Source organism: Pristiophorus japonicus, chromosome 12 (assembly GCF_044704955.1).
Source record: "Pristiophorus japonicus isolate sPriJap1 chromosome 12, sPriJap1.hap1, whole genome shotgun sequence".
Taxonomy (NCBI): Eukaryota; Metazoa; Chordata; class Chondrichthyes; family Pristiophoridae; genus Pristiophorus; species Pristiophorus japonicus.
In genome coordinates, this window is record NC_091988.1 from 82,315,931 (window position 1) to 82,604,288 (window position 288,358).

Below are 288,358 nucleotides of genomic sequence, written 5' to 3' on the forward strand. Positions count from 1 at the left end.
ATTCCACTCCGTGCAGACGGATTTCCTATATTTCTTGCTGTTGCGCACTCCAATTCCCCACCGTTGTCTTCTCTCAGGAGTGCTCCTGGCAGAACATTTTGACATTGGTGCAGACAAACGAGCCCAGTGAAAGGTTCTGCACCACTGGGGATCTGGGGTAACAAATGCGACATCGAACACCCGTCTGAGTCCGTTTACATCCTGGCTGCCTATCCATTCCTTGCCAGGATAAAACCATATTCCGCATCGATCTACAGTGCCAGAGGATGTAGGTCGTTTCATTGTTTAAAAGGACTTCTAAACATTTGGTTGCATTTCACTCAAACCATTGCTTATCTTGGTCATTCGATGTGCAGGGAAAGCAGGTCAGACAAACTCCGAGCAAAAGCTGTAAAGCACAAGTTCAGGATGCTAGGGAGGGTCTCTGCTACATGCTTCCCATGTTTTGACTTCTGGTACTTATCTGGGATGGCCACAGAATACAACCACACTGTGCTCACTAGAAGCCTTCCATTAGCGTACGGAAAACTGAAGAGAAAAACCTTGCAAGTCAGGCTGCACCATCACCAAGCTAAATTAACATTAAAACAACACAAACCACAATAAGTTTAACTTTTTATTCTGCAGTACTGAAATCTGTTATAGTGGTGAATTACATTTGCTTCACCAGAGGTTTAAATGTAAAAGACCATCTGCAACCACTAGTGATTTTTAAAAATTAACTTTTTAGATTTAAATATTCTTCTGCCAGTCTCAGCTGCAGTAATTCTTACCGACTTCCAATCACATCAGCACAATAAAACCAGGCTTTAAGTGCTGTAATCCTTGTTCTCGCATTCTGTTATCAAAGGAGTTGAGATAGGAAGCCCCCTCTCCACCCCCACTGTTAATTGCTGTGTTTTGTTTCACATGTGTTCTAAGATCTCCGCAGACATTTATTGGTAAGACTTTGGGATGTGTGAATTTTCTTCACTTCAGTTGTACAGGCTAATTCCAATGGTGTATTAGAATAATTATTTCATCATAGCTACTGGTGTACTTAGTGACAGCCAGAGGAATGAACAGTCAGTAGTGTACAGTGTGTAAAAACGTCCAGATTTATTGACAGCATTTACAAGGAGATCTATATAATCCTGATTTTAACAGTCATAGAGTCGTAGGAGTCACCAAGGCACACTTTTGCACCAAGGGAAGAGATTTTTCACCTGAATAGTTTTGTGTGGAGGGGGGGGGGGACTTGCAAAAAACCTTCATGAGTTATAAAGGGGTTATGTATCTGTCCCAGAAAGGCATTATCAATCCAGTAATACTTCACTTGACAAGAGTTAATTCTCAGATCAGTGGCTAGTCACATAATTCACATTCACAGAACTGCTCTAGAATAATGGATTGCTGGGAGGAATTACGTGGCTGTATTCCAATTCAGAGGTTTGAGTGACCTTATAAAAGCCAAGAGCAGAACTTGTGGTTTATGAGTGTCATCAGTATCCTGAGATTAAATTGTAAAAATGAAGTCCATCATTTACAATAATATGGAAACTTTTACATCATTAAGTAGATTGTTGTCTTACAACGCAAGTCAAGAATCTTTCATGCAGCAGTCAATGTATAAAGTGTAAGGTGGATCAAAATCTTTCTCCTACTCAGTACCAGTGACAAAAAAATAAGGCATTTTATTTCTGAGGTGCTGCGTTGGAACAGCAATGTATTAATGGAATTTGTGATGTCACCGTGAAGACTTACTGGACAGTAACATGCAGTCGATTTCAGAAGTCTGACAGAGAGAAAGAGGACAATGGGCGACTGTCAATGTGTGTACAAGATCTCAAGCTCTAAAGTCAAAGTGTAAGAGCACAGCATGAGCATATATTAGAGTATCAGAATCTCAAGATTGAATTGTCAGCTATCTTTATTATATATAGTTTATAGATTTTTTTTTTAAAAGAAGAATCTGGATCTTTCTTTTTACTATGTTACAGCAAGGAAATTGAAGTTCTTGCAGGAGGTGGTAGACTGCCACTAAATGATGCATTGAATAGTTACCCAAAACTACATGTCATAATGGAAATTGCAATGTGGCATCACAAATTCATTCTGGAAAATGACCAGGAAATAAATTATTCATTATATGAGGGTTATGTTATATAATAAAGCATATTGCAGAATGCTATTACTATCCGAAAAATGACTAGCCACATCTGAAATAACCATTTGCTGCCTACAGCAGAACTGACTGATGTACCAGCAAATCCTCTCTCTAAACAAAGGTGATGATTAATCAAATGACTTTTCATTGCTGAAACCCTGGTTGGTCTGAGCTGATTCAGTGTGAAACACATCTGCATACTGTGGCTGCATAGTGCTGCGGTAGAACGTACAAAACACGTCTCTGTGCTGCTTGAGGTAACCATCTGGGTTTTGGATCTTGATGACTGTTGATTTCTGCCATGCATCACATCATTGATGGCAATGGTAATTCATCTTGTACCATGTCACAATGACTGCCTCCTTGACAAAGAATCGGGATTAGAGGTATTTAACAAACCAGAGCGCGATATTCATGAATGCGTCGGCCTCTGCATCTACTTTGGACAGTGAGTGGTTGTTGTCGGGGTACCATAATAACCTGGAAAAATAAAATAGTTCTTTATTTCTTTCAATCTAAAAATATACAGTTGAGCATTTTTACCGACGCATTCACGATATAAACAGATAGTTAAAATGAAATCTAGTAACAGTAAATTAAGGACAAAATAATTACATATGGAGATAGAATGTATAGAAACAATATTCTTCTGTATCAGCCAGTAAAATAAATCCCAATATCACAGCTTGTCAAATCAAAGGACTGAAGTGAAACGAAGAAGCCAGCAGTAAAAGGAACTGAATACAACTTTTATTTATTTGAATAGTTACAAAAGCTTGGTTTCCTATGTTATACAAAACAACACAGCATCTGCACCATAGTACAAGCTAATAGCATATCTGACCATCAAGGTTTACAACATATCAACTCTTTGAAGAGTTACTGCCTTATAATAAACTACATCCCTCTCTCCAACTTCTGTCTGAGGCTGAACCAGACTGTTCGCAACCATGGTGTCATATTTGACTCTGAAATGAGCTTTCGACCACATATCCACAGCATAACTAAGACCGCCTATTTCCACCTCCGTAACATCGCCCGTCTCCACCTTTGCCTCAGCTCATCGGCTGCTGAAGCCCTCATCCATGCCTTTGTTACCTCTAGACTTGACTATTCCAACACACTCCTGGCTGGCCTCACACATTCTACCCTCCATAAACTAAGATGATCCAAAACTCTGCTGCCCGTGTCCTAACTCGTACCAAGTCTCGCTCACCCATCACCCCTGTGCTCGCTGCCCTACATTGGCTTCTGGTTAAGCAATGACGATTTCAACATTTTCATCCTTATTTTCAAATCCTTCCATGGCCTCGCCCCTCCCTATCTCTAGATGTCTGTGCTCCTCGAAGTCTGGCCTCTTGAGCATCCCTGATTAGAATTGCTCAACCATTGGTGGTCATGCCTTCTGTTGCCGAGGCCCCAAGCTCTGGAACTCTCTGCCTAAATCTCTCTGCCTCTTTACTTCTCTTTCCTCCTTCAAAACACTCCTTAAAACATATCTCTTTGACCCCGTGATAATTTCTACTTACGCGGCTCGGTGTCAAGTTTTATCTCATAATACTCCTGTGAAGCGCCTTGGGACGTTTCACTACGTTAAAGGTGCTATACAACTATAAGTAGTTGTTGTTGTTGTACAGACTGATCATTATCTCCATTATGGTAATTTAAATTTTTTTTTTTTTAAGGACTATAGGTGCAACGTCCCGAATCCGGAACTCCAAAAACTGGACGTTTTGCGCATGGCTGATGGAGTCGTCCGGAATTATCGTCCATAAACCGGACATTTTTGAAGCAAAACCCAAAAGCCAGCACAGATTCGGCCAAGGATTCTGGATTTCAGACAAGAAAATCAAGTCTGAAATCCGGAATCCTCGACCAAGTCCGTGCCAGATTTCGGATTTTGCCGGATTTCAGACCTCGCCGCTCAAAACCAGGCGCGGATTTGTTCGAAGATTCTGGATTTCAGACTATTTATTTTCTTGTCTGGAATCCGGAAAAACCCCAAAACTGGAACGGAGTCAATCCCGAGGATTCCGGAATTTGGACAATGTACCTATTCTACATTGTACATTCTACAAATTATTACAGGGTAAAATACCGTTACGCATAGATTTGAATAACTAAAAATGAAAGCTGAGCTGTGATAGATGAGGGATTCTTGATTGGTTTGGGGGCTTGGGTATGTGTGCTGCATATTATGTCTACATGAATGGACAATTGTGCAGTTACTGGCTCAGCGCGAATCCAGAACATACACTATTGTGTAGACTATACTATTCAACAATATACTGAAAAAAGTCCATTACTCTATGCCGAATCACAGAAAGTTGCTCTCTCACTACATTTATTACCAATTCACTCATGTCATGCTGGTATCCTCTGCTAAATGTTAAAAATCACAAAATATATGGAGATATCTGTTTGATAGAGAATCTGGGCCTAGCTAATCTCCCTGTTCCGTTGACATCCTTAAAGCATTCAATATTTGCTCTACCATCAGAATGATTCACTTGAATCAATATCAACAGCTTAAAATTGTATATCTAAAGTACACTGAGGTTCCTATTTATATGTATTTTCTGATTTATATGTATTTATATGTTCAGTCTAATCTGCACTTGTGTAAATCTCCCAATAAACAACCATTGTATGCTACAATTTTCAAACTATTTTCTTTTACTATATAGGCCCAACATAACCTCCCCATCACATAAAATTCTTCTTTTCACCCATATATTACAGAAACTGTATCCAAAACAAGTTTACTATACGTTAAAGGTATTGCTCTCCTCCTCCCTCAAAAAAAGTGGTGCTCCACCTTAGTTGCAATAAAATAAGGGCAATTTTCATTCAGATTAAATATTCTCCCCAAGAAAGACAGCAATAAAAAGACAATTCAAATTCTTTCCTCCCTGACAGGACCTACACGCACTTCTACTGGTTCAATAGTTGGCTTGCGGAGTCTTGCCAAGTTGGCCTGCGGAGTCTTGCCAAGTTGGCCACCTGGCCAGGTGTCTCACTCAAAAGGCATATGCGTCAAGCCCCTATTCCAACATGCTACAACTGAGAACATCATGATAAGTGTTCTTCCCTCTTCTGATGTTGATTTTGCCACGAGAACACAATTCATTACTGCTCGGGGCTCAAAGGAATGGGGCCTCAATTATCAGGGAATTTTCTCAGATGAGCTGGGATGGGGGTGTCATCAGTGCTAGAAAACTCTTGCTATCATGCCATCCTTTTTATCTGCCACTCTTCCACCTCTAACTAGGTTCAGTGAATAAAAATAAATTCATTTTCCTTTTCTTTTTAACTCGAAACATACCGTACAGGAACATCTCTGGCTTTCAGTGCTCGATAGAACTCGAGCCCTTGAGTGGGATGAACCCGTTTGTCTTTCTCGCCCAGCATGATCAACACTGGAGACTTTACCTGCAGGAAGCGAGGGAAACAGAGTTTAGAGCTTACCTCAACTGTTAATAATCGCTGGACCACCCAAGCCATCAACAGAAGACAATCACATCTCTTGAGAGTCTGTTGTGATACGCCTTGTTTAATATATACAGCGTCCTGGACCTTGGTGACGTCCAATCCAGTCGCCCTCTTCACAGCTGTCGCTCTCCAGCACGCATTGTACCTTAAAGTGGTATGCTCCTTTGAAGGTTCCGACCTGCTGATGGTCTTTGCAGGTTGGAACCGCCACACTGAATGTGCGGATTTCAAGGAGCGGCGAGGTTGGGGCGCAGAAGCGGCAAATGATCATGGTGCGACGTGATCGGGTCTCAGGAGAGGTATGAGTTCGGGGCCCAGGAGAGGCGAGGGCCCAGGGGCAGCACGGGCCAGCTCACACTGCGAAGTGTGCGCGCACTAGGTCCGTGCAGCAGAGCTGGTCTCCAGTCGTCTTGGTTAATCCTTGCCACTGGACCAAGACCTAGCTCTGTCAAGCCCATATGGTGGCTAGTGTGCAACGGCCATCACATATTAAAAAATCCACACACAGGCATCTTCCACCCTTCAAAATGTAGTTTGGGACCTGGAATATTAGGTTCTTCATTGAAACACCTTTGAACTCATCCCTTTTTGGCGTGGAAGCAAATCATCCTTGATACAAGGGACTGCCTATGAAGATGATAATATATACCCGCCACTTGTGATTTTGGAAAAATAACGGTTTAATCTTTTGTATCCAATTGGCAATCTGTGTATGCACGAGGTACAAAGATTATGATTCACTCTGTGCACAGAAACAGGCCTTCTATTCAGAGTTACTTCTTTCAGAAGGATAGGCACCAATGTTCACCTTAATGAGGTGAATAAACATCATGCATCGTTATGGAGTGCAAACAAGTAATAAATAAGTACTATTATTACTGCAACACATCTATGGGCACAAGTACTTTCGAGGGATTAGGAAATGTTATTAAGGTGGCCTTTAAAAAAAAACAAAACAAGAATTCGTTCGAAGAGCAGCAAATAAAGACTAAGTGGCTGAAATTTGTTCATGCCCCGTTTGGGGGCGGTAACCGAGGCTAGACGAGGCGGGACTTCCTGCGCCCGACGAAATTGGGGTTATTGCCCCAGAGAGGAAGTGGAGCGCAATGTCGGGGGCGGACTGGGATGGAAAGCACGCGAATTTAAAGGGGAGGGCACTCTGCGAGCTCTGCAGTGGGGTGAGAGACCACTACTATGCCACTGGAGAGCAGGGTGCTGTGGCCATAGGCCAGCACAGAGACGGAGTGCCGGGCTGCACCAGCGCGGCAGACTCCGCAAAATCGTCAGCAAAAGGCCCGACCGGTAATTCGGCAATTTCAAAAAATGGCGGCACACATCTCTCCTTTACTTTCTGCCTCATGAACGGAGTGCAGCCCGGTTCACGATCCGCCAGTCTGGTGCAAATATCGTCTTCGGCGGCCTCATGGGGCAATACCAAATTTCTGCTCCTTTGCAAAAATGGGTCGTTGCGCATACCGATGACGTCATCATCGCTGTTGCAGCGGCCCGGGGTGCTGTCGATTTGCGCCTCTGCTACTCTGCAATTTTGCAGGAGACGGTAGCAACCCCCGCCCCCGGTGAGAAATCATTTATGCCCCATTAACGTCCTGTGGGGGTGCTTACGGGAGGCGAAAACGGTCCGAATTTCTACCCCTAAATGTTACATTAAGAATTTCTAATTTAGGGGCTATTTGTCAAAAATGTAATGCAAAGGAGGGCAGAAGAGGAGAAGATGGGGACCTGGGTTTGTACCCAGCCCAGACTGATGGGATCAAAGCCTCCCCTCTGCAGGGTGCAATGATCAGTGTAATGATCCTCAGTGGTACAAGTTTAACCCATGTCTCCTAGCAACTAATGGACACAGGCCCACAACACAAAACTGCCCACGATTTATAAATCTCATTCAGCAGCTACAGGAGTTTCCAAAAAAGAAAAAAAAGAGCCACACTAGTGCATTGAAGGCACTATTCCAAATTGGTACATTTAACAGGTAGAAGCAGCTATACTCTCAACCTAGCCTATGGTGTCCTGACCTGAGAGTGCTTGAATACTGGTCATTCCCCAACACCAACACTGATATGCCACAAAAAATGTCAATGATTTTATCGGCTTCAATTTATAAATGTGTGGATATGTAATTTACAACTACGATCCAGTACATCAAACACATATGCTACAGAAAGAACAATTACAAACTGCTTACTTGAGAGGCATATGCAATTGGTGATTTGTTCAACATTGCTTCCAACAAAGGAGGAGTTGGAATCTGATCAGCTGTGTATTCAAAACCAGCCTCCACTGTACACCTAAAAAATATAAGATAGCTCCTGAGGTTTTGTACTGGGTCGACACATCTACATTTGAGTATAGTTTACTCATAATGCAAAGTTGCTGAATTTAAATAATCTGATCATTCAAATTTTGTTGCACTACATTTCCACAGTGCTGTATTATTTATGTCGTTTAATCCAACCAATTGAATAATTCCAATTTTTTTTTTTTTTTAAGCACAAAGTTGCCTTCAAATGATCAGCAGTAGAATAGTGTTGTCATGCACTCTAAAATGGAACCAGTGTATTTGAAGTCCACAGTGGACAACACATATTATCTCATGTACTATTCCATTATCTTTATTACTTAGGTATGTTACAGACAACAGAGAGGGTAGTTAACGCTCTCTGTTGCTTAGTTTTGTATGCTCTAACCAATTCTACTTCCTTAACAATAAATCATTAAATAAATTAAAGTACAAGATGAAAGAATAGATGACTTTAAAATGGGGTCTCTGCAGCCGGATCCAATTAACCCCCATCCCTTAACCTCGCATCAACTGAAGACTACATTTGGCCTCAAGTCCCCATGTGCAACACTTGTATATATTGCAAATGATATGTAAGCAAATCACATAGCAACTGCAGCAACATGTGTTAACCCAACGTAAAGTGCGGTGGAAATAAAAGCAATCAAACTTTAGTTTATAGGATCTTGTTATTAGCTCTGTGATTCTGTTTTAAATAATTAAAAATTCCTCCTTCAAAACGTTTTTAAAAAAACAAAATATATTAAGCTTTAGTTAAAGTTAACATGAAAAAGACATTCTCCTTCCCCCCTCAAAGTTAGTACTCACCAGTCTGGGATATCCGTTGTTCCGAGCATGGAAGCAATGTTAATGACAGGGTTTCTGGTCACACAGGCCTTGTAAAATTCAGGGTACTGTCCAACCAGGTGACCAGCAAGAAAACCTCCATGTGAGCCACCAATTATGAAGACCTTCGAAGTATCAGCAAGCCTTACCTTCAGCACATGTTCTACTGAAAACTGAAAGGAAAGTGAATGTTTAACTTTTGATTACACTAAATAACAGAAAACAATGCTCATGAACTATTCATTCGATTTTAATTTACTTTTTGTTATAACAGTAGGAAGGCTACATATTAAGGATATCAAACAAGAGGAGTCTTGCACAGAAATAGAATTATATCCATGACCACCTTCCCCAGACAGCTGAGGAAAAACAGATCAATTGCAGGACAAGGCCCAATTAATCCTGTGAGAATGCACACGACTGCTTTGGTTTACACATCCTTTCAGTCACCTTGACTCTGGGTTAAACAAAAACTGCTTTGCTTCTGGATGAAATTCCCCTGTTGTGCACCTCCTGTTAGAACCTCTAAGGGGTGCAAAACTGTTTTTACCCCGGGGGGGTGGGGGGCGCATTACTGGCTCCCGCTAAATTCCGCAGGAGTTAGCGGAGGCGCAAATGTGTATCACAACATGTACACTCCGCCCCACCCGAAACCATGTGATCTCCTGGGAGAGGCCAAGTTGGGAAAGAAAATCTGGGAAATTCCTCTCCGACTCTGGCCATGAATTCCCTGCAGTACCTCCCTTCTGAAAGAGTTGACCTCCGCCCCAGCCAGAAACAAATCCAGCTTTCGCTTAAAGGAATTCAGCAAGTCCGCGCCCACCACATGAGATGGCTGCCTGTTCCAGATGTCTACTATTATCTGGGAAAAAAGCCACCTCCTGACATCTAACCTAGATCTAGCCTTATACAACTTAAATTTGTGACCCCTGGTCCTGCCTAAGTTATCAGAGAAATATCAGAACATATTCCTATGGTATTCCACTGGCTACAGTTCCCGCCGCCACCCGTGCACCCCCCCTCCCCGCCATAGCAGTTTCCCCATATCATATTCCACAAGGCTGAATTTTCTCTATTGTTCTCCTGTGAGGATTTTGGTTGACCACCTTTTAAAATCAAAGTAAACATCATCTACTTAATTACCTTAATCAACCAATTTAGTTACTTGCTCAAAACATTCCAGTACATTTGTAAGGAATGATGTCATTTGAAAATCATGCTCACTATGATACTTGTTCTCGATCGATGTGCATTTGCAGCATCCCATAGAATGCCCCCAAACATTTTATCCCACTATGGGTGTTAGGCTAAACTGGTCTATAATTACCAGCTTTGTGCCTTATCCTTTTTTTGAATATTCTGTTCACATTTATTATTCTCTGGTCCTAATTATAGAGGTCTGAAAAATATTAACTAAAGCATCACTAGTTTCCTCCTTGAATTCCTTGCGAATTCTAGGATACATCCCATCTGATCCTCTTCTATTATGGATAAATCAACTCCATTTACTACAACTGCAATTTTTCTAGTCCTTCATTCTGAAGACTGACAAAAGAATTATTACAGATCAGGAAGGTCATTTGGTCCATCTTTGCTCATCCATCCAAAAAGAGTGGACAATCCCACCATAGGAATATCCAATTGGTTCGTAAATGATTTTGGGTTCCTCAACTCCACTATTCTATCGAGGAGTCCATTATAAGTACTGCTCATTCTGTGTGAAGAACAACTTTAGGATATTAGTCCTAAACTTGTCTTTTACTAATTTCCACTTGCGTCTCCTTGACATACTCTTGCAATTTAGTGTGAAGTCATTTTCCAGATTTATTTTTTCTATACTGTTTACTATCTTATATTCTTCAAAAGGTTCACCTCTCAGATGCATATTTTCAAGGCAAAAAAAACAGTTTTTCCCACTTTCTTCACAAATTAGACTTCTAACAATAGAAATCAGGTTTGTGATTTTCCTCTGCACTGCCTTCAGTTTCTCTGTTGAGTCTCAAGTGATCAGAACTGGACACAATGCTCTAGGTGCTATCTGACCTCAGCACTATATGGTTTGAGCATGATTTCCTTTGATTTGCACCTAACTTTGGCTATAAAGTTGAACATTCTATGAGCTTTGTTGATTGCTGCTCTGCAGTGATTGGACATATTGCTCTGAATGTCTAATAGTGGCAATTCTTCATCCATGAACCTAGACAGAGAGCATTAACGGCTATTCGACTGCGGTCTATAACAGCTAAGCCTGTCCTTGTTCTCATCTGATGCCAACACACATATTCCAGCAGTAGTCGCTGGATAGTAATCAGAAGTGAGAACTATCGCTGATTCGTACTTCTTTAACCAAGGGGCGGTGAGATAAATTATAATGCCCCATCTCTGCCCTAGCTAAGATAAACTGAATTAGATTAGACCAGGAATCAAACTCGGGACGTTCTGGTCTCTGCAATACAGACACATTATAACTTTTGTTTGCTTTTCTGAAGCCGAAGTATGGGTGTAATTCAGCATTGCAATGTTTGCCAAGTTCACACATTATGAATGCATCAAACACAGTACGAAGACATTAACAAAATTTGATAAGATTTGATTCTTGATTAGATAGAAAAATGTTATTCACTAGAACATTTTAAATTATACATGCTCAAGCGTTGTTCTTACTGATCAAGAAATAGACTTTAAAGAAAAGATAAATTTGTATGTTTATACTTTTGAAAAATTAATTACAAGAATTGCTTTGCTGATGAATTATATTATGCAATTTCTTGCTGAGAATGATTGAATATTTTCGTGATTTCAAATACAATTTATGGCTCATTTAACCTTGTGGGAAGCTCATTTCATTTTTACTTTATCCATATAATTAAAAAGTTCCATTTCAAAAATTGAAAGCAATATTTAAAAATCACACACGTTATGAGTATGCAATGTCTGAATTATTGTAGTGCAGCAAATAAGGAATGGACAACCCATTAAGAGTTTTCTTAGGCAATGAAAATTGTACACGGTACAACTTTCTACCTCCTGAACACATGAGGACTTTCTAGTGAAAGCATTCCTACGTGGAGCTTTTAAAGAACAGAACTGTGTTGTCTTGTTTTTATTACCAGTACCAACATTAGAGCAGCTGATAAGGAGTGCGAGAGTAGGAGACGGAGGCCCAGAGACCAGCCCAACCAGTTGCAGACAAAGATAGAGGGGTGCGAAATCGAGAGGTGACGTCACAGCCAAGCTGGTAAGTGGTTGGCTGTTCGACTGGTAAGTATAACTCTCTTTTAGACTGACTTTTAGATTGGTTTAATTGGCAGCGAACTACTAAGTAGCTGTTTGGTGTTCAAGTAAATTTTAGTAAGTAAATTAATTTAAGGGTTAAGTCATGGCAGGAGAGCTTGGACCCGTGTCATGCTCCTCCTGTGCTATGTGGGAAGTCAGGGACGCTTCCAGTGTCCCTGACTACTATGTGTGCGGGAAGTGTGTCCAGCTGCAGCTCCTGACAGACCACATGACGGCACTGGAGCTGCGGATGGACTCACTCTGGAGCATGCGCGATGCTGAGAATGTTGTGGATAGCACATTTAGTGAGTTGGTCACACCGCAGGTAAGGGTTAGGACAGATAGTGAATGGGTGACCAAGAGACAAGGCAAGGGCAGGAAGGTAGTGCAGGAGTCCCCTGTAGTCTTCTCCCTCCAAAACAGATATTCTGTTTTGGATACTGTTGGGGGAGATGACTTACCAGGTTCATGGCACCGTGGGTGGCTCTGCTGCACAGAAGGGCGGGAAAAAGAGTGGGAGAGCTATAGTGATATAGAGCTATTGTAAGAGGAATAGCTAGGAGTTTCTGCGGCCGCAACCGAGACTCCAGGATGGTATGTTGCCTCCCTGGTGCAAGGGTCAAGGATGTCTCGGAGCGGCTGCAGAGCATTCTGGAAAGGAGGGTGAACAGCCAGTTGTCGTGGTACATGTAGGTACCAACGATATAGGTAAGAAGCGGGAAGAGGTCCTACAAGCTGAATTTAGGGAGCTAGGAGTTAAATTGGATTGCTACCAGTGCCACGTGCTAATCAGAGTAGTGGAAGCAGGATAGTTAGAATAAATACGTGGCTTGAGCAGTGGTGCAAGAGGGAGGGATTCAAATTCCTGGGACATTGGAACCAGTTCTGGGGGAAGTGGGACCTGTACAAAAGGGATGGTCTGCACTTGGGCAGGACTGGAACTGATGTCCTAGGGGTAACATTTGCGAATGCAGTTCGGGAGTGTTTAAACTAATATGGCACGGGGATGGGAATCTATGCAACGAGATAGGGCGAAGTAACATGGAGTCAGAAACAGATGGTAGAAAGGTAAAAAACAATAGTGGAAGGCCGAGTAAACAAAGGCAAGAAACAAAAAGGGCCACACTACATCTTCATTCTAAAAGGACAAAGGGTGTTAAAAAAACAAGCCTGAAGGCTTTTTGTCTTAATGCAAGGAGTATCCGTAAAAAGGTGGATGAATTGACTGTGCAAATAGATGTCAACAGATATGATGTGATTGGGATTACAGAGACGTGGCTCCAGATGATCAGGGCTGGGAACTCAACATCCAAGGGTATTCAACATTCAGGAAGGATAGAATAAAAGGAAAAGGAGGTGGGGTAGCATTGCTGGTTAAAGAGGAGATTAATGCAATAGTTAGGAAGGACATTAGCTTGGATGATGTGGAATCTGAATGGGTAGAGCTGCAGAACACCAAAGGGCAAAAAACGTTAGTGGGAGTTGTGTACAGACCTCCAAACAGTAGTAGTGATGTTGAGGAGGGCATCAAACAGGAAATTAGGGGTGCATGCAATAAAGGTGCAGCAGTTATAATGGGTGACTTTAATATGCATATAGATTGGGCTAACTAAACTGGAAGCAATACGGTGGAGGAGGATTTCCTGGAGTGCATAAGGGATGGTTTTCTAGACCAATATGTCGAGGAACCAACTAGGGGGGAGGCCATCTTAGACTGGGTGTTGTGTAATGAGAGAGGATTAATTAGCAATCTCGTTGTGCGAGGCCCCTTGGGGAAGAGTGACCATAATATGGTGGAATTCTACATTGGGATGGAGAATGAAACAGTTAATTCAGAGACCATGGTCCAGAACTTAAAGAAGGGTAACTTTGAAGGTATGAGGCATGAATTGGCTAGGATAGATGGGTGAATGATACTTAAGGGGTTGACTGTGGATGGGCAATGGCAGACATTTAGAGACCGCATGGATGAACAATAACAATTGTACATCCCTGTCTGGCATAAAAATAAAAAAGAGAAGGTGGCTCAACCGTGGCTATCAAGGGAAATCAGGGATAGTATTAAAGCCAAGGAAGTGGCATACAAATTGGCCAGAAATAGCAGTGAGCCCAGGTACTGGGAGAAATTTAGAACTCAGCAGAGGAGGACAAAGAGTTTGATTAGGGCAGGGAAAATAGAGTACGAGAGGAAGCTGCAGGGAACATTAAGACGGACTGCAAAAGTTTCGATACATATGTAAAGAGAAAAAGATTAGTAAAGACAAACGTCGGTCCTCTGCAGACAGAATCAGGAGAAGTCATAACGGGGAACAAAGAAATGGCAGACCAAATGAACAAGTACTTTGGTTCGGTATTCACTAAGGAGGACACAAACAACCTTCCGGATATAAAAGGGGTCAGAGGGTCTAGTAAGAAGGAGGAACTGAGGGAAATCCTTATTAATCGGGAAATTGTGTTGGGGAAATTGATGGGATTGAACGCCGATAAATCCCCAGGGCCTGATGGACTGCATCCCAGAGTACTTAAGGAGGTGGCCTTGGAAATAGCGGATGCATTGACAGTCATTTTCCAACATTCCATAGACTCTGGATCAGTTCCTATGGAATGGAGGGTAGCCAATGTAACCCCACTTTTTAAAAAAGGAGAGAGAAAACAGGGAATTATAGACCGGTCAGCCTGACCTCAGTAGTGGGTAAAATGATGGAATCAATTATTAAGGATGTCATAAAAGCGCATTTGAAAAGAGGTGACATGATAGGTCCAAGTCAGCATGGATTTGTGAAAGGGAAATTATGCTTGACAAATCTTCTGGAATTTTTTGAGGATGTTTCCAGTAGAGTGGACAAGGGAGAACCAGTTGATGTGATGTATTTGGACTTTCAAAAGACTTTCGACAAGGTCCCACACAAGAGATTAATGTGCAAAGTTAAAGCACATGGGATTGGGGGTAGTGTGCTGACGTGGATTGAGAACTGGTTGGCAGACAGGAAGCAAAGAGTAGGAGTAAATGGGTACTTTTCAGAATGGCAGGCAGTGACTAGTGGGGTACCGCAAGGTTCTGTGCTGGGGCCCCAGCTGTTTACATTGTACATTAATGATTTAGGGATTAAATGTCGTATCTCCAAATTTGCGGATGACACTAAGTTGGGTGGCAGTGTGAGATGCGAGGAGGATGCTATGAGGCTGCAGAGTGACTTGGATAGGTTAGGTGAGTGGGCAAATGCATGGCAGATGAAGTATAATGTGGATAAATGTGAGGTTATCCACTTTGGTGGTAAAAACAGAGAGACAGACTATTATCTGAATGGTGACAGATTAGGAAACGGGGAGGTGCAAGGAGACCTGGGTGTCATGGTACATCAGTCATTGAAAGTTGGCATGCAGGTACAGCAGGCAGTTAAGAAAGCAAATGGCATGCGCGCCTTCAAAGCGAGGGGATTTGAGTACAGGGGCAGGGAGGTATTGCTACAGTTGTACAGGGCCTTGGTGAGGCCACACCTGGAGTATTGTGTACAGTTTTGGTCTCCTAACTTGAGGAAGGACATTCTTGCTATTGAGGGAGTGCAGCGAAGGTTCACCAGACTGATTCCCGGGATGGCGGGACTGACATATCAAGAAAGACTGGATCAACTGGGCTTGTATTCACTAGAGTTCAGAAGAATGAGAGGGGATCTCATAGAAACGTTTAAAATTCTGACGGGTTTAGACAGGTTAGATGCAGGAAGAATGTTCCCAATGTTGGGGAAGTCCAGAACCAGGGGTCACAGTCTAAGGATAAGGGGTAAGCCATTTAGGACTGAGATGAGGAGAAACTTCTTCACCCAGAGAGTGGTGAACCTGTGGAATTCACTACCACAGAAAGTTGTTGAGGCAAATTCACTAAATATATTCAAAAAGGAGTTAGATGTAGCCCTTACTACTAGGGGGATCAAGGGGTATGGCGAGAAAGCAGGAATGGGGTACTGAAGTTGCATGTTCAGCCATGAACTCATTGAATGGCAGTGCAGGCTCGAAGGGCCGAATGGCCTACTCCTGCACCTATTTTCTAAATTTCTATTAGTCATTAATTGTACAATGAGCTAGCTGGACTAAAATCTGTCTCAGCAATAGAACGCAAATGATAAATTAATGGAGCAACTATTTGTACTAAGTCTCCCTTTTGCGCATGTGGAAACAAGACAGGACAAATATCACCGACTCTGCCTCCCAATAACCCTATTTGTGCATGCATCCTCCTCTCCCCCCCCCACCCTCCCCCCACCATCCAAAACCGGCTCCACACATTGCCTCCGATCCATCAGCAGCCCATAGCCTACGATCAGGCAGTGGGCGGCCAGGACCAGTTCGAGTGGCAGTTTGAGAGAAGAGTGCAGGCGGCGGGGAGAGCGAGGAGCGGGTCAGCCAGGAGCAGTTCGTTTCTCATTCAGTGCCAGAAGAATCAAGCAGCACCGCAAAGCGCTTTGTGAGGAGAGAGACACGGGGGGGTGGGGTGGGGGGGGGATGGAGAGGTGAGAGAGAGGGGGCCTGGGGGTGGGGGGGAGAAAGAGAGAGACACAGGTGGGGGGTGGGGATCTGAGCAGAGAGTGGGAACTCAGAAGATGGATCATGTTCTTCCAACCCCCTGGTTTGTGCAAGCTCAATGCGTATGTTACAAGGGACATCATTGGAGTGGATAAAATCCAGAAGACACGATTCACTTCATATGCCATAACATGTTAACAATCCGCACACAATGCCCCATCTATTGGGGGGGGGGGGGGGTAAGGTCTTGTGTTTGGGTAAGGGGCTTCGGCCGGGGGAGGGATGCACTTGTGCTGGGGTAAGGGACTTCGGCTGGAACTTGGCAGGGGGAGGCAGCACTTGTGTTGGGGTAAGAGTCTTCAGCTGGCGGAGGCAGCACTTGCGCTGGTGTAAGGGACTTCAGCTGGGGGAGGGATGTACTTGCGCTGGGGTAAGGGACTTCGGCCGGAACTTGGTGGCTTCTGGGGAGATCTGTGGCTTCTGAAGTCAAAATGGATTAAATTACAAATTGGAAAATCAGTCAGAACTTGGGCTGGGCAGTTCCCATTACATATTCCAAAGGAACTTCAGGGTGTGGCTTATCCTCCAAGGTGACCAATCAGCACTAGGTCATGTGAAAATGGAGAGCCAATCAGAGAAACGACTGCATTTCAGTTAGTACAAATAGACGCAGCCATAAATTAACACATCTGGGACAAGTGACCAGTAGAATATGGCAGGGATCAGCTCTGGGTCTGTGTTGGGAACTCTCATATGTGTACATGATCTGGTCATTGGAATAGGGGAAGTATTACCAAAATTTGCTGATGATACCAAATTACGGTGCATAGAAAAACAGAAAAATAATGCAGGAGAACACTGACAGGACAGGAGAATGGGCAGATGTGGCAAACACAATTCAATGTATATAAATGTAAAGATTTACATGTTAGAAAGACATTAGAAAATGTAAAGATACGTTAAACAGCAAAGTTCTCAGTGAGTAGCCTAATGGAGTGCTAGGAATAAAAATATTCAGACACGGACTGCAAACAAAAGCTATAAAAAGGACAAATTGGATTCTTTAATAATAAAAACAGAAAATGCTGGAAACCTCAATGGGTCTGGCAGCATTTGTGGAAAGAAAAACAGAGTTAACGTTTCAGGTCGATGACCCTTTGTCAGAACTGGCGAATGTTCGAAAAGAACAGATCTTAAGGAGCACTGAAAGGGGGAGGAAAAGAACAAAAGGGAAGGTCTGTGATAGGGTGGAAGGCAGGAGAGATTAGAGAGACAAAAGGGATGATGGGCTGAATTGAAATGGTAATGGGAGAAGTTCTTTGTTTTATAGATGCATTAAACAGAAAAGAAAGGAAGCAATGATAAATCAGTACAAACAAAACATAGAAACATAGAAAATAGGGGCAGGAGTAGGCCATTCAGCCCTTCGAGCCTGCACCGCCATTTAATGAGTTCATGGCTGAACATGCAACCACAGTACCCCATTCGTGCTTTCCCGCCACAGCCCTTGATCCCCCTAGTAGTAAGGACTACATCTAACAAGATATTGTTCCGACTGTAGTTGGAATACTATGTACAGTTTTAGTCACTGGGGTTGTGAAAAAGTGCAATATAGTTTCAGAGGATCAGAGGATATATTTATGATGAGGACCTTAAACTGGGGCTATATTTACTGGATCAGATAAGGTTGAGGGATTGAAGGATTATATTGGATGTGTTCGGGAGGGAGTTGGATGTGGTCCTTGCAGCTGGGGGGGGTCGGGGGGGGAGGTGCTGGGGTGGGCGATCAGCCATGATCTTGTTGAATGGTGGTGCAGGCTCGAAGGGCTGAATGGCCTACTCCTGCACCTATTTTCTATGTTTCTATATGCTGACAGACCTGCTGCATCTTTCCAACACTTTCATATTTATATAGTTCCTCATCATATTTTCAGGATGTTCATTGCTACTTTGTTTATATACAGCAGGCACCTCAAGCCACTAGAGAAGTACCACCAGCGCTGCCTTCGCAAGATCCTGCAAATCCACTGGGAGGATAGACGCACCAACGTCAGTGTTCTCACTCACGCCAACATCGGAGCACTGACCACACTCGACCAGCTCTGTTGGGCGGGCCGCATCGTCTGTATACCCGACACGAGACTCCCTGAGTAAGTGCTCTACTTGGAACTCTCACACGGCAAGCAATCCCCATGTGGACAGAGGAAACGCTTCATGTACACCCTCAAAGCCTCCTTGATAAAGTGTAACATCCCCACCAGCACCTAGGAATCCCTGGCCCAAGACCACCCAAAGTGGAGGAAGAGCATCCGGGATGGCACTGAGCACCTCGAGTCTTGTCGCCGAGAGCATGCAGAAATCAAGCGCAGACAGCGGAAGGAGCGTGCGGCAAACCAGGCTCCCCACCCACCCTTTCCTTCAACCACTGTCTGCCCCACCGGTTACAGAGACTGTAAATTCTGCATTGGACTCTACAACCACCTGAGAACTCATTTTTAGAGTCTTCCTCGATTTTGAGTGACTGCCTATGATGATGATGATACAATTAATTATTTTAAAAATGTGATGCAGGGTACTGTTGTGATGGGGGCAAGTTTGGCAGTAAAGTCCCACAAACAGCAAATTAAATAAATAATCAGTTAAAAAGTTTTCAGTTTTGTATTGATTGAGGGATAATTGTTGAGTAGGACACCGGGAGCACTCCCTGCTCTTCTCTGCATAATGAATAGGATCTTTCAAACCACAAGAATAGGCTTGGTTTAACATCACACCTGAAAGACAGAACCTCAACAATGCAGCACTCCCACACTACAGCCCTGCATTACTCATCTGTAAAGCTAGATTTTGAATTCTGGGCATCCTAGTGCAATGAGAAAAGTCAAAGAGGCGACTTTGGGACTTGGAAATTATGCAAAATCTCCACCATTTCTGCTCACAAAAATGAGTTTCTTCTTGCAAGTGTACTTATCTTCATACCTTCTTCCCACAGCCAGGATATAGTGCTACTGTTGAACAGATAGATGGATGAAACTCAACAAGTGAGTCTGAGTAACAGATCCTGAGACTCAAACCAGTAAATAACTTTCAGCTCGAGAGTCACCTGCTCAAACATTTTTATTTGCTCGGCCACTCCATTATAAGAACATAAGAAATAGGAGCAGGAGTAGGCCATTCAAGTCTACTCCACCATTCAATAAGACCTTCAATCTCAACTCCACCGACCCGCAATATCCCATATTCCTTGGTTCTCTTTGTATCCAAAAATGTATCAATCTCTGTCTTGAATATACTCAACAGCTGAGCGTCCATAGCCCTGAGGTAGAGAATTCCAAAGATCCAAACCCTTTGAGTGAAGAAACTCCTCCTCATCTCATTCCTAAATGGCCACCCCTTATTCTGAGGCTCTGACCCCTAGTTTTGGACTCCCCAGTCAGGGGAAACATCCTCCCAGCATCTACACTGTCAAGCCCTTTAGGGATTTTATACGTTTCAATGAGATCACCTCTCATTCTTCTAAACTCAAGGGAATATAGGCCCTGTCTACTTGAGCACTACTTATAGGACATAGGACTATGCAAAGATTCTGACACCAGCATGTTTGCTTGACTGGGACATAAGCAACAAAGAACTCTGATGGTAAATAAACTTTCAATTTATTCCCAATAGCCAGACCAAAAGCTGTCCTTTGTGAGTTGCAGTATGGTTCAGAATTTTCCAAGAATCAGCATCTATTTATGCATAAATTATCTGAATTGAACAGCTCATTACCTGCACATCTTTCACATCTTGGCTTCCTACATTTCCAGGCAGAGAGCAGATACTGTCCTGTCCAAAGCCAGTGGAGCCTCTGTAGTTTACTGTAAAATAGTGTCAATCAGTGAGAACTGCATCTGCAAATTCTGGAAATCAAATGTAAAGAGAAAGTGCTGGAAACGTACACTACCCGCCTTAGCACCAGTTAAGAGTAAAGAGCTATATTTCGGGTGGATATGCTTCATTAGTGCGCCTAAAAAAACCCTCCATATTCTCCACCTCCCTGCAGGTCCTCTGGCCCTCGGCGCAGCGCAGCTAGGACCCTGCGCCGAAAACAGTGCCGGGAGCTCTGCACATGCGCGCTACAGTGGGCACGCAAGTGCAGTAGCTCCAGGCGCCCGAAACTGTGTGGGAGGGGCCTGAAGCACGCAGCCCCTAGCCCTGGCCGTATGGCCTCACTGGGGCTGCGTGAATAAGGCTCCTCCCACGGCCAGCTCCTGCTTCCTGCTGACTCCCGCTCCTGCTCCCCCACCCCCGACCGGACCCGCCTGTCGCTGCCGCTCCTGCTTCCCCGCCGCTCCTGCTTCCGCCGCTCCCCCCCCCACCGGACCGGACTCGACCCGGCTCGACCCGCCTGTCGCTGCCGCTCCTGCTTCCGACGCCCCCCCCCCCCCCGCGCCAAGCGGACCGGACCTGACTCGACCCGTCTGCCGCTGCCGCTGCCACCCGACTCTACTCTCGCCCCCGGACTGGATCCGACCTGACCTCCCCCTCCCCGACCTGACCTCCCCCTCCCCGACCTGACCTCCCCCTCCCCGACCTCCCCCTCCCTGACCTGACCTCCCTTCTCCCCGACCCGACCTCCCTCTCCCCGACCCGACCTCCCTCCATCCCTCTCCCTCCCTCCCTCTCTCCCCCTCCCGAACCGAACCTCTCTCCCCGACCCGACCTATCTCTGGTGCTGGGGACGGGCCCTGCCCGAAATCTCGGGCCCGGCTCGTTCAGCCTTCGGTCCCGACGGCAAACCGATCCTAAAGGCCTGCCTGAAGAACTTTCACACAGGTAGGAACATGGTTTATTTAATTTTTTCTTTGCTTATAAATGTTTATTCAGGTTGGATTTATTTGTATAATATTTGTATAAGTATAACTAAGGATTTATTGTAGAATTTAATGACTTCCCTTCCCCCTTCCCCCCCCCCCTCCCTCCCTCGTTCCCTACGCCTGATTTTTTAATGTGTAGAACAGGTTTTTTCAGTTCTACAAAAATCTTCACTTGCTCCATTCTAAGTTAGTTTGGAGTACGTTTTCACTGTGGAAACTTTGAAATCAGGCGTCAGTGGCCGGACACGCCCCCTTTTGAAGAAAAAATTCTGTTCCAAAGTAGAACTGTTCTACCTGACTAGAACTGCAGAAAAAAAAATGTGGAGAATTGCGATTTCTAAGATAGTCCGTTCTCCACCAGTTGCTCCTAAAAATCAGGTGCAAATCATGTGGAAACTTGGGCCCAATGAGGGGGTCACCAGCTAAAATGAAAAGCTATCTCTTCAGATTCTGACAGATCTAGTGTGTATTTTCATCATTTTTAGTTTTTACTCTGAACAGTACATGATTCAGGGCCCCTCTACAAGCCCAGTAAAGCAATTCATTCTACAAAGAAAATACATTACTCTGACACAATGGGACACAAGGGAAATTTTTCTATATTAACTGATTCAGTTTACAGTCACTGAAATCCACTCAGCACAGATGCAGTAAACATGGTTATGCCCTTCTTCACTGCATCATCTGACACTTACCATCAATCCCACTCCAGTTCTTAACTCTGAAGTAGTGCACTTTTAACCTAAAAGGACTCGAGCTTCTATTCGTGTTGAACTTTTTCAGTACCGTGGTTACTAGTCAATGCAATGCGAGTGAGCTGAAGACAGACCTCCAGATGAATCCCAAAATAGGTATTTTCCATTTCAAGAACCGGGGATGGGCTACTTTACATTAATAGCACTCCCTCCTGCCCCAACAGAAAAGTGCACTCCTTCAAAGAAACATGGGAATACTGATGAAGACTGTATATAATCTAGCAAAATGCTTCACACTTGATTAAACAACTCACTTATGCATTATCTGCACCAGTGCAGTATCCCTTTTTAAACCCATTATTTTAGGGATGTGTCTATTTGTACTAACTGAATTGTAGCCATTTCTTTGATTGGCTCTCCATTATCACGTGACCTACTGCTGACTGGTTCCCTTGGAGGATAAGCCACATGCTGAAGTTTCTCTGGAATGTGTGAATGGAACCTCCCAGCCCAACTTTGCACATTGTAACATGATCCATTTTGATTTCAGAAGTCAGAAAGGACACATCCCTTCCCCAGCCAAAGTGCCTTACCCAAGCGCAAGTGCATCCCTCCCCCAGCCAAAGTGCTTTAACCCAATGCAAGTGCATCCCTCCCCCAGCCAAAGTGCCTTACCCCAGCGCAAGTTCATCCCTCCCCCAGCCAAAGTGCCTTACCCCAGCGCAAATGCATCCCTCCCCAAGCCAAAGTGCCTTACCCTAGCACAAGTGTATGACCTTATCCCGCCTCCCACCATAGATGGGGCATTGGGTACGGATTGTTAACAGGTTTATTGGGTATGAAGTGAATAGCGACAGTGTCATGACTTCTGGATTTCATCCTCTCCAACTATATCCCTTGTAGGGGGTTGTAAGCACGTGATCAGTCTTTCCTGAGTTTCCTCTCTCCCCTCCGATCCCCCCCACCCGTGTCTCTCTCCACACCCCATGGCTCGCTCTCTCTCTCTCTCCCTTTGTCTCTCTCCCTCCCCACCCACCAACCCCCCCCGCCCCCATCTCTCTTTCCCTCCCCAGTCTCTCTCTCTCAACCCCCCAGTCTCCCTCTCTCAATCCCCACCCCAGTTTCTCTCTCTCTCTCTCTCCCCCCCAGTCTCACTCTCTCACCCCCCATCTCTCTCTCTCCCTCCCTCTCCTCCACCGCCAACCCCCCACCCCCCCCAACCCAGTCTCTCTCTCTTCCACTCCCCTCTTGGCCGCCTGTCACTTCTCCAGCTCTGTTCTCGGCCGCCCGCCACTTCTCTCCCCACCGGCCCTCTTGGGGCCTGACAAATTGGAGGCTCAGCGCTGCCCAGGCCTCGGAGCTGCAGTAGAGGCAATGTGGTTGACGGATCGGCGCTACGGATGAGCGCATGCGCAGAAAAAGATTAGTATAAATTGCACTGGGGGGGGAGGGGGGTGGCGGAGTCAGAGACTATTTGTCCTAACTCTCGCTTCTGTGCATGTGTCGGGAGACGCACGCATAGATGGGAGACTTAGTACAAATAGATACTTTGTTATCTTGGGAGTATCTCCACCACAGGACACTCCAATCCCAGAAGACCAGTCAAGTGCTCTCATTCCAGCTGCTCTTCAGTGGTCACTAGGTGAACATGAGTAATTTGGTTAACTTGTCTATTCAATTCTTCCCACCTTACAAGTGAGAAAATGCTTCCTCTCGACTCAGCACCACCCCAGCTAAGATTGGACAGATATCTTACAATTTACCACTGGAATATGACCTTGGCCTTTGTAAGTAATTTGGTTCTGTTCATTACTTACTGAGTAGTACAGCGAATCCCAGCCTGCAGAGAGTGACAGGGTACAACATCCATTCTGCCGTGAAAACCGAATGCGGTCCACCTATATGACAAAATACCAAGTGTCAGACAGCACCAATAGCTCTGCATGCATTGCTCTGATTAATAGTCCTCTATTTTTGGATGGGGGGGGTGGAGCGGTATAAAGGAGAGAAGAGAGGGGGTTGGAAAAGTCCAACACGGCTACAGACCAGTGCCAGAATATAGAGGTCTGACTTGGCTGCCTTTACTTAGTACAGCTCAATACTGGCACTCTCAAAAGGTCAGCAGTAAAATAGTTAAACCTCTGATGTCAAGTACAAAGAAATAGCATTTGACAGTTCATTAACATCCAATGGAACCTTACAAAGAAATGACTTGGCACAGACTGACTGTACTTGCAACAAGCTACACCTTACAATTTCAAGCAAATCTTCCTTTGAGTAAATGGCTTCATTTATTCTCTGTGATATTTTACTCAGTTTTCATTTCCTTTGCACCAGATTAAACTTACTAACCACTTCAAACTAGTCAGTCATCCTATTTTAAACCGAGTCAGGGGGCTGGATTTTCGGTCCATTTCCTCCGAGGAGTGGCAGTGGCGGTGGAAAGCATTTCCGGGCGGCCGGCAAGCTTCCAGCGCTTCACCGGGACATTCGGTGGCGGGTTTGCGTGAGGCGCGGAGCAGGAGCGCCCGGGAGAGTCGAGCCGGTGTGCAATGCCCCTGGTTTTGACACTGGCTCGATAGTTAGTTCGCGCCCGATCCATAGCATTCTGAAGAGCGCTCTAGTGGGGCCGCCTGTGAAAGCTGGCGGTTCGAGCTGTACCGGTCGCAGTGAGTGAGCAATGTCGACCTGAAGTAAGTGGGATTGTTTTTTATTTTTGCGATTAATGTGGATGTGGCGTCAGTAATGTATTGGGAATGTTTTGGGGTTTTTTTCAATTTTTGTTTCTCGGGATTTTCAGTTGCTCAGCTTGCCTAGCACCCCAAAAGAGATGTGGAACCGTTCCGCTCCGCTCCACACCTAGGGCCCAGCTGGTGAATTTTGCAGCTGAAAACGCAAACCATTTCCTGGCGCAAAAGTTACCGCTCCGCCCGGGTTAAAACGGCGCAACAGAGATGCGACTGAATTTCCACCCCAGGGTATATAAAACTGGAAATTGCTAGCGAGTAAGGCTACAACACAACAGACATAAACCGAATAGTCTCCTTAAAATTATTTTTAAACAAACAAAATACTCAACGTATTGGGAATGAACCTCGAAAGGAATGCAAGAGAAATCACAAATATTGCAAATATGACAACGCAAATCAGAGAGAGAAAGATTGATTCTTTTCAGAGGAACCCTTGGTTAGGTTCCAACCTGTGAGTGTTAGCTTTTCCTCCTCTTTCGGATACTGACTGACTTGCTGTCTATTTCCAGCATTTTTCATTTGTGCGCTGATGGTGGAGAAAAATAATCAGTTCTTTTGAGGCTTGTTAAACACAAAATAATCTTTGTCAGTGTAGTGGTTTGTGTGGCATAACGGATAAAATGTCAGACTTTGAATAGTACATGAGCAGATATCAGAAGAATGCAAATTTGAACCCTAGCATGGTTGTGTCACTAGCGCAGACTCAAAAGGCCAAATAGCAACTGTTTCTGCTGTTACAATCTATAATTCACAAGCTTGAATGTAACCAACCTTTCCTAGATCTTTCTCTCCATGGGAGCAATGTCTAGATTCTTGAACTGTGAAAAATGGGACATTATAAACAGAAGCGAAAGTTTGCAGTGGCTGCTCATTACAGGTCTGCATTGAGAGGCAGATCCGATTCTTGTTTAAAAGCAATTCAGTTACACAATAAAAATTAAAAGTCAGCCATTACTGCACAGTGGTAAGATATTGGTTCAGAAGATCAAGATGTAGAATTAGTCTGGGTGGAGATAAGAAAAAATAAGGGGAAGAAGTCACTGGTGGGCGTAGTCTATAGGCCCGCAAACAGTAGCTACACTGTTGCACGCTTGTATAAATCAAGAAATAATGGAGGCTTGTAAAAAAAAAAGGAATGGCAATAATCATGGGCGATTTTAATCTTCATATTGATTGGACAAATCAAATTGGCCAGGGTAGCCTTGAGGAAGAGTTCATAGAGTTTATCCAGGATGGTTTCCTTGAACAGTACATTGCGGAACCAACCAGGGAGCAGGGTATCTTAGATCTGGTACTGTGCAATGAGACATGATTAATAAATGATCTCCAGGTAAAGGATCCTCTAGGAAAGAGTGATCATAGCATGGATGAATTTCAAATTCAGTTGGAAGGTGAGAAAGTTGGATTGCAAACCAATATCCTAAGCTTAAATAAAGGAGACTACAAACGGTATGAAGGCAGAGTTGGCTAAAGTGGATTGGGAAAATAGATTAAAGTGTAAGATGGTTGATGAGCAGTGGCGGAAATTTAAGGAGACATTTCATAATTCTCAACAAAAATATATTCCAGTGAGAAGGAAAGATTTTAAGAGAAAGGATAACCATCCGTGGCTAACTAAGGAAATAAAGGATGGTATCAAATTGAAAATAATGGCATACAAAGTGGCCAAGATTAGTGGGAGGCCAGAGGATTGGGAAACGTTTAAAAAACACCAAAGGATGATTAAAAAAAATAGAGAGGGGGAAGCGAGGGAAGAATAATAAAGAGAGGGTATAAAATATAAAAACAGATAGTAAGTGTTTCTATAGGTATATAAAAAGGAAGAGAGTGGCTAAAATGTTGGTCCCTTAGAGGATGAGAATGGGGAACAGGAAAATGGCAGAGATTTTGAACAAATATTTTGTATCGGTCTTCACAGTAGAAGAAACTAAAAACATCCCAATAATGGATAATCAAGGGGCTATGGGGACGGAGGAACTTAAAACAATCACTATCACTAAAGAAGAACTCGGTAAAATAATGGGACGAAAGGTGGACAAGTTCCCTGGACCTGATGGCTGCATCCTAGGGTCTTAAAAGAAGTGGCTGCAGAGATAGCAGATACATTGGTTGGAATCTACCAAAATTCCCTGGATTCTGGGGGGGGGGGGGGGTTCCAGCTGATTGGAAAACTGCAAATGTAACACCCCTATTTAAAAAAGGAGGCAGACAGAAAGCAAGAAACTATAGACCAGTTAGCCCAACATCTGTCGTTGGGAAAATGCTGGAGTCCATTATTAAGGAAGTAGTAGCAAGACATTTGGAAAAGCATAACACAGTCAAGCAGAGTCAACATCGTTTTATGAAAGGGAAATCAGATTTGACAAATTTGCTGGAGTTCTTTCAGGATGTAACGAGCAGGGTGGATAAAGGGGAACCAGTGGATGTGGTGTATTTGGATTTCCAGAAGGCATGCGATAAGGTGCCACATAAAAGGTTACTGCACAAGATAAAAGCTCACGAAGTTGAGGGTAATATAGTAGCCTGGATAGCGGATTGGCTAACTAACAGAAAACAGAGAGTCGGGATAAATGGGTCATTTTCCGGTTGGCAAACGGTAACTAGTGGTGTGCCATAGGGATTGGTGCTGGGGCCTCAGCTATTTATAATCGACATTAATGACTTGGATGAAGGGACTGAGTGTAATGTAGCTAAGTTTTCTGATGAAACAAAGATGGGTGGAAAAAATCTTCAAAGGGCGAAGTGAGTGGGAAAACATTTGGCAGATGGAGTATAGTGTGGGAAAGTGTGAGGTTATCCTCTTTGGCAGGAAAAATAACAAAGCAAATTATTATTTAAATAGAGATAGATTACAAAAGGTTTCAGTACAGAGGGACCTGGGGGTCGTTGTGCATGAAACACAAAAAGTTAGCATGCAGGTACAGCAGGTAATCAGGAAGGCAAATGGAATGTTGACCTTTATTGCAAACGGGATGGAATATAAAAGTAGAGAAGTCCCCTGTTTCAACTGTACAGGGTATTGGTGAGGCCACAGCTAGAGTACTGCGTAAGTTTTGGTCTCCTTCTTTAAGGATGAATATATTTGCATTGGAGGCAGTTCAGAGAAGGTTCACTATGTTAATTCTGGAGATGAGGGGGTTGACTTATGAGGAAAGGTTGAGTAGGTTCGACCTATATACATTGGAGTTCAAAAGAATGAGAGGTGATCTTATTGAAACATACAAGATACTGAAGGGGCTCAACAAGGTAGATGCAGAGAGGATGTTTCCCTTGTGGGGAATCTAGAAGTGGGGGGCATAGTTTTAGAATAAGGGGTCGCCCATTTAAAACGGAGAGGAGGAGGAATTTCTTCTCTCAGAGGGTTGTAAATCTGTGGATTCTCTGCCATTGAATATATTTGTGGAGAGAAACAGAATTTTGAACAATAAGGGAGTGAAGGGAAATGAGGAGCAGGTAGGGAAGTGGAGCTGAGCCCAAGACCAGATCAGCCATGATCTTACTGAATGGCGGAGCAGGCTCGCGGGGTCAAATGGCCTACTCGTGCTCCTATTTCTTAAGTTCTTCTCCTGCTAGTATAAGAACATATCAGGAATGAATTAATAACGTCAGTTTCAGTGGTTCTTCAATATCATATTTGTGACTCACACTATCCAGTCCCATTTCAGATAACTCTTTTTTCTTAGCAGTAAGAAACCTTGTCATTGTTGCCAAATTAAGTAATTTAAGGGTTAAGTCATGGCAGGAGAGCCCGGCCCATGTCATGCTCCTCCTGTGCTATGTGGAAAGTCAGGGACGCTTCCGGTGTCCGTGACTACTGTGTGTGCGGGAAATGTATCCAGCTACAGCTTCTGACAGACCGCGTTGCAGCACTGGAGCTGCGCATGGATTCACTCTGGAACATCCACGATGCTGAGGATTTCGTCACACCGCAGGCAAAGGTTATACAGGCAGATAGGGAATGGGTGAGCACCAGGAAGGGCAGTGGAAGGAAGGTAGTGCAGGGGTCCCCTGTGGTCATCTCCCTCCAAAACAGATATACCACCTTGGGGAGATGGCTCAGCAGGGAAAGGCAGCAGCAGCCAAGTTCATGGCACCATGGGTGGCTCTGCTGCGCAGGAGGGCAGGAAAAAGAATGGGAGCTATAGTGGTAGGGGATTCTATTGTAAGGGGAACAGATAGGCATTTCTGCGGCCGCAAACGAGACTCCAGGATGGTATGTTGCCTCCTTGGTGCAAGAGTCAAGGATCTCTCGGAGTGGCTGCAGGGCATTCTGGAGGAGGAGGGTGAACAGCCAGTTGTCGTGGCGCACATAGGTACCAACGATATAGGTAAAAAGCGGGATGAGGTCCTACAAGCTGAATTTAGGGAGCTAGGAGTTAAATTAAAAAGTAGGACCTCAAAGAAAGTAATCTCAGGATTGCTACCAGTGCCACGTGCTAGTCAGAGTAGAAATAGCAGAATAGTTAAGATGAATACGTGGCTTGAGGAATGGTGCAAGGGGGAGGGATTCAAATTCCTGGAACATTGGAACCAGTTCTGAGGGAGGTAGTACAAGTACAAACCAGATGGTCTGCACTTGGGCAGGACCGGAACCGATGTCTTAGGGTGGGGGGGAGTGTTTGCTGGTGCTGTTGGGGAGGATTTAAACTAATAGGGCAGGGGGATGGGAACCTATGCAGGGAGACAGAGGGAAGTAAAATGGGGTCAGAAGCAAAAGGTATAAAGGAGAAAAGTAGAAGTGGAGGGCAGAAAAATCAAACACAAAAATCAAAAAGGGCCACGTTACAACATAATTCTAAAAGGACAAAGAGTGTTAGAAAAACAAGCCTGAAGGCTCTGTGTCTCAATGCGAGGAGCATTCGCAATAAGGTGGATGAATTAACTGCGCAGATAGCTGTTAACGGATATGATGTAATTGGGATTACGGAGATATGGCTCCAGAGTGACCAAGGCTGGGAACGCAACATCCAAGTGTATTCAATATTCAGGATAGACTGAAAGGAAAAGGAGGCGGGGCAGCGTTGCTGGTTAAAGAGGAGATTAACGCAATAGTATGGAAGGACATTAGCCTGGATGAGGTGGAATCTGTATGGGTAGAGCTGTGGAAAACGCTAGTGGGAGTTGTGTACAGACCACCAGTCATATTGAGGTTGGGGATGGCATCAAACAGGAAATTAGGGATGCGTGCAATAAAGGAACATCAGTTATCATGGGTGACTTTAATCTACATATAGATTGGACTAAACAAACTGGTAGCAATACGGTGGAGGAGGATTTCCTGGAGTGTATAAGGGATGGTTTTCTAGACCAATATGTCGAGGAACCAACTAGAGAGCTGGCCATTCTGGACTGGGTTTGTGTAATGAGAGAGGATTAATTAGCAATCTTGTTGTGCGAGGCCCCTTGGGGAAGAGTGACCATAATATGGTAGAATTCTTCATTAAGATACAGAGTGACACAGTTAATTCAGAGACTAGAGTCCTGAACTTAAAGAAAGGTAACTTCGACGGTACGAGACGTGAATTGGCTAGGATAGACTGGCGAATGATACTTAAAGGGTTAATGGTGGATAGACAATGGCAGACATTTAAAGATCACATGGATGAACTTCAACAATTGTACATCCTTGTCTGGCGTAAAAAAAAAATGGGGAAGGTGGCTCAACCGTGGCTTACAAGGGAAATTAGGGATGGTGTTAAATCCAAGGAAGAGGCATATAAATTGGCCAAAAAAAGCAGCAAACCTGAAGACTGGGAGAAATGTAGAATTCTGCAGAGGAAGACAAAAGGATTAATTAGGAGGGGGAAAATAGAATATGAGAGTAAGCTTGCAGGGAACATAAAAACTGACTGCAAAAGCTTTTACAGATACGTGAATAGAAAAAGATTAGTGAAGACAAATGTAGGTTGCTTACAGTCAGAATCAAGTGAATTTATAATGGGGAACAAAAAAATGACAGACCAATTGAACAAGTACTTTGGTTCTGTCTTCATGAAGGAAGACACAAATAACCTTCCGGAAATACGAGGGGACCGAGGGTCTAGCGAGAAGGAGGAACTGAAGGAAATCCTTATTAGTCAGCAAATTGTGTTAGGAAAATTGATGGGATTGAAAGCTGATAAATCCCCAGGGCCTGATAGTCTGCATCCCAGAGTACTTATGGAAGTGGCCCTAGAAATAATGGATGCATTGGTGGTCATTTTCCAACATTCTATAGACTCTGGATCAGTTCCTATGGACTGGAAGGTAGCTAGTGTAACCCGACTTTTTAAAAAAGGAGGGAGGGAGAAAACAGGGAATTATAGACCGGTCAGCCTGACATCGGTGGTGGGGAAAAGGTTGGAATCAATTATTAAAGATGTACTAGCAGCTCATTTGGAAAGTATTGACAGGACCGGTCCAAGTCAGCATGGATTTATGAAAGGGAAATCATGCTTGACAAATCTTCTGGAATTTTTTTGAGGATGTAACTAGTAGAGCAGACAAGGGGGAGCCAGTGGATGTGGTGTATTTAGACTTTCAAAAGGCTTTCAACAAGGTCCCACACAAGAGATTAGTGTGCAAAATTAAAGCACATGGTATTGGGGTTAATGTACTGATGTGGATAGAGAACTGGTTGGCAGACAGGAAGCAAAGAGTAGGAATAAACTATTCAGAATGGCAGGCAGTGACTAGTGGGATATCGCAAGGTTCAGTGCTGGGACCCCAGCTATTTCGAACATACATTAATTATTTAGATGAAGAAATTGAATGTAATATCTCCAAGTTTGCAGATGACACTAAGCTGGGTGGCAGTGTGAGCTGTGAGGAGGATGCTAAGAGGCTGCAGAGTGACTTGGACAGGTTAGGTGAGCGAGCAAATACATGGCAGATGCGGTCTAATGTAGATAAATGTGAGGTTATCCACTTTGGTGGTAAAAACAGGAAGGCAAATTATCTGAATGGTGTCAGATTAGTAAAAGGGGAGGTGCAACGAGACTTGGGTGTCATGGTATATCAGTCATTGAAAGTTGGCATACAGGTACAGCAGGCGGTGAAGGCGGCAAATGGCATGTTGGCCTTCATAGCGAGAGGATTTGAGTATAGGAGCAGGGAGGTCTTACTACAGTTGTACAGGGCCTTGGTGAGGCCACACCTTGAATATTGTGTACAGGTTTAGTCTCCTAATCTGAGGAAGGACAGTCTTGCTATTGAGGGAATGCAGTGAAGGTTGACTGACATATGAAGAAAGACTGGATCGACTAGGTTTATATTCAATGGAATTTAGAAGAATGAGAGGGGATCTCATAGAAACATATAAAATTCTGACGGGATTGGACATGTTAGATGTAGGAAGAATGTTCCCGATGTTGGGGAAGTCCAGAACCAGGGGTCAATCTAAGGATAAGGGGTAAGCCATATAGGACCGAGTTGAGGAAAAATTTCTTCACTCAGAGTTGTGAACCTGTGGAATTTTCTACCACAGAAAGTTGTTGAGGCCAGTTCATTAGATATATTCAAAAGGGAGTTAGATGTGGCCCTTACGGCTAAAGCGATCAAGGGGTATGGAAAGAAAGCAGGAATGAGGTACTGAAGTGCATGATCAGCCATGATCATATTGAATGGTGGTGCAGGCTCGAAGGGCCGATGGCCTACTCCTGCACCTATATTCTATGTTTCTATGTTTCGAACTCACTACAGTGCGTTCCAGTCATTCTAACTCACCATGCGGCCATACAACAAGTGGAGATGGGGCACATTCCTTCCTTTCTCCCGGCATTAACAGGATTCCTTCAAAATCCATCGCAGCTGAATGAAAAAGAAGGAAATAACTGAAAAGGAAGGTGCAACAGCACATAATCAGCAGTACCAGAAATCATTCCAGCAGATTTAGCTGCCCCTCCCGCACTCACAATAGGTTAGCCCGACAGGATATAGACCAAAACACAGCTGCTCTGAATACTTCAAATTCCAAGAAGGTCAATCACATAGTTGAAATTGGGATTCTTCTGCAGTTGTCAGGTCAACATAGAACAATGTCGAGTTTCTGAAAGGAAACTGAATTTGCACAACAAATTTGGAGCAAATACTTGGGGTAGGAAAAAAACCAAAATGCCAGCAATTGAAACACAATTTCTACCAAGTGAAAGCACCCCAAACCCAATACTACACCTATGCAGTGTTTAACAAAACAAAAACTTTCATAAGAGTTCGACCACTTGCAAGGTTGAAGTTTGAGAGAATAAAGAACTTGTAAAGCAGTTCTCTGATATCCCCAGTTCTTAACGAGCTAATGTCAGAGAGGTTGCACTAAGACTAAATTTGACTGAATCCCAACTCATCTACATTCTTATATATGCTGTGTACAGCTCAGGAGGCCATTTGGTCTATCGTGCCTGTGCTGGGATGTCTCCTATACCAGTGTAGAGAGCAACAAAATGAAGGACACCTCTCCCAAAAGCGGCCTCCTCCTGTCTGTGAAGGAACAACAACAAAGTACCAGAACTTCCATCCTGGCCAGTTTTCTCCCACTTCCTCTGAAGGTGTGGACTCCCTGCTGAGGTACCATTTGACTCTGGAATCCTGCCAAAGTGGCTATTATCCATGTGTTAGCCTTGACAGAGTATCGGCAGGGTTTTCAACTAAAGAAAGTATCAAAGACAAAGCCAACATCAGAGATCCATGACAGCGCAGGCGTGACGAACTTTCCTTTCCTTAACCCAGGGACAACCCAACTGGGATGAGCTAACACAGCACAGAACCCGAGATCTTCATTGTCTGAATGGCTCTGCTACTCACTGGATAACTTAACGCATGTCTTAATCAGGACAGTCACTGACCAATGCAGCTATGATAACCCAAAATTACTGGGAGAAAAACAAGTAGTTAACAAAAAGAGGAGACATGAATGGAGAACAAAGAGAAACCTAAAGCTAGATAAACTATGTTCAATAATGAAATGGAAAACTAGTGTTGAAAAACAAAGCTCTGTGCTGTAGCTTCGTTTCTTCCTACTTACGGAATTTAGGATTCTCCTGTTCAAGTGGAGGTGTAAAAGTCAGGATTTTCCACTCTATGCCTGGTAATTGTTCAGCTTCATCTAGTGCCACCCAAGTGATATCTTGCTCTTTGCCATCAGCAGGCAAAAAGCCCACTTTCTAGAGGAAGAAAACACCACATTTTAAATCTCATAGCTCTACATTACTTTACTATTTTCTTAAATACACACATTAAAAGTGGCCCAATGAATAATAAAGAAATTATTTCCTATAAAGTTCCAAAGTGATTAGTGCAACTCCCCCATCCATGGGAGGGAGAGGAAGAGATGGAATTCCATTAATTTTGCAGCAATTTCTAAAGGAAAAAAAATTACAATCCTACAACTAATTATCACCATACCAACTTGTAAGAGTGTTATACAATAAATCATGACTACATTTCCTGGTAATCTGCCTCACTTTATTTTTGAATAAACTTGCAGTCATCGTCACAATCATCCCTCTCAATGTGAACCTATGAATCAGTAACAGAACATACTGGCAGTCAGAGACCACGTTATCAGTAATGTCAACACTGAATGCAATGTACAATGTGGACCATTAAAGCTATCCTATAGTGACTCGAAGGCAGAATTGTTGCATAAACTGGTCAAACTTTATGCCTAAGACTTATGATGTTCAATCCCAAGGTTAGATTATTGCACTTAATTATGCCCAAATATCCATACATTAGTATTCATTACATTTTCCATTGATTATCAGAATATGAAGGGAGAATCTAAGCATCAAAATCAGTAACTGCTTAAATATTATTGAAGTGGGGCTATCAAGCTCTGTTATAATTAAATGATTAAGAATGGATCTCGGAATTAAAACAAGCTGACATCGGCTTTTGTAGTGGTCAACTTTATAAGGATGTTTAAAGGGAAATAACATATCAGAATGATTAATTGTTACAAGCTGTGTAACCTGAGGACAATTACAGGAGGCCCAATTACAGGAGGCCCAACTGTTGAACCACAGGAAACCCAGAGGGGCCATTAAACAGGGCAAAGGGTCAAAAGTTACACAATGGAAAAACACCATCTGGTCAAGGCAAGAGAGATAAGATAACATTCCAATGTACTAATGAACTTTTGGGACACAGTGAGGTTTATGGAAAAGTACTGGAGATAGGCATGGTCAGGATTGTACCTTTACTTTGAGTGACAAGGGTTTTGACCATTCAAATCAATGTATGTCTCATGTATTGAATGTCTGGCCATTATAGGCCGAGGAACTGTATAGAAACCTTGTGTTTTCTTTGTTCAGAGAGAGCAAGTGGGGACAGCTCAGAAACAGGTTGACTGCAGGCTTGACTCTCCCTTGCAAGAAATGAAAGACTACTTGAATCTTCGAATCCAGACCTGTTGTTTAGTGTTAATTTTAAATACTCCACTACAATTATTATACACTTTCTTGAGCTCTTCAGAAATTCAGAACAGGTAGTCTGCTTTTCTAGAACTCAGAATTGTGGCCACTGCATAAGATTCACAACCCACAACCTGACATGAATATATGAACAAGTTGCCACCCTATTGCATGTATAGAGGCTTCTGAAGATTCAGTGCAAGCTCTGCAGTCTACGCCTTCTTACCAGACTGGGTGGACAATTAGGGGATGAGCATGTGACCACCATCAGATCCTGGTGAATAGCCAGCAGCGTCCAGCTCCCAGCATCTGAACCTGTAACACAAATAATTGAAGATGTCACAGGACTTTCCAGGTCATGAGGGGACCAATGGAGAGAAGATTACCAAATGGACTGAAGCCAAAGTGTAAATAACATTTCAGGAGTAAAAAACTAAATGTAGTCGATGCAAAACAGTAAACACAGAAACCTACCACTGGTAAGCGATGTTACACATCCTGTTGTAATATTTATTATCAGGAGATCCTGAGGAGAGAGCAGAGGCAAAGATTAGGACTTGTAGCTGGATTGCAAAAGGTGGCTTAGATCATTCTTCTGCTCATAGTTTAGATCTGTTCATTATGACAAAAGGCTCAAACACTAATGGTGATAATTTTTTAAAATATCAACAAGTTAGAAATAAGAACGTTAAGTGGATTTATTTTTTAAATCAATGGCAATAGAGGCATGGAATAAGTTATTGTAAAAGGCAATGGAGGTGGAACAGCATATATAGATTCAAGAGACAATTAGTTATATTTCTGGAGCGAAAAAGGATTGAGGGAGATGATGGGAAAGTGGGTAATGTAGAACGGACTCTGGAAAAGGATAGGCTTGCTTGATCTAGACCTTTTTCTGTAAATTTTTAGGAGCTCATTCCACTAAGTAGAATACAACATTCCAAGATAAGATTCCATAGTGATCTACTCTCAATAATTTAAATACAGGCCCTTCAGTAAAACATTTTTTTTTAAACTAATTTGAGTTGGTCAACCTCCCCATCAAGGTCACCACCTTTAACAAATTTCCATGGGTACGTACAGAAACATTACTTATCTGTACCCAGTGTTAATCCTGTCACACTATCCCCACCAGAAGATTTTCATAGAACAGCCAGCACGGATCTGTTAAAAGGCAAATTGTGTATAACTAACTTGATTGAGTTTTGTGATGTGGTAACAGAGGGCTGATGAGAGCAATGCGGTTGATGAGGTGTACATGGACTTCCAAAAGACATTTGATAAAGTGCCACATAATAGGCTTGCCAGCAAAGTTGAAGCCCATGGAATAAAGGGACAGTGGCAGCATGGATATGAAATTGGCTAAGTGACAGGAAACAGTGAGTAGTGGTGAACGGTTATTTTTCAGACTGGAGGAAAGTGCACAGCGGTGTTCCCCAGGGGTCAGTACTAGGACCACTGCTTTTCTTGATATATATTAATGACTTAGACTTGGGCATTAATGGCACAATTGCAAAATTTGAAGATGAAACAAAACTTGGAAGTATAATGAACACTGAGGAAGATAGTGATGGACTTCAAGAGGACATAGACAGGCTGGTGGAATGGGCGGACATGTGGCAGATGAAATTTAACGCAGAAAAGTGTGAAGTGATACATTTTGGTAGGCAGAACGAGGAGAGGCAATATAAACTAAAGGGTACAATCCAAAAAAGGGTGCATGAACAGAGAAACCTGTGGGTATATGTGCATAAATCGTTGAAGGTGGAAGGGCAGGTTGAGAAAGGTTAAAAAAGCATACAGATCCTGGGCTTCATAAATAGAGGCATAGAGTACAAAAGCAAGGAAGTTATGATGAGCCTTTGTAACACACTAGTCTGACCTCCAATTCTGGGCTCCGCGCTTTAGGAAGGACGTAATGGCCTTAGAAAGTGTGCAGAAAAGATTTACAAGAATGGTTCCAGGGATGAGCCTCGAGAAGCTGGGGTTGTTCTCCTTGGAGAAGAAAAATTTGAGAGGAGATTTGATAGAGGTGTTCAAAATCATGAGGGGTCTAGACAGAGTAGAGTGAGAGAAACTGGTCCCATTGATGGAAGGGTCGAGAACCAAAGGACACAGAGTTAAAGTTATTGGGAGAAGAACCAAAGGCAATACGAGGAAAAACTTTTTAATGCAGCGAGTGGCTAGGATCTGGAGGGTGATGGAGGCAGATTCAATCGTGGCTTTCAAAAGGGAATTAGATAAGTACCTGAAGGAAAAAAATTGCATGGCTACGGGGGAAGGTCGGGGGAGTGGGACTTGCTGGAGTGCACTTACAGAGAGCCAGCATGGGATTGACGAGAAAATGGCCTTTTTCTTTGCTTCAATGATAACACTTCTCATTTTTCTATAAATCTTATCTCTGGACTGCCAGTTGACAAAAGTCTGACAGGATTACGGCAATAAGGATTTTTATAGGTGCATGAACCTTGAGGACCATCTTTTACCCAGTCCAAAACCAAACAGCACAGGGCAATTTTAAAAAGGCTGTGCACATAAGAACTGGTTCAAATCATACATGAACAGAATAAGGCTAATTACATGCACAGAAGGTTGTTTTGAGCACATATGATTGACTACAGTTTTATTTATTCATGAATCTTAAAAAATTTAGAATTTGAAAATCAGACTTTTAAAAAAAATTAGCAAAGGACACACCAAAACTGGATGGTCCAGTTCAAAACTGGGTCAGCATGGGCCATTAATATAAAAACTGCATTATAGTGCCCTATGTCATTGAAGACCATCAGATTAAATACTGAAGTTGTGATCCTTTAGTCATGCAGCTTGATGCTGAAAATAGTAGAGTGTAGAACTAAAGGTGATCAGATAGATCCTTACCTGGTTGTGAATTTAATCTGACACTTAACCATAATAGAAAGAAGCCTAGACAACCACAAACAACAGAGGAGGAATGCCTCACAGTTGTCAACAAGCACTACCTGAGAAGAACTTTAGATATGCACAAGACATAACATGAGAATGGTCACTCCATCAGTTAACCGACTAGGTCGCCAAAGATTACTGATACCATCTAATGGTGATGGGCCTGATTCATTTGACCATTCCTAAAGAATATGACAGGATGGATGGATAGCAGTATCTCCAAAAGCAATGCACCGATTCCCACAACAAACCACTTAACACAAAGAAATTTAAACAAATAAATGTCAAGCCCAGAGTTCCAGCCAATTTGTAACCTGTGCAGCTCCTGACTGCTTCCAATTTAAGATTCATAATTGTGTCAGTAAATCCAGAAATCGCGGAACTACTGCGAGTGATGGGCAAAATAGTGTGTTAGTATTCCTCATACTAGGGGGAAAATTCAGGTAATGGAAAATCAGAGGACAGTCACCTGGCCTGTTCTTGGCTGCCTCCTAGTTATTTATTTGAAGTAAGATTCTTGTTTGCTGTACTAACTAATGAATGTTGCACAGCACATTGGAGGGACAGAAGGAAATATATATACACTGGGAAAGGGAATTCGGAAACCAACCAGCCAGTGGGCTGGATTTTCGGGTCATTTGCGACCCAGTTTTCATTGGGTTTTGACCCTCTATGGCGAAAAATGGGGCGGTCAGCTGTTTTGTGTCCGGGCGCTTTTTGCGGCAGGGATTAGAAGCACCGCCGGGGGAGCTGCGCCGGGTGTGCAACGCCTTGCATTGCGACACCGGCAGAAGTTTTGAGTCTCACCTGACCCGTACGTCCCGAAAAGCGCCCCGTGATGACCGCCATGGAAAACACAGCAGTGCAGCCCTGCCGGCGGCGGTGAGTTGGATAAACTACAAAAAAGGTAAGTTAAAGTTTTAATTTGTTTATATTTTTTCAGCGATTTGTATGGTAAGGATGTTGGCAATGTTTCTTAAAAGCTTTTGAGAGTTTTTTTCCCTTCCCGAGGCCTCTTTCGAAGTGCTCCTGGCCCCGCACTAAAGTTGGCGAGGTTCCTGTTTTGGCGCCACGAATGTAGTACAACGCCTCCCTTTGTGCTGTGTCCCTGGTGCAAGGCCCAAATGACAAAAGTTGCTCCACAAAGCGCAAACGTTAATCAGATGGTAAATTTCCCACCCCGCCTCAGTTTTCGCCCCAAAACGGCAAAGCTGAAAATCAAGCTCAATAACTGCTCATTCGATTTTGGGTCAGATTTACTTATCTGATGTCCAGAAGAGAACCATGCAATATCTCTAGAAGTAATTAACTGTTTCTCGTATTTTACTTCGACCCAAATAACAAAGGTTTTCAGGTATTACCACCTGGTACTATGCACCGTTAGACTGGTTACCTTTCTGCTTCTCTGAGACGTATCAACGAGGACCCGCTGGCTGTCCATAGCCCAGCAGTTCTGTGTCAGCAACGAAGAGTAAATGCCAGTAAATCCATCTGAAATATATTATACACCAGAAAAATCACTGCAACAACAACTTGTATTTATATAGTGTCATTAACGCAGTAAAACGTCCCAAGGTGCTCCACGGGAGTATTAAGGGACAAACAAATTTTATACTGAGCCACATAAGGAGAAATTAGGGCAAGTGACCAAAAGCTTCATCAAAGAGGTAGGTTTTAAGGAGCATCTTCAAGGAGGAAAGAGAGATAGTGAGGTTTAGGAAGGGAATTTCAGAGCATAGAGTCTATGCAACAGAATGGTTGAGCGATTTTAATCAGGGATGCTAAAGAGGGTAAATTTAGAGGAGCCTAAATATCTCAGGGGGGTTGTGGGGCTGAAGGAGATTACAAAGATAAGGAAGGGTAAGGCCATAGAGGGAGTTGTAAACAAGGATGAGAATTTTGAAATCGAGGCGTTGCTTAATCGGGAGCCAATGTAGCTCAGCGAGCACAGGGGTGATGAGTGAGTGGGACTTGGGGCGAGTTAGGACACGGGCAGCCGAATTTTGGATCTGAAGTTTATGTAGGGTAGAATGTGGGAGACCAGCCAGGAGTGCGTTGGAATAGTCAAGTCTAGAGGTAAGAAAGGCATGGATGAGGGCTTCAACAGCGGATGAGCTGAGGGCAAGGGCGGAGACGGGCGATGTTACAGAGGTGGAAATAGGCGTTTAGTTATGCTGCGGATATGTGGTCGGAAGCTCATTTCAGGGTCAAATATAACACCAAGGTTGCGAACAGTGTGGTTCAGCCTCAGACAGAAGTTGGAAAGAGGAAGAGAGTCAGAGGCTAGGGAACGGAGTTTGTGGTGGGAACTGAAGACAGTGGCTTCGGTCTTCCCAATTTAATTGGAGAAAATTTCTACTCATCCAGAACTGGATGTTGGTCAAGCAGTCTGACAATTTCGAGACCGTGGAGGGGTTGAGAGAAGTGGTAGTGAGGTAAGGCTGGGTGTCATCAGCGTACATGTGGAAACTGACGCCGTGTTTTCGGATTTTGTCACCAAGGGCAGATGAAAAAGGCAAGAATAGATCCTTGGGGGACACCAGAGGTAACAATGCGGAAGCGGGAAGAGAAGCCGTTCCAGGTGATTCTCTGGCTACAATTAGATAGATAAGAATGGAACCAGGCAAGTGCAGTCCCACCCAGCTGGACGACGGTGAAGAGGCATTGGAGAAGGATAGAATTTTCAACCATGTCAAGGGCTGAAGACAAGTCAAGAAGGACGAGAAGGAATAGTTTGCCTTTGTCACAGTCACAAAGGATGTCATTTGTGACTTTGATGAGAGCCGTTTTGGTACTGTGGCAAGCGCTGAAACCGGATTGGAGAGATCGGCACATAATCCAATTACAAATTTGCATATGTTATTCTCTTAGATACAATCTTGCATAGTCTTGTCATTGTCAAAAGTGAATCCTATCTAACCATTATCAATATTATAAATTCAATTTTAAGCAGTCATTGCTGTATAAAATGCCCATTTTTAAAAATTGAAGACAAAAAAATTTAATGTTTTCTTTCCATTTGGCATTTCCCACATCTGCTCTCTTTAGGAGTTGGGAGGATAGAGTTATATCGATATCGGCCATCTCCAATGAATTCTGCAATGCCACATCTGCTCTCTTTAGGAGTTGGGAGGATAGAGTTATATCGATATCGGCCATCTCCAATGAATTCTGCAGTCAGCTGAGAGGAGGAAGGTTTAGACAGTGGAACGGTTTTTGTTCTACCAACTTTCCTTCTCACCATTCCAGAAGTGATGCTGTGATTGACACGAGGAGGCATAACACTAGGGACAGCCCAATCGTCAACCAGCAGACCTCTTCCACTGGGGATAACAGAGTTTGACTCGAAGCCCAGGATACGCTTCAAGCAATGACCCCCGTCAGGAAATAGAAGACTCCAACGTTCTAGCTTATTGGAGCAATGGTACAATGACCTTTCAGGAACTCAACCTTGTATTTAAAAATTATTTTTTGGAACAAATACTAACAAATCATCCAAACAGATTTCTTTGTAGACTATTTATACACAGAAGGAGGTTAAACTATTTTATAAGACAGCGCGCCAAGTAATGTAATCAGGAAATGTTATAAAATGACTAATTTTTTGCTATGTACTGAACTAACAAGAAAGCTCAACATTAAAACAAATAACTGAGACGTGTTTTAATGAAAGCAAGTGTAAAGTTATTGGCTAGGTAAGTACAAAAGGAATTGCAGAGATTCCTCTGTTCTATTAGTGGAACATTGAGTGCAGTGCAAATAACAGACTTCCTCTTCTGAAATCAAAACTGATAATTGATATCCGTATCCAACAGGACTTAACAGGACTGTAGCGCTTTCCTGAGGGGGATATTTGTAGTTTTACGGCCAACATCTCAGGTAGCAGAGCCAGCATTTAACAGGCATAAAGACCAGGAGGTCCCAAGTTTGATTCTCAGTCTGCACTGAGCTTGCTTTTGTCAGCTGGAATGATGGAAAGGGAACTGTAACTGGCCTCACTGTTCTTAGGGGAGGGAAAATGTGCACTATCTAGTGATCCACACCAGAAAATACATGTGATGTTGATGGGTAAATGGCCTAAGGGCACCACCCATTATAGAGACCGCATGGATGAACGACAACAATTGTACATTCCTGTCTGGCGTAAAAATAAAAAAGGGAAGGTGGCTCAACCGTGGCTATCAAGGGAAATCAGGGATAGTATTAAAGCCAAGGAAGTGGCATACAAATTGGCCAGAAATAGCAGCGAACCTGGGGACCGGGAGAAATTTAGAACTCAGCAGAGGACGACAAAGGGTTTGATTAGGGCAGGGAAAATGGAGTACGAGAAGAAGCTTGCAGGGAACATTAAGACGGATTGCAAAAGTTTCAATAGATATGTAAAGAGAAAAAGGTTAGTAAAGACAAACATAGGTCCCCTGCAGTCAGAATCAGGGGAAGTCATAATGGGGAACAAAGAAATGGCGGACCAATTGAACAAGTACTTTGGTTCGGTATTCACTAAGGAGGACACAAACAACCTTCCGGATATAAAAGGGGTCGGAGGGTCTAGTAAGGAGGAGGAACTGAGGGAAATCCTTATTAATCGGGAAATTGTGTTGGGGAAATTTATGGGATTGAAGGCCGATAAATCCCCAGGGCCTGATGGACTGCATCCCAGAGTACTTAAGGAGGTGGCCTTGGAAATAGTGGATGCATTGACAGTCATTTTCGAACATTCCATTGACTCTGGATCAGTTCCTATGGAGTGGAGGGTAGCCAATGTAACCCCACTTTTTAAAAAAGGAGGGAGAGAGAGAACAGGGAATTATAGACCGGTCAGCCTGACATCGGTAGTGGGTAAAATGATGGAATCAATTATTAAGGATGTCATAGCAGTGCATTTGGAAAGAGGTGACATGATAGGTCCAAGTCAGCATGGATTTGTGAAAGGGAAATCATGCTTGACAAATCTTCTGGAATTTTTTGAGGATGTTTCCAGTAGAGTGGACAAGGGAGAACCAGTTGATGTGGTATTTTTGGACTTTCAGAAGGCTTTCGACAAGGTCCCACACACGAGATTAATGTGCAAAGTTAAAGCACATGGGATTGGGGGTAGTGTGCTGACATGGATTGAGAACTGGTTGTCAGACAGGAAGCAAAGAGTAGGAGTAAATGGGGACTTTTCAGAATGGCAGGCAGTGACTAGTGGGGTACCGCAAGGTTCTGTGCTGGGGCCCCAGCTGTTTACATTGTACATTAATGATTTAGACGAGGGGATTAAATGAAGTATCTCCAAATTTGCGGATAACACTAAGTTGGGTGGCAGTGTGAGCTGCGAGGAGGATGCTATGAGGCTGCAGAGCGACTTGGATAGGTTAGGTGAGTGGGCAAATGTATGGCAGATGAAGTATAATGTGGATAAATGTGAGGTTATCCACTTTGGTGGTAAAAACAGAGAGACAGACTATTATCTGAATGATGACAGATTAGGAAAAGGGGAGGTGCAAAGAGACCTGGGTGTCATGGTACATCAGTCATTGAAGGTTGGCATGCAGGTACAGCAGGCGGTTAAGAAAGCAAATGGCATGTTGGCCTTCATAGTGAGGGGATTTGAGTACAGGGGCAGGGAGGTGTTGTACAGGGCCTTGGTGAGGCCACACCTGGAGTATTATGTACAGTTTTGGTCTCCTAACCTGAGAAAGGACATTCTTGCTATTGAGGGAGTGCAGCGAAGGTTCACCAGACTGATTCCCGGGATGGCGGGACTGACCTATCAAGAAAGACTGGATCAACTGGGCTTGTATTCACTGGAGTTCAGAAGAATGAGAGGGTACCTCATAGAAACGTTTAAAATTCTGACGGGGTTAGACAGGTTAGATGCAGGAAGAATGTTCCCAATGTTGGGGAAGTCCAGAACCAGGGGACACAGTCTAAGGATAAGGGGGAAGCCATTTAGGACCGAGATGAGGAGAAACTTCTTCACCCAGAGAGTGGTGAACCTGTGGAATTCTCTACCACAGAAAGTTGTTGAGGCCAATTCACTAAATATATTCAAAAAGGAGTTAGATGAAGTCCTTACTACTCGGGGGATCAAGGGGTATGGCGAGAAAGCAGGAATGGGGTACTGAAGTTGCATGTTCAGCCATGAACTCATTGAATGGCAGTGCAGGCTAGAAGGGCTGAATGGCCTACTCCTGCACCTATTTTCTATGTTTCTATAACAGCAAAGCATTCAGACCAGAAGGTGCCGTGTCTGATTCATAGTCTAAGCTGAGTCAGTTGATCTTAGCAAGGGCAGCAGCTGGGGGCTACAATTGGCTTCAGTGCTCCCAGGCTAGGGAGGGAAACAATATGGTCAGTATTCCCACTTTAACTGCTGTCCACAGACCTGTGCCCGAAAGCCCACTGTTCAACAACCTACTGATTCTCATTGTTTGGGATTACACAAGGAACTGCATCCCAACAAGAGTCAGCCTCTACTGAGGAGAGAGAGGAAATGGTGAGAAAACTGAACTAAATGCAAACGTGAGGTGCTCTAAAAAAAATTCTATCTACAATAGAGATTTGAAACCTCAAACAGTTTTACAAAATCTATGCACTAAAGTCACACCAACCTTCATCTGGTCGATTCACAATATCCACCACAGTGGAGGTCACCTTCGTGTACCAGTCAAACTGAAAAAGAGTAACAGGTCTGTTACAATTGTTGGCTTTTCTTGTTTGGTATAAATAAAATAAGACAAAATCCCTTTTTCCCTCCATTAGATGTCTACTGTTACCACTATCCTTCAGTTGGGCTAACCACGGCCCAGTCGAAAACTAGGGCTGGGAGCTGGACAAGAACAATGCTTTGGCATAAAGTTGACTGCACTTTAAAAAAAAAAAACAGGCCACACACACAAAACTCTTAAATACAGGGAATGGAGACTGAAAATTTCATCTCCAGTTTTCAAAACTACCAGAAAGTCCACCTTGAAACTGGACTGTCCGGTTCAAAAGTAGACAGGTGGCAACTTACCTTCAGTAGTGACTCCATGACAAATCTCTCACAGGCAACAGGAGTGCTTTATTCCACACAGTGGAACTGGTCCTTCATGCTTTTATTTTAACCATGAGATGGAGGCTTATGTCACTGTAACGCAAGTGCACTTAGTAGCCAACTGAAAAAGCCAGCAATTCTAATAATGGCCTTGATAGTTAGTGGGGTGGCATTTCCAAGCAGAGTTCTGCCGAACATTGTGGAGTTTTAAACTGCCAGGAGGGAAACGTTGCAGAACAGGCCCCAGCCCAGGAGCAGGTAGGTTTCCTGCTCCTCGGGATAGAAATCATGAGGGGTGTGGGTATAGCATCGTTTGGTAGATCGGGACAGAGTTGGGTGGGGGGTGGGGTTGGGGCAGTGGTGGGGTCCCATTGCTGATGTTACGGGCCCAATTGCGGATGTGGGGGGGGCAATTCCGGATGCAAGATCAATCGTGCAGGGAGGGGGTGTGTCCAATCGCGAGGGGGTTTGGGGGTGGGGGGGTTCCAAGTGCAGTTTAGCTTAGGAGGTGCTTAGGAGCACACCTGCTCCTCCTGACCGACAAGTAGAGCTGGAAAAGTATTTATATCTTCTATGCAGCAGTCCTCGCTTCCCTTTAGCTGCCGGGTTTCCCGAGGCCTGGGAAGGCCACCCGACCAGCCTTATTTAAATATTTAAATGAGCGATCCACCTCATAGCTGCGGGTTGGCTGCCCGTCGCTGTTAAAATCTGAAGTGGATGGGTTTGAGGCGGGTTGAGTTCAGGATTGGGATTTTTTTTAAATTTTAGCATCTCACTCGACCCAAACCCACCTGTTTTTTGGGGTTAAAATGACCCCCAATGACTCAGCAAGTATCTGTGCCCTACAGATCAGGTCTCAGTCTGTGGTGGGTTAACGTCTTGCTATTCAGTGACCACTGCTGGAACTACTTGTGTGTGGATATCAGGTGAAGACAGAATTGGCTATGCTCAAATAGCTTTTCAGCGCTTGCTGTCTAGGTTGAGAGAGGAATAATTTCCATTTAGACAGTGGTATTGGAAATCGACTGGTCCCCGTAGAAAACTACCTCAGCAAGAGTCAGTGCCTTCAGCAAATGCGGGAGAAAAAAACATGCATAGTGCGCTTTATAGCCAGAGATATCTCTACAATCTTATGTTAAAAAAAACAATTTTCTAAAAATAAGCTAAAATCTAAAAAGGAAAAATCAATTTTGCCGTTCAAGTTTGTAACTGTATCACGATGGAAGAATTAAACCAAATCTTGGGATTGTACTGCTGCTATGTGCCATCTCTACATTCTGCTAGTGCGACATATAGTTATGGAGCTAAAAACTGCAACAATATAATACAACACAATAGTTACACTGATTTTATGTGTACTGCTGTTAATAACTTACCGCCAAAATAGAAAATATATGCACAGAGATGTATTTAGTCTACTTTGTATTTAATCACTAACCATGCAAAGTCGGCTGCACTGGTGGTGGGGTCCACCTGCACCACCTTCAAAGTAGACAATGCGACATTTGTCAGGACTGAGCCGAGGAGACCAAACAGCATTTGTTTGAGATGAGAGTTGCACTGAGAGAGAAAAGCCAGAAACTCAACTTTAGCATGGACAACACACATGTATTTCAAAAGGACACCAGGATTCATTTTCTGAGACTCTGCTCGCAGTGTGAAGTCTCACCTGACAACAGCACGGATCAAAGGATCGGGTACCCTGCGAATCAGTCCCACCTGTGTCTAATTCTCTGATCTACGCTCCCATTGAACAAGACTACACTGGGACAGCGTCTCTGAAGATTTGCCCCAAAGTCTTCCCGAAAATAGCCTTGTAAAAAAATGAAAGGGGTTCTGCCACATATAGGATATTACTTGTAGCAAAGTGTATTTGAATATAGTTTACTGATAAAGTAATTGGGGTGAAAATGATGCATGACCTTTGAGGTGTACTTCCTTTCCAAGCAAAAGGTTTGTCAAATACCTATTTTCATGAAGACGGTACACCTTTAAGGATGTCATAACTGAATCATCATCATTATATGGCAATAACCTTGTTTTGAGCAGTTCAGACTATAATATTTCCCTTATTGCTGAAATATATTCCATTTACAAATTAATTAAGGTTGTTGCTCTTTTCTCCAATGTCCGTTGGCTATCAATGCCTCCTTATGAGAGGGAGGGAGGGATGGTTCATGGCCTGTGGGTGATCTAGATAGCATCGGAGACTACAGATTTTGAATCTGCGCAAAATGTTTTTGCCCAACTTTAATATCTGTAAGGCAAAATGGCATTACTCTGAAAAAGACAAACACACTGGGCTAGAAATTCCGTAGTGCTTCGGTTGCGCTAACTTTTGAAAAGTATGAAAAGTAGCACCAGGTGCTAAGAAGAACATATGAACATAAGAAATAGGAACAGGAGTAGGCCATACTGCCCCTCGAGCCTGCTCCCCTATTCAATAAGATCATGGACTCAGCTCCACTTCCCCGCCCGCTTCCCATAACCCCTTATTCGTTTAAGAAACTGTCTATTTCTGTCTTAAATTTATTCAATGTCCCAGCTTCCACAGCTCTCCGAGGCAGCGAATTCCACAGATTTACAACCCTGAGAAGAAATTTCTCCTCATCTCTGTTTTAAATGGGCGGCCCCTTATTCAAAGATCACGTTCTAGTCTCCCCCATCAGTGGAAACATCCTCTCTGCATCCACCTTGTCAAGCCGCCTCATAATCTTATACGTTCCGATAAGATCACCTCTCATTCTTCTGAATTCCAATGAGTAGACAAGGTTTTTCTGAGCTTACAAAAATCTACACTTACTCCATTCTAAGTTAGTTTGGAGTAAGTTTTCACTGCCTAAATTTTCAAAACGGGTGTAAGTGGCCGGACACGCCCCCTTTTTAAAAAAATCTGTCTAAACTGAAGCTTTTCTAACTGACTAGAACTGGAGCAAACTAAATGCTGAGAATTGCAATTTCTAAGATACTCCATTCTAAATCAGTTGCTCCAAAAAAACAGGAGCAACTCAGGCCGAAACTTGGCCCCGAAGATACTCCATTCTAAACTAATTGCTCCAAAAAATAGGAGCAACTTGAGCCGAAACTTGTGCCACTAAGTCTACATTGCTAAACAGCAGATTCACATTATAGGTGCTGCACAGCAAAAGCCAGCTGGCATCACCGCTGCCAATTTTCATCCCATAATACACTGTACCTCATACATGACTTGCGCTCCACAATCTTACATGTAGAGCAAACTTCATCCGCCAAGTACAGTGCAAGTGAAAATGCCACGTGTTCTGCTCGCAATGCTGTTAAAATACAATCAACAATATGAAAACAGTTCACCCAACAGGAGTCACTTACCACAGTTACCACCCGTCAGATCCACATAGTACAGTCCAGACCTAGAAGAAAGAATACAAGATCAACATATTGATAATATAATTCATTTAAAACAAACATGCATTAGACAGGAACACAAGGATGTACAGGACTGGAAAACACGTTTTGGCACAACTAGCCAGCTTCAGGCGATTCCTATAAATATTTGGGAAATGCACAAGTGTTATTACAAAAGGCACATTACAGAGAACATTTTGTATGCATTTGCTATTGTGACAAGAATCTTAAGAAAATTAAGCTATTATATATTAAATTTGAGATGTGTTGTGCATGTTTCACTGAAAACTGAGTCCAGTCTAAGTGGTGCTATGACAGGTATTTTCAATGTTAAAGCTGTCATACTGTATGACGAACAATAATTGCTATTCTATAGTTAGAGAATATTACCCCAAAATAGCCACTGGGTTCCCATAAATTACTCAAAATATATATATTTTTAATAAAAGCTGCCCCTCAGGAACTTGCTTTTACGAACTGTGAGCAAGACAACAGGAAATCACTCATGGATTATATAATTATGGTCAGGATGAGTTAAAACATGGGAACATAGAAAATAGGTGCAGGAGTAGGCCATTCGGCCCTTTGAGCCTGCACCACTATTCAATAAGGTCATGGCTGATCACCTCAGTACCCCTTTCCTGCTTTCTTTCCATACCCCTTGATACCTTTAGCCGTCAGGGCCATATCTAACTCCCTCTTGAATATATCCAATGAACTGGCATCAACAACTCTCTGTGGTAGAGAATTCTAGAGGTTAACATCTCTCTGAGTGAAGAAGTTTCTCCTCATCTCGGTCCTAAATGGCTTACCCCTTATCCTTAGACTGTGAGCCCTGGTTCTGGAATTCCCCAACATCAGGAACATTCTTCCTGCATCTAACCTGTCCAGTCCCATCAGAATTTTACATGTTTCTATGAGATCCCCTCTCATTCTTCTAAACTCCAGTGAATAGAGGCCCAGTCGATCCAGTCTCTCCATCCCGGGAATCAATCTGGCGAACCTTCGCTGCACTCCCTCAATAGCAAGAACGTCCTTCCTCAGATTAGAAGACCAAAACTGAACACAATATTCCAGGTGAGGCCTCACCAAGGCCAAGTACAACTGCAGTAAGACCTCCCTGCTCCTATACTCAAATCCTCTAGCTATGAAGGCCAACATGCCATTTGCCTTCTTCACCGCCTGCTGTACCTGCATGCGAACTTTCAATGACTGATGTATCATGACACCCAGGTCTCGTTGCACCTCCCCTTTTCCTAATCTGCCGCCATTCAGATAATAGTCTGCCTTCACGTTTTTGCCACCAAAGTGGATAACCTCATATTTATCCACATTATACTGCATCTGCCATGCACTTGCCCATTCACCTAACCTGTCCAAGTCACCTTGCAGCCTCTTAGCGTCCTCCTCACAGCTCACACCCAGTTTAGTGTCATCTGCAAACTTGGAGATATTACACTCAATTCCTTAATTTAAATCATTGATGCATATTGTAAATAGCTGGGGTCCCAGCACTGAGCCCTGCGGCACCCCACTGGTCACTGGCTGCCATTCTAAGGACCCATTTATCCCTACTCTCCGCTTCCTATCTGCCAACCAGTTCTCTATCCACATCAATACATTACCCCTAATACCATGTGCTTTAATTTTGCACACTAATCTCTTGTCAAAAGCCTTTTGAAAGTCCAAATACACCACTTCTACTGGTTCTCCCTTGTCCACTCTACTAGTTACATCCTCAAAAAATTCTAGAAGATTTGTCAAGCATGATTTCCCTTTCATAAATGCATGCTGACTTGGACCGGTCACTGCTTTCCAAATGCGCTGCTATTTCATCTTTAATAATTGATTCTAACATTTTTCCTATTACTGATGTCAGGCTAACTGGTCTATAACTCCCCGTTTTCTTTCTCTCTCACTCCTTTTTTAAAAAGTGGTGTTACATTAGCTACCCTCCAGTCCATAGGAACTGATCCAGAGTCGATAGACTGTTGGAAAATGGTCACCAATGCATCCATTATTTCTAGGGCCACTTCCTTCAGTATTCTGGGATGCAGCCTATCAGGCCCTGGGGATTTATCGGCCTTCAATTTCCCCAACACAATTTCCTGACTACTAAGGATTTCCTTAAGTTCCTCCTTCTCACGAGACCCTCGATCCCCTAGTATTTTCGGAAGGTTATATGTGTCTTCCTTCGTGAAGACAAGGACCAAAGTATTTGTTCAATTGGTCTGCCATTTCTTTGTTCCCCATTATAAATTCACCTGAATCTGACTGCAAGGTACCTACATTTGTCTTCACTAATCTTTTTCTCTTCACATATCTATAGAAGCTTTTGCAGTCAGTTTTTATGTTCCCAGCAAGCTTCCGCTCATACTCTATTTTCCCCCTCCGAATTAAACCCTTTGTCCTCCTCTGCTGAATTCTAAATTTCTCCCAGTCCTCAGGTTTGCTGCTTTTTCTGGCCAATTTATATGCCTCTTCCTTGGCATCCCTATCCCTAATTTCCCTTGTTAGCCATGGTTGAGCCACCTCCCCTGTTTTCTTTTTACTCCAGACAGGGATGTACAATTGTTGAAGTTCATCCATGTGATCTTTAAATGTTTGCCATTGCCTATCCACCGTCAACCCTATAAGTATCATTGCCACAGCAACTTTAAGGTGTAATCTGAAAATTTACAGGGCACTGTTCTATTCTCCTCCACCATATAAAGATATATAACCAGTGGTATGCAATGTAACATTTTCAGTGGTGCACACATGATTGTGGGAGGCAACAAGAATGGAGCAATTCGGTGACAGGTGCAGCTTTAGTTGGTTGATTAATTTCCTTTCTCCAGATATTAGTCTTTTCACTTTTACTCCTGCCCGAGACAACACTGATTTTCTTTTAAATGTACTTTTTATACCAGAATCAAACAGAATTTGAAGCCCAGATTTTAACCTGAGGGGAAGTGTGGGATGTATGGGCTGGGGTAATGATGGTGCTGGAGTGGTCCATATTAACTCCAATTTTAATTTCTGACATCAGACTCCCGCCCAAAGCTAGTGGGAATAACGTAATGGTTGGCAGGCGGAGGCTGGAAATTGCTTAGTTGCAGACTGCCACCAGGAGCCTGAGAAAACGGGCCCGAGTGACGTTTTTGGACCCTAACCTTTCAATATTAATGAAGGCCCGCCTGTCCATGGCAGCAGCCTCAAGGGGCACCGGGGGTTGTTGTGACTCAGCATGGGCAATACCCAGTTTCCATTTTAATCCCTCCACCCCCGCCGGGTGGGTGGGAACAACTCACGAGGTCAGGAAAAGCTAAAAATCACAAGGTTATATGATACTCAGTCCTCAGTGTGGTAGAGAGCTAAGCAGTGAGAAATGGCTAAAAATGAATGCAATTGCTGAGGTTGTTTTATAGAAATTAGTTATGGCCTAGGCTTTCGCTTCCTCCCTGCTGGGTCAAAGTCAGTTCCACAGTGCAATGATGAGTGCAAAGCCGAGACCTATGTTTCTAGATAGTCATTAAGATTAAAACATTGGGATTCCACCACTATAAAATGATAGATTTTGTACAATGCAGGTGCAGCCATTGTAGAATCTACTTGTTATTGCTGGTATTTTCATGTTGTAAATGAACAAAAACATACCTCATCATTTATGTCTTTCAAGTTGTTTCAGAACTATAACAGTTTTAAGTTGGGTAATTTAAAATACTGTATTGCTTTCACACATTGATTATGAATCTTTGGAACAATTTTCTGCACATAGCCATTAAAATAGCCAATTCCTTTATCAAGGTGCAGTCCAATTGAACTTTAGCAATGACGATTTCAAGTGCCGAAACCATTTAGATAATATTCTTACAAAAATACTGCCATATTTTTCACAATTTTCTTTGCTACTCCACCCCTTATTGAAGGCACTCATCTTTGCTGAGGTACCTCGAACAAAAATCAGCAAAAATGTTCCTTTTAGCAGTGCTCTTTAAATATCAAATATCGTGGGTGCTGCCAGTCCTCCAAATTCTTGGCCAAGTGGCTGCTATTCACGTGAAAACCTGGGCAGAGAGTCTTTGACTGGAGGGCACGATGCTCAGGATCCATGCACTTTCCCACAGGAGCCTCTAGACAGCAACCCTGGAACCCTGGCTGATTCTCACTCTCAAATCTGAAAGCACTGAGCCCAATTCTCGCATCCCAATTACTGTCCCATCCAAGATTAGCAAACTCAACAAAGACCAGGAAAATGACCAGAGGCAATCTAGTCTGTGCAGCTTACTGGTACACCAGGCAATTCCTTTACTTCTAGGCAACTGAATATCTTACATAATTTACAGTTGGAGGTTTTCTCTTACTTTCTGTTGGTACAGTACACAAGACCTAACCGTTGAGGCTCATGATCCCATCCAACAAATATGATGCCAGTGTCATTGGGAGCCCAAAATGCCTGAAATACAAACACAAGGCAGGGGAGCAAAGATAGAAGCAGCATGTTACAAAGGAGATCCCTTCCATTTCTGTGAGCAGTCTGAAGAGTATTCTGATCGGTTAAAAATTCGGTTAAAAAGCATGAGCAAGGAACCGTGCTTTTATTGAGCCCTAAGTTCCAAGACAATAATACAGCCAATAGCACGGAATTTATTTTAAAACATAGATAATCAGAGCTACTGCAGAATTGCTGACACACCCAGCACCTGAAAGCACCAATACTTTTGGCAGGCTCACCATCTTGCAATGCCATTTACCGAGTGCACTGGAAGTTGCGTAGTTCCACCTGCAGGCTGACCTTGGGATGCAGACTTTTCTGGTGCCAATATTGTTTCAACTTAGTTGTCAAATATAATCTTTATAATCACAGACTAAAACTAAACTTAAAAAAGTGAAAATATAACAGGTAAAAGCAATATAATTAGCTGGATCTCAACTTTCATTGCCTTTCTAACTCAATTGCTCTCATTGTGCAAGCTCCAGTCATTGGCCCCAAGTTTCCACATGATTTGCTCCTGATTTTTAGGAGCAACTGGTGTAGAACGGAGTATCTTAGAAATCGGAATTCTCGTCATGTAGTTTGCTCCAGTTCTAGTCAGTTAGAACAGTTTCACTTTGGAACAGATTTTTTTTTTCAAAAGGGGGCGTGTCCGGCCACTTACGCCTGATTTCAAAGTTTCGTGAGTGAAAACTTACTCCAAACTAACTTAGAATGGAGTAAGTGAAGAGAAGATTTTTGTACGCTCGAAAAAATCTTGTCTACACTTTAGAAAATCAGGCGTAGGTTACAAATCAGGCGTAGGGAATGGTGGGGGAGGGGGGGGTTTAAAGGGAAGTTTACAAACATTAAACACTTCAGTTTTACAAATAAAGAGCCATCATCAATAATAAATGATAAATACATCAATAAATCAACCAATAAATCAATCAAAAAAAATTAATAAGAAATAATTTTTTTTTTAAATCAATAAATAAAACATTTTCTACTTACTGACTGCAGCACCGGGAGCCCTCAAACAGCGTGCTGGGATGCCCCCCCCCCGCCAGTGTGTCTCTGTCAGTGTCTCTATCTCTCTGTCTGTCTGTGTGTGTCTCTCATTCTCTGTCTGTCAGTGTCTGTGTTTCTGACAGCGAGGGGAGGGGGAGGAGGGGGGGAGGGGGAGGAGGGGGGGAGAAGGGGGAGGGAGGCTGAACGGGCCGGCCTGAGACTTCGGGCAGGGCCCGTCCCCAGCACCAGATTTACAGGTAGGTGGCGTTGGGTCGGGTCGGGGGGAGCGCGGGTTGGGGGGGTGGTGTGAGGGAGGTCGGTTCGGTTCGGGTCGGGGGGAGGGAGGTCAGGTCGGATTCAGTCCGGGGGCGGGGGTGGGAAAGAGAGCGGGAGTCGGGTCCGGAGGCGGTGGGGAAGCGGGAGTCGGGTCGGTGTCGGTGTCGGGTCCGGTCCGAAGCGGGAGAGCGGGAGTCAGGTCAGGTCCGGGGGCGGGGGTGAAGCGGGAGTCAGGTCGGTGTCCGGTCCGGTCCGGAGGCGGGAAGCGGGAGTCGAGTCGGGTCGGGAGGAAGCAGGAGCTGGCCGTGGGAGGAGCCTTATGCACGCAGCCCCAGTGAGGCCATTCGGCCAGGGCTAGGGGCTGCGTGCTTCGGCCCCTCCCACACAGATTCGGGCGCCTGGAGCTACTGAACATGCGCGCCCACTGTAGCGCACATGTGCAGAGGTCCCTGCACTGTTTTCAGCGCAGGGACCTGGCTCCGCCTCCTACAGCTCCTGCTGCGCTGCGCCGAGGGCCAGAGGACCTGCAGGGAGGTGGAGAATCTGGAGGGTTTTTTTAGGCGCACTTTGTGGCGCGAAAAACGGGCGTCCAGGTCAGGACTGCGCCGTTCTAGGCGTGGCTCGAAACTTGGGCCCGTTCTGTTAGCTTCTCAAGCACAGCCTTCTGCTACAGGTGGGAGTTACAAAGTGGAATTGGGTAGAAAAATCAGATGGACAGAATCTATAGTGCAGAAGCAAAAAATAGAACAATACTGGCACCAGAAAAGTCTGCATCCCAAAGTCAGCCTGCAGGTGGAACTACGCGACTTCCAGTGCACTCGGTAAATGGCATTGCAAGATGGTGAGCCTGCCAAAAATATTGGTGCTTTCAGGTGCTGGGTGTGTCAGCAATTCTGCAGCAGCTCTGATTATGTATGTTTTAAAATAAATTCCGTGCTATTGGCTGTATTATTGTCTTGGAACTTAAGGCTCAATAAAAGCACGATTCCTTGCTCATGACTCCCTTATGAGTACAAACAGAAGATAAGTTACTGTGCTTAGATAATGTTTCAATCAGTAGAAGAGTACAGTAGATAGTTTTGCATTGTGTTTATGCAATTAAGTCGTTCCCTATGACTCCGAGAATCTGATGCAATCAGTCCGCATTCCATTGCATATCTGCTCCACAAGCAAAATAAGTGGCCAAGCTCTCTTTCTTGAACCTCTTCACAGGACTGAATACAGATTAACGACTGTAGGATTAAAAGCTCAAAAATATTCCCGCTCATCAAAAAAGCTGGAAAGAAATACTAAAACTCGAGTGAATTAATCTACCCATGAAAAGTCGAAGATTGAACCTGCAAGGCTACCTACAGCAATTGCGGAGCAACACGAGTGCAGAGTTGTAGCTACAGTGTCGATTTGCACTGCTGTCGAGTTTGTGCTCGGATGCTTAAACTTATTTATGGACTGCTATTTGCTGGTCTGTTTACTGGTGAGATATTTACTTAAAAATAGCAGAGGCCATCAAATCTTTATTGTTAACATTTGAAGCAAGTTAAAGGCAGGCATTTATACTGATGCCGTTGTAAAACTTAAAACAATGCAAGATTACCTCAAAGGTAGTTTTGCTTTCACTGTATCAGCAACTTCAAAATGTACTGGTAATGCAGCTTAAATCTTGACATTGCAAGGCACCAAAGTTATAGTACAGGTTGAACCTCCCTTATCCGGCACCCTCGGGACCTGGTCTGTGCCGAATGAGGGATTTTGCCGGATGAGAGGAGGTCATCAGCCCGAGGGGAGGGGGGGGGGGGGGGGGGGGAGGGGCGAGGAGATCGTCCGAGGTCGTGGGGGAGGTCGGTGGCCTGACTGGGCCCAGCGGGCCGCGAGAAGTGTTGGTGGAATCAGTTAACTGTGCACAGAAAAGGGACTGAACCTAGAACTTCCCTGGTCTACTATTTACTCCATGTTGTGCACTTACCAACCGATGCAGTGAGGAAAACCACATTAGTTTTTTTTTTAAATTGCATTTGTGTTGGTGTTTGAAGCAATTAATTTATGTTAGCTTGGCCTAGAGGTAACACTCTTATCTCGGAGAAAGGATTTTGACCGGCCGCGTTCTGCGCATGCGCCACCCGGTGGCCGGGAATGGTGCCGGACGAGGGGTGGTGCCGGAAAAGGGAGTCCCGGATAAGAGAGGGTTTCATCCTGTATAACGAAGCAGCAATGGCCCCAAGTTTCCATATGATTTGCTCCTGATTTTTAGGAGCAACTGGTGTAGAACGGAGTATCTTAGAAATCGGAATTCTCGTCATTTAGTTTGCTCCAGTTCTAGTCAGTTAGAACAGTTTCACTTTGGAACAGAATTTTGTTTTCAAAAGGGGGCGTGTCCGGCCACTTACGCCTGATTTCAAAGTTTCGTGAGTGAAAACTTACTCCAAACTAACTTAGAATGGAGTAAGTGAAGATTTTTGTATGCTCGAAAAAGCCTTGTCTACACTTTAGAAAATCAGGCTTAGGTTACAAATTAGGCGTAGGGAATGGTGGGGGGAGGGTTTAAAGGGAATTTTACAAACATTAAACACTTCAGTTTTACAAATAAAGAGCCATCATCAATAATAAATGATAAATACATCAATAAATCAACCAATAAATCAATCAAAAAAAATTAATAAGAAATAATTTTTTTTTTAAATCAAGAAATAAAACATTTTCTACTTACCGACTGCAGCACCGGGAGCCCTCCAACAGTGTGCTGGGATGCCCCCCCCCCGCCCCCGCCAGTGTGTCTCTATCTCTCTGTCTGTCTGTGTGTGTCTCTCATTCTCTGTCTGTCAGTGTCTGTGTTTCTGACAGCGAGGGGAGGGGGAGGAGGGGGGTAGAGGGAGAGAGGGGGGGGAGCAGAGGGAGGGAAGGGGGAGGGATGGGGTAGAAGGGGGAGGGGGGAGGGTGGTGGGGATAATGGGGGGGCGGGAAGGGAGGCTGGGGTAGGGGTAGGGGAAGGAGGCTGGGGTAGGGGTAGGGGAAGGAGGCTGGGGTAGGGGTAGGGGAAGGAGGCTGGGGTAGGGGTAGGGGAAGGAGGCTGGGGTAGGGGTAGGGGAAGGAGGCTGGGGTAGGGGTAGGGGAAGGAGACCGGGGTAGGGGTAGGGGAAGGAGACCGGGGTAGGGGAAGGAGACTGGGGTAGGGGAAGGAGATTGGGGTAGGGGAAGGAGGGGGGGGAAGGAGAAGGGGGAGGGAGGCTGAATGGGCTGGGCCCGAGACTCCCGTCCCCAGCACCAGATTTACAGGTAGGTGGCGTTGGGTCGGGTCGGGGGGAGCGCGGGTCGGGGGGGCGGTGGGAGGGAGGTCGGTTCGGGTCGGGGGGAGGGAGGGAGAGGGAGGTCAGGTCGGGGGGAGGGAGGTCAGGTCGGATCCAGTCCGGGGGCTGGGGGGGGGGGGGGGGGGGAGCGGGAGTCAGGTCGGGGTCGGGTCCGGAGGCGGGGGGGGGGGGGGAGAGCGGGAGTCGGGTCGGTGTCGGTGTCGGGGAGCGGGAGTCGGGTCGGGGGGGAAGCGGGAGTCGGGTCGGTGTCGGGTCGGGTCCGGAGGCAGGAGTCGAGTCAGGTCGGGAGGAAGCAGGAACTGGCCATGGGAGGAGCCTTATGCACTCAGACCCAGTGAGGTCATTCGGCCAGGGCTAGGGGCTGCGTGCTTTGGCCCCTCCCACAGAGTTTTGGGCGCCTGGAGCTACTGAACATGCGTGCCCACTGTAGCGCGCATGTGCAGAGGTCCCGCCACTGTTTTCAGCGCAGGGACCTGGCTCCGCCCCCTACAGCTTCTGCTGCGCTGCGCCGAGGGCCAGAGGACCTGCAGGGAGGTGGAGAATCTGGAGGGTTTTTTTAGGCGCACTTTGTGGCGCGAAAAACGGGCGTCCAGGTCGGGACTGCGCCATTCTAGGCGCGGCTCGAAACTTGGGCCCAATGATACTGGAGTTATTCACAAATTTTATATTGAAATGAGTTTCTAAAATCTATCAATGCAAATTTTTTTTAAATGTGAAATGTTGACAATGCAAAAAATGAACAGGAACTGATGAGATTCATTTTCTACTGAACCTCGTGTTTTCTCCAGGTACGAGGACACAAAAAGTAACATGGTAGATCTTGGATCACTAGAATTTTCACTTTGACTTAGCCTGGGCTAAGAACAGATTCATTGTTAAGATTTGCATTTTGAGGCAATTTTGGTTCGGTTCTGAAATTGACTCACAATTAGAAAAATAGTTGGAGGTAAACTCAGGAGGAAAATGATTCAATGCACTTACTAAATATAGAAGTGTATACAATAGTTGCAATATGAAGCAAAACACAAACCTGTCCAGGAGAAATGTGTTCAGGAATCCCCTCCAGCACAGAGATGTTGTTACTCTCAATATCCAGTACGCACAGCACAGGAGTGGTCTTCTTCACCAGGGTTTCTCCCCAGTCCTCCCAATACACAAACTCATCACCCTGCAGGATAAAAAACAATTAATATAAACACTACCTAGAGCTTTGCACAGCCACAAGTGGGACACCGGTTTACAATATTTGCAACATTTGTGTTTCCATTAGGTAGCTTAAACCTAATAGCAGGTTAAAAGAAACAATCCTTTTAGATCCACATCAGGATTGAAAAATAAACCAAGTAACCTAATGCCAAATAGCACAGAATTTACTAACCCTGTCCCTTCCAATTTATATTCTATCTCCTGACTCTTTTCAATGTCATATCTATTTACGGTCACAAGTATCACAGCACAAATAGGAGCTTACATATTCTTTATTTCTGGTGTAATTTTAAACTGGTTTGAGTAAATAATAATGAAATCAAATGTTAAAATGCATTAAACAAAATCCTCACTTATGGTTTTTAATGCACTGCACCACAGCTCTGTCCTACATCACTCATGAAGTTCCAGGGATTCCAAAGTCATTTGGCACAACCTTACTTGGTGGTTTATTTTAAGCAAATTAGTGAATCCTGATGCATATGCAAATAAGAATGCCGTGGATGATCTTCTCAGTGAAATCTTGCTGATAATCAGCAAAAACCAAGAGGTAGAATTCTGGGATTTGTCAAAATCTTGTCATGTGTAAACTTGTCCCTAGAGAGTGATACATTGTTTGAAGTGCCATCCTTTACAATTAAACAATCATGTTATTAATATCCTTCCTCATCATGGGGTTAATGGCCCTGAAATTCTGTTTGACCTCTTCCCACGGGCAAACGACCTAAAAACAGAAAAAAGATACGCACTTACCTGCTGTTGCTGCACCCCCTGTTGGGACATCCGTGCCGGAGGCCTGCCCTGACTGCCAGTCACAGCGCGTGCACGTTGACGCGTGTGCAGGCCTACAGCTGGAGTCACATGGCCCTGGACAGCCAATCAGGTAAAGTATCATGGTAATAGGGGTTTCACAGGGTCCTAAACTCCTATTACTAAGATTGTGATAGAGCCCGAAACACCCAAAACACAGCCCCAAACACCCAAAACACTGCCCCAAACACCCAAAACACTAACAAAAAATAGAAAATTACATTACATTCATTTAAATTAAAGTTATTAATGTCTTAAAAAAAATAATTTCCCGATTTAAAAATGTTTTTAAAAAATAAACTTACCATTGTGGGTAGGGTTTTTAATGATAAAATATGCGCTCCGGAAACCGGCATTTCCAATGCATTCACGGGTCCGTAGGAACTCCGTACGGACCCGGGGAGGCTGGAATTGTTGGCCCATTAATTCTCATCATCTATTTAATATAACTTTATTTTTATATGTTTTTTTTAAAGACACTTGCGTCTGTAAAAGTAGGCTATGCGCCTGCTTTTCCAGACGAAAGATTTTTGAGGACATTTGTAAGTGTAAATATCAGAAATTTCCACTTACAAATGTCCCCGCTCCCAAGATGCGGCCATCTGTCAAGCTAGAAATTTGACAGATCGGAAATGCTGGTTTCCAATGCATGCGCATTACGCGCTGGAAACCGACATTTCCAGTGCCTTCCCGGGTCCGTAGGAACTGGGTACGGACCCGGGGAGGCCGAAATTGTTGGCCCATTAATTCTCATCGTCTATCTAATTCTTATGTATTTGTCACAAAGTCTACGAAACCATTGTTTTTCACACTGGTCCTCATACGAGTTCCTCTCCTCTCCTGATGACACATCACCCACCCATTCAAATGCAGGATTTGATTTTGATTATTAATCATTTGCCAGTCAATGTGTACACAATGAAGCAGGTGAATGCATCTTGATAGCAAATCTAAATAAGTTGCTTTACCTCACGCAATTAATGAGGCAACAATTTGAAGTCTGCATTATTGGCCAGTTTACCTTCAAAAAAATGGCCAGCTCACAGAACTGAACTAATTTCCATTGGAGAAATGATTGGGAAAAGACACAATCCAGATTTTAAGTGTTGAAATAGTGATATTCATAGGTTAATTACCTTAAATTAATATCACAGTACCAGAGGATACTGATGAAGGTTGGCATTTCAAGTAGAGATTAGAATTCCTGCTCACGTAGTAGTAGACAAGGAGAATGGACTCCCATTAAAAGCAATTAATGCTGCACTGATTAACTTTCAGAAAGTGATGAAAGACTAACTGGCTTAGACTGGGACTGTTTCCCCCAGTGACTGAAGCTGCCTGACAACAGTGAGTAGCTGAGCCAGACACACTAAGGTCCTAGTTTCAATTACAGTCTGTGCTGAGTTAGCTCCTCTCAGCTGAAGTGGCTGTACCAGTGCTACTATAGGGCTCAGCGCCTGGGTCAGGAAGGTTAAAATCTGCCTGTATTCCCATTCCCGATTGTCATCCTGTGATCACTGCTACAAGTCCAGAGTCTGGACGTTGGGTGAGAAGAAGATTGGGCATCCACTGCATTTGAATAGCCTGCAAGGCTCACACATGAAGAATGGCCACTTGGAAAAGATAGCAGAGGACAACAGGCAAGAGAGTCACGACTTTCAGAAGCTGGAGAGGGGAGGTGAGAAAGGAAAAAGGAGGAAGGGGAACAATTGAAAGTTAGAATGATAAGTACAAAGAAGATCCATGTTAGGACCATAGGCTCATCACTTATGGAATACAACCATTTGGGTTATATATAATCAAGTGAAAGAAGTGCTGTTTCTTTTTAAAAGAAAATCCTTCAGAAATCATTCAGTTATCTATCTTAAATTGAAACTATACCTTCATCATATCAGGCTGTAATAACAGCAGTTCTATTTTGCCACATCTCGTCCTGTCCGTCTGCCGCTCCTCCACCCCCTTTGGCCACTATCCTCTCCAAGGACACTGTTCCTTCCCTTTCTGACACCACTGCTTTCATTATTCGATGTTAAAAATCACCAACAATATCAGTTTGACTCGCTTTGTTAAAAGACATCTTCATGCCTACCAGCTACGATACATGACATGTTCATAGCAAAACATTACTTTAAAACCTGAAACCTTTCACTGAAAACACACTCCCCTGTCTAAACGCTAATCTTCTTGGATTGTGCACGTGACAGTGGGTGTTGCACGAGGTGCCTGGAGAGAAGAATGGTACTGTACTTTCACAGGCTTCTCCTGTTTTTCTGGTTTGATGCTGTCTTCATCCTCCTCACCGATTTCAGGCTTAGTTTGGAAGAAGGATTCTGCTTTGGGTCTTTTCTTTTCAGCGATGTACAGGATGTGAGTCTCGGAGTGAGACCACACAAGGCAGCCAAACTGATCTGGGGGAGACGGGAAAGAACGAGAACACAAGAATAATACTTATATTAAAGGATATAACAGTACAGAACTAAGCCTTTAAATATATCCAGGCACCACAGAAAGGATCCAAAGTTTCCAAAATTACTCATCTGCTGTCAATATAGTAAAACAGAAAGTTGGTGCAGCATTAATGTTCTGCTAGATGATGTCACTACTATTTGATAAAGGATGCCACAGATTCTCTTCTGGCAGATCATTACATGCAGGCCTTGTTCTCAAATCCAAACCTAGTATCCTGAAAACTGGAAAACTGTCAATTTCAGGAGTGCTCATCCAACAGCGTCAGCAGCAGACAATTTGAGAATTCGAGCAATTATTGATCAAAGTGTTTCAGAAAAGTATCAACATAATTGCTAGTGCTGTTGGGGAGGAGTTAAACTAATATGGCAGGGGGATGGGAACCAATGCAGGGAGACAGAGGGAAACAAAAAGGAGACAAAAGCAAAAGACAGAAAGGAGATGAGTAAAAGTGGAGGGCAGAGAAACCCAAGGCAAAAAACAAAAAGGGTCACTGAATATAAAGGGGCTGCAGGAGGAGTCAAAACTAAAAATCATGGTTTAAAAACTAGTATTAAAACACTCTACCTAAACGCACGCAACATTCGAAATAAAGTAAATGAGTTGACGGCACAAATCATTACAAATGGGTATGATTTGGTGGCCATTACAGAAACGTGGTTGCAGGGTGGCCAAGACTGGGAATTAAACATACAGGGGTATCTGACGATTCGGAAAGATAGACAAGAAGGGAAAGGAGGTGGGGTAGCTCTGTTAATAAAGGATGATATCAGGACAGTTGTGAGAGACGATATTGGTTCTCATGAACAAAATGTTGAATCATTGTGGGTAGAGATTAGAGATAGTAAGGGGAAAAAGTCACTGGTGGGCGTAGTTTATAGGCCCCCAAATAATAACTTCTCGGTGGGGCGGACAATAATCAAGGGAATAATGGAGGCATGTGAAAAAGGAACGGCAGTAATCATGGGGGATTTTAACCTACATATCGATTGGTCAAATCAAATCGCATGGGTGAGCCTGGAGGAGGAATTCATAGAATGCATACGGGATTGTTTCTTAGAACAGTATGTTACAGAACCTACAAGGGAGCAAGCTATCTTAGATCTGGTCCTGTGTAATGAGACAGGAATAATAAACGATCTCCTCGTAAAAGTTCCTCTCAGAATGAGTGATCACAATATGGTTGAATTTGTAATACAGATTGAGGATGAGGAAGTAGTGTCTCAAACGAGCGTACTATGCTTAAACAAAGAGAACTACAGTGGGATGAGGGCAGAGTTGGCTAAAGTAGACTGGAAACACACGCACAATTGAGAAACAATGGAGGACTTTTAAGGAGCTCTTTCATAGTGCTCAACAAAAATATATTCCAGTGAAGAAGAAGGGCGGTAAGAGAAGGAATAACCAGCCGTGGATAACCAAGGAAATAAAGGAGAGTATCAAATTAAAAACCAATGCGCATAAGGTTAGTGGGAAAGTAGAAGATTGGGAAAATTTTAAACAACAGCAAAGAATGACTAAGAAAGCAATAAAGAAAGGAAAGATAGATTACGAAGGTAAACTTGCGCAAAACATAAAAACGGATAGTAAAAGTTTTTACAGATATATAAAATGGAAAAGAGTGACTAAAGTAAATGTTGGTCCCTTAGAAGATGAGAAGGGGGATTTAATAATGGGAAATGTGGAAATGGCTGAGACCTTAAACAATTATTTTGCTTCGGTCTTCACAGTGGAAGACACAAAAACCATGCCAAAAATTGCTGATCACAGGAATGTGGGAAGGGAGGACCTTGAGACAATCACTATCACTCGGGGGGTAGTGCTGGACAGGCTAATGGGACTCAAGGTAGACAAGTCCCCTGGTCCTGATGAAATGCATCCCAGGGTATTAAAAGAGATGGTGGAAGTTATAGCAGATGCAATCGTTATAATCTACCAAAATTCTCTGGACTCTGGGGAGGTACCAGCGGATTGGAAAACAGCTAATGTAACGCCTCTGTTTAAAAATGGGGGCAGACAAAAGGCAGGTAACTATAGGCCAGTTCGTTTAACATCTGTAGTGGGGAAAATGCTTGAAACTATCATTCAGGAAGAAATAGCGGGACATCTAGATAGGAATAGTGCAATCAAGCAGACGCAGCATGGATTCATGAAGGGGAAATCATGTTTAACTAATTTACTGGAATTCTTTGAGGATATAACGAGCATGGTGGATAGAGATGTACCGATGGATGTGGTGTATTTAGATTTTCAAAAGGCATTCGATAAGGTGCCACACAAAAGGTTACTGCAGAAGATAAGGGTACGCGGAGTCAGAGGAAATGTATAAGCATGGATAGAGAATTGGCTGGCGAACAGAAAGCAGAGAGTCGGGATAAATGGGTCCTTTTCGGGTTGAAAATCGGTGGTTAGTGGTGTGCCACAGGGATCGGTGCTGGGACCACAATTGTTTACAATATACAGAGATGACCTGGAAGAGGGGACAGAGTGTAGCGTAACAAAATTTGCAGATGACACAAAGATTAGTGGGAAAGCGGGTTGTGTAGAGGACACAGAGAGGCTGCAAAGAGATTTAGATAGGTTAAGCGAATGGGCTAAGGTTTGGCAGATGGAATACAATGTCGGAAAGTGTGAGGTCATCCACCTTGGGGAAAAAAACCAGTAAAAGGGAATATTATTTGAATGGGGAGAAATTACAACATGCTGCAGTGCAGAGGGACCTGGGGGTCCTTGTGCATGAATCCCAAAAGGTTAGTTTGCAGGTAATCAGGAAGGCGAATGGAACGTTGGCTTTCATTGCGAGAGGGATGGAGTACAATAGCAGGGAGGTCCTTTTGCAACTGTATAGGGTACTGGTGAGGCCGCACCTGGAGTACTGCGTGCAGTTTTGGTCACCTTACTTAAGGAAGGATATACTAGCTTTGGAGGGGGTACAGAGACGATTCACGAGGCTGATTCCGGAGATGAGGGGTTTACCTTATGATGATAGATTGAGTAGACTGGGTCTTTACTCGTTGGAAATCAGAAGGATGAGGGGGGATCTTATAGAAACATTTAAAATAATGAAAGGGATGGACAAGATAGAGGCAGAGATGTTGTTTCTACTGGTCGGGGAGACTAGAAGTAGGGGGCACAACCTCAAAATACGGGGGAGCCAATTTAAAACCAAGTTGAGAAGGAATTTCTTCTCCCAGAGGGTTGTGAATCTGTGGAATTCTCTGCCCAAGGAAGCAGTTGAGGCTAGCTCATTGAATGTATTCAAGTCACAGATCGATAGATTTTTAACCAATAAGGGAATTAAGGGTTACGGGGAGCGGGTGGGTAAGTGGAGCTGAGTCCACGGCCAGATCAGCCATGATCTTGTTGAATGGCGCAGCAGGCTCGAGGGGCTAGATGGCCTACTCCTGTTCCTAATTCTTATGTTCTTATGTTCTAATTGGGACAGGCAACAAAGAGAAATCTTTCAGAAAAGAATTTGCTACTAAATGGCAATCTCACTCAAGACCGGTCGGTCATAGGATGGTTGCAGCAGGCGGGAGTTTCCAGAGATTCTGTACTCAGGTGTGTATTATAGAGTCTGGGGGCCGCATATGACATTTACATCCATGTTTCCATTAATTTTTATCAAGGTGCTGATACTAAAAGATCCAATGAAGTAACAGTGATAATAAGCATAATTTCAAACCGTCCAGGCCACAAAACTCAAACACAGTAAACCAGCAAATAAGAAATGTATAAATAGGGCCTAGCAGCTTGGCTTCGAGGGCCAGATTGCCACGGTTCAGGGGGTCACGTGTGATTCTGTAGGCGATGGGAAAGTGCTCACATGAAGTTAAAACTTAGAATCATTATTCTCACATTTAGAAAATAGAGAGCTTTATTCGACATCTAATTATACTACACCTGACCTGGGAACATTTGATGCGCATACCTGATGCCTGAAATGGAAAGTGTTCCATTCCACAGCACTAACATCCCTCACCTTGAGCAAAACATTCACAACAAAAGTGTCATCAAAAATGAATGAATTTAAATATTGATGTCAGCTACCAAAATATTGATAAGATTCTGCATTAAACATATATCACATCACCTCATGGCCAGTTAAGTATGAACCAGAATTCAAATAGGCCTGGAAATAAAAACATAATTTAGCATTGCGATGAGGACTAATGCATCTTAAATATTTTATGCATAGCATGAGTCCCCTTACCTGGACTGGTTTATGCTAAACTCTACATTTTATTTGGGGGGGGGGGGGGGGGGAATTTTGTGCAGCATACTATTTGCCTGCTTGGGCCATCAGGTGTAAGAGAATGCCTATCTGGACGTCCATTGAAAAAAAAAGTCAATTTTCTCTTGCTTCTTCTCTCCATTTCCTCAAAGCTATACTCTACAGTTTTTAATAGCCATGGCTAAACCGCTATCTGTTGTTGTCTGCTTTTGCTGAATACAACGGGAAAAACAAATTCCATTTCCCAACTCTTCCCTCTTCCACACCACAGATTGTTCACATAAAACAACAGTATATACTGCTGGTCTTAACAAAATAAATAGAGCTAAACATTGATTTTCAGAATAAAAACGGTTTGCTTCCCAGCTAAATTCATACCGTCTTCATACACCTTGCCATGCTTTTCGAGTGCAGTCAGGTTTATGCTCTTCTCCTTGGAGTTTCTGTTCCAGACCTGTGGGTGGGATCAGAGTAAGTGTACAGAGAACAAAGCATAATATTTCATACTCACAGAAGCTCGATAACTGAGGTAAATTTAATATAAAATCCAAAATCTATACATTACAGGTGAGGACAACAACTTCTATATTTAAACACTGGTTTATAAAACCTTCCAAAATAATAGAGCAAAAGCTACCCAGGAATGGTCATGAGATAATAATTTCACTGAAAGTTTCAGAGAACATTATAGGGTAAATTTTGTGGAGTTCCACATCATTGATAAATCAATACCAAAAATGATTTTGTGTCCACTGATTTCAATGGATAGAAAATGGCAGAAAGCACACCCAACATTTTCCAGCATGCACTGGCTCCATACTGAGCCTTATCAACAGCATGAGGCCACGCAACAGAATTTCAGCAGCGAAATGTTTGAAGGATATGTAATATCAATGGTAGTTCGAAGAACATTTTTACGACAGTAACAGACACACGTGAAAAAGTTTTCACTCTTGGTTCCTTTGTCAAAAAGCAGCAATGGCCTATGTTCAGATTTAGAGTTGGTAGAAAAGTAAATGTTGCAGCTCAATCAGCTTTATATCAAGCAAACATTTGCTCTACCAACTTACCTCCAGAAATTGCTTTTCCTCGCCCTTTTTGTTGGTGTAGTCCCGGAGAACAACTTTTAAAAATCCAGAGGGAGACTCTCTGCTCAACAGCCTGCAGGAGAAAGAACTTGTAATTATGCAGCATGTTTCACAACCTCAGTGTGTCCCAAAACACTTTACAGCCCGTAAATTACTTTTGGACTGTAGTCACTGCTTGTTACGCACACAAACAATGCAAGACACCACAGATACCAATGAGATCAGTCTAGTTTGGTGGTATTGGTTGAGGGATAAACATTAGCCAGGCATACGAACATAGGAACAGGAGCAGGCCATTCAGCCCCTCGAGCCTGTTCCACCAATCAACAAGATCATGGCTGATCGATATCCTAACTCCATCCACCCACCTTGGCTCCATATCTCTTTATACCCTTTTATCTATCGATCTCAGATTTAAAATTATTAATTGAGCGAGCATCTACTGCTTTTGTGGGAGAGAGTTCCACATTTCTACCACCCTTTGTGTGAAGAGGTGTTTCCTAACTTCTCTTCTGAATGGCCTGGTTCTGATTTTATGGTTATGTTCCCTTTGTCCTAGACTCCCCCACCAATGGAGAATATTTCTCTCTATCTACCCTATAAATTCCTTTCAAAATCCTAAAACCATCAATCAAATCACCACTTAGCCATCTGTATTCCAGGGAATACAAGCTTATTTATGTAATCTTTCATAATTTAATCCTTGGAGCCTTGATAACATTCTGGTGAATCTGCACTATACACCTTCCAAGGTAAACATATAGTTTAAGGTTCCGTGCCCAGAACTGTACACAGTACTCTAGATGTGGTCAAACCAGAGCTTTGTATAGCTGCAGCAAAACTTCCTCCCTTTTATATTCTAGCTCTCTAGATATAAAGATGAGCATTCCATTAGTCTTTTTGATTATTTTTGACCACTATAGTTTAGTGATCTGTATATATGGACCCCATAATCTCTTTGGACCTCTACTGTTCCTAGCTTTCCACCATTTAAAAAATACTTGGATCTATCCTTTTCTGGCCCAAAATGGATGACCTCACACATTCCTGAATTGGAATCCATCTGCTACAGTTTTGTCCACTCACTTAATCATTCAATGTCTCTTTGTAATTTTATGCTCCCGTCTACACTACTTATCATCAACGGTCCTGCTAAGCTGCACAGCGGTCTGAAGATCCTGCGCAGACAGTTCACCGGCTTTTACATGGAAGAAACTGTGCATGCGTGAAAATTTGAATGGGCTGTGCAGCAGTTAAAGAGACCGGCATGGATAAAAAAATTAGAAGGAACATTGCTTACCACAGCAAATATTGTAACCAGGAGATGTCTCCTGCACTTCTTTGAATAGTGCCATGGGATCTTTATGCCTGGGCTGACAGATAGGGCTGCCATTTAAGGTCTCATCTGCAAACCAGTAGCTCTGGCAATGCAGCATTCCCTCAGTACTGCATTGATGTCAGCTTAAAATATATGCTCAAGTGTTGGAATGGAGCTTGAATGCACAACCTTCTGACAGGGTCAAAGGTCCCAAAAACATTTTTTTTTAAAACTTTACTTCAACAAATTCATAGCTCCAAAATCTCGATATGAGGCTAAGGAGCATCCCTAGAGAGAAAATTAGCCCACCTCGGATTGATTTTGTTCATACTCCAGCTAGCTTTGTTTCAGAATGGGATTTGAGGAGGCCTGGAGGCAGGTCACTGGGGTCAACATGCAATGCAGGAGACCAAAGTGGGGGGTGGGGGGGAGATAGAAGAGAAAATACCTCAAAATATACATGCCACATTTTATATTCTGTGACAATAATCCAGCTGTTCCAGCTCAATGAAAACTACAAATTTTTGCTGCACTAGCAGTATTCTAATTCACAAACTGGAAAATAAGCCTTTCAGACCTATCTGAATGGTGACAGGTGACAGATTAGGAAAAGAGGAGGTGCAATGAGACCTGGGTGTCATGGTGCATCAGTCATTGAAGGTTGGTATGTAGGTACAGCAGGCGATGAAGGCAGCAAATAGCATGTTGGCCTTCATAGCTAGAGGATTTGAGTATAGGAGCAGGGAGGTCTTACTGCAGTTGTAATTGGTGAGGCCTCACCTGGAATATTGTGTTCAGTTTTGGTCTCCTAATCTGAGGAAGGACGTTCTTGCTATTGAGGGAGTACAGCTAAGGTTCACCAGACTGATTCCCGGGATGGCAGAACTGACATATAAGGAGAGACTGGATCAGCTGGGCTTGTATCCACTGGAGTTTGAGAGGGGATGAGAGGGGATCTCATGGAAACATATACAATTCTGACGGGATTCGACAGGTTAGAGGCAGGAAGAATGTTCCCGTTGCTGGGGAGGTCCAGAACCAGGGGTCACAGTCTAAGAATAAGGGGTAAGCCATTTAGGACCGAGATGAGGAGAAACTTCTTCACTCAGAGAATGGTTAAACTGTGGAATTCCCTACTGCAAAGAGTTGTTGAGGCCAGTACGTTAGATATATTCAAAAGGGAGTTAGATATGGCCCTTACTGCCAAAGGGATCAAGGGGTATGGAGAGAAAGCAAGAAAGGGGTACTGAAGTTGAATGATCAGCCATGATCTTATTGAATGGCGGTGCGGGCTCGAAGGGCCGAATGGCCTACTCCTGCACCTAATTTCTATGTTTCTAGCTATTCCTTAGTTGACAGCAAATTTTTAGAATTAAAAGTTTTCATTCAAGAATTCTGGCTATTACTGTGGCTATGCCACGCATAACCATTTCATTGACAGACAATGTCCCAATGGAATGCAGTCCTAACATTTGTACTGTTTCACCATGCCGAATAAAAACATTCAATAAAAGTTCTAGAAAGACCCAGTTGTTAGCTCCAATTTTGGACAAGGATTCAGTGGTTGTATATATCCATCACTGTAATGCAGCTCCTGAAGGACACATGATGGGAGTATTTTTCTTCCTTCCCCTCTCCCATATCTCTCCTCTGTTCTCCCCTTCTCTGAAGGAATTGACGCCTAGCTGGTGCAAAATTCCACATGCACCCTCCAGCACCTCACTCAGGTGGCCATGAATCATATGTAAATTTCAACATTTAAATAATGTTGCAAGTTATACATGTTTATTGACAGAATACCTATGTTCCTTCAGCTACTACGTTCTAGTGACTGGGGCATCTGGTCATATATTCCATATCAACAAAATAATTCAGAGGAAGGAAAAACAAGCTTTGCAAACTCAAACATCAGATACCCCGAACATGTCCACACTGAGAACACTTACTCCCACTCACTCTTGCCCCTTATTTTAAAAGCATCATGAAGTTTACTGATTTACTGAAAGGAGAATTCAAACTCCAGCAAGGATTAGTCCTATCTTTTAAAAAGGTTAGCTGGGTTCCCTCTTCACTAACAGAGTTGTGTGCCCTAAATGCCATCCTGTCCAGTTAACTCAGCATGGACCATCTTGAGCTGGATGGCTAAGATACTCACTGAGTCATCAGGAGAACATCTCATGGTGGAGCGGTTACTGTACATATAGATAATGCACTACTCACTCGCCCTGCAGTTCTGTGCAGTTTCCAGAGGGGCCGGTATAGACAATAGAATCTTCATCGTAGAACATGATATACTGTCGGCAGAATTTCACCCGCTCGGCTCGCTCCAGATCCCTCTGAGACCATTCTGGAACAAAAACAGAAATCAAAAATTCTTTTAAGCCTCATACACCGAATATTTAGTGTAGTGCCAATCAGAAGGTCATACGTTTAGACAATATGCGCCTCTCTAATCCTGTTTCTGGGAAAGGATTATATTGAGGGGTATACTTTCAGGCAGGTGGAATGCCCATAGTTGTGATGCATTCAGTCGTGGAAGTAAAACAACCTAATTCAGTTTTGTCCGACTGTAGAGATTTTGGGCTGAATTTTTGCCACTATTCTGCGCCATTCTTTTTTTGCAGCAACCTAAAATCTGCAAGTTTTGCCAAAGTTTCTGCGGCAGACTAAAGTACTAATTACGTCCGATTTTTTTAGTTCACGATTTTTTGACGTCACTGGGCGGAATCTGCCGGATGCGCCATTCTGGCCAGTTCAGCGAGTTTGGCCGAATAGGATTTTTTCAAAAACGGTGCAGTGCACCATCCTGTAAAATCTTACCTACACTTAAGAAAATCGGCGCAGAGAAGCTGAAGACACGGCACCGGGGGCAGAGAGCCTTTTGGCCTGGGATAGCAGCAGCACCGGCACCTGGGGCTGGGGCCTTTTGGCCTGGGATTGCAGCGGCACCAGCCGGGGCAGGGGGGCTTTCGGCCCGGGATAACAGCGGCACCGGGGCTCGTCAATTGCTTATGTCTTGCTGCATCTTGTATGCTTCATTTCCAAGCCTCAGCCCATCAGTTTTTACCTTGACAACCTCGCAGACCTTAAGCTCCACCTTCAAAGTTTATTCTGGCAAAACTTGGAACTTTTTTTTGCCGCAGTCAGCCACTAAAAAAAAATTGGACGTACCTCTACAACTGCGCCAAAAAAAGTCCATGTGGAATTTTGGGCCCTTTTAAAGGGGAATTGGACAGATTTTTGCTGTAAAATAAAAGCTTACATTGAGAGCAATAATCATAAAAGGTGAGTGGTTATTCGAGGGTCTTGGAGATATGAAACTGTGAATTATAACTCCATGTTGCAATCTTTTCAATCTGGTTTCTGCCTCTACCACCACAATGGAAGGGCCCTAATCAAAGTCTGGAATGACATCCTCTGTGACTGCGGTGCACTATTCCTCCTCATCCTTCTCAACCTCTCTGACATGTTCCACTACACCATCCTCCTCTAACACCTCTCCTCTGTTGTCCAGCTCAGTAGGATTGCCCTCGCCCGGTTCTACTCTTATCTAGCCAATCGTAGCCAGAGCATTTCTAGCAATGGCTTCTTTTCCCACCCTGTTATTTTCCCACACTATTATTTAGAATATAAAAATCTACAGCGCAGAAAGAGGCCATTTCGGCACATCGTGTCCACGCCGGCCGACATAGAGCCACACGGCCCTCGCTCAGCAACTCTGAAGGTTATATATAAACCTATGAACAATGAACAATGGCGGAAAGGTAAAGAGCACCCAGCCCAACCAGTCCACCCCACACAACTGCGACACCCCTTGCATCAAAACATTCTACACTCCACCCCAACCGGAGCCATGTGATCTCCTAGAAAATACTAGATAAAAACCCAGGCCAATTAGGGAAAAATTCTGGGAAAATTCCTCTCCGACCCATCCAGGCGATCAAAACTAGCCCAGGAGATCACACTGGCCGTATTCGATTCACTGCAGTACTTACCATCGTATCTGCGACAGCCAACTAGAGTTATCAAGTATAATCCTACTTACCAGCTCTAGGTCCGTAACCCTGCAGGCTGCAGCACTTCAAGTGCCCATCCACACACCTTTTAAATGTGGTGAGGGTTTCTACATCCACCACCCTTCCAGGCAGTGAGTTCCAGACCCCCACAACCCTCTGCGTGAAGAAGCCTCCCCTCAAATCTCCTCTGAAACTACCAACTACCTTAAAACTATGGCCCCTCGTAATTGACCCCTCCACCAATGGAAATAGGCCATTGCTATCCACTATATCCAGGCCCCTCAAAATTTTATACACCTCAATGAGGTCTCCTCTCAGCCTCCTCTGTTCCAAGGAGAACAAATCCAGCCAATCCAATCTGTCCTCATAGCTAAGATTCTCCATTCCAGGCAGCATCCTAGTAAATTTCCTCTGCACCCTCTCTAAAGCAGTCACTTCCTTCCTATAATACAGCGACCAGAACTGCACGCAGTATTCCAGCTGTGGCCTAACCAGAGTATTATATAATTTAAGCATAACCTCCCTTCTCTTGTATTCGATGCCTCGGCCAATAAAAGGCAAGCATTCCGTATGCCTTCTTAACCAGCTTATCCACCTGGCCTGCTACTTTCAGGGATCTGTGTACAAGCACTCCAAGGTCCCTTTGTTCATCTATACTTTTAAGTGGCCGATCGCTTAATGTGTATACCCTTTCCTTATTAGCCCTCCCAAACTGCATTATCTCACTTTTCTCCGAATTAAATTCCACTGCTCTGCCCACCTGACCAATAAACTGATATCCCTCCTGCAGTCCATGACTTTCCTCCCCATTATCAACCACATAGCTAATTTTAGTGTCATCTACAAACTTCTTAATCATACTCCTTATATTCAAATCTAGATCATTGATGTACACCACAAAAAGCAAGGGACCCAGTACTGAGCCCTGCAGAACCCCATTGGAAACATCCTTCCAGTCACAAAAACGTCCATCAAGCATTACCCTTTGCTTCCTACCTCTAAGCCAATTTTAGATCCAATTTGCCACTTTGCCCTGGATCTCATGGGCTTTAACCTTCGTGACCAGTCTACCATGTGGGACTTTATCAAAAGCTTTTCAAAAGTCCATATACACAACATCGTACACACTTCCCTCATTGACCCTCCAGGTTAGTCAAACATGATCTTCCCTTAACAAATCCGTGCTGACTGTCCCTAATTAATCCTTGCCTTTCTAAATGTAAATTTACCCTGTCTTTCAAGATTTTTTCCAACAATTTTCCCACCACTGAGGTTAGGCTGACAGGCCTGTAATTACTCAGCCTATCCCTTTCTCTCTTATTAAACAAGGGTACCACATTAGCAGTCCTCCAGCACCATACCCAAATCCAAAGAGGTCTGGAAAATGATGGTCAAGGCCTCTGCGATTTCCTCTTTTACTTCGCTCAACAGCCTGGGATGCATTTCATCCGGACCTGGGGACTTATCTACTTTCAAAGCTGTTAAACCCCTTAATACCTGCTCTCTCACTATGTTTATTTCATCCAGAATTTCACACTCCTCCTCGATAGCAGTATATGCATAGCCTCTTTCCTTTCTGAAAACAGACGCAAAGTATTCATTAAGAACCATACCAACATCTTCTGCCTCCACACAAAGATTACCCTCATGGTCTCTAATAGGCCCTACTCTTTCTTTAGTTATCCTCTTAATATATTTATAGAACATTTGTTTTTTCCTTAATTGTACTTGCCAAGAATTTTTCATGCTCTCGCTTAGCATTCTAATATGGTGATCATTTTCCAACATTGGTGATCATTTTCCAACAGTCTATCGACTCGGGATCAGTTCCTATGGATTGGAGGGTAGCTAATGTAACACCACTTTTTAAAAAGGGAGGGAGAGAGAAAGCGGGTAATTATAGACCGGTTAGCCTGACATCAGTGGTGGGGAAAATGTTAGAATCAATTATTAAGGATGAAGTAGCAGAGCATTGGGAAAGCAGTGACAGGATCAGTCCAAGTCAGCATGGATTTATGAAGGGGAAGTCATGCTTGACAAATCTTCTGCAATTTTATGAGGATGTAACTAGTAGAGTGGACAAGGAAGAACCAGTGGATGTGGTGTATTTGGACTTTGAAAAGGCTTTTGACAAGGTCCCACACAAGAGATTGGTGTGCAAAATCAAAGCACCATGGTATTGGGGGTAATATACTGACGTGGATAGAGAATTGGTTGGCAGACAGGAAGCAGAGAGTCGGGATAAATGGGTCTTTTTCAGAATGGCAGGCAGTGACTAGTGGAATGCCGCAGGGCTCAGTGCTGGGACCCCAGCTCTTTACAATATACATCAATAATTTGCATGAAGGAATTGAGTGTAATATCTCCAAGTTTGCAGATGACTCTAAACTGGGTGGCAGTGAGAGCTGTGAGGGGGACGCTAAGAGGCTGCAGGGTGACTTAGAGAAGTTAGGTGAGTGGGCAAATGCATGGCAGATGCAGTATAATGTGGCTAAATGTGAGGTTATCCACTTTGAGGGCAAAAAACGCGAAGACAGAATATTATCTGAATGGTGACAGATTAGGAAAAGGGGAGGTGCAACGAAACCTGGGTGTCAAGGTTCATCAGTCATTGAAAGTTGGCATACAGGTGCAGCAGGCAGTAAAGAAGGCAAATGGTATGTTGGCCTTCATAGCTAGGCGATTTGAGTGTAGGAGCAGGGAGGCCTTACTGCAGTTGTACAGGGCCTTGGTAAAGCCTCACCTGGAATATTGTGTTCAATTTTGGTCTCCTAATCTGAGGAAGGATGTTCTTGCTATTGAGGGAGTGCAGCGAAGGTTCACCAGACTGATTCCCGGGATGGCCGGACTGACATATGAGGAGAGACTGGATCAACTGGGCCTTTATACATTGGAGTGTAGAAGGATGAGAGGGGATCTCATAAAAACATATAAGATTCTGACGGGACGGGACAGGTTAGATGCTGGTAGATTGTTCCCGATGTTGGGGAAGTCCAGAACCAGGGGACACAGTCTTAGGATAAGGGGTAGGCCATTTAGGACTGAGATGAGGAGAAACTTCTTTACTTAGAGAGTTGTTAACCTGTGGAATTCCCTGCCGCAGAGAGTTGTTGATGCCAGTTCATTGGATATATTCAAGAGGGAGTTAGATATGGCCCTTACGGCTAAAGGGATCAAGGGGTATGGAGAGAAAGCAGGAAAGAGGTACGGAGGGAATGATCAGCCATGATCTTATCGAATGGCCTACTCCTGCACCTATTTTCTATGTTTCTATGTTAATATCCTTTTTAATTTTATCTCTGAACTTTCTATATTCCTCTGGTGTACTCGAGGATCCTTGGCCTCTTCTATATGCTGTCCTTTGGTGATGTCATCTGAAGATATGGGGTCAGGTTCTTCATGTATAATGGCGACACCTAATTCTATCTCTCCACTACTTTTATCAACCCCTCCACTGACTCTGTGTTGTCAGACTGCTTCCAGATCCTCTACATCACAAAGAGTACCTACTTCTACCTTCGTAACATCGCCTGTCTCTTTCCCTGATTCAACCCATTGTCGCCTCCAAACTCTACTATTTCAATGCTCGCCTGGCAAGTCTCCCACCCTCCAGCTCCATAAACTTCAGCTTATCCAAAACTATGTTGTCATATCTTAACTCATACCAAGTTTTGTTCACCCATCACCCTGTGCTCTCTGAACTAAATTGGCTGCCGGTCCCCCATAATTAAATTTAAAATTCTCAATCTCGTGTTTAAATCCCTCCATGACCTCAGTCCTCCCTATCACTGTAAACTCTGGCCTCCTGTGCATTCTCCACTTCTTTCGCCTCACCATTGACAGCTGTGCCTTCAGCCCTCTAGATTCTAAGCTTTGGAATTCCTTCCCTAAACCTCTCTATCACTGTCTCCTCCTTTAAGATGGTCTTTAAACCCCACCTCTTTGACCAAGTTTTTAGTCACCCTCCTAATATCCCCTTCTTTGACTCAGTGTCAAATGCCCGATTACACTTCTTTGAAGTACCTAGGGATGTTTATCTACATTAAAGGCATTAAAAAATGCAAGTAGTTGTTGTTACTGGAGGCGGAAGAAGATGCACTCCACTCGACAGAATGTGTTTGATATACCACTGGTTATTTTGCACTCCACTATTGTGTCTCACTGCAAATGTGCCCTCTTGATTAAATTGGACAGGCGGATGAAGGAAAAGGGGTTGAATGGATACCGGAAAAGAGTGGGTAAATTAGAATGCAAGGGTCAAGGATGTCTCGGAGCGGGAGCAGGGCATTCTGAAAAGGGAGGGTGAACAGCCAGTTGTCGTAGTGTATATAGGTACCAACGATATAGGTAAAAAATGGGATGAGGTCCTAAAAGACGAATTTTGGGAGTTAGGAGCTAAATTAAAAAGTAGGACCTCAAAAGTAGTAATCTCAGGATTGCTACTAGTGCCACGTGCTAGTCAAGAGTAGGAATCGCAGGATAGCTCAGATGAATACGTGGCTTGAGGAGTGGTGCACAAGGGAGGAATTCAAATTCCTGGGACATTGGAACCGGTTCTGGGGGAGGTGGCACCAGTACAAACCGGATGGTCTGCACCTGGGCAGGACTGGAACCAATGTCCTAGGGGGAGTGTTTGCTAGTGCTGTTGGGGAGGAGTTAAATTAATATGGCAGGGGGATGGGAACCTATGCAAGGAGAAAGGGGGAAGTAGAATGGGGGCAGAAGCAAAAGATAGAAAGAAGAAAAGTAAAAGTGGAGGGCAGAGAAACCTAAGGCAAAAAGGGTCACATTACAGCAAAATTCTAAAGGGGCAAAGTGTGTTAGAAAGACAAGCCTGAAGGCTCTGTGCGAGGAGTATTCGGAATAAGGTGGACGAATTAACTGCACAGATAGCAGTTAACGGGTATGATGTAATTGGCATCACGGAGACATGGCTCCAGGGTGACCAAAGCTGGGAACTCAACATCCAAGGATATTCAACATTTAGGAAGGATAGACAGAAAGGAAAAGGAGGCAGGGTGGCATTGCTGGTTAAAGAGGAAATTAATGAAATAGTAAGAAAGGACATTAGCTTGGATGATGTGGAATCGGTATGGGTGGAGCTACGGAATACCAAGGGGCAGAAAACGCTAGTGGGAGTTGTGTACAGACTACCAAACAATAGTAGTAAGGTTGGGGACAGCATCAAAGAAGAAATTAGTGATGCATACAATAAAGGTACAGCAGTTATCATGCGTGACTTTAACCTACATATTGATTGGGCTAACCAAACTGGTAGCAAAGCAGTGGAGGAGGATTTCCTGGAGTGTATTAGGGATGGTTTTCTAGACCAATATGTCAAGGAACTAACCAGGGAGCTGGCCATCCTAGACTGGGTGATGTGTAATGAGAAAGGACTAATTAGCAATCTTGTTGTGAGAGGCACCCTTGGGAAAGAGTGACCATAACATGGTAGAATTCTTTATTAAGATGGAGAGTGACACAGTTCATTCAGAAACTAGGGTCCTGAACTTAAGAAAAGGTAACTTCGATGGTTTGAGGCGTGAATTGGCTAGAATAGACTGGCAAATGATACTTAAAGGGTTGACGGTAGAAAGGCAATGGCAAACATTTGAAGATCACATGGATAAACTTCAGCAATTGTACATGCCTGTCTGGAGTAAAAATAAAACGGGGAAGGTGGCTCAACCGCGGCTAACAAGGAATAAGGATAGTGTCAAATCTAAATTGGCCAGAAAAAGCAACAAACCTGAGGACTGGGAGAAATTTAGAATTTAGCAGAGGAGGTCAAAGGGTTTAATTAAGAGGGGGAAAATAGAGTACAAGAAGAAGCTTGCCGGGAACATAAAAACTGACTGCAAAAGCTTCTATAGATATGTAAAGAGAAAAAGATTAGTGAAGACGAACGTAGGTCCCTTGGAGTCAGATTCAGGTGAATTTACAATGGGGAACAAAGAAATGGCAGACCAATTGAACAAATACTTTGGTTCTGTCTTCACAATGGAAGACAGAAATAACCTTCTGGAAGTACTAGGGGACCGAAGGTCTAGTGAGAAGGAGGAACTGAATGATATCCTTATTAGGCGGGAAATTTTGATAGGGAAATTAATGGGATTGAAGGCCGATAAATCCCCGGGTCCTGATAGTCTGCATCCCAGAGAACTTAAGGAAGTGGCCCGAGAAATAGTAGATGCATTGGTGATCATTTACCAACAGTCTATCGACTCGGGATCAGTTCCTATGGACTGGAGGGTAGCTAATGTAACACCACTTTTTAAAAAGGGAGGGAGAGAGAAAGCGGGTAATTATAGACCGGTTAGCCTGACATCAGTAGTGGGGAAAATGTTGGAATCAATTACTAAGGAAGAAATTGCAGCGCATTTGGAAAGCAGTGACAGGATCTGTCCAAGTCAGCATGGATTTATGAAAGGGAAATCATGCTTGAGAAATCTGGAATTTTTTGAGGATATAACTAGTAGAGTGGACAAGGGAGAACCAGTGGATGTGGTGTTTTTGGACTTTCAAAAGGCTTTTGACAAGGTCCCACACAAGAGATTGGTGTGCAAAATCAAAGCACATAGTAATGGGGGTAATATACTGACGTGGATAGAGAACTGGTTGGCAGGCAGGAAGCAGAGAGTCGGGATAAACGGGTCCTTTTCAGAATGGCAGGCAGTGACTAGTGGAGTGCCGCAGAGCTCAGTGCTGGGACCCCAGCTCTTTACAATATACATCAATGATTTAGATGAAGGAATTGAGTGTATTATCTCCAAGTTTGCAGATGACACTAAACTGGGTGGCGGTGTGAACTGTGAGGGGGACACTAGGAGGCTGCAGGGTGACTTGGACAGGTTAGGTGAGTGGGCAAATGCATGGCAGATGCAGTATAATGTGGATAAATGTGAGGTTATCCACTTTGGGGGCAAAAACGCAAAGACAGATTATCTGAATGGCGGCAGATTAGGAAAAGGGGAGGTGCAACGAGACCTGGGTGTCATGGTTCATCAGTCATTGAAAGTTGGCATACAGGTACAGCAGGCGGTGAAGGCGGAAAATGGTACGTTGGCCTTTGTAGCTAGGGGATTTGAGTATTGGAGCAGGGAGGTCTTACTGCACTTGTACAGGGCCTTGGTGAGGCCTCACCTGGAATATTGTGTTCAGTTTTGGTCTCCTAATCTGAGGAAGGACGTTCTTGCTATTGAGGGGGTGCAGCGAAGGTTCACCAGACTGATTCCCGGGATAGCAGGACTGACATATGAGGAGAGACTGGATCAACTGGGCCTTTAAACATTGGAGTTTAGAAGGATGAGAGGGGTTCTCATAGAAACATATAAGATTCTGACGGGACGGGACAGGTTTGATGTGGGAAGAATGTTCCCGATGTTGGGGATGTCCAGAACCAGGGGACACAGTCTTAGGATAAGGGGTAGGCCATTTAGGACTGAGATGAGGAGAAACTTCTTCACTCAGAGAGTTGTTAACCTGTGGAATTCCCTGCCATAGAGAGTTGTTGACGCCAGTTCATTGGATATATTCAAGAGGGAGTTAGATATGGCCCTTACGGCTTAGGGGATCAAGGTGTATGGAAAGAAAGCAGGAAAGGGGTACTGAGGGAATGATCAGCCATGATCTTATTAAATGGTGGTGCATCCTCGAAGGGCTGAATGGCCAACTCTTGCACCTATTTTCTATGTTTCTATTAGATTTATTTATTCACTTGGAGGTAAATGCAGACACGGAGTGGTTGGACTGAATGGCCTAATTCCGTCCACAAATATTACATAGCGCTGCTAAAGAATACCAGTCAGTATGATGGAAATTTGGATTTTGTTGTGTTAGAAATTCTGTGTTCTGGTCTGTCTAGAAGCAACTGTCCTTTATTTTAAACTGTACTGTAAAGTTACAAAACCATTTAACGGCAACCTAAGTTCAGCATGGAAGCAGTTCATACCACTAGAATGGGAACTTCATTAGATCAACTATCTTCTCTACAGAAAGATACAGCATTTTATTCCACTTCTCCTGTTTAGATGCTGACAGTAAAGCTCGTTGCTCCTGTTACCTGTATAGATGTTGCAGTATTTCCCTCCATACTGGGAAATGACTTCTGGCCCAATGCAGGCTTTCGACAGAGATGGGAATTTGCTCAACTCTTTGTAGATCCCGGCAATCTCCTTGGGATTGGTGACCACCTTCAACCAGAAAAGAGAGTATGATTTATTCATGGGATCAAGTACAATTTTGAAGTTGATCCTCCACTGAGTCGCTGACATTTGGTTTGGTTCACATGTGGAACAAGGCATATTTTATTTAACAGCTAAATTCATTGCACGTTTTAGCACAAGAATGGGGCCTCTATACTGATGTAAAGTGGCCCAGAAATTCCGCTTTCTCCTTCCCGCGGGCGTTCGACTAGATTTTAGAGAAAAAATACGCACCTACTTGAAGCTGCTGCCCCCACTCAACTTTCCGATGCACAGGCCTCCTCTTGTTGCGCACCGCAATGCATGCACGTCAGGACGTGCGCAGGCCTGGAGCTGGAGTCACATGGCTCTGGGCAGCTAATCAGGTATAGTATATTCTCATTCATAGTAATAGGAGTTTCGTAAGTCCGAAACTCGTATTACTATGAACGAGAACCCCCCCCCAAAACATTAATAAAAAATAGAAAATATACACTACATATTTAAGATGAATTTAAATTAAAGTTATTAATGTCTTATAAAAAAAATATTTTCTCCATTTTTTAAAAAGTTTTTAATTATGCCTTAAAATAAACATACCATTTTGGGGAGGGATTTTAACAATAAAATATGTTTTCATAACTTTATTTTTATGTTTTTGTGTGTTTTAAAACACTTGCGCCTATAAAAGTAGGCTATGCGCCTGCTTTTTCAGGCACAAGATTTTTGAGGACATCTGTATGTGTAAATATCGCAAATTTGCACATACAAATGTCCTCGCTCCCGATCTGACTACGATCTGTCAAGCTCCAGCTTGACAGATTGGAAAAGCCGGTTTTCAGCGCATGCGCATTACATGCTGAAAACTGGCTTTTCCGATGCCTTCCCAGGTCCACAAAAATTTCAAGGTAATTATCATGACATAACTTTCCTTCCAGTACTCGCATCAGTGTGGCTCAGTTGGTAACATTCTCTCCGCTGAATCAGAAGGTTTAAGCACCATTACGGAATTGAGCACATAATCCAGGCTCACACTTTAGTGCAGTACTGAAGAAGTGCTGCATTGTCAGGTGCACTCTTTTGGAAGAGACATTAAACCGAGACCTTGTGTGCTTGTTCAAGTAAACATAAATGATCCAATGGCACTATTCAGGAAGTTCTCTGTGTGCTTGACAACATCACCAAAAAAATTATCATTCATTTGTCTGCTGTTTATGTGACCTTGCTGTGCGCAGATTAGCTGTTACATTTCCCTACATTCCTAAAGTGGCAGCACTTCCAAAAATAACTTATTCTTTGCAAAGCACTTTGAGATGTCTTGTGGACAAGATGCTCTATGAATGCAAGTTGCCTTTTTCTTTCTTTCGAACACTCGTACCACCACCACCTTGAGGACCGTAGAGACAATGCTGTCACTAGGATTTTAGTACAGTGAAATGTGTCAAGTTAAATAATATATACACTTGAATTGTGAAAGAAATATCCATCAGTAACTTATAAATTTTAGCCTTCCAAACATAGGTTGTGTCTGGAGAGAACATTTTGAGCTACACAATACCAGGGTGAAGCACTGGTAGTTACAGGTCTGTCACCAGTGATACGAGGGGGGAACCAACCAAAGGTGACGAATTAAGAATATTGTACTAAAAGCATATCATCACAAACTGTGTTATGCAATTTTTCCCCACAGCATACTGATAAGCCTATTGACAATACTGAGGGAACTCTTTGAAACCAAATTTGCTTTCAGCATTTAATTGAGCTCGAAAATGAATTTTCCTTTGCCATGGCTACTCTCCTATTTACAATTTAGTTTTGTTTTACACAAAGTTGAAACTAGTTTTGCTTAACATCCGACTAAGCTGAGGTCTAACAAATGAAATATCTCTTCACTTAAATCATTGTAATAGTTTACAAGAGTGCTCTCTCTGCCTCTTTCCAAGATTCCGGATCTCCCTGTCAATCTTGGTTGAAGAGGGCGGGGGCAGAAATTCAAGGCAGGAAAAAAAAACTTGATTCACAATATGGGCTCCAGCATAAATGTAATTCGTGCGAAAATACCAATCCACAATATATGGGAGACAGGCAGTTTTTTTTGTGGGAGGGTTAAAGTTCTCAAGCGTCACCGATCCTTCAATCTAATCATAAGGAAATTTTCTCTGTGTGTTCTGTGCAGTAAAATCATAAATCTACTTATGAAGAAGAACATTAATAATTTAGTAATACAATGCACAGAGTAAATATTTCCCCAATGTCATCCATTGTAATTTTGGCACTACAATGCTACTGTGGCCCTCAGAGATTCACCTATGCACCACCCACACTGAAATGTATAAGATTTCACACACCATGTATTGCTGTTGACACTGAGCAAGATTTCTACATTTTTGACCCATATTGAACTGTGCATTTTAAAATCTTAAAGCAAGTCAGTGAAATGAAACCTACACTTCATCCATCTCAGCAGAATTCTAGATGTGATAGTACATTCCCTGATGTGTTGGTCTACGCATTAGTTGCAAGAAATCCATAAAACATTTATAAATAACATGCTTACAGATTTGTTAAAACCACCGCAGACGGACAAATATCACAACTCAATACACCACCCACACATTCAATGCAAATGCTACGCTTTGATATCTCAAATTGAACAGGTGTAAATAAATTTAAAACAGGTTAAACATGTGGTCCATCAGCCAGGAGTTGGGAAAGTATCGACTGCTGATCTCTCCATAATTTGATAAGAGATATATCTACAGTGAAGCTAATCATGCTAGGTCAGCTTTTCAGACATTCTCTACCCACCAAAGCAAACAGCCAATGGGAACAGGAAAAATAAAATGGCCCTCAAACTATCTATAAACTGACTGCAAGTATTAGAAACCCATCATTCTGAACATGATGGAACAGATGTCCTAGATCCACATAATTTAATTCAACTGTTGCATTAAAAATGGAGAGAGGCGCTCCCTCTGCATATCTACAATTACAATAATTTTAAAAGTGGGAAGAGAAAAAGAGGATTGACACAAGATTTCAGTAATTACTCATTGTACTGACCCTACATTACAATTCCCCTTCATTGCGGCAGTTGAACAACATAAACAGCATGTGAATTATTCACATGTTAGGGAAACATGTTTTGAGGGAAATAATAATTACCACAATTCTAAGGTTTTATAGACACAACCCTGGTCATACATTGCTGCAGATATCAAAGGAGTCAGGGATAGGAAATTGTGGTTAGCAGCTGCCCAGAGTTAAGTTACTCTGCAACTTCATCAAGCTGAGAAACAAGCACTTCATCTCCTTACAGGTGACTGCAGAGGTTTATCTCTCGATGTTGAATCCATCATGTGAAATTTGCCTAATCCTCTGCGGCCTATTTGCCACAATTGTTTGGCTAGTTCCCAGAAAAACAAATTAGTTTTCCCAAGTACCAGCTTTCAGAAAGAAAGAATGAGCTTGCATTTATATATCACCTTTCACGATCTCAGGACATCCCAAAGAACTTTACAGCCAATGTGTTGTCACTGTTGGAATGTAGGAAACACGGAAACCAATGCTGCGCATAGCAAGGTCATAGGAACATAGAAACAGGAGTAGGCCATTTAGCCCCTTGAGCCTATTCCGCCATTCAATCAGATGATGGCATAGAAAGTCATATATCCAAATATGCCGAAGATAGGTGCCATTGTAGGGATCTAAAAAGGATAGAACAGGGTACTTTTTAAATGGTGAAAGGCCAAAAATCATGGCGGTCCAAAGAAACTTGGGGGTCCAGGTACATAGATCATTAAAATATCAACAAGCATAGAAAATAATCAAAAAGGCTAATAATGGGGTGCTGGTCTTTATATCTAGAGGAGAAGAATACAAGAGAGCAGAAGTTATGCTGCAGCTGTACAAAACAATGGTTAGACCACGCCTGGAGTACTATGAGCAGTTCTGGGCATCACACCTTAGGAAGGATATATTGGCCTTGGAGGGAGTGCAGCATAGGTTTACCAGAATTATATCCAGACTTCAAGGGTTAAGTTACGAGGAGTAACAAATTAGGGTTGTACTTCCTGGAATTTAGAAGGCTAAGGGGTGATTTGATCGAAGTTTTCAAGATATTAAGGGGAACAGATAGTGCAGAAACTATTTCCACTGGTTGGAGAATCTAGCATTAGGGGGTATCATCTAAAAGTTAGAGCCAAACCTTTCAGGAGTTAAATTAGGAAACACTCCTACATACAAAGGGTGGTAGAAATTTGGAATTTTCTTTTGCAAAAGACAATTGATGCTAGATCAATTGTTAATTTTAAAATCGGAGATTGATAGCTTTCTGTTAACCAAAGGTATTAAGGGATATGGACCAAAGGCGGGTATATGGAGTTAGGCCAGATCAGCCATGATCTGAGTGAGTGGTGGAGCAGGCTCGAGGGGCTGAATGGCCTAATCATGTTCCTATGATCCTGATCAGATTCTGGCTGATCTGTAACCAAACTTCACCCATTTGTCTTGGCTAACAAAAATCCATCAATATCAAATTTAAAATGATTAATTGAGCTAGTACACTGTAACTACTGCTTTTTGTGGGAGAGAGTGCCACACTTCTACCACCCTATGGGAAGTTTCCTAAATTCTTTCCTGAATAGCTTGGCTCTAGTTTTAAGGTTATGTTCCCTTGTCCTAGACTCCCATACCAGTGGAAAATGTTTCTCTGTCTATCCTAATCAATTCCTTTCAAAAATCTAAATACCTCAATCAAATCACTGTTTAATCTTCCAGGAAATACAAGCCTAGTTTATGTAATCTCTCCTCATAATCTCACCCTTGGAGCCCTGGTAACATTCTGGTGAATCTGCCTTGCATTCCTTCCAGGGCCAAATATCTTTTCTAAGGTGCGGTGCCCAGAACTGTACACATATTACAGATGTGGTCTAACCAGGGCTTTGTAAAGCCATAGAAAAACTTCCTCCCCTTCTATATTCTAACTCTCTCGTTATAGAAGTTAACATTCCTTTGATTACTTTTTGTACCTGACCACTACATTTTAGGGAACTGTGTACATGGACCCCTAAATTTCTTTGGACCTCCAATATTCTAGCTCTTCACCTTTTAAAAAAATACGTGGAGCTATCTTTTTTTGGTACAAGATGGATGGCCTCACACTTAGCTGCATTGATATCTATCTGACACAGTTTTGCCCTCTCACTTAAACTATCAATGTCTCAATGTAATTTTATGCTCCTGTCTGCATTAATTAAGATGCCTCCATTCTGTGTGTCATTGGCAAACTTAAATATATGACTTTCTATTGTGTTATCCAAGTCATTAATTAATATAGTGAATAATTGAGGCTCCAGCACAGATCTTTATGGGACACCACTAGTCACTTCCTTCCAATTCAAATACATACTCATTATCCCTATTCTGTCTTCTACTAATCTCCTAACCAGGTCAATAATTTGCCTTCAATGCCATGAGCTTTAAGTTTAGCTAACAATCTCTTGTGTGGAACCTAATCGAATGCCTTCTGGATGTCCATATAAACGATATCCATAGACATTACCCTGTCTACTACTTTAGTTACATCCTCAAAAAATTCAGTTGGGTTTGTTAGACATGACCTACCCATTATAAATCCATCTTGGCTCTCTCTAATCAGTTCAAATTTCACCAAGTGCTCAATCACTCTGTCCTTAATTATGGATTCCAATATTTTTGCCACAACTGATGTTAAACTAACATGTCTATAATTTTCAATTTTTTCTCTCACTTTTCTCAAATAATGGAGTTAAATTTGTAATTTTCCAATCTAAAAAGGTACAAATTCTGAATTGACAAAGCTTTGGAAGATTATGGCTAAAGCATCTGCAATGTGATAAGGATCAGATAAACTGGGTTTCTTTAAATTACCTTAACTGTGCACAGCATTGTAGCAATATAAAAATAGCGTTAATCTTTCACAAAGATTAACGTCTCGCTAAAGTTGGAGGAGTGGATTCAAATCATGCATGTCCAAAAAAAGTCCTGCACCAATCACAAAAAACTTCAAAAAAAGTATGATCCCTTTAGACTAATTTGATAAAAGCAGCTTGAGGTGATATAGAATAGCTTTATACATGCTTCCTGCTCTCTGCTTCCTCACTCATCATATCGTCTCATGATCTGACTTGTTCTTCCTTGGGACCTCAAAAATTTGAATTCCTTCAGCCTTTACCTCCTCCTACAATCTGTACTTTTTTTTTTAAACCCAACCTTAAGGATGTATTTTCAACATTTTCCAGTCCTAGTGCTTCTCTACAGTACATAGCCTCAGGTGTTGCCACAGTAACATCAATTTTCCTCTTTTCAAGCAAAATCACTTGAAAAGTTCCCCTGCCCAGAACATTATTAATCTCAGAATAAGGGGCCGTCCATTTAAAACTGAGATGAGGAGGAATTTCTTCTGTCAGAAGGTTGTAAATCTATGGAATTCTCTGCCCCAGAGAGCTGTGGAGGCTGGGTCATTGAATATATTTAAGGCGGAGATAGACAAATTTTTAAACGATAAGGGAGTAAAGGGTTAAGGGGAGCGGGCAGGGAAGTGGAGCTGAGTCCATGATCAGATCAGGCATGATCTTACTGAATGGCAGAGCAGGCTCAAGGGGCCAAGGGGCCAAATGGCCGACTCCTGCTCCTATTTCTTATGTTCTTATGTTTGAACTGCCAGCAGATTGCACAGCACATAGCTGCTGAAGAAATTAGAAAGAGCTAGCCATTAACTATTTAGTCTTTCAATTCAGATGAATATACATTCATCTTGTTTTGTGCACCGAGGTAACATGATGCACTGAAGCATCCAAAGTCTTTCCTTAACAAAAGGATTAGTTGAACAGAAAAGATGACTCATTGGACACTGGTTACGGGTGAGGATTGGCAGTATGTGGTAGATAGGGACAGTTAGATAAACACATGACCGAAAAGTATAATATCACACATGCTAGAAATTAAACAAAATCAGAAAATGCTGGAAACACTCAGTGGGTCAGACATCTGTCGAGCTAACACAAGTCATGTTTCAGGTACATAACTCTTCCTCAGAAGTGTAAGATATTACAGATGAACTATTTAAAAAGAAACAGAACAAAGGAAGGGGGATGGGGATGCACAACAGCCAAACACATCCATTGACCTGTAAAATGCTTCGATGAGAATAAGAGATGGTTAAATGGCAGAAGTGATAGGCGCACAACAACTTGCATTTATATAGCATCTTTAATGTAAAACGTCCCAAAATGCTTTACGGGTGTGCTGTCAAACTAAATTTGGCACTGAGCCAGACAAGGAGATATTGGGGCAGAAGCATGATTAAAGAAGTAGGTTTGAAGGACTGTCTTAAACGAGGAAAGAGGAGACAGGCAGATAGGTTTTGGGAGGAAATTCCAGAGCTTAGGGTCTTGGCAGCTGAAGGCACAACCGCCAATGATAGAGCGATTGAAATCGGGGATGCTGAAAAGGCCAGAATTGGAGGACCACAGATATCTTGGCAGGTTGTGGGGCTGGAGGAGGTTATGAAAACAGAGATAGGGAGGGGCTAGGCCATGGAGGAATTTGAAAACAAGGATGGGAATTTTAAAATCGAGGCATTGCTTAATTGGGAGCCAATGTAAGTCAGAAAGCGCAGGGGTCAAAACTACCACCAAGCTTATGGTCGACAGGGCTGTAGTAATACTCGCCCTCCTGTATGGCTCAGAGACATGGACCATGTACAGCAGACACCTCAATGGGACTTGGTGCAAGTTGGAACACAGGCAGCAGAGTTTTGGGTGACCACAAATTTATGGGGGTTGAGAGGCCGGCCAGGAGTACATTGGAGTAGTCAAGTCTAGAGGTAACAAAGGCATGGATGAGGGTTTCAGCAGCAGATGGGTTGAGGAGGGGCGGAGTCGGGTAATGTTAGAGGTGGAAATAGGCAGACTTAGTGATACCGCGGATATGTGGTTGGAAACTCAATTCTGGGTCAAATATCAATGTTACAAACAGTCTGGTTCAGCCTCAGACAGTTGCCAGGGAGAGGGATGGAGTCTGTGGCTAGGGAACGGCGGGGTCTGAAGACAATGGCGTCAGTTTTCCCAATATTTAGTTGGAGGAAATTTCTGCTCATCGAATACTGGATTTCAGACAAGTAGTCTGACAATTTAGAGACAGTGGAGGGGTTGAGAAAAGTAAGAAGTAGAGCTAGGTGTAGTCGATGTACATGTGCAAATTGATGCTGTGTTTTCAGATGTTGTTGCATGTAGCATGTAGATGAGAAATAGGAGAGGCCAAGGATAGATCCTTGGCAACAGCCATCCAGAGGTAACGGTGTGGGAAGATGGTGTAGTCAACTGTGTCAAAGACTGCAGACAGGTCAAGGAGGATGAGGAGAGATAGTTTACCTTTGTCACAGTCACACAGGATGTAATTTGTGACTTTGATAAGGGCTGTTTCAGTAATGGGGCAGAAACTTGATTGAGATTCAAACATGGAGTTCCAGGAGCAAAGATGTAATTATAGAAATAAAAGACTTATACAGGACACAGAGCATGAGGAAGGCTAAAGTAGAATGGGAAGCATGGAAAACTGGCGCAGTCGTTGATGGCCAAAGGGTCTGGTGGAAAAAAAAAGGTCAACACCAAGGGATAATCTATGTTCTGACAAATACCATGCAACTCGTAACATACTGTAGCCCAAGCAGATATGTAAACTTTTCAGAATTCAACACAAATGTGACTTTTTGTTAGTCCTGGATTGGCCATCCAGAGAAACAAAGTCCTAGAAAAAGAAAGTTGACTTAATAATAAAGAACTTGCATTTATAGAAGGCCTTTCATGACCTCAGGATGTCATAATGCATTTTACAATCAGTAAAGTACTTTTGAAATGTAGTCGTTGTTGTAATGTAGGAAATGCAGCAGTCAATTTGCGCAGTGAAGTCCCAGAAACAGCAATGACCAGATATTGGCCCATAATTTGCAGTCAGTGGCAAAGCAAAGATATTCACCGCTGGCCTTGGAGTAAACTTTCCACGAAGACTTTGTGATCTCTGTGGCAAGAAGTTCGGCTTTTCCAATGTGCAGTTGAAATCAACATGGTTTCATGGGAACATAAGAAATAGGAGCAGGAGTAGGCCTTTTGGCCCCTCTAGCCGGCTCTGCCATTCAATAAGATCATGGACTCAGCTCCACTATCCTGCCCGCTCCCCATAACCATTTATTTCCTTATCGCTCAAAAATCTGTCTATCTCCGCCTTAAATATATTCAATGACCCAGCCTCCACAGCTCTCTGGGGCAGAGAATTTCATAGATTTACAACCCTTAGAGAAAAAATTCCTCATCTCAGTTTTAAATGGGCAGCCCTTTATTCTAAGACTATGTCCCTTAGTTTTAGTTTCACCAAATAGTGGAAATATCCTCTCTGCGTCCACCTTGTTGAGCCTCCTCATTACCTTACAAGTTTCAATAAGATCACCTCTCATTCTTCTGAACTCCAACATGTATAGGCCCAACCTATCCTCATAAGTCAACCCCCTCATCTCCAGAATCAATCAAGTGAACCTTCTCTGAACAGCCTCCAATGCAAGTATATTCTCCCTTAAATAGAGACCAAAACTGTACACAGTATTCTAGTGTGGACTCACCAATACCCTGTACAGTTGTAGCAGGACTTCTCTGTTTCTATACTCTATCCCCCTTGCAATAAAAGCCAACATTCCATTTGCCTTCCTGATTACTTGCTGTACCTGTATACTAACTTTCTGTGTTTCATGCACAAGGAACCCCAGGTCCCTCTGTACTGCAGCACTTTGCAATTTTTCTCAATTTAAAATCCCATAGCGCAAGCTGCTGTTACATCAACAAGCTGTCTAAGCAGCCACTCAAAATGCAGAATTCTCAAGACAGGAAACAGAAAGCATTAATAATCACAAAAAAAATTATACAGCGAAATAAAGATTGGGACATACAGATTGGGTTAAGGTAGATACTGAAATATCATGAATAAACTTTTAAAATATATTTTATTTTTATTCATTTTATTTAAATGGAGAAATCTTACATTCCACTAATATAAAATTATCTTTTCAGTGCCAGAATACCTGTCCTGGGGGCGGGGGGGACAGGTGACATGTCACTGAAAGCAGGGAATCAACAGGTGGGGGGAGTCCACCATAAAGCCATGGCTGGGTGTAAATAGTCTCTGGCTAGGAGCAGGTCTTTGAAACCAAGGGCACCGGGCCCAGGGGACTGGCTTTTCATACCGTGTTCGGGTCAGGCCCGCGGGGCACCAGCCGCACCCACTCCTGCGCAGAGGCTTGACACCCATCTCAGGAGGCCAAATAAAATGCCCTGGGAGCCCGGCCCAGCCTAACCTGCCGGGCAAGGAGCGGGGCATTACTTCGGCTACCGAGCACAGCGCGGTGAGACCAGAGGCAAAGCTTCTCCAGCACAGTCCAGGCCGCAACCTCCCTCCTTCTCTCTCTTACCTCCGAGCCCATCGTTTCCATGGTTACTGAGCGGCCCGGAGCCAGCCGCCTGAGCGGCCCGGGGATTTACCAACCACCTGCAGCCTGGGGGGGAGGGGGAAAGAGGAACATTTACTGTAGAAATAACCAGTAGTTCAAGAACCATTTGATGCTGGAAACCTTTTATACTAAAATAAATATGATTATTTAGTGTTCTAAATGTCTTTGAGGTGATACTGTATGTCGAAATACTGCGATTTTCCCCAGACTCGGCCTCCCCTCCGCCCCTTTCTGAGTGAGAAAGTCCGATCCTTCACTGCCTCCGCGCCGCGCGTGCGTGACATGCAGTGACGTCACACGCGCTATGCCTGAAGGCTGGCTGCAGCAATGTGGTGTGGGTGATCTGTGACTGCTGCAAGGCAGTGTGTTGGTTGCTCAACTGGTCATTCCTTTTGTACTAGTTCAGAGAGTGACTGTTAGCACGCTATTTGACGAGAGAGAGGAATTGGCATAGCCTCTATTTTCACCTGATAATCACAGCATAACCTTCCATTCGGAATTGCTTATCAGGAGCTGTTGTGAGCTTTTCTTGGCACCTGTAATTATACAAGCCGGTTCCTGTTCCAGCTGACATCAGCTTCTGTTGACCTTTGTCAAAACACTTTGGCTCATTGCCACACTTGCTGCTTCATCATCACTCGTGATACAAAACTGTCCCTGCTACCCTGCATTAGATTCAAAGGCACTACCACTTTAAATCAGGTATCTATTTATTGTTTACAGATTTAAAACTTTATCACACACCCAAATGTCCTTCATTTTAGAGACTTAACGATTTTGTTACAGTAGTTCCTGCTTTTGCTCAATACATTTCAAGATGCCGAGTTCAGGGTAGTTTGAGTGATGTCAGTTAGTCTCTTCCTTCCCCTTCCCATCCTGCTTTTCTATTTGCTCAAGTTTTACCAGTTAAAATGGTAAGTGCCGGTAACACTGGGTAAATAATGGTTTACAAATAAACTTTCAGGCTTGTATGAAGACTTATCTTTTGTTCAAAGAGATGTTTGTCATTTGCTGTAAATATCTAATTTGAAGTGTTGAACTGCTGTATTGTGACTAACTTATCATAGCTTTCAGATGTTATTAATAGAAAGAGAATCCAGACATGTGAACATTGTGTTATCTTCTAACACTTAGATTGGAATTTTACAGTGTAGCCAAAGAGTAGAAAAGTTGTGACTTGGCTATTCATGTGAAATAATCTCTCTGAGCTGATGACAGCAGATTAATCCTAAAGAGCATTTCAGGCTCCAGTTGTTTACCTGAACATTGCTTCACACTACAGATTTGATTAAAGCTGCATCTGTCACATGGCTGCAAGGGACAATGAAGTTTAAGTCTCTCTCATATGCACAGATCCATCCTGCTTTCTCTAGCTTTTGCTTTTTCCCTTTTTTTCTTTCCCTTTTCTGACATTTCTTTCTCTTCACAGCCCACCACCTTATGGGATTTGTCAATATTTTTGCTTGCCAATAGATTTAATAGGGGATTTTCACTACAGCTAGGAATGCTGGGATAGCCCATCTCCATAGCAAGAGAGAAAAGCAAGAGAAATACCAGGACTAACTGACACATCCCATACATGACTAAGATTGGAGGGTTGGGTGATCATTACCTTACAGATAAGTCTCCCACCAAACATAGAAGAGTTGGTAGATCTGAAAACTGTACCTAAGGTCACAAAAGGAATGCAGTTGATGCATTTGGTCTGGCTTAATTTATCCATCAAAAATGAAAACACAGCCCCCACCTCATCACAGAATCTAATTGAATCTTGAATAACTATAAGCTTTTTATCTTCACTATTTCTGCAAGTCTATTCAAAGTGTTCATTATTTTTAGGTGAAGAGATCCTTCCTGACCAGTCCTAAATTTTCCCTTTTCCAGTTTGAACAAATGCCCCCTTGTCCTGTCCTCTTGGTTTACCTTGAAGTAATGCTCCAGTTTTACCATCTCTAAAGTGTTGAATAGCAGGAGATGGCTGGCCCATTGTCTGTATGGAAAATAGGATCAGCACGGGCCAGCCCACACTGAGATATATGTGCGCGCTAGGTCCATGCAGCAGAGCAGGTCTCCAGTCGTCTTGGTTAACCCTGGCCACTGGATAAAGGCCTAGCTCTGTCAAGCCTGTGTCACCACACGTTAAAAACATTCACGCACAGGCACCTTCCTCCCCCTAAATTGGAGTTCAGGACTGGAACATCGGGTCCTTCATTGAAACACCTGTGAACTCGTGGAAGCAAGTCATCCTCGTTCGAGGGACCACCTATGATGATGATGATATTTTGATGCTTCTATAAGGCCTTTCCACAGTCACCTCCTTTCAAGGTTTTCATTTTTAGCCATTTTACACTATGTCACCTGTCCTTTCTTCCAGTATGTAGTAGTTTATACTTCTAATAATTTTCAACTATTCTGTCCATTTACAGATTGTGTCTGACTCCACCCGTAGGCCCATGACTCCTTTCCCCTGACTCAACCTCACCAACTAGTTTGCTATCATATGCAAATGAATTTTCCTTGCCATATCATCTGCAAATTTGACCACTTTGCATTCTGAGTTCAGGTCACTGATGTAACTTAGAAACAGTAGAGTTGCTAGCACTGAGTCCTGGGATAATCCACAGTAATTCCTATGCTCTGATCATGCTCTTAACAAGTCACTGCTGCTTCCTTCCTTTCAACCAGTTTCTTATCCATTTCTAGGTTTTACCTTGAATTTGAGATTATGCACCACAATATAGTCCATTCCATGTATTACCTCCTCAAATAAAATTAAATGAAGATGAAACATAATCTTCCCCTTCTGAAGCAATGTTAGATGCTATTTACCAACTTATCATTGCACAGATAATCCTCAAATCTGAAATGTTGAGGTTTCTAGGTACAAAAAATTGGCAACTGTTCCTAAGTAGGAACATGGTGATTTCTGAATTCTTCTTTCCGTTCAGGAACTGAAGCAGGATTTAAATTGGAGCTGCTGTAACAGTCATTCAATAGTAAGTAAAATGGTTTCCTAGACATGTAGGATGACTTGCTAAATAAGGTTTTCTTGCTTTTTATTGGAGATGGTAACTGATTCAGAAGAGATAGCTGGGATCTACCGAGAGATCAGCAAATTCCCGATTCCGCTGAAAGGCTTCATTGGACCACAGGTTACTTTGAAGCATAGGGGTCAATACTGCATCATCTACACAGGTACGATAATGACTGATCGTAAAATGGGAAGCGTCAAGAAATGCATGAGTTAATCAGATTGTGCATTCTGTAAGTGGTGTCATTTTTTTAATCCCACATGAGAAGGTTTCCAAGGGATGATGTGCCTCTTGTTTTCAAATGGGTTCTGTTAAGTCACAGCACTAGCAAGCCTAGTGATTATGGCACCAGAAAATATTACAATCGAGGTCGTGCTTTAATTCCCACCATAGCAAGTTGTAAAATTGGATTCAATAAATCTGATAATTTGTGGGCTAGCGCCAGAAGAATGGCCATGAAAGATGTTGGATTAAAAACCCATCTGGTTCACTAATGTCCTTAAGGGATAGGAACCAGTCATCCTTGCCTTATCTGAGTTACATGAGTTATGATTGACTTTTAATGCCCGCAGGGGAACTAGGGATGGACCTTGGCAGTGTCGCTCGCATCCCTAGAACAAATTTAAAAAGCAATCTTCTGAGCAAACAATATGGGTACAGATTCATTAAAATGAACACATGGAAAAATTAAGTTGCTCCACCTATCCCGTTATAAAATTTATTTATTGTTTTGGGTTGTGAAACTCTAAATGTTTTAACTGAGAAATGAAGCTCCTGAATTGCCTCATAATCATATGTGCCCTTACTAGTGTATCTCAATCATCTTTTGTTGCTTTGTTTGATACTCAAAAGTGCTTGTTTGAGGCATCATAGTGTTCTTAGAAATGCAATGAAAGTAGATCTGGGTATCATATTATTCTCTGGATATTTATAGACACTTTTATCAATTTCTATAGTTTTTGAGTGAGATGGGATGTTATATTCAATATCTAAGATGGACTCCTCTAAAGAAACCTTCTGTAGTAAGATAAAACCTTAGAAATACCAGTGATAATTAAAGGGCCATTGTCTTCATGGAAAAAGATCAGTTTGGCACAGTTTTACTACTTGGAGGAGTTCTGGTCATTTTTGTCAGGTGACACCATACACAAAGCAATGCCAATGCATTTCAAAATGATTTGTGTCATGGGTTTGAATGCAACTTGAGAGGTTTGCAAACTTCTTTATTTCATGCAGTCTTTCAAGCTTGAATCAGCAGGATTTACAATAAAACATCCGCTTTCTGAGAATGACTCACTTTGTTTGCCTTTTCAGCTCACAAATTGTGAGAATCAGCTGCCTTATTAATGAAAACGCCATGTTTAAAGTTACTGTAACACCCAATGTGTCCAAGATGGTTTTTTATTCACCATTTTGACAAACTCCTTCAGTTAATTTAATGGTTCCAGCAATGGTAATGTTGGCAAAAATGATATCTGGAACAGTTTGAGATGGTAACTGAATTTAGCAAACAGGTAGCCTTAGACTAGAAGACGGCAGAAGTGAGTAGCAAATGCAGCAAATTCTAGACTGCTTCCTGCCGTAAGTCAGTGGTTTATAACATGCTGGGGGAAGAATTTCTCTGGTTGCTATGTGTAGAAAAATCATAAGCATATATTTTTTTAATAAAAACAGAAAATGCTGGAAATACTCAGCAGGTCAGGCAGCATCAGTGGAGAGAGAAATGGAGTTAACATTTCAGGTCAATGGCCTTTCGTTGGAACTGGAAAAGTTAGAGATATAGCAGGCTTTAAGCAAGTGCAGAGGCAGGAAAAGGGGGAGGGAGAAAAGAACAAAAGGGAAGGTCTGTGATAGGGTGGCAGGCATAAGAGATTAAATGACAAAAGATATGATTGTACAAAGCAAAAGGAGATGGTAATGAGAACAGTAAAGAAACAAAAGATGGGTATAGAAAAGGCATAAATGGGAATAGCAGAATTATTAACAGCTACCATCTGAAAAAATGGGGGTAGACGTTGTGGCCTGAAATTGTTGAACTCGATGTTGAGTCCAGAAGGCTGTAAAATGCCAAATCGAAAGATGAGGTGCTGTTCCTCGAACTTACGTTGAGCTTCGTTTTGCTTTAGCATTTTTTTAATATGCGTTTACGATGCTATTGCAAATAGTAATCAGAGCTACCCACTTGTAGGTAGACAAGGGTTTGATGAGAGTTTATCTGTTGCATCATGCCATGTATAGATGGGGAATAATGTGCTGAGCAGATGTGCTTATTATTTGTTCCAGAATGGTCTCAGAGGGATCTAGAGCGAGCTGAGCGGGTGAAGTTATGCCGAGAGTACATTGTATTCTATGATGACAATTCCATTGTACACACTAGCCCTTCAGGAAAATGCACAGAACTGCGGGACGAGTGAGTATAACCAGGGTAGGGCCATGCACGACTCAAGAGGTCATTGGTTGTTGATTAAGCTCAATCTCTGGCAAGTTTGACGTCAGTGCTTCAACATTGTACAAGTTTCTATCCTTTTCAAAGTAATATTTCCCCCACACTCTCCCTTTTTTTGTCTCCTATCCTGTTGAACTACAGTTTTATGGATATTGACCGTTTGCTCAAATTATTTCTGTGAGCTAGGATAATGAGTTTGCCAGCTTATTCAACCGTGGAAGGGGCTGAAAAGTCTACTTTCACCCCCCCCCCCCCCCCCCCCGCCTTTCAAAAGCTCTGGAGAATTGAGGCCTCGATCACCATGCTGGGTGATATCAGCTGATACAATACAGACCAGGGATTTGAATCTGACATCCGGCACGGACATGATAGGCCGAATGGCCTACTCCTGTGCCATAAGTTTCTAGGATTCTATGATCTTGACAATTTTTTCAGTCAGAGTTGTTGGGATCTGGCACGCTCTACCTGATTCAGTGGGTATCACCACTGCTCTGTCGACCATGAGCTTGGTGCCGGGTTTGAGGTCCTGGTCTTCAAACACTCTGTTCCTCAGGCAACCGAAGGCTGCACTGGCACACTGAAGGCGGTGTTGGACTTCGCCGTCGATGTCTGCCTATGTTGACGGTAGGCTCCCAAGGTATGGAAAATGGTCCGCGTTGTCCAAGGCCTCATCGTGAATATTGATAACCAGGGGGCAGTGCTGTGTGGCGGGGTCAGGTCGGTAGAGGACCTTTGTCTTACGGATGTTTAGTGTAAGGCCCATGCTCTTGTACGCCTCGGTAAAGGTGTTAACGATGGCTTGAAGTTTGGCCTCCGAGTGTGTGCAGATGCAGACATCGTCTGCGTACTGTAGTTCGATGACGGACGATGGGACGACCTGGGATCTGGCCTGATGGCGGCGGAGGTTGAACAGGTTCCCGTTTGTCCTGTAATTTAGCTCCGCTCCAGCAGGGAGCTTGCTGACGGTGAGATGGAGCATTGCAGCAAGGAAGATCAAGAAGAGCGTTGGTGCAATGACACAGCCTTGCTTGACCCCAGTCCGAACGTGGAATAAGTCTGTGGTGGATCCGTTGGTCAGAATCATGGCTTGCATGTCATCGTGGAGCATGTGGAGAATGGTGACAAACTTTTGAGGGCAGCTGAATCTGAGGAGGATGCTCCATAATCCCTCATGGTTGACTGTGTCTATGGCTTTTGTGAGGTCGAAGAAGGCCATGTACAAGGGTTGGTGCTGTTCCCTGCATTTCTCTTGTATCTGCCGCGCGGTGAAGATCATGTCCATTGTGCCCCTTAGTGGACGGAATCCGCATTGCGACTTTAAGAGGAGTTCTTCAGCCACAGGGAGAAGGTGATTCAGGAGGATTCTTGCGATTACTTTCCTGGTGGTCGATAGCACGGAGATCCCTCTGCAGTTACTGCAGTTGGACTTGTCACCTTTCGTGAAGATGGTCACAATTACAGCGTCTCTGAGATCTCCTGGCATGATCTCCTCCTTCCAGATAAGAGAGATGAGGTCATGGATCCGTGCCAGACATGCTTCTCCACCATGTTTTAGTGCTTTGGCGGGGATTCCATCTGCTCCTGATGACTTGATCTTCAGTTGTCGGATGGCCTTTTCAACCTCATGGGCTGGGGTTGTGCTGAGATGGTGGCGGGTGGCATGCTGTGGATGGAGTCGAGGACACTCATGTCGAAGACAGAGTCTCGGTTGAGGAGATTCTCGAAGTGCTCCTTCCAGTAGGCACTGACTGCCTCTCTGTCCTTGATGAGCACCTCTCCGTTCTTGGCCGGTAGTGGGGTAGGGCCTTGGGTGCTTGGGCCGTAGATCGTCTTGATTGCGCTGAAGAAACCTCGCACGTTGTGGTGTCAGCTAGTTGCTGGATTTCTTGAGCTTTCTCCACCCACCATCTGTTCTTTAGGTCATGGGTTTTCTGTTGTACCTCAGCCTTCTGACGTCTATAGAGCTGCTTTCTTACCCTCAAGTTGTGTTGCTGTTTCCAGTCCAAGAATGCCTTGCGCTTGCGGCATATGAGTTCCTGGATCTCCTGGTCATTCTCATCAAACCAGTCTTGGTGTTTCCTGGTCAAGTGACCGAGCATCTCTTCGCAGGTGCTGATTATGGAAGCCTTGAGGGTTGACCATGCACTGTGGACACTCTGCGTCTCTGGGTTACTGGGAGTCGTCAGGTTGGTAGCGAGGCGCTGGCTGAATAGGGCTTTCTTTGTATGATCTTTGTGTGCACCGGCGTTGATTTTCCTGCGGCGTTGTTTCTGTTACCATCGCTGTTTTGGAACAATGTTGATGGTGATGACTGAGCAAATTAAACAGTGGTCTGTCCAGCAGTCGTCCGCTCCTGTCATGGCACGGGTGATGCGCACGTCTTTGCGGTCCCTCGCTCGAACGATGACGTAGTCTAGCAGATGCCAGTGCTTGGAGCGAGGGTGTTGCCATGAAGCTTTATATTTGTCCTTCTGATGGAACAGGGTACTGGTTATGATGAGGCCATGTTCTGAGCATTTCATCAGGAGGAAGGTGACATTGGAGTTGGCTTTCCCGACCCCCCTCTCTGCCGGTCATCTCTCCCCAGAGATCACTGTCCTTTCCGACAGTAGGAATATGCGTGTGTGTGTTGTGGTAATACCTTATACCTGTACATTGGTCAATTTATTGTCTTGGCATTATGGCAGCATTGATGAGAATGGGGTGTAGGAATAAAATAATTCTAGATTTAATTCTTATGGTACATTTATTAGAATGCTGTGTGTAACTTGAAACACCATCTAACAGAGTATTGTGAATCTGCACTGCAAGACAGTGAGCTTGTTAAAGAGGATTTATAATATGCTAATGTTGGGCCTAACATCATTCTGAACTTTGACCCACAGATTGCTGAACCGAGATTCGCCCTCTGGCACTTTGAAGGCCGTCCTAAGGGGGCGTACCAACAAAAAGGGGGAGGAGCAGCAATATCTGGAGGTAACTAAGGCTAGAGTAACATGGGTGAGAGAGGGAGCATGACTGTAATAAATGTGTGTGTATTTATTATCTGCTGTAAAATACTGTGGCACTGGATCGAGCAAGCAGAAACAAGAAAGATTAAAGATAATAGATTGTGTTTTTCCTCCGCCCCCGCCAATGTTTGTTAAGATAGAAGATTATACCTCACTAGATTTTCATGTGTGCTGATCTTTGCAGATGTACCATCAACAACTTAGAAGCCACTAGCAATGTTTCAACTCGTATCACTAGGAACCATCATTTACTGTGTGGAACAAGATGGTTTTTGATTTGCTGGGGTTATGGAAGTACAGTCCCCACCACTTACAACAGGGGCATTGGTGCGAGCGTGATTTGCCCGTTATACATTTTGGGCGGTTTAAAGGGGTAAGGCAATTACTATTGAGCAAGACTGTCGCAAATCACTATTGAAGCTATAATCCTGCACCATTTAAGGGATTAGGTAAACAAGATAATTGCATTTTAACGAGGTGCTATTTATTTATTGAACATGTTTGTTACTGCAGTCATTGCTGAATCATGTAAACTGTAACCCAGCACCAGTTAGAGGTGATTAAATATATAAGGGAATTGCACCTTAACAAGCTGCAAACATAGGAATAGGAGTCGACCATTCAGCCCCATGAGCCGTTTCCACTATTCAGTTCGATCATGGCTGATCTGTATTTTAATTTTACCTGACAGCCTTGGTTCTGTAACCCTTAATACCCTTGCCTAACAAAAATCTGTCATCGCAAATTAAAAATTTCAGAGTGATTATTTGCACGGCATTTTTGACTCTCTCTGCGCATGTGCACCCATTTGGTACTGCGCATGCGCACCCAATCTGTTCGCACATGTGCAGTAACTAACGGTGCGACAGCTGCGGTCTGCACTGACACACTTTCCTTGGCTCTGTACGGATGAAGTCAGGAGATCGCATGGTGTGGTGAGCGGGGGGGGGGGAATGGGGAGAGGAGCGGAAAGGGCATCGAACGGGTAGACTTAGGGAGCGCTCGAACTTGGTTCTAATTGCCGATGCCGACAGCGCTATGAGTGGGTGGAAGTTCCAGGCCAGGGGTGACGGTGGGCCCGGACACTTTCAGAGGAAAATTATATTAGGAGGGAATACAAAAAACGTGCGCAGAGGCTGCAAGGTGACTTAGACAGGTTAGGTGAGTGGGCAAATGCATGGCAGATGCAGTATAATGTGGATAAACGTGAGGTTATCCACTTTGGGGGCAAAAACAGGAAGGCAGAATGGCGGCAGATTAGGAAAAGGGGAGGTGCAACGAAACCCGGGTGTCAAGGTACATTAGTCATTGAAAGTTGGCATGCAGGTACAGCAGGCGGTGAAGAAGGCAAAGGGTATGTTGGCCTTCATAGCTAGGGGATTTGAGTATAGGAGCAGGGAGGTCTTACTGCAGTTGTACAGGGCCTTGGTGAGGCCTCACCTGGATTATTGTGTTCAGTTTTAGGAAGGACATTCTTGCTATTGAGGGAGTGCAACGAAGGTTCACCAGACTAATTCTTGAGATGGCAGGACTGACATATGAGGAGAGACTGGATCGACTGGGCCTGTATTCACTGGAGTTTAGAAGGATGAGAGGGGATCTCATAGAAACATATAAAATTCTGACGGGACTGGACAGGTTAGATGCAGGAAGAATGTTCCAGATGTTGGGGAAGTCCAGAACCAGAGGTCACAGTCGAAGGATAAGGGGTAAGCCATTTAGGACTGAGATGAGGAGAAACTTCTTCACTCAGAGAGTTGTTAACCTGTGGAATTCCCTACCGCAGAGAGTCGTTGATGCCAGTTCATTGGATATATTTAAGAGGGAGATAGATATGGCCCTTACGGCTAAAGGGATCAAGGGGTATGGAGAGAAAGCAGGAAAGGGGTACTGAGGTGAATGATCAGCCATGATCTTATTGAATGGTGGTGAAGGCTCGAAGGGCCGAATGGCCTACTCCTGCACCTATGTTTCTATGTTTCAAAGACGAAAACTTATACTGCCAAAAATTGCAATGAGAAAGGGTTAATTTGCAATGAAAAAGGGTTAATTAATTACCTTGTAGTAAAGGGGCCTTTCGGGAAGAGTGACCATAATATGAATTTTACATTCAATTTGAAAGTGATTTTGTTAAATCTGAAACTACGTAACTATGAGAGGAGAGTTGGTTAAGGAAGATTGGGAAACGACATTAAAAGGAATAATGGTAGACAAGCAATTACAAGCTTTTAAAGAATTAATGCATAATTTACAACAAACATACATTCCTTTAAGACACAAAAATCCTACAAGAAAAGTGTTCCAAGCATGGCTAACAAGAGAAGATAAAGATAGTATTAGATCAAAAAAAAGAGGCTTATAATGCGGCCAAAAAGATTGGGAGGATTGGAAGGATTTTAGAATTCAGCAAAGGAGAAATTGATAAAGAAAGGAAAATAGAATATGAGAGTAAACTAGCAAGAGACATAAAAACAGACTGTAAAATTTTTTATAGGTATGTAAAAAGGAAAAGATTAGCGAAAGTAAATGTGGGCCCCCTACAGGCTGAGACAGGAGAGATTATAATGGGGGAAAAGGAAATGGCAGAGAAATTAAACAAATAGTTTGTATCTGTCTTCATGGAAGAAGACAAGAAAATCTCCCAGAAATAATGGAGTACCAAGGATCTAGCGAGATGAGGAACTGAAAGAAATTAGTATAGATGCAGCCTCGAAAATCCGGAGTTCCATCATGTTCTCGAATCCGGACTCCGGACCGATCGGTGGCAGGGTCGTCCGGAATCCGTAAAATGTTCCAGAATCCAGATCTGCCGACCTCGGGAAGTCACTCGCCTCGCCCTACTTGCTGCCACTCGCCTCGCCCAGTTCACTGCCCTTACCTCAGGGCCTCCTTGCTGGCCCACCTGAACACCTCCTCTCGGCGGGGTCCACCGGCCCGAACAACTCCTCGGCGAGGGCACCCCCCCTGCCTTTCTAATGTTCCGAAATCCGGAAATACCGAACCTGGGCTCATGTGTTTCCGGATTTGTGACGTCAGAAAGACAATTGAAAGTCCTGAAAAGCCCGAGGTATCCGGATTCTCGACGCTGCACCTGTATTGGTGGTAAAAATAGTACTGGAGAAATTAATGGGACTGAAAGCTGATAAATCCCCTGGACCTGATGGCCTAAATCCTAGGGTTTTGCAAGAGGTGGTTATAGAGATAGTGGATGCATTGGTTGTCATCTTCCAAAATTCCATAGATTCTAGAACGGTTCCCACAGATTGGAAGGCAGATAATGTAACCCTGCTATTTAAGAAAAGAGGGAGAGAGAAAACTGGGAGCTACAGACCAGTTAGCATGACATCAGTAGTAGGGAAAATGTTAGAATTTATTATTAAGGACATGGTAACAGGGCACTTAGAAAATAGTAATAGGATTGGGCAGAGTCAACACAGATTTATGAAAGGGAAATCATGTTTGACAAATCTGTATTTTGAGTTTTTTGAGGATAAGGGGGGGACCAAAGGATGGGGTGTATTTGGATTTTCAGAAGGCATTCGATAAGGTGTCACACAAGAGATTATTGAACAAAATTAAGGCTCTTGGGATTGGAGGTAACATACTAGCATGCATTGAGGATTGGTTAACGGACAGAAAACAGAGAGTAGGAATAAATGGGTAATTTTTAGGTTGGCAGGCTACAACTAGTGGGATGCCGCAAGGATCGGTGCTTGGGCCCCAGCTATTCACAATCTATATCAATGATTTGGATGAGGTGACCAAATATAATATATCCAAGTTTGTTGATGATACAAAGCTAGATGAGAATGTAGATTGATTGGGCTAACCAAACTGGTAGTAATGCGGTGGAGGAGGATTTCCTGGAGTGTATTAGGGATGGTTTTCTCGACTAATATGTCGAGGAACCAACTAGAGAGGCTGGCCATCCTAGACTGGGTGATGTGTAATGAGAAGGGACTAATTAGCAATCTTGTTGTGCGAGGCCCTTGCGGAAGAGTGACCATATTATGGTAGAATTCTTTATTAAGATGGAGAGTGACACAGTTAATTCAGAAACTAGGGTCCTGAACTTAAGGAAAGGTAACTTCGATGGTATGAGGCGTGAATTGGCTAGAATAGACTGGCAAATGATACTTAAAGGGTTGACGGTGGATAAGCAATGGCAAACATTTAAAGATCACATGGATAAACTTCAGCAATTGTACATCCCTGTCTGGAGTAAAAATAAAACGGGGAAGGTGGCTCAACCGTGGCTAACAAGGGAAATTAAGGATAGTGTTAAAACCAAGGAAGAGGCATATAAATTGGTCAGATAAAAGTAACAAACCTGAGGACTGGGAGAAATGTAGAATTCAACAGAGGAGGACTAAGGGTTTAATTAAGAGGGGGGAAATAGAGTACGAGAGGAAGCTTGCAGGGAACATAAAAGCTGACTGTAAAAGCTTCTATAAATATGTGAAGAGAAAAAGATTAGTGAAGACAAATGTAGGTCCCTTGCAGTCGGATTCAGGTGAATTTATAATGGGGAACAAAGAAATGGCAGACCAATTGAACAAATACTTCGGTTCTGTCTTCACGAAGGAAGACACGAATAACCTTCCGAATGTACTAGGGGACATTGGGTCTAGTGAGAAGGAGGAACTGAAGGATATCCTTATTAGGTGTGAAATTGTGTTAGGGAAATTGATGGGATTGAAGGCTGATAAATCCCTGGGGCCTGATAGTCTGCATCCCAGAGTACTTAAGGAAGTGGCCCTAGAAATAGTGGATGCATTGGTGATCATTTTCCAACAGTCTATCGACTCTGGATCCGTTCCTATGTACTGGAGCGTAGCTAATGTAACACCACTTTTTAAAAAGGGAGGGAGAGAGAAAACGGATAATTATAGACCGGTTAGCCTGACATCAGTAGTGGGGAAAATGTTGGAATCAATCAATAAGGATGAAATAGCAGTGCCTTTGGAAAGCAGTGACAGGATCGGTCCAAGTCAGCATGGATTTATGAAAGGGAAATCATGCTTGACGAATCTTCTGGAATTTTTTGAGGATGAAACTAGCAGAGTGGACAAGGGAGAACCAGTGGATGTGGTGTATTTGGACTTTCAAAAGGCTTTTGACAAGGTCCCACACAAGAGATTGGTGTGCAAAGTCAAAGCGCGTGATATTGGGGGTAATGTACTGAAGTGGATAGAGAACTGGTTGGCAGACAGGAAGCAGAGAGTCAGGATAAACGGATCCTTTTCAAAATGGCAGGCAGTGACTAGTGGAGTGCCGCAGGGCTCAGTGCTGAGATCCCAGCTCTTTACAATGTACATTAACGATTTGGATGAAGGAATTGAGTGTAATATCTCCAAGTTTGCAGATGACACTAAACTGGCTGGTGGTGTGAGCTGTGAAGGGGACGCTAAGAGGCTGCAGAGTGACTTAGACAGGTTAGGCGAGTGGGCAAATGCATGGCAGATGCAGTATAATGTGGATAAATGTGACGTTATCCATTTTGGGGGCAAAAACACAAAGGCAGAATATTATCTGAATGGTGGCAGATTAGGAAAAGTGGAGGTGCAACGAGACCTGGGTGTCATGGTTCATCAGTCATTGAAGGTTGGCATGCAGGTACAACAGGCGGTGAAGAAGGCAAATGGTATGTTGGCCTTCATAGCTAGGGGATTTGAGTATAGGAGCAGGGAGTTTACTGCAGTTGAACAGGGCCTTAATGAGGCCTCACCTGGAATATTGTGTTCAGTTTTGGTCTCCTAATCTGAGAAAGGACGTTCTTGCTATTGAGGGAGTGCAGTGAAGGTTCACCAGACTAATTCCAGGGATGGCTGGACTGACATATGAGGAGAGACTGGATCAACTAGGCCTTTATTCACTGGAGTTTAGAAGGATGAGAGGGGATCTCATAGAAATGTATAAGATTCTGACAGGACTGGACAGGTTAGATGCGGGAAGAATGTTCCCGATGTTGGGGAAGTCCAGAACCAGGGGACATAGTCTTAGGATAAGGGGTTGGCCATTTAGGACTGAGATGAGGAGAAACTTCTTCACTCAGAGAGTTGTTAACCTGTGGAATTCCCTGCCGCAGAGAGTTGTTGATGCCAGTTCATTGGATATTTTCAAGAAGGAGTTAGATATGGCCCTTACGGCTAAGGGGATCAAGGGATATGGAGAGAAAGCAGGAAAGGGGTACTGAGGGAATGCTCAGCCATGATCTTATTGAATGGCGGTGCAGGCTCGAAGGGCCGAATGGCCTACTCCTGTTCCTAATTCTTATGTTCTTATGTTCTTACTGCTCCACCTATTTTCTACGTTTCTATGTAAGTTGTGAGGAGGATGCAAAGAGACTTCAAGGGGATATAGACAGGCCAAGTGAGTGGGCAAGAACATGGGAAATGGAATATAATGTGAAGAAATGTGAAGTTATCCACTTTGGTAGGAAAAATAGAAAAGCAGAGTATTGTTTAAATGGTGAGAGATTGGGAAATGTTGGTGTTCAGAGGGACCTGGCTGGTCTTGTACATGAATCACTGAAAGTTAACATGCATGTACAGTAAGCAATTAAGAAAGGAAATGGTATGTTGTCCTTTATTCCAAGAGGATCTGAATATCAGAGTAAAGACGTCTTACTGCAATTATATATGGCCCTGGTGAGACCACACCTGGAGTATTGTGTATAGTTTTGGGGGCCGAAATTCAGGGTCTCAGAATCGAATGGCTGCTGCTTTGGGGTCAACTGGCCGAACCGACCCAAATTCAGGTCGGGGATTTTACAGCCTGGACCCCATACCGCCCGATGCTGATGACCGCCGCAAGTGAGTCATCAGCTAGTGCACTGCCGCTTTTAATTACAATAAAAACTTAATGACCTAAATTCAGCTTGATCCATCGATCCTGCCGCATGGTGCCCCCAACAGGTTTATCTGTCGGTGCACCTTTTCCGTACTGAGTGCGGCCCGGCAGCGCAGCGGCCCTTAAAGGGGAGGGCCCACTGCCACAGCCGCCCTCTATTAATTTTTGCCATCCGACTTCCCGATCGACCGGCAACGCAGTGCCCCTGGGTTCGGCCAGGCAGCCTGACACCCCCTCTTGGTGCCAGGCCGCTAGCCTGGCCGAACCCTCCCTGGTGACCCAGTGACCAAAGATAAAAAATGACTGAATCGCTCTCCTTTAACAGAGGGGAGAGAGCGTGGTGACGCACACATGCTGTGATGTCACCACCACTCCACCACTGATTGACAGCGGCGGAGTCCAGATCCGACCTATATTCAGCCCCTCAGCCTGGCTTGGTGTCAATGGCCCGCCTCCATTATGACATATTTCCTCTGGGACTCTGAAAAAGTGTCAAAGTCCTGAAAATGGCTCTTCCGACCACATCAAGGATCCGTGTGGTAAGTACAAAGAAAAAAATCATAGGTGCGCTAGCTTTCTTGTGCTACTGAATTTGGGCCCCTTGGTCTCCTTACCTAAGAAGGATATACTTGCCATTGAGAGAGTGCAACGAAGGTTCACCAGACGGATGGGGGGATTGTCCTGCGAGAAGAGCTTGAGCAGACTAGGCCTATACTCTCTGGAGTTTAGTAGAACGAGAAGTGATCTTATTGAAACATACAAAATTCTTACACAGTAGATGCAGGGAGGATGTTTCCTCTGGCTGAGGAGTCGAGAACCAGGGGTCACAGTCTCAGAATAAGGGGTCAGCCATTATGACTGAGATGAGGAGAAACTTCTTCACTGAGGGTGGTGAATCTATGGAATGTTCTAACCCAGAAAGCTGTGAAGGCTCAGTCTTTTAGTATATTCAAGACAGAGATAGATAGATTTTTGGATATTAAGGATATCAAGGGATATGGGGATAGTGCAGGAAAGTGGAGTTGAGGTAGAAGATCAGCCATGATCTCATTGAATGGCGGAGCAGGCTTGAGGGGCCAAATGGCGGTACTCCTAATTCTTATGTTCTTATGTATGTTCATCGTTGGTTGAATGGTGGGCATCCATGTGTTTACCCCAACAATGTAGCTATGTAACCTGGGCTCGAAAGAACAAGAGAATAACGATTCAAAGCAGCTCTTCAGCTATCCTGTTTTCCAGCCTCAATATCTTATGCAGCCATAACTGAAACCGAACATGCATATTACATGCATGTGTTTTTTTACCAGGCTTAACTATTCCAAAGTTTCCCAGGCAAGCCTCCCATCTTCCACCCTCAATGAACTTGATCACATCCAGAATTCTGCTACACGTATCCAAACATGCAGCATGTCTCTTTCACCTATCATCCCTGTGCTGGTTAAGCAGCACAGCTGTCTGGAGGTCCTTTGCAGCATGTTAAAGGGACCGGCACCCCAAAACAATTTGGGGGAACATTATCCATCAATGCCTTAAGAACATAAGAAATAGGAGCAGGAGACGGCCAAACGGCCCCTCAAGCCTGCTCCGCCATTTAATACAATCATGGCTGATCCGATCATGGACTCAGGTCCACTTCCCTGCCTGCTCTCCATAACCCCTTATTCCCTTATTGTTTAAGAAACTGTCTATTACTGTATTAAATTTATTCAATGTCCCACAGCTCTCTGAGGCAGCGAATTCCACAGATCTACAACCCTCTGAGAGAAGAAATTCCTCCTCATCTCAGTTTTAAATGGGCGGCCCCTTATTCTAAGATTATGCCCATCAGTGGAAACATCCTCTCTGTATCCACCTTGTCAAGCCCCCTCATAATCTTATAAGTTTCAATAAGATCACCGCTCATTCTTCTGAATTCCAATGAGTAGAGGCCTAACCTGTGGTGTATGTAGCACACAAATCACTGACTCCACACGGTCTGGTGTAAATCTAACTGCTGTTCTTTATTGTTCAGCTCCAGAGTGCCTCTCAGGTGTGGTGGTCAGCCTTTTATAGTGCCTGTTGCAGGTACTTCCAGGTTTCCCACCACAGCGCCCTCTGTGGTGTAGCATTGTGCTTACATTACATTTAAGGGACCAGGACGATACACACATCAATATATAACATCACCTTCCCCCCCGCACCAGGACGCAGGACGATGATACATACATCAATACATAACATCACACTTGTCCAACGGAAGGCAGGTAGGCATAGACAGTGCGTTAGTATGGTACATGTTATCTGGTACATTAACTAGTTATTGACTGGTAACGGATCCCTGATTTCCTTGTTAGCCCTTATCATTAATTGTACTTCATATCCATTATTTTACATAAATACAGTGACCATTCAGCATTAAAAAATTAATTCTTATTATAAATTCGCCATCTCACATTAACATAGCTCATTTTAGACTCACTCTGCCTTACAGAGGGGACCACCACATGGCAAGGCCCTTTTAAGACTCCCGGGTACATTTCCTTTTTAAGGCACCATCTTTGATGCAGGAGGATTCCACGAGGCTTCTCCTTGGGCGCCGCCATCTTTGATGCTCTGGACCGAGGCCGCTGCCATCTTGCTCTCCGCCGCTCCGGATGCCCTCCGCCGCCGCAGCCTCCGCTCTCCTTCGCTGCCACCTGACTTGCCGCCTCTCCTGCGGCCGTCGTCGTCGATTCTCTGGCGGCCACCGTAGCCGCCTCCCCTGTGGCCGTCGTGGCCTCTCCAGCGGCCGCACTTGCCGCTTCCCCCGCTCCAGCTGCTGCCGCCTCCTGACTCATGGCCGCCAACCTCCAGCTGCTGCCGCCGCCCGACTCTCCCTCTGCGTGGACCCCTCCGATCCGCCGGCCATCCTGGATCCCTCGCACCCTGCCGTCTCACCCCCCCCTCCCCCCCACTAGGCCCCTCTCTGCAGGGCTGCTTGCCTGTGGGTGGATTGAGGCTGCAGCTCTAGCTCGGTCGGCGCTGCTCTCTGGGGACCCGGGGCACGGCAGCACCCCGGGGAGCAGCAGCCTGTGGAAGTCTTCCCAGCTCCCACGGACCGTCCCCATCCACCTCCGGCTGAGGAGTGTCGGCCCATCGCCTGCAATGACCCACAAAGGTAAACGTGCATCTCGTTCCCGTGGGATACCTGCACCATCGCTCTGCCAAGAACAGGTATTAGTTCCCTGGTGTAGGTACACAGCTTCGCCGTGACCGGGACCAGCTTGGGTCGTGCAGCTGGGTTAGTCCACAGTTTATCAAAAGTTCTCCGACTCATCAACCACGGACCCGAGCCCGTGTCCACTTCCATACTCACAGGGACTCCGTTGATTTTTACTTCCCTTATCACTGGGGGCGAATCGTCGGTACACGTGTACAGTCCCAACACCTCATCATCTTCTGCCTGCTCCTCGCTGGATGGTGGATCATCCCCCATCTCCTCAGCCACATGGTGAGTCCGATTTCTTTTACACATACGCTGAAGGTGGCCTTTCGTGTGGCAGGTATTGCACGTGTACTCCACAAACCTGCAGCGGTGAGCCCCATGGCTTCCTCCGCAGCACCAGCATGGTGCTGCTTGATTGGCCCCCCTCAGCGGATCTGAGTTCCAGGACCCCGAGGTCCGTGCTCTCTGCCCCGGGCAGAGCCACGTTCTGCAGTTTTGTCCATGGTGGGCGCTATCCTGTGGACAGTGCCTGCCGGGTTCGAGACTGTGTGGATTATTTGCTTGGTGCTGCAGGTCGAGGTCATATGTGCCCGGCTGATGGTGATGGCCTTTGTCAGAGTGACTGTGGGTTCCGTGGCTAGCAGCTTGTGAAGGAGGCCCTCGTGGCCAATCCCCAAAACGAAAACGTCCCGTAACACCTCGTCAAGGTGTGAGCCAAAATCACACGGCGCCACGAGTCTCCTGAGGTCCGCAGCATATTTGGTGACATCCTGGCCCTCAGGTCTGCAGTGATGGTAAAATTTGTATCTGGCCGTGAGGATGCTCTCCTTCGGTTTCAACTGGTCACGAATGAGTTCAGCCAGCTCCTCGTTTGACTTGTCCCTGGCAAATCCCTGACGAGACAGTAAACCTCATCTCCACAACTGGAGAGCAATATCGCCTTACGCTTATCTCTCATTGCGTCCATGTCCTCCGTCAGGTCGTTTGCTGTGAAGTAGTACTCGAGCCTTTCCGTGAAGGCCTCCCAATCATTGCCCACGGTAAAATCCTTTAGCGAGCCCAGAGTGGCCATGGTTGCGTGGAGTTCGTCCGCTTCCTTGTCGCCAATGTGGTGTATGTAGCACACAAATCACTGACTCCACACAGTCTGGTGTAAATCTAACTGCTGTGACCTTCGCCCTTTATTGTTCAGCTCCAGAGTGCCTCTCGGGTGTGGTGGTCAGCCTTTTATAGTGCCTATTGCAGATACTTCCAGGTTTTCCACCACAGCGCCCTCTGTGGTATAGCATTGTGCTTACATTACATTTAAGGTACCAGGACGATACATCAATACATAACACAACCGACTCAACCTTTCCTCATAAATCAACCAACTCATCACTAATCAATCTTGTGAATCTTCTCGGAACTACCTCCAAAGCAAGTATATCCTTTCATAAATATGGAAATCAAAACTGCACGCAGTATTCCAATACCCTGTACAACTGAAGAAACACTTCCCTGCGTTTACACCCCATCCCCTTTGCAATAAAGGACAAGATTCCATTGGCCTTCCTGATCACTAGCTGTACCTGCATACTAACTTTTTGTGTTTCAGGCACAAGTACCCCTAGGTCCTGCTGTACTGTAGCACTTTGCAATCTTTCTCCATTTAAATAACAACTTGCTCTTTGATTTTTTTCTGCCAAAGTGCATGACCTCGCACATTATACTACATCTGCCAAATTTTTGCCTGCTCACTTAACCTGTCTATGTCCTTTTGCAGATTTTTTGTGTTTTCCGCACACATGGCTTTTCCTCCCATCTTTGTATCGTCGGTAAACTTGGCTACTTTGCACTCGGTCCCTTCCTCCAAGTCGTTAATATAAATTGTAAATAGTTGGGGTCCCAGCACTGATCCCTGCAGCACCCCACTGGTTTCTGATTGCCAACCCGAGAACAAACCATTTATCCCTACTATCTGTTTTCTGTTCATTAGCCAATCCTCTATCAATGCTAATATATTACCCCCAACCCCGTGAACTTTTATCTTGTGCAGTGATCTTTTATGTGGCACCTTTTCAAATACCTTCTGGAATTCCAAATACACCACATCCACTGGTTCCCCTTTATTCATCCTGTTCATTACATCCTCAAAGAATTCTAGCAAATTTGTCAAACATGACTTCCCCGTCATAAATCCATGCTGACTCTGCCTGACCGAATTTTGCTTTTCCAAATGTCCTGCTACTACTTCTTTAATATCTTCCCAATCACAGATGTTAGGCCTTCATTTTAAAACTCTCATCTTCATGTTAAAATTCCTCCATGGCCTCACCACTTCCTATCTTAACTTGGCAATGTGATGTTCTTAACCCAGGAAGGTGAGGCCTGTCTGTTCTCTGAAAGTAGGTGTGTTAGCACTGTGAGCCCTGGAGCTTGGCTGTCGCAATGAATGGATCAAATTACACATTGCAAAGATCTTGATTACTCAGGCAGACAGGATCTAATTACACATTTCAGACAAACTGCTGGGTGTATCTTGTCTTTCAAATGTTGCAAATAGTTACAGCCTTAAAATTTTCAGTTGACCTGCCACAACTGCTTTTCATGGGAAAGAGTTCCAGATTTCCAGAGTGAACTTGTGTTTCTACCCAAAATACCCGGTGCACTAAACATGCTTTAAGCGGCAACTTTGTAATCGACTAATGGCAATAGAATGCAGTTAGCACTTTTTGGCTGAATTCAAATGATTGTCCAATTTAAATGCGGACCATTTAAGTGTTGGGGACGGTATCGACCAAGGAAGGCAGCTCGTCTGAGATGAATAATGTCGGGTAAGAATTGTACTTGATTTTATATTTGAGTGCAGTCAAAGCCTATGCCAAACTTTTCCTCATGAGATGAAGTATATGAGTAGAATCCATGATGCAGGAAATTGTTGAAGGAGGATGCTTGATGCCATAATTGGCCAAAAATGGTCTTTTCTTGCACTGCACTTTCTTGCGTTCCTATGTCCCTGAATCTTTTTGATGATTAGACCGCCTGGATTCATAGTAAAAGCTGCTTCGGGGAGTAAACTTAACATTTATTGTCTTAAATTCACGTTATTCCTGCATTTTATTTTAACCACTGCCTTCATCTGATGGTGCATCAGTAAGATTGAGGAATCGGTCGGAAATTTCCTCGGAGATGCTCTCGTTCTGCTGCTGTCACATCAGCAAAAGCGCGGTGGAAACCCCGTTTATAACATTTCTGGTAAAATTATGGTGGTGGAGTGGGAGCAGCTCTGAGAAAATTCCCGGCCATTATATATTATACTTGAGCGTTATGTACAATTGTCTCGATAAACTTAATAACTTAAAAATAAAAAAAGGCTATCCTGTCGGATTAGTATACAAATGCACTTCCTGGTCATGGTACTGAGCCACATAGACTGTCGAAGTCCTGCTTTTGATCGCTTGTTTGTGCTGAGATAGCTGATTTCATCTGGGGCAGCATTATTGGATCTCAATGCCCTGGGCTAGGAAAGCGAAAGGTGTTTCCCCCACCTGATTGTTTCAATATTTTCCGCTGAAAAGTGCACGTATGTGAGTGTTACGTGAAGACACTCTTGAGCTTAGCTGTGATGCTATTCATGATCGAATAGCCCGCTGACATTCATTGTCCAGGCTCGCATGAAGATTGGTTATCAGGCGAGGTTTCAAAGTACTCCTCACAATTGTGTAGTTGAATGCAATACGAGTCATTGCCTTTACAAGAAGAGGAGAGAAAATTGACAAAATATATAAAAGTGTATTCGAAGGAATTTACAGTACAGAAATTCTCAAGGACAACACCTTCTCAAGGGCTATTAGGATTGGGCAATAAATGCTGGCTGTGCCAACGACGCACACATTGCGGAACAAATTTTTAAAAAGGAACAGGCCATTTGCCCCAATAGGTCTTTGCCAGTGTTTATGCTCCACACAATCTCCTTGCACTCTACTTTATCGAAACCTTGTAATTGTAGATCTGCACCATGTGTGATGTGAATGTGTAGGTTGCAGGAAACAAATACCAAGTGAAAGCTATCAAAAAGCATTTCAGAATCTAACACTAACTGTTTGCACACTTCGGGCCCTAAGCTTGATCGAGTTTGACATTGACTTGTATCAACTTGGACCAATGTTCTCTTTGGCTTAGTGGAGTGTGTCCTTACTATTATCTGAATGGTGACAGATTAGGAAAAGGGGAGGTGCAACGAGACCTGGGTGTCATGGTACATCAGTCATTGAAGGTTGGCATGCAGGTATAGCAGGCGGTTAAGAAAGCAAATGGCATGTTGGCCTTCATAGCGAGGGGATTTGAGTACAGGGGCAGGGAGGTGTTACTACAGTTGTACAGGGCCTTGGTGAGGCCACACCTGGAGTATTGTGTACAGTTTTGGTCTCCTAACTTGAGGAAGGACATTCTTGCTATTGAGGGAGTGTAGCGAAGGTTCACCAGACTGATTCCCGGGATGGCGGGACTGACATATCAAGAAAGACTGGATCAACTGGGCTTGTTGTATTCACTGGAGTTCAGAAGAATGAGAGGGGATCTCATAGAAACCTTTAAAATTCTGACGGGTTTAGACAGGTTAGATGCAGGAATAATATTCCCAACGTTGGGGAAATCCAGAACCAGGGGTCACAGTCGAAGGATAAAGGGGTAAGCCATTTAGAACCGAGATGAGGAGAAACTTCTTCACCCAGAGAGTGGTGAACCCGTGGAATTCTCTACCGCAGAAAGTTGTTGAGGCCAATTCACTAAATATATTCAAAAAAGAGTTAGATGTAGTCCTTGCTACTAAGGGGATCAAGGGGTATGGCGAGAAAGCAGGAATGGGGTACTGAAGTTGCATGTTCAGCCATGAACTCATTGAATGGCGATACAGGCTCGAAGGGCCGAATGGCCTACTCCTGCACCTATTTTCTATGTTTCTATGTTTTTTACAGGGAAAGGCTGTGAGTTCTGTATTAGGCAAACAGAAATAACTGATGTGGATTTCTCAGTAGCTTTAAGCATGTTGATAGGCACCCTTCAATCTCAGACAGCTGAATAGTAACAAAAAAAATCAATGAAGCTATTAGATTGATGGTCTCGAAGCCAGTCAATCTGTATGCTCTGCTGTGTGTGATCGAGTCTAACAATCAACCCTAAAGCGCACAGAATTGCTTACTGGAGAATACATAGGATTCCCACCACATTTTGCATTGTGTTAATGCTAAATTTTGCACAATGCACAAAATCTATAATATATTATAACTCTAAAAGGTCATGGGTTCAAGCCCTATTCCAGAAATTTGAGCACATAATCTATGCTGATACTTGAGTATTGAAGGAATATTACAATGTTGGAGGTGTAGTACTTTGGATGAGATGTTAAACTGAAGCCTGATCTGCTCTCTTGGGTGGGTGTAAAAGATCTCATGGCACTATTCGGAAGAAGAGCAGAGGAGTTCTCCCAGTGACCTTGCCAAGCTTTATCCCTCAACCAACATTGTGGGACTTTGCTATATGCAATTTGCTGTACGCCTTGTTTACCTACATTACAATAGTGACTACACTTCAAAAGTACTTTATTACTTTATTATTACGTATTTCTCTATATTGTTGCCCAGACAACATGGGGGAGCTCTCAGTCATGTAGCATAATGTTACAACCAATTTACTGGCAATGTTAATGTAAAAATATTGAGCTATAATATTCTATTCATAAAATCTTCACTATCCATTCATATTTTTGCTGCAGATTGATTGTTCTTACCCACAGATCTGGAGCAAAACCTCCAAGGAGAAGAGCATAAATCTGACAGCACTTGACAAGCATGGCAAGGTGTATGAAGATGGTACGTGTTTACCCAACAATCTCTAGCCTTTACAAGAGTACATGAGTTACATAGTGAGACTAAGTCTGGTCAAAGCTCACTGGTTTGACCTTGGAGCAGTTTTGTTTCCCTGAACATTCATAGTACAGGTTATCGAGTTGTTTTTCTGAACGCATACAGTTGGAATATCTAATTTTGTGCATTCCAAATAATGTAATTGAAAGAATAGAGTCTTATTAATAAGAAATGGTTCTGTGGTATGTGTGTTATATTACCATTGTGCTGTTTTAATTATCTTATTGGTGTTTCCAATCATTGGGCCCGAGTTTAGTCGACTTAGCGCCGGCTGAAACTCGACAGTATCGATGTTTTCTGGGCGCTCTCCCCTCTGAGCGAGTTTGGTCAGGTCCTCACGCCGGCGGGGAAAGAAGACCGCTGGGGAGCGTCCGCTGGCGTGCGTCGGCGTGCAATGCCGACAAAAGTCCTCCCGCCCGCTGACTCCCCAGATTGGTCTGGGCGGTCCTCCGTGCCAGCAGCAGAAGAGACCTCCGCATAGAGACTGGTCTTACCTGAACGGTATGTATGAAGACCTGCAAGGAAAGGTTAGTGCACTTTTCTTCTTTTCTTTTGCAGGGATTTTAGTCGATGGGGTCGTCTGAAGGATTTCTGGTAGTTTTTTAAAATTGTTTTGAAACTTTATTTTTTGCCGTTTCCCCTCCCCCCCTCCCTGGGCCTGATTCTATCCTCGGCAGTACTTTGCCGCCCAGAATGGGACCTACTGCCCACTGCCACCCAGAATCGGCATGTAAGGCCCATTTTTTCTTGCCGGTCGGTTTTCCCCACATTTTTTCATGAAACTTCTGCTCAAAGTACAGTCAGGTTCTTAGCGGTCCTTTCGATGGTACTTAGGCAGAACTTAGGCTTCACCAAACTCGGGCCCATTGTTACTAGAAAGTTTGGTTCCACGTTTAATGGGGAACGTTTGCTGTTTTTCTCCAGGTCAAGTGACTACAAAAATGCATAATGAGAATAATTTTTAATTGCACTTTGTAAGCTTGACGTGTTCTATCTTTTTTTGAACTAGATCTTAACCAGTGTTTGCTCTTCTTGTCATTCCCTCTGCCCTCTAACCCCCCTCCCCCCCCCCCCCCCCGCCAGATCAGTTTGGCCGCCTTGTGTGGTCTCACTCCGAGACTCACATCCTGTACATCGCTGAAAAGAAAAGACCCAAAGTGGAATCCTTCTTTCAACATAATTCAGAGCTCGATGTGAATGAGGAGGATGGCGATGGCAATAGAGCAGAAAGATGTCAGAAACCAGTGAAAGTACATTACCTGTACTGTTATTATTTGTAGATATGCCTAGAAAAACATTAGACCTCATTTTCTCATTCAACAGGACAGTCATTTGAAAGCCCAGAGATAACTGGGAGCTTTCTTACATGAACAACCTTCAACCTCTCAATCAAAATTGGAAAGATTAGCCAACATGAACCACCTCCAGTTTTCTGTGTGTGTTTTGGTAGTAGGTTTCACTACAGCTACGAATACTGCCATAGCTCTACCTTCATAGTGATCTCTTGTTCTCTAGTAAGAAAAATACCAGGGAATTACTGCCACAGTGCATACACTTGGGAGCTTCTGATCATCAGGTAGGAGATGGAAGAACACGGTCCCTTGCCTGATGATCTCATAGGAGAGCTGCTCGACCTGCTTGAGTAGTGTATACACAAGATAAAAGTTCACGGGGTTGGGGGTAATATATTAACATGGATAGAGGATTAGCTAGCTAACAGAAAACAGAGAGTCGGGATAAATGGTTAATTCTCGGGTTGGCAATCAGTAACTAGTGGAGTGCCACAGGGATCAGTGCTGGAACCCCAACTATTTACAATCTATATAAACAACTTGGATGAAGGGACCGAGTGTAACGTAGCCAAGTTTGCTTACGATACAAAGATGGGAGTAAAAGCAATGTTGAGGAGGACACAAAAAACCTGGAAAAGGACAAAGACAGGCTAAGTGAGTGGGCAAAAATTTGGCAGATGGAGTATAATGTTGGAAAGTGTGAGGTCATGCACTTTGGCAGAAAAAAATCAAAGAGCAAGTTATTATTTAAATGGAGAAAGATTGCCAAATGCTACAGTACAGCGGGACCTGGGGGTCCTGGTGCATGAAACACAAAAGGTTAGTATGCAGGTACAGCAAGTGATCAGGAAGGCCAATGGAATCTTGGCCTTTATTGCAAAGGGGATTGAGTATAAAAGCAGGGAAGTCTGGCTACAGTTATACAGGATATTGGTGAGACGACACCTGGAATACTACGTACAGTTTTGGTTTCCATATTTACGAAAGGATATACCTGCTTTGGAGGCAGTTCAGAGAAGGTTCACTAGGTTGATTCCAGAGATGAGGGGTTTGACTTGTGAGGAAAGGTTGAGTAGGTTAGGCCTCTGCTCATTGGAATTCAGAAGAATGAGAGGTGATCTTATTGAAACGTATAAGACAAGGTGGATGCAGAGAGGATGTTTCCACTGATAGGGGAGACTAGAACTAGGGGGCATAATCTTAGAATAAGGTGCCACCCATTTAAAACTGAGATGAGGAGGAATTACCTCTCTGAGGGTTGTAAATCTGTGGAATTCGCTGCTTCAGAGAGCTTGGAAGCTGGGCCATTGAATAAATTTAAGACAGTGATAGACAGTTTCTTAAACGATAAGAGAATAAGGGGTTATGGGAAACGGGCAGGGAAGTGGACCTGAGTCCATGATTGGATCAGCCATGATCGTATTAAATGGAGCAGGCTCGAGGGGCCATATGGCCGACTCCTGCTCCTATGTTATGTTCTTATGTAATATGCCAAATTATATGTGGAACAATCTTGCTTGGCCAAATGATCTATTCTCATTCCATATTCTGTTATCCTATTCTGAAGGGGGATGAGTTTGTGTACTGGGAGGACTGGGGGGAAGGCCTGGTGAACAAGAACACCCCAGTCCTGTGTATACTGGATATTGAGAGCGACAAAATCTCTATACTAGAGGGTGTTCCGGAACACGTTTCTCCGGGGCAGGTTGGTGTAATTCTTAAGTTGTTTACATCTCTCTCTTGTCTGTTGGACTTCTAGTGTTAATGTCACAGATCAGATTTGTGATCGTTGAAGTGGCAAAATACCTTGAGAGCTTAAATGTGCTGCGGTACAAACTGATAAGACAAGGTTTCATGAGTTTTCTAATCTCGACCATACAGTTGCCGGTAGCCCGAAGTGGAGGTTTTGTTCTCTCTTACCCCACCAGGGAGAAGAGAAAATTAGAGCATTGGTGACCCAGACCCAGACTTGACCATGCCCCAGTTACCTGGTTTAACTCTGTATTAGTGGAAGTTTGCAGCCTGCCCATTCAGCTGAATGATGTGAGGCACTGCAAGGGAAAATAATGTAACAAATCCTTCATACTTATTTTTAAAAATGATTCCCTCCATTTGAAAAACACAGTTGGAATTTGACCTAATTAGTAATTAGCCAGTCATTTGGTGAAGATTCACCATTCTCAGCATCTGGAGCACTCCTGGTTATTTCCAGTCATGAGAGCATCAAAGTGGCATAATTGTGAACTGAGCATGTGCAGGAATTGATGTACCAGCAGCAATGTCAGATGTCGTCTTTGCACCAGACTGTTTACTGTTCACTCTATTCTTAGTTGCAGGTTAGAAAGTAGATACCTCCATTAACATTTTGGGGATGTAATTTAAGTAGGAAATTGTAGCAAGCAATATAGCTTGTATTCCTTCTACCATTGGTCCTCTATGCATGTTTAAGGTCAAAATCTAACATCTAATTTTATCTATGTTATTTTATTTTGTGAACTACACCATGCATTTTCCCATAATGTTAAGTCTTATATGAAGCTATGTCTATGCTTAGTGGTTTCTCAGAAACACTGCCACTGTGTTTTATGTTGTAGAACTGCTGGCTACAGGCAGACATTTTATGTAGCAATTTCATTTGTGACATCATAAAGATCTGTCTGTGACATCAGCAGTGGGGGACTGCTGCCTACCAACTGCCCCCATTCGAGAAAGGGCACGACTGCTGGCAACAAAGTAAAGTAGTTACACAAGCATAGTTCCGTTGTTTTTTTTGTTGTTCTCATCGGACTTCCCACAGATTGGTGAGAAAGGAGGGGAGGGGGTGGGGAAAAGAGATCACTGTTGCCGAACTGGGCCGAGAGAGAAAGTTAACATCTAAGCAGCGGGGAAGAGTGATCTGCTGCCGAACTGAAGAAAATAAAAATTAAAAGTTGAATTGGTTTTTAACAATAGCTTTCGGTTCGTTGGCAGCAGTCATTCCGTTCAAAAAATGGTGCTCTATCGAGGGAGTTGCAAAAATGACAAAGCATAAAGCAAAATAGCAAGGGGATGACTGAAAGACTTAAGGGGCTTGGCTATCTCCCTTTATGACCATTTAGGAATTGTAGAGCAACTCAGCGTAAATCGAGTTTCTGCGATCTTTAAAAAAAGATCTCACTGGAAGTCTGCCCGTCCACAAAACTGGCAATGCCCCAGATCGAATTGATCGCCATGGCGAGTTTTGGTTAATTGTGGGACTTTGAGGTCGTCTTTGAAATTAAGATTTTTTTTAGGTGTAAGGACACAAATAGGCATGTTTTAAAAGCTTTTAAATATTAAAAAATATTTAATTTACTGAGAAACTGATTATTGTACACCAAAGGGACTAGTAAATGGTTCTGCACAGCGTTTTAAGTCATTTTCCATTATTTAAAATCAGGTTACACATAGGTACTGGACTAGACACTCTGATTAAAATGCTTATTTTTTGTGATAAATCCATTTTCAGCTGTATTAATAAAGTGGTTACCACTCTTAAATATATCAAAGAACATTGTTTAATGCAAAAAAAGCCCCTGCATTTTAAAACGCTGCCGATTATGCTTGTTCATTGAAGATTTTATATTTGGCGACATGCAAGTGAGTTTGAGTGGAAACTTGAGCAAACAAATCACTTCTGAAAACTAGTGCAATTTGCACTCGGATTGCCGATTGCACCCAAAGCGGAAACTCTACCTCACAATATCCAATCGTTGTTGAAACATTAATATGTAGGGGTAATAGACTAGGAGGCCTAGCTGCCGAAAAATGCCTTCCGTATTTGAAATTTTTATGTAGCAAGTGGTTAGTGTTAGGATTATGTCATTTAAGCTAACCTCAGCTCTGCAGCACCAAGTTCTTGCACTGGGTTCAGAATCCAGAGTTTTTGGAAATTAACGTCAACATTTGAATATGTTTGTAATAAACAAGTGCTGCTTTATCTCCAAGAATTTGGAGGCTGCACTATAATCTCTCTCTCTGAAAAGATATCAGCACACTAAGCAAATCTGCATGTTCCTATGTTTTCCAGGCAATCTGGGCCCCTAAGGACACTGGCATCATATTTGTTGGCTGGTGGCACATGCCTTGGCGACTGGGTCTTAAATACTGCACCAACCGGAAGTAAGTCAGAGTGTTGTCTCTAATGCCGTGTGAGCAGTACTAAAAATAAAAAGAAAAGACATGAAATACTTGCATTTATATAGCGCCTGTCACAACCTCAGGATGTCCAAAAATCTCTGTATAGCCAATGAAGTAATTTTGAAGTGTTGTCACTGCTGTAATGTAGGGAAACATGGCAGCCAATGTATGCACAGCAAGCCCCCACAAGCAGCAATGTGATAATGACAGGATAATCTGTTTTAGTGATGTTGGTTGAGGGATAAATATCGGCCAAGACATCAGGGAGGACTACCCTGCTCCTCTTCGAAATTGTGCCATGGGACCTTTTACGTCCACCAGAGAGGACGTCTCATCTGAAAGGCGGCGCCTCCAACAGTGCAGCACTCCCTCAATACTGTACTGAAGTGTCAGCCTAGATTTTGTGCTCAAGTCTCTGGAGTCAGACTTGAACATACAATCTTCTGACCCAGAGGCTGGAGTGCTACCCCTGAACCACGGCTAACCCAAATTTGGGACTTTTTTGCTGCAGTGTGGTTGAGTGAGGGCGTGCACGTTTGTGTTGCGGTGGGAGCAAATCCTTGGATCTGTCTCTGAGTAGAAATATAATAAGGATAAGGAACAGCAAATATAATGGGAAGGCAGTAGAGCCTGTGTAAAATAGGGTCTGAGGGGAGAGAATTGTGTAGATGTATGATGACATTTTTGCTTTTGCTTCATTTGTTCATAACTGATTTTGCCAAACAATTCTTCATGAAACTGAAGATAATTATTAAAAGGAAATTATGGGTACATGTCGGGGACATTCAGGATGTTTGAATCTGACTTTCATGGGGTAAGAATTTTCAATTTAGCCATTTTGATAACTCTACCAAGTTAATCAAACTGGTATTGACAGTGCCATCACTCAGTATTCCCATCAGAGGTTTAGCTTTCTGATTATTATCCCTCTTTTTTTTGCATGAAGGTGCAAACTGGGGCAGGAATGAAATATTCCTGTGGTGGACTGCATACATGGTGATCTGAATGATGCCGCCTCCTGAGGCCTGAAAATTTAATGCACTAGCATCTTTCATTTTTACAGAAAATACTGTCTGGTTGATTTTCTTTGGCTGCAGGTCTTGATCAGAACTTGACATAAGTCATAGGTCATGTTCTTGTCAAGACAGAGCCTCCTTTCCTACTGTTCCTCTTTGAGGTTGAGTTTGGTAGCATGTTGGCAGTACTTGGCTGTGTTTGTGATCTCATGCTGTTCTTGTTACTTCTCCGCCAAAATATTCAGCAAAGGAAGAAAAACTCTTCTTTGACCATAAACTACCTCGTGCTTTACTCATTCATCCTTCAAACTCTCCCTGCAAAATTGTGAAAAATTAATGGAGAGTGTGAATTGACTAAATCTAGAGTAAAATTGCATGTTTCCTATTATTAACCGTTTGTTAAACAGTAATTAAGCAAAAAGAAAACATTAATGCTAGGTTAGTCTGGTAATACTGTTATTTATTACTGTTGTTTCCTCCTAAGAACAAATTTAGGAGAGTTAGTGTTAATCAATAAATGTTAACTAACTAAATTACAACAACTGAATGTACAATCAAATTAAACCTCTCAAAGACCATAGGGATGTCTGGTTTGGGAAATGAAAATATCAGACAGTTGCAAAGGGAAACTTGTCTAAGATCGGAGCTGAGGTACATTACTGAAACTGAGCAGAGGAAGCTTTACCTTGCAGATGGCTATGCTGTACCTGACCTGGCAGTTTTAGTGCCTACACCAAGTGCCGAAATGGAATAGTGGTTAATTCCCCACTGGATCTATCGGAGCAGTACATTCAATAATAATGCTGTGTAGAGATTGAAAGTCAGCTCTTTAATGTGTGTGATACTTGCCAAAATTAGCTCAGATTTCATAGTTATCAACAGGTGTAAAGCCTTCCAGCATTGTCACCTCAATCCACCATCTGATGCACACCAACAAATACAGGAGGGACAAAAAGATTGAATTGTATTTCTTCCCTCTGCTTCTTACTGTGCCATGTATCATTTTCTGGCTTAAACGACACTCAGACACCCTTCTTCCAGGATTTTGCCAATGCTGTTCTGTAACTTGCCATGGTGAGAACAGTCTGTGGTGATGCTTGATGGGAACCCATCGTGTCTGGAGACTCGAGGGTGCAAACTCAATGATGCAGTATGTTGGGGCCTCACAGTGCTGTATGTTTCTATTTTTTAAAAATTATCAATGTGTCACTTACCATTTTGCCTTGTTTTGTTTCTACATCAGATCAGCGCTATACTGTGTGGATCTAATCGGGAATGAATGTCGTAAGTGATATTTCTCAGTTCCCTTGTGCACTTTGTGTCCAGTTCACCATGAAACACTTTGCAGTTTCAATACGATTACTTCAGTGTAAATGAGTCTTCTAGGTACTCATTAAGTCCCAGTGTAACTCATTCCCAGGTATCCGTTATTTCCAGGTGTCCATTAGTCCCAGTGTATCTCATTCCCAGATACCCATTATTTCCAGTATAACTCATTCCCAGATACCCATTATTCCCGTGTAACACATTCCCAGGTACCCATTATTCCCAGTGTAACTTATTCCCAGGTACCCATTATTCCCAGTGTATCTCATTCCCAGGTACCCATTGGTCCCAGTGTATCTTATTCCCAGGTATCCGTCAGTCCCTGTGTATCTTATTCCCAGATATCCTTTATTCCCAGTGTAACACATTCCCAGGTACCCATTATTCCCAGTGTAACACATTCCCAGGTACCCATTATTTCCAGTGTACTTATTCCCAGGTAATCGTTATTCCCAGTGTAACACATTCCCAGGTATCCGTTAGTCCCAGTGTATCTCATTCCCAGGTACCTATTGTTCCAGTATGTCTCATTCCCATTATGTCCAGTATAACTCACTTCTATGTACCCGCTAGCCCTAGTTTAACTCACTTCCAGTTACGCGTTGGTCTCCATACAATTCACATCTCGGTACCTGTTAGTCCCAGTATAAGCAATTCCTAGGTACCTGTTCCAGTATAACTCGCTTCCATGTACTTGTTAGTTCCCTTGTAATTCAATTCAGGTACAGGTTGGTCCAAATGTACCTCACTTCCAAGTCTGTGTTAGTTCCAGTGAACATAAGAAATATGAGCAGGAGTAGGCAATACGGCTCCTCGAGCCTGCTCCACCATTCAATAAGATCATGGCTGATCTTCGACTTCAACTCCACATTCCGTGCCGCTCCCCATATCCCTTCATTTCCTTAGAGTCCAAAAATCTGTCGATCTCTGAATGATATACTCAACGACTGAGCATCCACAGCCCTCTGGGGTAGAGGATTCCAAAGATTCACAACCCTTTGAATGAAAAAATGTTGCCTCCTCTCAGTCCTAAATGACCGAGCCTTTATTCTGGGACTATGCCCCCTGCATCTAGATTCTCCAGCCAGGGGAAACAACCTCTCAGCATCTACCCTGTCAAGCTTTTGCAGAATCTTGTATGTTTCAATGAGATCACCTCTCATTCTTCTAAACTCCAGAGAGTATAGGCCCATAATCTTTCATCCCAAGAATCAATTTAGTGAACCTTCGTTGCACCTCCTCTAAGGCAAGTATATCCTTGTTCAGATGATGAGACCAAACTGTACACAGTACTCCAGGTGTGGTCTCACCAAAGCTCTGTACAATTGCAGTAAGACTTGCTTACTCTTGTACTCTAATCCCCTTGCAATAAAGGCCAATGTACCATTTGCCTTCCTCATTGCTTGCTTCACCTGCATGTTAACTTTCTGTGTTTTATGTTCAACTCCCTAATAGGTACCCAGTACTCTTTCCCTCTATCCTCCCAATCCCCAAATTATCTGGATGCATTTATTCACGGCAAATTGGATTGCTTGTGTGCCAGAGTGTATTGTAATTCTGCTTGTGAAAACATTCTGAAATTGCTGATTTTATCTTTTCACAGAGCAGATTTCTTCAGGAATAAATTCTGTACATTCTCCACGCCTTAGTCCTGACCAGCGTCACATTATCTACCTGGAGGGTGGCAATGTTCGGACCCACCATCAGTGCTACAGCCTGTCCTTGGTTAGTATCCTCCTCGATGGCTCTAATTTATTCCAGAATGTTGTGAATGAAGAAAGGCTTTACAGTTCTCTACAATATCAGAAAACATCTGATATTTAACTCCATTACTCAAAGAACAATGGTTCCAGGTTCCTTCCAGAATGGAGCACTCCGAGAGGCCCGCCTATTTTTTAGAATAAAAAAAGCGCCTAAAACTTAATTCGCGATTCTCTGAGTCCAGCAGGCCTGGTTCACAGTCAACACAGCGCTGGGGGTGGAGCTACAGCCCTGCGCCAAAAAGAGTGCCGGCAGCTGCGTGCGTGCGCAGTGGCTCCTGGCCCTCGAAGCGCGTCCTGTCTCCGGGCAACCCTATCCCTGGCTGAAGTGGCCTGCCTACCTCACCGTCCCTCACCTTGCCTCGTTGCCACTGCCCTTATCTCCTCGGCAACGGGGCCCACCCAATCAGCAGCTCCTCGGTGGCGGGCCCCTGCCCAAACACCTCCTCGGTGACGGGCCCCGCCCGACCAGCAGCTCCTTGGTGGCGGGCCCCACCCGAACACCTCCTTGGTGGCGGGTCCCACCTGAGCACCTCTTCGGCGGCAGTGCCTGCCCGAACAGCAGCACCTCGGTGGCGAGCCCCACCCGAACGCCTCCTCGGTGGCGAGCCCCACCCGGACGCCTCCTCGGTGGCGAGCCCCACCTGAACGCCTCCTCGGTGGCGAGCCCCACCCGGACGCCTCCTCGGTGGCGAGCCCCACCTGGACGCCTCCCTGGTGGTGGGCCCCACCCGGACACCTGCCCGGTGGTGGGGCCTGCCCGACAGCTCTTCGGCAGGCGATTGGAGGGCTCCCAGTGCTGCAGTAGGTGAGTAGAAACTTTTAATTATTTATTGATTGATTTTTTATTTTTTATTAATTGGTTGATTGGTTGATTTATTGATTTATTTTATCATTTATTATTGATGATGGCTCTTTATTGGTAAAAGTGAAGTGTTAATGCTTTGTAAAATCCCCGAACTTCCCTTCCCTCCCATCTTTCGCTAACTGCGCCTAATTTATAACATAGAAACATAGAAAATAGGTGCAGGAGCAGGCCATTCGGCCCTTCGAGCCTGCACCACCATTCAATAGGATCATAGCTGATCATTCACCTCAGTACCCCTTTTCTGCTTTCTCTTCATACCCCATGATCCCTTTAGCCGTAAGGGCCATATCCAACTCCCTCTTGAATATATCTAACGAACTGGCACCAACAACTCTCTGCAGTAGAGAATTCCGCAGGTTAATAACTCTGAGTGAAGAAGTTTCTCCTCATCTTGGTCCGAAATGGCTTACTCCTTATCCTTAGACTGTGACCCCTGGTTCCGGACTCCCCCAACATCGGGAACATTCTTCCTGCATCTAACCTGTCCGGTCCCATCAGAATCTTATATATTTCTATGAGATCCCCTCTCATTCTTCTAAACTCCAGTGAATACAGGCCCAATCGATCCTGTCTCTCCTCATATGTCAGTCCTGCCATCCCAGGAATCAGTCTGATGAACCTTCGCTGCACTCCCTCAAAAGCAAGAATGTCCTTCCTCAGCTCAGGAGACCAAAACTGCACACAATATTCCAGGTGAAGCCTCATCAAGGCCCTGTACAGCTGCAGTAAGACCTCCCTGCTCCTATACTCAAATCCCCCAGCTATGAAGGCCAACATGCCATTTGCCTTCTTCACCACCTGCTGCATCTGCATGCCAACTTTCAATGACTGATGTACCATGACACCCAGGTCTCGCTGCACCTCCCCTTTTACTAATCAGCCGCCATTCAGATAATATTCTGCCTTTATGTTTTTGCCACCAAAGTGGATAACCTCACATTTATCCACATTATACTGCATCTGCCATGTATTTGCCCACTCACCTAACCTGTCCAAGTCACCCTGCAGCCTCTTAGCATCCTCCTCACAGCTCACACCGCCACTCAGCTTAGAGTCATCTGCAAACTTGGAGATATTACTCTCAATTCCTTCATCTAAATCATTGATGTACATTGTAAATAGCTTGGGTCCCAGCACTGAGCCCTGCGGCACCCCACTAGTCACTGCCTGCCATTCTGAAAAGGACCCGTTTATCCCGACTCTCTGCTTCCTGTCTGCCAACCAGTTCTCTATCCACATCAATACATTACCCCCAATACCACGTGCTTTAATTTTGCACGGCAATTTCTTGTCAAAAACCTTTTGAAAGTCCAAATACACCACATCCACTTGTCCACTCCACTAGTTACATCCTCAAAAAATTTAAGAAGATTTGTCAAGCATGATTTCCCTTTCATAAATCCATGCTGACTTGGACCGATCCTGTCACTGCTTTCCAAATGCGCTGCTATTTCATCTTTAATAATTGATTCCAACATTTTCCCCACGACTGATGTCAGGGTAACCGGTCTATAATTCCCTGTTTTCTCTCTCCCTCCTTTTTTAAAAAGTGGTGTTACATTAGCTACCCTCCAGTTCATAGGAACTGAACCACAGTCGATAGACTGTTGGAAAATGATCACCAATATATCCAGTATTTCGAGGGCCACTTCCTTAAGTACTGTGGGATGCAGACGATCAGGCCCTGGGGATTTATCGGCCTTCAATCCCATCAATTTCCTAAACACAATTTCCTGACTAATAAGGATTTCCTTCAGTTCCTCCTTCTCGCTAGACCCTCAGTCCCCTAGTATTTCCGGAACGTTATTTGTGTCTTCCTCGTGAAGACAGAACCAAAGTATTTGTTCAACTGGTCTGCCATTTCTTTGTTCCCCATTATAAATTCACCTGATTCTGACTGCAAGTGATCTACGTTTGTCTTCACTAATCATTTTCTCTGCACATATTTATAGAACATAAGAACATAAGAATTAGGAACAGGAGTAGGCCATCTAGCCCCTCGAGCCTGCTCCGCCATTCAACAAGATCATGGCTGATCTGGCCGTGGACTCAGCTCCACTTACCTGCCCGCTCCCCATAACACTTAATTCCCTTATTGGTTAAAAATCTATCTATCTGTGATTTGAATACATTCAATGAGCTAGCCTCAACTGCTTCCCCGGGCAGAGAATTCCACAGATTCACAACCCTCTGGGAGAAGAAATTCCTTCTCAACTCGGTTTTAAATTGGCTCCCCCGTATTTTGAGGCTGTGCCCCCTAGTTCTAGTCTCCCCGACCAGTGGAAACAACCTCTCTGCCTCTATCTTGTCTATCCCTTTCATTATTTTAAATGTTTCTATAAGATCACCCCTCATCCTTCTGAACTCCAACAAGTAAAGACCCAGTCTACTCAATCTATCATCATAAGGTAACCCCCTCATCTCCGGAATCAGCCTAGTGAATCGTCTCTGTACCCCCTCCAAAGCCAATATATCCTTCCTTAAGTAAGGTGACCAAAACTGCACGCAGTACTCCAGGTGCGGCCTCACCAATACCCTATACATTTGCAGCAGGACCTCCCTGCTTGTACTCTATCCCTCTCGCAATGAAGGCCAACATTCCATTCGCCTTCCTGACTACCTGCTGCACCTGCAAACTAACTTTTTGGGATTCATGCACAAGGACCCCCAGGTCCCTCTGCACCGCAGCATGTTGTAATTTCTCCCCATTCAAATAATATTCATTTTTACTGTTTTTTTTTCAAGGTGGATGACCTCACACTTTCCGACATTGTATTCCATCTGCCAAACCTTAGCCCATTCGCTTAACCTATCTAAATCTCTTTGCAGCCTCTCTGTGTCCTCTACACAACCCGCTTTCCCACTAATCTTTGTGTCATCTACAAATTTTATTACACTACACTCTGTCCCCTCTTCCAGGTCATCTATGTATATTGTAAACCGTTGTGGTCTCAACACCGATCCCTGTGGCACACCACTAACCACCGATTTCCAACCCGAAAAGTACCCATTTATCCCGACTCTCTGCTTTCTGTTAGCCAGCCAATTCTCTATCCATGCTAATACATTTCCTCTGACTCCGCGTACCTTTATCTTCTGCAGTAACCTTTTGTGTGGCACCTTATCGAATACCTTTTGGAAATCTAAATACACCACATCCATCGGTACACCTCTATCCCCAAGCTCGTGATATCCTCAAAGAATTCCAGTAAATTAGTTAAACATGATTTCCCCTTCATGAATCCATGTTGCGTCTGCTTGATTGCACTATTCCTATCTCGATATCCCGCTATTTCTTCCTTAATGATAGCTTCAAGCATTTTCCCCACTACAGATGTTAAACTAACCGGCCTATAGTTACCTGCCTTTTGTCTGCCCCCTTTTTTAAACAGAGGTGTTACATTAGCTGCTTTCCAATCCGCTGGTACCTCCCCAGAGTCCAGAGAATTTTGGAAGATTATAACGAATGCATCTGCTATAACTTCCGCCATCTCTTTTAATACCCTGGGATGCATTTCATCAGGACCAGGGAACTTGTCTACCTTGAGTCCCATTAGCCTGTCCAGCACTACCCCCCTAGTGATAGTGATTATCTCAAGGTCCTCCCTTCCCACATTCACGTGACCAGCAATTTTTGGCATGGTTTTTGTGTCTTCCACTGTGAAGACCGAAGCAAAATAATTGTTTAAGGTCTCAGCCATTTCCACATTTCCCATTATTAAATCCCCCTTCTCATCTTCTAAGGGACCAACATTTACTTTAGTCACTCTTTTCCGTTTTATATATCGGTAAAAGCTTTTACTATCTGTTTTTATGTTTTGCGCCAGTTTACTTTCATAATCTATCTTTCCTTTCTTTACTGCTTTCTTAGTCATTCTTTGCTGTCGTTTAAAATTTTCCCAATCTTCTAGTTTCCTACTAACCTTGGCCACCTTATACGCATTGGTTTTTAATTTGATACTCTCCTTTATTTCCTTGGTTATCCACGGCTGGTTATCCCTTCTCTTACCGCCCTTCTTTTTCATGGAATATATTTTTGTTGAGCACTATGAAAGAGCTCCTTAAAAGTCCTCCACTGTTCCTCAATTGTGCCACCGTTTAGTCTGTGTTTCCAGTCTACTTTAGCCAACTCTGCCCTCATCCCACTGTAGTCCCCTTTGTTTAAGCATAGTACGCTCGTTTGAGACACTACTTCCTCACCCTCAATCTGTATTACAAATTCAACCATACTGTGATCACTCATTCCGAGAGGATCTTTTACGAGGAGATCGTTTATTATTCCTGTCTCATTACACAGGACCAGATCTAAGATAGCTTGCTCCCTTGTAGGTTCTGTAACATACTGTTCTAAGAAACAATCCCGTATGCATTCTATGAATTCCTCCTCAAGGCTAACCCGTGCGATTTGATTTGACCAATCGATATGTAGGTTAAAATCCCCCATGATTACTGCCGTTCCTTTTTCACATGCCTCCATTATTCCCTTGATTATTGCCCACCCCACCATGAAGCTATTATTTGGGGGCCTATAAACTACGCCCACCAGTGACTTTTTCCCCTTACTATCTCTAATCTCCACCCACAATGATTCAACATTTTGTTCATGAGAACCAATATCGTCTCTCACAACTGCCCTGATATCATCCTTTATTAACAGAGCTACCCCACCTCCTTTCCCTTCTTGTCTATCTTTCCGAATTGTCAGATACCCCTGTATGTTTAATTCCCAGTCTTGGCCACCCTGCAACCACATTTCTGTAATGGCCACCAAATCATACCCATTTGTAATGATTTGTGCCGTCAACTCATTTACTTTATTTCGAATGCTGCATGCGTTTAGGTAGAGTGTTTTAATACTAGTTTTTAAAGCATGATTTTTAGTTTTGACCCCTCCTGCAGCCCCTTTATATTCATACATATTGTCCCTTCCTATCACCTTGTGGTTTACACTTACCCCAGTGCTACTCTGCTCTGTTGCCTCCTGTCTTTTGCATTCTTTCTTGGGGTCCTGTACATCTGAGCTCTCACCCACCCTAACTAGCTCAGAGTCCTCTCCTGGGTTTCGAATACTCCTTGCATTGAGGCACCGAACTTTCATGCTTGCCTTTTTATTACACTTTGACCCTTTAGAATTTTGCTGTACAGTGGCCCTTTTTGTTTTTTGCCTTTGGTTTCTCTGCCCTCCACTTTACTCATCTCCTTTCTGTCTTTTGCTTTTGTCTCCTTTTTGTTTCCCTCTGTCTCCCTGCATTGGTTCCCATCCCCCTGCCTTATTAGTTTAACTCCTCCCCAACAGCACTGACAAACACTCCCCCTAGGACATTGGTTCCGGTCCTGCCCAGGTGCAGACCGTCCGGTTTGTACTGGTCCCACCTCCCCCAGAACCGGTTCCAATGCCCCAGGAATTTGAATCCCTCCCTGCTGCACCACTGCTCAAGCCACGTATTCATCTGAGCTGTCCTGCGATTCCTACTCTGACTAGCTCGTGGCACTGGTAGCAATCCCGAGCAATCAGCTAAATCCTGAGGTCCTACGTTTTAATTTAGCTCCTAGCTCCTTAAGCTTTTGTAGTCAGTTTTTATGTTCCCAGCAAGCTTCCTCTCATACTCTATTTTCCCCCTCCTAATTAAACCCTTTGTCCTCCTCTGCTGAATTCTAAATTTTTCCTTGTCCTCAGGTTTGCTGCTTTTTCTGGTGACTTTATATACCTCTTCCTTGGATTTAACACTATCCCTAATTTCCCTTCTTTGCCACGGTTGAGCCACCTTCCCTGTTTTATTTTTACTCCAAACAGGGATGTACAATTGTTGAAGTTCATCCATGTGATCTTTAAATGTTTGCCATTGCCTCTCCACCGTCAACCCTTTAAGTATCATTTGCCAGTCTATTCTAACCAGTTCACGTCTCATACCATCGAAGTTACCTTTCCTTAAGTTCAGGACCCTAGACTGTGACTTAACTGTGTCACTCTCCATCTTAATAAAGAATTCTACCATATTATGGTCACTCTTCCTCAAGGGGCCTCGCACAACAAGATTGCTAATTCGTCCTTTCTGATTACACATCACCCAGTCTAGGATGGCCAGCCCTCTAGTTGGTTCCTCAACATATTGGTTTCGAAAACCATCCCTAATACACTCCAGGAAATCTTCCTTTACCGTACTGCTACCAGTTTGGTTAGCCCAATCATATGTAGATTAAAGTCGCCCATGATAACTGCTGTACCTTTATTGCACGTATCCCTAATTTCTTGTTTGATGCTGTCCCCGACCTCACTACTACTGTTTGGTGGTCTGTACACAACTCCCACTAGCGTTTTCTGCCCTTTGGTATTCCGCAGCTCTGCCCATACAGATTCCACATCATCCAAGCTAATGTTCTTCCTTAATATTGCGTTAATTTCCTCTTTAACCAGCAACGCTACCCCACCTTCTTTTCCTTTTTATCTATCCTTCCTGAATGTTGAATACCTCTGGATGTTGAGTTCCCAGCCTTAGTCACCCTGGAGCCATTCTCCGTAATCCCAATTGTATCATATTCGTTAATAGCTGCCTACGCAGTTAATTCGTCCACCTTATTACAAATACTCCTCACATTGAGGCACAGAGCCTTTAGGCTTGTCTTTTTAACACACTTTGTCCCTTTAGACTTTTGCTGTATTGTGGCCCTTTTTGATTTTTGCCTTGGGTTTCTCTGCCCTCCACTTTTACTTTTCATTTTTCTATCTTTTGCTTCTGCCCCCATTTTACTTCCCTCTGTCTCCCTGCATAAGTTCTTATTCCCCTGCCATATTAGTTTGACCCTCCCCAACAGCACTAGCAAACATCTCCCCCTAGGACATTGGTTCCGGTCCTGTCCAGGTGTAGACCGTCCGGTTTGTACTGGTCCCACCTCTTCCAGAACCGGTTCCAATGACCCAGGAATTTGAATCCCTCCCTCCTGCACCTCTCTTCAAGCCACGTATTCATCTTAGCTATCCTGCAATTCCTACTCTGACTCGCATGTGGCAGTGGTAGCAATCCTGAGATTACTACTTAGAGGTCCTGCTTTTTAATTTAACGCCTAGCTCCCTAAATTCAGCTTGTAGGGCCTCATCCCGTTTTTTACCTATAGCGTTGGTACCTATATGCACCATGACAACTGGCTGTTCACCCTCCTCCTCCAAAATGCCCTGCAGCCGCTTCAAGACCCAGGGAGACAACATACTATCCTGGAGTCCCGATTGCGGCCGCAGAAACGCCTATCTATTCCCCTTATAATAGAATCCCCTACCACTATAGCTCTCCCACTCTTCTTCCTGCCCTCCTGTGCAGCAGAGCCACCCGTGTTGCTATGAACTTGGCTGCTGCTGCCTTCCCCTGATGAGTCATCCCCCCCCCCAACAGTACCCAAAACGGTCTATCTGTTTTGGAGGGGGATGACTGCAGGGGACCACTGCACTACCTTTCTTCCACTGCTCTGCCTGATGGTCACCCATTCCTTATCTGCCTGATTAACCTTCACCTGCAGTGTGACCAACTCACTAAACGTGCTATTCACGACATCCTCAGCATCGCAGATGCTCCAGAATGAATCCAAGCGCAGCTCCAGTGCTGCAGTGCGGTGTGTCAGGTGCTGCAGCAGGATACACTTCCTGCACATCTAGTCGTCAGGGACACTGCAAGCGTCCCTGGCTTCCCACATAGCACAGGAGGAGCATGACACTTGTCTGGGCCCTCCTGCCATGAGTTAACCTTTAGATTAACTTAATTTGGCAACAATGTCAAAGGTTACCTACTGATAAGGAAATAAACGAAGAAAAAAAAAGATTAAATACTCACCAATCCACCAGCCAATCACTTACCTGCTTGGCTGTGACGTCACCCTTTGATTTCTTTCTACTTCTTTGTTTGCCTTCTGCCCCTGACCCTGCATCAGCTGGCTCCTCGACTGCCGCTGCTCCCGAACTCCCGAGCCTTTTATAGGCCTCCTTGATCTCTCGCCTCCTCGATTGCCGCTGCTCCCGAACTCTCGGCTAAAGTGTAGGCAAGGTTTTTCTGAGCGTACAAAAATCAACACTTACTCCGTTCTAAGTTAGTTTGGTGTAACTTTTCGCTGTCTAAACTTGTAAAACAGGTGTAAGTGGCTCGTAACACCCTCTTTTGGAAAAAAAAACTGTACTAAAACAAAACTATTCCAACTAACTAGCACTGGAGCAAACTAAATGCTGAGAATTGCGATTTCTAAGATACTCCATACTAAACTAGTTGCTCCAAAAAAATAGGAGCAACTCGAGCCGAAACTTGGGCCCTATATTATATAGTTTTAAGAGCTGAACACTGTTACCGTAGAATTTAACCACAGGAGTTATCGGCTTAAAGCTTCTAGTGGCTCTCTATTTTTATTCGAGGCTGAACTTGCAACAATTATAATAATTTTAAAAATCAACAACACATATCGGGGGAAAAATTCAGGGCATTTATGCCTCCCGTTAGTGCCTCGGGGGCGCTAATGGGGTGAAAACAACTTTTCGCCCTGGTGCAGCACTGCTAACGTCTTCCGGGAAATTCTGCGGGAGTTTAGTGGCACCTCGCTTCTCTACTCTGGAGCGAAAATTCGGTAGTGCCCAATGCAGCTGGACCGGGCGATGCCAGCGACAGCTGCAGGGGGCGTGTACTGGGCTGTAGGCCGCTCGCGGGGCGAAATTTAAAGTGAGGGTGCCGATTTCAACATTTTAAAAATGGCCGACTTACTGGTCGTGGCTTTCTTCCTGTTGGATTGCTGCTGCCACGCTCCCTGGTGGTCCAGGGAGGGCCCCGTTTCTCCCCCGCAGAGTCGGCAGCTTGACGCTCCCCTTTAATGAACAGGTGGGCCCTGTCTATATGGCAGCGCTACGTGTCCCACTACGTAGTGCTGTGCCCTTCTTGATTATTACTGCCCCGCTCATGTCCCATCGAGCAAGTGGAGTGCAATATTTTACGCTCCACTTGCTCTCGGGAGTGGTAACCCGAATATAGGTCGCGGGGCGGGACCTCCGCACCTGGCGCAGGATCTCCCGCCTCGCGGCTGTTACCGCCCCAAACGGGGCGCTATGCAATTTTGCCCCCATAGTGTCTGTCATGTGGAAAAATGTCCCAAACACTTAATAGAGAGAAAAAAATGGATTCTGGTCCAAAAAAGGAGATATTAGGAGAGGTGACCAAAAGATTGGTCAAAGAGATGGAATGGGGTGCTGCCCCTGGCTCCATGGATGGCTGCTGCCGGCCCATGCCTGTTCCCCTCTCTTTCCTCCCCACAATTTATCTGAAAGGCAGCTCTGTATCAGAACCAGTGAATTCTCCAGGGCCCTGACCGACAAACTGCCCGAGGTGCCCGATCGGTGTCCATAGCTCACCGGTATTGTTTCGATGAGGCCCGACAGCCAATATGCAGTGCCCAGGGCCTTCATCTTCGGATGTGTGCTGCAGGCGCATCTCCCACTTTGTGTCAGTCTTTGGCAAGAGACCAAATTCCCGGCCAAGATGTCATGTCAACTATTCCCTCTGTACTCATTGTTGATTTCCAGGTAAACTGATTGGACTTGATCCTCCAGCAGACACTTACAATGACCCTTTCTAACTTAGTTAACTTCCCAAAAGAAGAACATTTTTGAAATGAGTTTCTGACTTATTGATGTTATTAAAACTGTCCCGGTGGCATTCACGGCATGAATTAACTCAACTATGTTACACAAGCATTGAAGTGTAACTGTGCAGTAATCGAGCTTCTCCTTTTTCTTCCTGTAATGGATGATATATTTTCTTTCAGTATAACTTGGACAAAAAAGTAACCTCAACTGTGGTGAAGATTGTGGATTATCCAACTGTGGGTAAGTGATGGGAAGTCTTTCATTTTTATTTTAACAAGATACAATTTCCTCCTAAAGGCAGGGACTTGTGTTGAGACACAATTCCACAGGTACCAGATGCCCTTCGGTACTTTATCCCAAGTGCACATGTGAGTCTGGAATGTGATTATCAGCAGTCTATTCCTCCGTAGTCATATATACACTTTCCAGGTGAACTCATTGGACAATGATCAGCAGCAGAAACTGGCATATTTTTCTGCTCCCAAGCCTGCCGGCCCTACAGGTGAATGATAATGTCCCAGCTGCTGCCTGAATTAGCCTAGATAACACAGCACAGACTAGAGAATGAACCCAGATCCTCCCAGGTCTGAATTTATTAGTATTTACACACTGGTAAAAAGAAAGCAAAGAAAATCTTGTATTTATATAGCGCTTTTTATCGCGCTTTACAGCCAATGAAGTACTTTTGAAGTATAGTCACTGTTGTAATGTGGGTAACGCGGCAGCCAATTTGCGCACAGCTAGCTCCCACAAAAAGCAATGTGATAATGACCAGATAATCTATTTTTAGTGATGTTGATTGAGGGATAAATATTAGCTAGGACACTGGGGATAACTGCCCTGCTCTTCTTCGAAATAGTGTTATGTGATCTTTTACGCACACCTAAGAGAGCAGTCAGGGCTTCCCTCAGTACTGCACTGGAGTATCAGCCTAGATTTTTGAGCTCAAGTCTCCGGAGTGGGATTTGAACCCACAATTTCCTGACTGAGAGATGAGAATACTGCCAACTGTTGCATGATATAATGGTAATAGTGTTGTAGACTAACTGTAGCAATCAATCGCTATCAATTAATCTACAACAGGGCCAGTTATCAGCCATGATCTTATTGACTGGCGGAGCAGGCTCGAGAGGCCAAATGGCCTACTCCTGCTCTTATTTCTTATGTTCTTATGTTCAATGACATGAGGGAAACCCCAGTGTGGAGAGCTTTGGGGGCCATAGGTCCAAAGTCACCTTTTTCCTCACAAACATGCTGTACTTACCACAAGTCATGACTCAAATTTCTTGTATACCATATCCCAAAATTTTGAAAGAAATCTATCTAAATCTGTGAAACTTTTAGCATTTTATTTATTACTGGAACAAATGACTAATCTGGTTAGTCTGAGCGAGATTGGAATTAAAGGCCACAATTTTGGCCCAGCCTGTTTTTCGGCGCACTTACTGGATTTGCGCCGCTTTTCTCCGTTCCGAAGTACGGCGAAAAATTTTCTTGCCATTTTGGCTGCTGTCCGGCCTCTTCCCTGTAGACACGCAGCGTGGCCAGTCGAGTCGGGGGTGGAGCCAGCGTTCTGTGCCAAAAACTGTGCCGGGACATCTGCACATGTGCAGTGGAGTCCGCTGGCGATGTCCGTGCAGCGCAGTAGCCCCCAGCCTCGTTTGCTTGCTGCAGCCTCTCCGGTGATTTGCTTGCTGCAGCCGCTCTGTGGGCCCCGATGCTGGCCAGTCGAATCGCTCCTGCCCCTAGCCCAGGCCGAGTGGCCACTCGGTGCGATTTCTAAGCGATCGATCGCACCGGAAGGCCACTCGGCCAGGGCTAGGGGCGGGCAGGAGAACTGATAGTGCGGGAAAGGTTTTCTGAAGTGGCCACATACACTGACCTAAGTAGATTTGGAGTAACTATTAGCTGGCCAAAGTTGCCTAAATGGACAGAACTGGTGTAGGTGGCTGGTAACATCCCCTTTTGAGAAAAAAAATCGTAACTAACTCAGTTACACTGGTGCAAATTGATTGGGGAAAATGGGGATTTTTAAGTTACGCCAGAAAAACCAAGTTACTCCAAAAAAAACTCAACAACTCCTGGCCAAAATTGAGCCCAAAGTCTTTTTTTGCAAGTCAGTCTCCAATGCCAACTGTGACCTGTCTTTTCCTTGTAAAGCTGGTTGAGTTAAAATTGTTGAAATGCTTGAAATATGGTACCTCTGATTGGGAAGGACAGTACCGGATACAAATGGCCTTCATGATGGCAAACATGGAAAAGTGATAATTTTGAACTGTAGCTGAAAGCGACTGCATAGTGGTGAGATGCAGAGTGGGAGAAGGCAGGAAATGACAAGAGAAACAAAAAGGTGTGAAACTATCGAATAAATGAAAATAAATCCCAGAATCTGTTTGAACTTGAATTATGTGGAAGTGCGCGTGTGGAAAAAACGTGTGAAACTGTATTAAATAGTATTACGGCACAGAAATAAGCCAGTTCGGCTCAGTAGATCCATGCCAGTGTTTATGCTCTGTATAAGCGTCCTCCCACTCTTCTTCATCTAACCCCATCAACATATCATTCTATTTCTTTCTTCCCCATGTGTTTACCTAGCTTCCCCTTAAATGCATTTTTGCTATTCGCCTCAACTATTCCTTGTGATAGCGAGTTCCACATTCTAATCATTCTCTGGGTTTCTCTTGAATTCTCTATTGGATTTATTAATAACTATCTTATATTTATGGTCCCTAGCTCTGGTCTCTCCACAAGTGGAAACGTCTTCTCTACGTCTTTTATAATCTTAATGACCTCTATCAGGTCACCCCCTCAGTCTTCTGTTTTCTGGAGAAAAGACCGTTCAATCTTTCCTGGTAGGGATAACCTTTCAATTCTGGTACCATTCTAGTAAATCGTTTTTACAGTTTCTCCAATGCCTCTATATCCTTTTTATAATATGGAGGCAGTACTCGCAAGTGTGGTCTAACCAAGGTTTAGCATAACTTCTTTGCTTTTCAATTCTATCCCTCTAGAAATGAATCCCAGGGCTTTGATTGCTTTTCTTAGTGGCCTTATTAACCTGTGTCATTACTTTGAGTGATCTGTGCATCCCTCTACTCCATTTAGATACATATTTTCCAAGGAGTATTATTCTTTTACCAAAATGTATCACCTCACGCACGTTGAAGTTCATTTGCCAATTACCAATTTGCCATTCTGAAAGTTTATTAATGCCTTCCTGTATGTTGTCGCAGTCTTCCTCTGTATTAACTATACCCCCCAATTTGGTATCAACTGCAAATGTTAAAATTATACTTCCGATTCCCGAGTCCAAATCGTTTGTGTAAATGGTAAACAACAGTAGTCCCAGCACTGATCCTTGTGGAACACCACTTCCTACCTTTTGCCAATCTGAGTAACTACCTATAAACCCCTACTCTTCACTGTTTTGTTGCCAGCTTGCTGTCCATTCTGCTACTTGTCCCGACTCCTCAGCCCCGAAATTCACAGTCCCGGGAAGGATCGTTCCTGCCTGTTTGCGGCGGCCATTCGTCAAAATTGAATGGCTGCTGCTTTGGGCTCAACTGGCCGCCCCACATAGATTCGGCCCAGGAGGTCTTGCAGCGGTGGGGGCCACCGCCAACTCTCGTGGCAGTGTGGGGCTTGCGGCAGTAGTGAGCGCTAAAAGTGTGCACCGCTGCCGCTCCGCTCCCAGATCCATTTTCGGCGTGAAAAAGCCAGCCCTTTAGCTGACGGTGCCCCCGCCAGCTTCTAAGGTTGGTGCGGAGTGACAGAGATCTCGGAGCCGTGGGAGCAGAGAGAGACAAGAAGGTAAGATCCAAACCTGCAGATGTTCAGCACAGAATCTGCACTCAAGGGGGGAGAGAGATGGGGAGAGAGAGAGAGAGAGAGAGAGAGAGAGAGAGATGGGGAAAGAGAGAGAGAGAGAGGGAGAGAGAGAGAGAGAGAGAGAGATGGGGAGAAAGAGGGATGGGGAGAGAGAGAGGGGGAGATAGAGGGATGGGAAGAGAGAGAGAGGGAGGGATGGGGAGAGGGCAAGGGAAGAAGAGGGGCTCAGACTGGAAACGTTGCCGCAGCTCAGCATTCCGCGTGGTAACTAATGGGAATCTGCACCGCCTCCAGGCTAGATCCAATGTCGGCCCATTCTCTGTCATTGAACTACAGTACGCAGACGATGCTTGCATTTGCGCACACTCGGAGGCCAAACTCCAAGCTCTCGTCAACACCTTCACCGAGGCATACAAAAGTATGGGCCTTATACTAAACATCCATAAGGCAAAGGTCCTCCACCAACCTGACCCCGCCACACAGCACTGCCCCCCGGTTATCAAAATTCACGGTGAGGCTTTGGACAATGTGGACCATTTTCTATACCTCGGGAGTTTATTGTCAGCAAGGGCAGACATCAATGACGATGTCCAACACCGCCTTCAGTGTGCCAGCGCAGCCTACGGTTGCCTGAGGAAGAGAGTTTTTCAAAGCTGGCACCAAACTTATGGTCTACAGGGCAGTAGTGATACCCGCCCTCCTATATGACTCAGAGATGTAGACTATTTCCAGCAGACACCTCAAAGCACTGGAGAAGTACCACAAACGCTTCCTCCGCAAGATCCTGTAAATCCATTGGACACCAACGTCGGTGTTCTCACTCAGGTCAACATCCCCAGTATTGAAGCACTGACCACGCTCAATCAGTTCCGCTGGGTGGGCCACATCTCTGACACAAGACTCCCAAAGCATGTGCTCTTCTCGGAGCCTCGACATGGCAAGCAAGCCCCAGGTGGGCAGAGGAAATGTTTCAAGGACACTCTCAGAGTCTCAAGTGCAACATCCCCACCGGCACCTGGGAATCCCTGGCCCAAGACCACCCTAAGTGGAGGAAGTGCATCCTGGAGGGTGCTGAACACCTCGAGTCTCGTCACCGAGAGCATGCAGAAACCAAGAGCAGACAGCGGAAGGAACGTGCAGCAACCCAGGCTCCCCACCCATGCTTTCCTTCAACCTCTGTCTGTCCCACCTGTGACAGAGACTGTAGGTCCCGCATTGGACTGTTCAGCCACCTGAGAACTCAGTTTTAAAGTGGAAGCAAGTCAGCCTCGACTTCGAGGGACTGCCTATGATGATCTTATGCGTGGCTAACCTGCGGCTTCACCTCAGTGTCTCTCCTGTGGCTGACTCATGGGTCTGGGAAGGTTGCTGTGCTCCTTGTGTGGAAGCTGTAGATGTCCACCCTCGAACAGCTTTGGGCCTGGAAGGGCCAGCTGGAGACTGGTCAACACCCTCCTGGGAGGGTTCAGTCTGACTTGGCTCAGGCGAGGCCATGCATGGAGGCACTGGAGGAGTGACCGGTCTGGGGCTAGGAATGCTGCGAGCCAGAGGGAGCGCATCATCCATATCCTGACCCGAGGAGCCTGAACAATTTACCAGGGGCGGCACAATACCACCACCAGCAATCTGAGGGGGCTCAGGTCGGTGCTGTGGCACCGCACCGGAAGGTCCCCCCGTGGCCCGTGGTGGACCCAGCCGCGAAAGCAACACTGAGATCTCTGGGGGGCTTCCAGCTAAGACTGCATGCGAGCTGCCACAGTCTGAAAGCCACCAGATATGACAGCACTTAGACGCTTCGTCAACTCTTGCAGAGCCGCGTCCATCTTCTCCAAAGCAGCACCGATACGCTCGTTCCCTCGCGCCTGTGCTGCAATGGCAGCTGCCACAACACCCTAAGGGTGAATTACCCGTGGGATTAATGCCCCAATTAAGACTGAAAACTTTCAGGTTTAAAGGGCTAATAAGACGAACCACTTTTTTGTGTCAAAAAAATGAGTTTGGATCCAATGGCCACCGCAAACTTTGCAGTGCTAATTGGGGAAAAAAGGCCTCAACACCACCAGCTCTCTGGCTGCACTGAATTTCGGCCCCCACATGTTCTGACCTTAGTCATGAATCTGCTATGTGGTACTTTATCGAAGGCTTTTTGAAAATCCAAATATATTACATCTACTGATTAAACTTTCTGTTACTTCAAAGAATTCAATAAGGTTTGTCAAGCATGACCTTCCTTTTGAAATCTGCTGTCTATTTATTATATTTTCAGTTTCTAGATGTTTTTCTATTGTATCTTTGAATAAGGATTCCATTATATTTCCTGCCATCTCTAAGCTAATTGGGCTTTAGTTCCCTGGGCTTGTTCTATCTCCCCTTTTCAATATAGGAATCACATTAGAGCAAATGTGCTTTTTCTTTTTCTTTCTTCTCTTAGGTGCAAGTTACTGCATTATTCCCCCCTCCCCATTTCTCTTTCGTATTCTACTTTCCTTGACAGGGAGGCTCCACAAATGATGTATGACAAGCTACAAGGATACTTTATAGAATTACATAGATTATACTGCACAGAAACACGCCCAAACAATCCATGCCAGCATTTATGCTCCACTCGAGCCTCCTCGCATCCTTCCTCATCTAACTCTATCAGCATAACCCTTTATTCCCTTTTCCCTCGTATGCTTATCTAGCTTCCCCTTAAATGTATATATACTATTCATCTTTGTAGATGTGACATGTGCAAGAATAGTTTGGGTACTGGCCCACTGATTTCCTCCCTCCCTGTGAGTAACAAGTGGATGCCTGCTCCACACAGATTGGGGAAGACTTCCTCTGCACACTACATGTAACAAAATCTTAAACCCATTTACAAATTACAGGCCTGCAAGTTTGTTACACGGAGGAAATGTTCACCCACCGAACATTGGGAACTGATGAGCATGAACTCAAGTCGATGGTACTAGTTGCTATAATTCTTGGGAATAACTATGCTAGCCAATGATGTGTTTCAGATGGATTTACTGGCATTTACTCATCAACGCTGGCACAGAACTGCTGGGCAACAGATAGCCAACGGGTTGTCATCGACACAGCCCAGGGAAGCAGAAAGGTAACTGGGCTATCTGTGTAGGGGACCAAGTGGAAAGGGACCACAGAATCAGGTTCATAATTGTGCACATAGGAGGTCCCACAATAACGTAGTGGGTAAAGACCCACTTCGGGCACTCAATCATGCAGACCAAAAGGTTCCAGGTACTGCTTCATGTAGCTGTATCTCAAGGATTGGCAACTACAGAAGAGGATCGAAGAAATTGAGGAAAAATAACTAAATCAGCGATACAGTACTGAGAGGAAATTGAATAATGCGCCCAAGTGCATTAGCAAATCCTGCACTAAAAATCCTCTTTATCTGAACAACCTGTTTAATGAGTGAAAGTTAGCCTTTATTTAATCATTCCAGTTAAGCAAGTATATGGAGCTTGACTTTTGAGAAATTGTTCTCTTTTTAAAAAAAAATATTCTCTCTCTAATCAATTATTGATTAAAAGCAGCAGAATGCAAATTCATATTTACTCAATTTCATTAGTGTCACTTTGATTTGATTTGATTTTCTCTCTTACTTTGGCTGAATCATGTCAGGATTCTTGGTCTATTCACTGGCATGAATAATATGCCAGCTTCACAATGTGTACTTTGTTTCAGAAATAAGCTGGCTCTCACTCTTGGGGGTTGGGGCTGGACGTGTGTGGGTGGGGGGGTGGGGAAGGGTGTACAGTTCTGTTGCGAGCAGCAATCTGATAATCTCCCAAATTGCCATTTTTTATATCTGAGCCCAGATAGTGAGTGACTGCTAGCTATTCCTTCATCAAGGACATCACAACCAAGTCTGATCCTGTTCTCGCCCAGCATCCATACATGGCACTTTCCAGCAAGTGCCATTGCAAGTGGGAACATGCACTGATTTCCTTCCCCCCCACCCACCTATACACATGTCCAGGGTTGCTGATGCCAATTTTACCTCTCTACCTTGGCTAAGATGGGGAAAATACTTCATTATTTAAACTCGTGCATGATATTCACAGGGATGCTGATGAAGAATAAATCAATGAATATGACTGAAGCTCCGATACTGACCTGTGCGTGTGCCTTGATTCTCAGGATCTAATTGTCGTGAACAGTGCAACAGGAATTGTGACATCACTCACTACTGGTAAGTATTGCCTGTCTCTCTCTCTTCTCTTCCATTGCAACCCCACTGCTTCCAGAACTATTTGGAGGACAGATTCATCCCTTTTACTTGTCTGCCTGTTCTTGTCTCCTCAATACACCTTTCAACTGTCCCTTTTTAGTTACCACTGCAACAGTCTGCCACTGAGAAAAGCAACAGAATGCAACAATTCCAAGCTGGCAAAATCAACTTATTCGACAAAAGGGTGCACTGCCACCTCAAATGTTGACCTGAATTCCAACTCTTTAAAAAAACAAATTGCAGATTGACATGTTCACGCATCATAACTTTGAAATGATTTCTCAAATTATGAACAAATATTGTAAGTGACTTCCTGTCACCACAGCAACTTTTAAAAAAAATACATAGCTTAGGATTTTTCAGCAGTCATCGTCTGATTCAACACAAGGCTGGCTGCATCTGTGCATGGTTTACCTCTGTAATCTCCTCCAGCGCTATAATCCCCTAGACATCTGCGTCCGCCTGTTCTGGCCTTTTGACCATCCCTGACTTTCAGTGCTCCACCATTGACGGTCGTGCCTTCAGCTGCCTAGGTCCTAAGCTCTGGAATTCCCTCCTATATCTCTCCTTCTCCCGGGGATGCGGAGGATCTGTCAAGAGAAATCTTGATAGATCGGAAAAGCCAGTTTTCGGCGCATGTGCATCGTGCCCTGAAAACCGTTTTTTGCGAGGCCTCGCCGGATCGGTGCACAGTTCGGCCGGACCCGGCGAGGCCGGAATTTTCCCCACAATAACTTGCCATGGTTCTGCTCTCTCAACGTTTTATGGCTTTGCCAGGAAGGAACACCAACCCTGTTTGTTTGAAGCATTTTCCTCATCGGTGCAGAGATCTATGCTGCATGTGCTACACCTGGGCGCCATTGCTTTTACTTGGAAAAAACGAAACCGGTTTTGACCAAGCAGGATAGGCCTACATTTGTATTTCCCTATTGCACGGAATAGTCCATTCAAGAGATGGGGCTAGCTAGCTTCAAGGAAAACGTGGTAGTGTCTTAGTGTCACCTGCCTTAGTGCTTCCTCTGAGCCTGGAGAGACTGTACGATTATAACTCCGCAGACTTTTCACCCCAGGCACTTTAGATTTAAAGCAGCGATTAGCTCTGAAATTACACAAGTTGTCTGAAAATTCACAATATAGATTTAACCCATCTTAGCCCATCCATCCTAACAAAAGACTTGCATTTCACCCGATCACGTCATTGAACTAACTCTTGACTAAGCCTAAGATTTTCATCAATAAGAACTTACCAGGAAGACCATTTCAAGTGTTGATGACTCTTTGCATGAAGAAGGTCTTCCAAATTCAAACATGGGAAAACTCTGAACATTTACAGAGCTCCATTTTCCTCTGTTGATAACAGTTTTTGAGTTAGAACATTGAGTCTGATGTGTTTCCAATGAGTATCCTGAATATCCAGTTTTGTGTTCTACAGGTTCAGAGGCTGGGAGCTGGACGCTTTTGGACATTCACCAGGATCTGATGGTGGTTAGCTGCTCATCCCCGAACTGTCCGCCCAATTTGGTAAGAAGGCCTTTGGATTAAATTGAACCCGTACTATTTATTTAAAACAAACTGGTATGAAGGTTGGAAGATTGGATTTAAGTAATACTTATCACAAAGGGCAACCACATAAAGCATCTAGGTGCGGGGTCATAGAGGGTTGGACAATATTAACCACGCATATAATATTTAAACGTTATGATTTATCATTAATAGCCAAAGAATGTCATACCTGTAGCTGTGTAGTACTTAGTTTATTTCAGTCTATTTACTCCCATCTGTGGCACTTGTGAATTTTTGAATGTTCACATGAGGGGAATGAACTCAGTAATGCACCTGCACTGGTACACTATCTGCACTGGCCCAATACTCTATGGGCTGGATCTTAGGCTTTTGTGATTTTGTGGCGTTAATGGCAGCGAGGCAGTCCTGATACTGCCTGGGGAAACTTGGCGCCCTCATCTGCAAAATTTGGCAAAAAAAGAGGTTCAATGATCGGGGGCGCAAAATCAGGCTTTGCACAAGGATGTTTTGGTGCCCCAGCTGAAAATCACGGCGCTAAAAAAGTTCCACATTTCGCACATGCGCAGATGCATTTAAGTTTTCCCGGGCACAGGCGGTACTTTAGGGCGCAGTGATTTCCTTTGTGCATGTGCAGATGTCCCGGCCCAATTCCAACACAGCGGGAGAGATGGCAAAGCAAGAGTGCAGGCAGCATGCATGGTGATTCTCTCCAGCGGTTGCTGAGACCTTAGTGCAGGCCATTGAGAGGAGGTGGTCTGCACTCCATCTGGTTGGTGGAAGGAGGCATTTGCCCAGCATCTTTAAAAGAATATGGAGGGAGGTTGCCCAGGAGCAGCAGACATGGTGGCCAGAACTGGTACACAATGCCGCAAGAAACTCAAAGAACTCGTCAGGGTGAGTACCTTTCACATTTATGTAGGCCTGCCGTGCTTGCAAGATCATTGTCTCACACAGTGTTAAGTCTTTGTTGGACTTGCCCCCTCTCAACGTGTTCCAGCCATTCCCTCTGCATTCAGGATGCATGTACCCTCTTGTCCCTGAATCATTGTCAACCCTCCTCGCACTCCACTCCCACTGTTGATATGCGTTGTCCAAACACCACCCTGAGCTGCTATGCTACCTGGCTCCTCCCAGTCTTCGAAAAACCTTAGTCAACAGCCACACAGATTGAACTGAACACATTTGCACTTCCACACAGTGGCAGCTATTGAACTATGGAAGGCACATGTAGCACAGGAGGAGGTGGATCTTTCTGAACCTTTCTTCGTGCTCTTATTGCAGGCAAAGCTTTCCGATAATAGACGGGAGAAAATTCCAGACAGCCGGAAATCCTGGAGCTGACCGAGGTCGAACAGTTTGTGCAGTGGCGCAGGGTGAGGCCGAGCCCCCTGCAGGTAGTGATGGTATGTGAATGGCACTTACAATTGATGTGACGTCCTTGACCCCCTAATATCAAGTGACCTAGCCCCTTTACATATAGATGCCCAATGCCACCTTTCTGTTATCACCCTGTTCCCTCCCCTGTTGCTAAGCACACATCTGTTGTTTTGTGCTTGCAGATGACCAGCCACAAGCGCGCTAGCCTTCCCGTGAGCCATCGACATCTGGCCACGGGGGCAATGATGGGGGAGGGGATGATAGTCTGCTACCAGTCGCACCGTCTGGGGACACACTATCGGGGGACGAAGGCGGTTTCGAGGGGTTTGAAGACTCTGAGGCTCCTGGCCCCAGTGGCCTACAGCAACGGCGAGTGGGAGGGGAAGCTGGGAGGCCAGCTCCCCGGAGGGTGAGTCGGCACAGTCGTCCTGCTCAGGGTCAGGCAGACGTGGACCTGGACTTGGTGGCTATGTCCAGGGAGAACACAGAAATGCACAGCGAACTCATGGGTGCATTGGATAGGGTCCCGCAGAGCATAGACACACTTGCTGTGAGTGTGGCGGAGGCCGCCTCATGCATTGCACATGCATCTGAGGACTCCAGCGAGGCCGTCCTTGCCCACTCACAGAGGAAGATGGGCTCCAGCAGCGACAGTGGCATTACAGAGTGTGTGGCGCAGCTGCAGCTTGGTGATGTCATGTGGTCGCTGACTGCTACTATCCTCTCTGTCTTCCCCATTGTCCAACGGAGAAGTGACGGTGCCGAAGCAGGCCAGCAAGCTGTGGTGACACATCATGCTCTGGATGCTGAGGCCCAGCCCCGTGTGAGTGTCAGTGGTCCCCAGGAAATGGAAGGTGCTGTCCTTCCTCAACATGACAGCATTCCGGCTCCCACAACTGACTCTCCGACCATGCACCTAACGTGGTCCACACCCGAGCCATCAGAGACTGCTACCTCCGATGCTGAGGTGCAGCAGTCCGTAGCCAGGCCGTCCAGGCCCAGAGCTGGTCCAGGGCATCCTCCTCGGCTGTCTGCACTGTCTGGTCCACTAACACAGCAGCCCTCAAGCAGCCTTGCTGCCGGCATTGAGGCTACATTGAGGAGGAGCAGCAGGCGTGGGAGGGATGATGAAGAGGGGGGTGTGCGGAGAAACTCAGGACAAGTCCCATTAAGATGTGGGACAGTGTTGTAGAGAGCGCTGATGTGTTATGATGCATGTAAATAGTTGAGTTGAATTAATCCACTTCATTGTTCTTGTGTGCCTTGCAGCAGAACACTGTTTATTGTATGGTTTTGTTTTGATTGTGGAGGGGGGTTGGTGGGTGGGGGGGGAACTGTTTGTTACTTTGTTGGAGTAAAATATCACTTTGACCCTTTGCCATTGGTGTCGTGTGTATCATTCCAAAGTTCATCATAGATGTGCCTTTATGGTGGCACATAGCGTGGCCAGTTTTAGCTGCATCCCTCAGATTCCTCCATTCAAGCGAACCGGTCCATTATGAGCTGGTGACATGCGACTTTTGTTCCGGTAGCATCTCTTCGCGGCCTCCCCTGTGGATGGGCTGAGCCTTGCCAGGCTCCTCTTCATCGTCCTTCTCCTCCTGAGGTGGGCCTGCAATCCCCACTGGCAGTGCCTGGCCCCTCATGATGGCCAAGTTGTGCAGCATGCAGCACACCACAATGAATTCGGAGATTTGTTGAGGGGAGTATTGAAGGCTGCCTCCAGAGCGATCCAGGCATCGGAAGCATTGCTTGGGCACCCCAATTGTCTGTTTGATGATGTTGCGGGTGGCTGCATGGCTTTCATTGTAGCGCTGCTCCGCTTCTGTGGTGGGGTTGCGGAGGGGGTCATGAGCCAGGTGGCTAGGCCGTATCCTTTGTCCCCGAGCAGCCAGCCCTTCCCTTTGTCGCTGAAACAATTGTGAGATATTGCTCTCACGCAAGATAAAAGGTTCATGTGTGCTCCCTGGATAGCGGGAATTCACTGCGAGGATGCACTACGTGTGGTCACACACCAGCTGCACGTTTAGGGAGTGACATCCCTTTCGGTTTCTGAATACCTCTGCATTGTGGAATGGTGTTCACAAGGCCATGTGTGTGCAATCACTGGCTCCTTGAACCCACGGGAAGCTCACAATTCTGCCAAACTCACATGCCCACTCATTCTGGCTGTCCTTGCACATTGGGAACTTTATGAAGTCCATTCTGTGGGTGTACAGAACCTTTGTGAAGTGGCGAATGCAGCGATGTGCAGCGTATTGAGAGATGCTGCATATATGCGGTGTTGCTGTTTGGAAGGAGCAGGAGTAAATCAAGCACTTCTGGGGTCCTGCAATGTAAATCTTTTGTACGTTTTTAACTTTTAAAAATATGTTAATTGTAGACATGATGAAACAGGTGTGATTGCATTACCAATGGCACTATCATGTGGCCCTATATACTTAAATGCTTCGCAAAATGCCGACAAGGTATTGCCTAGCTTCCTTTAACTTCATTGCGGTGCATAAATAATTCTTGGACTCTGTAGAGTTTGGCTGAGTCTACATCGAAGAGGCAACACTGCAGAGAACTGCTTCATTCCCATTAACCACACCCTGGCCTGCTAACCCGGCGCAGCACAGACCACAACCATAACCAGCTCCTTTTGACAGGACATCACAGAATAGTTGCTGAGTTTTGTAAAAGCTATTTCATTTCCTTAGAAAGTGGGTGTCCTGCCAGCTGCAGGCCAAGAGCAAGGGATCACTTGGCTGGCACTAGATGAAGCCGAACCATTGCCAGGCATAGAGTGGAAAATCCTGGCTTTTACACCTCCGTTCGAACAGGAGAATCCTAAATTCCGTAAGTGTCTTGGGACCATTTGCATCTATTAGACCTTAATCCCAAGATTATTTGTATTTATATGAATGAATCTTTTTTGATTGCTCCATTTTCAGTGCCTGCTCACAGCATTATTTCATGAAGAGCTTTGTGACTTTTCTTTCTGTTGCTGCATTTTAATTGCCTCACACACCTACCCCGTGCCACAGAGTCATTTTTCTCCATGTAACTCATTCCCATATCTATGGCTTTAGGGCAGCATTTCATGTAATCGACCAAACATAAATGGACTATTTGACTGTGGAGGATGTCACAGAGAAGCTTGATCCCGTATTCTCCCAACCTTCATACATGCACTTAATAGCATCATCATAGACAGTCCCTCGAACCGAGAATGACTTGCTACCATGCCAAAAAAGGATGAGTTTGCAGTGTTTCAATGAAGGACCTAATAATATTCCAGGTCCTGAACTACATCCTGAAGGGTGAAAGATGCTTGTGCATGGATTTTTTTAACGTGTGGTGGGCGTTGCACACCAGCCACCACACGGGCTTGACAGAGCTAGGTCTTGGTCCAGTGGCAAGGTGACTGGAGACCTGCTCTGTTGCATGGACCTAGTGTGCACACATATCGCAGTGTGGGCTGGCCCATGCTGCTTCTGGCCCTGAACTCACGCCTCTCCTGGGTCCACAGTCTCTCGCCGCTCCTGCTGTATCTGCCCACGCTCCAATCACTGACCTGGACCTTGATGACTTCACTCTTCACTGCGGTCGCCCTCCTGCACCAGCTCGCGCTACTCCCTGAAGTGGCCTCCACGCTGATCCCGGGCCACCACATTTCCGCTCTTTTTATGGCCCCGACCCGCCACTGGTGTTCTCACACAAGTCGGGCCTCCATGCTGCCACTAATCGGGGTCACTAATGTGACCTTTCGATGGCGGCGTATTTACCCAGCATTCCCCGCGACAGAGAATGTGCTGAACCCAGACTACAGGGTCCCAGTGCGTAGGTGCGGAACGAGGCTGTGTTTGGGGCATGCGTGGTGCGTGCAATGTCGGAGCGGACACGATGAAAACCTGCTCTGCATAAACGCCCATTTTCAGCGCTGGCCCATTACATAATAGCAGGAGTCACTGGATAGCAAGAAGGTCCCAAACATTCTAGTCTGTTTGGCTTAATACTACATTGAGTGTGCCATTATCTACTAGGCCATCAGGAGACAGCCGGTGCTCAGGTCATATTGTTTTTTTAATTATTTCATGTTCTTTGTCTTGCGTGCTGATGAGCTAAAGTAGTAATATCAGCGGGCAAGGGAATGAGATGTTCTCTGTCAGGCCACCATTTGCCTAGATCTTCTTATCTGGCACAGTTGTGGTTTGCTTATACTGGACTGCCAGGACTCGTTAATGTGCACAGTGAGAATTCAAGTTCTAATTGATTTCCCACCATTGCGAAAGGTCAATAGTGACTTCCCATTTGCATAGTGCAGTCAAATTGTTTTTCATTTGAGGAAGAGGAAAATGTGGGACCCCAAGAGACGTATGTTGCGAAGAAATGAGCTCAGAATTATTTGAAAATATCAGCATTATTTTGCTTTATTTTAACTGTGCTTTGTTCTTTCCTGGTTTGCTGACAGCTGACCTCCCGTTTGAAGGCATCTTGCTCATACCTGGACAGAAAAAGGGTGTCAAACCTCCACTTGTTGTAAATCCACATGGTAAGTGGAAGCACACTGCCGCACTTTGCTGTGGAAAATGTGTATTTAAGGGAACAGAGTAAAATGTTGAATTGTGTTCTGTTAACATTCGTTTCTAGATTAACATGGGCTGTTCTTTTGGGAGTTGGGGGGCAAACGTCACAGAACTTTCCCTAAGATAGAAGGAGTAGAGACCACAATAAGATAGATTGTACCTGGAAAGAGCACCCATCTCATGTTCTGTACTTAAGTTCTTCCTCCATTTAAATTATGAGCCTGGAGATTAAAAATTGTGACAAGCAGCACATAGTTTATGAATGTTGGGATGTTTAAACGAGAGGAGAGTTGATGAATTTGCCCGTTATATGTCAGAAACGTAAAGCGATGTCATTAGTGAGGAATTACTTCAAAACCAATCTTCTCGAGATTTAATACCCAATGTTGTTCACCCCTGCTCACGGTGGACTCTTTTACCAATGATGTCCAGGATAGAACCCCTTGCTTGTATAGCCTATTTAGACCCATGAGAGCATTTAACAGAGCCATATCTATTAAACGAAGATTTTAGTTAAATATCATTTCATTTTGAAACACCTTTTTAACTGTTCAGCATCAGTGCACCCTGCTGGCCTTGCACCACTCTAATCTGTGGTTTTTATGTTGTGCTCAGTTAGGTCAGGTTTTATCGACTTTTAATCTTTTTTTTTGTTTTCTCTTCTTCCCTTCCTCATGAGGAGGGGCAGTTCCAAGGCATCATTGTCCTTCGATACTTTGCCTACATGGACTTTTGTGAGCCTAGATAATAAGTTGGTCTTTCTACCACTGGGGCACCACAATCAGGGTCAATTAAACCTCTTCCCCCCCCCCCCCCCCTCCCCCCAGTGGGTGGAGAAATATTACAGAAATTACTGTGGAATTCATAACTGCGACCACGAGATACATTTTCTTCCATTCACTTAGTTTAGCAGAAAAGTAGACATGAATGTATCTAATATGGCATTGCCTACATTTACATTGTTCATTTTTAGCTATTTCTTTTGTAGGATTTTGACTGAGTTAAAATAAAGGCGAATTGCCCAGTTATTGATCAGGACTGTTCTCGTATCTTCATTTGGAGTACAGTGACTATCCATATGTAGACAATCAAAAGGAGGAATGGAAAGGAGCTGCTGGTTTATCATGTGTCAGTAGCCCACTCAGCCTTGTTAATGTATATCTTGATGCCATCGCTCACACACTCCATGTGCTTCATTCTGCAGGGGGACCCAATTCGGTCTTTGTTGCTAGTTGGATGTTGCTGCCTGTTGCTCTTTGTAGGCTGGGATATACAGTGCTGCTCGGTTAGTACCAGATTTTATAATTCTATTTTTGCCAATTTTCTTCCCTACTCCACTCCTGAGGACATTGATTCCATTTTGAGTGTGATCCTGTGTTAGCCAATCGTTTGTGGGGGTCACACAGCTGAAACCAATCTCGTCCTCATTCTGCAACCACACAGAGGTCAGTGAGTAACAGTCATGTGTAGGAAACCTGGTTTATTTTTCCTTTTCTGCTTCCGGGGCTCTGAGGATATTGTAGCTGGGGGTTATCTTTGCTTTCCAGGATGATCCTGGAGTAGTGGATGTTTTTGGCAGAGGAGAGTGAAGCCTGATGATACTTGATATGTCCAGCCAGATCTGATGATAGATGGCTAAACCAGTTGTTCCCCAGATATGCCCAAGTCTGGGAGTTGAGGGAGCAAAGATGACCATATTAAAGGAATGACCAGAATGAGCAAAGGTAAAGGTTTTTCTGGGTCAAGCACATCAATGGTGGAAGTGAGGGGATGGTTCAGCATATCAATGACTGCAGAAGTATCATGGTGAATGGAAGGCCACATTTTTGGCATCTTGGAGTTTGAAAGTGTAGTTGTAAATGACTTGGGGGAGTGTTTTGTTCTGGGATGGATGCTGAAGGAAATGAGGTTGGAAGTGGGTAGGGGATGTAGGTGGTGAAAGAAACAAGGAAGTGATTGGAGATGGCCCCTACCTCTGATCAAAACCATGGAAGTAGAGAGGTCGTGGGAGATGGCAAGGTCAGGAGTGGCGTAAATATGGGTAGGAGAGTTTATATGGAGAGAGAGTGGTTTAGGGAGGATAAGAGAAGGGCAATGAATTTGGGAGAAAGAGGATGAGGTACACTAAAGCTCAAAATCACCAAGGGTAAGGAGTCGCTCAGTGTCGAGGCTGCGGAAGGAAAGGATGGAGGATATCTTGGGGTGGGGCTGTGGTAGATAACTACCCTAGGACCATAGTTTGGATAACTGTTATGTAACCTTGGAATGTTTTGCATTGATATTGGTGCAGTTGCCCAGCACTGACATTCCTCTCGCCATAATGAGCACAAACTCATAACCTTGTCCAAGTTATTTCTGACTTCAATTACACTACTATTACGAGCAATCCTTATTGCATGGCATTTTGATTCACTGTCCAGTCTGGGGAAGTAAATTATTGGCCTGGCCTTGTTGTCGGACCCTTGTAAAATCTTAAATCATTAGCCCAACTTCATTTTACTGTGCTACCATGAAGCCTGATTCTGATGGGATTATTTTCTGTATCTTGCAGTGAACTACAGAGGATCTAGCGGCTTTGGACAAGCCAGTATTCGCTCACTGCCCGGTAACATAGGAAGCCAAGATGTGAAGGATGTACAGGTAACGAGTTATTCAAGCGGAATAGAAGAATATCAGCAGCAGCCAACAGTCACCATGTTTGCTTTAGGAATGGCGGATAACTTGCTGTGTAGAAGTACTAAAAGGGGAAATCACAAAATCTTATTTATTATTTCATTGAGTGAAGATGACCCAATATTAAAATGAGGACATAAAAATTTATTTATGGGTTGCTGTGAAGCATTTTTATTCAACCTGTACAATGGAGACCTTTAAATTATAGCTCCTTTATCAATATTTAACAATTAAACAGAAGTATTACTAAAATATCCCCCTCCTGTCCCAAATAGTTTATTGACTTGTCTACTCCCCATGAGGAGAAGTAGCAAGCTTCATTCATTGGCTGGCCGCCTGCTTGGAGACCTCTCGTGCCAGGTCTTAGAGCTGGAAGGAAAGCACGGAACCAAGGCACACAGTGAGTTTGTCTACAGGTGACTGTTATTGTAGGCGAACACATCAGCATTCTTCGGAGAGTGCAGTACCCTACAGCACAACTTTTCCCATTCAACCATATGAGTGGTTATCTGATAATGAAGTTGTTCTCCCACCCCACAGGCATTCCCTTTGATAGATTGGTTCCAAAAATTCTAGTTGTTAACTCTATAGTTGTTGGCAATAGAATGGGATTTTATTTGCAGTGTGGCTGTAGAAGGGGAGTGGATATAGATTCCAAATTCATTTCAGAATGCTGCAGCACAAGCAGTGGGTTTTATTCTGGTGGTACAGTCACATCAAATTTTAAAGTTAAGTAGGATTTAGTTCTGGGGTGTTTCTATGCTCCAATGTGCCACGAATAAATTGTGGGAAAAGGTGCTTGGGTATAGAGCAATCACTGCTCCTGGTGATTTAAATATAAGTCACAGAATTGCTACCCTGTTTTCTTCAGCCCTTAACCCATGTGTGTTTATTTAAGAATGGATTTAGGTCTTGGAATAGCTGAGGCTCGAATGCTGGAGACTGTTCCTTGGAATTCCATTTGTGCCACTTCCTATGCCACAATAAATCTACATTCACCTGTTACTGCCTACTCCATAGGGGTTAAACTAGAAAGATTGCGTGTATTAAAGGGAACATCAAAGCTTGGCATTACATTACTGCCATTACATGAGGGGCTAATTAGTAAATTCTACTGTCACGGTGTCTGTTTTTGTACTGCTGTTCCAGAAGCTTCACTTTTGTTTCAGTATGCTGTCGATAGTGTGCTGAAGGAAGGGTGTGTGGATTCTGAGAAGGTGTTGCTGATTGGTGGCTCGCATGGAGGCTTTATTGGCTGTCACCTGATTGGCCAGTATCCTGGTTTGTACAAGGCCTTTGCCACGAGGAATCCTGTCATTAATCTGGCTTCCAAGCTGGGGACAACAGACATTCCTGACCAGTGAGTGCAGTCTTTCCTTCCTGGATTCAATATGCTTTTAAATAATATACTTTATATTTTGTTGCCAGGGTATATGTCCATGTAAAGAGTGCATCCATCGGTAGATTCCTGCTCTGGTGACAAATGAGATTCTGGTGCCTCACTGAGTTAACAAGCTGTCTTTCACCTCTGGGACCTGCCCAACGTGGTGTGCTGAAAGTCTCTTCCCTCCGTTGGTTTTAAGGGCCCTCCTCTGTGAATTGAGATTGAACAAGTTACAACACAGTTTGGATAGTTGTGGGCCCACAGCATTAAATTGCAGTCACCTTGCACTAAATTGGCAATCTGACTCAGAGACCATAAGGATGGATGGTGTGGAAAATGGTGCAGTCAGGGGTATTGTTCTCATTTTCAAGCTAAGGCACATTGGGGGTAGTGAACATAGGAACAGGAGTAAGACCATTCACTATCTCGAGCCTGTTCCACCATTCAATGAGATCATGCCTGCTCTGCGACCTAACTCCATATACCCGCCTTTGGCCCATATCCCTTAATACTTTTGCTTAATGAAAAACTATCAATCTCAGATTTAAAATTAACAATTGATCTAGCATCAATTGCCGTGTGCGGAAGAGAGTTCCAAGCTTCTAATACCCTTTGTGTGTAGAAGTGTTTCCTAGTTTCACTCCTGAAAGGTCAGGCTCTAATTTTTAGATTATGCCCCCTAGTGCTAGACTCCCCAACCAGTGGAAATAGTTCTTTCTATCTACTCTATCTGTCCCCCTTAATATCTTGAAAACTTTGATCAGATCACCCCTTAACCTACTAAATTCTAGGAAATACATTCCTAATTTGTGTAACTTTTCCTCGTAACTTAACACTTGAAGTCCGGGTCATCATCATAGGCAGTCCCTCGAAGTCGAGAACGACTTGCTTCCACACTAGAAATGAGTTCTCAGGTGACTGAAGAGTCCAATGTGTGACCTACAGTCTCTGTCACAGGTGGGGCAGACAGTGGTTGAAGGAACAGGTGGGTGGGGAGCCTGGGTTGCTGCGCGCTCCTTCCGCTGTCTAAGCTTGGCTTCAGCTTGCTCTCGCCGAAGAGACTCGAGGTGTTCAGTGCCTTCCCGGATGCTTTTCCTCCACTTTGGGTGTAAGACAAAGGTCTTCTACCAACCTGCCCCTGCCACACAGCATTGCCCCCCCACTCCGGTTATCAAAATCCACGTCGAGGCCTTGGGCAATGTGGACAATTTTCTGTACCTCGGGAGCCTACTGTCAACCAGGGCAGACATCGACAACGAGGTCCAACACCGCCTTCAGTGTGCCAGCGCAGCCTTCGGTCGCCCGAGGAAGAGAGTGTTTGAAGACCAGGACCTCAAACCTGGCACCAAGCTCATGGTCTACAGAGCAGTGGTGATACCCACCCTCCTATATGGCTCAGAGACATGGATTCTGTCCAGCGGGCACATCAAAACATTGAAGTCCGGGTATCATTCTGGTAAACCTACGCTGCAGTCCCTCCAAGGCCAATACTGTGTATCCTTTCTATGGTGTGATGCGCAGAACTGCTCACAGTACTCCAGGTGTGGTTTAGCCAGAGTTTTGTATAGCTGCAGCATAACTTCTACTCACTTGTATTCTATAGCTATAAAGGCCAGCATCCCATTAGCCTTTTTGATTATTTTCTGTATCTGTTCATGACATTTTAATGATCCATGATCCAGGTTTTTGAAATAGAGAGGAATGCCTGGTGTAGATGCAAGCAAGTTATTTAACTCAAACAGTGAGCACAGACCTAAAGAATATTGAAAGAATTCTTTCCACCTCCACAGTGTAATGGATAAGAATCATTGTCTGGATTACAACAAACCAATAGGTGGGGAAATGCTTTGGCTACAATTTACTGTTTAGCTCAGGATTTTCAGTTGCTCAGCTGGCCTAGCACCCTAAGAGAGGTGTGTATCGCCTCCCTGGGCATTGTACCCTACACTCAGGGCCCAGCTGATGAATTTTGCTGACTGAGGCGCAAACTTTATCGCCCCGCCGTCATTACCGCCCCGAAATCAGCAGAACCAAAGGGGTAGATTTTCAGCTTCACAACCTGGGCGGTAATCTGGTGGGGAGGTTGGGCGTCCTTTATAGAACCTGCCCAATTCTCCTTCCATTAAAATCAATAGAATAAAATCGGGCAGGGTCTATAAAGAACGGGAGATCTGTCATCCCCACCACCACCACCTCCTCCACCCGCCAGAGACCGTATAGGCAGTGAAGCAAATAGAAACATAGAAAATAGGTGCAGAAGTAGGCCATTCGGCCCTTCGAGCCTGCACCACCATTCAATAAGATCATGGCTGACCATTCCCTCAGTACCCCTTTCCTGCCTTCTCTCCATACCCCTTGATCCCTTGAGCCACAAGGGCCATATCTAACTCCCTCTTGAATATATCCAATGAACTGGCATCAACAACTCTCTGCAGTAGGGAACTCTGCAGGTTAACAGCTCTCTGAGTGAAGAAGTTTCTCCTCATCTCAGTCCTAAATGACCTACCCCTTATCGTAAGACTGTGTTCCTGGTTCTGGACTTCCCCATCATCGGGAACATTCTTCCCGCATCTAACCTGTCCAGTCCCGTCAGAATCTTGTAAGTTTCTATGATATCCCCTCTCATCCTTCTAAACTCCAGTGTATAAAGGCCCAGTTGATCCAGTCTCTCCTCATATGTCAGTCCCGCCATCCCGGGAATCAGTCTGGTGAACCTTCGCTGCACTCCCTCAATAGCAATAATGTCCTTCTTCAGATTAGGAGACCAAAACTGAACACAATATTCCAGGTGAGGCCTCACCAAGGCCTTGCACAGCTGCAATAAGACCTCCCTGCTCCTATACTCAAATTCCCTAGCTATGAAGGCCAACATACCATTTGCCTTCTTCACCGCCTACAGTACCTGCATGCCAACTTTCAATGACTGATGAACCATGATACCCAGGTCTCGTTGTACCTCCCCCTTTCCGGAACGGCAGTAATCATGGGGGATTTTAACCTACATATCGATTGGTCAAATCAAATCGTAGGGGTAGCCTTGAGGAGGAATTCATAGAATGCATACGGGATTGTTTCTTAGAACAGTATGTTACAGAACCTACAAGGGTGCAAGCTATCTTAGATCTGGTCCTGTGTAATGAGACAGGAATAATAAACGATCTCCTCGTAAAAGATCCTCTCGGAATGAGTGATCACAGTATGGTTGAATTTGTAATACAGATTGAGGGTGAGGAAGTAGTGTCTCAAACGAGCGTACTATGCTTAAACAAAGGGGACTACAGTGGGATGAGGGCAGAGTTGGCTAAAGTAGACTGGAAACATAGACTAAACGGTGGCACAATTGAGGAACAGTGGAGGACTTTTAAGGAGCTTTTTCATAGTGCTCAACAAAAATATATTCCAGTGAAAAAGAAGGGCGGTAAGAGAAGGGATAACCAGCCGTGGATAATCAAGGAAATAAAGGAGAGTATCAAATTAAAAACCAATGCGTATAAGGTGGCCAAGCTTAGTGGGAAACTAGAAGATTGGGAAAATTTTAAACGACAGCAAAGGATGACTAAGAAAGTAATAAAGAAAGGAAAGATAGATTATGAAAGTAAACTTGCGCAAAACATAAAACAGATAGTAAAAGCTTTTACCGATATATAAAACGGAAAAGAGTGACCAAAGTAAATGTTGGTCCCTTAGAAGATGAGAAGGGAGATTGAATAATGGGAAATGTGGAAATGGCTGAGACCTTAAACAATTACTTTGCTTCGGTCTTCACAGTGGAAGACACAAAAACCATGCGAAAAATTGCTGGTCACGGGAATGTGGGAAGGGAGGACCTTGAGACAATCACTATCACTAGTGGGGTAGTGCTGGACAGGCTAATGGATCTCAAGGTAGACAAGTCCCCTGGTCCTGATGAAATGCATCCCAGGGTATTAAAAGAGATGGCGGAAGTTATAGCAGATGCATTCGTTATAATCTACCAAAATTCTCTGGACTCTGGGGAGGTACCATCGGATTGGAAAGCAGCTAATGTAACGCCTCTGTTTAAAAAAGGGGGCAGACAAAAGGCAGGTTAGTTTAACATCTGTAGCGGGGAAAATGCTTGAAGCTATCATTAAGGAAGAAATAGCGGGACATCTGGATAGGAATAGTGCAATCAAGCAGACACAACATGGATTCATGAAGGGAAATCATGTTTAACTAATTTACTGGAATTCTTTGAGGATATAACAAGCATGGTGGATAGAGGTGTACCGATGGATGTGGTGTATTTAGATTTACAAAAGGCATTCGATAAGGTGCCACACAAAAGGTTACTGCAGAAGATAAGGGTACGCGGAGTCAGAGGAAATGTATTAGCATGGATCAAGAATTGGCTGACTAACAGAAAGCAGAGAGTCGGGATAAATGGGTCCTTTTCGGGTTGGAAATCGGTGGGTTAGTGGTGTGCCACAGGGATCGGTGCTGGGACCACAACTTTTTACAATATACATAGATGACCTGAAAGAGGGGACAGAGTGTAGTGCAATAAAATTTGCAGATGACACAAAGATTAGTGGGAAAGCGGGTTGTGTAGAGGACACAGAGAGGCTGCAAAGAGATTTAGATAGGTTAAGCGAATGGGCTAAGGTTTGACAGATGGAATACAATGTCGGAAAATGTGAGGTCATCCACTTTGGGGAAAAAAAAACAGTAAAAGGGAATATTATTTGAATGGGGAGAAATTGCAACATGCTGCGGTGCAGAGGGATCTGGGGGTCCTTGTGCATGAATCCCAAAAAGTTAGTTTGCAGGTGCAGCAGGTAATCAGGAAGGCGAATGGAATGTTGGCCTTCATTGCGAGAGGGATAGAATACAAAAGCAGGGAGGTCCTACTGCAACTATACAGGGTATTGGTGAGGCCGCACTAGAGTACTGCGTGCAGTTTTGGTCACCTTACTTAAGGAGCTTTGGAGGGGGTACAGAGACGATTCACTAGGTTGATTCCGGAGATGAGGGTTTACCTTATGATGATAGATTGAGTAGACTGGGTCTTTACTTGTTGGAGTTCAGAAGGATGAGGGGTGATCTTATAGAAACATTTAAAATAATGAAAGGGATAGACAAGATAGAGGCAGAGAGGTTGTTTCCACTGGTCGGGGAGACTAGAACTAGGGGGCACAGCCTCAAAATACGAGGCAGCCAATTTAAAACCGAGTTGAGAAGGAATTTATTTTCCCAGAGTGTTGTGAATCTGTGGAATTCTCTGTCCGGGGAAGCAGTTGAGGCTAGCTCATTGAATGTATTCAAATCACAGATAGATAGATTTTTAACCAATAAGGGAATTAAGGATTATGGGGAGCGGGCGGGTAAGTGGAGCTGAGTCCACGGCCAGATCAGCCATGATCTTGTTGAATGGCGGAGCAGGTTCGAGGGGCTAGATGGCCTACTCCTGTTCCTAATTCTTATGTTCTTATGTTCCTAATCTGTCGCCATTCAGATAATATTCTGCCTTTGTGTTTTTGCCCCCAAAGTGGATAACCTCACATTTATCCACATTATACTGCATCTGCCATGCATTTGCCCACTCACCTAACCTGTTCAAGTCACCCTGCAGCCTTTTAGCGTCCTCCTCACAGCTCACACCGCCACCCAGCTTCGTGTCATCTGAAAACTTGGAGATATTACACTCAATTCCTTCATCTGAATCATTAATGTATATTGTAAAGAGCTGGGGTCCCAGTACTGAGCCCTGCGACACTCCACTAGTCGCTGCCTGCCATTCTGAAAAGGACCCGTTTATCCCGACTCTCTGCTTCCTGTCTGCCAACCAGGTCTCTATCCACGTCAGTACATTACCCCCAATACCATGTGCTTTGATTTTGTACACCAATCTCTTGTGTGGGACCTTGTCAAAAGCCTTTTGAAAGTCCAAATACACCACATCCACTGGTTTTCCCTTGTCCACTCGACTAGTTACATCCTCAAAAAAATTCCAGAAGATTTGTCAAGCATGATTTCCCTTTCATAAATCCATGCTGACTTGGACCGATCCTGTCACTGCTTTCCAAATGCGCTGCTATTTCATCTTTAATAATTGGTTTCAACATTTTCCCCACTACTGATGTCAGGCTCACCGGTCTATAATTACCCGTTTTCTCTCTCCCTCCCTTTTTCAACAGTGGTGTTACATTAGCTACCCTCCTGTCCATAGGAACTGATCCACAGTCGACAGACTGTTGGAAAATGATCACCAATGCATCCACTATTTCTATGGCCACTTCCTTAAGTACTCTGGGATGCAGACTATCAGGCCCTGGGGATTTATCTGCCTTCAATCCCATCAGTTTCCCTAACACAATTTCCCGCTTTATAAGGATATCCTTCAGTTCCTCCTTCCCTCTTGACCCTCAGCACCCTAGTATTTCCGGAAGGTTATTTGTGTCTTCCTTCGTGAAAACAGAACCAAAGTATTTGATTAACTGATCTGCCATTTCTTTGTTCCCCATTATAAATTCACCTGAATCTGACTGCCAGGGACCTACGTTTCTTTTCACTAATCTTTTTCTCTTCGCATATCTATAGAAGCTTTTGCAGTCAGTTTTTATGTTCCCAGCAAGCTTCCTCTCATGCACTATTTTCCCCGTCTGAATTAAACCCTTTGTCCTCCTCTGCTGTATTACAAAATTCTCCCAGTCCTCAGGTTTGCTGCTTTTTCTGGCCAATTTATATGCCTCTTCCTTGGATTTAACACTATCCTTAATTTCCCTTGTTCGCCACGGTCGAGCCATCTTCCCCATTTTATTTTTACTCCAGACAGGGATGTACACTTGTTGAAGTTCATCCATGTGTTCTTTAATGTTTGCCATTGCCTATCCACCGTCAACCCTTTAAGTATCATTCGCCAATCTATTCTAGCCAAGTCATGGCCCATGCCATCGAAGTTACCTTTCCCCAAGTTCAGGACCCTAGTCTCTGAATTAACTGTGTCACTCTCCATCTTAATAAAGAATTCTACCATATTATGGTCACTCTTCCCCAAGGGGTCTCAGACAACAAGATTGTTAATTAGTCCTTTCTCATTACACATCACCCAGTCTAGGATGCCAGCTCTCTAGTTGGTTCCTCGATATATTGGTCTAGAAAACCATCCCGAATACACTCGAAATCCTCCTCCACTGCATTGCTACCAGTTTTGTTAGCCCAGTCAATATGTAGATTAAAGTCGACCATGATAACTGCTGTACCTTTATTGCACGCATCCCTAATTTCTTGTTTGATGCTTCCCCCGACCTCGCTACTACTTTTTGGTGGTCCGTACACAACTCCCACTAGCGTTTTCTGCTCTTTGGTATTCCATAGCTCCACCCATACAGATTCCACATCATACAAGCTAATGTCCTTCCTTACCATTGCATTAATTTCCTCTTTAACCAGCAACGCCACCCCACCTCCTTTCCCTTTCTGTCTATACTTCCTAAATGTTGAATACCCTTGATGTTGATTTCCCAGCCTTGGTCACCCTGCAGCCATGTCTCCATGATGCCAATTACATCATGTCCGTTAACAGCTATCTGCGCAGTTAATTCGTCCACCTTATTCCGTATACTCCTCGCATTGAGGCACAGAGTCTTCAGGCTTGTCTTTTTAACACCCTTTGCCCCTTTAGGATTTTGCTGTAATGTGGCCCTTTTTGCTTTTTACCTTGTGTTTCTCTGCCCTTCACTTTTACTTTTCTTCTTTCTATCTTTTGCTTCTGCCCCCATTCTACTTCCCTCTGTCTCCCTGCATAGGTTCCCATCTCCCTGCCTTATTAGTTTAACCCCTCCCCAACAGCACTAGCAAACACTCCCCCTAGAACATTGATTCCGGTCCTGTCCAGGTGCAGACCGTCCGGTTTGTACTGGTCCCACCTCCCCCAGAACCGGTTCCAATGTCCCAGGAATTTGAATCCCTCCCTTCTGCACCACTCCTCAAGCCACGTATTCATCTGAGTTATCCTGCGATTCCTACTCTGACTAGCATGTGACACTGGTAGCAATCCTGAGATTACTTCTTTTGAGGTCCAACTTTTTAATTTAGCTCCTAGCTCCCTAAATTCATCACGTAGGACCTTATCCATTTTTTTACCTATATCGTTGGTACCTATATGCACCACAACAACTGGCTGTTTACCCTCCCCCTTCAAAATGTCCTGCACCCGCTCTGAGACATCCTTGACCCTTGCACCAGGGAGGCAACATATCATCCTGGAGTCTCGGTTGTGGCTGCAGAAACGTCTATCTTTTCCCCTTACAATAGAATCCCCTATCACTATAGCTCTCTCATTCTTTTTCCTGCCCTCCTGTAGCAGGGCCACCCACGGTGCCTGGACTTGGCTGCTGCTGCCCTCCCCTGATGAATCATCACTCTCAACATTACCCAAAGTGGTGTATCTGTTTTGCAGGAGGATGATCGCAGGGGACCCCTGCACTACCTTCCTTCCATTGCTCTTCCTGTTGGTCACCCATCCCCTATCTGGCTGTGTAACCTTTACCTGCTGTAAGACCAACTCAATAAATGTGCTATTCACGTCATTCTCAGCATCGTGGATGCTCCAGAGAGTGAATCCACCTGCAGCTCCAGTGCCGCAATACGGTCTGTCAGGAGCTGCAGCCGGATACACTTCCCGCATATGTAGTTGTCAGGGACACTGGAAGCGTCCCTGACTTCTACACAGTACAGGAGGAGCATAACATGTGTCTGAGCTCTCCTGCCATGACTTAACCCCTAGATTAACTTAATTTGGCAACAATAATGCGAAAGGTTACTTACTGATAAAGAAAAGAAAAAGAAAAAAACTACTCACCAATCACCAGCCAATCACTTACCCCCTTGGCTGTGACGTCACTTTTCGATTTCTTTCTACTTTTTTTACCTTCTCTCCCTGCTGCAGCTGCACCAGCTGGCCTTTATACGCCGCTCCGACATCCCCGAACCTCTTCTTTGACGTCACACTTAGTTTTCGTTTCCTCCCAGGTCGGGGAGTCAGCACTGGTGTCAGCATTAAACCAGAATTATCCTTCACTTGAAGCCTTTTCAATGGATCAATTTCATTCTGAAGTAAAGGGGCCCAAAACCACATGATAGGATAAATCTAACCCATGTCTCCTATTTTCTTTTCTCTCATGTAAACAAATTCAGTTCCGTGAAACTGTCAATGACTTAGAGCATTAAACCAGAATTATCCTTCACTTGAAGCCTTTTTAATGGATCAATTTCATTCTGAAGTAAAAGGGCCCAAAACCACATGATAGTGTAAATTCTGTGATCCCACTCTTACAGCAGGGAGCTATTTTTTTTTTTTATTTTTTTAAGAGAGCTTGGGTTGGATATGGGGTTACAAGAATGTGACCCCAATTCTACGACACATGCTCCCTGCGAGTGTGGCTCTCCACTGGGAGTGCTGAATTTACCCTAATGTTCCATATTTGGTCTCCCCAGTGATTTATATGGTTACTAACTTGTAACTAAATGCCTTTGAGGTATGTTTGAGTACCTCTCAATACATGATTATCTGTCGTAACTCATAAACTAGATCATTTCAATGAATGGTCAATACGTTTTCAATCCATTTATTGTTTCCTCTTTCAATGTGCATAACATGGTATTTATCTGGATTAAAATTCATCTGCCATTCCTTAGACCTTCTGTTCAATCGATCCAGTGTCTTTTGAAAAATGTTCTCATATTTATCCTCACTACCTAGCTTATTGTCAGTAGCAAAATATTCAAGTACTGTTCTCCACGTTATTTATTGATGAGCAAGGAAGCCACAATGAATAGCTACAAAACTCTGCCAGACGCACACCCCAACATGAGCTTGTATCTTTGATATCATTTTCTGTTAAGCACATTTCACACGAATTGGCTATTACTACCATGTACCATGGTCTTTATTACAAGCCTCACATATGACATTTTATCCAATGTCTTTTGAAAATCCAAATATTTTACATTCATGCATCTATTCGTTTAGTTGCCTGCTCAAAGAACTCCAGTGGATTTCTGGGACCCCACCTGTTGCTTCTAAATCCAAGCTATGTTTTTTGGCTTCTGTATTCTTTGGATGGCCACATAAAACCCTTGGTTGACTTCCAAGCAGATCACCCCAACTGACAGCAATGATACAGAGCAGGCACATCACAAAGGAATTCCCAGGCTCTGCACATCTAAGCACAGCTAATGCTTTGTAATAGTTGGTTCTAGGACCCATGGAGAGGGGTGTCTGTAATCACAATTATTACAATAACTTGAATTTGCTTGGGGTAAGTGTATTCAATCTCAAGCACTTTCACCAACTCCAGTCATTTTAGTCGAGTGCATTTCTATTGTTTTTGCAAATGATGTGCAATGGTGCAACGAGTCGCTTTCTAATACTGTTCATAGATTTTTTTTTTAAATGGACAGATTCAGTTTTCCCAAAACATATTTGTGCCAGTTCAATAACTTTTGGGAATTTTGAGTCCTGTCCATGTTCAGAGCTGCTTTGCTGGTTGCACAATGGTACTGTGCACTACAACAGTGATGCTCCATACCACAGTGGGAAGATATCAACTTTGTTCCCAATCTGAGCCATGTTGAGTTAGGAAGATGCTTGGCGGAGACTGTTGTGTCCCATTCGCAGAGGGAGGGCAAATTGGAAGGAGATGCCCTGTGTGGCTGGCATCTAATACTCCTGGGGCAAAGAGAGCATCAGACGTTTTGGCTAATGGGCATATAATCTCAGCAACCGAGACATGGGTTCAGGCCTACTTTAACTTAAAGTACAGGCAGACCTTGGCTTAAAATACATGGAATAATAAATTGCCAAAAAAATGGAAATTCCAACTAAAGTCTAGTGTTGTGATTTTTTACTGTGCTTTCCCCAACAGTACCATGGTGCAGGCTGGCTTTGATTTTGCCCCAAACCTGTTGCCAACTCCCTCTGTGCTGACAGCACTATTGAGCAAATCACCCATCACACATGTTTCTCGGGTAAGCAGTAAACTGTAATACTTGATTCACCTAAAACAAGAGCTTCTTCCACAGAATTTGGGTGCAAGGCTTATCTAAACCGAGGACAGCATGTATTTTAGTCAGAGTGGCATTGTGGTGCAGTGTATTGCGCATAGCCTCACTGTGGTCTAGAGTCATGGTTGTGACTGCATCGAACCCCTGCCTCCCACCTGACCCCCCCCCCCCACCGCTCCCACCCAGTTCTTAACACAGTGAGATACTGGTCACAAATGGACCATGCAGGGAAAACAACCCAGACAAACAGGTGTGTCCTGAGGAAGATCTACTGGGAACAAGATTAGCAAGACTCTGCAAGGAAGTTGTTCAAGTTATCTGTCGGAATAGTGTTAAAGCAGAGAATGGAGAAAAGTAATTTCAGCAGTAAACTGGAAAATGTTATTTTCTAAAATAACTTAAGTATTGCCACGAAGAGTAAACTATGTGGTAGAGATGTTAGCTTTAAGTATATGTGTGTTTGTCAGTTGATGTGAATACTGTTTCAATGACAGGGAAAGCTAACTGCATCTGTAAGCATCTATCCGTGATGGGACAGGCGGAACTCTGTGGGTAAATACCTACCCGAGATGATACCTATTTGACTTTTCATATATACAGACCAATGGAGGCTTTACAGTGTGTGCAGTAGGAGGTTGATTTGAGGTCATTAGGTGTGTGAATAATGCAGCATATCCCACACATAAAAGCCCAGAGATTGCAAACCTTCACTCGCGACCTTGCAACCACGGGCTTCTATCAGTTAGAATCTACACCGACAGACATTCAGTAAAATATTATTGGCTTTTTTCAGTCAAGCTACTTTTGGCCATCATCCTATATCTAGAAGCAGGATCAGGTTCGATTGATTTTCTACACAGTTTCTCCTGAAGCAATGTTGCACATTCACTTGACAGAAAAGGAAAATGTGTAAAATGGAATAAAGCCAATTACTGCAATGCAAACTCAAACCACTGAAATAAAATCATGCTCCTTTTACCCTTAGTCACCACCTTAAGGGCTGCAACTGAGGGTTTATTATTTTTTATGATGAGAAGGCAGTGTGGGATGGTGGGTGGGTGGGGGGAAGTCAGTTTGAGCAAAATTAAAACTTGACTACTCCAACTTACCCCTGGCCGGCCTTCCACATTCCGCATTATGTAAATTTGAAGTCAGCCAAAACTCAGCAGCCGTGTACTAACCCACACCAAGTCAAGATCACTCATCATCATCATCATCGGCAGTCCCTCGGAATCGAAGAAGACTTGCTGCCACTCCTGAAGTGAGTTGTCTGGTGGCTGAACAGTCCAATACGAGAGTCACAGACTCTGTCACAGGTGGGACAGATAGCCGTTGAGGGAAGGGGTGGGTGGGACTGGTTTGCCGCATGCTCTTTCCACTGCCTGCGCTTGATTTCTGCATGCTCTCGGCATTGAGACTAGAGGTGCTCAGTGCCCTCTCGGATGCACTTCCTCCACTTAGAGCGGTCTTGGGCCAGGGACTCCCAGGTGTCATTGGGGATGTCGCACTTTATCAGGGAGGCTTTGAGGGTGTCCTTGTAACGTTTCTGCTGCCCACCTTTGGCTCGTTTGCCGTGAAGGAACTCTGAGTAGAGCACTTGCTTTGGGAATCTCGTGTCTGGCATGCAAACTATTTGGCCTGCCCAGCGGAGCTGATCGAGTGTAGTCAGTGCTTCAATGCTGGGGATGTTGGCCTGGATGAGGACGCTGATGTTGGTGCGCCTGTCCTCCCAGGGGATTTGTAGGATCTTGCGGAGGCATCATTGGTGATATTTCTCCAGCGACTTGAGGTATCCGCTGTACATGGTCCATGTCTCTGAGCCATACAGGAGGGCAGGTATTACTACAGCCCTGTAAGACCATAAGCTTGGTGGCAGTTTTGACCCCTGTACTTTCTGACCTACGTTGGCTCCCAGTTAAACAATGCCTCGATTTCAAAATTCTCATCCTTGTTTACAAATCACTCCATGGACTTGCCCCTCCCTATCTCTGTAATCTTTTTCAGCCTCACAATCCCACAAGATGTCTGTGCTCCTCAAATTCTGGCCTCTTGAACATCCCTCATTATAACTGCTCAACCATTGGTGGATGTGCCTTCAGCTGCCTGGGCCCTAAGCTCTGGAACTCCCTCTCTAAACCTCTTTGTCTCTCTACCTCTCTTTCGTCCTTTAAGATGCTCCTTAAAACCCACCTCATTAAACAAGCTTTTGATCATCTACCTTAATTTCTTCTGTGGCTCGGTTTGTCTGTAACACTGTTGTGAAGCGCCTTGGGATGTTTTACTATGTTAAAGGTGCTATATAAATAAAAGTTATTATTATAAATTAATTTAACAGGGTATTTAATTGTTGGGAATTGTATTTCAATCTTATTAACTGTGGTGCTGTCTCTCTTCGGGGTGTGTGAATATATTACATTTGTTTTCTCAGGCACGGACTCCAGTTTTGATAATGTTGGGTGAAAAAGACAAACGGGTTCACCCAACGCAAGGTCTAGAACTCTATCATGCTCTGAGAGCCAGAGATGTTCCTGTACGGTAAGTTTTGTGAAGGTAAGATGAGCAGTGGAACATGTGATAGTCCTCTGGGCTCATGCAACTGCTGACTGAGATTAAAGCTGGCAGTAAAGGACTCGCCTTGACATTAAACCTGCAGCTATGGACTCCTTGCCCACATATTAAGCCAACCGCTATGAATAATTTGCCCAGTTGTTAACGTGTGAGCAAAGCATTCATGGCAATGGGTTAACACCTAAGCCAAGTACTTTTTTCCCACGCAGCCTGTGTGCCTGAGCTCTGTCCTCAATGCAGTGATTGATCCAGTATACGGGAGGATGCCACACAATGCTTATGGGTCCAATAGAAGAGATATTTTGTAATGAATGATCTCGTGACAAGTGATTCGACCAAAGGTTCCTGTATTAAATCTCAACTGTTATAATTATTTATGTTGTGCATGTGTTTAAACATCCCCGCACATTCCAGTGAGTTTTAGTAAGGGAAATAGAGGGGTTTACTTTTGCTCAGGAGTCTCCGTTCTGCAGTTGTGCTGCACAGTTCGGCTTTGTACAGGTAGTGACTCACTATGGTCCTGCCAACTGTGGGGTTGGTAGGGCGGGAGGGTGTAAAAATCAACTTTGGCAGGGGCCTAAAATGGATGGTAGTAGATTGCCCACCCGTCGTATACCTCATTTGAACGTCCTTTCTATTGAAGACAATGGAGAAGAAAATCAGTTCCGACGTATAACAGGCGACCAATTTGCGGCAGCCCGTTTTGCACCTGTGCAATGAATTCCATTTTAAATTCCCCCCACTTTAAGCAACTTTAGATCTTCACTTGCCTCACATTAGGCTCAATTTTCCCCAGTGATTTGCATTGTTTTTTTGGAGCAGGCTGCGTTTTTTGGCCTAAGTTAAAAATTCACAGTTTCCCCAATCAATTTGCACCAGCGTAACTCAGTTCGTTACGATTTTTTTAAGGTACTTTTTTTTTCAGTCAAAGGCAGCGTAACCTGCCACTTACGTCAATTCTGGCCATTTAGGCAGATTTGGCCAGCTGAGAGTTACTCCAGTTCTGCTTAGGCCGGCGTATGTGGTCTCTGCAGAGAAACCTTCTGGTGAGTTAAGGAAATCGGCACAGGTAAGTGCATCAGGTGCCCGGACAGCAGCAGCAGGAAAGATGAGAGTGAGGTGGCGGGAGGGGGGAGGTTGAAGTGGGTTTGGGGAGGAGAGAAGGGGTGGGGAGTAGGGGAGGAAGCCTTTAGGTGCGGGGACTGGGAGGGAGGTGGCCATTTGGCCTGGGCTAGGAGCAGGGAGCGGGACCAGTAAGGCACTCGAGGCCAGGGTCGAGTGGGGGGGGGGGGGTTGTTGGGGGGGGGGGGCGGGTGGGAGCTGGATGTGGACTGGCACAGGCAAGGGGCTTGGGGCAGGCTAGGGAAACAGACCTGCAAGCCCTTCAGCCAGGGCTAGGGGCAAGGAGCGGGACCGGCTTTAGTAATTGGAGGTAAGTTGCCGCAATATATTTTAATGTGTTTTTAAGTTGATGCAATGAGTTTTAATGCGTTGCAAGCTGGCAGTATGTTTCACTTTGCAGCCTCAGCTTGCATTGTGTCCCTGGTTACCGTGGCAACCCGATCTTTTTGGCGCAGATCAAGGCTCCACCCACAAAACTAAAGGACAGGTTAGGCCACGCCAAAATGAAGAAATTCAACAGGGAAACTTAGAACTTTTTTTTTGACATATTTGGGCAGAAAGAGTCAGACTGAACACTGTGAACACAAAGTAAAGTGTGACCTTAGTCTTTTATTGCAGGTCTCCAGTGTGCCTCTCCAACCTATGAAGCCTTCTTAAATATCTGTGCTCCCAAGGGATTATGGGGTCCCTTAGGACTCCGGGGAATGAGCCCTCTGGTGGCTGTATAGAGTAAATATAAGTCCACATATATAACAACATTCCCCCCCAAAGTCAATAGGGTAACTATTTACAATGTGAGTCGATCTTGGGCTGTAGGCTCTCTCGGCCTTAGACAGACTTCTGAATGCATAAACAACCGGTTGCAGTTTCCCAAAATTATTAGCTTGTTGCAATACACACCCGACGCCATATGATGACGCATCACATGCTAGTACCAAACGCTTACATGGATCATACAACACAAGCAATCTGTTTGAGCATAACAATTTTCTCACTTTTATTAAGGCATTTTCTTGGCTTTTGCCCCAAACCCATTCACCCCCTTTTCATAGTAAGATATGTAGTGGTTCTAGCAGTGTGCTGAGACCCGGTAAGAAGTTACCAAAGTAGTTCAAGAGTCCCAGAAACGACCGCAGCTCCGTCACTTCTGTGGCTTCGGTGCGTTCTCGATTGCCTCCGTCTTCGTGTCGGTGGGCCTGATGCCGTCCGCCGCAATCCTCCTTCCAAGGAACTCCACTTCAAACGCCAGGAAAACGCACCTCGAGCGTTTTAACCTGAGCCCCACGCGGTTGAGTCGACTAAGAACCTCCTCCAGGTTCCGACCTATGACCAAGATGTCGTCCTGGAAGACCACGGTGTGCGGAACCGACTTCAGTAAACTTTCCATGTTTCTCTGGAATATCGCCGCCACTGATCGGATTCCAAATGGACATCTGTATAACAGAAAGACCTTTATGTGCGTTGATGCAGGTGAGGGCCTTCGATGATTCTTCCAGTTCCTGCGTCATGTAGGCTGAAGTCAGATCCAGCTTCGTGAACGTCTTTCCTCCTGTCAGCGTTGCAAAGAGGTCATCGGCTTTTGGTAGTGTGTGTTGGTGCTTCAGGGAGAAACGATTGATAGTTACTTTGTAATCGTCACAAATTCTGACGGTGCCGTCTCCCTTGAGGACTGAGACAATAGGACTGGCCCACTCGTTGAACTCGATCGGTGAGATGATGCCCTCTCTTTGCAGCCGGCCTAGCTCGATCTCTACCCTTTCATCATGTACGGTACTGCTCTCGCCTTTTGATGGATGGGTCGCGCCCCCGGAATTAGGTGAATCTGCACTTTTGCTCCTTGGAATTTCCCGATGCTTGGTTCGAACAGTGAAGGAAATTTGTTTAAGACCTGGGCACACGAAGTGTCTTCAGTGGGCGATAGCGCTCGGATGTCGCCCCAGTTCCAACGTATCTTTTCCAGCCAGCTCTCGCCGAGCAGCGTGGGACCATCGCCCGGTACCACCCAGAGTGGTAGCTTGTGCACCGCTCCATCGTAGGAGACCTTTACGGTAGCACTGCCGATTACAGGAATCAGTTCTTTTGTGTAAGTTCTTAGTTTCGTGCCAATTTGAGTTAAGACTGGCCTTGAGGCCTTGTTGCACCACACCCTTTCGAAAGTCTTTTTGCCTATGATGGACTGGCTTGCGCCCGTGTCCAGCTCCATTGATACCAGGACTCCATTTAGTTCAACATTCAGCATTATCTGAGGACAATTCGTGGTGAATGTGTGTACCCCATGTACCTCTGCCTCTATCTGAGGCTCTGTTTCGTCATGATCCTCCTCTGCAACCTGGTGGTTTGCGGGTTTAACAGGCTTAGCAGCTCGCCTGCACACTCGTTGGAGATGTCCCATTGTTCCACAGCCCTTGCAAAACTATCCTTTGAATTGGCATGAATGGAAACGATGATCACCCCCGCAGCGCCAACAAGGTGTTAATGGCCTTGCATTCATCAATCTTGATGGTGGACTCTGAGACATCTGCGGACGTGTAGCTGCAGGTATGTGTGACTTGCCCTGTACGTTAGGATTCAAAAACAACATCACTTTGTTCACAGTACTTGTAGCAGCACTTGTGTGCTGAGAGATTTGCTTAGTATTGTCACTGGTGGCAATGAACGCCTGGGCTATCACTATGGCCTTACTCAAGATTGGGGTCTCTACAGTCAAAAGTTTGCGAAGTATGGTTTCATGGCCAATGCCAAGTACGAAAAAGTCTCTGAACATGTGTTCCAAATTTGCAATGTCCTGCAAGGCGTCTTAGCTCGGCGACATAACTCACCACTTCCTGGCCTTCAGATCTTTTGTAGGTGTAGAACCGGTACCTCGCCATCAGAATGCTTTCCTTCGGGTTCAAATGTTCTCGGACCAGTGTGCACAAATCGTCGTACGATTTCTCATGGGTTTCGCTGGAGTGAGCAGATTCTTAATGAGGCCATACGTTGGTGCCCCACACATGGTGAGGAGGATCGCCCTTCGTTTGGCAGCGCTCTCTTCCCCATCTCGCTCGTTGGCCACAAATTATTGGTTGAGTCGCTCCACAAAAGTTTCCCAGTCATCTCCCTCCGAAAATTTCTCCAGGATGCCCACTGTTCTCTGCATCTTTGGGTTCGCTACCTGTATCTCATCGCCAGTTGTAGTGTATGGAGAATGAGTCAGACTGAACACTGTGAGCTCAAAGTAAAGTATCACCGTAGTCTTTTATTGCCAGAGTGCCTCTCCAACCTGTGAAACCTTCTTAAATACCTGTGCTCCCAAGGGATTATGGGGTCCCTTGGGACTCCGGGGAATGAGCCCTCTGGTGGCTGTACAGAGTAAAATACAAGTCCACATATATAACACTAAGATCATGCCCTCTAGTTCTAGTCTCCCCCATCAGTGGAAACATCCTCTCTGCATCCACCTTGTCAAACCCCCTCATAATCTTATACCTTTCGATAAGGTCACCTCTCATTCTTCTGAATTCCAATGAGTAGAGGCCCAACCTACTCAACCTTTCCTCATAATTCAAGCCACTCAACCCTGGAATCAAACTAGTTTCTATAGATATGTAAAGAGAAAAAGGTTAGTAAAGACAAACGTAAGTCCCCTGCAGTCAGAATCAGGGGAAGTCATAACGGGGAACAAAGAAATGGCAGACCAATTGAACAAGTACTTTGGTTCGGTATTCACGAAGGAGGACACGAACAACCTTCCGGTTATAAAAGGGGTCGGGGGGTCTAGTAAGGAGGAGGAACTGAGGGAAATCCTTATTAGCCGGGAAATTGTGTTGGGGAAATTGATGGGATTGAAGGCCGATAAATCCCCAGGGCCTGATGGACTGCATCCCAGAGTACTTAAGGAAGTGGCCTTGGAAATAGTGGATGCGTTGACAGTCATTTTCCAACATTCCATTGACTCTGGATCAGTTCCTATGGAATGGAGGGTAGCCAATGTAACCCCACTTTTTAAAAAAGGAGGGAGAGAGAAAACAGGGAATTATAGACCGGTCAGCCTGACATCGGTAGTGGGTAAAATGATGGAATCAATTATTAAGGATGTCATAGCAGTGCATTTGGAAAGAGGTGACATGATAGGTCCAAGTCAGCATGGATTTGTGAAAGGGAAATCATGCTTGACAAATCTTCTGGAATTTTTTGAGGATGTTTCCAGTAGAGTGGATAAGGGAGAACCAGTTGATGTGGTATATTTGGACTTTCAGAAGGCGTTCGACAAGGTCCCACACAAGAGATTGATGTGCAAAGTTAGAGCACATGGGATTGGGGGTAGTGTACTGACATGGATTGAGAACTGGTTGTCAGACAGGAAGCAAAGAGTAGGAGTAAATGGGTACTTTTCAGAATGGCAGGCAGTGACTAGTGGGGTACCGCAAGGTTCTGTGCTGGGGCCCCAGCTGTTTACACTGTACATTAATGATTTAGATGAGGGGATTAAATGTAGTATCTCCAAATTTGCGGATGACACTAAGTTGGGTGGCAGTGTGAGCTGCGAGGAGGATGCTGTGAGGCTGCAGAGCGACTTGGATAGGTTAGGTGAGTGGGCAAATGCATGGCAGATGAAGTATAATGTGGATAAATGTGAGGTTATCCACTTTGGTGGTAAAAACAGAGAGACAGACTATTATCTGAATGGTGACAGATTAGGAAAAGGGGAGGTGCAAAGAGACCTGGGTGTCATGGTACATCAGTCATTGAAGGTTGGCATGCAGGTGCAGCAGGCGGTTAAGAAAGCAAATGGCATGTTGGCCTTCATAGCAAGAGGATTTGAGTACAGGGGCAGGGAGGTGTTGCTACAGTTGTACAGGGCATTGGTGAGGCCACACCTGGAGTATTGTGTACAGTTTTGGTCTCCTAACCTGAGGAAGGACATTCTTGCTATTGAGGGAGTGCAGCGAAGGTTCACCAGACTGATTCCCGGGATGGCGGGACTGACCTATCAAGAAAGACTGGATCAACTGGGCTTGTATTCACTGGAGTTCAGAAGAATGAGAGGGGACCTCATAGAAACGTTTAAAATTCTGACGGGGTTAGACAGGTTAGATGCAGGAAGAATGTTCCCAATGTTGGGGAAGTCCAGAACCAGAGGTCACAGTCTAAGGATAAGGGGTAAGCCATTTAGGACCGAGATGCGGAGGAACTTCTTCACCCAGAGAGTGGTGAACCTGTGGAATTCTCTACCACAGAAAGTTGTTGAGGCCAATTCACTAAATATATTCAAAAAGGAGTTAGATGAGGTCCTTACTACTAGGGGGATCAAGGGGTATGGCGAGAAAGCAGGAATGGGGTACTGAAGTTGAATGTTCAGCCATGAACTCATTGAATGGCGGTGCAGGCTAGAAGGGCCGAATGGCCTACTCCTGCACCTATTTTCTATGTTTCTATGTTTCTATGTAGTGAACCTTTTCTGAACTGCCTCCAAAGCAAGTATATCCTTTCATAAATATGGAAACCAAAATTGCACGCAGTATTCCAGGTGTGACCTCACCTGTAATGTATGTACATACGGTCTTCCCACCACCAGAGGGCACTACCGTCGGAGGTACCAGGGTCATAGATACACTCGTGCTGAGCCCAGTATATAACCTGAACTTCACCTTTTGTGTCTTCACTTCTGGAAACCATTAAAAACTGACCAAGTTACACCCTGGTCACTGGCTCACAGTACGGAGTTCATTGTATAATTTCATACACCATATCACCAATACCTTAGATAGCTGTAGCAAGACTTCCCTGCTTTTATACTGAATCCCCTTTGCAATAAAGGCCAAGATACCATTGGCCTTCCTGATCACTTGCTGTACCTGCATACTATCCTTTTGTGTTTCATGCACAAGTACCCCCAGCTCCCGCTGTACTGCGGCACTTTGCAATCTTTCTCCATTTAAATAATAACTTGCTCTTTGATTTTTTTTCTGCCAAAGTGCATGACCTTTCACTTTCCAACATTATACTTCATGTGCCAAATTTTTGCCCACTCACTTAGCCTATCTCCTTTTGCAGATTTTTTGTGTCCTCCTCACACATTGCTTTTCCTCCCATCTTTGTATCTTCAGCAAACTTGGCTACGTTACACTCAGTCTTCCAAGTCGTTAATATAGATTGTGAATAGTTGGGGTCCCAGCACTGATCCCTGTGGCACCCCACTAGTTACTCTGCCTTGCTGAGATTGGGGACTCACTGGAGGAGAGCCTGCACCCTCCCAACTTACAGTAGAGCACTCTGATTCACTGAGCAGTGAAAACAGATCTTTTTCTGTTTTAAAAACAGAAAATGCTGGAAACACTCAGCAGGTCAGGCAGTGTCTGTGGAGAGAGAAACCGAATTCATGTCTCAGGTCGATGGCCCTTCATCAGAACTCTGATGGAAGGTTAGAGCCTGAGCTGCTGAGTATTTCCAGCATTTTCTGTTTTTATTTCAGATTTCTAACATCCACAGTATTTTGCTTTTGTCTTTCCCTGTATTGTTACTCATGATCAGTAATAGTTTGGGCGGCTTTATCTCTGCGTGGTGGGGGACCACAAATAACAGGGATTGAGGAAGGCCATATGGGGTGGTGCATTTTTACGGTTGGAATTACTGACAGCCCAGCAGCCTCAATTTTAAAACCAGGTAGCTTCTTTTTATGACAATCTAATTTTCAACCCAATTTCATATGTAAAAGAAAAAAGTCCTATCTAGTTTACTCCATTGTTTGGGCCGTTACAAAGGAAATTGCTCAGGCTATTTTCATCCCTCCCATCTTGGCGCTGAGCTCATATCCCTTCCCTCCATGCTCAGTCAAGGTTTAAGGAACATGTGTATGTGAGCTGAAAAAGCTGTGTATAATCTCCTTTTCGAACATACAGATAAGGACATGGTATTGGTGAGTTCAATCGGCGCTTACGAATGAATCAGATTTAATTTCCTTTGTGCATTTATGCCAGCAGGTGTGCGAATTGTTCATTCATTTTGTGGATTTGCTTTAATTAAGTTCACAATCTATGGGGAGAAGGGGGTAAGGTACAGGATGAGCACCTGCGCATTATCATGCTTACTGTTGCGAGAACTATACATACCGTATATTGCAGAGAAGCATAAATACTGCTTGGATTCTGATGAAAGTGAAAAATCATGGGGGGGAAAATTGCGGCCAGAGGCTTCCTTCGTAAGAACGCCTCCAACCCCAAAAAAATCTACGAATGTACCTGGTAGTCCCAGAGGAATGTAGAGATCCCGGTCGGATGCCTAGATTCTTTCAGGTATGTACGTACAAGCTAGAGTCACGTGGGCCTGGACCACCAATGCAGTATTCTCATTGATAAAAATGGGAGCTTTCTTTGTACGGACTCCCATTACTATCAATGAGAAAACCCCCAAAAACACCGAAACACAGCATAATAAATAAATAAAACGCCTCACATTTAAAATTAATTCTAATTAAATGTCCTTAAATGTTTTAGAAAAAAAACACTTACAAATTTTTTTTAAAATATGTTTTAATAGTGTTAAAAATAAACTTACCTTAATGGACAGGGTTTTTAATATAAAAATGAGTGTTTAAATGTAATTTTTATATATTTTAAAACTCTTATGCTGGTAAAAGTAAGCTATGCACCTGCTTTCACCAGGCGTAAAAGTTTGAAGGACATTTGCTGGGCATGAGTTGGGCAAACAGTCTCTCTCGCGCGGATGCCCTTCCCCCGGGGATGCAGAGGATGTCAAGAGAAAGCTCGACAGATCGCAAAAGCCGGTTTTTGGCGCATGCGCATCGCACCCCGAAAACTGGCTTTTGCGAGGCCTCGCCAGATCCATGCACACTCCGTACGGACCCAGCGAGGCCAGAATTTTCGGCCCATTATCACAGTGAAAGTATGTATTGATCATTGAACAAATTCAGGCCACTACTTTCAGAGCAAACCGTGCCAACTCTGAGGCTTGCTATGGCCTCCAAGCCTATGATATCCATAATGGCCTGTTAAAGAATGAATCCTTATTAAATCACAATCAATGCGGTAAGAAAAAAAATGAAACCCCAAACAGTGTTTTGACACTGTGGTCATAGAGAAAGACCCGGGTTTGTGATTGACTGGTGACAATTCTTAATACTGACCAACCATTGCAAAGTAAGGGACTTGCCATGCAGAGGTAATTGAGGATAGCAATGTGCAGTGGTGAGTAGTACCAAAATCTCATTGCACTAGTGAGGCTGTACCATAGACACCTTATAATTGGGACGTGTCGTTGAAGAAACCTTTTCCCTTATCCAGGTATTTTTATTATTCAACCTCAGTGCCCGTTGCCTTGTATGTGACCAAAGCTCCGATTTTTACCTGGGTAGGGATTGGTGTGGGCAAGAAACCCCATGTACTTGTCAGCATGGGCATTTTAACTCCCGGACCTCATGTTAAAATTTGTGATCTGTCGAGAATATTCAGCTGATAAATATGTAAGGATATTCTCCTTGTACAACAGTATGTTTGTGCAGTTGTTGATGCTTCGCTCTACAGTTCAGTTTGATGGAGACTACTTTCATGTGGGTTTATGCCCATAAATCCCTTCCTAACCCATGGATTTTCCGATCTTGGCTGTGCTGAGAGAAGAAACCTGATGAAAACCAGACACCAGGAGCTTCCTCAAAGGAGATAGAGTATTCTTTGAGGTTGCTCTTGAGCATCTTGCATTGACTAATTGGCAGAGGTCTTGGAGTCGGTTAACTGTCGTGTAAAGTGTCAGAAGACCAAAACAAAAAAGGTAGGAAATAGAAAGAAGCTCATCCTCACGAGAAATAACATGTTTGAACTTTTCCCCTCAGGTTATTGTGGTACCCTGATGACAACCACTCGCTTTCCAAAGTTGGCACAGAAGCTGATGTGTTCATGAATGTTGCCTTGTGGTTTGCCTTTGCGCTGGACATTACTACAGCAGCTTAAGACGATCTGATATGTCGAAGACAGTCCAACCCTCTTATATGCCATGCAGCTAATTTTAGTCAGTGATGCAAATGTATCTACAGTGGATTTCCTTTAAGCCATATGGCAAGGCTGCACAACCACCTGTTTCAGTTTGGCTCAATGATAGCACTCTTTCCTCTGAACTAACGGTTATGGGTTCATGCCCCACTCTAGGACTTGCGTAGATAATCTAAGTTGACACTTCTGTGTGATACTGAGGGAGGTGGAGTCTTGTTAGAGGTGTCGTCTTTTGCATGAGATGTTAAATAGAGGCCTGTCTGCTTGTTCAGGTGTATGGAAATTATCTCATGCCATTATTTGAAGAAGATCAAGAAGTTCTCCCGGTGTCCTGGCCAACATTTATCCCTCAACCAAAATGATCAGATCATTTGGTGTTTGTGGGACCTGGCTGTGCATGCGCTGGCTGTCATGTTTTCCTACAGAACAGTGGCTAACTTCAGAAATAACTTGGCGCTTTGGGACATCTTGAGGATGTGAAAGGTGCTATATAAATGTATGTTCTCACTTTGCTGCCTTTATAAACATGCAGTATTCAAATATGTGGAACTTCCTGGCTGTAGTTGACCCATTCTTCTGTTTGCCTTAATGTCTTATTTTGGAGTGGTGGATCAGAATGCATCTGTGAGCAGCATAAATATTCATGACAATGCTTTGTCCAAGAAATCACTGCACTTTCCTAATTAAAATCCAGATTAGATTACAGAATAAAAATCTCCTTTCTCGCTGATCGCAGTGGGAATATTACTCTCGTGCAGTACAGGACAATCTTCCGAGGCTGAAGAGTTAGTGCGTGCTTGAGGTTGAAGCAGAGGAAGCCTTAACCTGTGTTATAACTGACTACTACACCCAAAGTTAGAACTCATTGGAAAAGTGTTCTTTTCCCCACCATTAATGGCCATACCTTGAGTGCAAAGAATGTTTTTTTATTAATGTGTCATGCTCGTTCTTGTGCATGGCAGACAAAAATGTAGGAATGAAGATAAGACTAGATTTTATTTCTATGCACTTTAGTTTTGAAATATAATGACTAATATTGTGAGTCAGACATCAGTGATATCATTAAAAATTCAGACATTCAGATTTGGAATCTTATAGTGCCTGTGCCAGGTCCATCTCTTTGACAATCTTGGCGTTGATGATTTTGTTCCAGTCGATTGTTGTGTGTGTAAATGGCAGCTGGCGCCGGAGGCCCTTGAGCAGAGAATCCAAGTTCTGATAATTCTCCATCAGGCCAAGCTGGAGGGAGACAGAGAATAAGAGGATATTCCTTTGCTGCTCGTAATAGAAATTATTCCACTTTCTGTCATGCAAAGCCTTAAGCTTTGAACTAATTAAAATGATTTTTCAGTTATAATGTGCTTCAATAATTTAAAAAAATCAAAGTTGCGTATGAATATTGGAAGCCACGCAGTTATACTTTGTGAGATGCTAATGCCCCTCTTGCTGCCATTTGGAGTTATGGGACAATGAGGACTGGCTGAAGATATCAAATGTAAGTGAAGGAGAAATTTCTCTTTTTTACAAAGTTAATGCTTTTTGGGTTTTTAGGCTGCTGTCTTCATGAAAAAAGGCACATCTGTTCTTATTTGCTGAGGAGATGATTTCTGCATTATTCTAGTCATGCAAATGAGGTAATCACTTGCTTCGATGTAATTGATATCACTGTGGGCAAAGGAAGAAAGGCTTTATAATATGGCCCTTTTAATCTTTGTTTAAAAATAAATCTTGTCTTTAGAGGGATAACTGCAAGTGAACAACAAGAGAGACAATCTGTGGGAGTCAGATGATATAAACTTATCACGTTAGCTTGAACTGCATCATCTGGACAATGCTGACTGGCTAAAATTTAAGAAAAGGAAAATCTGAAAATGTGGGAAAAAACCTGAAATAAAAACAGATTCATAAAGGGTACACACCCGCAATATCATCACCTGTCTTTTCTCTTTGCAACTGCTATGTATTTCCAGAATTTTCTGTTTTTGATACTAATTGGTTAGCTGGCTCAAATTTGACTGGCAGCGACCCAGAACTGCCTACAATAAATAATCAGATATCATTTTTTTAATTCGTTCTCAGGATGTGGGCATCGCTGGCAAGGCCAGCATTTATTGCCCTTCCCTAATTGCTCTTGAGAAGGTGGTGTGAGCCGCCATTTTGAACCGCCGCAGTTCGTGTGGTGAAGGTACTCCCACAGTGCTGTTAGGGAGGGAGTTGCAGGATTTTAACCCAGCGATGATGAAGGAACGACGATTATATGTCTAAGTCGGAATGGTTTGTGACTTGGAGGTTGAATACATATAATATATTTAGGAGAGGCCCAGTGGCTTCAGTCGGGATGCCTTCCTGGTTGAATCCTCAGACCACACTTGGGCCATGTAGGTGAAGGGCTGTTAACACCAATGGAGCTGCACTCCAGCAGTAATCACTGTCTCTGGGAGAAGGGGAGAAAATTGGGGGCCAAATACTCTGGCCCTGCAGCTAAGCTGATTTGTTTTCACTGGTAGATGAAAGCGGTGCTCCATAGGCAGCAAGAGGATTTTAGTTCTTGTGGCTTTTTAGATGCAGCGATACACATCTAAATTCTACACATGCATGTGTACTAGATTTACAGCATAAGGTATCCTGCATGATTGAGCTTTTTATTATAATGAACTACCTAACAATTTATTACCTAGTGCTGTCTGTAATCCTGGCTATGGACAGCCTGGCTGACGGTGGCAGTCTATTAACATCACCGCTGTGGGTCTTTATGCACAGCTGGCAGTAAGCCTATGTTATAAATGTTAAATGTCTAAAATTACATAAAAAAACTGCAGTGCAAAAGGGGTGTGTGTGATAGCAAAGTCGGTAGGGAAGTGCGTAATGGAGTGTAAAACTTCCATTGTTTTCTTAACCGCAAATGCCAGGTAAACACACAACTGGAGTCCTCCCTTTCAGGATATGACTAACCATCCTTGAAAAGAAAGGACCATTAAAAGTAGACATTCTAATAATGATGCATTGATAAAGACTATGTGCCTTTGTCACCACTGATCCCAATAAAGTAGGGGAGCAGGGGTGGGCAGTAATTCTGTCACTCTATGCCTGATTACCCTATTTCATGATTCCATCCATCTGGACAATATGACTTTTACGCTATTGAAGAGGTGCTTTTACTTGGTGAATGTCAGTTAACGTAATAAACATACCATCCACACAAAAATCCAGGTCACAAATACAAGTAAAGGTCAGTTTGACAAAGCAACATTTTGAAGACCAAGATAAGATGTGCTTTTTTAAAATGCTGCTTCAGTTGATCTTCCCGGCAGATACTAAATGCAAAGGTCCACCCATATATCTACACCAGCCCAGAACTACCTGGAATTCAGTGTCCGCATTTTCAATAATTTTCACAAACGCTGTGGCTCCTTCGCACTCATCCTGGTGAAAGAAAGAAGAGTTAGAGATGGAAGTTTAAGACAAGTCGGCCTCCCATGGCTTCACACAGTAAGTGAGAGTTTGTGGTCACTCTCTTACCTGTCTGCTATCTTTGTGTTGCTGATTCTCTCTGTCTCTTTTCTTCTGCTTCTGCCTCTTTTTTATGCTGCCTCTCTACCCTTACCTCTTTTTGCTTCTCCTTTCCCTTTGTTTGGAAGATGATGGATGATGTGCTGTGGGGTGGTGGGGTAAGGAGCCACCAATAGTTGCATTTGGGGTGGGGGGTTACAGGAAAAATGGGATCCCTCATTGGGTCCCTTACCACCCTCCCAGTCATTTATACTCTTTCCCAACCCCTACCCCACTCCCATTACAAACTGTTTCTAGTGATTGGAACAAGGGGATGTGGATATAAGATAAATGATGTAGGACAGAGCATCAGGAGGCTGTGAAATGCACTACCAGAGTTAGTACAACAGAGGCCATGTCAACATTTAACAATAAGTTAAACAAGTGATTCAAGGAAAGGGGTAAAAATGGATATGCGAACCAGGTGGGTATGTGGATTCGGACTACTTCTCATGTGCAGGATAAGTTTCAACATGGACTAGATGGGCAATATGGCCTATTTCCATGTTGTAATCTCAATGTAATTCTATGCATCTCCTGCTGCATTTACCTTCCCACTATCCATTCTTGTTACTATGCCCTCACTCCTATCACAACTCCTATATCATCCCATTTGAACTACCCACTCACCCTCCCCCTTGTACTGCTGTTATTACATCACCTTTTTGGTTGTAACATCGTGTCATTTCAGGCAGCTGAATTTGTCGTAACAAGGAATGTTTGTTCTGTTCTCTTCTGTATGGTCAGAGGTTCTGCTATCTGGGTTGGGGTTTATGCCTAATTGTATAACAGCAGGTTCCCTACTAATGCACAAAATTTGCACACATGCACTCTCTTCCACATCATGTATATTTTCCTTACCATCAGAGTAAGCTTCTGTTTCACATCAACATTGCTGGTCAAGTTGATGCTACCCTCTTCAAAGTAATGAGCCTGAGGGAGGAAAAGTTAGAGATAAAACATAAACGCTTATATTATACAAGAGTAAACTTCTTTCCTGTTTCCTCCCTCCTCCACCAATCTTCCTTACACATTTACCTCACCAAGAGAGCAGTTGGGTAACCTACTTCCAGATTTCAATAAACACCAAAGTCAACCTGTTGGCGCAAGGTAAGTAAGAGTTGGGCTGAGGATGAGACATCCATTGATATAGTCATTCCCCTTGTGGGGAATTCAGCACCTCAGTATAATGAGGTGAGATTTGGAACTCAGTAGAGTAGGGTCTGATCATAGAAACATAGAAAATAGGTGCAGGAGTAGGCCATCCAGCCATTCGAGCCTGCACCACCATTCAATAAGATAATGCTGATCATTCCTTCAGTACCCTGTTGCTGCTTTCTCGCCATACCCCTTGATCCCTTTAGCCGCAAGGGCCATATCTAACTCCCACTTGAATATAGCCAATGAACTGGCATTAACAACTCTCTGCGGTAGGGAATTCCACAGGTTAACAACTCTCTGAGTGAAGAAGTTCCTTCTCATCTCAGTCCTAAATGGCTTACCCTTTATCCTTAGACTGTGTCCCCTGGTTCTGGACTTCCCCAACATCGGGAACATTCTTCCTGCATCGAATCTGTCCAGTCCCGTCAGAATTTTATATGTTTCTATGAGATCCCCTCCCATCCTTCTAAACTCCAGTGAATATAGGCACAGTCGATCCAGTCTCTCCTCATATGTCAGTCCTGCCATCCCGGGAATCAGTCTGGTGAACCTTCGCTGCACTCCCTCAATAGCAAGAACGTCCTTCCTCAGATTAGGAGACCAAAACTGAACACAATATTCCAGGTGAGGCCTCACCAAGGCCCTATACAACTGCAGTAAGACTTCCCTGCTCCTATACTCAAATGCCCTTGCTATGAAGGCCGACATACCATTTGCCGCCTTCACCGCCTGCTGTACCTCCATGCCAACTTTCAATGACTGATGAACCATGACACCCAGGTCTCGCTGCACCTCCCCTTTTCCTAATAAGCCACCATTCAGATAATATTCTGCCTTCGTGTTTTTGCCCCCAAGTGGATAACCTCACATTTATCCACATTATACTGCATCTGCCATGTATTTGCCCACACGGCTAACCTGACAAATCACCCTGCAGTCCTTAGCGTCCTCCTCACAGCTCACACTGCCACCCAGTTTAGTGTCATCTGCAAACATGGAGATATTACACTCAATTCCATCATAGAAACATAGAAATTAGTGCAGGAGTAGGCCATTCGGCCCTTCAGGCCTGCACCACCATTCAATGAGTTCATGGCTGAACATGCAACTTCAGTACCCCATTCCTGCTTTCTTGCCATACCCCTTGATCCCCTGAGTAGTAAGGACTACATCTAACTACTTTTTGAATATATTTAATGAATTGGCCTCAACAACTTTCTGTGGTAGAGAATTCCACAGGTTCACCACTCTTTGGGTGAAGAAGTTTCTCCTCATCTCGGTCCTAAATGGTTTACCCCTTATCCTTAGACTGTGACCCCTGGTTCTGGACTTCCCCAACATTGGGAACATTCTTCCTGCATCTAACCTGTCTAAACCCGTCAGAATTTTAAACGTTTCTATGAGATCCCCTCTCATTCTTCTGAACTCCAGTGAATACAAGTCCAGTTGATCCAGTCTTTCTTGATATGTCAATCCCGCCATCCCGGGATCAGTCTGGTGAACCTTTGCTGCACACCCTCAATAGCAAGAATGTCCTTCCTCAAGTTAGGAGACCAAAACTGTACACAATACTCCAGGTGTGGCCTCACCAAGGGCCCTGTACAACTGTAGTAACACCTCCCTGCTCCTATACTCAAATCCCCTCGCTATGAAGGCCAACATGCCATTTGCTTTCTTAACCGCCTGCTGTACCTGCATGCCAACCTTCAATGACTGATGTACCATGACACCCAGGTCTCGTTGCACCTCCCCTTTTCCTAATCTGTCACCATTCAGATAATAGTCTGTCTCTGTTTTTACCACCAAAGTGGATAACCTCACATTTATCCACATTATACTTCATCTGCCATGCATTTGCCCACTCACCTAACCTATCCAAGTCACTCTGCAGCCTCATAGCATCCTCCTCGCAGCTCACACTGCCACCCAATTTAGTGTCATCTGCAAATTTGAAGATACTACATTTAATCCCCTCGTCTAAATCATTAATGTACAGTGTAAACAGCTGGGGCCCAAGCACAAAACCTTGCGGTACCCCACTAGTCACTGCCTGCTATTCTGAAAAGTACCCATTTACTCCTACTCTTTGCTTCCTGTCTGCCAACCAGTTCTCAATCCACACCAGTACATTACCCCCAATTCCATGTGCTTTAACTTTGCACATTAATCTCTTGTGTGGGACCTTGTCAAAGGCCTTCTGAAAGTCCAAATACATCACATCAACTGGTTCTCCCTTGTCCAGTCTACTGGAAACATTCTCAAAACATTCCAGAAGATTTATCAAGCATGATTTCCCTTTCACAAATCCATGCTGACTTGGACCTATCATGTCACTTCTTTCCAAATGCGCTGCTATGACATCCTTAATAATTGATTCCATCATTTTACCCACTACCGATATCAGGCTGACCGGTCTATAATTCCCTGTTTTCTCTCCCTCCTTTTTTAAAAAGTGGGGTTACATTGGCTACCCTCCACTCCATAGGAACTGAATCATCTAAATCATTAATATATATTGTAAAGAGCTGGGGTCCCAGCACTGAGCCCTGCGACACTCCACTAGTCACTGCCTGCCATTCTGAAAAGGACCCGTTAATCCCGACTCTCTGCTTCCTGTCTGCCAACCTGTTCTCTATCCACGTCAGTACATTACCCCCATTTTACAGGATCCTGTATTCCTGCATTGTCACTTTGAAATGCCACTTAAAAAACTATTGTCTCCAAATTCTATCGCAAGAGAACAAAATCCTCAGAACTCAAAAGGCAGGTAGAATAAAACTTCCTCCCCATTACCCGATATTCCAAAAAAGAAATGACGCATGGATCTGGAAATCATTGACCACAATGCCTAATATCTTTAGTGGGGGGAATGTTCAATAAACATTTTACAGGATACTATCAGTTCATCTGAAGAATACTGAAGCCAAAACACAACTTGGATTCAGAAGTAACAGGTGGGGTCTTAGAAATCTACTGGAGTTCTTTGAGGAGGCAACTAAACAATCGATGCATGAATGTAAAATATTTGGATTTTCAAAAGATATTGGATAAAATTCCTTGTATGAGGCTTGTAATAAAGATCATGGTACATGGTAGTAATGGCCAATTCGTGTTATATTTTCTTAACAGAAAGTGATATCAAAGTTACAAGCTCATGTTGGGGGGTCTGTCTTGTAGAGTTCTATAGTTATTTGTTGTGGCTTCCTTGCTATTCAGACTATTAATAAATAATGGGGAGAACAGTACTTGTAATATTTTGTTGCTGACAAGCTAGGTAGCGAGAATAAATATCAACATTGTTCAAAAGACACTGGATCGATTGAATAGAAGATCTAAGGAATGGCAGATGGAATTTAATCTAGAAAAACACCATGTTATGCACATTGAAACAGGAAACAAAAAATGGATAGAAAACCTATTGACCATTCATTAACTAGGTAATTTCAATGAGTTATGGTTAATCGTGTACTGAGAGGTACTCAAATGCATCTCAATGTTACAAGTTATTCTAACCATATAAATCACTGGGGAGACCATATGTGGAACATTAAGGTAAATTCAGCACTCCCAGTGGAGATCCACACTCACAGGGAGCATGTGTTGAAGTGGGATCACAGAATTTGCCCCATCGTGTGGTTTTGGGCCCCTTTACTTCAGAAGGAAATTGATCTATTGAAAAGGCTTCAATGAAGGATAGCAGCTTTGTTTAAGAAGGGAGAAAGGGATAGACCAAGTAATTACAGGCCAATCAGCATAACCTCATTGGTGGGAAAATTATTGGAAAAATCCTGAAGCTCAGGATAAATCTTCAATTAGAAAGATACGGATTAATCATGGACAGTCAGCACGGATTTGTTAAGGGAAGGTCGTGTCTGACTAACTTGATTGAATTTTTCAAGGAGGTAACCAGGAGGGTCGATGAGGGCAGTGTATATGATGTAGTGTATATGGATTTTAGCAAAGCTTTTGATTAGGTCTCACATGGCAGACAGGTCACGAAAGTAAAAGCCCATGGGATTCAGTGCAAAATGACAAGTTGGATCCAAAATTGACTCAAAGGCAGGAAGCAGTGGGTAATGGTTGATGGATGTTTTTGTGACTGGAAGAATCTTTCCAGTGGGGTTCCGCAGGGCTCAGTACTAGATCCCTTGCTTTTTGTGGTATACATCAATGAACTAGACTTGAATATAGGGGATATGATTAAGAAGTTTGCAGATAATACTAAAATAGGCTGTGTGGCTGATAATGAAGAAGAAAGCTGCAGACTGCAGAAAGATATCAATCAACTGGTCAGATGGGCAGAACAGTGGCAAATGGAATTTAATCCGGAGAAGTGTGAGGTAATGCATTTGGAGAGGGCTAACAAGAAAAGGGAATACACATTAAATGGTAGGACACTGAGAAGTGTAGAGGAACAAAGAGACCTTGGAATGCATGTCCACAGATCCCTGAAGGTAGCAGGCCAGGTAGATAAGGTGGTTAAGAAGGCATACGAAATGCTTGCCTTTATTAGCCGAGGCATAGAATACAAGAGCAGAGGCGTTATGCTTGAACTGTATAAAACACTGGTTAGGCCACAGCTGGAGTACTGCGTGCAGTTCTGGTCACCGCATTACAGGAAGGATGCGATTGCACTGGAGAGGGTACAGAGGAGATTTATAAGGATGATGCCGGGAGTGGAGAATCTTAGCTATGAGGACAGATTGGATAGGTTGGGTTTGTTTTCCTTGGAACAGAGGAGACTGAGGGGAGACCTCATTAAGGTGTATAAAATTATATGGATAGAAAGGGCCTATTTCCCTTAGCAGAGGGATCAACAACCAGGGGGCGTAAATTTAAAGTAATTGGTAGAAGGTTTAGAGGGGATTTGAGAGGAGATTTCTTCATGCAGAGGATTGTGAGGGTCTGGAACTCACTGCCTGAAAGGATAGTAGAGGCAAATACCCTCATCACATTTAAAAAAGTACTTGAATGTGCACTTGAAGTGCCGTAACCTGCAGAAAAGTGGGATTAGGCTAGATAGCCTCTTGTTGGCCGGCACGGACACGATGGGCCAAAATGGCCTCCTTCTATGTTGTAAACTTCTATGATTCTATGATAATTTTGGTTTAATGCTCTAAAGTCATCGAGAGTTTCACAGAACTGAATTTGTTTACATGCGCCAAAAGAAGATGGAGAGAAAACATGGGTGAGAGTTATGTCTCCACCACCTAGATGGTATGTTGCGGGGTGGCAGGTGGTGGAGCTCCTGTTCTTTATAGACCCTGCCCGATTTTATTCTATTGATTTTAATGGAAAGAGAATCGGGCTGGTTCTATGATGGGCGCCCAATCCCCTCACCAGATTACGGCCCAGGTTGTGAAACTCAAAATCTACTCCCATGATCTAGGTTTTGAAAATACTGAGAGGAATGCCGGTGTAGATGCAAGCAGGTTATTTAACTTGAACAGTGAGTGCAGAACTTCCTGCCCCTACTGTGTAGAGGTAAGTGCATCTAAGAATGATTGTCTGAAATTTACAGCCAAACATTTATTATTCTTACAATGTACAGTCTGTACTTCATTTTACTGTAAGTTAGCAGATATCCATGAGACCTGGGTTTAAATGCAGACATTCACATAAAACAGTTAATGTTATATTAATTAAAATAACTGTAAAAATATCACATCAGGAACAAAACAAAGGGTTATAAGGACAAGTACAGATAAAGATGATGGAGTACTGTGTGGGAGCAGATGGTTTCAGAGACCATGGAAATCTAACAATATGGAAAATGTGAAGGGTGTACAATATAGGATGTAATCTTTAATGCTATTCTGGAGTTTTGCTTTATTTACTTCGGCTTTGTAGACCATATCTCAAGAAACTAAATGGGTTGAATAGATTCCACAATCGACTGGCTTGTACATGTTTTCTTATTCAGTGCTGTCTGATGCAATTACACCTAAACAAACAAGAAGAGACCTACAGAACAACAGAAGGCTAACAGGGTCAGAAGGTTACTAACTCAAGAGATTTATAAATATCATCAGCAGCTCATGAATAGCTGAAACTTACTGCCAGATAATAATTAATCTTCAAATGTACAGTCTTTAGGATAGTGAGTTAGCACAGATCAATAGGACCTGGGTTTAAATCCAGCTGGGCAGCATTTAAATAAAAGTTTTTTTCTGCTGGCTCTATGTGAAACAAGGTTAGGGAAGAACCACAGTATAAGTAAACATGGCCTCCCAGTACACGCTATGCACAGCTCAATATAAGTCCCAGGTTTGATTGCCAGTCTGTATTGAGCTAGTTTATCTCCACTGAGGTGGTAGTAAGTGCACTACAACAACAACATCATCATAGACAGTCCCTCGGCATCGAGGAAGACTTGCTTCCACTCCTGAAGTGAGTTCTTTGTTGGCTGAACAGTCCAATACGAGAGCCACATACCGTGTCACAGGTGGGACAGATAGTCGTTGAGGGAAGAGGTGGGTGGGACAGGCTTGCCGCACACTCTTTCCGCTGCCTGTGCTTAATTTCTGCATGTTCTCGGTGTTGAGACTCGAAGTGCTCAACGTCCTCTTGGATGCACTTTCTCCACTTAGGGCGGTCTTTGGCCAGGGACTCCCAGGTGTCAGTGGTGATGTCACACTTAATCAGGGAGGCTTTGAGGGTGCCCTTGTAACATTTCCGCTGCTCACCTTTGGCTCATTTACAATGAAGGAGCTCCGCATAGAGCACTTGTTTTTGGAGTCTCGTGTCTGGCATGTGAACTATGTGGCCTGCCCAGCGAAGCTGATCGAATGTAGTCAGTGCTTCAATGCTGGGGATGTTTTTCTGGATGAGGACACTGATGTTGGTGCGCCTGTCCTCCCAGGGAATTTGTAAGATCTTGCGGAGTCATCATTTTTGATATATCTCCAGCGACTTGCGGTGTCTTCTGTACATCGTCCATGCCTCTGTCGAGGGCCGGGCCGTGGAGCTTGATGACTGGGGGGCAGTGCTGTACCGTGAGGGCAGGCCGGTGGAGGACCTTTGTATTAAGGAGGGCGGGTATTACTACAGCTCTGTAGACCTTGAGCTTGGTGGTAGATTTGAGGGCCTGGTCTTCGAACACTCTTTTCCTCAGGCGGAAAAGAATGCACTGGCGCACTGGAATCTCCACACCAATGTCTGGCTTTGTTGATATGAGGCTCCCGAGGTATGGGAAATGGTCCACGCTGTTGAGGGCCGGGCCGTGGAGCTTGATGACTGGAGGGCAGTGCTGTGCGGTAAGGAACAGGCCGGTGGAGGACCTTTGTATTATGGATGTTTAGCGTAAGGCCCATGCTTTCATATGCCTCGTAAATACGGCGACTATATCCTGGAGTTCAGCCTCAATGTGCGCAGACACAGGCGTCGTCCGCGTACTGTAGCTCAATGACAGAGGTTGGGGTGATCTTGGACCTGGCCTGGAGTTAACCGGGTAGGTTAAACAGCTTCCCACTGGTTCTGTAGTTTAGTTCCACTCCAGCGGGGAGCTTGTTGACTGTGAGGTAGAGAATGGCAGCAAGGAAGATTGAGAAGAGGGTTGGAGTGATGACACAGCCCTGTTTGACCCCGGTCCGGACGTGGATTGGGTCTGTGATGGATCCGTTGGTAAGGATCACGGCCTGCATGTCATCATGGAGCAGGCGAAGGATGTTGACAAACATTTGGGGGCATCTGAAACGGAGGAGGACGCTCCATACGGTTGACAGTGTCTAAGGTCGAAAAAGGCCACGTATAAGGGCTGGCGCTGCTCCCTGCATTTTTCCTGCAGCTGTCATGTTGCAAAAATCATGTCCATTGTGCCCCATAGGGGACGAAATCCGCACTGTGACTCCAGGAGGAGCTCCCCGGCCACAGGGAGAAGACAGTTGAGGAGAACTCTAGTGACAACTTTCCCAGTGGGCTGATAGGGAGATTTCCCTGTAATTGCCTCAGTTGGACTTATCCCCTTTTTTAAAGATGACCACGATCACTGCATCTCTGAGATCTCCCGGCATGCTCTCTTCCCTTCAGATGAGAGAGATGAGGTCATGAATCCGCGGCAACAGCGCCTCTCTGCCACACTTTAGCGCCTCAGCAGGGATTCCATCCGCTCCCGTAGCCTTGATATTCTTGAGCTGTTTTATGGTTTTTCCTACCTCGTGCAATGTTGGGGTTTCACTGAGGTGGTGGCGGCTCACATGCTGTGGGATGGAGTCGAGAACACTCGAGTCAACAACTTTAATTTATATAGCGCCTTTAACGGAGTAAAACGTCCCAAGGCATTTCACAGCAGTGTTATAAGACAAAACAGATAAATTTGACTATGATAGATCTGTACCTCTGGATTAGGATGGGATGAACTAAGCACAGTAGCCACTATTGGTCAGTATCCAGCGACCTGTGCTACAAGTGTATTGTGTGGCCCTACCCTCTGCAGTTGAACAGCATGCTGACACACGTGAATAGTGACCACTTGGGTGAGGTACCCGAAGGCGATCATTGATCAAAGAACCACACCCCACCATAGAGAAAGTATCCAGTGGGGAAGTTGACACCAGAAAATTAATGAAAGAAAAATAATGTAAAAAATACCAAAGCTTCTATCCCGAGCACAGCCTTGCCGGCAGCATTTAAGCGGATATTTTCTCTGGTACAGGCTCACTTAAAATGTAACTGTTCTACAGCAGGTTTTGTTCACTGAATCCATTCTATCAAACCAATACAAAGTTTGGGCAAATTTTTACCTATGCTGCTAATAGCATTCTGGGAGCTGCACGGACAGTATTCTTTCTGATCAACACTGCCTGCCTAGAGTTTTTCTGTTTCTTTATCATTTGAAAGATACCCATGTGTGATGTATTATAATTTTATCAATCTTTGCAAGGTATCAATTATGTGAACCACTGCACGTTGAAGGTCACTGTCATGTATTCAACCAGCATTGTAACCCATGTATAAACTGACCTAAGTTGTACACCGTGAGAACACTGACCACTAGATGGGAGACACTCCTAACCTGGACCTTCAGGTATAAAAGGGGAAGCTCCACCCACCTTCATCACTTGAGTGCTAAGGAATAAAGGACAGGTCATAGACTGACCTTCTCTCAAGCATGGGCCTCGTGTGCATTTATACTGTGTAGTAAGGACATATCAATGGCGACAAGAAACTGGGATTTAAACCATGCGAGCATGGCCACTAGCAGAACAGAAGAGAGGTACTGTGTTAAGGAATGGTTGGGACAGAGATTCAACATTGTTAAAGCAGCACACAGTTCTCCAGGCAGACAAGGGCAGTCAGGCATGCCCCAACATGTAGTCGAACCCAGAGGGGGAGTTCGACAGAGACAATGGCAAGCTGAACAGCGATTCACGCCATTGCAAGGGACAATGCGGCCAGTAATGGGGCCATCAACACCTGTTAATGGTGCACTCAAGGACAATAACAGGGGCAGTCAGGGACGATCGACTGGCAAGGGACCTTTTGTTTCAAACCGCAACTCATGCTGGAGGCGTGGAGGCATACATTCAGTCGGAGTTTGCAGAGATGAGCAAAATACCTGCAGAAATGGACACTGGGGGAAATCGCTGGAAGCTGAAGTTCAGCGAGTTCATGTGGAGCACGTATACAGTTCATACACCAGGAAGCCACCGATAATGATGAAAGTGCTCCTCAATGGCATCCCAGTATCAATGGAGTTAGACATGGGTGCCAGCCAGTCCCTGATGGGTATCAAACAGTTCGAAAAGTTGTGGGCATCCAAGGCCAGGAGGCCAAAATTATCGGCGATTGACGCACAGCTACGGACTTACACAAAGCAGATCATTCCGGTGCTAGGCAGCGCCACGGTAGTCGTGACCCACAAAGATTCGGAGAACAGATTGCCACTCTGGATTGTCCCAGGGGACGGTCCCGCACTACTGGGGAGGAGTTGGCTTGCTGTCATGAACTGGAAATGGGGCGATGTCAATGCAATTTCCTCTGTGGAGCGAGTATCATGCTCACAGGTCCTGGACAAACTTGACTCATTATTTCAACCTGACATTGGCACTTTCATGGGGGCCAAGGTAGTGATTCACATAAACCCGGATGCCAGACCAGTACACCACAAAGCCAGAGCGGTGCCGTACGTGATGCGGGAAAAGATAGAAGGTGAATTGGACCGCCTGTTGAGGGAAGGCATCATCTCGCCAGTCGAATTCAGTAACTGGGCGAGCTCGATTGTGCTGGTGCTCAAGGCGGATGGGTCGGTCAGGATATGTGGCGATTACAAGGCCACCATTAATCGGGTGTCACTCCAAGACCAGTACCCGCTACCGAGAGTGGAGGACCTCTTTGCGACGCTATCCGGTGGCAAACCTTTTTCAAAATTGGACCTGACCTCAGGTTACATGACCCAGGAGCTGGTGAGTGAGTCAAAGAAGCTGACCACCATCACGACACACAAGGAGTTGTTTGAGTACAACAGATGTCCGTTCGGGATTCGCTCGGCCGCCGCGATCTTCCAACGAAATATGGAAAGCCTCCTCAAGTCGATTCCAGGGACGGTGGTTTTTCAGGACGACATCCTCATTACGGGTTATGATACTGAAGAACACCTCCACAACCTGGAGGAGGTGCTACGCAGACTGGACCGGGTAGGTCTGCGACTGAAAAAGGCGAAGTGCGTCTTCCTAGCTCCAGAGGTAGAATTCCTGGGGATGAGGGTAGCAGCAGATGGGATCAGCCCTACTGCATCCAAGACGGAAGCGATCCAGAGAGCACCCAGACCCTGTAACACGTTCGTTCCAGGGGCTCCTGGAGCTGCGTTCGTTCCAGGGGCTCCTGAACTATTTTGGTAACTTTCTTCCCAAATTGAGCACGCTGCTAGAGCCGCTACACGTGCTCCTATGCAAAGGTCGCAAATGGGTCTGGGGGGGACAGCCAGGAAAGGGCTTTTAATAGAGCACGCAATTTGTTATGTTCCAATAATCTGTTAACGCTATATGACCCATGTAAGAAACTTGTGTTAACGTGCGATGCGTCGTCCTATGGTGTCGGGTGTGTGTTACAGCATGTCAGTGCCAAGGGTCAGTTACAGCTGGTAGCTGTAACTGACAGGGGTCTGTCCCAGGCAGAAAGGGGCTACGGGATGGTAGAAAAGGAGGCGCTCGCATGTGTATATGCGGTAAAGAAAATGCACCAGTACCTGTTTGGCAGGAAATTTGAGCTGGAGACAGATCACAAACCCCTAATGTCCCTTTTGGCCGACAACAAGGCCATAAATGCAAACGCATCGGCCCGCATACAGAGGTGGGCACTCACGTTAGCTGCCTATGACTACATAATTCGGCACAGACCGGGTACCGAAAACTGCGCCGATGCACTCAGCAGGCTCCCACTAGCCACCACTGAGGGGGCTACCGAGCATGGTACTGAGATGGTCATGGCTGTTGAAGCTTTCGAAAGCGAAGGCTCACCCGTGACAGCCCGTCAGATTAAAGTCTGGACAAATAGAGACCCGCTATTGTCTCTAGTCAAGAAATGTGTCCTGAATGGGGACTGGGCAGCCACGTACAGGGCATGCCCTGAGAAATTTAAACCATTTCACAGGCGCAAGGATGAACTCTCGATTCAGGCCGATTGCCGACTGTGAGGAAACTGCGTAGTCATGCCCCAGATGGGCAGAGAGGTGTTCATCAGAGAACTCCACAATGGGCACCCGGGCATTGTCACGATGAAGGCAATTGCCAGGTCTCACGTTTGGTGGCCAGAGATAGACGCAGATCTGGAACTTTGTGTTCGCAGGTGCAACACGTGTGCCCAGCTGGGCCATGCGCCCAGGGAAGCCCCCCTTAGCCCCTGGCCATGGCCCGCCAAGCCTTGGTCATGCATCCATGTGGAATACGCAGGTCCTTTCATGGGGAAAATGTTTTTGGTTGTAGTAGACGCCTACTCCAAATGGATCGAGTGTGACATTTTAAATTCAAGCACATCCTCTGCCACGGTAGAAAGTCTACGGGCAATGTTCGCCGCCCACGGTCTACCGGACATCTTGGTCAGCGACAATGGCCCGTGCTTCACAAGCACTGAATTCCAGGACTTCATGGCAGGCAATGGAATTAACCATGTTAGAACGGCACCGTTCAAGCCGGCCTCAAACGGCCAGGCAGAACGAGCAGTGCAGATAATCAAACAGGGGATGCTCAGATTCCAAGGGGGTTCCCTACAAACCCGCTTATCACGCCTCCTGTTGGCCTATAGATCCCGACCACACTCGCTCACAGGGGTTCCACCCGCAGAGCTACTAATGAAAAGGATGCTCAAAACCCGATTATCCCTTATACACCCCACCATGAAAGAAATTGTCGAGAGCAGGCGCCAGTCACAATATCACTACCATGACAGGAATGCGAGGGTGCGATGTATTGATGTAAATGATCCTGTTTTTGTCCTCAACTACGCTGCAGGGCCCAAATGGCTCGCAGGCACTGTGGTTGCCAAAGAGGGAAATAGGATTCTGGTCGTTAAACTTACCAATGGACAAATCTGCCGCAAACATGTGGATCAAACAAAAAGGAGGTTCAGCAACCCCATAGAAGAAGCAGAGGAAGAACACGATATAGAGTTCACTCCACCACAGGTGACCGAACACCGGAACCAAAGGGAGGAGAGCCCAGTCACTGTGGGCAGTCCGGACAGGCCTGAGGCACTGCAAACAGCAGACACTCAGGCCAGCGCCCAACAACCGGAGCCCCAACTCAGGCGCTCTACAAGGGAGTGTAAACCACCAGAGAGACTCAACCTGTGATCCCAATAAGACTTTGGGGGGGGAGGTGATGTCATGTATTCAACCAGCATTGTAACCCATGTATAAACTGACCTAAGTTGTACACCGTGAGAACATTGACCACTAGGTGGGAGACACTCCTAACCTGGACCTTCAGGTATAAAAGGGGAAGCTCCACCCACCTTCATCACTTGAGTGCTAAGGAATAAAGGACAGGTCACAGACTGACCTCTCAAGCATGGGTCTCGTGTGCATTTATACTATGTAGTAAGGACATATCAGTTACTGTCACAATAAGACTATTGGTGTGACATCTGTATTAGTCAAAACTCCCCACATAAGTTAATTCTGTCACAGTATTTACTGAGAGTCAGCAACAGCAGTGATTCAAGTTTCCCTTTAAATCTGTGCAATGGTTCTGTTTGCTTGGATGGGAAGGGATGTCATTTGATTGTGTATACAGTTGCCTATAACTAATAATGTCCCCAAAATGGTGTTATCGGGAGCCCACTTACCTGTGCCTTAATTGTACCTGTGACTTCAGCGTGTGATGGGTAGAGCACAAGATTCCATTCGGACTTCCAAAAGCCATTCCTAAAAACATAAGGTGATAACACAAGCATTTTACAGTTTATCTGTTAAATACTGATAGGGTTGCACTTCCATGGGCAAGGAAGTGATTGCAAGGTATTGCTAAACAGCCATTTTGAATATGTTCCCTCAGAGAAGTGTGCTTAATTACAGTAACCACAGTGTACTTGATAATGTACTTAACATACTTCTCAGTAGTGATAGAGTTGAAAATAAAAAGTTGCGGAACTCGGCTGATATAATTCAATTCTTGTTCAATTCTTATTTGTTGTTCAAAGACCATTGGATAACCCTTTAAATTATAGCACAGAATCCATCACACTTGATAATGTTAGATGTATTTTTAAAAAGACAGTCATTTCATGCTGATTTCTTCTGACCTGGAGCTGGAATTTCAAAGTACCTACCAATCTGCAATTAATCTCTAACTGACTTCTAGATGTACAGGTCCAGCATCCAGAATCCGACACCGTCGCGACTGAGGCCGTTACGGATTCCACGTTTTTCTGGACTTTGGATCGCCTTTCTGACATCACGAATCCAGAAACGCCCAAGCCCAGGTTCAGGTATTTCTGGATTTTGGAACATCAAACAGGGGGTCGGGGAGCTATTCGGGCCGCTGGTCCAATCGATGAGGTCGTCGGGCAGGAATTGTTTGGACGGGCAGTTTGGAAGAGGATCTGTTTGAGGGGGGGGCGGTCCTGCTGCTGACGAGGTGTTCGGGTGGGCCCCGTCGTGGTAGAGCTATTTGGGCAGGCCCGTCACGGAGGAGGTGTTCGGGCGGACTGGCGAGGAGGCCCCGAGGTAAGGGCACCGGCGGTGAGGCGAGGTCCGTTGTCGCAGGGTCAGCGTGTCCGGATTCCAGAACATTTTACGTATTACGGACGACCCTGCCACCAATCGGTCTGGAGTCCGGATTCCGAGAGCATTCCAGATTCCAGAACTCCGGATTTTGGACACTGCATCTGTACTGACTTGCCTTAATCAATGGCATGGCAATACCACTAGTTATTTTCTATTGTTGTCACCTTCCCATGTTTTCAATTGCTCTGGCACCATAGATAGCAGGGATATAACCAGGCATGATAAGCATGATGTCATGGAGACTCCAGAGATCATATCAGATTTATGGTTAAGGCAGAGACAGATGTTCAATGCAGCACTTTTTCCATGTTTGATCGTGGGTGGCATATGGGTAGAGTCTTCAAATTGTGAAAGTAATGCATGATTTTAAATATATATATTAACGGATGTGGGAACCCATTATTGGAGAGACATGGAAAATTCTAGGAAAGATTAAGAAATCTTCTGAGCTTTTAAAGAGAAGTCAGGGTGAGATTTTGAATCAGCAGTCCCCCTCCTCCAGAGGCAGCGTTCTGAATAGATGCAAGAGACAGTGCATTGCTGACGTGTAGATCGCCCAGAGTGAGTGAAGAGAGCTGCCAGAAGGCCTCTTTCGCACTGATACTGAATCTGTTTGGTGTTGTGCTGGAACAGGTACGTAATGCAATATGCTCGCACCAGGCTGTTTAGGGACTGTGTTCTGCGCTAATCACTTAAACCAGAAGAATGAGTGACCGCATGTGACACACTTGCATTCTCAGTACCAATGGAACATTCAGTCCATCAATGTGCAGTTCATCCCTTGTGAGTGTATCCAAAAATTTAGTAATTGACTGTTTCGGGATAGTTAACAGAAGCTTTTTAAAATTTATGCACAAAACTTCTGTAACATCGAGAAAGAGCCATACATAGAAATTAGAAACATAGAAATTAGGTGCAGGAGCAGGCCATACGCAAGGCATGGCTGCTCCTACCCTTCATTCTCCGATGGCCTGGACTGTTAAATTACTCAACTTTCTAGGGTAAGGCCCCACTGGTGCTGGTGATCTCCCAATACGTGTCCAAGTGACCTCTGCTGGATGTCGTGCTTGTGCGGATATCGGTTGGGGACAGGATCGATCTGAGCTGTGATGCCTCACGAGGTGGAGCAGCCGTAGACACTCACAGTCTCGGCTCACACGTGAGTTGGGTGAGGTGCTGCAGGGAAACTGGCAGTCGTGGAAACGTACCACAGCAGGAAATTGATGCCATCAGGAGAGGGAGAAAGGAAGATGGAGAACTGGAAAAGTCCAACCGATTGATTGTATATCAAAGTTATTTGGATTACTTATTTTTTTATGTCAAGTAGATTATACAAGATTGAGAGGAATTAGGCACATTGCTGCAATATAAATGTAAATTACCAGAACTCATTTCGTTGATATTTATGAGATTCGATGCAGGCAATGATAGCTTTCTGTTTGCCAAAGGTTTTCCCATATACCTGTCAAAAGAAAGACCACATGGTCAGACTGTGCCAGCAGACATGAGCGTGAGATATTTCAAGAAACATAGAAACATAGAAAATAGGTGCAGGAGCAGGCCATTCGGCCCTTCAAGCCTGCACCACCATTCAATATGATCATGGCTGAACCCCACTCCTGCCTTCTCTCCATACCCCCCGATCCCTTTAGCCGCAAGGGCCACATCTAACTCCCTTTTGAATATATCCAACGAACTGGACTCAACAACTTTCTGTGGTAGAGAATTCCATAGGTTCACAATTCTCTGGGTGAAAAAGTTTCTCCTCATCTCGGTCCTAGATGGCTTACCCCTTATCCTTAGAGTGTGACCCCTGGTTCTGGACTTCTCCAACGTCAGGAACATTCTTCCTGCATCTAACCTGTCCAATCCTGTCAGAATTTTATATGTTTCTATGAGATCCCCTCCCATTCTTCTAAATTCCAGTGAATATAAGCCTAGTCGATCCAGTCTTTCTTCAAATATCAATCCTGCTATCCTGGGAATCAGTCTGATCAACCTTCGCTGCACTCCCTCAATAGCAAGAACGTCTTTCCTCAGATTAGGAGACCAAAACTGCACACAATACTCAAGGTATGGTCTCACCAAGGCCCTGTACAACTGCAGTAAGACCTCCCTGCACCTATACTCAAATCATCTCGCTATGAAGGCCAACATGCCATTTGCCGCCTTCACCACCTGCTGTACCTGCATGCCAACTTTCAATGACTGATGTACCTTGACACCCAGGTCTCGTTGCACCTCCCCTTTTCCTAATCTGTCACCATTCAGATAATTGCCTTTCTGTTTTTGCCACCAAAGTGGATAACCTCACATTTATACTGCATCTGCCATGTATTTGCCCACTCACCTAACCTGTCCAAGACACCCTGCAGTCTCTTAGCATCCTCCTCACAGCTCACACTGCCACCCAGCTTAGTGTCATCTGCAAACTTGGAGATATTCCATTCAATTCCTTCGTCTAAATCATTAATATATATTAGCTGGGGTCCTAGCACTGAACCTTGCTGTACCCCACTAGTCACTGCCTGCCATTCTGAAAAGGACCCGTTTATTCCCACTCTCTGCTTCCTGTCTGCCAACCAGTTTTCTATCCACGTCAATACATTACCCCCAATACCATGTGCCTTAATTTTGCACACTAATCTCTTGTGTGGGACCTTGTCAAAAGCCTTTTGAAAGTCCAAATACACCTCATCCACTATTTCTCCCTTATCCACTCTACTAGTTACATCCTCAAAAAATTCTAGAAGATTTGTCAAGCATGATTTCCCTTTCATAAATCCATGCTGACTTGGACCGATCCTGTCACCGCTTTCCAAATGTGCTGCTATTACATCTTTAATAATTGATTCCAGCATTTTCCCCACTACCGATGTCAGGCTAACCGGTCTATAATTCCCTGTTTACTCTCTCCCTCCTTTTTTAAAAAGTGGTGTTACATTAGCTATTCTCCAATCCATAGGAACTGATCCAGAATCCATGGAATTTTGGAAAATGACCACCAATGCATCTACTATTTCTAGGGCCACTTCCTTAAGTACTCTGGGATGCAGACTATCAGGCCCTGGGGATTTATCGGCCTTCAATCCCATCAATTTCCCTAACACCATTTCCTGACGAATAAGAATTTCCATCAGTTCCTCCTTCTCGCTAGACCCTCGGTCCCCTAGTATTTTCGGGAGGTTATTCGTGTCTTCCTTAGTGAAGACAGACCAAAGTATTTGTTCAATTGGTCTGCCATTTCCTTGTTCCCCATTATGAATTCACCTGATTCTGACTGCAAGGAACCTACATTAGTCTTCACTAATCTTTTTCTCTTCACGTATCTATAGAAGCTTTTGCAGTCAGTTTTTATGTTCCCTGCAAGCTTACTCTCATACTCTATTTTCCCCCCTCCTAATTAAACTCTTAGTCCTCCTCTGCTGAATTCTAAATTTATCCTAGTCCTCAGGTTTGCTGCTTTTTATATGCCTCGTCCTTGGATTTAACACGATAAGAACATAAGAACATAAGAATTAGGAACAGGAGTAGGCCATCTAGTCACTCGAGCCTGCTCCGCCATTCAACAAGATCATGGCTGATCTGGCCGTGGACTCAGCTCCACTTACCCGCCCGTTCCATTCGCCTTCTTGATTACCTGCTGCACCTTAATTACCTTATTGGTTAAAAATCTATCTATCTGTGATTTGAATACATTCAATGAGCTAGCCTCAGCTGCTTCCCTGGGCAGAGAATTCCACAGATTCACAACCCTCTGGGAAAATAAATTCCTTCTCAACTCGGTTTTAAATTGGCTCCCCCGTATTTTGAGGCTGTGCCCTCTAGTTCTAGTCTCCCCGACCAGTGGAAACAACCTCTCTGCCTCTATCTTGTCGATCCCTTTCATTATTTTAAATGTTTCTATAAGATCACCCCTCATCCTTCTGAACTCCAACGAGTAAAGATTCAGTCTACTCAATCTATCATCATAAGGTAACCCCCTCATCTCCGGTATCAGTCTAGTGAATCGTCTCTGTACCCCCTCCAAAGCAAGTATATCCTTCCTTAAGTAAGGTGACCAAAACTGCATGCAGTGCTCCAGGTGCGGCCTCACCAATACCCTGTACAGTTGCAGCAGGACCTCCCTGCTTTTGTATTTCATCCCTCTCGCAATGAAGGCCAACATTCCATTCGCCTTCTTGATTACCTGCTGCACCTGCAAACTAACTTTTTGGGATTCATGCACAAGGACCCCCAGGTCCCTCTGCACCGCAGCATGTTGTAATTTCTCCCCATTCAAATAATATTCCCTTTTACTGTTTTTTTTTCCAAGGTGGATGACCTCACATTTTCCAACATTGTATTCCATCTGCCAAACCTTAGCCCATTCGCTTAACCTATCTAAATCTCTTTGCAACCTCTCTGTGTCCTCTACACAACCCGCTTTCCCACTAATCTTTGTGTCATCTGCAAATTTTGTTACATTACACTCTATCCCCTCTTCCAGGTCATCTATGTATATTGTAAACAGTTGTGGTCCCAGCACCGATCCCTGTGGCACACCACTAACCACCGATTTCCAACCCGAAAAGGACCCATTTATCCTGACTCACTACTTTCTGTTTGCCAGCCAATTCTCGATCCATGCTAATACATTGCCTCTGACTCCACGTATCTTTATCTTCTGCAGTAACCTTTTATGTGGCACTTTATCGAAGGCCTTTTGGAAATCTAAATACACCACATCCATCGGTACACCTCTATCCACCATGCTCATTATCTCTCTATCTCTAATTTCCCTTGTTAGCCACGGTTGAGCCACCTTCCCCGTTTTATTTTTACACCAGACAGGGATGTACAATTGTCATAGTTCATCCATGTGTTCTTTAAATGTCTGCCATTGCATATCTACTGTCAACCCTTTAAGTATCATTCGCCAGTCTATCCTAGCCAATTCACATCTCATACCATTGAAGTTACCTTTCCTTAAGAGCAACATGAAATAATAACAGTGCATGTTAAGATGGAATAGAAAGGCTGTCTTGAAGTCTCAGCCGCCTAGGGGAGTTTCTCAATGAACCACATAAACCAGGAAGGTCCCTGATTCAGTTGGTGCTGAGTTAAATGATCTTAGCCGGGTGATAGTATAACTGCTCTGAGCATTCCTGGGCCAGAGAGGAGAAAATAAGCCAATGTTCTCGCTCTTGATTACCAATCAGTAATTTCTCTTGGAAGTGCTTGTGTGCCAATATTGGTGTGGATATTATTGGGCTCGACAATGGTGCCTTCCCACTTACCCCACACCTCCCTTACCCTCACACGCTCACTGTCCAGACTAACACATGATAATGGTGTACTTCAGCGCGGTACGGTGGAACTATAGCTCAACAAGGAGACAACATCTTCAAGCGATGAAAATTGGAAGAAAAGGTTGAAGGGGAAAAAAAAACAGGAAGTGACTCAACTGTACTCGAGGGCAAAGCTAGAGGACACAAATATAAGTTAGTCATGAATAAATCAGATAAAGAATTCAGGAGAAACTTCTTTACCCAGAGAGTGGTCAGGGCCAAAATTAACAGTCACTTGGACAAGTGTGGATTAATTAAGGAAAGCCAGCATGGATTTGTTAAAGGCAAATTGTGTTTAACGAACTTGATCGAGTTTTTTGATAAGGTAACGGAGAGAGATCATGAGGGCAATGTGGTTGCCGTCATGTATATGGACTTCCAATAGGTGTTTGAAAAAGTGCCACATATTAGGCTTGCCAGCAAAGTTGAAGTCCATGGAATAAAAAGGACATTGGTAGCATAGATACAAAATTGGCAAAGTGACTGGAAACAGAGAATAGTGGTAAATGGTTTTTCGGACTGGAGGAAGGTACACAGTGGTGCTCCCCAGGGGTCGGTACTAGGACCACTTATTTTCTTGATATATATTAATGGCTTGGGAGTACAGGACACAATTTCAAAATTTGCAGATGACATAAAACTTGGAAGTACAGTGAGGAGGATAGAAATAGACTTGGAGACATAGACAGGCTGGTGGACATGTGGCAGATGAAATTTAATGCAGAAAAGTACGAAGTGATACATTTTGGTAGGAAGGATGAGGAGAGGCAATATAAAGGGGTGCATGAACAGTGAGACCTGGGGGTATATGTGCGCAAATCGTTGAAGGTGGCAGGGCAGGTTGAGAAAGCGAAGGTTGTTCTCCTTAGAGCAGAGAAAATTAAGAAGAGATTTGATAGAGATGTTCAAAATCATGAAGGGTCTAGACAGAGTAGATAGAGAGAAACTGTTCCTATTGGCGGAAGGGTCGAGAACCAGAGGACACAGATTTAAGATGATTGGCAAAAGAGCCAAAGGTGACATGAGGGAAACCATTTTTACGCAGCGAGTGGTTAGGATCTCGAATGCACGGCCTGAAAGGGTGGTGGAGGCAGACTCAATCATGGCTTTCAAAAGAGAGTTGGATAAGAACCTGAAGGAAAACAAATTGCAGGGCTACAGATAAAGGGCGGGGGAGTGGGACTAGCTGAAGTGCTCTTGCAGAGAGCTGGCATGGGCTCGATGGGCTGAATGGCCTTCTGTTCTATGATTCAATGATTCTATGAATGTCGAACTTGCTACCACATGAAGTGGTTGAGGTGAACAGCATAGATGCATTTAAGGGACAGCTGGATAAGCACATGAGGGAGAAAAGAATAGAAGGATATGATGATAGGTTAAGATGAATTAGGGTGGGAGGATAGTCTTGTGGAACATAAACACTGGCTAGTGAGGGAGTGGGACTAGCTGAAGTCCTCTTGCAGAGAGCTGAGACAGGCTTGACGGGCTGAATAGTTGGGCTGAATGGCCTGTTTCTGTGTTGTAAATTCTATATGGTTCTGTTGTTTCCTAATAACAGATTGTGGATTATCGCTTAATAAATTTCCAGTGATTCTGATATAATTATTAATCTTTCAGTATGGATATCATATCGGACCATTACACAGAGCGCAGTATCTAATGAACATCTAGTGATTAGTCTCCAAGGGCTGGGGAAGTAAGTACCATCTTTTTGAGGCTAAATTGTCTACAATATGATAGGCGATTGAAGCCTTGTCAGTGCTGTGTGGTAGATTCAGTAATCTGATATTTTAACCAGGCAGGTTCAGATTAATTCAGGATTTGGCGGGTTCTGTTTTCCCTCATTGGGGAGTATACATTGAAATAGATTCTCAGCAAAAGCAATTGATACTGCTCTTCTGATCTCCTTTAGAAAGAACTGGACAAATATGTTTTAACAGAAACAAATACTTTCGTTGTGAATTGGAAGCTGGTTGCATTCGTAAATGAATACCTTTCTCATTCCTATATGGTCCATTAGTTTTATAATAGGATGGCCCCAGCCATGAGCTTTTGACGCCATTTCCTTCAGAAGCAGTTGCTGGGCCAGGAAATTGTCTGAGTCAGTTCTGTAGAAGGTTACCCTAGAGGAACAGAGGACGCAACAGGAACGTTCCTGCATAAAGTAAGTACACGCTAAAAATGTTGGACATGCCTGTAGTATATAAAAGTTGGCTTCTGATGCAGTTCTCCCTGTGTTATCATCATCATAGGCAGTCCCTCGGAATCGAGGAAGACTTGCTTCCACTCCCAAAGTGAGTTCTTTGATGGCTGAACAGTCCAATACGAGAGCCACAGACCCTGTCACTGGTGGGACAGGCATCTGTCGAGGGAAGGGGCTGGTTTGTCGCGTGCTCCTTCCGCTGTCTGCGCTTCACCTCTTCACGCTCTTTGCATTGAGACTCGAAGAACTCAACGCCCTCCCGGATGCACTTTCTCCGCCTCGGGCGGTCTTCGGCCAGGGTCTCCAAGGTGTTGGTGGTGATGTCGCACTTTACCAGGGAGGCTTTGAGGGTGTCCTTGTAACGCTTCCGCTGCCCACATTTGGCTCGTTTACCATGAAGGAGCTCCGCATAAAGCATTTGCTTAGGGAGTCTCATATCTGGCATGCGAACTATGTGGCCTGCCCAGCGAAGCTGATCGAGTGTGGTCAGTGCTCCAATACTGGGGATGTTAGTCTGGACGAGGACAGACGGTGCGCCTGTCCTCCCAGGGGATCCGCAGGATCTTGCAGAAACACCGTTGGTGATATATCTCCAGCGACTCGAGGTGCCTTCTATACATCGGCCATGCCACAGATCCATACAGGAGGGCGGGTATTACTACAGCCCTGTAGACCATGAGCTTGGTGGTAGATTTGAGGGCCAGGTCTTCAAACACTCTTTTCCTCACCTGGCCGAAGGCTGCACTGGTGCACTGGAGGCGATGTTGAATCTCCTCATCAATGTCTGCTTTTGCTGATAAGAGGCTCCCGAGATATGGGAAATGGTCCACGTTGTCGAGGGCCGCGCCGTGAATCTTGATGGTTGGAGGGCAGTGCTGTGCGGCGGGGACAAGCTGGTGGAGCACTTTTGTCTTACGGATGTTAAGCATAAGGCCCGTGCTTTCATATGCCTCATAACCTTCATAACCTTTGCCCTGTGTTATGGATGGGCAAACAACACCCAGCAAAAAGACATTGGGGGTCAGCATCGTGCGTGTAAACAGGGTTTGTGCCGCACCTCTGCCGAAGTAACGCCGGCAGAGTGGGAGCAGCTCCGAGGAATCGCCCGCCACAATAAAGTTTTGTTTAGTAATAAAATGATGTGCGGGGCGGTGTGTGTGTGTTGAGGATGAACGATGCTGGGCCTGTTTGCATCCATCCTCTCTCTGGTACTTTAAACAGCGGGAGTCTGAGGAGATTACTTTTTTGGTGAGATAAAATATAATCAGAACGATATTTGTTGCATTTTAGAAGAAAGTTTGCTACCCAGTGGAATTCCCCTCCAAGGTCCCTCTGTAATGTCACTGACAGGGAGGGCAGCCATGGCTGGAACAGCTCGACTCATTTTAATAAAGGTTTCAACTACAGAACAGCAGTCTGACCCAGGAAGACACGCTATATGGACTGGGTATTGCTGCCTTCCTTCTTGGTTAGTGTGTTTTCCTGCGGTCACATCGCTTGGTTTCCAGGCTGTACACTAATCATATTGCCTTCCACATGTGCAACACATGACAATGAGAGGCCACTTACTGAGCAATTTCCGTCCGGGTAGTACGTCTTCACGTAGCTAGTGAGTGCACTTTCTATAGCACTCCTCCAGCTCTCTATAGGAGTATCTAATGCACACGGCTGGATGTCAGAAACATTTTTGCTCAAGTGATCAAATTTAAATGAAATCTTCTGCATTGGATCCAGAAAGTATCCATTCCCAAGGTCACCGTATTCGGTGATGAGCACCTAAAGAATGAACAGATAAGTGAGTTTACAGAACAATCAGTTTTCCAGTAATTGGGACAAAATCAGGAGAAACTCGTAAGGCATTTATTTTTGAATGTTAGTAACTTGTATCCCTTTCACATGGATCATTTTAAAATAATGCATATATGTCAATCTAGAACATGAATAAAAACTGACCAACAGTTTCAAAAAAGCTGATAACTCAAAAACAGCCCTGAACATAACTTGTGAAAACAGGCAGTTACACTTAAAGTGCAGTGGGACATGTTTTTTTTCATGACTGAAGCCACTCGAATACACAACATTCAATCAGGTGTGTTCTGCATATAAAAAAAGGACACACTTATTTGTACTGCAAAAATGGCCAACTGGCTCCACCCCTTATTTCTGATTGGTTCCCTTGGAGGATAAGCCACACCCTGATGTTGCACAGGAATGTGTTACTGGATCCGCCCATCCCAAGGTCTCACTGACTTTGCAAATTGTAACTCGATCCACTTTGACTTCTGACACAGGACAGAGCTCCCTGGAAGACAGCAAGGGCCAGCCAAAGTGCCTTACCCCAGAGCAAGTGTATGCCTCTCCCAGCCAAAGTGCCTTACCCCAAAGCAAGTGTATGCCTCTCCCAGCCAAAGTGCCTTACCCCAGAGCAAGTGCATCTTTCCCCCCGCCCCACCATAGATGGGGCAGGCATTGTGTACGGATTGTTAAAATAGAAACATAGAAACATAGAAAATAGGTGTAGGAGTAGGCCATTCGGCCCTTCTAGCCTGCACCGCCATTCAATGAGTTCATGGCTGAACATGCAACTTCAGTACCCCATTCCTGCTTTCTCACCATACCCCTTGATCCCCTTAGTAGTAAGGACTACATCTAACTCTTTTTTGAATATATTTAGTGAATTGGCCTCAACAACTTTCTGTGGTAGAGAATTCCACAGGTTCACCACTCTCTGGGTGAAGAAGTTTCTCCTCATCTCGGTTCGAAATGGCTTACCCCTTATCCTTAGACTGTGACCCCTGGTTCTGGACTTCCCCAACATTGGGAACATTCTTCCTGCATCTAACCTGTCTAAACCCATCAGAATTTTAAACGTTTCTATGAGGTCCCCTCTCATTCTTCTGAACTCCAGTGAATACAAGCCCAGTTGATCCAGTCTTTCTTGATAGGTCAGTCCCGCCATCCCGGGAATCAGTCTGGTGAACCTTTGCTGCACTCCCTCAATAGCAAGAATGTCCTTCCTCAGGTTAGGAGACCAAAACTGTACACAATACTCCAGGTGTGGCCTCACCAATGCCCTGTACAACTGTAGCAACACCTCCCTGCCCCTGTACTCAAATCCCCTCGCTATGAAGGCCAACATGCCATTTGCTTTCTTAACCGCCTGCTGTACCTGCATGCCAACCTTCAATGACTGATGTACCATGACACCCAGGTCTCATTGCACCTCCCCTTTTCTTAATCTGTCACCATTCAGATAATAGTCTGTCTCTCTGTTTTTACCACCAAAGTGGATAACCTCACATTATACTTCATCTGCCATGCATTTGCCCACTCACCTAACCTATCCAAGTCGCTCTGCATAGCATCCTCATAGCATCTTCCTCGCAGCTCACACTGCCACCTAACTTAGTGTCATCCGCAAATTTGGAGATACTACATTTAATCCCCTCGTCTAAATCATTAATGTACAGTATAAACAGCTGGGGCCCCAGCACAGAACCTTGCGGTACCCCACTAGTCACCGCCTGCCATTCTGAAAAGTACCCATTTACTCCTACTCTTTGTTTCCTGTCTGCCAACCAGTTCTCAATCCATGTAAGCACATTACCCCCAATCCCATGTGCTTTAACTTTGCACATTAATCTTTTGTGTGGGACCTTGTTGAAAGCCTTCTGAAAGTCCAAATATACCACATCAACTGGTTCTCCCTTGTCCACTCTACTGGAAACATCCTCAAAAAATTCTAGAAGATTTGTCAAGCATGATTTCCCTTTCACAAATCCATGTTGACTTGGACCTATCATGTCACCTCTTTCCAAATGCGCTGCTATGACATCCTTAATAATTGATTCCATCATCTTACCCACTACCGATGTCAGGCTTACCGGTCTATAATTCCCTGTTTTCTCTCTCCCTCCTTTTTTAAAAAGTGGGGTTACATTGGCTACCCTCCATTCCATAGGAACTGATCCAGAGTCAATGGAATGTTGGAAAATGACTGTCAATGCATCCGCTATTTCCAAGGCCACCTCCTTAAGTACTCTGGGATGCAGTCCATCAGGCCCTGCGGATTTATCGGCCTTCAATCCCATTAATTTCCCCAACACAATTTCCCGACTAATAAGGATTTCCCTCAATTCCTCCTTCTTACTAGACCCTCTGACCCTTCTTATATCCGGAAGGTTGTTAGTGTCCTCCTTAGTGAATACCGAACCAAAGTACTTGTTCAATTGGTCCGCCATTTCTTTGTTCCCCGTTATGACTTCCCCTGATTCTGACTGCAGGTAACCTACGTTTGTCTTTACCAACCTTTTTCTCTTTACATATCTATGGAAACTTTTGCAATCCGTCTTAATGTTCCCTGCAAGCTTCTTCTCGTACTCCATTTTCCCTGCCCTAATCAAACCCTTTGTCCTCCTCTGCTGAGTTCTAAATTTCTCCCAGTCTCCGGGTTCACTGCTATTTCTGGCCAATTTGTATGCCACTTCCTTGGCTTTAATACTATCCCTGATTTCCCTTGATAGCCACGGTTGATCCACCTTCCCTTTTTTATTTTTACGACAGACAGGAATGTACAATTGTTGTAGTTCATCCATGCGGTCTCTAAATGTCTACCATTGCCCATCCACAGTCAACCCCTTAAGTATCATTCGCCAATCAATCCTCGGTAATTCACGCGTCATACCTTCAAAGTTACCCTTCTTTAAGTTCTGGACCATGGTCTCTGAATTAACTGTTTCATTCTCCATCCTAATGCAGAATTCCACCATATTATGGTCACTCTTCCCCAAGGGGCCTCGCACAACGGTATTGCTAATTAATCCTCTCTCATTACACAACACCCAGTCTAAGATTGCCTCCCCTCTAGTTGGTTCCTCGACATATTGGTCTAGAAAACCATCCCTTATGCACTCCAGGAAATCCTCCTCCACCGTATTGCTTCCAGTTTGGTTAGCCCAATCTATGTGCATATTAAAGTCACCCATGATAACTGCTGCACCTTTATTGCATGCGCCCCTAATTTCCTGTTTGATGCCCTCCCCAACATCACTACTACTGTTTGGAGGTCTGTACACAACTCCCACGAACGTTTTTTGCCCTTTGGTGTTCTGCAGTTCTACCCATATAGATTCCACATCATCCAAGCTAATGTCCATTCTAACTATTGCATTAATCTCTTCTTTATCCAGCAATGCTACCCCACCTCCTTTTCCTTTTATTCTATCCTTCCTGAATGTTGAATACCCCTGAATGTTGAGTTCCCAGCCCTGATCATCCTGGAGCCACGCCTCCGTAATCCCAATCACATCATATTTGTTAACATCTATTTGCACAGTTAATTCATCCACCTTATTACGGATACTCCTTGCATTAACAGGTTTATTGGGTATGAAGTGAATAGTGACAGTGTCATGACTTCTGGATATCATCCACTCCAACGATGTCCCTAGTAGGGGTTTGTAAGAACGTGATCCATCTCCCCTCTCCCCTCCGATTTCCCCCCCACCACCCGTGTCTCTCCCCCTCTCTCTCCCCTCCCCCAGTCTCTCACTCTCCACCCAGTCTCTCACTCTCTCCCCCCCCACCCCTCCAGCCACCCGCCAGCCTCTCTCTCTCTCCCCAGCCTCTCTCTCCCCCCAGCCTCTCTTTCCCCCACCCAGCCTCTCTTTCCACCGCCCCAGCCTCTCCTTCCCCCACCCAGCCTCTCTTTCCCCCGCCCCAGCCTCTCTTTCCCCCGCCCCAGCCTCTCTTTCTCTCCCCCAGCCTCTTTCTCTACCCCAAGCCTCTTTCTCTCCCCCAAGCCTCTCTCTCTCCCCCCCAGCCTCTCTCTCTCACCCCAGCCTCTCTCTCTCCCCCCAGCCTCTCTCTCTCCCCCCAGACTCTCTCTCTCCCCCCCAGCCTCTCTCTCTCCCCCCAGACTCTCTCTCTCCCCCCAGACTCTCTCTCTCTCTCTCTCTCTCTCTCCCTCCAGGCTCTCTCTCCCCCAGCCTCTCTCTCTCTCCCCCCCAGCCTCTCTCTCTCCCCCCCGCCTCTCTCTCTCCCCCCCGCCTCTCTCTCTCCCCCCCGCCTCTCTCTCTCCCCCCCCGCCTCTCTCTCTCCCCCCCCAGCCTCTCTCTCTCCCCCCCAGCGCCTCTCTCTCCCCCCCAGCCTCTCACTCTCCCCCCAGCCTCTCACTCTCCCCCCAGCCTCTCACTCTCCCCCCAGCCTCTCACTCTCCCCCCAGCCTCTCACTCTCCCCCCAGCCTCTCACTCTCCCCCCAGCCTCTCACTCTCCCCCCAGCCTCTCACTCTCCCCCCAGCCTTTCACTCTCCCCCCAGCCTCTCACTCTCCCCCCAGCCTCTCACTCTCCCCCCAGCCTCTCACTCTCTCCCCCAGCCTCTCTCTCTCCCCCCAACCTCTCTCTCTACCCCCAGCCTCTCACTCTCTCCCCCAGCCCCTCTCTCTCCCCCAGCCTCTCTCTCCCCCCTCCAACCTCTCTCTCTCCCCACCTCCAGTCTCTCTCTCTCTCCCCTCCAGCCTCTCTTTCCCCCTCAGCCTCTCTCTCCCCCCAGCCCCTCTTTTCCCCGCCCCAGCCTCTTTCTCTCCCCCCAGCCTCTTTCTCTCCCCCCAGCCTCTTTCTCTCCCCCCAGCCTCTTTCTCTCCCCCCAGCCTCTCTCTCTCCCCTCAGTCTCTCTCTCTCTCTCTCTCCCCCCCCCAGTCTCTCTCTCCCTCCAGCCTCTCTCTCTCTCCCCCCAGCCTCTCTCTCCCCCCAGCCTCTCTCTCCCCCCAGCCTCTCTCTCTCCCCCCAGCCTCTCTCTCTCCTCCAAGCCTCTCTCTCTCCCCCCAGACTCTCTCTCTCTCCCCAGCCCCTCACTCTCCCCCCAGCCTCTCACTCTCCCCTCAGCCTCTCACTCTCCCCCCAGCCTCTCACTCTCCCCCCAGCCTCTCACTCTCCCCCCAGCCTCTCACTCTCCCCCCAGCCTCTCACTCTCCCCCCAGCCTCTCACTCTCCCCCCAGCCTCTCACTCTCCCCCCAGCCTCTCACTCTCCCCCCAGCCTTTCACTCTCCCCCCAGCCTTTCACTCTCCCCCCAGCCTCTCACTCTCTCCCCCAGCCCCTCTCTCTCCCCCCTCCAACCTCTCTCTCCCCACCTCCAGTCTCTCTCTCTCTCCCCTTCAGCCTCTCTTTCCCCCTCAGCCTCTCTTTCCCACCCCAGCCTCTCTCTCTCTCCCCCCCACCCCAGCCTCTCTCTCTCTCCCCCCCACCCCAGCCTCTCTCTCTCTTCCCCCCCCAACCTCTCTCTCTTTCCCCCCCCAACCTCTCTCTCCCCCCCTCCAACCTCTCTCTCCCCACCCGCCTCCAACTTCTCTCTCCCCACCTCCCCTCCAACTTCTCTCTCCCCACCTCCAGTCTCTCTTTCCCACCCCAGCCTCTCTTTCTCCCCCCAGTCTCTCTGACCCCTGCCCCCAGCCTTTCTTTTCCCCCCTCCAGTCTCTCTCTCTCTCTTTCTCTCGCTCCCCCCACTCCCCAGCATCTCTCGCTATCGGGCCCTCACACGGGCTGCACTCGGAGCCTCACTCCGGCCGGGGGGGGGGGAGGTGGGAGAGAGTCGGAAGCCGCCGGTCATGCTGCTTGGCACCACGTGCATGGAATGATTCAGCTGGGAGGGGAGCAGAGCTTCACAGGCGGGGCTTGTCACCTGTCAGTCAAAAAGAGTGCAGTACAAATAGTTAGTCCCATAAAAAAACTGAAGGACAAATGGGCGTTTTATAGCAGTGGCCAATGTAGGCATTTTGAAGGGCGATACAAGTACTGATGGTGCGAGATTTATTTTCTAGACTTTTGGTGAGATTCTGTAAACATATTGGGCCGAATTTTCGAGGGGTTTATGACTGGGTTTTTGCCGCGATTTGACCCTCTGCGGCGAAAACCCAGTCATAAACCCCTCGACAAAGCCCGGGCGGGATCATCGGGTAACTCTTTGCGGTGGTGCTTCCAAATACCGCCGGGAAGAGGTGTGCCGACGTGCAGTGACTTTGATTGCATTTGCGATCGAGTTTCAGCACTCTCCCGACCCGTACGCTGCGCTCAGAATAGCAACAGGTCAAACCTGTCAGTGCAGCCCTGCCAGCAGCAGTAAGAACATAAGAACATAAGAAATAGGAGCAGGAGTAGGCCACCTGGCTCCTCTAGCCTGCTCCGCCATTTAATACAACCATGGCTGATCTGATCATGGGCTCAGCTCCACTTCCCTGCCCGCTCCCCATAACCCTTTATTCCCTTATTGCTCAAAAATCTGTCTATCTCCGCCTTAAATATATTCAATGACCCAGCCTCCACAGCTCTCTGGGGTAGAGAATTCCATAGATTTACGACCCTCTGAGAGAAGAAATTCCTCCTCATCTGTTTTAAATGGGCGGTACTTATTCTGAAACTAAGTCCCCTACTTTTAGTTTCCCCTATGAGTGGAAATTTCCTCTGCAGCCACCTTGTCAAGCTCCCTCATTATGTTATATATTTCGCTAAGATCACCTCTCATTCTTCTGAACTCCAATGTGCATAGGCCCAACCTACTCAACCTATCTTCATAAGTCAAACCCCTCATCTCTGAAATCAACCTAGTGAGCCTTCTCTGAACAGCCTCCACTGCAAGTATATCCTTCCTTAAATACGGAGACCAAAACTGTACACAGTAATCCAGGTGTGGCTTCACCAATACCCTGTACAGTTGTAGCAGGACTTCTCTGCTTTTATACTCTATCCCCCTTGCAATAAAGGCCAACATTCCATTTGCCTTCCTGATTACTTGCTGTACCTGCATACTAACTTTTTGTGTTTCATGCAGTGAGAAAGTAAGTGAGAAAACCTGCATAAAAGGTAAATTAAAGTTTTTATTTTTTAATTTTTTGCAGCAATTACTTTGTTATAAGGGTCTTGTAAATGTTTTTGGAATTTTTTTTGATTTTTTTTCTCCCTCCCCCCACCCCCCCAAGGCCACTCTCGCAGTGCAAACAACCCCGCACTAAAGTTGGCAAGGATCGCGTTTGAGCCACGAATGCTTGTGCAATGCCTCCCTTCGGCCTAAGTTCAGCCTAAAATCGTTAGCGCAGCGAAAACGGTCATTTTCACATTGCTACCATTTTCGCCCAAAAATCCCCAAACCCGAAAATCCAGCTCATTGTTTTGAGAAGTCGTTCTCTTTCTGTATCTTTGACCTGTCAGAATCTAATTTCTGTTGCTGTATACTGATAAAAATATACATTTTCTGCATTGATAACTTTTTTTTATTCGTTCCTGGGATGTGGGTGCCACTGGCAAGGCCGGCATTTATTGTCCATCCCTAATTGCCCTTGAGAAGGTGGTGGTGAGCCGCCTTCTTGAACCACTGCAATCCGTGTGGTGAAGGTACTCGCACAGTGCTGTTAGGGAGTGAATTCCAGGATTTTGACCCAGTGCCGATGAAAGAATAGCGATATATTTCCAAGTCAGGATGGTGTGTAACTTGGAGGGGAACTTGGATGTGGTGGTGTTCCCATTCACTTGCTGCCCTTGTCCTTCTAGGTGGTAGAGGTCGTGGATTTGGGAGGTGCTGCTGAAGAAGCCTTGGCAGGTTGCTGCAGTGCGTCTTGCAGCTCACATTAATATTTGCAAGTGATGCCTCGGAATTTCTTTATATTTTCAAGGGGGCCTTGGGAGTACGTTGATATTTTCAGGGGGTGTCTTAGGTGCCAGGTATGCTGATATTTAAATGGGGCCCTGTGGGGTGTTAATGGGCGTGTAATCCCGGCCTCACCGTACAGACCCGGCGAGGTCCCGCAAAAGCCGGTTTTCGGCACGCAGTGCACATGCGCCGAAAATTGGCTTTTCCGCTCTGCCAAGATATCTCTTGATTGGGCTGTTTGCCCAGCGAATGTCCTTGAAACTTTTATGCCTGGTAAAAGCAAGCGCATAGCTTACTTTTACCAGTGTAAGAATTTTAAAACACACAAAAATGAAAGTTAAACACACATTTTTAGAGTTTAAAAACCCTGTCCATTAAGGTAAGTTTATTTAAATAAAATACATTTAAAAAAAAATCAACAAAAAAAAGTTTCTAAAACATTTAATTAACTTTAATTTCAATTAATTTTAAATATGTTAGGCGTTTTTTTATTATGTTGAGTTTGGGTGTTTTAGGGGGTTATTCTCATTGATAGTAATGGGAACTCGGAGATACGTAGTTCCCATTATTATCAATGAGAATACTGTGATTGGTTGTGTCGGCCCACGTGACTCCAGCTTCTCCGTCCGTATCTGGAAGACGTGGATGCGCGGGAAAAGAAAGTCTCCAACTGGAATGGAATACACCTCCAGGACCACCAGGTACATTCGTCCAAAGGAAGCCTCCGACCCAAATTTCAGGGCCAATATCTCCAGGGAGTCTCCGAGAATATATTAATACTTGCAGGGGTCTCTGAGAATGTGTTAATATGTGCAGGGGGCTCGAAGAATGTGCAGGGGGCTCAGAGAATGTGTTAGTTTTTGCAGGCGGTCTTTGGGGTGTGCTAATATTTAAATTGAATCTCTGAGGGTGTGTTAATAGTTGCAGGCATCCTTGAGAATGTGTTAATATTTGCAAAGGGCTCTCTGTGATTTAATTAATATTTGTAGGGGCTTCCCTGGGAGTTAATGAATATTTGTATTGGTTCCCTGAGAATGTGTTAATATTTGTTAATATTTGCAGGGAGTCCCTGCACATAAAAATTTGAAACTTACTGATTCATCATTCACAAAATGTTATTTTCGCCATCTTGTGGCAGGACATCAGAACTACAGCAGCTGGTTAAAAATCTGTCCCAGATGCACTCTTTAGCAGCACTCGTGCTTTAGTGCTGTTTAGCCTATTGAGAACTTGAAGAAATGGTTTAAATTAATGGTGGGGCAATTCACCCCCATAACAGCTCAGCTGACCATGGAATAAACTTGTCCAGTGTGGGTCACAGGTTCGATCCTCAATCGCTGCTGAAATGATCCGATGGTGAACCATCAAGTGTAGCTGAGACTTTTGTGGTCACAATCAATGATTTTTTTTCCTTACACAACAATGTTGGCGAGGCGAGGCGACTCGGGTTGGCCAGATTCTAGATATGGTTATTAGCAGAAACCCTTTCTGGCCTCTTGCGCATACACGAAAGATGTTTCTTGTTCTTGTTATGTCAAACCTCCATGTGGGGGAATTCCTGGCCAGCTCTGAACGTAATGTTATTAGGTTTAATCTTATTGGCCAGTCAAAGACTGGCTCCAGATTTTAAGAGGGCTAATTTTACAAAAATGGCTGACAATCTGGTAAAAGTTGGCTGGGCAACCCTACTAGATAGGCAATCAAGTACTGAGGACGAAAGGGATCTATTTAAATCCAATCACAAACAGAATAAAGCATCAATTTCTGCCTTAGTGAGAAAGTCAAGGCAATAATTGGAGAGAAAAATATATTGGATTGAATTCCCTCCCTAAACCCCTTCGCCTCTCTCCCTGCTTCCCCTTCTTTGAGACGCTCCTTAAAACCTATCTCTTTGACCAAGCCTGCCGTAATACCTCCTTATGTGGTTCGGTGTCAAATTTTGTTTGGTGACGCTCCTGTGAAGTGCCTTGGGACATTTTAGTATGTTAAAGGTTGGTGTTGTTGTTGTTGAAGCCTTTTTGGGTATGAGATTTAATTTTCTTTTTCACTGTTTTTCTCTTCCCTCCCCCTTACTGGATCTTGCTGCCAAATGATGGATGGACATCAGGCAAGGGGCAGGGTGGGACAAGGAGGCTGGTTTTGGGGGCATAGATTTAAAGTAATTGGTAGGATGTTTAGAGGGGATTTGAGGTGAACTTTCTTCACAGAGGGTGGTGGGGCTCTGGAACTCTCTGCCTGAAAGGGTGGTAGAGGCAGAAACCCTCACCACATTTTAAAAAGTACTTGAAGTGCCGTAATCTACAGGGCTACGGACCAGGAGCTAGAAAGTGGGATTAGGCTGGATAGCTCTTTGTCGGCCGGCACAGACACGATGAGCCGAAATGGTCTCCTGCCGTGCTGTAAATTTCTATGATTCTATGATAGGTATTTGATAAAGAAGGGGGTCAGTTTATGGGACTCAATACATGACCGGGAACAGCCGCAAGATAAAAAGTGAGAGGCAACGAAACAAATACTGCCCAGATCTTTAGGTTGTTCAGTTGGGCCTCGACTTGCAGTCGTCTTATTTACAACAGAACGATAAATAAAGACCCATCTCGGTCACTGTACACCTACCTTTTCTTTGTGTTCCCTTGCTGCAACAGGAATGAATTGTTCCAGGTTATATTTTGCAGTGATTCTGTAAAATAACACAAACGAGACTCGGGGATCGTACCTTTGGTGAGCGAGAAAGTGGCAGCCTCCCCGCAACAATCATTAGCTGCCAGAAATATCACCCTCTGGAGTGAAAACTAATCCCCGGAATTGATCCGTTTCCCACAATATACCCACGGACTTTATCATTCAACCTCATGTTCAACCTTCGTATATGTCAAATCTTCACCTAAACAAGTCATTTAAAAAATCAACACTACAAGCGAGTGCTTGTGCGTTTCTTATTACAATTTCCCCCCCCCCCCCCCCCCCAGCTTTTCTCCCTCTTGAAGACATTCACTCGTGTTTTGGTGTGATCTCACGGGTCCCAGCAGCTCTCAGGCACCTCACTCGTGTGTGTGTGTGTGTGTGTGTGTGTGTGTGTGTGAAAAGTGAGTGCTCCCAGTATTTTTGACCATCGAGCACATGGCAGATCCTTACCTCATCTCACATTCGTATGCAAGCACTTTCCTGCAGGGGTTGTTGTTACAGTGATTGAGGTGTGAACTCTGACAGATTTTCTCCCTCCCTAACTTTCCACGCTGGTAGTGGCTCAGAGGCCAATTGCAGCTCGATAGCAGGAGCAGTCGCGCAATGGGAAGAGAACACGTGGCCATCTCGGGATGACAGCAGGTCTGGACCCTCGCAGCCCCTTCAACAATGCCTGCTCTTGTGTCAGAAAGCCAGCTGGGCCAGACTTGCTCTGAGATAGATAGATTTCTAGACACAAATGGCATCAAGGGATATGGGGAGAAGACGGGAATATTATGTTGAGATAGAGGATCAGCCATGCTCATATTGAATGGTGGTGCAAGCTCGAGGGGGCCGAATGGTCTACTGCTGCTCCTATTTTCTATGTGTCTACGGTAGCTACTGAGATGCTGCAGTCTGCGGTCAGGCTCCCATAGGCCTGAGCTTAGAGGTCACTGGCCATGTGCATCTCAAGAGCCTCTGACAGACCACAGCAGCCTTCCATCTCCCACGCTGGAGGCAGTGGGAATCACCTCGTAGCAACACTAGGCTAGGTAAGAGCTCTCAAGACAGGTACCAGGGTTCATACCAGGGTGATAATTAGTGTTAGGTCTTTGTATAAGACATGAAAATTATCATCCTTTTCGAAATCTTTGCGTGCGTGGTGTGTTCCTGTAGTAGTTCGTGACTTTGCAATGTTAGATGACGTGAATATCAATGTTGATCTTTGGATAGATGTAATTTATTTGAGGTTGGAAGGACTGGGACAGATGTTGGCTGTTAATGGAGAGGAGCAGGGAATGTCCAGCTGAAGTGCTCCCTTGTTATCCTCTATGTCATCAGTGTCATCTCCTTCATCGTGCTAAAGGCACTCTTCTAATGGTGGCTCCATGTGTTGTCTTCATAATGCAGCACGCAGTACGCCACAATCATACTGGACTCTCTTTCTGGGCTTTTTTACAGGCAACCACCAGACCTTTCCAGACATTGGAATCATTACTTGAGGATTCCAATGGTCTGCTCAATGAGGGCTCCAGTTGAGCCATAGATCTGACTGTGGTGCAGTTTGGCTGCTGAGAATAGATTTCTGAGAAGAACCATGAGCCAAATGTGGCTCATATGGGGATAGCCCTTATCCCCAAGCAACCTGTCTCTCACTTGCTGTGCAGAGGCAAAGAGTGGGGAAAATGGAGAATTGCTGCAAGATAAAAGTGTCATGGCAGTTGCCAGGAATTTGGGCACATACCTGCCTGATGTGCTGCTGGTGATTGCACAGCAGTTATAAGTGAATGGAGTGGAGGCCGTTGTGATTCATGAAGACAGAAATCTCGTCTGCAGGAGCCCGCAAGGTGACGTAGGTGCAGCCAGTGAGGCCCTGGTCTGAGGAGAATCCTGCATCCCATGCAAATCCCAGAGCCCGATCCCTATCCTGCTGCTTCCGGGTATCCACGGTAAAAATGATAAATGTGCTTGTTCCAGTAAACAAAGCATCAGTCACCTGCTTAATGCGAGCACAGACTGCAAACTGACTGATGTTGCTTGATATTCCTTATGGCAACCTGGAAGGAGCCAGAAATTATATTGGTTCAATTTTCCCCAGAGATGTGCGCCATTTTTTTGGCCTAAATTAAAAAATCCAAGTTTCCCCAAAGATTGTGCACCAGTGTAACTCAGTTAATTACAATTTTTTTAGGTTATTTTTTTTTTTTGCGTCATGGGGGCGTAACCTGATGTCTGCATCAGTTTTTCACATTAATGCAAGATGGGCCAACTTACATTTCTCCTAGAACGGCCGATGTGACCACTTCCAAAAAACCTTCTGGGCACTTAAGAAAAACCAGCGCACATCAAAAAAGATTGTTTTTATGCAAATATTTGGAGGGAGTCAAGAACACATTAAATATGCATCATGAAGCTTAAGTTTTTCAAACTTAAAATGCAGAAAATGGAAGTCTAATGCAATTCTTTAATTTTAGATTTCTTTCAAAGTGCCACGCCACCACCGAACTTCTCTTCACCGGGCTCGTGATCGGAGCGTCGGTCGGCAGAATCGCTCCTTCAACCGGACATAGGAGCTCGGGGCTGGGCTTCAAAAGAAGCCCGGGTAGTAGGTTCCCAATCTAAGCAAGCCTATTGCGCATGCCCAGACCTGGGTGTGGTCCATACTAAGGCGTCGACCTTGGAGAGAAAGACAACAAAGAAGCTTGTCCTGCTGTTGTGAGGTTCTTGCACAATTTAATTATGGGGCCAATATTGACAATGCCATACCTCCTGCAAGCCTTCTGCATTATGGTGCTGCGGAAGAGATAATTGATTTGACATCATCGCATGAACCTTCGAGCATGTAGATGATGGGCAGGAGGCCTTACTCATGTCGGGTATATTGAGACAGGTGTTCGTACCTGCACCTGAGTGATGCAGACTGTATGAGAAGGCTGCGTTTCTGCAAAGAAGTTGTAACCGCGATCTGTGAGTTAGTAAAAGCAGACCTGCAACCTAGAAACATCAGGAGGATTGCTTTGTCAGTTGAAGTGAAGGTTACAGCTGCACTTTCATTCTATGCATCTGGATCATTCCAGGTCACAACTAGGGATGTGTATGCCATTTCTCAACATGCAACACATATGGCATTCGGCAGGTGACTGCTGCACTATATGCCCGGAGGAATGACTATATAAAGTTCCCCGTGACCGTCTAGGCAATGTGTGAAAGGGCTGTGGTCTTCTCCAGGATTGCTGGCTTCCGAAAGGGCTGCATTGATTGTACTCACATTGCTTTGCGAGCACCTTTGGAGGACTCCGAGGTGTACAGAAACAGAAAAGGCTTCCACTCCGTTAATGTGCAGCTTGTGTGTGACAACATGCATCGCATCATGTCAGTTGATGCGAGATACCCTGGGAGCACCCAAGATGCGTTCATCCTACGTGAGAGTGCTATATCTGCCATGTTTCAGCAGCAGCCAGAAGGGCAGAGCTGACTACTGGGAGACAAAGGGTACGGCCTCGCCATCTGGTTCATGACTCTCCTACGCGTAACACGAACAGAAGTTGACCGGGAATACAACATGCCGCACATTGCGACGCGTAGCATAATATAGAGGACCATTGGCATCTTGAAGCAGCATTTCCAGTATCTGGACTATTCCAGAGGCTACTTGCAATACTCCCCTGAGATTGTCGGTCAGTTCACTGTTGTTTGTTGCATGCTGCACAACTTGGCCATCATGAGGCAGCAACAGCTGGTAGTAGAAGATCCACCTGCGGTGTGAGTGGCTGATGATGATGAGAAAGATATAGATGACAAGGAGGAGGAGGAGGGCAAGGAAGCCATACAACTAACTGAACCCGGAACACGACGGCGGAGGAGGGCGGGCAGTCATACCCCTTTAACGATTGCTCGAGCCTTGCGCCAGCAGCTCATCCATGAACACTTTGCTGCCTGAAGGCTCAGCGGCAACTATTCCAAATGGACCATGTTTACTGTTTGGACCTGTTCCCTAATGTGTTGTGTTAATGGAACAAATAATGGAAATGATTCAGTTAAAATTTAAAATATATTTTATTCAAAAGTTTGTCAAACACTTGTTTGTACTTAACTTTTTAATAAAAATATTCTTGTATAAAAATTTAAAGTTTTCAGTTAAGATCACGTAAAAACTTTAAGATCACTTACAAACTTTTAAACTTGTACATTTACATAACTTACAAAAAACTTTTAATTTTCGAACAGTTACAACAGTAACAACAATATAACAACAGCAGCAAAGAAAGGCTGCACCCATCTCTCCTCCACCTTATTCTAAGACCACCCGCTGCGCTTGGTCTTGTTGACTCCACCCCTGCCCGCAGGTGGTGGCGCAGCGTTTCTCGGGTTGGTACCAAGCTTAATCTTTCGAACATCTTGGGTAATGCGCACTCCTTGATGGGGATGGCGGGGTGGGGGGGGAGTGGGTGGGGAGGGTGCAGGTGATAATGTGGAAGGCCTGGCTTGGGCCTCTTCAAAAGGCTGGTCTGGGGATTGGAGTGGGAGTGGCAGTTGATTCGGTCAATGGGCGCGGGGTCTGGGCGTGTTCCCTTATTGCAGCAGCTAACTCCGACATTCCCTCCCTCATGTGCCCTGACAGTGTCTCAACTACCTGCTACATTCCCTCCCTCAGGTTCCCAGACAGTGTTCCCATTTCTCGTGAGAGTGTTGTTACTTCTCCCGACAGTCCCGATACCTCAGTGTACAGTGGCCAGCGTGAGTCGAAAGGCGGAGCGGCAGCGTCCCAGGCCTACAAAAGGCCCAGCTTGTACAGCTCCAGCCAGGAGAAAAAGCAAAAAAGAAATCAAAAGATGACGTCACAGCCAAAGGGGTAAGTGATTGGCTGGTGATTGGTGAGTAGCTTTTCTTTTTCTTTTTTATCTCATTAAGTAAGTTGTTAACATTGTTGTCAGCAAATTAAGTGTATCTAAGGGTTAAGTCATGGCAGGAGAGCTCGGTCACGTGATATGCTCCTCCTGTACCATGTGGGAACTCGGGGACACTTCTGGTGTCCCTGACGACTACGTGTGCGGGAAGTGTATCCGCCTCCAGCTCCTGACGGACCGCGTTGCGGAATTGGAGCTGAGGTTGGATTCACTCTGGAGCAACCACGATGCTGAGAATGACGTGAGTAGCAAGTGTAGCGAGTTGGTCTTACCGCAGGTGAAGGGTCCACAGCCAGATAGGGAATGGAAGACCAGAGCAGGAAGAGCAGTGCAAGGAAGGTAGTGCAGGGGTCCCCTGCGGTCATCCCCCTGCAAAACAGATACACCGCTTTGAGTACTGTTCAGGGGGATGACTCATCAGAGGAGGGCAGCAGCAGTCAAGTTCATGGCACCGTGGCTGGCTCTGCTGCACAGGAGGGCAGGAAAAAGAGTGGGAGAGTGATAGTGATAGGGGATTCAATTGTAAGGGGAATAGATAGGCGTTTCTGCGGTCGCAACCAAGACTCCAGGCTGGTATGTTGCCTCCATGGTGCAAGGGTCAAGGATGTCTCGGAGCGGGTGCAGGACATTCTGAAAAGGGGGGTGAACAGCCAGTTGTCGTGGTGCACATTGGTACCAACGATATAGGTAAAAAAAGGGATGAGGTCCTACGAGACGAATTTAAGGAGCTAGGAGCTAAATTAAAAAGTAGGACCTCAAAAGTAGTAATCTCGGGATTGCTACCAGTGCCGCAAGCTAGTCAGAGTAGGAATCGCAGGATAGCTCAGATGAATACGTGGTTTGAGCAGTGGTGCAGCAGGGAGGGATTCAAATTCCTGGGGCACTGGAACCGGTTCTGGGGGAGGTGGGACCAGTACAAACCGGACGGTCTGCACCTAGGTAGGACCAGAACCAATGTCCTAGCAGGGAGTGTTTGCCAGTGCTGTTGGGGAGGAGTTAAACTAATATGGCAGGGGGATGGGAACCAATGCAGGGAGACAGAGGGAAACAAAATGGAGACAGAAGCAAAAGACAGAAAAGAGATGAGTAAAAGTGGAGGGCAGAGAAACCCAAGGCAAAAAACAAAAAGGGCCACTGTAAAGGGTCAAAGTGTAATAAAAAGGCAAGCCTGAAAGCTCGATGTCTCAATGCGAGGAGTATTCGGAAACCAGGAGAGGGCTCTGAGCTAGTTAGAGTGGGTGAGAGCTCAGATGAACAGGACCCCCAAAAAGAATGCAAAAGGCAGGAGGCAACAGAACAGAGTAGCACTGGGGTAAGTGTAAACTACAAGGTGATAGGAAGGACAATATGTATGAATATAAAGGGGCTGCAGGAGGGGTCAAAACTAAAAATCATGGTTTAAAAACTAGTATAAAACACTCTACCTAAACGCACGCAGCATTCGAAATAAAGTAAATGAGTTGACAGCACAAATCATTACAAATGGGTATGATTTGGTGGCCATTACAGAAACGTGGTTGCAGGGTGGCCAAGACTGGGAATATGACAATTCGGAAAGATAGACAAGAAGGGAAAGGAGGTGGGGTAGCTCTGTTAATAAAGGATGATATCAGGGCAGTTGTGAGAGATGATATTGGCTCTAATGAACAAAATGTTGAATCATTGTGGGTGGAGATTAGAGGTAGCAAGGGGAAAAAGTCACTGGTGGCCGTAGTTTATAGGCTCCTAAATAATAACTTCACAGTGTGGGGTGGACAATAATCAAGGGAATAATGGAGGCATGTGAAAAAGGAACGGCAGTAATCATGGGGGATTTTAACCTACATATCGATTGATCAAATCAAATCGCACGGGGCAGCCTTGAGGAGGAATTCATAGAATGCATACGGGATTGTTTCTTAGAACAGTATGTTACAGAACCTACAAGGGAACAAGCTATCTTAGATCTGATCCTGTGTAATGAGACAGGAATTATAAACGATCTCCTAGTAAAAGATCCTCTCGGAATGAGTGATCACAGTATGGTTGAATTTGTAATACAGATTGAGGGTGAGGAAGTCGTGTCTCAAACGAGCGTACTATGCTTAAACAAAGGGGACTACAGTGGGATGAGGGCAGAGTTGGCTAAAGTAGACTGGGAACACAGACTAAACGCTGGCACAATTGAGGAACAGTGGAGGACTTTTAAGGAGCTCTTTCATAGTGCTCAACAAAAATATATTCCAGTGAAGAAGAAGGGTAGTAAGAGAAGGGATAACCAGCTGTGGATAACCAAGGAAATAAATGAAAGTATCAAATTAAAAACCAATGCGTATAAGGTGGCCAAGGTTAGTGGTAAATAGGAAGATTGGGAAAATTTTAAACGACAGCAAAGAATGACTAAGAAAGCAATAAAGAAAGGAAAGATAGATTACGACAGTAAACTTGCGCAAAACATAAAGGTACGTGGAGTCAGAGGAAATGTATTAGCATGGATCGAGAATTGGCTGGCTAACAGAAAGCAGAGAGTCGGGATAAATGGGTCCTTTTCGGGTTGGAAATCGATGGTTAGTGGTGTGCCACAGGGATCGGTGCTGGGACCACAACTGTTTACAATATAAATAGATGACCTGGAAGAGGGACAGAGTGTAGTGTAACAACATTTGCAGATGACACAAAGATTAGTGGGAAAGCGGGATGTGTAGAGGACACAGAGAGGCTGCAAAGAGATTTAGATAGGTTAAGCGAATGGGCTAAGGTTTGGCAGATGGAATACAATGTCGGAAAATGTGAGGTCATCCACCTTGGGGGGAAAAAAAACAGTAAAAGGGAATATTATTTGAATGGGGAGAAATTACAACATGCTGTGGTGCAGAAGGACCTGGGGGTCCTTGTGCATGAATCCCAAAAAGTTAGTTTGCAGGTGCAACAGGTAATCAGGAAGGCGAATGGAATGTTGGCCTTCATTGCGAGAGGGATGGAGTACAAAAGCAGGGAGGTCTTGCTGCAACTGTACAGGGTATTGGTGAGGCCACACCTGGAGTACTGCGTGCAGTTTTGGTCACCTTACTTAAGGAAGGATATACTGGCTTTGGAGGGGGTACAGAGACGATTCATTAGGCTGATTCCGGAGATGAGGGGGTTACCTTATGATGATAGATTGAGTAGACTGGGTCTTTACTCGTTGGAATTCAGAAGGATGAGGGGTGATCTTATAGAAACATTTAAAATAATGAAAGGGATAGACAAGATAGAGGCAGAGAGGTTGTTTCCACTTAGTTCTAGTCGGGGAGACTAAAACTAAGGGGCATGGCCTCAAAATACGGGGGAGCCAATTTAAAACCGAGTTGAGAAGGAATTTCTTCTCCCAGAGGGTTGTGAATCTGTGGAATTCTCTGCCCAAGGAAGCAGTTGAGGCTAGCTCATTGAATGTATTCAAGTCACAGATAGATAGATTTTTAACCAATAAGGGAATTAAGGGTTATGGGGAGCGGGCGGGTAAGTGGAGCTGAGTCCACGGCCAGATCAGCCATGATCTTGTTGAATGGCGGAGCAGGCTCGAGGGGCTAAATGGCCTACTCCTGTTCCTAATTCTTATGTTATGTTCTTATGTTCTCATCACCCACCCCACTGATGGTGTCCAGGAGTGATCGTGCAAAGTCAATGCTCTCCACACTCATTGCCATCATCTGAACCATATCTGTTAGATCCTGCACCTCAGGAGAGCGCTGTCGAGTTATCCTTTCCTTTCTCACGCTGGGTGTGCCTTGCTGCTTCCCACTGGGACCCACAGCCTCGGACAGTGGGGCCCTGGGGGGGGCCTGGGTGTGCCTCGCTGTACCCCACTGGAATCCCCAGCCTCAGACTATGAGAAACCATGGAATGTCCCAACACTCGTACCACTCGGGAAAGGGGCTGGCACCTCAAGGGCGGCACCTGAACCTCCTCGAGAGTGAGTACAACAGTGGGGGCTTTATCCATCCCCTCCCCCTCCCCCTCCCCTCACCCCCATGCTCTTGGTCTGGAAGATGGGATTGGAAGATGTTCTCCTCTTCAGGCTCGTTCGCATCTGAATCTTGTTCGGCTTCGGCTTCAGCCTCGTCAGGGTTGGCCTCAAGTTCTTCAAAATATAACAGAACAGACAAATGGTTCGCAGCAGAGAAGGGGGCAGGGTGGGTGGCATGAGTAGGTCACACAGCACAGGCAGCAGGCTCATTTGAAAGATGAATGATAGCACATTGCATCAACCGAAGTGTAACTGACGGAGACATCCCCATGAACTGAAACATGGCTAGCCTGAGCAGTACTTAACATTTAGCAAAGGTAGACTCTGCAATTTTCAGGACTTGCCCTCTCCCTGGTGTGTGGGCCCAGCTTGTGCAGTGGTGGTTGCTTTTCTCCAGGCAGGACCCACAAAGCAGCGACTCTATCTTCCAAGTGTATCAGTGGGTGCAGATTTGCCGGGCTTCCTCCTGTTCGAGTTCTTTCCCTTTTGTTGTGTGCCACCTTCCTCTGCAATGATGAAAATATAACTTTTTAGAGAGGGTGTCTTTCTGCTGGGTGGGATATGTACAGATGGCCACATTTACAATTGCAATCCCAGTGAATAAATGAAAATATTACTTACACTAATTATTTGACCAAGGTTTTGCCACTTCTTTTTGCACTGGCCTCCAGACCTCGGGGTGGTCACCATTGCACTGTAATCTTCTGTAAGTTGGTTCCAGCGTTTTTTCTTTTCGTTTGGAGAAACTTTTATGTGACCTCTGCTGGTGTCCAGCTCGTGTGCTATCTGCCCTCAATTACAGTAACTAGTGCCTCCACTTCATCCTATAAGAAATTATTGGTCCTTGAGCCGCAATGCGTCTTGTATTGCAGCTCCGATTTTTCCAATGAGAATTAAAGTTCTCACACACAACTAGCTCTTTAAAAATGGCCGAATGCAGACCGGGAGCTATACTGGGCATGCAATCACGTCAAAAACATCCTTTTTTTTTCGCACATGTGCAGAAGGGGCATCCTTTTTTCGGCGCAGGCATTAGGCTTCACCCCCGAAGCTAAAGGACAGGCTGCACGACACCAATTTCAAAAAATAGAACGGGGAAACTTGCAATCGGGGCCAAAAAAAACGGTCGTACCTCTTGCAGTAAGGCATTAGGGAAAATTGAGCCCAAAGAGGTTGAGGCCTGCAGTGACCTTGACTGTAGCAGGCAGTGCTGTGGCCGTTGGGTTGCAGGAGACAACACAACTCTGTGACTAGTTGCGTAGAAAAACGTAGCCTCCTGACCCACTGCTCCTCAGCGAACTGCTGGTATGCAACAGATTTCCCTGACAGTCCAATGACTAGGTAATTATGTTAACCAATTTATTTCTCTGGGAGCTGTCTGTCAGAGGCATGGCTTCTGACACTCCACCTGAAGGTTCACGTAGAGGAGCTGCTTGGTGAATGCAAGTTAGCTGACAGTCTCGGGGTGTTAATTAAGTAATGGATTTGTCATTTGCTAAATTAGTGTAATTGGTCCAATCCCAAATCTGTTTGAATGCTTGTTCCAGTTGAGCATAGGTGAGGAGGCCTTGATGAGGATGGGCAATTGGTGGATTATGTCAGAAGTGAAACCTGGATCATATGACATTGCAGGTGCGACATTGCTGGAAAGTTATCTAAACATTCATACATCAACATGTGCAGGTTGAAGGGGAATAAATTACTTTGGATTTACTATTAAATCTCTGAAATCTATTCTTTGCGTCCTTGTTTTTGTAAAATATAGTTATAAAGATAGACAAGACAACGATGTAAAAAAATGTATAAAAAGTAAAATATGTTTCATTCTAGCTCATGCTCACCGTTCTATGTTCTCACATATCAGCTCATCGTCATTTAGCAAACCCCGCATATCTGCAAGGACCAAGAGAAGAGTTGTTAAACTACATCAAGTAACGTGTCTATGTTCATGCAAGTGGCCCAGGCCCGAATTAACTCTTAAGGTAGACCCTATTCACTGGCACCAGTGGCAGATTTCACTGTCAGGGTTTATATCAAAACTCCGCTCAGGCCGATTCACAGGGGTCCATGTGGAAACAGAATGGACTGTAGGATAAGAACGTTGTGATGTCTTTGTAGAAGAATTTGGAGACAGACTCCCAAGTGAAATCACTTCTCTGTTTCCTGCTGTATCACCAGCTTTAGGCAATCACACGAGCAGCCGCTATCCCCTGAATATAAAAGTGGACATCAGATTGACTCAGTATTTGCACTGCACCCATTCAATTTGACTGATGAATATTGACCATTTTTTTGAAACTTAACATTTATTTTGTAGTGAGAGGGTGGGTGGTGATTTTTCTGCTCAACGACAGGAGGGGTGTCAGTATGGGGGTATTAAACTGTTCAATTTTTGACACCAACTATTAAGCACTCTCAGCTCATGTACAGATGCACTGTAAAGCTCTTCCTACTCTGTCATGATGAAAAAATATGCCAAATGTCAGCTGCAAGAGATTCAGTGAGATTCTGTTGGATATGGTGTCATTACATCTGAGTGTTTACCAAACAATTGAAAAAAGGACCAAAGAGGCAACTCCCCGATTAGGCAAGTAAGACATAACCATTTTCCACACCAGCCATCTCCGAGTGAGACTGACACTTGACTGGTTGAGACTACCAAATCTGAAGATACAGGGTGTCATTTTCACCTTCACCCCCTGGCTGGTGTTGTGGCCGAGCTGATCCCCTGGCTTGTCGTAGAACCCATCTGATTTTCACCCCTCTACCAGACAAATGATTAGGATTTGGAATGCACTGCCTGACAGGGTGGTGGATACAGATTCTGTTGTGTATGTATATACTCTGTACACTCAATGTACAGTTACATAAGACCATTGAATGTATTGTCACACTGTAGACAATATGCCTGTACCACCAGAGGGAACAACTGTTGGAGACCTAGTGATCACCTGCACACTGCAGGTAACCAAGTATAAAAGGGAGCTCACCTTACTGTAACCTCATTGAACTGTTGTGACCTTAGTTCATTCAATAAATGGACTAAAGTCACAACAGTTCAAGTGCACCTTACCTTGTGGAGTCATTACTAGAGTGCTTACAGACTTAACAATTGGCGACGAGAATACGAATTTCCACGCGAAAAATAGCGAACCTTGGCAACTTTTAACAATTCGCTGATGGGGAAGATTGGGATGCCTTTATGGAAAGGCTAGAACACTACTTCATCGCGAACGACCTGACTGGGAACACACCGACCTCGCTGGCTGATAAGCGCAGAGCTATCCTGCTCAGCAGTTGTGGGCCCACCGTTTATAGCCTTGTCAGGGACTTGCTAGCCCCAGAGAAGACAACAACCGAAACGTACGCGGAGCTCGTAATATTGATACAGGAACAGCTCAAGCTGAAAAAGAGCATCCTCACAGCCAGACACCGGTTCTACATACACCGGCGGTACGAAGGCCAAGAAATCGCAAAATATGCTGCAGACCTGAGACGATTGGCTGCACCGTGTGATTTTGGCATCCACCTCACTGAAGCATTGGGGGACATCTTTGTTCTTGGAATCGACCACGAAGGCCTCCTCCACAGGCTGCTCTCTGCGGACACCGCGGTCACCCTGCAGAAGCCAATTAACGTGAGCCAAGCATTCATGGCCTCGGCCTGCGATTCCAGAAGGATGATGACTCAAATCCAGCAAGTACAGTGAACCGAATGGCGCCTTTCAGAGGCAAGACTGCGACCCCGAGCCCCGCAACCCTGAGTCCGCCGCAGGGGGCCAACCGGCCAGCCCCATGCTGGTGCTGTGGAGGAAATCATAGAGCCCACCAGTGCTGATACCGAGACGATACTTGCAAAGGCTGTAACACTAAAGGCCATCTCCAGTGAAAGTGTAAAAGAAATTTTGTTCACCGAGTCGTTGGAGAGTTGGCCGATCACCGGGCTCCAGCACTAATGAAGACGAAGAGAGAGTCCAGGAGGCAGTTCAGCCCCAGGAAGAGGTGTATGGAGTGTTTACCTGCTCCACCGAGAGTTCTTCGTTGAAACTCGAAGTCAAAATCAACAGTGTTCCAGTCTCGATGGAGGTCGACACAGGAGCGAGCCAATCGCTGATGAACCAGGCAGCCTTCAAGAAACTCTGGGACAATCCTATCGAACAACCCAAAGCGCTACCGATCCAGGCGAAGCTGCTCGCCTACACATACGACACCATCCCAGTCGTTGGCAGCGTGGATGTCCAGGTGTCCTATGGCGGCGCGATGCACAAGCTACCTTTGTGGATTGTTGCTGGTGATGGTCCAACACTGCTAGGAAGAAGATGGATGAAACAAATCCAAATCTGTTGGAGCTGGGAAAGCCTCCAGGTCCTGGCGATTGTCGTCCGATGCGGCCACAAATTTGGATTCATCACAGCACCTGAAAGTCCTACCATCCAACTTGACTGCGCGGCGACGACAGGATCACACTATGCAAAGGCGAGATGACTAGACCTCACCTTCCGGAACATGGCAGGACTCCAAAAGAAGAAAATCGACGCAGAAGGTAAATTACATAAGAACACAAGAATTAGGAACAGGAGTAGGCCATCTAGCCCCTCGAGCCTGCTCCGCCACTCAACAAGATCATGGCTGATCTGGCCGTGGACTCAGCTCCACTTACCCGCCCGCTTCCCATAATCCTTAATTCCCTTATTGGTTAAAAATCTATCTATCTGTGATTTGAATACATTCAATGAGCTAGCCTCAACTGCTTCCTTGGGCAGAGAATTCCACAGATTCACAACCCTCTGAGAGAAGAAATTCCTTCTCAACTCGGTTTTAAATTGGCTCCCCCATATTTTGAGGCTGTGCCTGCTAGTTCTAGTCTCCCCGACCAGTGGAAACAACCTTTCTGCCTCTATCTTGTCTATCCCTTTCATTATTTTAAATGTTTCTATAAGATCACCCCTCATCCTTCTGAACTCCAACGAGTAAAGACCCAGTCTACTCAATCTATCATCATAAGGTAACCCCCTCCTCTCCGGAATCAGCCTAGTGAATCATCTCTACCCCCACCAAAGCTAGTATATCCTTCCGTAAGTAAGGTGACCAAAACTGCACGCAGTACTCCAGGTGCGGCCTCACCAATACCCTGTACAGTTGCAGCAGGACCTCCCTGCTTTTGTACTCCATCCCTCTCGCAATGAAGGCCAACATTCCATTCGCCTTCCTGATTACCTGCTGCACCTGCAAACTAACTTTTTGGGATTCAAAAAGGACTCCTAGATCCCTCTGCACCGCAGCATGTTGTAATTTCTCCCCATTCAAATAATATTCCCTTTTACTGTTTTTTTTCCCCAAGGTGGATGACCTCACATTTTCCGACATTGTATTCCATCTGCCAAACCCTAGCCCATTCGCTTAACCTATCTAAATCTCTTTGCAGCCTCTCTGTGTCCTCTACACATCCCGCTTTCCCACTAATCTTTGTGTCATCTTCAAATTTTGTTACACTACACTCTGTCCCCTCTTCCAGGTCATCTATGTATATTGTAAACAGTTGTGGTCCCAGCACCGATCCCTGTGGCACACCATTAACCATCGATTTCCAACCCGAAAAGGACCCATTTATCCCGACTCTCTGCTTTCTGTTTGTTTGCCAATTCTCTATCCATGCTAATACATTTCCTCTGACTCTGCGTACCTTTATCTTCTGCAGTAATCTTTTGTGTGGCACCTTATCAAATGCCTTTTGGAAATCCAAATACACCACATCCATCGGTGCACCTCTATCCACCATGCTCGTTATATCCTCAAAGAATTCCAGTAAATTAGTTAAACATGATTGCCCCTTCATGAATCCATGCTGCGTCTGCTTGATTGCACTATTCCTATCTAGATGTCCCGCTATTACTTTCTTAATGATAGCTTCAAGCATTTTCCCCACTACAGATGTTAAACTAACCGGCCTATAGTTACCTGCCTTTTGTCAGCCCCCTTTTTTAAACAGAGGCGTTACATTAGCTGCTTTCCAATCCGCTGGTACCTCCCCAGAGTCTGGAGAATTTTGGTAGATTATAACGAATGCATCTGCTATAACTTCCGCCATCTCTTTTAATACCCTGGGATGCATTTCATCAGGACCAGGGGACTTGTCTACCTTGAGTCCCATTAGCCTGTCCAGCACTACCCCCCTAGTGATAGTGATTATCTCAAGGTCCTCCCTTCCCACATTCAAGTGACCAGCAATTTTTTGCATGGTTTTTGTGTCTTCCACTGTGAAGACCGAAGCAAAATAATTGTTTAGATCTCAGCCATTTCCCCATTTCCCATTATTAAATCCCCCTTCTCATCTTCTAAGGGACCAACATTTACTTTGGTCACTCTTTTCCGTTTTATATATCGGTAAAAGCTTTTACTATCTTTTTATGTTTTGCGCCAGTTTACTTTCATAATCTATCTTTCCTTTCTTTATTGCTTTCTTAGTCATTCTTTGCTGTCGTTTAAAATTTTCCCAATCTTCTAGTTTCCCACTAACCTTGGCCACCTTATACGCATTGGTTTTTAATTTGATACTTTCCTTTATTTCCTTGGTTATCCACGGCTGGTTATCCCTTCTCTTACCGCCCTTCTTTTTCACTGGAATATATTTTTGTTGAGCACTATGAAAGAGCTCCTTAAAAGTCCTCCACTGTTCCTCAATTGTGCCACCGTTTAGTCTGTATTCCCAGTCTACTTTAGCCAACTCTGCCTTCATCCCACTGTAGTCCCCTTTGTTTAAGCATAGTACGCTCGTTTGAGACACTACTTCCTCACCCTCAATCTGTATTACAAATTCAACCATATTGTGATCACTCATTCAAAGAGGAACTTTTACTAGGAGATCGTTTATTATTCCTGTCTCATTACACAGGAGTAGATCGAAGATAGCTTGCTCCCTTGTCGGTTCTGTAACATACTGTTCTAAGAAACAATCCCGTATGCATTCTGTGAATTCCTCCTCAAGGCTACCCTGTGCGATTTGATTTGACCAATCGATATGTAGGTTAAAATCCCCCATGATTACTGCCGTTCCTTTTTCACATGCCTCCATTATTTCCTTGATTATTATCTGCCCCACCGTGAAGTTATTATTTGGGGGCCCATAAACTACGCCCACCAGTGACTTTTTCCTCTTACTATCTCTAATCTCCACCCACAATGATTCAACATTTTGTTCATTCGAGCCGATATCGTCTCTCACAACTGCCCTGATATCATCCTTTATTTACAGAGCTACCCCACCTCCTTTCCCTTCTTGTCTATCTTTCTGAATTGTCAGATATCCCTGTATGTTTAATTCCCAGTCTTGGCCACTCTGCAACCACGTTTCTGTAATGGCCACCAAATCACACCCATTTGTAATGATTTGTGCCGTCAACTCATTTATTTTATTTCGAATGCTGCATGCGTTTAGGTAGAGTGTTTTAATACTTGTTTTTAAACCATGATTTTTAGTTTTGACCCCTCCTGCAGCCCCTTTATATTCATACATATTGTCCCTTCCTATCACCTTGTGGTTTACACTTACCCCAGTGCTACTCTGCTCTGTTGCCTCCTGCCATTTGCATTCTTTCTTGGGGTCCTGTTCATCTGAGCTCTCGCCCACTCTAACTAGCTCAGAGCCCTCTCCTGGGTTCCGAATACTCCTCACATTGAGGCACCGAGCTTTCAGGCTTGCCTTTTTATTACACTTTGAGCCTTTAGAATTTTGCTGTACAGTGCCTTGGTTTTCTCTGCCCTCCACTTTTACTCATTTCCTTTGTCTTTTGCTTCTGTCTCCATTTTGTTTTCCTCTGTCTCCCTGCATTGGTTCCCATCCCCCTGCCATATTAGTTTAACTCCTCCCCAACAGCACCAGCAAACACTCCCCCTCGGACATTGGTTCTGGTCCTGCCTAGGTGCAAACCGTCCGGTTTGTACTGGTCCCACCTCCCCCAGAACCGGTTCCAATGCCCCAGGAATTTGAATCCCTCCCTGTTGCACCACTGCTCAAACCACGTATTCATCTGAGCTGTCCTGCGATTCCTACTCTGACTAGCACGTGGCAAGTGGTAGCAATCCCGAGATTACTTCTTTTGAGGTCCTACTTTTTAATTTAGCTCCTAGCTCCTTAAATTCTCCATGTAGGACCTCATCCCTTTTTTTACCTATATCGTTGGTACCAATGTGCACCACGACAACTGGCTGTTTACCCCCCCTTTTCAGAATGTCCTGCACCCGCTCCGAGACATCTTTGACCCGTGCACCAGGGAGGCAACATACCATCCTGGAGTCTCGGTTACAGCCGCAGAAACGCCTATCTATTCCCCTTACAATTGAATCTCCTATCACTATCGCTCTCCCACTCTTTTTCCTGCCCTCCTGTGCAGCAGAGCCAGCCATGGTGCCATGAACTTGGCTGCTGCTGTCCTCCCCTGATGAGTCATCCCCCTCAACTACTCAAAGCAGTGCATCTGTTTTGCAGGGGGATGACCGCAGGGGACCCCTGCACTACCTTCCTTGCACTGCTCTTCCTGCTGGTCTTCCATTCCCTATCTGGCTGTGTACCCATTACCTGCGTTAAGACCAACTCGCTACACGTGCTACTCACATCATTCTCAGCATTGTGGATGCTCCAGAGTGAATCCAACCTCAGCTCCAATTCCGCACACGTAGTCGTCAGGGACACCGGAAGTGTCCCTGAGTTCCCACATGGTACAGGAGGAGCATACCACGTGACCGAGCTCTCCTGCCATGACTTAACACTTCGATACACTTAATTTGGCGACAACAAGGTTACTTAGTGATATAAAAAAGAAAAAGAAAAGCTACTCACCAATCACCAGCCAATCACTTACCCCTTTGGCTGTGACCTCACCTTTTGATTTCTTTCTACTTTTTTGCTTTTTCTCCCGGCTGAAGCTGCACCAGCTGGCCTTTTGTAGGCCTCACCAACGCCACGAACTCCCGCTTCTGACTGCTGCCGCCTCTTGTTGCCGCTGGGCCTTTTGTAAGCCTCACCAACGCCATGAACTCCCGCCTCTGACTGCCGCTGCCTCTCGCTGCCGCTGGGCCTTTTGTAGGCCTCACCAACGCCATGAACTCCCGCCTCTGATTTCTGGCTTTCATTGCATAACCTGAGGAGAAAAGCATCACCGCAGCCTATCTCGTGGAGAGAAAGAAGATGGCGCCCGCACCACGAGGTGAAGCACCTGAAATCAAGATGGCCGTGACCAGACCACGAGGAGCAGCGTTGAGGGAGCAATACGTGATGCCGAGCAGCAAACCGGATTGGGGTAAAGATTGCAAGGCCCTTTTTGAGGGGACTGGAACCCAGAACAATTAAAGGGACAGTTCCACTTTTTGTATAATTAACAAATGCAAGTATCTAAATGTACTGTTGAACAGCGATGCCGGTAATATACAGGGAAAATATGTAATTGATAAGTGTGAATTAGTACCGGAGTACGATCGGAGCTAATGTATCATGAATGTAAATGATGGAATAATGTGTGATGCCGGGTTCAATATACACGCCAACAAAACCAAGGGCAACCTCCCGTTTGAAGCACCCAGTTCCAGCGGGCTACTCGATCATGTAGCCTGTGCCTCTGGGACCAATGTGATGCCGCAGGGAGTGTGGCCATACACAGTGGGAGCATACCCACTGCAGAGTCAGCGATCAGTGGATGGTACAGGCACCACTACTGGCACCCTGCCCCAGATCGGCCCTACCCCTCTGGCTACCAGGGCCGGTACCAGGAGCAAGAAGCTAGCATACTCCAGCCCTCTCGATTGGACCTGGGATGACCAGGCTCCCACTACCACTGAAGGGCAGCAGGGAGACCCTGCAGCCCTCAAAGGATGACAGGGAGGCCACACATTCCTGTGGCTTTGCCCACCAAAAGGCAAAGGCAAAGGCCCTGAGACCCAGCCAGGGGAGCGATCCGAGCCCACCCAGCTGGCAGGGGGCGCAGTGCCACCATCAGACAACCTGGACACAGTTCAGTTACTCTGGAACTAGCGTCCTCACCCACTTGCACCTATACCCCAGGGGCAAGACTGTAATACCATGTATGTACCTTACCTATCATATGTACTCGTTCCACTTCTGCAAGACCCAAACAGTGATGTAACCAATCCTACTTTTTTTTCCATTCTCTGTACATGTATGTAAATGCAGATGTCGAGCCACACACGTGATCTATGTAGGGGTGGGGGGGGGGAGGTGAAATGGGGGTATGTAGCCATGTACACACATGGATCACACCCAGAACCCACACAACCCTCACTGCAACCTCCAACTGTCCACTGCTGACCATTTCCCAATGTCGTGGCAATAAGGACTTGGGGGTCCACTGGGAGAGAGCCATTCCCAAGCACAGACAAAGTGCAAGGGCTTTGGGCATTCAAACCGAGGGCCAGAGCACACAGTGCAAAGGCCAGTGGCACAAGACTTAGGGGGGTGATGTGTACATATATACCCTGTACACTCAATGTAAAGTTACATAAGACCATTGAATGTATCTTTGCGCTGTATATAATATGCCTGTAGCACCAGAGGGTGCAACTGGTGGAGACCCAGAGGCCACCTGCACGCTGCAGGTAACCAGGTATAAAAGCGAGTCCACCTTACTGTAATCTCATTCAGGAGCTGCAATAAATGGACTAAGGTCACAACAGTTCAAGTGCAACACCTTACCTTGTGCAGTCATTACTGGAGTGCTTACAGACTTAACAGATTCAATAGGAGCCTTCAAAGGGGCATTGGATAAATACTTGAAAGAGAAAAAATTGCAGGGATATGGGGAAAGAGCGAGGAAGTGGGACTTACTGGATCGCTCTTCGAACGAGCCGCCGCAGACTCGATGGGCCAAATGGCCTTCTGTGCTGTACATTTCTATGATTCTATTGCTGTCGAGGTAGTGAAGGTTAAAATTGCCCTCAGAACCAGCAGAGAGATGAGACTTTTCTCACCAGTTTGAGCTCCATTAAAACCCAGGGCTATGAGGTGAAATGGCAATATTTAAGTGTGGCAAAAGCAAAATACTGCGGATGCTGGAATCTGAAATAAAAACAAAATGGTGGAAATTTCAGTGGGTCAGGCAGCATCTGTGGAGAGAAACAGAGTTAACGTTTCAGGTCTGTGACCCTTCGTCAGAACTGGCAAAAGTTTGAAATGTAACAGATTCTTAAGGAAGTGAAAGGGGGAGGGGAGGGGAGGGAAGAACAAAAGGGAAAGTGTGAGAGGGTGTGTTGTGTCCTTAGATGCTCTAACAATGACTTCACGAGGCAGTGTGTTGTACTTGAACTGTAGTGACCTTAGTCCTTTATTAGTTAACTCCAGAGTGAGTATCTCACCTGGTGGCCTGCCTTTTACACTAGGCCAGGCACACCTGTACAGGTAACCTACAAGTTTCCCACTGCTGTGCCCTCTGGTGGCACACCTTGTGATAGTACCAACAGTGACCATGTAAGATACATGACATCATCCCCCCCTGACCCCTCAGTGCAAATTGCCTTGCATTAACTATGCTCTGGGCTTAGCTCTATATGGGTTCTGTCTGGTGGACCTCTAGCAGGCCGGCTCAACCTTGGGTGGGTAGTTGGTGCAGTAGTGTGCTGGTGGTTGCTGTTTGTGTGTGTGTGTGTGTTCCTGACCACTCCATTCTACCCCCCTCCCACGTTGGTGTGACGGGGGCTGCTGACATTCATGTACATTGAAGTTCAAGTAAGTGGGTTTTGCATTTTTTGGGTTTTTTTGCGTGTCTCCATGGTGCGACAAGAGCGTTAGGTGCCTTGTCGACGTGGTGACCGGTGCATAAGGACAATCTAGTTCCGGAGCTGCTGGGTGGTGTCCCTGCAGTCCGGTGGCAGTTCAGTGCCCGGTGCTGGCAGTGGGAAGCTGGTTGGCTCACGTAGCCTGCTTTCGGGGCTGTTGCCGTGGTCCCTAGCTGCAGGCAGGTTCACAGATATCTGTGACCCCCACCCCCTGTCCTTTCTTTCTGCCCTGGGCTGGCCTGAGCATCGCTTGGTTTGAGATAATGGCTTGTGCTTGTTTCCTCTGGGGAAACAGTGGCGGGTATGGCCTCAGTTTAGTCTGCTCCTTCAGGCTCGTGGTAGTTGGTGCCATTGACTGCCTGAGAGATGGAGCCAACCCAGGGCATGGTATCGATGCTGGTGCCTTTGCCCTGCTGAGGTCGCTTGCTTCGCAGCTCGTGTGTGTTGGCTGCTTGTGGCCACACTTCGTGGTGCGTGACTCTGGTCCCCGGGACGCAGGCTACAGCATTGGGTAGCTTGCTGGACCTGTGTGCACCCGATGGGTGTCTGCCGGCTGCATTGGCTGCGTGCGGTTGGAATCCTGCATTGCACAGCTTTTCCTTGCTTATGGTGGACACTTTAGGGGTCCGATCATGATCGCGCGACTTTTCCTCGCTGGTTGCATGTATACATTTTCGATTATCAGTTACACAATTTACATGCTCAGTTACACACTTTACATAATCCGTTACACCTTTAGTCTCTAACTTACAATTCTTGTTACATTGCTTAATTGTGTGGAATTGTCTCTTTAATTGTAGTGGGTTGCTGGCCTTCTTTAAGAGAGCCTTGCTTGCTTTACCCCAATCCGCTTCTCCGTTTGGTGCCACGTGTTGCTCCATCACGCTGCACCTCGTGGTCTGGCCGTGGCCATCTTTGTCTTCAGCGCATCTCCATGTGGTGCGGGCGCCATCTTTTCTTCGTCCATGATGTCAACTGCGGCGATCCTCTTCTCCCCGAGTTCTGCCTCCACAGTTGGGAAGTCGCTGCTGGATCCGATTTTCTCCCTCCTGAGTCCTGCCACTGGAGCCTGGAAGGTGCATTCAGGTCGTCTCAGCTGGATCATCTCCACGCAGTAATGCTGGGCGGTCTGTGTCTCGGGTTCCGTGCTGGTCAGCTTATCGGTGCCGGGTCCACCCTCAGGTGAGGGCTTGCTTTGCCTTTGAACGCAGAGGGCTTCGATCGCTGGAGGGGTGAAATCTTCCCGCTTCCACTGGATCTTCTCCATCTACCTGCCGAGCAACATTGGTCCATCACCTGCAACAATCCACAGAGGTAACTTGTGCACTGCGCCATCATGGAGTACCTTTACACTCAGACTACTAACGATTGGAATGATTTCATTGGTGTAGGTGCACAGCTTTGCCTGAACTGGGGCCAACTTGGGTCGTTCAGCCGGATTGTCCCATAGCCTCTCAAAGGCTTCTTGATTCATCACTGACTGGCTCCCCCCCATATCCACTTCCACGAAGACTGGAATTCCCTCTATCTCGACTTCCATCTTCAGCGGCGTGCACTCTTTGGGGCAGGTAAACATGCTATGTACCTCCCCGTGGGACTGGGCTGTCTCTCTAACAATTCATAATCCACGCTGGATTCATGGCCATCTGCGGACTCCTCATCGACACAGTGAGTCCTATTTCTCTTCCACATTTACTGGAGGTGGCCCTTTGTGCTGCAGCCTTTGCAAACATAGTCTTTAAAACTGGTGATCCCTGTGATTCCCTCCGCAATGTCAGCATGGTGCTACTCAATTAGCCCCCCTCGGCAGACTCTGAGTTAAGGGACTCGAGGGCCTGTTCTCTCTTCCCTGAGAGGGTTCGCGCTCTACAGTCCAGCTCCTGAACGGCGCCACTCTGTGCACAGTACCTGCCGGGTTTGAATCCTGAGGGTGAGACATCTGCCTAGAGCCGCAGGTCGAGGTCATGAATGACTGGCTCACAGAGATGGCCTTCTGCAGTGTGACTGTGGTATCCACTAACAGTAGCTTGTGAAGAAGGCCCTCATGGCTAATTCCAATGACAAAAATGTCCTGCAGTGCTTCGTTAAGGTGGGTGCCGAACTCGCATGGTGCTGCCAGCCTCCTGAGGTCTGCGGCGTAATTCACAACTTCCTGGCCTTTGGGCTGTCGGTGGGTATAGAACCGGTGACTGGCTGTGAGGATGGTCTCCTTGGGCTTGAGTTGCTCCTGGATCAGGGTTACAAGCTCCTGGGACGACTTGGTCGTTGTCTTTGCTGGAGCCAGCAAGTCCCTGATGAGGCCATAGACGTTGGGCCCACAACTGGTTAGCAGAATAGCGCAATGCTTATCAGCCAGTGCAGTCAGGTCGTCTCCTGCCAGGTCATTTGCTGTGAAAAAGTGTTCTAGCCTATCCACCAAGGCGTCCCAATCATCACCGTCAGCGAACTACAGTTCAAGTACAACACACTGCCTCGTGGAGGCATTGTTAGAGCACCTAAGGACACAACAACTGGCGACGAGAATACGAACTTTCACGGGGAAATGCTACCCTTGGTACATTGCAGCAGTTACATACCTAGAAACATAGAAAATAGGTGCAGGAGTAGGCCATTCGGCCCTTCAAGCCTGCACCACCATTCAATAAGATCATAGCTGATCATTCCCTCAGTACCCCTTTCCTGCTTTCTCTCCATACCCCTTGATCCCTGTAGCAGTAAGGGCCATATCTAACTCCCTCTTGAATATATTCAATGAACTGGCATCAACAACTCTCTGCGGCAGGGAATTCCACAGGTTAACAACTCTCTGAGTGAATAAGTGTCTCCTCATCTCAGTCCTAATGGCCTACCCCTTATCCTAAGACTGTGTCCCCTGGTTCTGGACTTCCCCAACATTGGGAACATTCTTCTCGCATCTAACCTGTCCCGTCCCATCAGAATCTTATATGTTTCTATGAGATCCCCTCATCCTTCTAAACTCCAATGTATCAAGACCCAGTTGATCCAGTCTCTCCTCATATGTCAGTCCAGCCATCCCGGGAATCAGTCTGGTGAACCTTCGCTCACTCCCTCAATAGCAAGAACATCCTTCCTCAGATTAGGAGATCAAAACTGAACACAATATTCCAGGTGAGACCTCACCAAGGCCTGCAGTAAGACCTCCCTGCTCCGATACTCAAATCCCCTAGCTATGAAGGCTAACATACCATTTGCCTTCTTCACCACCTGCTATATCTGCATGCCAACTTTCAATGACTGATGTACCATGACACCCAGGTCTCGTTGCACTCCCCTTTTCCTAATCTGCTATTCAGATAATATTCTGTCTTCGTGTTTTTGCCCCCAAAGTGGATAACCTCACATTTATCCACATTACACTGCATCTGCCATGCATTTGCCCACTCACTTAACCTGTCCAAGTCAACCTGCAGCCTCTTAGCGTCCCCCTCACAGCTCACACCGCCACCCGGTTTAGTGTCATCTGCAAACTTGGAGATATTACACTCAATTCCTTCATCTGAATCATTGATGTATATTGTAAAGAGCTGGGGTCCCAGCACTGAGCCCTGTGGCACTCCACTAGTCACTGCCTGCCATTCTGAAAAGGACCCGTTTAGCCCGACTCTCTGCTTCTTGTCTGCCAACCAGTTCTCTATCCATGTCAGTATATTACCCCCAATACCATGTGCTTTGATTTTGCACACCAATCTCTTGTGTGGGACCTTGTCAAAAGCCTTTTGAAAGTCCAAATACATCACATCCACTGGTTCTCCCTTGTCTACTTGACCAGTTACATTCTCAAAAAATTCCAGAAGATTTGTCAAACATGATTTCATCTTCATAAATCCATGCTGACTTGGACCGATCCTGTCTATGCTTTCTAAATGCGCTGCTATGTCATCCTTAATAATTGATTCCAACATTTTCCCCACTACTGATGTCAGGCTAACTGGTCTATAATTACCCGCTTTCTCTCTCCCTCCCTTTTTAAAAAGTGGTGTTACATTAGCTACCCTCCAGCCCATAGGAACTGATCCAGACTTGATAGACTGTTGGAAAATGATCACCAATGCATCCACTATTTCTCGGGCCACTTCCTTAAGTACTCTGGAATGCAGACTATCAGGCCCCGGGGATTTATCGGCCTTCAATCCCATCAATTTCCCTAACACAATTTCCCGCCTAATAAGGATATCCTTCTGTTCTTCCTTCTCACTAGACCCACTGTCCCCTAGTACTAGCGAAAGGTTATCTGTGTCTTCCTTCGTGAAGACAGAACCAAAGTATTTGTTCAATTGATCTGCCATTTCTTTGTTCCCCATTATAAATTCACCTGAATCCGACTGCAAGGGACCTACATTTGTCTTCACTAATCTTTTTCTCTTCACATATCTATAGAAGCTTTTGCAGTCAGTTTTTATGTTCCCGACAAGCTTCTTCTCGTACTCTATTTCCCCCCTCTTAATTAAACCCTTTGTCCTCTTCTGCTGAATTCTAAATTTCTCCCAATCATCAGGTTTGCTGCTTTTTCTGGCTAATTTATGTGCCTCTTTCATGGATTTAACACTATCCTTAATTTCCCTTGTTAGCCACGGTTGAGCCACCTTCCCCATTTTATTTTTACTCCAAACAAAAAGGGCCACATTACAGCAAAATTCTAAAGGGGCAAAGTGTGTTAAAAAAGACAAGCCTGAAGGCCCTGTGCCTCAATGCGAGGAGTATTCGGAATAAGGTGGACGAATTAACTGCGCAGATAGCAGTTAACCGATATGATGTGATTGGCATCACAGAGACATGGCTCCAGGGTAACCAAGGCTGGGAATTCAACATCCAAGCGTATTCAGCATTTAGGAAGGATAGACAGAAAGGAAAAGGAGGCAGGGTGGCGTTGCTGGTTAAAGAGTAAATTAATGCAATTCTAAGGAAGGACGTTAGCTTGGATGATGCGGAATCAGTATGGGTGGAGCTACGGAATACCAAAGGGCAGAAAATGCTAGTGGGCATTGTGTACAGACCACCAAATAGTAATAGTGAGGTTGGGGACAACATCAAACAAGAAATAAGGGATGTGTGCAATAAAGGTATGGCATAATCATGGGCGACTTTAATGTACATATTGATTGAGCTAACTTAATTGGTAGCAATGCGGTTGCATTAACATGGTAGAATTCTTTATTAAGATGGAGAGTGACATAGTTAATTCAGAAACTAGGGAACTTAAGGAAAGGTAACTTCGACGGTATGAGGCGCGAATTGGCTAGATTAGACTGGCAAATGATACTTAAAGGGTTGACCGTGTATAGGCAATGGCAAACCTTTAAAGATCACATGGGTGAACTTCAACAATTGTACATCCCTGTCTGGAGTAAAAATAAAACGGGGAAGGTGGCTCAACCGTGGCTAACAAGGAAAATTAAGGATAGTGTTAAATCCAAGGAACAGGCATATAAATTAGCCAGAAAAAGCAGCAAACCTGGGGACTAGGAGAAATTTAGAATTCAGCAGGTGAGGATAAAGGGTTTAATTAAGAGGGGGAAAATAGAGTACGAGAGGAAGCTTGCCGGGAACTTAAAAACTGACTGCAAAAGCTTCTATAGATATGTGAGGAGAAAAAGATTAGTGAAGACTTGCAGTCGGATTCAGGTGAATTTATAACGGGGAACAAAGAAATGGCAGACCAATTGAACAAATTCTTTGGTTCTGTCTTCACGAAGGAAGACACAAATAACCTTCCGGATGTACTAGGGGACCGAGGATCTAGTGAGAAGGAGGAACTGAAGGATATCCTTATTAGGCGGGAAATTGTGTTAGGGAAATTGATGGGATTGAAGGCCGATAAATCCCCGGGGCCTGATAGTCTACATCCCAGAGTACTTAAGGAAGTGGCCCTTAGAAATAGTGGATGCATTGGTGATCATTTTCCAACAGTCTATCGACTCTGGATCACTTCTTATGGACTGGAGGGTAGCTAATGTAACACCACTTTTTAAGAAAGGAGGGAGAGAGAAAACGAGTAATTATAGATTGGTTAGCCTAACATCAGTAGTGGGGAAAATGTTGGAATCAATCATTAAGGATGAAATAACAGCGCATTTGGAAAGCAATGACAGGATTGGTCCAATTCAGCATGGATTTATGAAAGGGAAATCATGCTTGACAAATCTTCTGGAATTTTTTGAGGATGTAACTAGTAGAGTGGACAAGGCAGAACCAGTGGATGTGGTGTATTTGGACTTTCAAAAGGCTTTTGACAGGGTCCCACACAAGAGATTGGTGTGCAAAATCAAAGCACAAGGTATTGGGGATAATGTACTGACGTGGATAGAGAACTGGTTGGCAGTCAGGAAGCAGAGAGTCCGGATAAACGGGTCCTTTTCAGAATGGCAGGCAGTGACTAGTGGGGTGCCGCAGGGCTCAGTGCTGAGACCCTAGCTCTTTTACTATATACATTAACGATTTAGATGATGGAATTGAGTGTAATATCTCCAGTTTGCAGATGACACTAAACTGGGTGGCGGTGTGAGCGGTGAGGGGGACGCTAAGAGGCTGCAGGGTGACTTGGACAGGTTAGGCAAGTGCGCAAATACATGGCAGATACAGTATAATGTGGATAAATGTAAGGTTATCCACTTTGGGGGCAAAAACATGAAGGCAGAATATTATCTGAATGGCGGCAGATTAGGAAAAGGGGAGGTGCAGCGAGACCTGGGTGTCATGGTTCATCAGTCATTGAAAGTTGGCATGCAGATACAGCAGGCGGTGAAGAAGGCAAATGGTATGTTGGCCTTCATAGCTAGGGGATTTGAGTTTCGGAGCAGGGAAGTCTTATTGCAGTTGTACAGGGCCTTGGTGAGGCCTCACCTGGAATATTCAGTTTTGTTCTCCTAATCTGAGGAAGGATGTTCTTGCTATTGAGGGAGTGCAGCGAAGGTTCACCAGATTGATTCCAGGGATGGTTGGACTGACATATGAGGAGAGACTGGATCAACTGGGCCTTTATACATTGGAGTTTAGAAGAAAGAGAGGGGATCTCATAGAAACATATAAGATTCTGACGGGACGGGACAGGTTAGATGCGGGAGGAATGTTCCCGATGTTGGGGAAGTCCAGAGCCAGGGATCACAGTCTTAGGATAAGAGACAGGCCATTTAGGACTGAGATGAGGAGAAACTTCTTCACTCAGAGAGTTGTTAACCTGTGGAATTCCCTGCCGCAGAGAGTTGTTGATGCCACTTCATTGGATATATTCAAGAGGGAGTTAGATATGGCCCTTACAGCTAAAGGGATCAAGGGGTATGAAGAGAAAGCAGGAAAGGGGTACTAAAGGAATGATCAGCCATGATCCCATTGAATGGTGGTGCTGGCTCGATAGCCCGAATGGCCTACTCCTGCACCTATTTTCTATGTTTCTATGTACAATTGCTGGAGTTCATCTATGTGATCTTTAAATGTTTGCCATTGCCTATCCACCGTGATCCCTTTAAATATCATTTGCCAGTCTATTCTAGCCAATTCACGCCTCAAACCATCGAAGTTACCTTTCCTTAAGTTCAGGACCCTAGTCTCTGAATTAACTGTGTCACTCTCCATCTTAATAAAGAATTCTACCATGTTATGGTCACTCTTCCCCAAGGGGCCTCGCACAACAAGATTGTTAATTAGTCCTTTCTCATTACACATCACCCAGTCTTGGATGGCCAGCTCCAAGAGGACTTGCAAACTACAAGTCTCCCACTGCTTTGTCCTCTGGTGGCACACCTTGATATGGTACCAACAGTGGCCATGTCAAATACATGACTGGGTGGAAGGCAATTGTAATTTAAGAGACAAAAGGGATGATGGGCTAAATTGAGATGTAATGGCACAAGTTTGGAAACAAAAGGTGAGTCTAGATGGGGTGTGAATGGTGGAATAATGACCAATTCCCATGGGCAAGAGAAAAACATTAAAATAAAAGGGGGCGTTTATAAAAGAAAAAAAGGGAGGAAAGGGAACAAAATATGGGCAGAGGTTATAATCTGAAATTGTTGAACTCGATGTTGAGTCCAGAAGGCTGTAAAGTGCCTAAACGAAAGATGAGGTGCTGTTCCTCGAGCTTGTGTTGAGCTTCATTGGAACAGTGTCGGAGGCCGAGGACAGAGATGTCAGAGTGGGAGTGGAGCGGGGAATTAAAGTGACAGGAAGCTCGGGATCACGCGTACGGACTGAACAAAGGTGTTCTGCAAAGCGTCACCCAATCTGCGTTTGGTTTCCCCAATATTTAAGTGTTATTCTTTTCATAGGGACATTTGCTACATTGCAAGTTCTTTGGCCTCTGTTCCCTTTAGTGATGACTCCCCCACCAGGAGCCCAGGATTGGTGAATTTGACATTTTATAATACATACGAGACAGCAATTCACTGACAAAAATAGCTTAGCGAAGCCACGGGTCGTGAAGCACAAACTCAGTCTATACTTAGGTCCTGCATCCGCAGCATTCTGAATGGAAACGCAACCCTGGCTCCAAACTGGTAAGAAAAATAATTCTAAAGAAAGTTCACTCCCAACAACAGATTGCTGTCTGTGAATTTAAGAATGTAATCCCAAATCCAGGTGAGGTCAGCTGACGGAGATCTTGACTCTCACCCTGTCATTGTCAGACTCCAGCTACAGGGTTCATTTTTTAATAACATCTGTTAAGAGAGTTATTTTCTTCTACAAAAGGAGGAGTACTTTGGATCTAAAGGACCTCCCCAATCATTCTTCCTCTTTAACTATAGACTTGTGGTTTAGAGAGTTGGAAACTGAGGAGCTATGGCTTAGTAGAAGAGAGTAAACCTCATTTGTGTCTCTGCGTCCTGTCAATTATCTAGAATTTTACATCCAGCATTAGCTTTCCCATCAAAACTTCTTGTGCTATTCAAAAATAAATGGGCCAGTTTTGTTGCATGCCACAGCCTGGCGGTGCTGACCTCTGAAGTTTGTACACCGCGGTGATGGATACTCACCATTGACGACTTCACTAAACTCGCCAGGAGGGGCCTGTGAGAGAATGTTGCTCAGGATGTTAATCTAAAGAGAGTAATCAATGGAACAAAATGAAGTACCTGCAATTTCACACCGATGGAGGCATGCCATGTCAGTCACGCAGTGAGCTGGAGTGAGGGGAGGGGTATCACCATCAGTTCAGAATGCAGGCGTTGATCGCATCAGCGCCTGGCCGGCTGGAGCGCAAACTACAGCTGCCCTCTAAGTGTGAATGGGCCTTGGATTATGAGGAAAGGTTAAGAAGATGGTGCCTGCAATCGTTGGATAAGATAAGACCAACCACAAGGTGATCCAATTCAAATCTCCAATATCATGAAGGGAATTATCAAGGTTGATCCTGAAAATTGTTAACTATGACGAAGGATTTAAATTGCCAGGGATGCAAGTTACAATTTTGGAAGTTAGGGGTAAGAAGTGAGGTGAAACCATTTCATAATTGGATAATAGAGTTGTGGAATCAGAGAGCAGCAAAGATCTAATAATTCAATGGTAGCAATAGGTCCCAGAGGCAATTGGATCTGTTTTGGAGAAAGCAAAAAATGAGAGCTATGCCATAGTTCCTATTTTCTACTTGCTGGATTCTTGGTGCTCACGCATGTTAACGTATGATTTTTTTGTGTACGTTTGTGCCAGAAAAAGAAATCAGGATTTTCGCCAAAGAAATATTTGAATTTGGCGCAGCACTTTCCGCAGTTAGTTCAGCCATGAACTCATTGAATGGTGGTGCAGGCTAGAAGGGCTGAATGACCTGCTCCTGCACCTATTTTCTATGTTTCTATGTTTCTAGTCTGGGGTGGCAGAGCTTCAAGTCTGCGCTAAAAACTCTCTGGGCATGTGCAAAAAGCTGAAGTTGCCAGGGCAACCAGAGACGATGAAGCTCACTCCCCGAAAGGTTGGTACGCCCCGCTGGACCCACGGCCACTGCACCCACCCCCCCCACCCCAGCTAGATCTGCTGCAATCCCTGGCTGAATGGCCCTCCCGCTCCCGAACTTCAACCCGCAGGGGGAGAGGGACTGGATGGGGCGCCATTCGGCCCGGGATTGCAGTGGGTCCAGCCGGTCGGGAGCAGTCTTTTCGGCCCGGAAATCATCTTCCCTTGCTCCAAAAAGAGTTCGCTGTGGAGAAAAAAAAAAGGTATTTTATCGTGTATTCTTATTGCCTCGCTCCTGTCCTCTTGTGCCCCGCGCTGATTCCTTAAATTAATGTATTTTTTTTTTGCGGGGCTTTTTGGTAGTGTGTGTCGCGCTGAAAAAAATCATGGACAACCAAAATTGAGTAAGTCTAGAAAAACGGCGCCCAGTCCTGTCTGCGGCAAAAATTTTTAAAGTGGCGCAAATGGATGGCGCCGGCGTCCAAATGTTGATGAAAGTTAGAAAGTGATTATTTCACGCCAAAATACGTTTGGATGCCAAAAATCAGCGCACAATTGAGGCGAAAATAGGGGCCATGGTGAGAAGGTGGGCCATAAGATTGATCAATTATAAGGGGCAAGCTTGTTTGGGCCTAAAGGCCTTTTCCTGTTTCTAAAAATGCTTCTGTTTTTATGTAGGGGCACATGTACACAGCCACTGAATCCTCATACTGGGCATCTGTCCGCAATGGAAGATGCTAACTGGTGTTGTCAATCCTTCAGTATCTATGGCTTCAGTGCTAAATGCACATCGAACTACATGTGTGGGACGTTGCCAATTATAGTCTAGCCATTGGCGCCAGTGAACAATAACAGCAACTTGCGTGCTTCCCTCTTCATGTAAAATCGCACACGAAGGGGAGAGGTGGGCACTAAGCAGGAAAATGGAGGATGTTTAGGAGACCTTTGAATGTAGAGAGAGAAGTAGCAGGGCAAAGTGGTTTCAGTAAAGAAAGACTTGTATATCCACTTTCACAACCTCAGGATGTCCCAAAGTGCTTTGCAGCCAATGAAGTACTTTTGATGTGGAGTCACTGTTTTAATGTAGAAAGTGGGGCAACCAATTTTGTGCATAGCAAGGTCCCACAAACAGTGACTTGATAATGACCAGAAAATCTGTTTTGGTGACACAAAAGCAAAATAGTGGGGGATACTAGAAATCTGAGATAAAAACAGAAAATGCTGGAAATACTCAGCAGGTCAGGCAGCATCTGTGGAGAGAGAAAGAGAGTTGAGGGGGAAAATTGGCCTGGTGTGCGTCTCCCGTTAGCACCTGCGGGAGGCGGTAACGGGGCGTTAAGGGGTTACCGACTGGTGGGGCAAAATCACCGGCGCCTGCGGACTTCCCAAGCGGTTTTGCGCTGGCGCTAATACTTACGCCCTCACTCTCTTGCGCCCTGTAGATCGTGAGTCATCCAATGCACAGCGCTCCGTTACCGCCCCGGATGTAATATTCACTCCCGCCCTCTGCTGCATTGCCGGGCGTCAACAACGGCAGCTGCAGGAGGTGTTGTCACCTTGGCTGGCCGCTTGGGGAGCGATATTTAAAGGCAGTGGTGGTGAGATAGGGCAACATTTATTTCTCTCCCCAGTCTGGTGCCTCCTGATTTCATGTGCCCCCACGATTGCTCAGCCCTGCTCTCTCTTACAGTGCTTGGGGCTGCTGTGCGTGTAACGCAGGTGCCGTGGCCCAACAGACACAGCCTGAAGATTCATTCAACCATCACTGGCCCTTCCCCTTAAGCAAGGGAAGGAACCTGTACAGACGGCAGCGCTGCACTGAGCATTGCTCAGCGCTCTGCCGCTACTGTCCCTCTCACTCCCTTTAGTGCTCTAAGGGAAGTGATGGCGCTTGCTTTAGTGCTCCACTTCCTTCTTGGAGCGTTGAAACGGAAGTTCCCGGCGGCAGCAAATCTTTTACGCCCGGCAATACTTTTGCACTGCCTGAAAAGTTATCGACCCAAGCAGGATGCTACGTAATTTCTAGCCCTTAATATTTCAGGTCGGTGACCTTTCGTCAGAACTGGAAAATGTTAGAGATGTAATAGTTTTTAAGCAAGTACAGAGGCGGGGAAGGGGGGAATGAATAAAAGAGAAAGTCTGATAGTGTGCAAGGCAGGAGTGATTAAATGAGAAAAGGATGATGGTGCAAGGCAAAGGGGGGTAAAAATGAGACAATAACGAAACCAAAGATATGTCTAGAGGAGCTGTAAATGGCAACAGCAGAACCATTACCAGCACCTCCTGTTCTCAAAAAATAGGAGCAGTGATCTGAAAATGTTGCACTTGATATTGAGGGAAATTGTAAAGTGCCTGATCAAAAGATGATGATGACGATGCAGTGCTCCTACAGTACTGCACTGAAGTGTCAGATAGAGAATTCCAGAAAGCAGGAATTTCATGACTTAAGCATCAGCCTCTGATTGTGGAATAAAGCAAACAAGGAAAGAGTAGTAATCCAGAGTTGGACGAGCTGAGGGTCTGGGTGGGATACATTGCTGAAGAAGATCAATCAGATAGGATGCGGCCTAGGAAAGAATTAAGGACAAGAATTGAGGTTTGAGAAGGGTAGCAATCGGGAGCTCAATGAGGGAAGTGTTGAGAAATCAAATGGACTGGACCAAATCACGGGTTAATGAGGCTTTGATACGGGACCTGAGAAAGTATCGAACTGCATCATTGGACCTTCTGGTTGTGACATGGGATATTGGGCCATGATAAAGGACATCACAGGATATTGGTGTGCGACAGAGAAGTAGCGGGTTATTTGAGAAGGTGAGCTACAGAAGAAATGATCATCCGTGTAATACAGACAAACTACACTTTACGCAGCACAACAGAGCTCCTTAAGGTTACTCTGTGCTACACAATCAGCTGTAATGATTACAATGTTCAGCACCATTAAATTAAGCAGAAAAGAGAAAATAGCTCTTACTTTTCTCTCCCTTGAGATGGATGGCAGATTTTTTGCCATCTTGTCAGAAATTAAATCTTTTTAAGATGGAAGAAAAATTCAAACTGCAACAGTTGGGGGTTCTGAGGATTCCGGAGCTGAGGGTCAGCAAGATTCCATAACAGAGGTAGCCCCTCCCCTCCCCCCTAACTGTGACTGCTGAATGACAGCAGTGTACGGTGACATTCTGAAGCAGGTTTTCCACTGCCTTGGGACATATGAAAATGCCGAACAGGAAAATACCAGCTTGTCCATCAAACCTGCCCCAAACACATGGGAGCCAAAATTGCCCCTCTCCTTAAAGCCTGTTACCACCGCAAATCGGCGCCATGCTGCGGAGTGGAGTGGCCGCCGACTTTTTGTGGAATGGCCACTGATAGTCCAATTGCCCTCCCGAGGTTTCCCGGCGGTGTCCCGATCCCGCCTGCCCCACCACTCCGCTGCTGCCAATCTCGATGTTGGGGATGTTGGCTTGGTCGAGGACGCCAACGTTGGTGCGTCTGTCCTCCCAGGGGATTTGCAGGATCTTGCAGAGACATCGTTGGTGGTATTTCTCCAGCGATTTGAGGTGCCTACTTACATGGTTCACGTCTCTGAGCCATACAGGAGGGCCACATTGTTGGCATGCCTGACACAAGACTCCCAAAGCAAGCGCTCTACTCGGAACTTCTACACGGCAAGCGAGCCCAAGGTGGGCAGAGGAAACATTTCAAGGACACCCTCCTTGATAAGATGCAACATCCCCACCGACACCTGGAAGTCCCTGGCCAAAGACGACCCTAAGTGGAGAAAGTGCATCCGGGAGGGCGCTGAGCACCTCGAGTCTCATCACCGAGAGCATGCAGAAACCAAGCGCAGGCAGTGGAAGGAGTGTGCGGCAAACAAATCCCACCCTCCCTTTCCTTCAATCACTGTCTGTCCCACCTGTGACAGGGACTGTAATTCTCGTATTGGACTGTTCAATCACCTGAAAACTCACTTTTAGAGTGGAAGCAAGTCTTTCTCGATTCGAGGGACTGCCTATATTGATGATGATGATGATGCTGCCGATTTGTGCTAAGTGCATTATTACCGTGTGCATCGCCAATCTATATCCCCCTACCCCCCTCTCCCCCAACGACAACATTCCCCTCTGAAAATCTTTGGCCCGCCTGGTGGTGCAAAAACCTGTTTTTTTCCCAGCGGTCCAGTGAGGCTGCGGCCTTCTACCACAGCGGTGCGGCTACCCTTAAAGGGGAGGGTGCACTGCTGTGGCTGCCACGCTATTTTTAATCGGCCGACTGCTATGTCAGCCCAACAATTATGCCCCCGGTTCGGCTGGGCCGCCAACAGACAGCCTGGCACCCCTTCTTGGGTTCAAGGCCGCTGGCCCGGCCGAATCCCTCCCGGGTGACCCATTGGACCAAAGTTTTTAAATCACGGAGACTCTCCCCTTTAAGTGACTCCGCACCGTCCCCAACTACCGCCCCTCATGTGTTGCCACTGACGTGTATCCGCCCCTCCAATGTTGTCACCGCCCTCATTATGACCTACTTCTGGATCTAAGGAAAAAAACACAACCAGGAACCGAATGTCGCTCAAGAGGCGACCTGAACTACAGTTGCGGTAAAAACCATCGTAATCTCCTGCGAGAAGAAAACAAAAACACAGATTAAAACCCAGGGCCAGAAAGGGAAAAATAAATCTAGGATATTCCTCTCTGACTCCCTCAGACGATCAAAACCATTCCAGGAGATCACATTCAGAAAATGTCTCTGTGCTTGGCAAAAGGGGTCCAGACACTTTGATTAAAAAAATATTGGGATATGTAAAAGGTGCAGGAGCCCTCCTGTGGTATTGCGGCTTGCTCTTTTTCTTCTCTACTTGCGTGGTGTTGGTTTTTGAAGTGAGTGGGATGTGGTACTGGATGGGGGCTTGTCATTTTGAAAAGCCTATGGAAGTTCAGGAGAAAACCGCAAAACCACACACACACACACACTGACCAGGTAACTGACTGGCTCCCACCAAACTATCCGTCTTTCGGATGAGGCATTAAACCGTAGGCCCGTCTGCCCTCTCGGGTGGTCCCACAACACTATTTCGAAGAAGAGTAGAGGCGGTCTATGCGGTGCCCTGGGTCAATATTTATCCCTCAACCAACAGATTATCTGGTCACTAACATATTGATGTCTGTGGGACTTTGCTGTGCACAAAATTGGCTGCCACGTTTCCTGCATTACAATAGTGACTACACTTCAAAAGCACTTGATTGGCTAAATTGCTTTGGGTCATCTGGAGGTTGTGAAAGGCGCTATATAAATGCATGTTTTTTCTTTACAGTATGAGGCGAGGTGTGTGCCTTGGACATCGGCCCTATCAGTTATCAGCAGGCACACATGAGAAACTTCAGATGATCTGGCCATCATTGTATTGGGAGACACCCACATGCCTCATCCTTCTCTTTGTTTCCATTTCTGTTCTCTTTCTCATATAATTTTTTTCTTCAGATTCTTTCTTTTTCAGACATTCCACCCATATTTTTTGAGCTTCTGACAAAACAGACAGGATCCGAATTGCTGCTAGACTTGGCAATAGAGAATACATGCTGACATAATTGCCATATTTATCACACGTATTAGATCATTAAAATCTGTTTCACATGAAGAGATTCACAGTAAAAATAGGCGAGATTTGTTTTCCTCACCAATTTTTTCCCTTCATCAGAAACCATTGTGCACCTGTGGGCCTCCTATACCTTCGTCCATTGTCCATTTTTCATCTGTGCCTTTCGATAGTGAGTGTTGACAGGCTGTTCAATCATGGGAGACACTACAGCCTATCCTGTCCTCATACAACGTCTAGAGCCATCCTCCCTCTGCAGTCGCTAGGTAGTGACCAGGAGTGGGACATCAGCAGACTCTAACACCCACTGCAGTAAGGCCAGCTGAGATCAAGGTCACTCAGAACAGGCTAGGAATCAAGCCTGGGGCTATCATAGTTTGCATGGCTCAGCTAATCATTGGGCAAGCTCTTTGAACCATTGTCTCTCACAATTAAATAGAAGGAAAGTGTTCTGCTTGTGAAATGCCTGCCTGACACTGAGGTGGGAAGAATTAATTTCAAACACAGCAGCTTTTCAGATGCAACTATCTGGAAATTGCTTTTTAAATCTAATACTTTGCAGATATGGGAAATGGTAACATGTGAGCAAAAACAAGATCTTTCCTGCCAGCTTCAGAAATCCGCTTGATATCAATCGCATCTGCTTCACTCCAGCGGATTATGATCTGGATCTGGGTCATCTCATCCTTCATAATTTCATTAACTTTCTTAGCAAAGAAACCAGCTGTGTTTTGAACCAGATCCAACATTCTTACCTGCATTATGTCAGACATTTTAAGGCTAATTTTGCAAGCTTCACTCCCTGAAGCTTTGCTCAGCAGAAGCACGGATGGGAAAATCAGTTCTGTGCCGGATTGGTGGCCTTCTTGATTTCTGGTCATTCATTTTAATTATTTTTCATCTTTCATTCTGTCTTAAATGTATTTATAACCTAAAGAAAAGGAAAAAAGAAAGACTTTAATTTATATAGCTCTGTTCATGAAGTACAGCCAATAAAGTACTTTTGAAGTGTAACAGTGTTGTAATGTAGGAAATGCAGCAGCCAATTTGTGCACAGCAAAGTTCCACAAACCAACAATGTGATAATGACCAGATACTCTATGTTTTAGTGATGTTGGTTGAGGGATAAATATTAACCAGGTCACCGGGAGAACTGTTCATCTTCAAAATAGTATAATGGGATCTTTGACCTCCACATGAAGGCCATGATCTCACCAACCATTGAGGTGCTGTAAGTGGTTTCCTTTAGGTGTTTTTGACGCACCCCCACATTACACTAGTTCTAGAACTGAGAATTATTACTGTACTAAACAGATGAATGAGTCACGGACAAATACCTCGGTCTCAACCGGCAATGCTTTATTAAAGCTAAACATACATCTGCACCCAGTTAAACCACATACACCCTGGTGTGTAAAACAAACAAATGCAGTACAATACACAGTGTGGCCTTTCTAACAGGCCCCTAATGCAAAGTACCCACATATAAAACACCCCCCCTGTAAACCTCTAAGAATTTAGTTGGGAGAACGCATGATATCCCCTCACACCGTGGCTGTCATCGTAAAAGATGTGTGTGCAGTGGCTTACTCGCTGCTGCTTCCGATGAAAAGGTGTCTCTTCTGGTTTCTTCTCTCTATCCTAATACGGAGGGTTGGATTCTTGTAGGGGTGAAGCAGCGAGGCAAGAGAGAGAGACCTGTGTCCACATGGCATGCTTTTATATTCCAAGTTCGTTTGCCTTTTCAGGCTGAATAAAGTTTGTTTCGAGGTTTCCTGTGGGTGTGTCTTCTGCTTTTACCCAATAAAGTTCCTTGTTTTCGAGGCTTCCTGTGTTTGAGTCCAGTGATGGGTTTTCGCTTCCAGGCAGTCTGGGCTTAATTGTTCTGGTAACTCATCCAGGGAATCACTGATTGATAAGGTCACCTTGCCTAACAATGGACTCCATTAGCCCACCTCCTGCCTTATGTTGGCCATTGTCATTCCAGACTCTTTGCCCATCATTCTAAGTCCAACATGGAGCCACACCTGGGCCCCTCCCACAAACAACTTCCAGCTTTCTTTCTGTGGTGAGAAAAATATTAACCACAATGTCCAATAAATCCTTGGGGGTTCGATGCTTCCAGTCCTTACAGTGCTGCAAACACGGACAAGCAATGTACAGTGGTGCACATTTCTCTCCCATGACTCCCATGGCTTTCCCATGACTCTCTCCATATGCTTATAGAGGGAGTCACAGCATGCAGGGAGGTTCTCTTCCCTTCTAATGGGTGGAAGAGATCTCCCCAGGGGATCAACACAGCCTGGTTGCACATTACACAGGAAGGCACAAATGATTACAGTAGATCATGAAGCATTACTGCAAAGTCATACTCAACCTCACCTTGCCGTGACTCTCATCATATCCCCATCACTCTGCCTTCCCTACTCTATTCTTGCACATCCATACTCACACCAACTTACCATACACCTCCACCCATCCCTCTCTATCTATATTATCACTTCCCAATCTCATTAGCCACCCCCAATAGTCATCCTCATCCTTGTCCAATCATTCAAACTAACAACTGTAAAGTTGGGCTTAAAGTTGATCAAATTTCATTGACCAATATGCTTCATTAAATACAATATATTTTCTGTTGAGCAAATGTGCCTGTGAACTTGTGAGCTGTTCTGTGATTGTGATTGAGATATTTAAAAAACTATGTTTCAGATGGCAGATCTTGGACAGAACAAATGGTTGTAACTGCAGGGAATATTCTTAGATAAACAAATCTCTTTGAGCTGAGACAAAGTTCCAGAAGTGGAATCATAGCATCATAGAATCATACACCACGGAAGGAGGCCATCTCGGCCCATTGTGTCAGTGCTGGCCAACAAGAGGCTATCCAGCCGAATCCCACTTTCCAGCTCTAGGTCCATAGCCTTGCAGGATGCAGCACTTCAAGTGCACATTCAAGTACTTTTTACATGTGATGAGGGTATTTGCCTCTACCACCCTTTCAGGCAGTGAGTTCCAGATCCCTACAACCAGCTGGGTGAAGAAATTTCACCTCAAATCCCCTCTAAACCTTCTACCAATGACTTTAAATTTATGCCCCCTGGTTGTTGACCCTCTGCTAAGGGAAATAGGCCCTTTCTATCCACTGTATCTAGCTCCCTCATAATTTTATACACCTCAAAGAGGTCTCCCCTCAGCCTCCTCTGTTCCAAGGAAAACCCAGCCTATCCAATTTGTCCTCATAGCTAAGATTCTCCACTCCTGGCAACATCCTCATAAATCTCCTCTGTACCCTCTCCAGTGCAATCACATCCTTCCTGTAATGCGATGACCAGAATTGCACGCAGCACTCTAGCTGTGGCCTAACTAGTGTTTTATACAGTTCAAGCATAACCCCCTTGCTCTTGTGTTCTATGCCTCGGCTAATAAAGCAAGCATTCTGTATGCCTCCTTAACCACCTTATCTACCTGACCTGCTACCTTCAGAGATCTGTGGACATGAACTCCAAAGTCCCGTTGTTCCTCTACACTTCTCAGTGTCCTACCATTTAATGAGTATTCCCTTTCCTTATTAGACCTCCCTAAACGCATTAGCTCACACTTCCCCAGATTGAATTCCATTTGCCACTGTTCTGCCCACCTGACCAGTTGATTGATATCTTCCTGCAGTCAATAGCTTTCTTCTTCATTATCAACCACATAGCCGATTTTAGTATCATCTGCAAACTTCTTAATCATACCCCCTATATTCAAGTCTAAATCATTGATGTATATCACAAAAAGCAAGGGACCTAGTACTGAGCCCTGCGGAGCCCCACTGGAAACAGCTTTCCAGTCACAAAAACACCCATCAACCATTACCCTCTGCTTCCTGGCTTTGAGCCAATTTTGGATCCAACTTGCCACTTTGCCCTGGATCCCATGAGCTTTTCATTTCATCACCGCTCTGCCATGTGGGACCTTATCAAAAGCCTTGCTAAAATCCATATACACTACATCAAATGCACTACCCTCATCACCCTTGCCTCAGCTCATCCATTGCTGAACCCCTCATCCATGCCTTTGTTACCTCTAGACTTGACTATTCCAACGCACTCCTGGCTGGCCTCCCACATTCTACCCTACGTAAACTAGAGGTGATCCAAAACTCAGCTGCCCGTGTCCTAACATGCACCAAGTCCTGCTCACCCATCACTCCCTGTGCTCGCTGACCTACATTGGTTCCCAATTAAGCAACACTTCGATTTCAAATTTCTCATCCTTGTTTTCAAATCCCTCCATGGCCTCGCCCCTCCCTGTCTCTGTAATCTCCTCCAGCCCCATAACCCCCTGACATATCTGCGCTCCTCTAATTCTGCCCACTTGAGCATCCCTGATTTTAATCGCTCAACCATTAGTCGCCGTGACATCTGTTGCCTAGGCCCTAAGCTGCGGAACTCCCTGCCTAAACTGCTCCGTCTCTCTACCTTCCTTTCCTCCTTCAAGACGCTCCTCAAAACCTACCTCTTTGACCAAGCTTTTGGTCACCTGCCCTAATTTCTCCTTATGTGACTCAACCACATCTGCAAACTTCTTAATCATACCCCCTATATTCAGGTCTAATCATTGATGTATATCACAAAAAGCAAGAGACCTAGTACTGAGCCCTAGTACTGAGTATTGTCTCATAATACTCCTGTGAAGCACCTTGGGAGGTTTTACTATGTTAATGGCGCTATATAAATACAATTTCTTCTTGTAAATTCAAACAATCCCGGTAAATTCTCATAATCTTGGCAAATTTATGCTGTTAGTTTGTAAATAGGGTGGTGGGAATACTTTTATATCTACTTAATGACCCTGAATTCATTTTTAACTCGTGATGTTAAATTTGCAACAGCCAAACCACTGCTTAAACTGATACTGGCAGATTTTGGGGAAAATGTAGCCCGAAATACCGCTCAAATCTAACCCAAAATACCGCTAAAATTTAAAAATTATCGCCGGCAAAAAATTCCATAAAAAAATGAAAAAATGACGCCATTCGGCGGTTCTTAAACAAAATGGGCGGTAATCACTAAAATTTACACCGAGGCTGCGGGTTGGGCCGAGGAGGAGAAAACACTAAAAAATATTTTTTCCAAAAAACGTAAAATAAAAAAATCAGAAAACATTCTCAGGACCCTTTTCACCTTAATCACTATATAAGAGGATTTAAAAAATAATTATTAAAAACCCATTAACTTACCTTTTTTTTTGCAGGGCTACTTACCAACCGCCGCTTCTCGTGGGCGTTTTTTTTTCTACTTACCTACGGGTCACCGCTGAGCCAAACGTTGGGTGATGGCGATCTATGGATGGTGCATGCCGCCAGTCCGTTCCCCAGCGGTATTTCAAAACTGCCGGTGGAACTCTGTGGAAATTTTTGCCGACCTGGTTTTCGCCCAAAACGACCAATACTGCCGAGAAACCGGACGGCGATGCCGTGGAAATTCTAGCCCTTTGACCCTGGATCTCTGGGCTGCCTGGTCTGTAATTATTTGGCCCGCTCGGTCCTGAGAGAAAAGGTTGAAGCGAATTCTCATCAACAGTTTCCATATAGGAAATCCAGAACACTGCTTCTGAGTAAGACCGGTAGAAAGATGAGAAGAAAGAATTTGTATGTATATAGCACTTGTTGCATCATTATGAACTCCCAATGCGTTACAAAGCCAATGAAATACTTTTGAAATGTGGTGACTTGTTTTGTATGCAAACACGATAGCTAATTTTCACATAGCAAGATCCCACTACAGCAGTGAGATAAATAACCACATAATCTAATTTTAGTGGTGTCCCAGGACATTAGAAGAACTTCCTCTTCAAATAGTATCATGGACCATCTGAACAGGCAGATGGGACTTTGCTTTAACGTCTCATCTGAGGGAGATGGGCCAGAAGATATACATTTAAATGAGTGAAAAAGAATTTTAATATAGATAATGGACAGATTTCTTTACCAGAAAGGGGGAATAAGTGATTGCAATAATCAATTAGGCAAGGTAGCAGAGATGGAGGCATTAGGAGATTTTAAAATGTAGTTGGAGACTGGGCCTGAAGATTGAGGGACGGGCTTGACTGCCGAATGACAGTTTCTTGTCCTTGATTTCTTCTTTTCTTGTGGCTTTTAAAAGAGGAAAATAAAACGAGGACCGATCACCATTGATCAAAATTTCCCTGCTTTACATCATAGGTTGAATACGGAGATTGGTCTCATCCAGCAGACACTGTATCAGCCAGCAGATGGCGATGAAAGCCTAGGATTGGACTGAAATCTGCAACGATCATCATTCAATCTAAATCACACCGGTTATTAATGGGCTAGAGCTCAGGAATGGTTTATACAGAGCCAGAGTTAACTGTCTAATGTGCAGCAGGGATTGGGGAACCTTAATGTAATTAGGACATCCCAATCATAGTTTTTACTGCACTCCATACTTCACTTTCCCTTATTTATTTTACTGGCTTCCGATACCTTTTTCCTTCTGCCCCCACAAGAATGTAAACACATCAAAAAAAGTTTGGCTACAATTATACTGTTCAGATTTGACTGAATAGTAAATACAATACCTGACTGCGACTGGGGTACTGCAATCATTTGACCTAATTAAGGCCATTTTGGATTTGATCACATTTACCCATTATTGGGGTCACTCTCTTGTTTGTACAGTTATTTTCTTCTCTTTCCTTTCTTGCATTTCCCAGCACCATGCTCAATCTTCAGTCAAAACGGGCAGGCAAATTTTCTCCTACGCTTCCACTAATGCCGCGCGGAAATCAATCCAAAAAGTATCACGCGGGTGCTAGTTGGAGTGACTCCCTCTGATATTCACTCCTCAAAGTAAAAGAAAGACTTGCATTTATGTAGTGCCTTTCATGACCCCAGGATGTCCCAAAGCGCTTTATACCCAATGAAGTACTTTTGAAGTGTGGTCACTGTTATAATGTAGGAAACGTGGCAGCCAATTTGCACACAACAAGCTCCCACAAGCAGCAATGTGATCATGACCAGATGATCAGTTTTTGTTATGTATTGCCATGGTGACAGTCTGAAGTTAATATTACAAAAAAAAAGTCACATATGACACTCATCTCATTGAGAACACTAGCTTAACTCAAGAAATGTGTTGTGTTCCGTTTAAATCCCCCTCCTCCCTCAGGAAATACTTCTCCTGGGTAGGTTTGTGCTTGTGTTGATCAAAGGGCTGTGCGGTTATACGACTTATGCAAGTGAACAATATGGGAAGCATTAAATGGCAATGGATACAGTGCAGGATGAAGTTGTGCATTAAATAAAGCCAAGCATCTAAACAAATCCTAATATACATTTGAATGTACTTTTCTTTAAGTTTATCCATGCCACTATTGCCATTTAGAATATTCCAGGATTTCTTTGTTGAATGTAGGCTGTTTGTAAACTTTTTATATACTTTCTTTGGATCAAAATGATGCTCGAATGATGGCAGACCTGTACCTCATTTACCTGCCTTTGATCCATAATCCCTTGATACCAGTACAAATCTATCAATCTCAGTCGTGAAAATCTGAATTGCTCCCCACCCCCCACCCCCCCCCCCCCCGGCATGTGGGGGGAAGAGTTCCAGATTTCCACGACCCCTTTGTGTGAAAAAGTGCTTCCTGATTTTATTCCTAAATGGCTTAGCTCTAATTTTAAGATTCTGTCCTCTTGTCCTGATTTCCCCAACAGAGGAAATTGTTTCTCTGGGCTAGACATTGGGTGCATTTGCGTCTCCCGTTGTGCTGGGTGTGTGCTGACATCGACCCACACCATGTTGGGTGGGAGGTAAGCGGCAGCACTAAGGTGTTGCACCCCGATCTCCTGCGCCTGGAGATCGTGATGTCATCACTGTGCGCATTGCCCCGTTAGTGCCGCGGACCCGAAATTGACTTTCGCCCCCTGCAGCAGCACCGGGTGAAAATACAGCAGCTGCAGGATCAGGCGGCCGGTCGTTACCGAGGCGATGATTAAAGGCGAGGTGGCCAAGGTAAGTAAAAAAAAACCTCACCTTTGTTGCTGCCATTTTCTTTGCGGGTTCCTGCCCGCGATCGTTCAGCCCGGTACTCTGCTTGAGTGCCGCCTGATCGCGTGGGTTCACCGCTCCCTTGGTGATCCAGGCAGGTCCGTTTTAAATTGCAGACCCTGCAGCAATAGCCCTTCCCTTTAAGGGCCCTTTATAAGCTGCAGTGCTGCACGGCCCAGTGTACAGCGCTGGTGAGGTTTCTGCTCCACCTGCGTCCTTTAGTGTTCCAAGAAGGAAGTGGAGCACTTGATTTAGCGTTCTACTTCCTTCCTGGACTACTAAAACCAATTTTTTGAGAACGGGGAAACATTAGGTCCTGGCCCCATACGGGCCGATAATGAATTTCACCCCCTATGACTTCTACCTCCTAACTAATTACCAAATCAATGAGGTAGCACTAAGCTCTACAGGCCAGAAAGCCCAAGATCAATTCTCAGTCTCTGTTGCAAATTATTCTGATAGTCCTATTACACCTCCTCTGGACCAATTTTGTTTCTTTACTTGACTCATTACAATCTCCTTTTGCCTTGTATGATCATCCCTTTTGTCATTTAATCTCTCCTGCCTTCCACCCTATCACAGACCTTCCCTTTTGTTCTTTCCTCCCCTCCCCCCTTTCCCTGCCCCCATACATGCTTAAAATCTATTACATTTCTAACCTTTTCCAATTCTGACGAAAGATCATCGACCTGCAACATTAATTCTGTTTCTCTCTCCACAGGCGCTGCCTGACCTGCTGAGTATTTCCAGCATCTTCTGTTTTTATTTCAATTCCCAGTCTGATCTTAGTCGGCTAATCTTTTTCAATGAAGCATCCGCTATAACTAACTTCAACATTTGTGGGCTGGGGAGATTAAAAATTCAGCCAGGGTTCTTATTCCTCGTCGTTACACGTTGATTCCTGATGGAAAGTGTTATGTGTAGATGCTGAACAAGAGGATCTTGCTCAGCCAAGTTGCCGTCCATGTTCAAATAACCTATTCTTTGGATTCACAGGTTCATAACACCCACTTGGGAAAGGTGCAGTCAGGCAACCCTGGAACTGTACTCCCAATAAGAATCAGTGCAGGAGCAGACACCCTAGTTTAAAGGAGATGGAACAAAAAGGCAGGATGTAGCAGGAAAAAGGGGTAGGCAGTAGGAAGATGGTCAATAGAGTAAACCGATTGTAGTATCTTCACCTCTGCCCTGGTTGAAATCAACTAACTTGGGCATGTATCAGGAAAGCAGGGTTATTGTTGTGCCCAATTCCCTATAGTGCCAGACGTTGTTGATGGAGCCGCCTTTGCCTGTAATGGGTGAGGCAGGGGTTGTGAGCTCCCAGTGTAATTTAATATGGGAGTTTGTCGCATGATTTCACTGATGTCCCTGGGCCTCCCAGGGCACACACTCACTTTGAAACATCAACATTCTGTAGGCTCATTCACATAGCACGCAAGGGCTTTCAACAATTACTCTTTTTTTTTCATCTCAAGTGCTGTTGTAGTTAGGGAAACACTGCTGAAAATATTTTAAAACCTTCCTTCTCTCCATTCAACTCCAAAACTGAATAGTGCCGAAAGAATCTTAAAGCCCGTTGTTCCCAGGAGAAGCGATTCAGTGCAGCTTTTGTTATAGCTGAACAGTTGAAAACAGATGGCTTTATTTGTACAGTAGTGGTTGCCAAGAAATCATCTTTGATGAATAATGCTCATCAACCATTATGTAACTCATAGGAGCCTGAGTATCCCTGTTGTTGAACTATTTTTATTTTGCAACATGTTTTGCCAGTTTTCTCTCCTCTTTTCCTGAAGTTGCTGTATGTAGCTGGGTTATGTTTCCATGGCGAGAGCAGCCCTCCAGTATCGCTCCCAAGTCGCCATTTTTCATGTCTGAGCCCAGATAGTATCAACAGGCTTTTCGATCACAGAGAGTGTCACAAGCCCACTTTCCATCAGGGTCACTGAATTACTCAGTGGGAGCAGGAACTCTGCTTCACAATTCTCTTCGGTAATCCATACAATTGTATGCCCGCCTTCAACTGCTCCTCAAATACGATCACCTAACTGAGCGCGGATCAGGAATCAAAGCTGGGATCTCCTGGCCTCTATGGCTGTATAATACTACACCATGCAGGGCCTCTTTACCCACAAGGCATCAGGGGAGAGCTGCCCTTTTCTCTAACGGAGAGAAATATTCCACCCAACAAGATGAATTTACAAAGGCCACAAACATAGGGGCCAAGTTTCGGCCTGAGTTGCTCCTGTTTTTTTGGAGCAACTGGTTTAGATGGAGTATCTTAGAAATTTGAATTCTCGGCATTTAGTTTGCTCCCGTTCTAGTCAGTTAGAACAGTTTCACTTTGGAACAGAATTTTTTTTTGTCCGGCCACTTACGCCTGTTTTCAAAGTTTAGGCAGTGAAAACTTACTCCAAACTATCTTAGAATGGAGTAAGTGAAGATTTTTGTACGTTCGAAAAAACCTTGTCTACACTTTAGAAAATCAGGTGCAGGTTACAAATTAGACGTAGGGAATGGAGGGGGGGGGGGGTTTAAAGGGAAATTTACAAACATTAAACACTTCAGTTTTACAAATAAAGAGCCATCATCAATAATAAATGATAAATGATAAATCAACCAATAAATCAATCCAAAAAAATTAATAAAAAATAAAACATTTTTAAAAAAATCAATAAATAAGACATTTTCTACTTACTGACTGCAGCACCGGGAGTCCTCCAACAGCGTGCTGGGATGGCCCCCCCAGTGTGTCTCTGTCAGTGTCTCTATCTCTCTGTCTGTCTATGTGTGTGTCTGTCACTCTCTGTCAGTGTCTGTGTTTCTGACGGGGAGGGGGAGAGGGGAGGGGGAGAAGGGGGGAGGGGGAGAAGAGGGGGAGGAGGGGGTGGGGTGGGGGTAGAGGGGGGTGGGGTGGGGGTAGAGGGGGGTGGTGTGGGGGGTAGAGGGGGGTGGAGTGGGGTTGGGTTTGGTGTGGGGGAGGAGGGGGGTGGGAGGAGGGGGGTGGGGAGGAGGGGTGGAGAAGGAGGGGCGAGGAGAAGGGGAGGAGGAGAGAGGGGGAGAACGGGAGAGAGGAGGGAGGGGGGAGGGAAGGAGAGAGGAGGGAGGGAGGGAGAGGAGGGGGGGAGGGAAGGAGAGAGCGGGGGGGGGGGGAAGGGAGAGAAGGAGGCTGAACGACCGGGCTTAAGACCTCGGGCTGGATTTACAGGTAGGTGGCGTCGGGTCTCGGGGGGCGGGGGGGGGAGAGTCGCGGAGGTCGGGGGGGGGAGAGGGGTCGGAGAGAGTCGTTGAGGTCCGGGGGTGGGGTGGGAGTCGCGGAGGTCCGGGGGGGGGGAAGAGCGGGGGTCAGGTCGGGTCCGGTCGGGTGGGAGGAGCCTTATTTACGCAGCCCCTGTGAGGCCATTCGGCCAGGGCTAGGGGCTGCGTGCTTCGGGCCCCTCCCACAGTTTTGGCCGCCTGGACCTACTGCACATGCACGCCCACTGTAACGCGTATGTGCAGAGGTCCCGGCACTGTTTTCAGCGCAAGGACCTGGCTCCGCCCCCTACAGCTCATGCTGCGCCGTGCCCAGCTCCAGAGGACCTGCAGGGAGCCGGAGAACAGGTAAGTTTTTTTTAGGCGCACTTTCTGGCGCGAAAAACGGGCGTGGCGCGGCCCGAAACTTGGGCCCATAAAGTGGCAGACAAAAACAAATGGTGCAGTCACAAAGCATCTATGAGGGGTTTTGAACAATGAAAGATGAAATAAGATGGAATCAACTGCTACTTCGCTAACCCAGAGTTAGGAAGGACAGGCCCGCACCAAAGTTGTCTGCAAGCAAAAGGCATACTGCTGGTTGAACCTCAGTTACTCTGAGGCCAGAGGCAGAGATAAACCACCCTATTTAGAAGGTTAAGAGTATGTTAATATTAGGGGGCAATCTCACTCCGCTTGGTTTTGAAACCACATGGAATGTAATAAAAAGTATATGTGGGTCCCTACAGGCTGAGACAGGAGAAATTATAATAGGGAATAAGGAAATGGCAGAGAAATTAAAAAAATACTTTGTGTCTGTCTTCACTGAAGAAGACACGAAAAACCTCCCGAAAATAGGGGTCTAGAGAGAATGAGGAACGGAAAGAAATTAGTATTAGTAAAACAATAGTACTGAAGAAATTGAGGGGACAGAAAGCCGATAAACCCCCTGGACGTGATGGCCTACATTCTAGTGTTTTGAAAGAGGTGGCTATAGAGATAGTGGATGCACTGGTTGTCATCTTCACAATTCCATTGATTCTAGAACGGTTACCACAGATTGGAAGTTAGCTAATGTAACCCCACTATTTAAGAAAGGAGGGAGAGAGAAAACCAGTTAGCCTGACATCAATAGTAGGGAAAATACTAGAATCTATTATTAAGGACGTGGTAACAGGGCACTTCGAAAATAATAATCAGATTGCGCAGAGTCAACACGGATTTATGAAAGGGAAATCATGTTTGACAAATCTGTTAGAGTTTTTTGAGGTTGTAACTAGCAGAATAGATAAGGGGGAACCAGTGGATGTAGTGTATTTGGATTTTCAGAAAGCATTCGATAAGGTGCCACACAAGAGGTTATTGAACAAAATTAAGGCTCATGGGATTGGGGGTAACATACTAGCATGCATTGAGGATTGGTTAACGGACAGAAAACAGAGAGTAGGAATAAACAGGTCATTTTCAGGTTGGCAGGCTATAACTGGGTCGGGTGCTTGGGTCCCAGCTGTTCACAATCTGTATCAATGATTTGGATGAAGGGACAAAATGTAATATAACCAAGTTTGCTGATGATACAAAGCTACGTGAGAATGTAAGTTGTGAGGAGGATACAAAGAGGCTTCAAGGGGATATAGACAGGCTAAGTGAGTGGGCAAGAACATGGCAAATGGAATATAATGTGGAGAAATGTGAAGTTATCCACTTTGGTAGGAAAAATAGAAAAGTAGAGTATTTTTTAAATGGTGAGAGATTGGGAAATATTAGTGTTCAGAGGGACCTGGGTGTCCTTGTACACGAATCACTGAAAGTTAACATGCAGATACAAGTAATTAACTATGTTGGCCTTTATTACAGGAGGATTTAAGTATAAGAGTAAAAACATCTTACTGCAGTTATATAGGGCACTGGTGAGACTGCACCTGGAGTATTGTGTACAGTTTTGGTCTCCTTACCTAAGGAAAGATATACTTGCCATTAAGGGAGTGCAATGAAGGTTCACCAGACTGATTCCTGGGATGAGGGGATTGTTCTATGAGGAGAGATTGAGTAGACTAGGCCTATATTCTCTTGAGTTTAGATGATTGGAAGGTGATCTCATTGAAACATACAAAATTCTTACAGGGCTTTGCAGGGTAGATGCAGGGAGGATGTTTCCCCTGGCTGGGGAGTCTAGAACCAGGAGTCACAGTCTCAGAAAAAGGGGTCGGCCATTTAGGATTGTGATGAGGAGAAACTTCTTCACTCAGAGGGTGATGAATCTTTGGAATTCTCTACCCCAGAGGGCTATGGAGCCTCAATCTTTGAGTATATTCAAGACAGAGATAGATAGATTTTTAGATATTAAGGGATATGGGGATAGTGTGAGATGGTGGAGTTGAGATCGATGATCAGCCATGATTTCATTGAATGGCTGAGCAGGCTCGAGGAGCCGAATGGCCTACTCCTGCTCCTAATTCTTATGTTCTTGTGTACCTCCTGTGCGGTATCAAACCTGGCTTAAAGGCCCTTCGGACCACCTGGGTGCTTCATAAACCTACACAGATTTTATTAAATCTTCATCGAATGTGAATGCTCATGCTGACAATCTCAAAGCATTGAAATTTTAACTGTCTGCTAGGTCTGCTCAAAGTACACATGCGTAGAGCTAAATCCTGGGAGCGAATCATCTGATCCGAGCCAGGCAGTATGAACAGGATACTTAGGCTGAAGAAAGACTGCAAGTCCTGCTCTCAGGCCAGTCGTTGCAGTACAAACCCGCCCTGATTTTTTAGGCACTGAGTCATTTCCCGAAGGTAATCTCTGGCAGACATCTAGAAAAGACATGTTGAGCTGAAGGAGTACACCTGTCACAAAACAGAGGGATGCTTGCACACAACAGCAAGATCCATTGATCTTACATTTGGCAGGTCAGGGGGAGTTGGGGACAATATTAATATACAAAACTAAGAGGCCGAAATTGCACCTTCCTTTAAGGCTTGTTACCGCTGGAAATCGGTTGGCCACACTGCGGAGTGGAATGGCCGCCGATTTTCCGCGGAATGGCCGCCATTTTGAAAATTCCACTTCTCTGGTATCCCGGCGGTGACCCGCTCCCCCCACCACCGCTCTGCCGCTGCTGATCCGTCCTCAGTGCATCATGAGAGCGTGCACCGCCAATGTGCCCCCCCCACCCCGGAAAGCGAAATTCCGTGTTGAAAATCTTCCTCCTTCTGTCGGTTCACTGTGCTTGCAAAATGGCGGTGCGACTGCCATTAAAAGGGAGGACCTACTGCCGTGGCCGCCATCTTATTTTTTTTGTCGGCCGACTGCCAGGTCTGGCCAACAATTATGCCCCCCCGGGTTCGGCCGGGCCGCCAACCGGCAGCCTGGCACCCCCTCTTGGGTGCCAGGCCGCTGTCCCGGCCGAAACCCTCCCTGGTGGCCGAACTTGAAGAATCACAGCGGCTCTCCCCTTTAAGTGAATGGGAGAGATGTGGTGACGCGCCACTGTGATGACATCATCAGCGCTATGCTGATGAGTGACAGCGGCGGACACTCTGCTCACCATTACACTTCCGTCCTTATTATGATGGACTTCCGGGCCGCTCGAAAAAAAAAGCCAAAGAGTGGAATTTTGCGCAAGAGGCCACCACATCTACTGTGGCGGAGAAAGCAGTCAAAACAGGGTAAATGTGCAGTGTTTTCCACGGGGGGCAATTTCGGTCCCTAAGTGTACATACCAGAGTTGAATTTGATGGGGAGCCTTGCTCACTGACAGCACATATCAGGAAATCTCAAGCGTGATTATGTGTTCAAACAGCAGAAAGTTGTGCAACTCCCTTTTATACACGGGCGATGGGACAGGACCCCCCCCGTTGCCACTGCAAATGTGCAGAATTACCCATAATCCTGACTTTCGGAACCTCCCTCTCTCGGTTCTGTTCAAAACATTGTTTTGGCCGTTTTGTGGAGCGAATTGGCAACTTTTCAAAAGACGATATCTCCAATCTTGAGTTCATTTTGAAGCTATGATGATTGTAATCAATTAATTAAGAAATGAAATGTGGTGGCAGCCTAGCTATAATTTTATTGGGCTGGAAACCCAGACTGCTTAGCGAGGTAAGTCCAGGCCAATTTAAACAGCGAGTTACTTATTCCTTGCCAATGTATGTGCTCGGATATTTCGGCAGCTTACACCAGGAAAGAGGCACAGCTTCCTTCTGGTTCCAGTTTATTTTGGCAGCTCCACTGCAACTCTGCTATAGAAGTTGCAAAATAAGAAAGAACGTGCATTGATATAGTGCCTTTCATGGCTCCAGGATGTCCCACGGTGCTTTACAGCCAATTCCGTCGTTCTGAAGTGTCATCACTATTGTAATGCAGAAAATGCAGCAGCTTTGCGTCTCATCCAAAAGATGGCACCTCTTGACATGGGAGCAATCCCTGGCCCAATACCGTTCAAAGTGGAGGAGAAGCATCTGGGAAGGCGCCGAACACTTCGAGTCTCTTGGTCGGGAGCATGTGGAAGCCAAGTACAAACAGTGGAAGGAGCGCATGACAACCCAAGCACCCCACCCTCCCGTCCCTCCAAACACCACCTTCCCCACCTGTGACAGAGATTGTAGATCCCGCATTGATCTCATCAGTCACCTTAGAACTCGTAGTAGTGTGGAAGCAAGTCATCCTCAACTCCGGGGAGCTGCATAAGAAGAGAAGACTCCCTCAGTACTGCACTGAGGTGTCAGCCTAGATTATGTGCTCAAGTCTCTGGAGTGGGACTTGAACCCACAACCTTTGGTGCTGCATTTTTTGCATAACAACAGGGTGACTATGTGTCAAAAGTAATTAGTTTTGGTCCAAGGAAGCACCTTGGGACAGATGTGAAAAGCAGCTGAAAAATGCAAACTCTTTCCATTGTGCAGTTGATCACTCATTGAGCAAAGTTCACCATGTAAATAATTTGTTGATTTTTAGAGTAATCATTTGACACAATCCTAAAATTATATAAACAACAACAACTTGCATTTATATAGCACCTTTAATGTAGTAAAACATCCCAATGCTCTTCACAGGATTGTAATCAGACAAAAATTGACACTGGGCTAAAGAAGGAGATATTAGGACAGGTGAGCATAACCAGGTAGGTTTTAAGGTGGATCTTAAAGGAGGGGCGAGAGGCAGAGAGGCTTAGGGAGGCCAGAGCTTAGGGCCAAGACAGGTGAAGACATGGCCGCCAAAGGTGAAGTGAAGGAAGTGGGTGGATAGGAAAGAGGCCAGAGTTGGAAGAATGCAGATTGCTTGTAGGTTTGTAGGGATGGAGGAGGTTACAGAGATGGGGAGAATGGGGAGATTTGAACTGATCAGTAAGCTCAGTTCCATTTTCTGCCACATCTGCAATATATCAATACTGACCTTAAACCTGTCTGCACCTTTCAGAATCGGTGGAGTGGTAGATTTTTGTCTCCACAGCTTGGGCAATAATGTGGCTGGGCCGATCGCCCGCCCCTTATTATAGAAGCTGTTAGGCTTTCATTCCATTTGGCGGGTTGTATAAAGGTTGGGCAATCTGCCCTGCCAGATTACTACCCAGACGGTGAAGATGAAAATCAAGCCTGGGGATTCTGTTCCATATTCTCAAGAGTAAGCTTATGGTGCTACACATCCAATTTTGGACCAGTCAGTCTGGTTTTAAATGGCGCGTTCACAATATTTCTAAAAACACACCCCGACAACAGAATTCTGATATTTATAATACATGTCCACCCTTTCCTGTTTCTGCCATGTCCCATAATGTGGAGGCTTCCATTATTAAGCTTACTGAGGCTTTCAACAAATATGCATTAGCAGCAAAGCCAACATCATAACCCAGCCCATGCTTCCAGCCTTGCCCTGCTCTTGTCTGGGTTTGCATTTGGCTAATGGCGGCATGTCTAAGCATGATCTTCACTTCAAAGTGGACTATTATAAAACAGGGTGGGAAGATTGTATTGATGTCATGACAACAAAATGTGTGACAAGCCTTTGTTTGGGGAGCCAATAATTTCTGTTATCACTGATGTCACACACAAGTGACACTGATATGTATAACAACAACAACTTGTACGTTACAGCACCTTAAATGAAAGAAAACATCCCACAGAGTTTTAATTCTAAAAAATGGACGCAAGCTGAAGAAAGAGATATTTTGAGGAGTGACCTAAAACTTGCTCAAAGCGGAAGGGGAGAAATTCGCATTAGTCAATAAAGTAGCCGGTGTCACTGGCAACTGGAGTTAACGGCCACTGAAAATGGCCGCAACGCTAATGGAGCAAAATTCATCTGGGGGAGGGAGATTGTTGGTGCAACAGCAGCCTGGTGGCGTGGCTGAAGGCATCCGACCCGAAGTTTGTGTGCAGGTGTGGCGTTCAAGCTTCGCACAGCCTCTGTAAGCGAGGCGGTGGAGCTCGCAAGGAATTGTGGGCAATGAAGAGGTCTAAGAATTAAAGGGGCCATGCACACTGAAGCACTGAAATCAAAGTGAAGTGAAACAATGCAGTTTTCAGCCCTTACTGCCTTTTGAAAAACTACTTAGCATTAAAAAGAAATCCCAAATGTGAATATTCAGCTCTTAAAGCTGAATTCCCTTCCTAACTTCAAAAAATGGAAAAAATGTCTCAGCACTAACATAAATGGCTCAGCAAGCCAGGGAAGGTGTACCCATGGTTTTCGCAAGCAGCACTCCAGCTTTGTGCAAGTGGTTAACACTGCAAGACAGGTCCTCTACCCACAGGGGCCAGACGGCCCTCCAGAAGGAAGGCTGTGGGACTACATCACTGGCAGCAGTGTCACTTTCACCACCTGGCTCCAGTGCCCAAAGATACTTCATGACCTCAGACCACTGGTCAAGGTCAGTGAATGCATCTTCAAAAGTGTCTCCTACCAATTGCACCACTAGCCTCACACAGTGCTCAATGCAGGACCCCCAATCACGCACGACCCCCAATCACTTACCTACTAACAATCTGCACCAATCACGAGGCACATCTTTCATTCCTAGCCTCACCATATCCCCTTAGAGGAGACGGTGCTGGCCATTCTTGGCCACGGCATGGCTAAGCCCTTGACCAGCGTTGGGGCTCAAAGAATACAAGATGCTGGTATCCTCATATATTATCCTCCTTCTGGCAGGTACCCCTTGCTTTCCTGCCCTCCCATCACCACAACTACACCCTTGTGTCTTCCGCATTTTACACACCCAAGAAATGCAGCCTGCCCAGTCAGTGGTTGACCAAGAAGAGGGAGAAGAGAGTGAAGAAGAACAGAAGAAGATTGATTTGACACAGTCACAAGCTCATCAAGGTTGACCATTTGCAGTGTCCCGCACTGAAAATCAGCAGCCTTCCGCCATCCATGCTGCAGCCACTAGGGTAACATTGCGTGATATTAGTAGTATAGGCAAAGGCTCACAAAAGACAGTCACTAAGAGTATGCATAAGTGTGGTGATGAGTTGATTTCTTGATATCACATTGGATGCATAGGCGTATATAGGTGGTTTGGAAAGTTTTCTTTGTGGTGGCTTTTATTTCAGTATTTTGGCCAAGAGGACGTTGTGGTGGTCAGTAACAGAGCGAAGGTAAGATATGGGACTAATGTTAACAGGGGAATTAGGGTTGTGGTCACGGGACCACTGGTGAATGATTTCATCCAGGATATTCCGGCCCCAAAGAGGCTGTGTGGGATGCATCCTTCCATCTGCTTCTTCCTCTTCTGCTTCTTCCTTCTCTTCTGTGTCTTCCTCTTCCCTCAAGCAGATGCTGTAAAAATGAAATGAAAAATAAAATGCTGGAAATACTCAGCTGGTCAGGCAGCATCTCGATCTGAGATGTGAACTCTGTTTTTCTCTCCGCGGATATTGCCTGACCAGCTGAGTATTTGCAGCATGTTCTGTCTTCTCAAAGGTCTTTATTTCTCATCCGAGCCCTTGCAAGTGTCCAGCAGAACTCCCTACACAATTGAAAAAAACATTTTACATCTATTGCAGCAAGCCACCACTTCAATAAAATCAAAAAAATCCAGTCCAAAAGCTTAAATGCAAACTCACCTGAAAGATGTGTATGTCCCTTTAAGAGTTGCAGAATTCACCACTGTCAGCCTGTTTGCACGCCAGGGTAACCTGGCACGCTTAGGACCCAGCGCTGAATTCAGCGCTAAGGTCGAAGTTTGTGCTTGTGACGTAAAGTCGGTGTTGTACGCCGATTTATGTTACAACACTGTCATTTTGTTGGAGGTGGCACTGCCAGTTACCAGCAGCGCAAAGGTAGGGACCAAAACGTCCGTCACCGTGGGACCCACCAGCAGCTGCCAACAGAGCAACAATGGCCGCTTTGGTGCCATTTAATGGTGCTACCGAGTGGCGATAAGGCCACAAATTTCTCGCCCATAGTTTTTAAGGAAGGTGTTAAAGAAAGAAAGAGTGGGGAGGGCAGAAGCCAAGGACCATTGCAGTCCATCCGACTAGTCCCCGAGTTTCCTACACTACACTTATACCCTTCATCGCTTCTAACTGGCGTGTTTGATGAGCACTTACCTCACTGGGTTACTGCCAAGATTTTCCCCAAACTTTATTTATGAGCACATTGCCACTTTAAAATATAGTGAATTGGTTTATTCTTGGAGAAAAAAGCTCACAGTTTTGAAACGTGTGTATAAAGGGTGCATTATGAAGAATTGCAGGACCTGAGCTATATGAATGAATCAACTGCGTAAGTGTGTGTGAATTATGGTCAGCAGCGTAATAACGCTAACTGAAATCTCTCACTGCAAAATGCCACAAGGATTTTCCAATGTCCTGGGGTGAGTGCAAATCTCTTATATTTTACTATCTACCCACTTCCCCTCTAATCCACTTTTACAAGCAGTCCCTAGTACTTTATCTTCCATCCACAACCTTTGGCTTCTCAGCTCTTTGTCCCCTGCTTTTCTACTCTCTTTGCTTAATTTTTCCCCAAAATTGGAACTCCTTACCCCCCTCGGTCTTCTCTTCCTCCTCTCATCTCTAGCTCTTAAACCCCAAGCTTGGTGTCAACTAATTACCTATTTAAATTGTGGTCTATTTTTCACTCTTATCAACCTTGGTGAGGGACTGCAAATGGACCTTGACCCCTTCACCTAAGCATCTGGAAGGAGGAGAGCATGCCAGGAGATCTCAGAGATGCAGTAATCGTGACCATCTTTAAAAAAGGGGACAAGTCCGACTGCGGCAACTACAGAGGAATCTCCCTGTTATCAGCTACTGGGAAAGTCGTCGCTAGAATCCTCCTCAACCGACTTCTCCCTGTGGCTGAGGAGCTCCTCCCGAAGTCACAGTGTGGATTTCGTCCTCTATGGGGTACAACGGACATGATTTTTACAGCGCGACAGCTGCAAGAAAAATGCAGGGAACAGCACCAACCCTTGTACATGGCCTTCTTTGACCTCACAAAGGTCTTTGAAACCGACAACCGCGAGAGACTATGGAGCATCCTCCTCCGTTTCGGCTGCCCCCAAAGGATTGTCACCATCCTCCGCCTGCTCCACAAGCCGTGATCCTGACCAACAGATCCATCACAGATCCAATCCAAGTCCGGACAGGGATCAAGCCGGGCTGCGTCATCGCGCCAACCCTCTTCTCAATCTTCCTCGCTGCAATGCTTCACCTCACACTCAACAAGCTCCCCGCTGGAGTGGAACTAAATTACAGAACCAGTGGGAACCTGTTCAATCTTCGTCCAGGCCAGATCCAAGACCGTCCCAACTTCTGTCGTCACACTACAGTACACGGACAACCTTGCATCTGAGGCGTACGAAAGCATGGGCCTTACACTAAACATCCGTAAGACAAAGGCCCTCCACCAACCTGACCCCACCACACAGCACTGCCCCCCAGTCATCAAGATCCACAACGTGACCCTGGACAACGTGGACCTCTTTCCATACCTCGGGAGCCTATTATCAGCAGGGCAGACATCGACGATGAGATTCAACACTGCCTCCAGTGCGCCAGCGCAGCCTTTGACTGACTGAGGTAAAAAGTATTCGAAGATCAGGCCCTCAAATCTGCCACCAAGCTCATGGTCTACAGGGCTGTAGTGATACCCACCCTCCTGTATGGCTCAGAGACGTGGACCATATACAGTAGTCACCTCAAATCGCTGGAGAAATACCATCAACGATGTCTCCTACAAATCCCCTGGGAGAACAAGTGCACCAACATTAGCGTTGTTGATCAGGCCAACATCCCCAGCATCGAAGCACTGACCACACTTGACAAGCTCCGTTGGGCAGGCCACATTGTTCGCATGCCTGACACAAGGCTCCCAAAGCATGCGCTCTACTCAGAACTCCTACACGGCAAGTGAGCCCAAGGTGGGCAAAGGAAAAGTTTCAAGGATACCCTCAAAGCCTCCTTGATAAAATGCAATATCCACCTGGGAGTCCCTGGCCAAAGATTGCCCGAAGTGGAGGAAGTGCATCCAGGAGGGTGCTGAGCATCTCGACTCCCGTCGCTGAGAGCATTCAGAAACCAAGCGCAGGCAGCGGAAGAAGCGTGCAGCAAACCAGACTCCCCACCCACCCTTTCCTTCAACGACTGTCTGTCCCACCTGTGACAGAGACTGTAATTCCTGTATTGGACTGTTCAGTCACCTAAGAACTCACTTTTAGAGTGGAAGAAAGCTTTCCTCGATTTCGAGGGACTGCTTTTGATGATGACCTGCGTTTGACAAGTCCGAAAAACTGCATTGCACACCAATAGCGCAGTGAGCTTATTTAAGCCATGCAGAATAGGGAACGTCCAAGGTTAAGGGTGAGAAGTTGTGTAGCACCCTCTTTGGGGCGATAACTTTTGCAGGAACACAAAGGTATCGCCGGACGCTGCCCAATTCCAGCAGACGTGAACTTCCGGTTTAGCGCTCCAGCAGGGAAGTGGAGCGCTAAACCAAGCAAGAGGGGCAGTGGCGACAGAACGCTGCACAATGTCCCGTGCAGCACTGCTGGATTCACAGGCTCCTTCCCTCCCTTAAAGGGAAGGGCCAATGCTAAGGGCGTTGCAAGGTAAGAATTCCACTGTTCGGCGATGGCACATGTTATCCACGAAGATCAGCCCCAAGCACTCTTAACAAAGAGCAGGCCTCATCAATCGTGGCATTGGAAAAATTAAACAACCAGCCCAGAGGGGTAAATGCCCTATCAATGTCTTTAATTACCACTTTCCAAGTGGCTGGCGGGGCTTACAACGCCTCCTGCAGCTTCTGTTGTTGATGCCCGGCGATGCTGCAGGGGGCGGAAGCAAATTTAGGATGCGGGGCGCCTAATGGGGTGCTGCGCAACAGATGATTTACAATGTCCGAGGCGCAGGAGATTGAGGCGTTAAGGTTTACCGCCAGCGTTAATCGGCAAGGAAAGTTCATGGGCATCAGGACTTTTGCCGCGTCTGGTCAGAAAGCCGTTAACTCCCCATTATCACGCTAACAATTCTCCCCTTACATCTCCAATCTGGATGAATTACCTGGTCTCCGCTGTGACACGGTCTTGGAGGCCACAGTTGGCCTCAGTACCACAAGGTTAGGGATTCCCACTCCCAATTACTATCCAGCAACCCCTGTTGGAAGTATATGTGTGTGCAGATGTCAGGTACAACTGCACTGTAGGGAAAATGCTAGAATCTGTTATTATGGACATGGTAACAGGGCATTTAGAAAATAATAATAGGATTGGGCAGAGTCAACACGGATTTATGAAAGGGAAATCATGTTTGACAAATCTTTAAGAGTTTTTTGAGGTTGTAACAAACAGAATAGATAAGGGGGAACCAGTGTATTTGGATTTTCAGAAGGCATTCGATAAAGTGCCACACAAGAGTATATAACAGTGACCTCAGTCTTTATTAAGACACTCCAGAGTGAGGAACAGGCCTTAGGGGCCAGCTTATATACAGTGCTCCCAAGGGATGCTGGGATCCCTTGGGACTTCAGGGAATGCACTCCCTGGTGGCGGAACATGGGAGTGCATGCTTTACAGATACACAACATCACTCCCCCCTCCAAAGTCAAAGTTAAAACTATTTACAAGGTGAGGCGGTCAGGAGCCTTTCTTTCCCTGGTGGACCGCCTCGGTACAAATGTCTGTTCTGGTGTGTTGGCTGTGCCCTCGCTGGGCTGGCGTGTTGTTGGCCCTGCAGGGTTGCTGGGTGAGCCTGGCCGTGCTGGGCTGTTTGGCATGATGGGTTCGATTTCCTGGTCCGGGGTGGTGTCGTTGATCCTTTGGGTGTGTGTTGTGGGCTCGGAAAAGGTGGTGTCTGCTGTGGGTTGTTCAGGGCAGTCTGTGAACCGCAGTCTCATTTGGTCCAGGTGCTTCCTGCAAGTTTGTCCATTGTCTAGTTGGACTACAAACACCCATCTTCCTTCTTTAGCTATCACCGTGCCCACGATCCACTTGGGACCATGTCCATAGTTTAGCACATACACAGGGTCATTCAGATCAATTTCCCATGACACAGTGGCGCGACCATTGTTTACATTTTGTTGCTGTCGCCTGCTCTCTACCTGATCATGCAGGTTGGGGTGAACCAGCGAGAGTCTGGTTTTAAGTGTCCTTTTCATGAGTAGCACAGCCGGGGGCACCCCTGTGAGCGAGTGGGGTCTCGTGCGGTAGCTGAGCAGTACTCGGGACAGGCAGGTTTTGAGTGAGCCTTCTGTGACTCGTCTAAGGCTCTGTTTGATTGTTTGTACTGCCCGCTCTGCCTGCCCATTGGAGACTGGTTTAAACGGGGCCGAGGTGACATGTTTGATCCCATTGCGGGTCATGAATTCTTTAACTTCGGCACTGGTGAAACATGGCCCTTTGTCACTGACCAGTATGTCAGGCAGGCCGTGGGTGGCAAACATAGCCCTCAGGCTTTCAATGGTGGCGGTGACGGTGCTTCCCGACATTATTTCACATTCAATCCATTTTGAAAAAGCATCCACCACCACCAGGAACATTTTACCGATAAATGGGCCTGCATAGTCGACATGGATCCTTGACCATGGTCTGGAGGGCCAGGACCACAAACTTAGTGGTGCCTCTCTGGGCGCGTTGCTCAACTGAGCACACACGCGGCATTGCCGTACACAGGACTCTAAGTCAGAGTCGATACCGGGCCACCACACGTGGGATCTGGCTATCGCTTTCATCATTACTATACCTGGGTGTGTGCTGTGGAGATCCGAGATGAACGTCTCCCTGCCTTTTGTGGGTAGCACTACGCGGTTACCCCACAACAGGCAGTCTGCCTGAATGGACAGCTCGTCCTTTCGCCGCTGGAACGGCTTGATTAGCAGTATTCAGTTTTTTACTCGGGACAGCAGAGGATCTTGGCTGGTCCAAGTCCTAATCTGGCGGGCCGTGACAGGTGATTTATCATTTTCAAACGCTTCCATGACCATCAACAAGTCTGTGGGCTGCGCCACCATCAACAAGTTTGCAGGCTGCGCCATTTCCACCCCTGTAGTGGGCAATGGTAGCCGACTGAGAGCATCCGCACAGTTCTCGGTGCCTGGCCTGTGGCGGATGGTATAGTTATACGCTGATAGCGCGAGCGCCCACCTTTGTATGTGGGCTGAGGCAGTAGTATTTATCCCCTTGTTTTCAGCGAACGGGATGTGAGGGGCTTATGATCGGTTTCCAGCTCAAATTTGAGGCCAAACAGGTACTGATGCATTTTCTTTACCCCGAACACACACGCTAATGCCTCTTTCTCAATCATGCTGTAGGCCTTCTCGGCCTTATACAAGCTCCTGGAGGCATAGGCGACAGGTTGCAACTTCCCTGCATACATACCCGACTCCATGCGACGACGCATCACATGCTAGCACAAGTCTTTTACACGGGTTATACAATACAAGCAGCTTGTTGGAGCATAAAATGTTTCTGGTTTTCTCAAAAGCAATTACTTGTTTTTTTCCCCATACCCAGTTCTCACCTTTATGCAATAACACATGTCGTGGTTGTAAGAGGGTGCTTAACCCCAGTAGGAAGTTACCAAAATAGTTGAGGAGTCTCAGGAACAACCGCAGCTCCGTGACGTTCTGTGGCCTGGGCGCATTCCTGATAGCCTTTGTCTTGACGTCTGTGGGCCGAATGCCATCTGCCGCAATCTTTCTCCCCAAAAACTCCACTTCTGATGCCATGAAGACACATTTCGACCTCTTCAGCCGCAGCCCTACGTGATCCAGTTGCTGGAGGACCTCCTCCAGGTTTTGTAGGTGCTCGACGGTGACCCGACCCGTGACCAATATGTCGTCCTGAAAAACCACCGTGCATGGTACCGACTTGAGCAGGCTCTCCATGTTTCTCTGGAAGATCGCTGCAGCCGACCGAATTCCAAACGGACATCTGTTGTAAATGAACAGTCCCTTGTGCATGTTGATGCAGGTGAAGCCCTTCAAAGACTCCTCCAGCTCCTGCGTCATGTATGCTGAAGTCAGGTCGAGCTTGGTGAACGTCTTGCCTCCTGCCAACGTCGCAAATAGGTCATCTGCCTTAGGTAGCGGTTATTGATCCTGTAGCGAGAAACGATTAATAGTTACTTTATAATTGCCGCAAATCCTGACCGTGCCATTATTTTTGAGTATTGGAACAATTGGGCTGGCCCACTCGCTGAATTCCACTGGGGAGATAATGCCCTTGTATTGCAGCCTGTCCAGCTCGATTTCCACTCTCTCCCTCATCATGTGAGGTACAGCTTGCGCCTTGTGGTGAATGGGTCGTGCCTCTGGGACCAAGTGGATCCGCACCTTCGCCCCGGAAAAGTTTCCAATGCCTGGCTCAAAAAGGGAAGGAAATTTGTTAAGAACCTGGGTACATCAACATGTGATAGCGCTCGGATGTCATCCCAGTTCCAGCAGATTTTGCCCAGCCAGCTTCTTCCAAGCAGTGTGGGGCCATCGCCTGGGGCAATCCAGAGTGGCAGTTCATGCACCATGCCCTCGTAGGTGACCTTGACCATAGCGCTGCCCAGGACAGTGATAAGCTCTTTGGTGTACGTTCTCAGTTTTGTGTGGATGGGGCTCAGGGCTGGTCTGAGTGCCTTGTTGCACCACAGTCTCTCAAACATCTTTTCACTCATGATGGATTGGCTTGTGCCAGTGTCCAGTTCCATGGCTAAGGGTAAGCCATTCAATTTTACATTTTGCATTATAGGTGGACATTTCGTCGAAAATGTGTGCACCCCGTGTACTTCAGCATCTGCCTCCTCCCTCTGAGGCTCGAAATTGCTTTAATGCACCATGGACCGATCTTCCTCTGCCACGTGGTGGTTAGCAGGTTTTGCAGAGCTTGCAGCTCATTGAGGTGCCCCATTATTCCACAGCTCTTGCAAACATACCCTTTGAAGCGGCATGAATAGGCTGAATGGAAGCCTCAACAACGCCAACAAGGTGTGAATTGCCTTGCATTCATCCTTTGTTGCGGACTCTGAGTCATCTGGGTCACCTGAGGCCTGCTGGCAGTTGCAGACTCGTGGTTTCTACCCTGTACATTTCTGCTCGCAAACACAGTTCCAGTTAATTTATGAACATTGCTAGCACTTGTGTGCTGAGAGATTTGTTTGGTGTTATAACTGGTGGACACAAATGCCTGTGCTATCACAATGGACTTACTGAGGGTCGGTGTCTCTACAGTCAAAAGTTTTCGTAGGATGGTCTCGTGGCCAATGCCCAGTACAAAAAGGTTTCTGAGCATTTGCTCCAGGTAGCCAGCAAACTCACATTGTCCTGCAAGTCGCCTTAGCTTGGCGATGTAGCTCACCACTCCCTGACCTTCAGATCGCTGGCACGTGTAGAACTGATACCTCGCCATCAGCACGCTCTCCCTCGGGTTAAGATGCTTCGAACCAGTGTACACAGCTCCTCATGCAACTTATCTGTGGGTTTCACCAGAGCCAGAAGATTCTTCACGAGGCTGTAGGTCGGTGCCCCGCAGACTGTGAGGAGGACCGCTCTCCTTTTTGCAGTGCTTCGTTCTCCGTCCAGCTCATTGGCTACAAAGTACTGGTCTAGCCGTTCGACATAGGCTTCCCAGTCCTCACCCTCAAAAAAATTATCCAGGCTGCCCACAGTTTGCTGCATCTTTGCATTGGATTCGTATACTCGTCGCCAGTTATTGTGTTCCTAACACAGATGAGACTGCACACAGGGAGGTTAAAGTAACAGTGACCTCAGTCTTTATTAAGACACTCCAGAGTGAGGAACAGGCCTTAGGGGCCGGCTTATATACAGTGCTCCCAAGGGATGCTGGGATCCCTTGGGACTTCAGGGGATGCACTCCCTAGTGGCAGAACATGCGAGTGCATGCTTTACAGATACACAACAGCCTTTATTATAAGTGGGTTTAAGCATAAGAGTAAAGACGTCTTACTGCAATTATATAGGGCCCTGGTGAGACCACACCTGGAATATTGTGTACAGTTTTGATCTCCTTACCTCAGGTAGGATATATGTAGCATTGAATGAGTGCAACGAAGGTTTACCAACCGATTCCTGGGATGTGGGGATTGTCCTATAAGGAGAAATTGAGTAGTCGAGCTCTATATTCTTTAGAGTTTAGAAGAATGAGAAGTGATCTCATTGAAACATAAAAATTCTTACAGGGTTTGACAGGGTAGATGCAGGGAGGATGTTTCCCCTGGCTGGGGAGTCTAGAACCAGGGGTCACAGTCTCAGAATAAGGGGCTTGCCATTTAGGACTGAGATGAAGAGAAACTGCTTCACTCAGAGGATTGTGAATCTTTGGAATTCTCTACCTGAGATGGCTGTGGAGACTCAGTCATTGAGTATATTTAAGACAGAGTTTGATAGATTTTCTGGATATTAAGGGAATCAAGGGATATGGGGATAGTGCAGGAAAGTGGAGTTGAGGTAGAAGATTAGCCATGATATCATTGAATGGTGGAGCAGGTTTGAGGGGCTGGATGGCCTACACCTGCTCCTATTTCTTATGTTCTTATCTACAGACAAAATCATGCTCAGCTATGTTGTGCCCTACTGCCCAATAGCCTGTCGAACTATATCGTTAAGGTTTACACATACATAATGATAACTTGGATGAGTTACCCAAACAAAGAATTAAAGCCATTTTGGAAAGGCGTGCAGAGGAGTGTTAGATTGTTAGATCTCTTAATTTCCAATGAAATGCGAATTCCGGTTGTAGTTTAAAATAATTTTATTCTGGCAGCTGCAACAAGCTCTGGCTGAATGCCAGGTCCTTTGTCCTTCGAAAACACATGGCAAAAGATGGCTGTATTTATACCTGATTCAATTTACAGAAATGAACTCACCTCCTCTGACCTTATTGGCTCAATTGATATGTTGTTAACCACTAATTGGCTCGCTGCCAAAAGTCCTGAAATGTCAAGCATGATTGATGCTTAAGACATCATGCTGAACCTCACGTAGGCATGGAGTCTGTGTTTTCTCAACTCTGCAGCCTGTCTTCAGCCTGTTTGAATTCTCTATCAACCCCCCCCTTTGATTCTTTCACAAATTGAATCATAAAACATCATGTATCACTGGTTAAGCATTCTACAAAATAATTTCATACATGTTAATAGAGTTTCCTTCTAAAATTTGTTGATGTGTTTTGCCACATGTCCGGACTAGTAGCTTCCACACAAATTTACATCAACCCGAATTCCATCGTGGCCACAATGGAAGTCTGGTTTTAGTAGGTTAATTAACCTAATTCCAATTTAATCCAAATCAATATCTTAAGTCAACCAGTAAACAACCTTACCTTAAGCATAATATGCCCCTGTGCCACTGTTAGTGTGAATGTTTTCTCAGAAGAATCACTCAACACTCAGTCGGTTCCAATGCCAATGCGGCCTTTATTAACGCCAGCGGGGAGGAAGCCTCAGGACTGGATCCAGGCACTTCACTCCGCAGAACAAAGGATTTCATGGATCTTTATATGTTTTACAACAGTTTACTACAGTTACATACAACAGTTTACTACAGTTACATTAGACCAATAGATAGAGTTAGTCTCCAAACGTAAAGTGGCTCATGTGTTGCAAGGGGTGTGTTGCTAGGAATGACTCATGTGTCTTGTAACATGGCCTGGGCCTCCCGTATCTTACTGTCCTTGGATGCAGTCTTTGGTAGCCTCCTTATTCGAGTTACATATTCGGTTCTTGTCAGCTCGGGCTGATTCATGCCCTCGTTATCTGATGTAGGCCCCCCTTATCTCTATTTCTCGGGGCTCTGCTGTGTGGAGTTATAATGGTTTGTTATAGTTATCCTGTATCCAAGGCATTCCTGGCAGTGGGCCTCACAGGGTTATTGCTCGGTCAGCCTCAGTCAATAGTTCACAGCTTGACTACCTAATTTCCCATCATGCCTGGGCAGCCAATTTATGTGTGGCCACTTTAAACTTATATGGGTTTAGATATATTCAGCAGGTGCCTAATGCCTACAACAATTCCCTCCTTTCGGTAAAGGGGCTAGTCCTAGTCCCTACACTTGTTAGTTTTTGTGCACGGCCCGGTACTCCCTGCCTCAACGTGCTGGCCAGTCACGCGGTTTCAGGAGTCCCGGTTGCTTAGATCAAATTGACAAAGATCAAATCCTCCTGCCCCTTTATTAGACAGGCTTGTTTAGTATTTGGGGACCGGTCATGGGTCCCTCTTCGTCGTGCTTGGTGCCTGCATGCCTGGCAGGCCATTATGCCCCATGTTATTGCTAAGATCCATTGTATCCCGACTAGTATGTGTGAAATTATTCGAATCCAAGGATGGATTTTCACATTTATTCCCCAGTCCCAGACCTTTCTCCACCAACTCTGACTTTGTAAGTCTATATCGATATCTTCTTCCAGTACTTTGATTTTAGTTTGCAGTTGGTGGTAGAGCTTTACGGATTGACCCACCCTGAGCCTCAACTCTCGTAATACTTCGGTTAGATGTGGGATAGGGACCTGATCTGGCTCGTCCTAATCCTGCAAATGATCATGGAGCTGATCGGTTACATCAATAACTTCGGACTTCCGGCGCCTGACCTGGGTGATATGCGCTTGCCCGATCATGACAAGTCGTAGTGGCGTAAAGCAAAAGTTTAGGGCACTGCAGGTCATTATACTGGTATGAACGCTCTGTGGTAGAGACGCAGTATCTTCCCTTCCCTCCGTAGCCTGCTCTCGCGAAGTGCCTGTGTGTGGGCACTATTTCTAGTACGCATCCGTCGGTTCGGTTAAACCCGCACTCGCCTAGCTCACCTCGGCCTACCGGGTGAGGGCATACTGTGATCTCCCCCCTTTGCTTGCAATCTGTTAGGGAAATCCTGGTAAGTATGTTGTTTCGACGAACGGCGGAGGTGGTGGTCAGATAATAACGTATGGAGACATTTTCCCGTATTACTCCGATATTCTCTAGTTGGTACAGGGGGAACGGTCCTGAGTCCGGCATGGCTATAGGGATCATCAGGACTATCCCTATCCCAGTATTCCTTCCCATCTGGCAGTCTGGAATTGCTGGGTATACTCGGGTCAGTCCCTTCAGAGTACAGTTATCCAGAGTCCCCCTCTGGTTTGCCAACTGAGCCAAATGTGAACTGTCTATCCAATCGGGTACTTCCCCGCGTTGGATCTGGTCGAGATTGTGGCGGATCTGTCCCACCATCCACAGACCATAAGCGTGACAGAGTTGCCCCTGTCTTTGCTTTCCTGTATCTTCTTTTTCTCTATCAATGAGGTGATTGATGGTTTTGGCGTGAGCTTCCAGGACTGAGATGCCATCCAACTGGATTTCGGCACCCTCCTTTCCTAGGTTGGCTTGGTCTTCCTGGTTTTGCTCCACCCTCTCTAATAACCCCTTCATCACCCCTCTAAGCTGTTCCACCCTCTCATTTAACCCTTGTATATCTATCGAGTTTACTACGGAGGTCCCTGTATTGAAACCGGTAGCAACATCATTAACTATTCCCCTCTTTATCCTGGGGGCTGACCCCTGTCCTCGGAATCTACTGGCACCCATTGCATCGGCAGCCTGCTGCATTACAACTTTACTTAATACATTGTACATTTTCCTTGACTGTTCCGTACAGCATTCCGGCATCTGGATGCCTGAAATATTGATCAGGACAGGCACAATTTCATGTTTAACATTATCATACAATAATTCCCCTTTGTGGTACATTACAATCCCATTTTCTGGTCCCTTAGTAGTTATGGGACAAGGCAGTTCCTCGGGCAATGTAGTGGTTCTTATGGGGCGCGGTGTCGGAGGGGGTGAGAAGCATACATACAATGATATTGCAGCCGCCCCCACCTCCTCGTAGTACCCACACAGCCCCACTCCCTTTTTGCGGATGACTGATTGCTGGGATTGTCCCGGAGGCGCGCAAATTATGCCGAAAGTACATTCATCGGGCCCTTTGACATCCTTCCGTTTAATGCAGCTGCTCCTTATACCCGATGGGGGTTGCTTAAGTTTTTCACCTCCTTTTGGATATGCTCCGCTAAGTGGGTAATTTCTTTGGAGCTATCTGGGATATATGTGCAACACTCAGTTCCGAGTAGGGCGCAAGTACCTCCCTTTTCAGCCAGGATGTAGTCAAGGGCCAGTCTATTCTGTAGAGCTACTGTGCGGATTGCTACCATTTCTGCATTGATTTTAACTAGGGCCTCTGAGGTATCATTGGCTACCCGTTCCACAACGGATGCCATGTTAATGGTTTCCCTTGCCAGTTTGGCGGTCCCATACCTGGGGATCAGAGTGGCAAAGAACCTCTCTGTTTCTGTGATAGCTCTCTTAGGATGGTGTAGATGTTCTGACAGTGATTTTATATCATACATATATGGCACAATGTAGGCTAAATAGCAGGATCCTGTCCAATTCTGGGGCAGCCAAGGGTAGGCCTTGTGGCCACACACCCAATAGGTGCCATTATAGGCAATGAATGTTAGCTGTTTCTTTGACAGCAACACTATGGGGCCTGTCCAGGCTTTTCCATCTGTTTTATTCAGAATCCCCGTTAAGTTAAGAATTCCCACATCGGCCCAGTTTGGACGGTTCTGTGGCTTAATTACATTATAATTCCGGGAGCAGTTACTAGAAACCATATTTTGGCCTCCTTTGATGTTTCTAATCAGACAGACCAATTCCCCCGGTCTTCCTACCCCCATTGTATTAGTGATAACAAAAAATGGGGGCCGTTTGGAATTATTGTAGCACGGTTGGTACCCCACTTCAAAGGTAGTCAGGTTGTAACCTGCTGACTTCCATTTACGTGCCCAGTCTTCCGTATCCTGAAATGCATTGCCTGTTTTGTTTTGATTAATTATCCACTCAGCCATTTCCGAAATATTCAAGGGAACTGGCCTCAAGGGAATCCCTCCCTTTGAGTGAATAGGAATATGCGCACACACCCAACAACTGGAAATGTTACCTTGTTTGGCATAAATGTATGACATATATAAAAAGGTATTTACATGTAATTCCCTGGCTACCCTACTATTTCCCTTTGGTGCAGAAGGTCAGCTATTAAGAAGTAGGCAAATGCCTCGAATACCTACAGTCAGTAGTACAGTAAATTTATACATTTTGGCAAAAAGTAATTGTCCTTATCAGATTTCAGCTTCAGTTACGGGTGCTCGTTTAATGTGTGAGGCGTGGATCCAGGCTTTCTTTCCTTGGACTTTAACAGCTGCCTGGGTAGTCAATAACACTTGATAAGGTCCCTCCCACTTGGCACCCAAAGGTTCTTTATGCAACTTTTTCACATCGACCCAGACTCCCGGGATGATGTCGTGTCCTCCTTTGGGTGGATTACCCCAAGCTGCCGATACCTGTCGGGAAACAGAACTAATAGCATTGGTTAGGTCCTGACAGTATGATAACAAAGTGTCACTCATTAAGTGAACATCAGCTTTCCGTAAATCAATAATTCCTGGCAGTGACATGGGTCTTCCTGTTATAATTTCAAATGGGCTTAGACCTGTAGTTCTGTTCGGGGTTGCCCTAATGCTACATAGCACTATTGGTAGTGCCTGGAGCCATGGTGTTCCTTCTTGGTGATATTTGGCAAGCCGTTGTTTCAGAGTTCGATTCATTCGCTCTACTTGTCCTGATGATTGTGGGTGATAAGGACAGTGTAAAGCCCACATAATGTTCAGTAACCTACAGACTACTTGGCAGACAGCACCTGTGAAGTGTATTCCCTGATCTGAGTCAATGCTCTTCTTCTGTTTCTTTTAAAATCTTCACGCAGTCATGCTCTTCACATTCTCCCCGCTTTTGCTCCCTCGATTCTGACATCGGGAGCATAGTTGCGGGATTAACCGGGCTGACCCGGACGATGTGGAGATTAGGAGCTTCCAAAACTGCTGTCCAGCGGGTCCATCTAGCTGCTGTCATCTGAGACATTCTATTCATAGACAGCAAAGCATGGACAGTGTGGGGACACTTGACAATCAGCTTTTGGTCGAGGACTAGACCTGCAGTGGTCATTACCGCTCAACATGTAGCTTCCATGGCCCTGAGGCAACTTCCCCATCCGAGGGCTATCGCATCCAGTTTTGCTGAATAATAGCCAATAGGTCTTTGCCAATCCCCATGTTCTTGTGTCAGTATAGCTGTCATGTATCTTTCTTTCTCATGGACAAACAGGGGATTCCCAGAGCCGGTGCCGAACACAAAGCCTTTTTCAAACTCAGGAAGGCCTCTTGCTGTTCCTTAGTGAGGGTGATGGCTTCTTTAGAGGCACGTTTCCCTTTTAATATATCATTCAGTAGCTGAGCAAGCTGTGTGAAGGAGTCAATCCAATTTCTGTTAAAGTTACACAATCCCAAAAAAGACCTTAGTTCCTGAATAGTGGTGGGTTTTTTAGCAGCCCGAATG

At 45.1% G+C, this 288,358-nt stretch overlaps 2 protein-coding genes and 1 pseudogene across 6 annotated transcripts; 1 reads left to right on the plus strand and 2 right to left on the minus strand.

Moving 5' to 3' along the window:
- Positions 1–603: 603 nt before the first annotated feature.
- On the minus strand, positions 604–91,565 carry LOC139277359 (acylamino-acid-releasing enzyme-like). The gene is made up of 22 exons (XM_070895719.1): positions 91,464–91,565; positions 80,845–80,974; positions 70,987–71,113; positions 67,431–67,521; positions 66,739–66,814; positions 61,908–62,068; positions 58,675–58,812; positions 52,946–53,037; positions 48,564–48,604; positions 46,654–46,775; positions 44,791–44,851; positions 39,588–39,685; positions 35,744–35,795; positions 35,496–35,584; positions 33,880–34,018; positions 32,586–32,669; positions 23,949–24,029; positions 20,349–20,437; positions 8,766–8,956; positions 7,842–7,944; positions 5,472–5,578; positions 604–2,626 (listed from the first exon to the last, which is right to left on the minus strand). The coding sequence occupies exons 1-22, from the start codon at positions 91,482–91,484 to the stop codon at positions 2,527–2,529; spliced, it is 2,193 nt and encodes a 730-aa protein (XP_070751820.1). The 5' UTR covers positions 91,485–91,565; the 3' UTR covers positions 604–2,526.
- Positions 91,566–92,029: 464 nt separating this feature from the next.
- On the plus strand, positions 92,030–181,164 carry LOC139277360 (acylamino-acid-releasing enzyme-like). 5 transcript variants are annotated; one of them, XM_070895722.1, is made up of 22 exons: positions 92,030–92,204; positions 94,568–94,697; positions 96,818–96,944; positions 99,866–99,956; positions 115,783–115,879; positions 117,017–117,183; positions 118,793–118,930; positions 121,274–121,365; positions 123,643–123,683; positions 125,329–125,450; positions 136,140–136,200; positions 142,794–142,891; positions 143,941–143,992; positions 145,464–145,552; positions 149,635–149,773; positions 151,389–151,469; positions 152,708–152,788; positions 154,055–154,143; positions 155,346–155,536; positions 166,447–166,549; positions 169,014–169,120; positions 179,103–181,164. In XM_070895722.1, the coding sequence occupies exons 2-22, from the start codon at positions 94,568–94,570 to the stop codon at positions 179,218–179,220; spliced, it is 2,214 nt and encodes a 737-aa protein (XP_070751823.1). In that variant the 5' UTR covers positions 92,030–92,204; the 3' UTR covers positions 179,221–181,164. The 5 variants fall into 5 exon arrangements, with proteins under 5 accessions (XP_070751823.1, XP_070751824.1, XP_070751825.1 ...); XM_070895723.1 differs by having other exon boundaries at positions 115,804–115,879; XM_070895724.1 differs by lacking the exon at positions 179,103–181,164 and having other exon boundaries at positions 92,121–92,204; positions 115,804–115,879; positions 169,014–169,124.
- On the minus strand, positions 180,322–211,152 carry LOC139276791 (F-actin-capping protein subunit alpha-2-like; annotated as a pseudogene).
- Positions 211,153–288,358: the final 77,206 nt, after the last annotated feature.

Bases quoted from the DNA above. Each gene is read 5' to 3' on its own strand.
- LOC139277359 (XM_070895719.1), bottom strand. From the start codon at position 91,484: ATGGAAACGATGGGCTCGGAG. The intron at 48,605-52,945 runs GTAAGAGAAAAC...TCTTTCTTCTAG, and splicing joins GTGTACTGTACCAACAGAAA to GTCTGGACTGTACTATGTGG. The intron at 35,796-39,587 runs GTAACCAGTCTA...CTCTCTCCTCAG, and splicing joins CGTCTCAGAGAAGCAGAAAG to GATCTCCTGATAATAAATAT.
- LOC139277360 (XM_070895722.1), top strand. From the start codon at position 94,568: ATGGTAACTGATTCAGAAGAGATAGCTGGGATCTACCGAGAGATCAGC. The intron at 142,892-143,940 runs GTAACTGGGCTA...CTTGATTCTCAG, and splicing joins CAGCCCAGGGAAGCAGAAAG to GATCTAATTGTCGTGAACAG. The intron at 166,550-169,013 runs GTAAGCAGTAAA...TTGTTTTCTCAG, and splicing joins CCATCACACATGTTTCTCGG to GCACGGACTCCAGTTTTGAT.